General features: G+C 41.1%; 7 protein-coding genes and 1 pseudogene across 9 annotated transcripts; 3 read left to right on the forward strand and 5 right to left on the reverse strand.

Moving 5' to 3' along the window:
- Window positions 1–385: 385 nt before the first annotated feature.
- On the reverse strand, window positions 386–6,240 carry lrrc8db (leucine rich repeat containing 8 VRAC subunit Db). The gene is made up of 2 exons (XM_073476898.1): window positions 6,201–6,240; window positions 386–3,044 (listed from the first exon to the last, which is right to left on the reverse strand). The coding sequence occupies exon 2, from the start codon at window positions 3,040–3,042 to the stop codon at window positions 487–489; it is 2,556 nt and encodes an 851-aa protein (XP_073332999.1). The 5' UTR covers window positions 3,043–3,044; window positions 6,201–6,240; the 3' UTR covers window positions 386–486.
- Window positions 6,241–8,173: 1,933 nt separating this feature from the next.
- lrrc8c (leucine rich repeat containing 8 VRAC subunit C) lies at window positions 8,174–18,551 on the reverse strand. The gene is made up of 3 exons (XM_073475778.1): window positions 18,420–18,551; window positions 14,821–14,963; window positions 8,174–11,804 (listed from the first exon to the last, which is right to left on the reverse strand). Exons 2-3 carry the CDS (start codon window positions 14,956–14,958, stop codon window positions 9,558–9,560), a joined length of 2,385 nt encoding a protein of 794 aa, XP_073331879.1. The 5' UTR covers window positions 14,959–14,963; window positions 18,420–18,551; the 3' UTR covers window positions 8,174–9,557.
- A 3,313-nt stretch (window positions 18,552–21,864) lies between these two features.
- Window positions 21,865–21,972, forward strand: LOC141005466 (U2 spliceosomal RNA; annotated as a pseudogene).
- A 1,484-nt stretch (window positions 21,973–23,456) lies between these two features.
- On the forward strand, window positions 23,457–29,403 carry LOC141004619 (kynurenine--oxoglutarate transaminase 3-like). Of its 2 annotated transcripts, none has more exons than XM_073476248.1 (14): window positions 23,457–23,494; window positions 24,753–24,840; window positions 25,134–25,195; window positions 25,500–25,644; window positions 26,352–26,501; window positions 26,584–26,670; window positions 26,800–26,922; window positions 27,034–27,154; window positions 27,421–27,497; window positions 27,586–27,675; window positions 27,775–27,961; window positions 28,512–28,591; window positions 28,728–28,814; window positions 28,921–29,403. In XM_073476248.1, the coding sequence occupies exons 2-14, from the start codon at window positions 24,754–24,756 to the stop codon at window positions 28,975–28,977; spliced, it is 1,353 nt and encodes a 450-aa protein (XP_073332349.1). In that variant the 5' UTR covers window positions 23,457–23,494; window position 24,753; the 3' UTR covers window positions 28,978–29,403. The 2 variants fall into 2 exon arrangements, with proteins under 2 accessions (XP_073332349.1, XP_073332348.1); XM_073476247.1 differs by having other exon boundaries at window positions 23,459–23,544; window positions 28,921–29,198.
- A 12,113-nt stretch (window positions 29,404–41,516) lies between these two features.
- LOC141004391 (uncharacterized) lies at window positions 41,517–171,692 on the forward strand. Of its 2 annotated transcripts, XM_073475851.1 has the most exons (6): window positions 41,517–41,579; window positions 62,996–63,168; window positions 103,956–104,077; window positions 109,015–109,062; window positions 161,922–162,127; window positions 167,694–171,692. In XM_073475851.1, exons 2-6 carry the CDS (start codon window positions 63,087–63,089, stop codon window positions 167,914–167,916), a joined length of 681 nt encoding a protein of 226 aa, XP_073331952.1. In that variant the 5' UTR covers window positions 41,517–41,579; window positions 62,996–63,086; the 3' UTR covers window positions 167,917–171,692. The 2 variants fall into 2 exon arrangements, with proteins under 2 accessions (XP_073331952.1, XP_073331953.1); XM_073475852.1 differs by lacking the exons at window positions 41,517–41,579; window positions 62,996–63,168 and adding an exon at window positions 98,507–98,717.
- Window positions 171,693–199,145: 27,453 nt separating this feature from the next.
- lmo4b (LIM domain only 4b) lies at window positions 199,146–210,888 on the reverse strand. The gene is made up of 5 exons (XM_073476789.1): window positions 210,407–210,888; window positions 208,542–208,782; window positions 203,830–203,926; window positions 202,340–202,495; window positions 199,146–200,089 (listed from the first exon to the last, which is right to left on the reverse strand). The coding sequence occupies exons 2-5, from the start codon at window positions 208,775–208,777 to the stop codon at window positions 200,081–200,083; spliced, it is 498 nt and encodes a 165-aa protein (XP_073332890.1). The 5' UTR covers window positions 208,778–208,782; window positions 210,407–210,888; the 3' UTR covers window positions 199,146–200,080.
- A 30,059-nt stretch (window positions 210,889–240,947) lies between these two features.
- On the reverse strand, window positions 240,948–251,524 carry hs2st1b (heparan sulfate 2-O-sulfotransferase 1b). Its single transcript, XM_073477290.1, has 7 exons — window positions 250,911–251,524; window positions 249,023–249,261; window positions 245,411–245,496; window positions 244,876–245,014; window positions 244,669–244,766; window positions 242,364–242,521; window positions 240,948–242,242 (listed from the first exon to the last, which is right to left on the reverse strand). The coding sequence occupies exons 1-7, from the start codon at window positions 251,032–251,034 to the stop codon at window positions 242,016–242,018; spliced, it is 1,071 nt and encodes a 356-aa protein (XP_073333391.1). The 5' UTR covers window positions 251,035–251,524; the 3' UTR covers window positions 240,948–242,015.
- Window positions 251,525–259,023: 7,499 nt separating this feature from the next.
- On the reverse strand, window positions 259,024–263,235 carry LOC141005326 (claudin-18-like). Its single transcript, XM_073477159.1, has 5 exons — window positions 263,016–263,235; window positions 260,165–260,329; window positions 259,947–260,088; window positions 259,749–259,862; window positions 259,024–259,206 (listed from the first exon to the last, which is right to left on the reverse strand). The coding sequence occupies exons 1-5, from the start codon at window positions 263,233–263,235 to the stop codon at window positions 259,065–259,067; spliced, it is 783 nt and encodes a 260-aa protein (XP_073333260.1). The 3' UTR covers window positions 259,024–259,064.
- Window positions 263,236–288,358: the final 25,123 nt, after the last annotated feature.

A 288,358-nucleotide genomic window follows, 5' to 3' on the forward strand; every position in this document is an offset into this window, starting at 1 on the left:
AAACCTGACCGAGGTTCTGATAAAATCAAAACTTCCTGCACTACAGGAAAGTGAGATGTTTTTGAGTGAACTGTTCCTTTAAGTCGAGGTCAATCAAGTGTATCTAGTTAATGTAAAGAAAACCAAAGGAAAATATAAAGGTAAAAAGGTGGATTGTTTCAAAATGATACACGTTTCCATAGATCCAGTTTAGACAGTTTTGCATACAAAAGGTAAAAAATATAAGCAGAGTGATTTAACTGCTACTATGCACCTACGTTAACCAAAAAACAAAATAAAAACATTGACATAAGCCATGATCATTAATAAAGTTAATTTAAAACTTCTCCAGTGGTATCAACCTTGCATGTGCTGTGGTGCATTCATTTTATAAGTTGCTAAAACATCATGAAGCGTGAATACTGTACTCTGAACTACTGTTTTCTAATGACATGGTTTAAAAAAAAAGACTTCTGTACACCTAAGATGAACTGCACGACTTTGTGACTACCGCCCGTCACTTAGACACTTGCACCCGTTTGGAAAAGAAACACTAGATTCCTGATTGATGCTCTCCTTGACCTCCATGGGGAGCGAGTCAAAGAGGTGGTCCTCCACGATCAGGCAGCTCCGGCGCAGGAGGCCGCACTGACCGAGCTGAGCCGGGAGACGATCCAGACAGTTTCCCTTCAGTTCCAGATGCGTCAGTTGCGAGAGTTGGCTGATTTTCTCTGGAATGGTGGAGATACAGTTGTGGCCGAGGCATAAGGTCCGCAGTTTGGTGCACTTGAACAGTTGCTTGGGGACTACCTCGACTTTGTTGCCGGTAATGGCAAAATGCTGGAGGTTCTGCAGAAAGCCGACCTCCAGTGGTATTACCACAATAGAGTTGTGGCTAACGTCCAGGTACCTCAACTTGAGAAGAGTGAACAACGATGAGGGTAGAGACTCGAGCTTGTTGTGTGAGAGATAGAGCGACTCGAGATTCTTGACGTGGCTAATGGACAGTGGAATGGTGATGATCTTATTGTGCCAAAGTTTGAGGCACGTCAGTCTCTTAAGGTGCTGAAAGCTGATGATCTCCTCGATGGTACGAATGTTGTTGGATTTAAGATCCAGTTCTTGAAGGTTGGTCAAACTGAAGATAGCATGGGGGATTCTCTCCAGCTCACAGTTAAGAAGCTCCAGTTCAGCGAGATTCATTATTTTCTTCAAACTATTCAGCACTAAGAGCTTTGTACCATCGTTATGAACAACCAGCTTGACCAGATGTGGAGACAGATCCGTGATGTTTGTCGGGATCTTTGTGAGGTTGCTTTTGAGATGCAGTATCTTTAAGTGCCTGAGGTCTCGCAAAGACTCGAGTCCGATCATTTTGTTGTTTTCAGAGTTCAGGTTACCAACCAAGTACAGTTCCCTTAAATTTTTCAACAAGTATACCCAGCTAGGAATCTCAGCAACATCTGTAAATTTGACATGAAGGCACCGGAGGTGATCACGAAGGAAAATGAAAGCAGTCTGTTCAACTTTGGCGGGACAGTGATAAAAGTGCAGCTCCTGGAGGTTTATCATTTGTGAGATCTTAGCTGTTATCCTGGCCTCTGGGATTAATTCTAGTTTGAGGATTTCCAAATCGGTGAGATCAAACACAGCATCTGGCACTCCGGAGAGCATAAAGAGATGGAGTTCCAACTTTTCTTGAGGGTTGCGCGTCACATGCTGCCGCAACTTCTCAAAGGTCCACTCGTGGTTCAGGCTGATCTCCCGAAGTTTGTTCTCACTCACCTCGGAGAGAAAAACACCAAAACGCTTGGAATACAGCTGGTCGTACTGATCGACCATGTGGAGGAGGAACGCAAAGTCATTCTTAACATCTGGAATGTCACTAAAGCTGCTCTCCTCTCTGACTTTTTCGAAGGAATACTCCTTAAGCGGTCGTCGAAATAGCCAGAACAGCGTGTATATACAGATTACACCATAAACGCATATGATGGCAATATAACTAACAAGGAGTTTCTTCAACATGAACGCCATGTTGTGTGTACAGTGGAACCTGGCGTATCCAGTCAAATGCTTGATTTCGGGCTCACACACATGGTCAAAATCTATGGAGGCAACAAACGTCATCGTGTAGCACAGGATCAAAATGAATTTGACCGTCTTGATGACCGTCTGAAGGGCATACAGCCTGTAAATCAAGTCACTGTCTTCAACGTGGGCGCGGAATTTCCGGACTTTTTCGAACAGGGCTTTCGCCTGCTCGCCATCTTTCTTGTCCAGTATGGTCATGGAGGGAACTTCACTCACGAGCTTTTCTACGGAAAACGTGACCCCAGATTTAGTCAGCATTGGGGCGGACTGGTTTGGACTCCCCTCCTCGCTGCTCATGGACAGATGCTTCAGGAGGGAGGAGGCACCGGCCAATCTCTGCTTGTTCTCCTCCGAATCCTCGCATGCAGTCTCGGACAGTGCTTTGGTAGTCCACGGCGATTCGAAACATTTTCCCAGTATGGAAACGAAATGTTCTATCTTGGAACTTGTCTTTGGGTACTTGAACCAGAAGTTGCTACTGACCATTAATACAATAGTGTGGATAAGGGCGAGGTATGGGAAATATTTGGAATACCATGGAAGGGCAACATGATAGCACATCTGGTTGACGAAAACATACTGCTGAAAATCCAGCTTGGTCCTGACACCCGTAGGCTGAGGCTGCCCTAAAGTACTAGACTGTGTGAAGTGAATTGTGGGGGCGATGTGATCCGGAGGCCTTTTAGCCATCAAAGGAGCTGCTTGCTCTCCGATGGCGCTTTCTTTGTTCCATAAACTATCCACGGTCTCCGGTGGTTGGGGTCCTAAGAAGCTCCCAGTCGCTTCCGGAGTTTGTTCCAGGATCGGAAGACAAACCACTTGGTCCTTTGTTAACTGCATCGTTCCAGAAAATATGGCCAACATCAACATGACGATGCCAAGATAATCCATGAAGACATCCCACCATGGTTTCAGGATTCGATAAGTTGGCTGGATGTCATTCAGAGATGCTACTTCTGTGAGGGTGAACATTCCTGAAACAGAGAACATGATGATAATTCTCATGAGATTTTATCCCAGTAGATTTTTGCAATCTTTTTTTGGAATTTCATTGACCTATTGAATTTTTTTTCACATAACCTCTCCTAGTATCACCAGGGGACTTCATGTGATTCAGAAATTAACTTCCAACATCTGTGTTGTGTGTGGTGCATTCACACAGGACGAGCAAAGTCTGTATTTTACATGAATCTACTCTCGAATATGATGTCAAGGCAATAGCGTGATATTGTTTCAGAAGCGGAGCATCTGTTCTTCCACAGCCACATTAATAATATAGTTTACAGTTGTTTTGCTCACTTTCTGCATGTGTTACAAGCATAAATACACATTTGCAGCTCATTTAGAACAAGTAAAAGATGCTTAGTGGCTGTACTTGAATTGAACAACCTTTCATTGCTCCCAACCTTCGCTGTCATCACTTGTTTCAAACAGCAATGTAGGTGATCTAACAGCACAGCTGTCGACTGCTGTTCAACATATTTTGAACCGTGATCAAATTTCTTACATGTTCAGTTGTCTGACAACAACAAACAGATGTTTAAAACGAAATACAACCTCAAATCCCAGAGAAACTGAATCACATGGGACTAATATTATAACATGACATCTGTGTTAAGAGAAATATGTTTTATGTTTCGTATATTACGGACACGGCAGATTCACTCAGGATTAAGATCAAAGACGATTTCCGCAATTATTACAAATTACTAGCGGTCCCCAGGTAATAGCAGTCCCATGTGATTATGGCTCTATTGACCAAGGAAAGTGCAAGTTATGGCCAAGAAGCTTTCAAATAGTCACAGGCAGCTGTAAGTTGCCTTTCTGCAGTAAAGTACAGTTGTTTGTTAGCACAAGTATGCGCCTTCATCCCCTTATTCAATCTACAGTATCTCTCATCTGATCCATCGATATTTTTGCTGTGACCAGCAGCATGTACTGTACAAGTAATCTGAATTAATGAAAAAAATGATGTGATATTGCAGGAGAGATATGTTATCTTAGCTTTAGCTCCCTAACAGGAATTAGAAAGGTGTACAGGTGTCTTACAAAGGGCAACACTAATAGTGTGTCATTACTACCAGGAATTTGCCCTTGAGTGGGCGACAAAGTGGTAAACATCATAAAATTCTGGAAAGTAGTACATTACTTGAGATCATAGAGTTGTGACTTTCAGTAGGGGTAGACCGACTATCGGCCTGGCTGATTATCAGGGCCCAATATTCAGCATTTTATCGATTATCAGTATCTTTGTTGTTTGTGTCTGATTGCCGATAAAATAAATGCACTGCTTCTGCTCTGATGCAGCATCCTTTCTCTGTTTGTAGTCACCACCATCAAGTAAAATGCCTCAAAATTGTACTGCAGTACGTGAGTAAATTGTAGTTTGTTACATTCCATCACTGGTTATTCTCAACTTTAACACTAAGATTTTTATTTTTACTGCTAATGTTCATCAGTTTCAAATATCAGTTATCGGTCTGCTTGATTACTAATAATCAGGATCAGCATCGGCCCTGAAAAAAACATATCGGTCGTCCCATACTTTTCAGCACAAAAAATTATGAATGAGAATATCTTCATAACCTCAATTTTCTAACACAATAATCTGTTTGTAAACACTTTATACAGGCTGTGTTGTGATGACGGAGCAGAGTTAATGCCGGGTCACATCCAGCGGTTTGTTCAGACACACTCACATGAACAAACCACAGGATGTAAACAGAAACACCAGAGAAGAAGGAAAGCATAAAGAGAAGTTAACAGGGCCTTTGAATCCCGTTGAGACACTCTCTGTTAGCCTGTGACTGAAGGCTGTGTGTGACGCCATGTTGTGTGTTTATCTATTGGATCACTTTAAACTCTGAGCTTACAATGTTACATTTCTGCTTCATTATTGAAAATAATGAATTTCAAATACAACACAAAGGACATTTAATGTATATTTACTGTATCTGGTCACTTGTACATCACATAGATCAATTATATTTCCTGTCTTTTCTAGTTATCGGGGACGAGTGTGCACTGGTCACAGCACATGTGACAAGAGCCTGATCAATATATTGGTTAGCTGATAGTATTGGTCAATACTGGCTAATTACAGATGTATTTGTGTCAATGTATATGTTCCTCAATATGAACCGATATGCGATAATAATGCAGAAAAAGATGCCTGGCCTAATTTATGATTATTAAATTATCAGTGAAGTTTACTGTTTCAGTGCACTGATGTCATTCTAGACAATAAAGTTTATTATTACACTGCTTTTGTAACATATCTCGGTCTTTCATTACCACATTGAAGGGATCACAAAACAAAATCAGATTTTCTTTTCGGATTAACTTCCTAATCCCATTGACATTGGCCCTAAAACTGGAGGATTACACTGGTTATGCCCGACACTTTTTAGGCCACACTGTGTTTCCCTGGCACACGTGAAGGAGGCCCGGATAGAGAACAGCCTTGTCAGACAGTTATGGATTTAGAGCGGTCGCTGCCCTTGAACTGGGACACACAGCAGAGTTGTCTGTAGTCTTGAGGCAGTGCGTACCACGGGCAACACAAAATCTGCTGACCTTAATGTGGTGTGAATTATTCATAACAGCCCCCTTTACCTTTAAGTGCAGTGTGCATGCAAACTAATTGTTACAGCCTCCCTCCTCACAGTTTACACTGGACCCACTATCACACTGCTGAAGCCTTGACATGTTTCCTGTGTGGCATTATTATTATTAATAATTATAATAATAATAATGATAATAATACATGACTGAATGAGATTAAATCCTCGGTGCCTCCCCTGCTACTGAAACCCATTGTTGTGTGTTGAAAAACATGAAGGTCAGTGTGTTTGGGAGTGAAGCTGCTGAGCAGGCTGAGACCGGCTGCAGCAGCAAGACGCATCCACGGACCCGAAACAAGAGGTGGACCTGATGTCCGTGAAGCCTTTAAACGCAGCACTCAAATCTGGGTTCCGTTTACAGAACATCATGACACGTTCACGGTCCATTAGTGCGCCACAATCACCAACAAAAAAAAAAACCCCGCTAATTCCTCACTACACCGTATAGCTTGCTAATGGTTACATTTGCTAGATGTTGAACACGACTAGAGGTCCACAGATACGCACCTTCAGGAGGGTTCTGGTCCAGTTATGTCGATGGCGGCGGTACCGAACAACGCCTCCCTTTATACGCCATGCTTCGCCGCGGTGATGAAGCCGTCCATTCTTCGCATCTGTTCAACCGTGGGCCTGCTGGCCGAGGCTGTAAGCAGCTTAGCCGACTACCCCCCGCTCCGCCTCAGATGGTCGGGTCCTCTCTGCCGCTGACTGGCGGCGCGGCGGCACCAGCTGCTGGAGGAGCTGGACTCGGTCCGATGTTCAGTCGCTCGCTCGCCGTCGGTTCCTAATGGGTTTCATGATGAGCGTCAGTCGGCATCGGTTCTGCTGCGGTGTTCGGGGATAAATGTGGAGTGATGAAGCAGGAGGTGCTGTTTATTTCACATCAGGAGCAGATATGATGGATTGACAGAGGAGAGGGAGATGACCCGCTCAAGTTAGGGACCGTCGTAAAAGTGCACAGCGTGACATTTTTACAGGGCATGTTAACATTTTTCTGTAGACTATAAAAAAAGTAAAATAAATAATTAATCTACAGAGCTTGTAAAAAGGTGTAAAAGTATTTATTTTCCTTAAAAACATTATTACGAGTCTACGGGCCCCACACTGTCCAGATTTTAATGTAATGTCCTTGCTAACATTAGCTAGCTAGCAAGCATTAGCAATGTTAAAGCTACCTAGCGTTAGCGACGTTAATGTTTGTTACTGTTAGCGACGTTAATTTGTTAGCTAGTGTTAGTGACGTTAATGTTAGTTACTGTTAGCAATGTTAATGTTAGCCTGTGTTAGTGACATAAATGTTAGCTAGCCAGCGCTAACAACATTAGCCAGTGCAACAAACTTGCAACCACTTTCCGGGGGCAGATCGTTCGATGTTGTGATCTAAATGCAATGGAGAACCATTTAAGTACCTTTACGTAAGTCACAGCACGTCAAAATGAAACCTCTCAATAAATAATCTTGTCGTAGATTCATATTTTTTCTATTTTTAAAATAGGCCTACAACATTTAAGAGTAAGGGAGGGGACTGCTAACTGCAAAACGGACAGGAAGTTAGCTAAAACGATGACAGTGCTTACAGCGGCTTTAAGCACATTCATTCAATTACTTATATATCAGTAAACTTTATGTTCCTATATAGTTAGCATTGTTTTAAAGCAACATTATGTAGAAATTTGCATTATGTGCGATTTGGCGGCTCCAGTGTTTTTGAGTAAGACACCACTGCGGTAAATACAAACTCCCGGGTGTGTAACAATTCGCCAGACGTAATGTCGGCGCTGACTACAAACTAATCTCATGACGTCATAACGATGTCATGTGTTTAAAACTTGTATGTTGCAGTAAACATGTATGTAGCGCTGTGATCCGACCCTCTCGCTGAGGTTACACAGTGCTGAGACAGAGACACCATTCACCCTATTACAAGACACTGTACCATCAAAATGATTATTTTAAGGTAATAAAGTTACATAATGTTGCTTTAATTACATGTCATTTTTTTCGTAAGTCACCTAATTTTACTTTCCTTCCTTGTATACATATACTCTGTAAATTTGTGTTATACACTCTTCAGGCCAACTTTATTTTTCCATCGGTGCCTCGTGTGTGCATAATAATAGATTAATCTTCTTTGCTTATTAATCCTCACCAGCCAGCAGGTGATATCCCACAACACAATCTCTTTCAGCTATAGAGAAGCATTATGGATGGAAATGAACTAAAATTCTGAAATACTACTAAAATTCCAGTCGATTCAAGCACACTGCATCGCTGGTCTGATCGAACAAATTGTGATCTTTTTTGTCAAAAGTGTATTTTTTGTGCTGAGTGAACTTTCATAAATTCCAACCTAAGAAATTAATTTACAAGTAAATCTGTTTTTATTGGTTGACAACATAAAAACACTGTTTATAAAAATACATGTTTGTAACAGGCTGCATACTTCTTGTGGACATTTCAAGAGAAGAAAAACACTGGCATATGGCATAGTCCCTCAAGTTTAATGCACTTTAAAATGTCATCTGTCTACTATACAGAATTATGATTATGATATATCCTTTGTTTTTTGCATTTTCCCTGCTGCGGTCTATACAAACTAACTTTCTCTTAAGGAAAACCAAACGCTTCATTACAGCAACATAAAATATATAAAATACAGCATATATAAGGCCTCTGGCCTACATTTCAGTGAGGTCTTCAGTTTAGATTTACATTCAGTACTCAAATGTTTTTTATGTTGCAGTGACAAGAAATGTGCTTAAAAATAGTTTGACATTTTTGGAAATAGGCGGATTATCTTTTTGCTGAGAGTATGATGAGAAGATTAGTATCACTTTCATGTCTCTGCGCAAAATATAAAGCTACAGCCAGCAGACAGTTAGCTTAGCATAAAGACTAAGGTAAAACAGCTACTGTAGCTTGGCCCTGTCCTATGATGACCAGTGTCCATCAACCAGCACCAGTTATGAGACTACAGAAACAGCACCAGGCAAAAAAAAGAAATGTAATGACTGTAACTCCTCATAAAACCAAAGCTTAACTCAATTTACATTTCTTTTTGTACAGATTAAACAAATAAGCTATAATGTGTTCACTAGAAGCTTACTAGCTAACTTCAGAGGTGCTGATAGTTGTGTTTTATTCATTTATGGACAGAGCCAGGCTAGCTGTTTCTTCCTGCTTTGTGCTAAGCTAAGCTAAGCTTATCATGTGCTGAGTCAATTTTTAATGGAGCAATGCGCAAGATATGGCCAGAATTTTAGTTTATAAACATTAAAAAAAATAAACTTACATCATCAACTGAGTGTGAAGAAACAACTGTTGACGTTTTGTAAAAGATGTCTATGTACTGTGTTAGCATGCTAACCAGTTAGCCCCCGTCCTGTCCTTTCTTGTACTACCCCTGTTGCTCACAGTGACTCCTCCCGTCGTCCAAGGTTGTGGTGCAGGATTTAGCTCCACAGCTAACTGAGCTACTTGCTAACGGCAGGTAGATGCTACAGACAGCTACAAAAAAAGTATAGTGAGCAGCAGTAATAGTTTTGGAGCTAGCGCTTACAAATTACACCCTAAACATACAGATATAAGATTAATATCAATCCTTTCATGTAACTCTCAGCAACAAAGTGAACATATTATGTCAGAAGTTTATAACAGAGCGAGCTCCACTGTTGGAGCCACTCAAACGCATGTAACAATATATGAATATGTAATTCTTCCCTCCATCAAGGAAACTGAAAAAATAGCTCTTAACTTATTTAACAGTAGTATAATACCTAAGTACGGTAACGAGTTCATACAAAACAAATGCTCTGCACTGGTAGACAGAACATACAGCAGGCACTGTGGCTACAGTAAGGCAGTTCACTCGGCCTTCATTTGGTCCCTGACATCTGAAGGCAGAGTTTCAAACAGTGTCTCTTCCACTATAAGGCCACTGCGCTTCAAAGCACGACAGCAACCGAGCTCCTGTGGCAGAAGCTCAAAGTGGTTGCCTTTGAGGTCCAAATATGTCAGCAGAGCAAGGTAGGATATCTTTGGCGAGAGTATGGACAGCGAGTTTCTGCCCAGCTTTAGTGTTTTGAGCTTTTTGCAGAAGAAGAGCTCATCTGGTAGATTTTCGAGCTTGTTACAGGTGACGGAGAAATACTGTAGACTCTGAAGGACTCCGATTTCCGGAGGGATGAATCGGATGTCGTTGTTGGAAAGGTCCAGGTAGCGCAGCTTGTTGCACAAGAACAGGTGCGAAGGCAATATCTCGATCTTGTTGTGGCTGAAGTAGAGGCGCTCTAAGCTGCCGAGCTTCTTGATGTGCTCTGGGATGTACATGATACCGTTGTACCAAAGTTTAAGGCAGGTGAGTTTTCGAAGATGCTGGAAGCTGATGATCTCCTCTATCGAGCGAAGGTTGTTCTCTTTCAGGTCGAGCTCTTGCAGATTCGTCAGGCTGAAGATCGCATGCGGGATGCGCTCGAGATCACAACGCACCACCTCGAGCTCGATCAGATTGGACATCTTTTTCAGGTTGTTGAGCATTACTAGCTTAGTGCCATCATTGTGTAAGTACAGCCGCTGCAGATGGCTTGAAACATCCACTATGGACTGGGGTATCTTGGTCAAATTAGTCTTGAGGGACAGAGTTTTCAAACACTTCATCTCCCGCAGTGACTCAAAAACTGTATTTTTGGAGGCGTCGGGGCTTAGAGATCCGGTGAGATAGAGCTCCTCTAAGTTGCGAAGGCCGTACATCCAGTTTGGAAGTTCCCTGTTGTCATCGAACTTCACACGAAGCACTTTCAGGTTCTCTTTGAGGAAGGAGGTAGCTGTTGTGTGCAACTTTAAAGAGCATTGGTAAAGTGACAGCTCCTGAAGGTGCTCCAGCTGAGACAGAGATGCAGGGATGGTGACATTGTTGATGATCTCGAGCTTGAGTGACTCCAGCTCCGTCAACTCAAAGACAGTGTCGGGTAGCCCGGGGAGCATGAACAGCTGAAGCTCGAGTCTGTTGCTGGCGTTAGTCTGGAGTCTCTGACGCAGTTTCTCAGCAGTCCACTCATGGTTGAGGTTGAGCTGTTTCAGTTTGTTCTCACTGACCTCGGAGAGAAAAACGGCGAATCGTTTAGAGTACAGCGGGTCGTACTGATCAATCATGTGTAGCATGAAAGCAAAGTCGTTTTTAACATCTGGGATGTCATTGATGCCTGTTTCCTGCCGCACGTACTCAAAGGAGTATTCCTTCAGCGAGCGGTAAAACAACCAGTAAGAGGTGTAGAGGCTTGTTAATCCGTAGACCGCCACCAAACACAGGTAACAGTAAGAAAGCTTAGAAAACAGGTGAGCCATGGTGTGATTACACTGAAAGTGTTTGTAGCCCGTCATGTCCTGGATCTCGACATTGCAGCTCACGCTGTTCCGCACTTTTTCCACAAGAAGGCTGTTATAGGCAATGATCAGGACGAATTTAAACACCTTGAACACTGTCTGCCGAACATACATAAGATACAGGATGTCTCCTTCCTCGACGTGCAGACGAAACTTCTTCACCTTTTCAAAAAGAGCTTTAGCTTGTTCACCTTCTTTCTTATCAAGAACACTTGCCGATGGCTTTTCAGCTACAACTATCTTCTCCGGGATCGATCGGAGAGACTGCGTCTTCTCCAAACTTCCCTCTCCAGGAGACACAGTGATGTTGGACCTGGACGTGCCGCTCTTCTTATGGTCCTTTTCTTCGGTATTTTCTCCGGATACCTCCGACAAAGCTCGCGTGGTCCAGGGAGAGTCAAAACACTTGCCGAGCATGGAGATAAAATGCTCTATTTTAGAGCTTGAGCCGGGGAATTTGAACCAGAAGTTGCTGCACACCATGAAGACTAGAGTGTGTATAAGAACCAAATAAGGAAAGTACTTGGCATACCAATGCAGAGCCTTCTCATAACACATCTGATTGATGAAACTGTACTGTTGAAGGTCCAGATCGGTTTTCAGGCCCGTCATCTCTCTTGGCACCACTGAGATGTTGGGCTGCAGGTGTAACAGAGACTTCACTTCCATGTCGCTTGAGTTCTCTGGTGATATTCTCTGAGGAAGGCAGATGATCTTATCTTGCATTACCTAAAACAAAATGTGAAACAAAGAGAGAAAGATTAGCAAGATTACAGAAAGAAGACATTCAAAAACTTGGAGACAATAATCAGTTTTCCCAATGCTATGAGGCGCTTTGACATTCGAACATCGTTCAGTCAGCAGTGAGTTTGAAAAAGAGACTGAAGTAAAAGATATTTCAAGAAGTAACCACCATTTGTACTGTAGCTTCAGTGTCTCTACGCAAGCGTTGCCAGCTGCCTGATCGATACTGCCCATGTTCAACTCTAAACAGAGAAGAGAAAGAAGCAAGATGTCTCACTCCTTACTACTTCCATCATCATCTCCAGAAAAAGAAAGGGATATGTTTAATTTATACTTTTATTTAATGAATAAGACTTTTCAAACAAGTTTTAACATCTTCTGGATGTAGCCTATGAGGATTATGAGCTGCTGCTTTCTATTTTATCCGGTGTGTTTGTGATTACAAACGTGACACACAAGGGAAAAAAAACCTGAAAGACAAACTCACCCCCTGGCAATCAGAAAGTAGTCAAATGTCTATTTATGACGGGTTTACCTGCATTTAAAAAACCTGCTTAAAGGCACATGTTCTTTTGGTGTAAACATGGTATAAGAGAAACTTCAGCTAGATTTCTCAGAAAGTCATTTTCTTTGCCATGTGTACACAAAACAAGACCAGGTCTCCAGGGAGGGGGAGAATGGCTGTTACAGCACAGCGGTGGTACGAAAGGAGAGACAGACATATTTATTTATGTCCTATCAACGCACCATCGGCCCTCAGCCATACACCCACACAGTGTTACATCCTCAGTACATGTAAAACAGGTAAGTAAGGTAAAATAAGTAAGGTGTTTGACTGTGCATGTTCAGTCCTTCTGCAATAGGCCTGCAGCTGACACCTGTACAAGCTAGTACATGTACTCAGTTCAAGGGCAACTCCACCAGTTTTACACAATAAAGTGTGTTTATAGGTCTTGGGCAGTACTACTGCATACATGACAATAAAGCCTTTTTGTGGCTCCAGAGAAAGCTGCAGTGATGTCACTCACTGGCTAAGTTGCATTGTGGGTAATGTAGGCGTCAGGTTTTGAAGAGGAAGAAGAATGAGTGGAATATAATGTTGATATCTGGTTATGCTGTATTGACTTTTATCATTTGTTTTAAAACTGAGTCCAACATGAGTGCAATGTCAGACCAGCGGACTGCTTTCCAAAAAACTGGCGCCTACATTACCCACAATGCAACTAAGCCACTGAGTGACATCATTGGAGGCGATTTATCAGATTACATGCAGCTTCCTCTGGAGACACGAAAGGCTTTCACCACAGGCATCTTTTGACCTCTATTTTTATTCTGCTTTTTCTTTTTTATAAATATACTTAGTACTCAGTACCTGATTTCTCTGACTAACCTGTTTACTGTGTACATGTAAACCTACTGAAGTGGACATCAGTAAACAACAAATGCCTTTAGTCTTTCTTGTTTGCTTGCAGCGTGAATGATGAGGAACAGCTGCTTCACTCACCAATGCTAATAACAGGAAATGGGCACTTCTGAGGGGGAGACATTTTGTCCACTCTGTTCAGCTGCTTGATATCAACTCAGCACATCATAGTGTAACATGATCTGAAACTATAACAGCGAACACATTTTGTGAGGAATGAGTCCAAAATGACATTATTACTACAGTAAGGGCGGTGCAGTGGTGCTGCAGCATCACAGATTAAAATGCACAGTCAGGTTCTGCTGAGTGAAGAGCTGATGTGCAGGATTTTACAAACTCAGCTTCCTCTGTGTGTGTTTCTCCCCTCTGACTCTAAATGCAGGGATTATTGTGTGAGACAATGATGTAATTCTACAAAATGGCATGTTGATAATGCTGACTTCTGGAGTAAACTTGGCCGCATAAACAATTATCCAGTGGGTTTACTCCCAATTCGATCATGTCCAAACACTGCTACAGTGAGAGGGAAACAATAGCTGCACGCGTCCTGATAAATATCTTGTTAACAGTTTTTCTAAAAGTGTTTTGGTATTATTTCCAGGATTTACATTACAGACATCTGCAGGGAGCCAAAATATGCTCCCATTCCACATCCAGAGAGAGAAGTAAAGCGCCTGGCTGAAAACAGTTTGGAAATCTTATGTTTACGAAGAGGGGTGTGTGGGTAAATGTTTCCACTGGCACACTCCTGAATGCTTCCTTTGCTGCACACAGTGCAGGTTGTAAAAGGCAGGGAATTAGTGGCTCTGAGTTTGTGCCAAAGCAGCAGGCAGTGCAGTCATGTTGCATCAGGGAGCCTAAAACCTTGCTCTCGCTAAATTAAATTACTCTAGATTTAATGGAAAGAATAGCAGGGCCGCTTCATCATATCTCATAAATGTGTTGCAGTTCAAACTCAAGTTACATTATTGTGCCTTTTCACTTCTTCCACTCATTCACTCTCAAAGAGACGGCTACAGTTGAGAAGTAGAAAAACATGCAGCACACGTCATTACAAAATCCTTATGTAACACATCAAGGCAGACCCTGTTCTCTTAAAGGGTAACGCCACCAACTTTACACATTAAAGTGGATTTACAGGTCTTGGGGAATACTACTACCACTAAAGCCATTTGTGGCTCCAGAGGAAGCTGCATGTAATCTGATAAATTGCCTCCAGTGATGTCTCTCAATGATAAGTTGCACTGTCGGGAATGTAGGCACCAGGTTTTGAAAAGCAGTCGACTGGTCTAGCATTGCACTCCATTACGGACAGTTTAAAAAGAAATTATCAAAATCAATACAGCAGAACCACAGAGATATCACCTTTTTCAATAATGTCAAGACTACATTACCCACAGTGCAACAAAGTCATCGCTGGAGAAGATAACAAGCAGCTTCTTCTGGAGCCACAAATTTCTTAACTCTACTTTTTTCATTCCACAAATGCAGTAATACTCCTACGAAAACCTTGAATGTGATAAAATTGGTGGAGTTACCCTTTAATTAGATATCATATGGTGTAGAATTATGACTGACCTGCAGAGTGCATCCAAACACACCAATCATGAGCATGATGACGGACAGGTAGTCTGTGAACACGTCCCACCACGGCTTCAGGACTCTGAACGCCGGCTGCTGTTCAGAGAACTGCCGGAATTCCATCACAGGAATCATGATGCCTGTTAGAAAAACAAACAGCACAGGAAATTAACCTACAAGGCCTTCAGTCTATACAATGGAGGGAATGGTTCGGCCATTATTGAGCGCTGAAACAATGATGTTATTCAATTGTCAGCAGACTAATGTCTATAGGGACTTGGCTCCGGAGGTTTTGCAGGTTTAAATCCAGTATGAAAGTACAGTGCGGAGTGCAGACGAGCAGGAGAGACGGCTGCTTGGATCATAGACTACGTAGCAGCCTCATCACTCTCGACATCTCTACACTGATGCATGTCTACGTCAGTGGTGAAGAAAGTATTCGGATCCTTTCTTGAGTGAGCAGACAAAAGCAGAAAATCTTCACATTTGTTGAGCTGGAACCATGACTACTGTAGCTTCACATGAAACTGACATACTGCTACTACGTGTATATAACCAGACTTTGTAAATTCTTTGTTTTGTATGCAATGATCCTTATTTTTAAAGTAACTAGTAACTAAAGTAGTCAGATAATTGTAGTGTAGTAAAGAATATTTTGACTTTTTCCAACTTTTTTACTGAAATATTACAATATTTCCCTTGATATTGAGTAGAAGTACCAAGTAGCATGAAAATAAGACTCAAGTAAAGCAAAATACACTTGGTTACTACTTTTCCTCAAGTTTAATTAGAATTAAACCAGATCTCAGCCCTTTTCTTCTGGTTTACACACAGCATGGTCCTCAAGCCATCCGTCTCTTTAAACACAATTAAAAACCTGTCTTTGTTAACAGCAGTGTCATGAAAAAGCGTGGTGTATCCCTGATGCTGCTCTCTGCTCTTACTCTCTGTGGTCACCTTCTGTAAAGTGCTTACTACAGCTGCAGGTGTCCTATTTCCAATATGTGTCTGGTAGGAGTTTGTCTGCAGTGTCATTCAGAATGAAAAAGGCCGAGTCAAGCTCTGCTGATTCGCACAGTGAAACACCTCGGTGTGAAATGCACTAAGCGTGATTCTCTTAACGATACAATACCGACATGCACTGTGCAGTACGTGTCTGAGCAGGTATAATGAATAATCTACAAGGTCGGACCATAAAATACAGTGTTTTTATCATCTGCAGCTGTACAGCGCCAAAGAGACAGGTGCTGTCAATAGCTGAATGCTCATCCACACTCAAACGCTGGTTCATTATTAATGAGTTCAGCTGTAAGGTACTGCTCGTATGTTGCTGAAAGCCTCGGGGCTCCTAGACGGGTCATATTCTTGATAGTTCAATTAAGTTTTTCGACATAAAAATGTTTTCTATCGATTCTTCCATCTTAGTGTCGTAACAGCAGCAGGGACGGAGAGCAGCTGTTCAGGGGATGTTTAGACTAAAGTGTTTAATGATGGCTCACTTGGACGGGTCGGTTCAGCCAAAACCACTAGAACTTTTCTCACTTAGCTCTAGTTGTTTGTGGCCGTGCAGATAGTTTGATGTGTCATGGTCTGAGATACCCATCTCGAAGGAATTTTGTTTCTGGTTTTGTAAATGTTTATTGAATTACTGAGTCTGGATGATCTGCAGACGTCGCTGTGAAGACCTTCACTGGAGCTACTTATTATAAAGGGCACAGTCCCAGTGAGAAGTGTTAAAGGTGAAGTCTGTAAGCATTTTAGTCAAAAACATTAAATGTGTCAGTGCTGACGTTATGTCAACGACGTCTGTGTACTGTGTGGCAGAGATATCTACGGACGTTAGCATGCTAACCAGCTAGCCCCTAGCCAGTTTGGATCTCAAAAGGCGAGAGTCCAATACTAAACAACACCAACACCTCCCTGGTGCTCTCACCTCTCAGTCCAACAGAGTCAGCTAATACGACCGCTACCTGCAGGGTGGACTGAGTTTACTCGCCAACGGCTGCTACGGTTAGCAGCAGTTAGCAGTTACTCTGGCGATATGTTGCCCCCTTTTTGTTTGGAGTATGAAAAATTTAAAAAAGTACAAGTAAAAGTAAATATCTACATATACTGTGTACTGTTGGTCGACCTATTCAGATATTCAACACTCTGGTTATTGGAATCCGTGTTTTTCAATCCAATTTCCGATATAATGAATTAATTAATTAAAATGCAATCTGCAAAGTAACTAGTAACTAAAGTTATTGAGTGTAGTGGAGCAAACAACATCTGCCTCCAAAATATAGTGGTGTGGAAGTATGAAGTAGAAAGTACTCAAGTAAAGTAATGCTACATTACAGGAGTAATTGTACTTATAATTGGCAATATGTAAGAATTGGCCACCTGTCAGATTCATATCCAAATCAATAGGGGGCAGCATATCACTACAGTAACCGCTAACTGCTGCTAACTGTAGCTGTTGGTTAGCTAGTAAGCTCAGTTAGCTGTGCAGTTAGCGGTCCAGGCTGGGAGCTGGAAGCACTGCGGGAGTGTTGGTGTTTACATCCCAACCACCAGAGCCTTGGACCGTGGTGGGCTGTGGCTAGCTGGTTAGCATGCTAACTTTATACATAGATTTCTTCACATTTTGTTCATAATTTCCTTTTTTTTATTATGTTTTCGACTAAAATTCTCACATATCGCACCTTTAATTATATTCCACCACCACCACCACCACACCTCCAGTTTGTATCGCAGACTTCCTGTTCAACGTCTCAAACCCAAACAGAGATAACCCCGATGACATCATCAGCGGCGACGCGTAGACTGAGCCCCTTTAAAGTCACATTTCAGCGACTGATTTCTTAAAACCGGGGCTGATAAAATCACATGAGTAGCTAGAAACCAGAAGTGGTGAGTGAGGAAATGAGTTTACTGTGTTTACTGTGTTTTGTAATTTAACTGTGCTGCCCTTTAATAACAATAGGACTGATTAATGACAATTTTAAATAAATAGCAGAGAGAAAAGTGGGGGTGAAGAGGCTTTAGCCCCGGCGGCTGAAGCCTGTAGTTTGTATTAAAACCCTGTCTTTTCCACTGGATGAGTCAGCCGCTGAAGCTGACCTGACCAGGCCACATCCTCGTCCCCTTCCTGACAGGAAATTTGTTTGAATCCCAACATATCCAAAAACAGACATGTTGGGAACACACCCAGCGCTCCGGGCACACAAAACACAAAAAGTCCTGTCTGGTTGAGGGACGTGGAAAAAAACTACCCGCAATGCAGGAGAAAAAAAAAAAAAAAAAAATGTTGGCTGTTATTAATGAGTCGCACTTCTTCTGTGGACTTTATAAAGAAACGGAAGCTGCGGGGGAAAAAAGTGGAAATACAGTCAGAAGAAGCTGTGATTCATCCTGTGATCAGCACTATTAACCATCAATAAGTCATCCGCTCAGGAGCTTTAGTTAAAACACTGGAGGTGCGTTTAGGGGCGACGTCCCCACGGCTGACTTTGAACGCATCTTTAAGACTTACTGTTTGTCACACGGCAGGTAAACTAACGGGGATCTCAGTGTGTGTCTCATACATGAAGTGTCCAGTGTCAGAGACTTACCTTCCCGTAGGTGAAGGCTGGACTCGAGGTTCGGACTGCTCGGCTCTTCACGCGATGAGGTCTCGGATCATGATGTGCGCGGCGGGTCCGGGTCTCCCCCTTCTCTTCTCTCTCTTCTCTCTCCAACTGTGTCCGCTACAAAAACCTTCCCGGATCCTCGAGCCAGTCAGACCCATGCAGGCATGTAGCTGTCAGCCCACAGGGGCGTGGACTTGTGGGGGAATAAAGCCAGGATGAGACTTTACGCGTTTGAGAAGCACGTTGTTTACGAGACAGCTGAGGAGGAGGAGGAGGGACCGGACCGGACCGGACTGGACTCATGGTACTAACAGAAAGAGAAACAGCAGCCATAGTAGCAACATTATCATTTTGGATTGTTAGAATAATAAGTGGTTTTAATTTGCCTTTATTCTGGTTATTGAAATTACTTTTACTTCAAGTTTGTAGAAGTCTATGTCGTACAGTGGTGGTTTTTTACGGCTACAAAAAACTTCTGTTTACATTCAGGGTTTGTCAACGAAACACAATGTGTGGATACATTTTATTTTATTTTTTATATATATTTGAAATCACAGTTTGTTTACAGACATCATAATTCCCTCCAGCAAGGAGGTTGTGTTATCGCCTGTGTCCGTGTGTTGGTTTGTGAGCAGGATTACACAAAAACTACTAAACGGATTTCCATGAAACTTGGATGGAGGATGGGTCTCGGCCCAGAATAGAGCTCAGTATCTTTTGGTGCCGACCTGGATCCCCAACTCGTCAAAAAACGACGCTTTGGGCTGGCGGCCAACCCGTCCTACAATCCCAAAATGTCAGTTTTTGAACGAGTTGGGAATGAGACTCGGAAAATCAACTTTTCTTACAAATAGCACCTTTAACAATGCGTGATTGGGTAATTTTCAACCTTTTCATAAAATTCTCAGGTGGCTGGGATCTATAAGTGAGCGCAATTTGATGCAGATCCTAAAAAATCCAGATCTAGCAGCTTTACATATGTTTTATCTGATATTGGGTTCGGCTTGATTGAATTAATAGGGACTGTTAGGTCTTGGCGGAGGTACGCGCTCTACTGAGAGCCATTCTAGTTTGCTAATTTGTTGTATTCTTCATGACTTGTGCTCATGGATGTGCTTCGGTTACCTATTCATTAAAAACACTGCTTTTATTACTTTTACTTCAAGTTTATAGAAGTATATGTCGTACAGTGGTGGTTTTTATGGCTACGTAAAAACAAGCAAATCTTCTGTTTACATTCAGGGTTTGTCAATGAAACACAATGTGTGGATACATTTTATTTTATTTTTTTATATATTTGAAATCACAGTTTGTTTACAGACATCATAATTACCTCCAGCAAGGAGGTTGTGTTATCGCCTGTGTCTGTGTGTTGGTTTGTGAGCAGGATTACACAAAAACTACAAAACGGATTTCCATGAAACTTGGATGGAGGATGGGTCTCGGGCCAGAATAGAGCTCAGTATCTTTTGGTGCCGACCTGGATCCCCAACTCGTCAAAAAACGACGCTTTGGGCTGGCGGCCAACCCGTCCTACGATCCCAAAATGTCAGTTTTTGACGAGTCGGGAATGAGACTCGGAAAATCAACTTTTCTTGCAGATCCTAAAAAATACAGATCTAGCAGCTTTACATATGTTTGATCTGATATTGGGTTCGGCTTGATTGAAATAATGGGGACTGTTAGGTCTTGGCGGAGGTATGCGCTCTACTGAGAGCCATTCTAGTTTGCTAATTTGTTGTATTCTTCATGACTTGTGCTCATGGATGTGCTTCGGTTACCTATTCATTAAAAACACTGCTCCATGGCGACACTAGCAGTCACAGGGTACCTTTAAAGTGACCACAAGGACAACAACCATGTAAAATAAAGTAAATTGTTATTCAAAATCACAAGTAGAAGTACAGATGTATCATCAGCAAAATGCACATTTAAATAATCAAAAGTAAAAGTACTCATTGCCCCCTGGGACTGATGTTGGGTGTGTATAGTAAAGCAATACCAAAGAACATGAAGTAGCGATACACAGGAAATACTCTTGTAAAGTAGGCTACATGAAGAAGCCCACATGTAGTATTATATCAGAATGGTACTTCAGTGCAGCTGTCATACTGATGCCATAAACAAGACTAATGTTTCCCATCCCCTTAATAATGTTATAAGAGTCTGGCTCCTTCACCCTTCACTCTCCCCATCTGTTCCCTCTGCAGGAAGCCTTCAGTTGTTGGGAACGCTGTCAGCTTTTACAGCTGTGTGGGCCGATCAGACTATTATGACCTAATAGCTTTTATAAAGATTTTCTTTTGCTGTTGTTAGACAGTGCAGCTACAATGCGTCACAGTAATTATATCCAATGTGACTTATTGCCATTTAAGGAAATTGTCTTTTACTTTCCATCACAGCATCTATTCAAGTGTAACTTGTACCAATTAGAGGACTGATATGGTAATATATCAAAATATACATGATTAAGTTAAGTGGATTATTGCATTTTATTACTGAGAGATGTTTCTAATACTTTGTGACCTTCAAATCAATATGTTTCTCATACTACAGTATAGTAACCACTGTGTTGCACCGAACAACTGCTGTCCATGTCACAGAAAACACGTGGACATAAACTTGGACACTTCAACGACATTTTGTGAAAAGCCTCTATTTGGTAAAGTAATTATATATAATTACGTGACAGGAAGAAGTCTGACATCCGTTTTCAACTCATGATAAGTTACAGCATGCTGTCATTATCTGTTGTTTATGTGAGGGACTGTACAAACATTATTTTTGGTAAAGAAGAGGCGCTGAAACTGAGGACTGAACCTCCTCTCAACAACATGTCAGGAAAATATATAATCGTTAATCATGTGTCCCAACTGAAACCTTAACATCCGAATGAAACTTTTAATGTATACGTGAATAAAACCTTAATCCAGAGACAGGATTGTGTCCTCTGCATATGGCAAAGAACAACGTTATGAACCATAGTTATAATAATTCAACTATTTTCTGTATTTCAAAGGAAAATCTGGAATAACTGTAAATTTGGGTCTAGAATTAAAAGATGCTTCTCTGCTCTCCAAAAGTCAGATTGTGCCACTTTCAGCCAAGAAAAAAAAATTAGACATACTGCCTCTTCTCTGACCCGCTCTCCCTCCCCAATAATTTGTGTACAGTCCCTAATGGTTGCTCCAGACAGGACAGGGAATCTAAATGACAAAACACAACACAAACAAACAAACAAACAAACAAACAAACAAACAAACAAACAAACAAACCCAAAAGACTTTCCTCAGTTAAATTGCATAAGCTCACATTGGATTTATATGTAAAATAAGTCATTAGATTCTCTAAAAGACAAACAAACAAGCAAAATAAAAGCAATCTGTACTTATTATTTATTCTCTTTTTATTTATTCCTACTGAATGTATCGCTTCTTGGCCTTTTGGCCAAGATCAAGTGTAGTATCTGTTCTTATCAGTTTAATATCTGATATGTCCTCTATATGGGGACAACATATTAAATTCCTTAATTTCCCAGCTTGGGATCAATAAAGTATATCTATTCCATTCTATTAAAGGGCTCCCTGCATTATCCTTATACCTGCTGATTGTTTGGGTAATATTCACTTTCACTTTTTTTCATTTTCATCACGTATGGGAATCCAGCTGATCCTCATATTTGAAATGCTGGAGTTAGTAACGTTTTATCTTTATAAATAATTAAAAATGATAAATTATTTGATAAGTTCAGCAACCAAGAAGAATGTGTCTCACCCAATACTTAGTAGAAAGGTACAAAGGTGCAACGGATATTCAGCAGATCAGTTTCACAAAAATGTATACAGTTCTGTTATTGCAGTTTCTTGTTGAGAGTGCTGTGATTTAAATGAAGTAAAAATAGGTATTTGCACCTTTTATTCCTGTTGACAATCATTTACATAATTTTTAAAGACATTAAAGTAAAATGTACAGCATTATTGGGTGCACCTAAATTAAGTGTAAAAGGTGAGTCAGGAGCCTTGATCAGCCTAATGTCTTCAGAACAAGCCAAAACTGGCTTTCTTCCTCCTGTATATAGCATGTTTATCTTTATTCTAATAGTTTTATTATATTTTCTATTCAAATTGTTATTTTTATTCTTCCAATATCTCTTTATTATTGTCTCTATTTTTTGAGACTTACTCTTGTGCTGCTACTTACTTCCCTCTGTACTGCTGTGTTAGTGTCAGTTACATTAACAACTGAGCAAACTGCCAGATCTCCAAATATAATCCTGTACATGCAGTGGTCAACATGCAGTGGTCAACATGCTGTCTGCAATGTCAACAAAGCAACAATGCTTGTTGTCTGTACAGTACAGGGGGTGGGGGGACTGTTTGGCTGGGTTTAAGATTATAACTGGATCAGTGGGGTTACAGTAATAGGGAACAAGAATAAAACGGGACTCTGGCTTGCTCTAAAAATACAAAATATAATTAAATAGGCTGAGTAATCATAAAAAAAATGACTCATCCAACTCATGATTTGATTTGTGAGACCAGAGGTCTGTGGAAGGTGCGTTCAAACTCAGGACAATGCTGCCTTCACGGTCGTCACGTAGAAAGTCCCGGACTGTCCCGTTATGTGACTGATGTGAATAAAGTGGCCCATGGCGACTCTGTCTCAACAACTAAACAGTCCACACTGTAATGCAGAATAAAATGAAGAGAATAAAATGAAGAGAATAAAATGTGTGTGAAATCCTCCTCATCGTGAACAAATGTTAAGCAAATGTTCAGGGAGGAAATAGAACAAATACAAACTAATTCAAAAGATTAATTTGACAAACAGTCGGTGCATCCCTGCTCTACTTCCCCTGATGGTTGCAGGGTTTTGCTACCTGAGTATCTCTATATTTGCTTCGTCAGACCGTCCATTGTCCGTGGCCTACATCTAGGCAAAGCCAATTTCCGACGGATGTGAACGCAGCATCACTTTCTCCATTGCTTAGCCCCGCCCCCTGACCGCTGCGGCTCACTGAGCTCTGCGTGCGTGTGAGAGCTTCAGTGTAACTACAAGTAAGTTTTGGTCGCTGAGCTGCTGGTGCCTTAACTTCTCTCTGTACATGGTACGTGCTACTTACAGAAGGGCTAAAAGAAGCTGTCATCACTGTGGTTCAATGCGAGACAAAGCTAACCGGCTCATTTAGCAGCCGTAACAGTGCTGCTACCGTCGGCTAAAGCTAGCTAACAGTGAGGTGGTTGCTAGCGTTAGCCGGCGGTGCGTTTACGGCCAAACACCTGGTGCACTGATAACATGCACGTTTCCTGCGGTGCGGTGCGGTGGAGAGACAAAGAGCTGCTGGAGCAAATAACGTGGTGAAAAGCTTCAGAGAGGGTGTTTTAAATCTGCCAGTGGCGTCAGTGTTCGTGTCACGATGAAGGAGGCTTATGTGCAGCACATTGGCGCCACCTACTGGTCATGTTATGCTAGGTTACTGTTCAATAATGGAAACTATGGGCACCATTCACTGCTAGTTAGTTAGTTTTACCACTGTACAAACATACTTTACTTATTTTTATTTTACTTATTTTATTGCAAGCATGGTAGAAATATAAGAAAAAGTGTTTTTGGATTTTTCAGAGAACATATATATAATTTCCAACCCCCCCATCCCATCTGATCCCAGTCAATCCCAACCTGAGACAATTAAATAATGAATAATAATAATAAGATTGTGTGTCACCGTATGCCATCGTTCAATGCTTGACACCCAAAAATTATCAGGGAGGGATTTTAGTCCATTAAGATACGACATAACAGGGTTTCAGGTGGAGTCAAAGCGATCCTTGGATGTGTTTGATGTTTTCAAGAAACTTTACTCATCGTCAATGATATTCAGTTTTATTCCAGCCCATTAGTCAAAAACAGTTCAGTAAGATCTTCGACTGACGTTGACGTCGTACAGTACATCGATGTATTTTGGTTCAGAACTGTTTTCATTAAAGATTTTTGGGCGAAAATGGTGCAACACAAACGCACTCAACAGGGAAAATCCTCTAATCCTCCTCCTCATTTGAAACGCTGGATTTATTAATGTTTTACCTTTATAAATTATTAGTTGATGATCAATTATTCGTTGAGTAAATCTTTGTCATAAGCAACCATTGAAGCCATGAATAATTTGTCTCACCCAAAACTTAGTAGAAAGGTACAAAAGTCCAACAGAGGAATTATTCTTTTACAAACTGGCAACACGACTGCCTGACTCAAAAGAGAGACGCAGTGGAAGATGTTTTCATTGTATTTTTCATCTCTCTCTCTCTTTTTGTGCAGCATGAACATCGCACGACACGTCCTGCATTGCACCAGGTTTGCACGTCACTCAGCGAGCATAAACTGCAGACGGTTTTGTACTTCGCAGGTAAGTCCACCTCATTAATCTTTAAATGTAGCTTCTCTGTGTAAGATGTGGCGGTTGGTGAAAATCTAATTACCAGGACTTTCTGTAAATTAAAGTAATTATGCACCACCGTAGCTGAAACAACTGACCAAATGAACAGCACCATCTGTGAGAGCGTGGTGATTATTTTACTTCCACCACACAGCTCGTTGGACAAGGAAGTGAGCTGTCAGTGTCGCTAAAGATACAATTGTGAAAGGATACTTAGTAAGCTGTTAATTTAGGTTTAATGTATATTTGGTTTTGTGTTGCAGCACATAATGATGTCACGGCACACTCACTCAAAAAGAATCGAAGGACTGGACAAGAATGTGTGGTAAGTGAGCGAATGGGACATTCCTCTCTTTGTATTGCACAGCAGGAGAGCAGCTCTGTTCACGGACCCCTGATCAGATTCACATTTTACACCATTCAGTTGTTATAGTCAAGCAAGGAAAACAGATATTGATTATAGTGCATGTAGCGGGAGAAATAACTTGTCAGTCACAGTTAATATCAAACCATTTGAGTGATACATTTCTGTTTAGTTTGAGGACATTCTGAGGCTGTTTATTAAAACGTGTCAAACATTTTGTGATCTCTGGTCCGACCAGTGACGGTTTATTTCATTGTCTATTCAGGGTGGCGTTTACGTCACTGGCAGCGGACCCGTCCGTCGTTAACCTGGGCCAAGGCTTCCCGGACATCCCTCCACCTTCTTACATCAAGCAGGCGCTGGCAGAGGCTGCATCAGTGGACAGGATGAACCAGTACACCAGAGGCTTTGTAAGACCCAGAAACTGTGGTACCGCTCACTCGTGCTTCACTACTGCAGAAAAATAATAGATTTTTTAAATACTGGTATTTAACATTTCTTATATTTTGGGGCGGCTGTGGCTCAGGGGTAGAGCCAGCGTCTTGTTATCGGAAGGTCGCTTGTTCGATTCCCCTGGTCTGCATGTCGAAGTGTCCTTGGGCAAGATACTGAACCTCAAACACCTTGCATGGCAGCCACTGCCATCAGTGTATAAATGTCTGAATTACTGGAAGTCGCTTTGGACAAAAGCGTCTGATAAATGTAAATGTTATCTATCAATTGGAATCAATTGGATTAAAGACAGCAGAAAGTAGAAAATCTGGAGGGACATGGGGCCGTATTTAAAGGTAAAACAGCGTATTTGGTAGCCCCATAGCTAACGTTAGCATTCAACCACTTCCTAGCTAACATTACCGTTCGATTACACGGTTTCCTACCCTATCATGTCACACTATCAGACTCTCGTTAGCTAGGAAGGGGTTGAATGCTAACATTAACAGGTGCAAGTAGGTAACACTAAATTTTCAATTTAGAAGTTCAATTGTGAGTCCCCTAATACAAAAATACACTATGTATATAAACAGTGCCCACACACTTGGTGGAAATTCACTATTTACTGTATATTATATACAGAATATAAGTCCTGTATAACTTGTGTCCTCTGTTAATCTGTAAGGGTCACCCATCCTTGGTGAAGGCTCTCTCTCAGGTGTATGGGGAGGTCTGTGGGCGCCAGATCGACCCCTTCAAAGAAATCCTGGTCACAGTAGGAGGTTATGGTTCCTTATTCAACAGCATGCAGGGATTGGTGGAAGTGGGAGATGAGGTAAGGACCTCTCATACATATATGCATTCATAAACCTGCCAGTATTCACGGTATATTAACAGTGTGATGCTTCTTTCTACAGGTCATAATAATCGAGCCTTTCTTTGATTGCTATGTGCCTATGGTGCGGATGGCAGGGGCCAAACCTGTGTTGATACCGCTACGCCTTGTGAGTTGAACCGAGTGCTACTGATGATGGTCATACATAATACATAATACAAGTATTTACTTAACCTACCGCACGTCTGGAGGATGTTTTCAGGAACCATGACACAAAGTGTGTTTTACGATATTTTAGAAGTCTGGAAAGAAGACAATCACAAGCGCCGACTGGTATCTCGACCCAGATGAGCTTTCTAGTAAATTCAACTCCAAGACAAAGGCCATCATCATCAACACCCCCAACAATCCTATTGGGAAGGTCGGTATCCCATCAGTCATCGCTCATTACGTCTGAGGAATGTAAACACTTGCTGACTCCGCATGACAGAAGACACAAGTGCTTTCAGTAGCTCCTGTCCTCTTCCTGCAGGTTTTCACCAGAGACGAGCTGCAGATGATCGCTGACCTCTGCATCAAACACGACACTCTGTGCTTCAGCGATGAGGTGTATGAGTGGCTCACCTACAGGGGACACCAGCATATCAAAATTGGTACGTTTTCAGCTCGACATACTTAAAATGATATTACAGTAAGTATAAAAGCTGCTCCAGTCATGGAAACCTGTATAACAATCAGCAACACCAGAAAGAAACACAACAAAACAAAGGTTGTCATGAAGTAGGTGGGGCTGAAGGCTTGTGTAGGATGTAACCCGCATTTGAACCTGTAAAAATCCACCGTATTCAACCCTGGGAAAGTTTGTATACCAGTAAATTTCAGTTTCTTGAGGGTTTGATGTTATTTTCTTTGTCTGCAGCCACTCTGCCTGGAATGTGGGACAGAACCGTCACTATTGGCAGTGCCGGGAAGACATTTAGTGTTACTGGATGGAAGGTGAGAAATCTGTGGGTTTGTACACAGATTTAATATTCGACAATCAGCTCTTGCACATCACGTGGTTGAAATCTGTCTCTCTCTATAGCTCGGTTGGTCTGTCGGACCTGAGCACTTGATAAAGCATCTTCAGACCGTCATGCAGAACACTCTGTACACCTGTGCAACACCTTTACAGGCAAGTTTGCACCGTTCTCACATCTATGAAATCCATTAAAGAAAGCAAAGGATCATTTAAATTCTGTTTGTAGTCTGACACTTCTGGCTGTTTGTTCAGGAGGCCGTGGCACAAGGTTTGCTCCGGAACTTTGAGCTGATGGGTCAACCGGAGTGCTACTTCTCCTCACTGGCTGAGGAGCTGGAGGGCAAGAGGGACCGCATGGCCGCCATTGTGAACGAGGCCGGCATGACTCCCGTCATCCCGGAGGGAGGCTACTTCATGCTCGTCGACGTCACGTCTCTCAGTGAGTTACTGAACTGTTTTGTTTGTTCTTTTTCTTCAGTGTGCTACATCTTCTTGTGCATATAAAAGATCTTACAATGTTAAAAAGCACATAGTCTGCACAAACAGGAGCTCCTCTCTCCCACAAAAAAACAAACACTGCTCCTGAAACACCTCGTCAGTAGTCCCGCCTTTAATTCCAATGATTTTGTGACATCACATTACATCACCATGTCGCACATTTGCATAATTTATGCCTATATTCACAGTAGAAGTGTAGCTAACTGGAAGCTGTAAACATGACGGAGCAGACCGGAGACATGGCGAGCGGTGCTGGGCTCAGGCCAATCAGAGCAGAACTAAAACTCTAGTTTTTTGAGATTACTTACTAGACATATCTTTATACGTGGATAACCTGGATCACTATTTAAATTAATTACTACTGCTGCTATCGTTTCTTGCATTGCCTCATGCTAATTAAAAAAGAGAGCAGGTGAACATCTTCATACAGTCTGAAACTTCATTAATCTTATATATATATCTTATGTATCTGTGCTCTGTGTTCACTGCAGATCAGGACTTGTCACATGTGGTCGGTGATGAAGATGAAGCCTACGACTACAAGTTTGTGAAATGGATGATGAAAGAAAAGGTAGATTGAGTTTCTTTGATTTTTGCTCCCTACAATGTACAATACGTATTTATTCTAATGCAGTTGCGTTCACATTGCACCCATTGTTTTTGTTTTTTTAATGCTGTCCTTGATAATAATAAAATAATATATATAGAAACTGGCAGCCATTCCAGTCACAGCGTTTGTTGGAGATGAATCCAAGAAGGAGTTTGAGAAATATATCCGCCTTTGCTTCATTAAGGTAAACACAACACCGTCAAAGCAGAAACACAGCACATCTTAAATCATCTAGTGAAGATTATCGTTGGCTGTTTTCTCATAACCTTCGATTGTTTTCCTCTTAACAGCAAGATAGCACTCTCGACGCTGCGGAGGAAATCCTGAAAAACTGGAAAAAGATTTAACGGGACGCAGCGTCTGAAGAAGTCTGCGGTCAAACTGTAGCAACGCCATTCGACTGCAACATCGCACACAAACTGCAGATTGATGAAATGATCAGAGGCGTATCGTTAATAGTGAAATGCCTCTCATGGCCTCAAACCTGTTTTAAGTGAGAGAATCTTAAAATCACTGTTACTGAACTGAGCTGCTGTGAAAAATCCCTTCAGGTGTGAGATCCTATTGATATAAGCTGAGATGCCCTTCTTATTCATCATCCCACAGTGGATGTAAATCACCCAGTATTCATTCCTGCTGTCACGCTGTACTGATTGATTTAGTATTTTTCAAGTTAAATATTTTTGAGATTTAACATTTGATATTTCTCCTGGCTGTAACTGTGCCCTGTCTTGAGTTTCTAATAAAGTCCTGGGCAGGACTACTTTGTGAAAGCCGGCTGTGTCGAGGTGTTTCTTTCTCTTCAGTGCTGTTATGGTCCCAGATGGTGTTGAGTCTTTTTGATGTGGAGACAGATGACATTATATATAAATGCAATGTTGGATGGTATCTGCTATTGAAGTTTAATTTCTCCATTTCTTTTCATGTCCTATTTTCAATACAGTAAAATGGTCCAGCTAGACAATATGGGTAATATTTTGATATTGTGACGCGTGATAAAATAGCTGTAATGCCCTTTTTATACTGGTCAAAAATCCCACTTAAACCTGCTAAGATCAGGCTTTTGTGTGCAATGGGAATGTGTACACTCTGCAGGTCTGCAGATTAGGGATAAACCAGTATGGAAATTCTTGGCCGGTACCGATATCGATGTTTGAAATAACAATTTGGCCGATAACAGATGGTATTTTTTACATGTTTTCAAGGAAACAAAGAAATAAATAACCTGTTTTAAGCCGTCCAGCCCTTCATTACACTATCTTTGAATCAGAACACAAAGTCAATCACACTTTATTATAACCTTTCCCATTGAAAAGACTCTTCTTAAAAACCCTAACCCTCCTTCAGAAGCCTTTTTATCATGCTGTTCAATTTAACAAAGAGAGTTTTCAGTACTGAGCCAAACAAACACTCTCTGACTGCAGTCTGTGGGGAGGCGGGGCTGGACGGCACGTGTGCTCATCTTAAAAATGAATGAAACTCAGCAGATTAACATCAACCACTGATATCGGTGAATGTCGCCATATCTGTCGACAAGCCGATTTCAGTCAGCCATGCATGTATAAGCAGATGTCTGATGTAAGGCCAATAAATCAGAGCATCCCTACTAGTGAGACCGCTTGTCAGGGTCTTGTATTTGTATCCACCTGCAGTCCTATATCCTATATTCATTTCAAACTCTGCCCAGATATTTCTGTAAGAGGTCTTCCAACTTGTGTGATTACTTAGTGAAGTCAAAAGGCCCTCAGATCCCTGGAGGTAATATTCCTTGTTATTGTTTCCACTGATATTAGATGCTCAGCTGAATCACTTCACACATCAGAAGTCTGGTGTTGGGCCAGAATTACACACAGTACTAAATATATGTCGCCTGTTAAAATGTCCGTGTAGATTTTATCCTGTTGGAACAAACAAAACACGAGTTAAACACCAGGACTTGTGAACATAAGTGATCTTTTCATAACCACGATGCTAAATCATCAGTGTCGAGGCTTTTTAATAGTCATAACCACAGTGTGAGTGAACTACCTGACACAGGCTTATTATTTTTATGATGAATTCCAGCCCATCTAGATTTTAATGTAAAATAACTTTGTAATATGGTTTTTAAACCATGGACTCTGTCACGATGATCACATATAGGCTATACAGACTTTTAATAGGCTAACCAGTCATAAAAAATAGCATCATTGAAACAATAATTATATCAGGCTGAGTACAAGCTGAATAGATTGGTTTGATAACATTTAATTAAATCAGGATCAGACTTTCACAGACTTTCCGTCTTGACTGTCACTTTTTTATTACTGACCCCTGGTGCTGAACACCAGCTCAGGTCCACTTTCCAGGGGTGGTGCAGGTTACCTCAGATACATCTAGAGTCATGGTTACTGGAACAGTTGAGTGCTTTTCCTACTTTGACTTGTCAAAAATGTCCGCTGCGACAAGAGGCGGTTTGCGAAAAGCTTTTCAAAGTCCATTTTAACCTTTTTTCAGAATAGAAAATAGATTTTTTTTCACTCCATACTTCACACTGATTCTGACTGGGTTGTGACTACAATGGGAAATGGTAATAGTGTATTCAAAACGGTAAGTATTCAAACAGCTACCTGATTAGGTATTACCTGAAAAGACTGGCAACAGAAGTGAAATCTGTTCCGGGGGGGATGGGTGGCAGTCTAACAATGTTACTGACTAAATTAGAAAAAAACATAGTGTTAATTAGCAGAGGCTGAGGTTTTGTTTACTCAAATCATGTTAATTAACCGATCTTGACGAGTGTCGTGGGCTCTGCAACATGCACATGGAGAATAAAGACATGCAGGAGTTTCAGTGACATTAACGTTCTGCGTATGCATCGTGCTTATGGCTGCCGTACATGCACTGAGGAGTCTGTGTTCATGTGTATACACAAAACAGGGTCAAAGAGAGGCTCGTCAAAGGCTTTCAGGCAAACGCAGTAGACATTTTGACACGTCACAGTAACAAAAGTAAAGGTGAAAAGTAATAATAAAATGACCATTCAGCAGCTGTGGTTTCTGTTGTGCATGCTGGTTCACGGTCACACTGTCTTGGTTTACCGGAACGCTTGAATAGAACAGAGCCGCCATTAAAGCAGCATTATGTAGACATTGGCATTTCTGAAATGTTACATCGTGTTGCTTTAATGTAGTTATACCTGTGCTTTTGCTACTTTGACAAGTCAAAATATCTGATGTTAAGAAGCTTCTCAGTAAGGAAAGTGTATCAGATGTTTACAGTCACTGTTCCAGATATTGTCCAATCAAAACACTCATTTCTCTGACTGAACTGAAGAAGTGAAGAGAAGAGGGATGTCTGAAAAAGGCTGTGAATACCAGTCTTTAGCTATACAATAAATATTGAGTTCTTATTGCCATGTTATCTATTTATTGAGTATAATAATTTTGTAAGTGTGCCTTTTTAAATTGACTGTATACAGTAGTCCTCTACACACATGTATAACCAGACTGCCTTGAAAGAGGTTTCAGGGAGAAAAAAAAAAAAAGTAGTCGTCTGGCAGTTCTGATCGACCATTTTCACAGCAGATTTGCAGATTTTGGTTTGTCACAGCCTGAAATACACACCTGTAATTAATAACATTAATGATGGCTACACTCTAAATAAGGGGCCCAGTAGTGGGCCAGCATGGACACTACCAGGGGCCTCAAAGTGACTCACCTGAATGGAATGCAGCCATCATTAAAGTAATTAATTACACCTGTGCTTTTCCTGCTGTAACTTGTCGATATGTCTCCTTTTAAAAAGGTCTATTGATGTGTTTAAAAATGTAAAACTCTGTATCATAAGCTCCACACTGCACTGTGAATGATGCGAGTTTGTTTTCCCTTTGACCACTTGAGGGAGACAAAGTACATCAGACTGACACAAAGCTTGACTAGCCTTTAGTATCTGTCCTCACACTTTACAGCAGTGATGCAAAAGAAAAAAACAAACTTCCACTATTTTGATATTTATATAACGTGGCTGCTGCCTCTGCAGGGTTAAAATATGGAAGCGTCAGGCGTGTTCAGCCTCACACTGGACGAACTAAAACATGCACTGTCCCAGAAAACACAAAGTTTATGTCCTAATGTGAGCTGCCTCGTAAAAGGCACAACTGGACCAAAAACACTGCTGACAGGCTGTTAATGGTCAGAGTTTAACTGGTGACAAGACGCTGGAAATTCTGCGTAACATTACAAAAACAATTAAAGGGCTATTCCCGCTGCTAATGAATAAATGAAACACATAAAGATACGTGTAGACCTCCAAGCGACAAGAGCATAGTTTGTCTTTGTTGACTTCATACATGCCGTTGTGCTGCGTCATTCCTAAACCACATACATTCGGATTAAAACTGAAGAAGACGTCTAACCAGTTTAATGTTTTAACTCTCTCACTTAACTCACCACAAAGGAAAGCACTTGAAGTTATGAAGATGCAACCTCATAATTTCTCGATGGCTAAAGTACCACAGAACAAGAGATCGAATTACCTGACGAGCTCGCTGTTGACATTCCATAACCATGAGGCTGTCGGTGCAGTACAGAGAGAGAAGGCCTCAGCTGCAGACATGTATATGTAAAGGAAACAGATCTTTTGTCCACACAGGCAGGTGTAATTATTTCCATAGTTATGCACTAACTCGCATTAACCTGAACGTCTAGTTTCCATGACATCAACAGCATACATACATTTAGAGGTTCACGCGGTCATGGACTGTAGACGTTAATGTCGGGGTTAGAGGGGGCATCAACACCCCTCCTCACTTTCCCCCCCTGGTTTTCTCTCAGAACAGAGCACCTTCATCCTCACCAACAGCATAATTTCATGCCAAGTAGCCCGAAACGCTGCTATTAAAAGAATTTCATCAGATAACGCTTCCCTCACCAGATTAAGTGCAGACATGCCACTGTTGACTGTGAGGGGCTGGAAATATCTTTAAGTTGGGTGTTTATTACAGAGCGCACAAAGACATGCTTCAGGCTTGGAATGCCATCGTTTGGCCAACGTGCCACATGTCTCGGCTTCTGAATGTGACCGGAAATATCTGCTAACACCTGTTATAAAACATCTAACAGCTAATGTTTAGAGATGTCTCATCCTGAGCATTTGTACTAGCATGTCCCAGTTATAACATGATAGGTATGTGAAAGTGCTTCTCTGATTTCTGAACAGTGTTTAGTGAGACTTAATCCGCTTATCTTTCATTTTGAAGTAAAATCTTTTTATTGTCTCGACAGTGAAGCTGTTTTTTCACCTTTGCTCAGTTTCCTCTTTACACAACAGTGTCGAACATTCACTCAGACACTATGTGCCATGTTGAGTGAATTTTTCATGTGTAGGAGTATCCTGCACCATGAATGTGTAATGGTACATAGCTGTAATATAGTGTGAAAACTGCTGCTGGGAACACGACAACTGCAGTTAAAAAAATATCCGAGTGGGATTATTATGTCGGCTGTTAGCGGATCCCTGTGGATTAGGTGTCTGTCGGCATAATACCGTCATAATTTATGTTGATTATAATTATTGTGCCAATAATCTAATGTCGTGATCTCGTTATGAAGCAGGATTTAGGTTATTGTTGCTCTTAAAATGAGACCAGATGTTTGTGTTATTGCATCTTACCTCTAGGTGGCCACGTTGGTCATATTCTGGAGTGAAACATCACAGCTGAGCACAGGGCCCTTCTTCCTGCTCTCTAACCAAACTTTTTGCCAAACAGCTTGAAGTTACTGATGTAGATGTGCAGAGGATGTTGTTGGAGTTTGTGTATCAGACATGTGGTCATATGGGTAAAGTTCTGATTTTGAGAAGGTTGCAGCAGTGGACAACGTTCCCTGTGACAACAAACTAAACATTTGATGGACTGCTCCTTTAACAATTCTTGCTCTAAGAGAGGAGAAGTTGTTCTCTAAGTGCACCAAACAAAAACTATTGTTTAGCGCAGCATTTAGATTATTATTTCATTTTTTTTTGCATTAAAACATGTGACAGTAGAATATAACTGACAATAGAAAGTAAAAGTGCCTCGAGGGATCACAGATGGGTCAAAATGAAGTACTAATCATCAAAACAACAATCATAAAAACCATTTATATGCGACTAATTCTGCAGATTTTCACAGCATATGTTGCATCTCCATTGTGACCGAGACATAAATATGTGTGAGAATTTAAGGGGTGTAGCGCTGCACCCCCCCAAATGATGTCCGCTCTCACACAGGCCATATGGCAGTGTGTGCCCGGCTCTTATTGCCAGCCCCTGCTCTGTGCACACGGGCTAACAGCTTGGTGGACACATAATTAATTTGCTTAGGCGTCTGCCATTTATTTTCCAACCTACATTTTGTTAATTGGACAGAGGAGGTTAAAATCAAATGAGTGTCTCTGGGTATGTTAAGGCTACTAATTGCATGGAATTTACAAGATAGTGGTGGCTTGTGGGAATAGTTGGGGGTGATGCTGGGGAAGAATGTAGTGAAAACATCATATGTGTTTACTAATGACTCCAGTAGGGCTCGTGCTAAAGACGTGCATAGACGAAAACGTAAGTTATCATTATTTTAAAAAAAAGAAGAAGAAGTGCAAAGGCCATGCTTAATTGCACAAGACAGACCCTTTATTTCAGACAGACGAGCCTTACATGGGTTGTACTGCTTGTAATGTGTCACTGCTGTTGTCCTGTGTTGTTTACAGCATAATGGAAGCCCCCCCCACACACACACCCCACTTCTTTAGTCTCTTGCGTCATTTCGCCCGCGCCGCTATTTAATTCACCGAGCAATAACTGTCTCTTGCAACCAAAGTTGAATCAGACTTGGAATATGAATTTAATCAAGTTAATTGACTAGTAAATGCAAATGCTATTAGCGGGCGAATACGCAGCATAAATCTAGATGATGCCTGTTTTTGTGTTTTGTAAACATCAAAAGATGATGATGAAGGTTGTTATCTAAACGATCGCAGAGATAGAAAATGTGTATAAAGAGAAGCCGTTAATTAGAAATCTTGAATATAAAATAGGTCTCTCATTGTGTTACGCTTTCATTTCATACAGTTCCTTCATACTTAGTAATTAAAAATGGCAGTGTACTCAGATAGCAAATAATTAGCTGAGAAAGATTAGAAACATTTAGGAATGTTCCATAAAATGATGATATAGTCGATATATGAGCGGCTTTTTTTCATGTCATGGAACTTTTTTTTTGTTTTTTTTTTCACCAAGTCCGCCAACGCGTCCTTTTCGTCTGAGCTGATTTTCGGGGTTGAGGAGCGGAATTATGGGTTTTCTAAGTGCTGAGGCATGGAGACAGTGTGCTGGGGGTTAATGACAATACAAATGATTGCACTCATTCAGGCTTTCAGGGGATGATCGAGCTAGCCAGTGCCTGCAGCAGCTGTGTAGAACGGTTCGTATGGTGCCCCTCGAGCTGAGCAAAACAGGGCACGTTGTCCACGGCGGCAATCCCTGCTGTTGTTAATCACCTGCCTCCCCCCACCCCCCCACCCCCACCCACACCCCAAATCTCACCCCCCTCTCTCTGGTTCTTTCTCTCTCTCTCTTTCCCCTGCACTGATTTGCAAGCGCAGATTAATCAGAGCATGGGGGCCTTGATGAAATTTTGCTGTTATTGTTCCCAATTTTAGCAACATCTTTTATTGTCGTCATCATTCATTTACAGGAGGGAGACGGGGGGACTGTGTCAATTATGCAAATGATGTTGCACACTTTTGCAGATTACTTCATTCGGTTGCCATTGTTTGCGAGAATTTAATTATTAAATATTATTATGCTCATGTTTCCTTCAATTTTCTGAAGCTTTGTTTCAATTTGATCTCTCCTCCAGCTGCTCATCCCTCTGCTCGGAGCCAGAATCAAAGCAGTCTGGCACGCCAAGGCCAAACAAACTCCCCTCAGTTTAATGATTTTGAAGTTCGTACCTTCGCTCTCATCTGCCGACTCAAAACCCTGATTGGAAAAAAAGGCAGGCCGCATTCAGTGTAATGGCCAGGAATTGAATTCAAGTTTATTCAAAATTGACATTCAATTATGTAGCACCTAATGATATTTTAATCTCTTTTTCTTTAATTCCCAGGAATTGGCTTTTCAAAGGCTTTGTCTGGCAGCAACACAGACGGCCTGAATAAAGAATACAGATTGGTATTAGATCCCAGTGATGATAGGGAAATTAAAGCTTTTATAGTTCACACATTCAGAGGAAAGGCAGTGTTCCCTTATTAGACATTTCAATCCCCGTGTCTTGAAGCCATCGCTGCCATCTTCCCTCTGACATGATAAGTTGGAAATTTTAATATTGCAATACATTTTTAGAAAGCGTTAATCAATTTCTACACAATCATTTTTGATAAAGCTTTAATATTTTAGATCGTGGGGAAACTGTCAGGAGTAGATGGACCGATTGCGCTGATCGCACTGATTGATCCCGCAAGTTTTATCATTTTTTCCATGTTCGAGCTATCTAACAAAAATATTTAGGAAGGCAGCACAGACGTATTTGATTGGAAAATGACGATGATTGCAAATTGGGATGGAAGACAGGAATAGGAATGAGAAACGTCCGCTTGTGGCTGCTGCTTACGTGCTGCATGGGCCAAAGTGGTTTGAACCGACCAGCTGTCCATGCCACATACTGACCGACACTGCCATCCTCAGAGCCATGTGCACCAGATTGGATGGAAAAATAAATCTGCAACTGTTTTGATAATTGAATTATCGTCCTAATACCATCACATGATAATTGTTTTTATGTGACGGTAAGTTGAATATCTTTCGGCTTTGGTGCGCCGGTCGGACAAAAAGAGACATTTAAAGGTGTCGCAGTGGCCTTTTTGTGAGTGTCTTGAGTATTTTAGAGTTATTTTTTTTATTTTATAGGCCAAGATTAATGAAAATAATTGTTGGTTGCAGCCCTCATGTGCACAAAGACCAGGGTCAGTGTTTGTCAAACAAATAATTATAATTGAGAGTGGTATAAAAAGACAATTTAGGATTAAAATGTCATTTGCTGAGTGTGAAAATGAAACATTTATTTCAATAGTGTAAGAGTGACTTTTAGGAAGCTGTCAGGTGATCACATGGCCAATCACATGTATTCTGGGAGCAAGAATAGCCAATCAGAGACAATACTTTACCCCACATCTGCCATTTCACAAAAAATCTGCAACATGCTCATATATCATGTGTTAAATATTCAACGAAAACCAAACTGGGCAGTTTTAAAGTTGCACTAATTGAATCACGTGCAGACAATAAGGATCGGTGTAAAGTTATGGCACACAAAGTTGGTGTCAGCTTAATTCTCGTCAACTGTGCGAAAGCTACCATGTTCAGAACGATGTTAATTGCTTCAGCTTATGCATTATTCATAATGTCAGTGATAGTTTGTGCAGTCACTACGTAACATGTCTCAGAAGGTGTCTGCTCACCTCTGTTACTGTGCCGCAGTCATCGTAGGATCTGCACTCACCAGCTTCACAGATCTCTGGAGCTCTCGTAAACCTAAGAGAATTTTCAAATTCAAAAGAAATGTGATAAATAGCTTTTTACTCTCGAGTTCACGGGTAGAAGTGAAAAAAACTAAAAAAAAATTTCTTTTATCTTCCACTTCAGTCCAACACTTTATTTTTAGTAGTGTTATAAATATTGCAGAATCGCCACTCGTGCCCTTTGGCTTCGCACCCTGTCTGAGAAATCTTATAGGATTCCTGTGACGCTGTTTATCTCTTGCACATGGCTCTCCTCACCACAGGTCACTGGTGGAATTATACACCAACTGCACCTTTGACTGCACCAATTTAAAGGGATAGGACGGGGTCATGAGACAAGCCTCATGGTCTTGTGAAGGGGAGCGGCTGGTTCACGAGGGGTTGGTGGGGGGGGGGCTGGGCCTGAAAAACATAACCCGAGGAGCACTTTCTCGCTGATTACTCATTGACGTTTTCCTGCCTTGTGGGATACTTCTATTTCTGACAGTTTGCTCCCGCAGTGGGTGTGTTCAGCGGCATGTCCGGCGCCACTCGTCATGTTGGCCATGGCTGTGGCTGGGAGGAACAGCTGTCTGTGTTAACGAGGCCATAGCCGCACAGACCAGCGAGGCGGCGGTGCTCGAGCAGACCAGAGCACCACTCAGGCTCCCATAAGGCCCCGGGATACGTAAACAATGACTTAATGAGAGTGCGTGCCATTACTGTAATTAACACAGCTCACGTCAAAGCACTGTCAGCTCTCAAGAGTTTCAGGAAGGTCTTGCGTTACATTGAAAAGGCTGGCATGCAATGACCAGAGGCCCTCCCTGCAACATTCACAACACACCATATACAGGGCGTAAACACACTCCATAAAAGGGTACACAAAAAGATCGCAGTCTACCATCTGTAATTAAAACTCTGAGCGTTAATGTCGTTATCACAACATTTATCTGTGTGTTGAAGATGTGTTTTTCTTTTCTTTTGTTGTGAGTCACAAGATTTAAATTTTTTGTATTTTTCTCTCAAATCATCTCACTGACAGATGCAGTTTTTATCTAAAGGCTACTCGGCCACTCCAGGTTTCCTTTTTCACTACTGCTGCTCTTTTTCTGTAGATTATCTTTGTTCTTAGGATTTATCTGACCACATAATACATTGCGTCAAATCTTCTACTGGCCATTACTGCAGTAATCAGTTTTAAAGACGTTATATGAAACATTTCTTCGTTAAGAACTAGTCCTCCATTATATATTTTGTTAAGTTGTGTAGTTGCAGTACGTTGTCCCAAATGTTTCTAACAAAGCTCAAACCCAGAGAAACCTTTGCACAAGGTGACGGTGTGTTTCATTTGGTCGCCTGTGTCACGGTGCTACTGTGGCAGTCCTGTTGTTTTTCTGTGTTCGGTTCTCCCTACCTGCTTCCCCCCCCCTCCTTTTCTGACACACCTGTTCCAGATCAACTCATCACCCTCTTGCTTTATCTACCTGGTCTCTCCACCACTTCGGCGCTAGATTATTGCATCCCTTACGGTGACTTCGGAGTGCTGCCATTTTGTATTTTCGTGTTTCCTGTGTTTTTGCCTTTGTGCTGATTCTTTGGCTCCTGCAGAGATCTTCAGCGTCGTTCTGTTCGGCTTCCTGCTGACCTGCTCTCCTGTGTTCTTCCATGCTGGCTCCAGTCAACCCTGCTTGCCTGCTTACCTGCAAGTATAGTCTCCTCCTCAACATTACCTTCTGGAAATCAGTTTGTCAAATAAATACTTTACTTACTGACTTCCTGTCTCCGTGCTCTGCATTTGGGTCCTAGAAGGATAACCTCACCGTAACAGCCTGTTGCTAAAACTGGAAACTAGAAAGAATCTAAACACAACTTGAATAAAACTTTAAAATGTCACCTCATCCGAACATCTCCACAGAATTTCATTGCTTGTGCAAAATGGCTTTCATTACAGTCTGACCATGTTTGTCTCCACCCCCTGTATCAGATCTGACTCCACCCGTTTCTCAGCTTATTCCATTTGTAAAAACACAAATGTCCAAACCCAATCCAGATTACCAGCTCCGACTCCCCCAACTTTTTAAATTTGCAATGAGAGGCGTAGCTATCCATGTCTCAGTGAGTCAGAATCATAAAACACTATCAATTAATGATATAGAAAGAATTTTACAACAAGCACGATGGTGCTAACTCCATTTATTAAAGGAGGGGATGTTTTCAGCCATGCTAGCAGCATCTACCAGTCTAGAAACTGCAGTTAGCTCATTGATCCACAACTTTGGTCCAGACTGACACATCCTGACGAGTTTGGTGATGTTCAGGGATCGTGACTTTTCCTCTTGTGCCACCACAAGGTTATCATTTTGTATTTTTTAGCGAAATGCTTTAACAACTATTGGACGGATTGCCATTAAGTTGGTCGACACATTCAAAATGTTGTTGATTCTGTGACTGTAGACTCTTTAAATCTGTTGTTTATTCCTTACCGACTGAAATGTGTACTTTTGTTGTCATGTAGTGGGTGAAACTGTCGACTTGCTTCACGCCCTTTTAAGTGACAGTAACAGTCACATTGCTGTTGGGTGCAGTCAGAAGATGAAGCTGTTGACTATTAGTTAAACAATGCCCTACCACTGCAAAAGTGTGTCACAGATCTTGAAAGATTATATCCACAGGTAGAGCTCTCCATTAGGTTGTGTTTCAGGAGCTAGAGCGGATCATAGACTTATCACAGTGTTTGCAGTCAGATCCCTGTCTCCTCCTGACCACACGGTCTGCTTGAGTAATGAGTGCTGAACCTCAAGTTGCTCTCGACGGCAGGCCAACGCTGTCACCGTTTCTGTGTGAGAAATGGGTAAATGAGAGGCCGGTTATAAAACATGTCTGATAGAATTGGAAAGTGCTGTATAAGTGCAGTCCATTTACCATTTTAGAGATCTCCACTCTCCAGATGCGAGTCAGAAATGAGAGTTTAGGAGCGATATGCAAAAATTGGGAATTTCAGTCACCAGCAAAAAAGCTGCATTGCTAATCGACCTCATCGGGATTGTTGTTATCGTTATGTAGCTTATGAATCTTCTTGCTCATATTTAAGGATCTGCATTTACTTGTACATATAGTGTGTGGAAAGGCTGGCCTAATGAGTGTTGTGTTTTTTATTTAGTTTGTATGTTTTTCCATACAGGGGGCATTATTGGGGTTCTTGTTGAGGTGGGTTCTGCTGGATATTCAGCGTTTATTGAGTTTAAGATTAGAGGGGCTGGTAGCTGTTTTTGATACCGTACACATTTTATGACTATATTTTTGAAATATATTTGTAAAAAAAAAAAAATAATAATATTAATAATCCACCAACACACTTGTTGTCTTCACAGAGGCGGCCAGCCTTCACAGTGAGCTTTGCCATGTTGGGGAGGTTGCACCTCTTGATAAAGGAGGTGAGTGTTTAACTCCTTTACATGTGTGTTATTTGTTTTGCATTTTAATCTTTATACTTATATACATAAGTGTGAAGCAACAGGAAAAGTGAAATGGATGTATTGGATGTGTTTGTGTGTGTGTGTATTACATATGTGCGACATTTGGAATAATTGTAAGTACACAACTCAACAAAATATACGACAAAGGTTGTGTCATTTTGAGATTAATGCAGAATTCTTACATATTATATTTATTTTTATTATTTCCCATCTATCTGTGCCTCTACTAAATATGTTGAGCACATGGATCAACTGTGGAGAAGTGAATTGTGCTGAAAATGTGGTTTGACATCTTTCTACAAATGTTTTGACGCTCTTATTTCCTTGTGACTCCGGATCACAGATCTTCTCTCCAAAACAGTTCAAGCTACACAGTTTAAAGAGCCTCTTTTCAAGCTTTGAGGAATATTTAATAAATGTGTGTCAGCGTTCCCTTACATTCATCGCAGTATCTGATGATTACCTTTGGTTCCACTGGTTCGGTTTGATGTCTCTGTTGATCTGGGATGACATAGCTAAACTGATAACAAAGGATATCCAGCAGTGTGGATGAATATACATTACGTGAATTGTATCCTCTCGGTCTTTGCGGCTGCGTTCGTCACTTTGTACTGTTGCTCAGGCTGGCTGCGGATGCCTCATAGTCACTTGGAATAGTGCTTTTTTGCAGGGAGGCGACGTTATTAACAGTTAATCATGGAGTGAAGCTGTCAGCGGGGGTGGCTGCAGTTTTCATAATGGCCTAATTTCTAGCAATCGCAGACTAATTATCTGCATTTGCAATTGTTATGAATTCTCTTTGTGACTATGCAGGAACTTTTTAATGTAGAGTTTATAGTCCAGGGCTGAGTTGTTTGGTTATGTGTCTGCAAAAACACCACAGGGCACAACGGCACCATAAAGCTGTGACATAACTGCCGCATAATTAAGAAAGTAAATTCTTAATAATAGAAGCCAGTTTCATCCCATTGCTGCAATCAGGCATCGCATAGGGGTGGATGAAATATAAAGTAACTCATACAGCACTTTGTATGAAAGAAATCAATGCAAAGGACCAAAGATATTATTTAAATGACTCATGTTCTGTTTATTAAAATGACTTTTTTTATATTTGACCAAAATATTTGACTGCTCAAAATCTGACAAGGCACAGTAGGGCTACAGCAGGACCACAGTGGACAGTGGTCAGCCTATCACACCTCCAAACACATTTTAATGTGTAATGGTACTGATCGACAACAAATCCTCAGTCGATAATCATTCTACATTGTTTGATCTCTTTAAAGGTCCATCGGAAGAGCAAGTTTCTTTATGCGCTGCTAAAATGTGACAGTGTAGCAGGACTGGAGACTAACGCCATCCTGCCGTCAAGGTGTCTTTCTGCGAGGGACGACAGACTAATATTGAGCAAATGACAAACTGAACCGAGCACCTACTACACCGAAACTCGTCATCTAACGCTGTTACTATAGTTACTGCCATTGGCCGGCTAGAAATGTTTGGCGGTACCGCTCCATCTATCCCCTCAGTCACAGCTTACTAGCAGGACCTTGCAAATATGTTGCAATGATGAAACCAGGAGGAGAGCTAGTTAGCTGTTAGGTGTTAGCATTGACAGCAGACTCAACAGTAAATAAATATCTTGAAGTACTTCAGCTTAGATTCACAATTACTGACCAGGTGTTGAAACAGTGGCTTCAAGTCACAAAGTACGAAGACTGAGATGCAGAATTTTTCCCAAATTCTGTCAGTAAATTTTGTGTCCTCTTTATTTTTTCTTAATTCTGTTTTAAAGAGTTTACAGGTAACTTTTCAGTTTTGTTTTAAAACCTTCCTTAACATCTTAATGGTGTCTTTTTACAACTACAGATAATAATAAAGTAAAGAAACAACATATTGATTAAGATGTCAGCGATTCGTAATCGCCCCCAAAAATTCTGATCCGAGCACCCTTATAATTGTATCACGAATCATCTATTGAGGATATATACAGATAATAAATTCTGAACATGAGGGTTTAAATACAGCGAGATTACTCTGTATGAAAGGCCTGGAAATAGTAGTAAGTGGACCTTGAGTAAAGATTCATTAAATAAACCTTCTAAATCTTAGTTTTATTCATATGCTTACATGTATTTAAATGCAACCATAAACCACAGTGTCATCAGCATCATTGAAAATGTCTTCAAGGACACACACCTTTAGACACACCACATGCAAAGGAATGAATGTGTGCATGTCAACGATTGATGGCTCAGCACTCAAGGAACTTGTGTATCCTTGAGTCTTGAACACTGATGTTGAATTGCTGAGGCTCCAGCCAGTGTTTGCTTTGGGTTAAGGGGTTGATTGAGCCACAGAGAGGGGGGGGGGCTCATTTATACTCATTGATCTCCTTTTCACCCGGCTCCTGAATGTGCTCTTCACATTCACTTCACTTTTCTCACTTCTTCAGCGACTGAGACATGAGTTCGTGTTTGTGTTTGTCCGGCGTTTTAGCCTTTTGGTTTGATAATTAAAAGGTGACGTTAACATTTTTAATTTGGCTCCTATTGTATTCCACCAAATATAATTAGCAATTAAGAGAAGGTAAAACGATGATTCAGCGGTTCTGTCAGACCTGTAATGTTTTCATCACTTTTGTTATTGTGTTTGTAACAATGACTTAAATCTGTGAATCCTTTTATTGTACGACGGGACTACAGTGGACTCGCCTGTACTGTTCACAGCGTCTTTTCTTCTTCCTCTATCTCTCATTTGCTTTATCTCTGTCTCTCTCTCTCCCTTTTCTCCCCCCCTCACATTCTTTCCTTCAGAGAAAAGAGGGCTACGCATTAATGAGTCAATGCGGAGCTGTATTATGTTTAATTAGGTAGTTTATATAATGAGGTGTTCATTTCTAATGGAGGGACATGCTGTGAGCAGCACATCTGCAAGAATAACTCAGGCAATCAGCGGCATGAGGACCCATGGAACTGCAAATGAGACTTACTTACTCAGAAATGAATTATGTCTCAGTGCCTTTCCCAAAGCCCATTAATTAAATCCACTGGCATCAAGGTCTTTTTCTTAATTTCATGTACCATTAGCATAATAAACACAATTTGAGTTAGCACAATGTGATCAGTTTAATGGATGCTATTTATTTTACTTTATTATTTAAAGCTCTGGTAATGGGGGGAGAAACATAAATATATCTCTATGGCTCCCTCTATGAGAAACTCCCATCAGGCCCCGGCGTCGAAACACAGATGCTCGTTTCAGTGGCCCCCATACATTTGGAGAGCTGCTGCTGCACCTTATGGGAGTGCGGAGTGGAAAGGTGGTGCATGGCTATAATTTTAGGGGCACTAGACTGTGGTTCGGTGTAAACTCAGGCCAGGTTTCACGTTCATTAAAAACGGGCCTGCAGGCTTATATGTCACAATCTCCTTACTCATAATGTTTGGAGTTGGTGTACTGTATTCCAGCGTATTTTTTTTTTTTCCCTTCTGTTAAGTGAGAAGAGAATTAGGATTTGGAGGCATTTATACACGCGGGGTATCTGAGGTGGAAGTGCAATCCGTCGCGGCAGGAATCCGTGCACCTTCATTAAAACAATACAAGGACTTAATGTATGGTCGCGAATTTGTTCTGACCTTAAAGCGATACCCTAGAGGTGAGATATGATTAGCGTTATTGTTGAGGACAGGTACATCATTATCTCAATGTACCTCGACCATTGCCAAGTTCCACAGCCATGCTCCATCCTCTCTGACTCCGGCACAAGACATAATCTCTTCTCAGGAGCAGAAATGCACTTAATCATCTACTCAAGTTTCAGGGGACTGCCCCCGAGTGCTCTCCGTCTAGTAGAACTATGAAAACTGCTCGGCAGAAATCTGCAGCAATGTTTTAAGTTCCCAAATTAATTGCCTAATGGATTAGGAGGTATGGAGTGTCCTACTTTACTGGGATGGAGCAATAATTTAAATTGTGCCAGGTGAGGACAAGGAGAAGTTGTATTTCAGGAGAATGTATTTTTTTTTCCCCCTTCCCTTCACACCGAATACATCTTTTATTGCCCCAAATACTGTGAAGCCTCCTCCCCCAACCTCATTGGCATTCAGGGGTTCATTAGACAGTCGAGTGCCTTGAGAAGAGAATTACAAGCAATAGTTTCTCATTGCTTACATACTGTACATGGCCAGACACAAAAGGTATTCAGACACTGACTCTTGCACAAAGAAGTGTCACACACATCGGATGCAGTGCAGCTGTGTGTTACCAAGACAACTTATCGTGTCGAGACGCAAAGAAAAGGACGGCGTTTTAGACGAGGGAAGTCTTAAAAATAGACTCTCCTTTTGGACAATCTAAGTGACCAATAGTCGGCCCGTTACTTCGCCATACGTCATCGTAATGGATATTAAAGTGGAGTGATTGAAGGAGAACAGCTCCATGTGTCAAGTGTTGAGTGAAAAACACATGACACCAAAACCCATTAGTGTCCTCTGGAGAGACAATACCCAGAACTTTCCCTCCTCCTCCTCCTCCTCCTCCTCCTCGTCCTCACTCCAGTCTGAGGGTGCATCTTTCTGACAAAAGACACTCTTTCTGCTACAGATAAAAGGCCCCACGATTAGCCCAGGGGTTGAACTGTGCTCCATTCCAGTTTCACTTTTTTTTTTCTTCTTTTTTTTTTTTTTTTTGGGTAAAATGAGAACTTGAAATGATGTCAAAGTCTGGTGTAATGAAAGTGACTGTTTTTCTATAATAGATCTCAGGAAGTCATCCAATTATCTTTTCGCTGAGAGAAAATTTTATTGGAAAAGCTGATGCTCAGAGATGGCTTTTCTTGATGTTTATTGCATGAACTTAGATTGGCAGTTCTTTTAAAAAATAAATTCCTCTTGGATTATCATATTGCTACTGGTAATCATTCTGGGTTATTGAATCTGTCTGTCTGTCTGTCTGTCCGTGTGTGTGCGTGTGTGATACTTTCCGTCAATGTAAACTATGATGAAAAATATTTGTTGACAGGCTTTTTTTCCTTGACAGCAAAACTTAAACTAGACAAAGACACGGATGAAAGATATTACACTTGGTTTAATTATTTAGTCTTTTTTTAAGCACCTGCGTGCATCAGCAAAATCATTGTATCCTCCTGAGATTGACGCATCATCTCTTGTCCTTCTGTCTGCTGTTCTTCTTTTCGCTGCTCCTCGGCTCGTCTCCTTTCTGCTTCAAAATTGTACTTAAAGTTATTTGCCTGGACATGGTAGAGTCGTTACCGTCTGAGTTAAGCAAATCTCTTTATTTTGCCAACCCAGCTGTCAGAACAGTCAGTCACCGGTGGGTGCGCATCATTTTTCTCATTCATACTCGCATACGGAGTCAAATGCATATGTGAAATTAGAGTGTTGACTGTGAGAGAGCGGCACGCTGAAACACATATCAGGCTGAAGTGGACATGAGACAGTGAAGTTCAGTAAAGAGAGGGTTTAATTTTGATTGACTTCATTTTAACTGATGCTGATCCATTAAAATATGTCAAATTGGCCCCAAAACTCATCCTAAGAATCTACTCGGGACATCCTCAATAATAACATTTAGTCTTTCTGGGACCCAGTAGGTCAAACTGCAGAATTAACATCAGCAATGTGTATTAAAAACATTATTAGTTGATTTTATCAGAGTCATTCAAAATATTATTCATAAAAATCACAATTTATTAGGTTTCAAATTTAAGATTTCAGATTTTCATGATCTTTTCTCTTCCTTTACCCCGGTCACAAAGTAGTGAGGTTACAGGTCAGAGAGGCTGGACTTTATTTTTCTATGTACAGTCTGAACACTGGTTGGTGCTTTGCATGTGGAACCTCACCAGACAAGGACTAGGGATAGGGATTGTAATTAATTAATTACTTAATTAATTAATTAACACATTTAGGTGCCTTATTGCGTCAAGGTTACACCTACACAAAACACATTTTTATAGTATATTTAATTTTTGTTGATTAAAACTAGTATACAACTGACAGTAACAAAACGACTAAAATAAGATCAACTATTTTGCATTTCTGTCCAAAGGCAGGGACTTAAACACTGAAAACCAGAATCAGGCACCAAAATGAACTGCTGTTTCTAAATCTGTTTGTTTATCCGTCTGCCAAAATGAATGATAAAGTAGGCTGACCTTCAGTCTCAGCTTGGTTAAACCACTTTTCCTGGTTTGGCCGTCGCGTTTTTGACACCAACTATTAGGAGTGTTTGACACAAAATGAGGATCGATAGTGGAGATGCGTGCTTATATTACCCTGGGAGTCCTGCTGGTCATTGAGTGGCGCCATGAGCTCATAGCTAATGACTGAAGATCAATGGCCAGAAACTTGACTGTGGTTTGATTCAGTGTTATGTTTACCGTACTGTGGCAGATGCTGCACCACTGACACGCTTCACCCCAGGGAGAAAAAAAACAGGCTCTGGAAATACATTTGCTGATAGTGGTTTTCGCTGCTTATTCAATTTTCAACTACATGACAAATCCCTGATTGTATTAGTAAAACAAGACAGTCTATCAGCTGTACAAATACAATTCAGAATTCACTTGGCATTGTTATATTTATCATCGCCTCAAAAAGATTTTATTTGTATAAAAAAATTAATACAAGTACTTCCACCACAAAGAGAGCTTTCATTTTGATTTTTAACACTGCACTGTTTAAAATGTGACATGGGCATCTTGTAATTGATTTGAGGGGTAGTCAGACATCTTATTTAATTCATATACTGTACATTTTTTCATTGCATGAAATCCTGAAGTTGTGGTAAGGTACTGGGGTCCACCAAAAACCACAGAGACTGTAATCACTGTTGGCACAGTTTTATTCAGTGTGTCTCGAATGTTCACTGTTTGTATGTAGATTTATATATTTTGAGATATTGTGCGGTGGATAATGGATTTTTTTTTGGTATGTCATGGGGATAAAAAATACAAAGAAAATAATCCTAATGAAGGGATTGTTTTTAAAAAAAATATGTATATTCAGTCCCCCATCCCCACACTGATAATTTGTATACAGTCCCTAACAGAGCGGGAAAAAAAGCTGAAAAAAGTCAGTGCAAACTCTAACAAATACAATGCAGCTTCTCTTTTTAACTGCTCTCTTACAGTCAATGATGTCTCGGTCGGGAGAAAAATTGAAAATGACTCCCAGTGCCACCATGAGCCGCTGTGGTTTCAGGCTCCGAGCCCACATTCAGACAGGGGCTCATCCAGTCCATTTTTTCAAATATAGACTTATTATTACCTTCCCACAATAAATTGCTCTAGAGGGCTGGGGAAATGCTGCTCTCCGTTTCTGTAACAGTGGCATCTCAGATATCATTAGGAAAGTACTATGCAGGGGGACAGCAGATCAATGGATTCCACCACAGAAGCATTAGTACACTCTGTGTATGATCAGTTTACTGAACAACAACACCGCCTCTGCGTCTCTTACTGGAAACAATTGATGCATTGTTGCAGTGAAATTAATCCCCTGAATTCATAACCCCAATCAGATATTCAATTGGCACTACCCAAAATAATTGTGCGGATGCTTACAAATGAGAAACAAATTCTGCAGCGAGGCAGAGGCAGGACAAAAGCAACACTGGCCATTCAATATCGCCCACTGCGTTGTCGTTTCAATGAAACAGTCTGAGCAATTTGACTTTGTCTTGATTTAATCTCGCATTCACTTTGTATGCTTCCCAATCCAAAAGGACCAGTTCACGTCCACAGAGAACAGAAGGGACAGATTATGATAAAGCAGTTATGTTTTTAGAATATAATTCTGCATGTTTTATATGTGGGGTATATGCCATGTGTCTGAATCATGATCATTTCCTGAAGAAATATTGAATTCTCTGCAATCCAAACATGATCGACATGTTGGGCCTCAACAATCCTCTGACGGAAATAACTCTGCACTCAGAATCGACATACTGAAATTCAAGACAATCCAGTGGGTATACATTCATCAGTTAAATAATAAAAATCTACGTAGAAAGGTTTTAAAAGTGGATGACTTTGGTCTAGATGCATTAAGTACTAGAAGCTCAACAAAATCCGACTGTACCTGTCAGTAGACTGAGAGGTAAAGTTTTAGGTAGGAGTAAAAGTCAGATGGTGCCAATAATATTTAGAATAAAGCCATAAAAATATTGTTTCAAGGATCCCTTAAATATATTGTTTTAAAGACATTTTAGAGTTTAAAAAAACTTGTTGTTCTTGAGTTATCTGTCTATATAATGATGACACTGTTATCTACCTGTAAAACTTCCTCAAACATATCGGTAGCATGTATGTACTGCTGTTGGCCCGGTTAAACCAACAGGGTACTGAGAATCCATATTGATATTGGCAGGGGGATAGCTAGTGAGCTGTTAGCAGCCAGTGAGCAGCAGAGTCCTCTAGAGTGTTGGGAGTTTTAGCTTCGCATAGAGAAACTGTCTTGTGTGTTTATCTGACTGACTCTTCTGATTGGGCTCTATAGAGACCATCGATCAACCTTTGTACTACGCATATCGGCCGATAATGATCGTTGCCCGATCAATCAGAGCACCCTTAATTTTAACAATAGCAGTATCATCTCTAAACTACTGGAACTGTTTGCTTATTACTCACACTATCAAATAACAACAATAAACTACATTGCAAAAACTAATGCATATTTTCATTATTGTTTAATTTGACAATTGTTATGTGATCAATTCATTATTCGGTCTGCAAATGTCAGAAAACAGGTGACATCATCAGTAATGTTGGTTTGACTGACCATCATTCCAAAACTTAAATAAATGTAAGTAACTATCACATAAGACGAAGAGAAGCTGGGACGAAGAACTGGAAAAATACTTTAACAAATAATCAATTATCATAAAAGTTCCCAATAATTTTCTTTCAATTAATTAAGTAATGGAATGGATAAACATTTAGACTAGAGCTAAATTAATCAATTAAGCTCTTGTCTAAATGTAGATCCTAATAATATTTCTACACTATGACTTTTGAGGTTAGGTTTACAAAAACAACAACATACTGTATGATAAAAAACAAGCGTTCCAAACAATATAATTGCAGATACATTTTAGAGACATTGTTTCTTTGTGCTGCAACCAAAAACATTTTGTGATCAATGCTCTGTCCAGCACTTTGACTTGTAGTGTGATCCCTCCTTTAACGAGTTGTTTATTTTGCGAGGTGTATTTATGACGAATGTCGTATGAAAACAAGGAAATTGGACCAAAATGAGGTCTCTTTTGTTCTCCAAGCTCCATAATGTGGGTTACCCAGCAAACTCACAAGCCCTCAAAAGTCCAATCTCCTGCAGGGGACAATAAATATTTCAGAGAGGTTGTATCAGTTAAGTGACATGGTCACAATGAGAAAAGCTTGCAGTCTGAATTAAAGATGTACTCTGTACAAATGCTGTGGCCGCATTAGATTAGCCACAACCTGTAATCTGTCACTTAGCTGCAGCATGCCTTGCTGTTTGAACTGATGTAAACTGCTGCTGTCTGGGCACAGAGCTGGGGAGTGTAATGGGGATTCATTGATCCACTGGTCTTTAGCTGATTGAGTTAGATAATTAAAAAGCCTCTTGTATCAGTTCCATTAAGGATTGTTTGTGTTGCTTTTTTTCTTCTTGCTCTTGTTCTTGAACAGCGAAACTTAGAGCACCAAGAGCCTGCTGGAAAACAAACTGGTGTCTTTTCGGCCCATTATTTAATATATCATTCTATCACAATATATGATTATAAGATCACTGATCATTTTGTGAGCTAGATGAAACTAACTAGCAGTTCTAACCCAAACTACATCAAGATGTTTTTACTATGGGATAACAGCATGCAGCCTCTGAAGGAATGAAAAAGTGGCTGTGTAAATCCGAATATTAAGCAGCGAGCGTGATGTGCTTGGATCACACATATTCCTCCGACCAGGATCTGGAGTGACTGTGCTGTCCTGAAGCGTGCAGGCTGAGGTCTGCTTTGTACCTCCTCCAACAGGCCAACTGTCCTCTGCTGTCACTGGAAGCCGCGCCAGGCCTCCTCAGCAATGGCTATGATGTCTGCGGCAATGCTGAAAATAGCCATGCTGAGCTCATTAGCAGATTAGGTGTTGCAATGAATCTGTGTGGTTAGAGCTCCGCGGCCTGATATTGTTCCTCCAGGATGGCAATTACAGCTGATTGACATGTTGGCACATGGGGATAGAGGGGTGGAGCCCGCAGCTCGTGCCTGTGGAGGGGCTCCTCATGAAGGGCAAAATAATCTACTCTGCATCAAATACAGTATCCTAACAACACTATCCGTGTCACTGGCATGAAGTGAGATCGTGATGTAAGTCATGCTGTACTTTGCATGAACAGGAAAAGCACTGACATACTGATGTTGTAGATGCCGTCTGCTGATTTATCATTTTACAACACAGGTTTTTACTTTGTAACGAAATGCTACTCGTCATGCCTTTTATGCTACTCACAAAACAAGAAGTATATAATTGGGTGAATAACTAAAATGGCTATATAATCTGGTGGTTTGGGAGCAGATACTTCTTTATCTTTTGCCAGACAGCATGCAAGGTAGGGTGTGTTTTCCTCTGGGCTGTTTTGGAGTTGTTTGTGATCTTTCTCTACCAGAGCGGAGACATGTGATGACAATGACAGGTCCTCTTTGATTCTGATTCCTTGGAACCTTAAACTGTTCACCATCTCCACCCCGGCTCCACTGATGTAGACAGGGGTGTGTGTTTTTTGCCTCCTTTTTCTCTAAAATTAACAATCCTCCCCTCGTTTTGTTGACGTTGAGCAGGAGGTTGTGTGTACTACTCTGCAAGATTGTTGATTTTCCTTCTGATATAAATTCTCATTTTTGTTTGAAATCCGGGGTGGTTTGCGCTGTTGTCCACAAACTAGCAGTCATGGGTGTACGGCGTGAACAGGAGGGGGGCTAAGCACACAATCCTGGGTGGGATCCAGTGTTAAGCACTAGAGTGCAGGAGATTTGACCGCCAATCAAAACTGTCTGGGTGAAGAAGTCCAATATCCTTGCAGAGTTTACTTAAACCTACATCGCTTAGTTTGCCAATGAGTTTCATTGGGGAGTCTGAATTCAACAAACAGCATTCTGGTGTAGCTGCTGGTGTCTTTCAGATATGTGAAGACTGAATGGAGGGTAATGGAGATGGCATCTTCTGTGGATCCGTTGGTTCTAACGGCAAACTGTTGAAGGTCCAGGCAGGCCGGGATGTTGCCTTTGCTGTGACGGGGAACCAGTTTCTCAAAGCACTTCATCAGACTGCGGTTGAATGGCACTGGGTGGAAGTTGTTTAGACTAGACTGCGCAGACTTTTTAGGCACATGGATGATGGTGGTTGTCTTAAAGCAGTTGGGGGCAGTCTTGTACGACAGTGATATGTTAACAATGTAAAAAATATATATAATAACATCAGGTAGCTGATTGGCTCAGTTTTTAGTACACAGCCAGGGATGTTATCAGGCCCAGCAGCTTCACTCACATTCACTCAGCACGATTTTTCTCACAGCTGTGGTTACTGACAGTGGCCGGTCCTCTGGAGGAGTAGACTTCACAGCTGGCTCTTTGTTAAGAAGATTAAAGCGAGCATAACATTTGTTAAACTGGCAACGTGGCCTCACATTTCAGGGGCGCACCTGCGTTGGCAGCATGTGATGGTCTGGATGGCTTGCCACATATTTTTGGTGTTATTGTAGTTGAGGTCTGTCTTCAGTCTCTCCTGATGTCTCCTCGCCTCCTTGATGACAACAACAATGCTTAAGTAATTCATCGTAGCTGACTGTGTTTAAAGCCATCTTCCCTATATGTATAGCATAGCTTAGCCAGCTAGCATTAGCTAACTGCGTAGTTTTTCTCAGTTCCCTCAGTTACCAGTGGTGGAAAGTAACTAAGCACATTTACTAAAGTACTGTACTTAAGCATTTTCTATTTCATCTACATCACACTTTACTCCACCATCCCTATATGCTCCACTCAGAGGGAAATCATGTACTTTTTACTCGCTAGATTTATCTGACAGCTTAAGTTACTTTGCGTTCAGGTTGACAATACAAAATAAGATCAATAAATAAATTGTATTTATATCAAGAGGCTTCTATTGGTCTCCATGGGAACAGTCACAGGCTACCCAGCAGTATGTTAAGTAATATATAAAATATATGAAAATAGATTCAAATTAGTTTATTTGCTTCAACATCAAAGTGATGAAATGGGCCATTCTGTATAATAAGTGCTTCGACTGTACGTATAAGACTTTACTTTAAGCATATTTTGATGCTAATACTTGTGCACTTTCACTTAAATATTATTTTCAATGCAGGTTTTTAGTAAGGAGAGGCTTAACAGTTCTACACTGTGGTAGTACTACTCACAAACCTGTGAAGTATTTGTACAGACGAGGAGGAGAAAGTAAAGAGTGTTTGTCGTCTTCCCCTCTCTCACCCCTCTGCCACTGTCTCTTCCTCCCTTTGTCTCTGCTTTTTCCATTTCTCTCTCATCCCTCTCAGATCTCAACCTCTTCTGCCTCTGCTTCTGGGCCTCTGTGCTCTCTCCTCTGTGTGTGTGTGTGTGTGTGTGTGTATGTGTGTTTGTCTAGCAGTGTGCCAGCTTATCTCTGGGCCCATCTCGCCTGTTGTTTGACATTGTGATTAAAATAATCGAATGGACTAATAAACGTATTTGTGTATCAAAACGAGATGTCTTTTTGCTGTAGTTTAATCTTAAATTGCTCCAAAAAGGCTTAATGTTTATGTTTTGTATCTTGTCACTTTTTTTTTAATACCCTCGAGTTTGCAGGTCTGTTTTCTGTACCCATGATTTTATTTCCCTGCTTACCTTGACACAGAGGACCCAACAGCAAGGATTTACTTGTCGTTTTTTAAAATCCTCAGCCAGTTTCCCCCTTTTGATCAAGGATGCCTTGCCCTCTCTGGGCCTTCCCATCATGGCTGCTAATCAAATAAGCGTGCCCTTTTAAATGGATGTCGTCTGTGATTCCAGATGACACCCAAACCTCCTCCATTTGAAAGAGAATCATTGTGAGTAGCCACTGACTGACTGACCCTTGTCTTTTAAATTATACAGTTTGATCTGTGGTTGTTTAAACTGCTGATTAAATATTAAACTTAATTTCATAACATCAATAGGATATCAGTAGTGGCAAGAGAATATTTGATTCCTTACAGAATGCCAGCTGGCAAAGAGGCCCTCATATGTTTTATAAAATAAGTTGAATCAGAAAATTTTATTTTATTTATTTTTTAACATGCACACATTCATGAACTTTGCATGATGTGCTTGTTTTAATATTTGGGCTTGAGATATAGGAAAAGCAGGGTGGGGTTCGGTAAAAGGGTGATGATGTTCACTCCAGTAAAATCTCACAGATGAAACGTCCCCGTCACGCAACAATTCGGTTGCTTGTCGACCTGTCCAGCGTGTAAAAAATTTAATTTCAGACATTAAAATATCAAATACAAATTTGGGGTTAAAAACTCAAGATAAAGTTTTAGATTATCTCATGAATGCCACTCACATGATGAATGCAGTGACATCTCCATTGACCTGTTAAGCATGTGGATATGAACCATTTACCCCCCAACATACCAAATGTCTTCTTACCTCGACCTTGAATGTAAAACATGACTATTTTGGACATGACCTCGACTACTGCAACCATTCTAGCCCCTCTTGGCTTTAGACTTTTGAGTCCAAATTGTACTCCGGTCTAAACAGAACTGTGAAATGTAGCAAATGAAAGGTCACTTTACTGCTGTTAGAGGTCCAGAGACTGAATCCCAAGTTTGAAATCGAGAACGTGAATGCGTGCTCTAGAAACAAAAACATAAAAATGTGTCCAAAAATTGGTGGCGGACGAAAACATGAGATTTGAAGAACCTATGAGGCGACTGTAACATTCCTCATAGGAATACATGAAACAATCATATAGACCATAATTTGATCCCATTTTCTCCCACTGAGATTTAATCGGTGCTTTTTTTAATTGCATGATCTTGTTGCTCCCTCTTCTTCTGCCATTGTTTAATGGCACTTCACTGCAGAATTAGCACCACCAAATGTTTCTCTTGATGTTCACAGCTCTTGATATTCACATTTCAAACATATTCCAACAGAAGTGGATGGAAATTCATGTATATTATTTATTTAGCATTTTCTTTTGCCCATTCTCTGGGGCCAGAAGAACATGCTGAGCGTTCTATACGTTCAAAGATTCCTCTTTAAATAGTTGCAATTTGAACCGTTTGGTCCAGCACTTATTAAAAAGTCAACACGTTATTAGCTTTGTGCCGTTCATGTATAGGTTCATTCATTATTCAACCTGTGTTATGGGCACCCATAGTAGGAAGCAGGAGAAACTTCTCTTTCCTCTCTAATTGAGCAGTTTTTGTTGGAATGAAAGGGAAACTATGATGGATTCCTCGCGGGACGTCGAGGAGGCAGTTAAGTCAGCGTACAAGTGGCTACACTTTCTAACAGTTCTGGCTAGACAGGCCTTTAAAGTTATAAAAGCTAGCAGGATTCTGGTCTGTATTTATTTTTCATAATCATATCTTTTTTATTTTTCTAAAAACCTTTTGTACGTCTGATCAAATATTTTTTTTGTTTTTCCTTTCTGTCTTTTCAAATGACGCTCTATTTGAAGGTCCTTGATTCAAAATTCTGCTTAGATTCGGTTCAGACAGCAGGCATGAATAAATAACTCCCGTTTCCAGATGTAGAAAATTGCTATATGTGGAAAATACTCTGCATGTCAGTCTTAAAGTAATGAGTATTTGAATAGCAATAAATAAGACCAACATGCAGACAGACTTTAGATTTATAGTACGACTGACTTAACAGCCCGAGAGATTGATCCCTCAGTGTCTTCTATGTAGAAATTATTTGCAACATTAAAATAAAATAAACCATGCAGTGATGTGGGGGGATACCAAGTAATGCCTGTTCATATCACTAACAGTAAATTTTGCTTAGGAAAACCCTCTGCAGCAGCTGAAAAGGCTTCATTCAGGAACGGACTAATGGGCAGCATGATCATGATCAACAGTAAAAGCACTCTGCGCCGGCTGTGCCATTGTTTCCCTCCTTGTGCAACTGTCGGTGTGACGCGCCGCTCAAAACTGCTCGACTCACAGAGCGCTGCACTTAGAGTTGAGAATATTTCAACTTTGACTTTGGTTGCTGCAGCCAATGAGATAACAGCTATTGTAGTTTGTGAAGCACTCATTTAATTGCATTTTATTTTGTTTTATTTCTCTGATTTTCTAGCTTTGCACCTGTTTTTGTACGGTACTGTGTTTTGTGAAGCACCTTGTTACTCTTGTTTTTGAAGGTGCTATAGAAATAAAGTTTATTATGATGTTATTATTATGTGATGTAGCCAGAAGCCAAACATGCAAGCATGTAGAGATAGCCAAGAGAGTTTTCCTGAAGTTCCTGAATGGCATAATGTCAGCAGTCAGATGGGACGACCAGGTTTGGGAATAGGAACACTGTTTACCAACTTTGCTTAATCCAATGCTAAAATTAGCTTAGCTTCGTTGGGCACTTTTTGATGTAATGCATTTCCTCTATATTATTAGTTCTGCCGTTTTAGTTTAGTTTTCTCTGAAAGGATTTCCACAAAATTTGGATGGAGGACGGGTGTCAGCTCGGAGTAGACCCATGGTACAGATCCAGATAGGTTGCATCGATTTTGTTCCCCTTTCTTTAACATGGCGAGATGAGGTGTTTTTAGACATTTTGGTTTATATTTATTTCTCAGGGAATAATGCATTGATGAAAAAAAATCAGGTGTATTTAGGTGGCTGCTATCTATGAGTGAGTGAGATCCTAGAGCTGGTGATCTTAAATTAGGGTTCAGCAGTTATGTGTGGTTTTAAAATTCAGAGTGATACAGGCTATCGAGTGTGATGTTGGATTTTGCTTGATTGATTTACATAATTAAAGACAGAGCAACAAAACAGCCTCTGTACAGAAGAAAATCTGAGAAACAGGGTCATTGTTAACATTTCTGTTCAAATCACTACATACCTTTGCTCGGAGTAGGCAAATTTATATCCATATAATGTGCAGTTTTGCTCCCCCTCCTGCCTCGAACCTATCACAGCAAACTATCATAAGAGTCGCAGATTAAGGCTGACAATGTCACAACACATTTTTCTTTCAAAGGGCATAATTTGACCCCCTGTCGTCAAGGAGTGCAAAGGTTTCCACACTAGCCTTTAATAAAACATTGTCTTCCTCTTATATGGGCTTTCTTACCTTTTAATTATCACAGCCCTGTAAAGAAAATATATAACAAGGTGTACACTAAAGACTCTATAGGGAACGATGGTAACTATGAGTCAAAGAAAACATGAATCTTTTATAAAACATGCCATTATTTTTACTGTTACTGGATATGACGAGCGGGCGTCACAGCATTGAAGGTAGGTCCGCATGCATGAGCCCCCATTGACCCATCAGGGCAGCCTAAAGTATAACACACACCGGCCGCGTCATGGACCTCGGTTGACGTCAAGAACACACACATTTAATCAACATCATCATCATACGGATAAAAGAGGCAGCCAGGGTACGGCGAATACAAGCCAGGGCGTGAATGTGAGTCGAGGAACTGGAAAATCGGATAAGCTGACGTGTTTTGAACAGGATGATGACAGCAGTGTGCAGGCTTACATAGTTATTTCGATGTGTCATACAATAATTATTATGAAATCCTGATGTCTAATTGTATTAGAGATGTACGATATATGATTTCAGCATCGACATCGCGGTGTGCCTGCGTGATACTCACACCGCAGGACGTGCAGTGTCACAAAGAAAGCACTTTAAGCACCAACAGAAAAGAGCAGTGCTGGTGAGAACGGAAAAAAACGTGAGTGCCACGTCGTGCCCTCTGGTAAAGCAGTTTATTCAGGGCCATGATGAGTCTCATAAGAAGAACCTGATCTGGAGAGAGGGCAGGGAAGAGCCTTGAGTCGTCTTTCTCTTTGTGGTCGTGAACGGGATAAGAACTGGACTGTTTTGGGGGAAACTAAAACGGATCATTCCACCAAATTAACTGAAGTCTTTCTACAAACTCACACAAATGTTGAATTGAACTGTGGTCTGTTTGTTTCCGCAGTGCTGTTTTTGTCAGACGTGTATATATGTCACTGCTAATTGCTATTTGCGTTATTGTTTTGTGCGGTCATCTTGGAAAAGAAGACGAAAAAACAAAAAAATGTCAGTTTCCAGCCCCTAAATTATATGATGGAACAAAATCAGCACTCAGGAAACCAGAATTGCCACCAAGTATATAAACATATTCTGTTTCACCATGTGTTTTTTATCACGCTAACATCACTTCTGTCTTTATTCACCCTCTAATGCGCATTTTAACCGACAGATGCTGTATGTGTTGAGACTGGATGCGACCCTCGCTGCAGTGAAAACGCGATGAAGTTAAAGTGTTGCATTATGTGTTCGCTACATTATGATAAATACGCTCTCACTTTTAATGTTAAAAGCCAAAAGCTGACATGCAGAATAGCCCCAATCCACTCCGCGCTATTCCACGTTTCTCCTTTATTTGACTTTTATTGATGTAGATTACGTACGGCATCTACTCTATAACTACTTAAGTTTGAATATGCCTCGGCCTCGGCCTTTATCATTTGATAAATGTTTTCCCTCCGAGTTCACGTCGAGTCCCCTTTACAAGAAATTCCATGGCTTTTACCAAAAGCCATTGCACCGGGAAGTAATTTAATAATGAATACAACAACAGTTTACACACTGCCTGCCTTTGTACCCATAATATAAACAATGAAACGGCGAGCATCCAGACCTCCTCTAATGGAGTACCAGAGCAAACACATTCATTTAATCACAAGGCTTTCTCTTTTCAAAGCAAACTGGCCAAGCAGCAGAGGATGAGAGGCTAATGACCCATGAGCAATAAGCAAGTGTTACACTGAATGTAGTCTTGGGAAGAAAAAAAAAAAAAAAAGCTTTTTACGGAATAGCGTATCAATATTTTAAAGCAAAGCCTCTATGGCACACCCCCCCCCCCCTCTAACTGGATTAGCTGTGTGATGTGTTCTGACAGTATGTTGTTAGTGATACTCCATTTGCTTTGTCTGTCATCTGATTTTCCCCTGGTAATCCACGGAGCACCGTTATATTTCATAATTTGTTTTGCTATCAGGGCTGATTTGTAAATGTGCAAATTCTAATTAGCCATAGCTACTGTTTCTAATTTATTAAATATTAAATGATTCCTGTGGTGTGGAGTCTTTCTTCACATCCCCCCAGATGAAAGTTTGTGGTATGCAAATTCAATTGCCTTTTAGATGTCAGCAGTTTTTTTTAAATGTCCCATTTTGCGAGTGAAGCCATTTCCCCCCCTTGTTGTTTGTTTATCTGTCCCCGGCCCTCCTTAACTTGATATTTATTCATCTGCACTTGTGTTTAGGTTTTCAGCACAAGTTACATACTCTGTCAGACTGCTTTGTTTAACTTCATTAGTGTTGTCTTAATAATCTACTTTGGTGACTTAACAAGACAGGATGCTTTGCATACTCTGTGAAGTGAACTTTATAGGCTTTATAGGTTGGGGCTGTTATTCCTGAGCGCCGGTCCTGGTTGTTCTGCACAGTCTTCAAACCGGGTCCCGTTTCAAGTAACATGTCATGTTTAACTGTCTATTAGAGACCGGCACGATGCATTTTTACAATCAAATTGTTGGAATAGTTCATTATGAAAACAAGGCTTAAAGGGGCACTCTGTAGTTTTGGAGAAGAACTCCTCATAAATATATATTTTTTTTCCATAACTGAATAAACAAGCTGTTCTCAGAGGAAAATAAGGTCCCCAGAACACTGTTTAAAGCTAGAAAGGTGGCAGGGTCCGCCACATATAAACAAAGTACAACAGTATGAAATTGTGTTGTCCTTTAAGGTCAGCTTGTTTATTCAGTTTGTTTAGGCAGTGACCAACTTTTTCTCTGCTGATTAAAAATGTCTTCTGCAAAACTACATAGTGCTCCTTTAATGTGTCAGCAGTTAACAGCAGGGGTCTCAAACTGCCGTAATTTAAGAGTAGGAGTTAAAAACAAATCATATGAAAATGTGAACAAGCTGTTTGTATTGTTATGCTGTTATGCTTTAACATTAACGTTACAGGAGAGAAGTAAGTTTAGGGAACTAAACTTTGATTGATTTAGCGGCTGCTTGAGGTTGACGTCACTATATTAAGATAATCCTTTATTGATCCCCAGAGAAGAAAATATTTTCTGATCATTATGAGACTGTGGCATGTCGCCAGAGAGTAGTTAATTAATGGGAAACACTGAAAGTGTGAAAGAATTGGCGACTTATTAAAGACTTAATGAATTAACTTTAAATCGGGCCACTTTATCAACAGCAGCCAAAAACATTACAAACTTCTCAGTTTAAAATATCTGTATTAATTGCAAACTTACTCATTTAAAAAAAACAACTGTATAAATCCCTTTAGAGAGTGCATTAATGTTTCAAATATATTTCTAAGTTAAACCTTCATACATATTTCTTTCCTTACACTTCTGCTGCTGAGATCCCTCTACTGGTGCGCTAACAGAGGTCCATGTGTCTTCAGCCGGGTGCTCTTGGTTATTTGGGAGACCTAATGGACCTGTTTGGCCACAGACTAAAGAAAATGACTTTAAGCTTGCGGTTACCTCAAACTAGCAGTTAGCAAGCGGTGAGAGTTCACTCTTGGGCGGATTTGGTTTATCAAAGACGCAAACAAAGCAACTCGGTGCGTGAAAGAAGCACAGCAGAAACATCAGGCAGGACGGACCACCATGTTTCACTATGTATCTTTAAACATTACAGTTACGGCTGAAAACGACAAGAGAAATAAACAAGTTTGCCAGTTGAATAATCTCTGTCAGTGCTCTCTAGTGGACAAACTATCTGAAGGTGCAATCTTTGCTAAATTGACTTAAATTTAGTTTGCCGCTTCTACAACTTCTTGTTACAGACAAATACACTGATTGTGATAAATCTGCAGTAGCAGCTAACGTCGGCTTGGGGCGATTTAACTGGTCTAAGGCTACTGGAAAACAACATTATAAACAACATAAGGATAAGATAATAGATCATATTTAATACATTGTTTTGTATATTTTCAGATTCTGCAGGCTAACGTTATTTTCTCCAGCGCCTGTGCACGTGCTTGCATGCAGTGCACGTCCTTGCATGCAGTACGTGCGTTGAGATACGTCAGATAAACATCAACATCAGAAAAGTGGCATTTCCGAGTCGCGATAAGAGGAAGAAGAGGGCAACGATGACAGAACTGGCAGATTAATTATGCAAATCAAATGTTTAATTTTATTTGTATGCATGCTAAAGGTTGTTTTCTTCTTTTTCATTAATTTAAACATCATGATTAATTTCATAGCACTCAGCAGAGATGTCAAAACATAGGCTTAAAATAAATAAATGAGTATGTACAAGATTTTTGTTAATCTACAATACTTTCTTATGCTTTTAGGAAACAGAGCCCTGGACTGTTGCAAACCGAGACGCTCTAGTCGCCTTTGTCTTCGCCCCTCTTGCTTCCTCCGTGACTCTGGGCCTAACGTGCTCGCTCAGTTTTATGCGATTTGAAATGTTTTTGAATGCCACTTGTGTTTAACTGCCAGACATTTATTGAGCGGCCACTTATCTTCACACTAATTAAGTTTTAAGAAACACATCCATCAAGCTATCGAGGCAGTTAATTTACTATTGCAGAGTGAATCTGAAATCCTCCTCCAGACGATGCACACATTTCTCATCACTTTACGCCGGGCTCTCACACAAATGGGATTAAAGATTTTTAATAAAGTTATTCTTGAAAAAACCTTTTTCCGACCATGTAAATACATTACATACGAGATATTGTTCGAATATATAAAATGTATAAGCATTAATGTATAATGTGCTGATAAATACACAGTGGATGTTTTTAGTTTGACCCACTAAGCATCTACTGTACTTATGATTCAAATAAATCTCTTTGTTGGGTTTTTTTACAAAAAAACATGGCGTGGATTTTAAATACACGCACAGCAATTAGCAACCAAGCCAAAAATTTTTACAAGTCATTACCACAATTTCTGCCATTCACAAGTACACATCCCTTTATTTCAGCCTCTCTCTGGCTCTGTTCTGCCTTTCCCCTCTGCATAATGAACCTCCACCCAATTTGTCATGAAATCCCTCATTTGCTGGATACTCAGAAAGGCAGATTATGCTTATTTTTCATTTGGACAGTGGGAGATGGAGCCAGGTGTTTGGCAGCAGCAGAGTGTTCAGGTGTAACTGTGCCGGTGACGGGACATGACGAGCAGCCGCGAGATGAAGGATGAGGCGTGGAGGATTTTGGGAAGAGTGGGCACCCCACGACCTGCTCCCCCAAGAATACCCCCCGGTGATCGAGAGAGGAGGTAAAAACTTTCTTTTGAATCACTTCTTGCTAGAATCAGCAGCTCCTATTTCTTAATTAGCCGGTGAGAGCCATATTGAAAATACAGCTGTTAATCTGGGAGAATAGAGGAGTGATTGTGCTTTGCTCAACAAGATTAATTCATGCCCTCTTCACACAATGGTGGTCTGATCTATCACACGTCCATTAATTCAGTCTGCTCCGGCCGCAGTGAAATTATTAGTGAACACTGAGCATAAAAGCTCTCGGGTTCAGAGTTTGACTTGATTACAGAGCGTGATTACAAACATAAAGGGGGCCTCCTCTCACATTGTGATCTTCTCTGCTGTGTCTTAATGAGTCTGGATGTGTGCACAACTGCTGCAGTTAAATGTTGGCTTGGTAAACCATGTTTTGGGGGATTGGGAACTAAAATACAGTTTCATTGTCTATACAAAGTACGAGTTTATTGCACAGTTATAGCCGTCCAACTAAAGATCGCCTCGTTGAAGTGTAGCTGCTGGTGAATGGGCCAATGGGAAACATCAGAAAGAATTAGACCCTCAGTCATATTTCAGATGATGATTTGTTCACATATTTTCCATTAAATGTCCAAAATAGGTCAGTTTTGACCGCTAGAGGAGAAGCTGAGCAGTGTTTGGATCTGTGGTCAACCAGCACAGGCACCAGAGAGTGATGTCATGTGCGGCTGGTGGCGGTAATGACACGTGATAGGTGGAAATGCATGAATGAAACAGGAGAGGAAGACCACAGGCTGTTTTAAATGATGCAGAGTTTCAAACAGAGGCGTTTGACATGTCCGTTAGGCCTTAAAGGTAAAATATGTAAGATTTCCGCGTTAAAATGTCTGAAATCAACCGGGCCTGTGTTATTATGCTTTACGTTATGTACTTACATTATCCATTATGTTTCCGACGATGTCATTATTTTCAAGGTAACTTTGCGTTTCAACTGGTTGCCTGTCTGCGGCATCATATCCACTTTGTGACTTAAACACCAGATGATGTTACGTCAGAAAATATGAGGAAGGAAGCTGTTCAGCCACTCTATAGTTCACTCATAGATACATTTTTTTTTTGGGAGAATTATCATCTGCAATGGTGGTTTATGAACAATGAAGACATCAGCTCCCAGGATGCTACTTCACAATGTCATCAAACTTGTGTCTTTTGTTATTGATTTGATTGCTTAAGACCTGTAGCAGCAAAAATGACACACTGTAAATTCAAGGATACTTACGATTCATCCGGGTGAGCGTGATAAAGTCTGACGTATATCCCGCCGTGCAAAGTGATGACGCGTTATCAACATCCAGCGGTGGCGCGTGAATAGGGAAGGACTGACGTCAGTGACGTACAACGTAAGGCTTCAGATGAAAATCACAGCCTTGCCTGCAGGAAGTGGGGAATGGGGTCAATAAGCAATTTTTAGCAGGTTGTCCCGTGTTTAAAAAAAACCTGTGTAGACCCGCTAATTTTGGTGGAAAAGCGGCATTAGTGACACCTGTGGTTACTGGTGGTGAGGGCTGCAAACACCTTCATCACCTACTCAGAAGAGCAATTACTATATCAGTACCCTGAAATATAGGCTGAGAGGGTTAATTATGTCTTTCTGTCACATCAGTCACCGACTTTCGTCTCCTGCATCACCTCTGGTACTCTCGCGCCTGGTTTATCTGTGAACCCCTCATGTGCGAAGACACAGTTTGACTCCTGCGCAGGAAAAAGTGAACTTTTACCAGTGACAATGAAAACTGCTCCAGTGTGTAGAGACGAAGTTACAGAATTCAGATACATTGAGAATCTAGTTTGTACTTCTAGCTTGTATTTATAGCCGCTCCTAATGGCCACACTGTCCACTCTGCTGCCATTATAGGACTGGAACAATGGTAGTGTTAACCGAACTGCTGAAGATAATGTTGAATCAGTAATTGAGACATTGTGTGTGTGAGGCGTGAGGCTTATAATACTTAATAATGCAGGAATCTGGTTCACTATCATTTACAGTTCATATCCAAAGTTCACTCCTCTCAGTCCAGCGCTCTTCTGGTTGTGTACAGACTGAAAACATCGTGTCATCGTGGATAAGTCCTGAGTGGCTTCTCTCACAGTGGTGGGTGAATCTCTGCTGTATTAACATACAACATTTATTCCCACCACACTCGCGAGGAGTAAAAAGTTGAACGCTGTTAGATTTTCCTGCCATGTTTGACATCAAAATCCCCGGGTTTGACTTTTTCTAGCGAGTCAATTTTGTGGGGGGAAAAAAAACTGCAGCCATGCCTGCGAGCCAGCTCATCTCAGCACACGGCCCCTATCGTGTAAGCTCCCTCCGAATTGAAATATCCTCTGCTTGAAATATTGACTTTAATATCTCATTTGAAAAATTCATGTAACCTTTTGATGTTAAATCCATACTCAATTTGGCAGAATGTTATAGGAATATGCAGAAAGGGGATAGGAGGCATTATTATGTTTTTCCTGCAGAGAAATTACATTTTATGGTTGTAACACCAACCTCCCCCGTGTTCTTTTTAGTCCACGAGGGAGAAAAGACGTGGCCATTAAGGCAAAATGAAAAGAGCTATTGATTGGGCTCTTATGCCTTTTCTATTTGCCTCATTTCCTAAATGCATGATAATAAGGGCTCAGCCACTGAAACTAACAATACTCCTTAATGAATCGAACTCGAAAGAATTAACCTAAGTTTGCATAATGATTCACAGATGTTTCCATCAGTGGATGATATGCATTTGGTTGTGTTGTTCTGTGGATCCATGTTCCATTTACCAATTACACACTCATCTCTTTATAGCATTATAATGCAATCAAGACATTATTTGATGATTTCTGTTTTAAGAAATGGGTTGCTCGTTATCAGAGATGTCTGGGGTGACATTAGTCAAAAAGCTCTGATATTAGAATAATGTTACAGTTGATGTATTGACGCTATTAATAGTCAAACATGGAACAAGCACAGAGAGAAGAAAAAAACATGCTTTTAGCTTAATGGAGTTTGTCTGTTAATAGAGATGTTGGCATGGGAGCCTCTCAAAGAAGGAGAGCGAGTGCCTTCACTAATATAGAAATGTTTTGCTAATTGTTTACCCCAGGTGGTGGAAAAAAAAGCTTAGGACTCATGTTGTCATGTCATCAGCACATGTCACGCAGACAATTTAAGTGCTGCTGCATTGCTTAATTGAAATTAGCGTAATGATAGATGTTTTTCCACCTCACTTTAATCATTTCATGATTTCACAGTTGCACACAAACTCCTTAGGAGAAGACATTTTGATATAAATATCCCCTCGAGGTTTTGTCCAAATTGGGAGTAATGTTTCTGTGAGCGAGTCCCCTCAGTGTTTGTGCTTCAACCCCTCACTGTAGTGATGTGCATGAACTTATATATGTTCTGCCTTTATAATTTCATGTGATTTAAAGACACATTTGATTTATTTTTGTAGTTTTTGCCGTCACACTTTGTTTACTCTTTTTCTTCCCGGTGCATGAGACGGACACATCTTTTTCCCCCAACGTCCTGTTAGTACAGACGGTCAACACTGAACTAGGAAACCTGGAAGAGGAAGAGAAGACTTAAAGTCATAAACAAACAAATAAAATCCAGTGTGTCTTCACATTAAGTGCCACTCATCACTTGGCTGTTTAGCTGAATGAATACATTCAGGTTGCAGATTTGAAGCAGATGCATTTTTCTCCACTTCCGACTCAGATCGCCGTGACTTAACAATCAAAACTCGATTCAAGTCTGCCACAGAGTGGGAATTGGCTTTTCTCTGCAGTCTGGAAAACCAGTTAGAAGAACTATAACTGCACAGAGTCGGAAAAGAGCGAAAATTCACAAGTACAGATGAATTCGACGGCGTTGGCTGTCTCAACCCAACATGTCTGACAAATAACTGACATTAAATAGCTAGCATTAGCAGCTGTGTAATTCACAAGATTGCAAAAGACCACCTGAGAGAATGTGACCTTTTCTCACTGAATTAGTCGCATTGACCCAAAAATAGGTCCGAAGATTAGTTAATCCTAGCTGGAGAGGGGGAGAGCTAGCTTCCTAGCAAAGTTTGATGTTGCCAAAACACAACGCGTCCATCCTGTTTGGTGTTGAAAGTCCTCTAAATAATCTGCTTAACAGACCTGGGGCCAGATGCATACAACTCTGTGTAGCTTCACTTAAAGACAGTATGCATTATTTCTTGTCAGATTTAAAGAGCTCCATATAAATCTGGCTCTTTTATTTATAAATCTCAATCATCGTGGAAACGGGAACACATGCATGAGCTTCATTTCCAACACATTTCATACATTAAATCATGAATATGTCGACACTGTTTGGATGCTTTCAAGTGTACGTTCATCTGAATTCTGTATTCTTCGTTCTCAAATGGAATAAAGAAAAACTAAATTACAGTTATTACCTGGACAAGTGACGTGAAAAGGCAAACCCGACTGCAGAGGGCGATGCATATAAACAGGTTTTAAAAAGCCCTTTAAAAAATATTTTGTAAACTATGAAATGCATTCAGCGTGTTAGTAAAGCCTTAAAGATATACACACAATCCATTTGGTGAGCGAGGCTGAATAAAACAACCCAGATGTTTGTTAACAATGAAACCTCCACAGGCTAACTTTAATTATCTTTCATAAATTAATCCCAGCCTAATTAATTCTATTGTTTTATTTAATGTATTTACCCGGCACCTTATATTCTTCTTTAGAAACGATGAAGTGGCCACGTTTGTCCTACTTTGTCGCTGATAAACAGAAGCGTGTCAAATCGCTGTAAGTCTCCTTATCAGCACCGTTCGCTCGTACGCTGATGCTAGGTGAGTTGTTTCCTTCTGGGCATATTATATTACTATATGTGTCCAACCGGCATATCTAAACATGAAAGCAAAAAAAAAAAAAACAAGGTTATCTCACAGCCTCTCACTCCTTTTTCATCCAGAATGGAGTAACATCGTTAAGTAAGATGTTAATTGTAAGTGTCTTAACTCACACAGAATTGCAGCGTCTCATTCGCTCCGGCTCTTTAGGTTTGCATTACCTCAGGCGATGTATTTGCATAAAGAGCGATTGTGGAGCCGAGTGCACAGGGGCGAGGCTCAGAAAGTTTCTCGAAAATCGGCTTGGAATTAAAGGCACTCACTTATTTATAACAAAGAGAGGAACTTTTGAAACGGCGCTGAGATACTTGACCCTGAGGGTATCGGTCAATACGACGAGTGAACTGAGACCAGCAGCTTTAATCGGATGCTTGGAGGCCACATTCCTTTAACAGCACTGTGGTACACGACTGTTTATGACTCCTTCTACCTTCTTTCTGGCGTGTTTTTGTTTCGTCTGTGTTTTCATGACCTCATCAGTGAAGATTCTTTGTGTTTTCCAGCATGTGGCACTCTCAGCCCTTTTTCTAAGCCAGTGACAAATCCCTGGCTGTAGTCTCACCCCCGGTGTGACAACCCAGGAGGATGTCATTCAACAGTGGACGCAGTGGGTCCTGACCCCTGCGACACGCGATCCGTCCTACATGAAATTTTATCACTGTAACACTTTAGAAAACAACAGTAGTGGGCCGATTATAGAGCTCTGCCTGCTACAGCAGCCTCATAGCAGGACAGCTTACCCTGCTGCTCTCTTTCGCTGTCTCAGCTTAACTCCTTCCTCTATCCGGGGACAGTCACCTGCAGAGGGGCAGATGGTCTCATTTCTCCCACTGGGACTGTCTCTCTCACGTGCAGCAGTGTCGCAGTGCTTTCTCCTCCAACATCTCTCCTGGAAATAACCACAGCACCGATAACGCTGGCCGTCGAACGCATTTAACAAGCAATTTTTAATGCTGTTTGCTTTTTTTTTTTAAATTTGTGTGGCTATTAATCTTTGTCATCTGTACAATTCAAATGAAAGTGGACAAAGATGTTGGACCAGTGTGTGTGATTGCTGACCTACTTTGGCAAGCTGGTAGAAAGTGGGTTGTTGGTCAAGTCAGCTAATGTTGAAGCGTCCCATCTGTTACTGTACAGCCAACAATATAGGTTGCAAAGTGCTGCTTTTACACATCCCCGCTCAGCTTTCTCATCACAAGTGTATCCATCTTATTTTTTTTTACCAGCAACAAGGCAGCTGAAGAATGCAAACGTTGTTGAAAAACCTGCATAATTGCATTGATAAGTAAATATTGATGTTTCATGTGCTAAATAAGCAAATAAAGTAAAGTAGCTGAAGGTAAGGCTGACTATTGGCAACCATAGCAACCATAAATTAAGAGACAAGAGTGGAAGGAGCGAAAAAATGGTGGATAGGCGCCAGACATGTAGATTTAAAAAGTACAATGACTTAACAGTTATTCTCATACAAAGAGTAAATGTTGAATTAATTCCTCTTACTCTCTACAGGACATATGTTTCATCTGTCAGTATTAAAGGCCATATTGATAACATTTTTGTGTAGACTTTGTATTCAAATAAAATAATCTAGAGCTTGTAGAAAGGTGCAGAATAAAAGTATCGATTTTCCTTGAAAACATTGTAATTGTGAATTAATAATTTTTCAGTGTAATCAGGTCCAAAATGATTGTTTTGTTCTGTTTCATCATCAGTCAACAGTCTTGGTCGTTGCCAGTTTGGAAAGAAATCTAAAAATGGCCGACTTCTACAGTGTGCGCCTCGCTTACTGTACTGCCCCACGTTAGCCAGCTAGCGTTAGCGACACTGACGTTAGCTAGCTAGCGTTAGCGACACTGACGTTAGCTAGCGTTGGCAACATTTTTCATACTCGTATTTATTATTTATTTATAACAATACACTGCCCACACTGTTTATAATTACACTGTTTATATTTTATATTATATTGTTTATATTTGTACATATTATGTATAAATGATTCTATTTCTATTTCTGCTCCAGCTCTTCTTCTTATCTTTTTATTATATTGTTTATTTTTTTACTCTTATTATTGTGTATTGTTATATTGAACGGTCCTTTGGCTGCTGTGACGCACAAATTTCCCCATTTGCGAGACTAATAAAGGAATTTCTGATTCTGATTCTGTTCACATTAGCTAGCGTTAGCGGCGTTGACATTAGGTTGTGTTAGCAACGTTGGATAGGACGAGAAACTGGCGACCGCTTGAGGAGGCGGATGATTCCAACAACAGCCGTGTTGTGACATGAATGCGGAGGAAGGGGGAAGATGGGACGACACATTTAGTGGCTGAACGTTATCAAAAACACCAAAACACTCTACCAAAATAAAATGCAAACTAGTAATGAGTGTGTTTTTGATGAAGTCCAAGGTTGCTTCCCCGGCATGAACATATTAACTGTTTATCTGATTCGACAGTGCAGAGCTAATTACTGCTTCCCTTGTATCCTGTTTTATTTTCAGTTGATATACGTTCACACTTGTTGTCGCCCTTTTTCCTCTCTATAATCACTTATCACCCTTTTTCCACAAATACAAGTCCTCGTGCTTGTGTAAGATATTATTTTCCTGCATATACAGTGGCCGGTTTGCCTTGCATGTCCCCTCATCTCACACCTCATTAATATTGCATGATCTTGTTAGTGTCTTCTACCTCTTCTTTACCCCCTCCAACCCCCCCCCCCAAACCTCAACTGGCTGCAGAAAGCTGGAGGGTACATCTGAAAGTCAGCTTGCGTCTCCTGCTCTTAGCAGACTTGCAGACTTGGGATGGGCTCGTATCCATCCGCGGATTATCCTCCACTGTCTCCCCCCCCAAAAAAAATCATTATAGGGAAGTGTCAGAAGAAATGAGATTAGTTCTCTCTTCTGTCCTCTCCGCGGTGGAAAAACGCATTTTATGTGTGATTTTCACCCAAATAAGCCGGGGGTACAGATGAGTAGGTTCTTGACAGTTATGAATGAGGACCGTACTCTATGAAGGCAATGACAGAGGGAGGAGCATCTGAATGAATCACTATCATCTGTGTTGTGAATCCAACACCCAATCACTTGACCTCTCATTACCGCGGGAACTTCCCTTTTTAAAAAAAAATGATTAAAACATTTTTCCAGCGGTTGTACGTCTGCATTGAATCGGTGTCCATATGCAGAGTCTCTCCCTCATTACAGCGAGGCAGTCAGGGCAGCGGCATCTATATGCTGTGGTAATGAAGACAGCACAGAGGCCAAGGGAAAAGGCTACCGTGAAGTGTGAGAGGAGGAAAAACAGGTGGAGTGCTCAGGAAAGAAGGTCAGAGCTGGAAGTGGAATACTGAAAAGAAGTAATTATTTCAAAATTAATCTGCAGAACTGTTTCACAGGCACAGCATCCGCAAAATGTGTTTTAAAACAGCTGTTATTGGGCCTGTCGGGTCGATTTAAGTACACTAACCATTAGCATGCATCTGAATGTGTGTGTGTGTGTGTGTGTGTGTGTGCTCTGTTTGAATAAGACAGATGCAGACATTGGCCGAGCAAGAACAAATGCACAGACAGTTCATTGACGTAATGAGTGTAACTCAACATAAGACTAATCTGAAAGCTATAATTTGAATTTAGTAGTCAGCAATGACTCCAGTTGGCAGGGGATGGTGTTGTAGCTGTTGATTACTGTGCCTCTTCCATGACTTATTTGTTTTTATGCACTTGTACTTCGACCACCGGTGATCAAGCAACGAGACTTAGGGTCCGGTATTGTTCACGATATTGTACCTGGGATTTCATACCGGTGTCCAACAGTACCTTTTTTCTGCACTTCACTCTCTCTGTAATATCAAAAATGTCATTTCAGTTGTAAAAATAAGTCACCAAATACGAAGGGCATTAAAGAACCTGTTCAAAGACCTGGAGGCAGCTGAAGAAACTGTTTTTACTCCGTGTACCTGGATAAATGACGAAATGATCAGCACAGTTTTGGACTATAAAAAAATAAAGATAACTGTCAAAAGGACTAAAAACAAACTGTGGAGAGCAGCAGGCAAATGAAGGAACGTTGTCACGATTGTTTCTTTATTGTTGTCACGACAGCAGTGCTTGCAAACTGTAATATTTCTCCATAAATACCAGGCAATTACCATACGATTGGATTCATATAAACCTTTCAGACATACTTTAATAACCTCACATACTGTTTTTGGTAGGAATTCTGGATGCAACACGGGGCAGATTTTAGTTTAACACTAGTAACAATGCTCATGTCAACCAAGAAGGTGAGAACAGTCCAATTATCTCCATCATGTAATTAATTAGCTGGTTGGAGAAGTTGCTGATGTGGGGGACTTTGCTCTCAGGCTATCAAACACAGCACACCCTTTGGCTTTTACATATATTTTATGTTTGAGCAGGTCAGACGTTTTGCTTTGTATTTTACTCTACAGATATTACAGCGAGCGTTGTCCTGACTCACTGCAACTCAGAGTGATGTCTCACTTTCTGTCTTTCTCTCTGTAATGCTACTCTAAGATGTGCTCTCAGGTACCAACATTTGGCACAGATGGATTAAACATGAATTTGTTCTCTCTAGTATCGACTTTAATTTGATCGGTACCTTTTGTACCCGACTCTGGTGAGACTGCAGCTATTAAGCATCAAAAGATATTCCAAAAGAAACTTTGCAAAAGAAATGATGGAGAAAAAAAAAGATTTTGCATGAAACTCTAAAATATTAAGGGCAAAAGAAGCAGCATGTGTTGTCGGGCTGAAGCAAACGATTATTTATAGTTATGGATTGATCTTCCTATTCTTGATTAATCGTTGAGGTGAAGATGAGGCGAAGTCCTCAAATGTCTTCTTGTATTCAGTCAACATGCTCTGTTAGAGGAAAACCAAAGAATATTATTGAGTTTTTGCTTGAAAAATTACCGTACATGAGCTGACGTTCATGTTGGGACGTGGTGGAGATGGTCGCGGCGTTACAGCTTGGCGAGAAGGTGGACGAAGCCAGAGACCGGTGTTAGAGACGAGCTTCAATTGTGAGGCCGTTTCTTCAGGAGACGTTGGGACATTTTCCAGCGACAAAAGCAGATATTTTAAGCCAACACATGATCTTTTCCGAACTCTATCCAAGTGCATTTTGTGCCTGAACCTAACCGGAACATAATCACAACATTGTCACTACACTGCCAGCATTTATTCTGACAATTGGGTCGTGAAGAAACATCCTTCTTTTCCTAATTCTGCCTACAAAACTGGCATTAGTGGATGTCTTTTATAACCCCCATAAAAATAGCTACCAATGGACAGACAGTGTCTAAATTAAACAACAGTGTAAACCCCTGAACTTCTAAAAATGATATTAATCTTTAGTTTCCCTCAGAACAAGGCTCAACGTTACAGATCCATGACTGAACCATTAGAAGGAGACATAATTTACTGTTTTTGTAAGATGAGTGGACCCAGACTGCACACTCAGGTCATCTGCATGCTGAGGTTTCACTCTGGCAGGAAGAAGGAAAAAGGACCTTTTTGTTTCAGTTTTTCAGTTCGACAGAAAAATCCTGTTTGCGTTGGAACAAATGTGAAGCTGCTCCATTAACTGCTGCTAATTGCACACGTAGGTCTGTCTAAACATCTTTAAATAACCAACAGGATGACTGATATGTCAGTTTAGCAATCAAATCTGTTTCAAATGACATTAAAAAAACGACTCTGAAAGCAAAATGATTCACATGTGATGGTGAATTTGCTGAAGGACGGCGCGCCAAACAAGGTCTTACCTATTCTGTGAGAATGTGTTTGAACGTGGGGGGAGAACTCAGAGAAACTCTTTGGAGATTACATTTTGTTAATTGCCATCATCCATCAAGCATAACATTCATAAATGGAATAGCCATTGGACATTTAAGATAATGCTCAACTATTATGATGGATCATGGTCTCAGAGCTCGTGTTCAATCTGGTTAATGTCCGAGATAATAATTTAGCTTTAATCAGTCTTATTTTATATATTGGAAAATCACACTACCACCTCCTGAGGCAGGGCTCTGGTAGCCCACAACTGATTATACAAAATACATTTAGTTATTTGTTGTAACGACTGCACATCTACACATCAGGACGCAGTATTTAACAGTCATTTAAAAAAAGGAACATTTATATTTAACAAGCTGTCACAGACTGGTAGGTCGAGGTCATTTATTTCTGCAGCAGTAGTTAAAAAACTGAATTGTTATACAATAAATTAAACCACTTTCTCACATGGGCACATTTAGAAAATACAAAATTGTTCCACCGCAGCCAAAATGCTTCATATGTATTAATGCATCTGTAATAACAGTCCTATCCACGAGTGTCCTGGGGAGGTAACAGGGGAAGTGATTATGGGTGATACATCTGGGGCTCGGCAACACTAGCATAAGTAACATAGCATCATAATGACTGAAGTACTGGCAGCACTTTCAATGCTTTAGGTTAAGTTGCGCCGGGCGGCACCAGCGATGGACCAAGCTGCGGCCGCCCCGTAAACTCGATACTCAACTCGTGTCTGTGCAGGAAACCTGAGAGAAAGGCGTTGTTAAATGTCTGTGTGTTCAGCTCTCAGTACTTTTGTAGCTTCTCACTGAATCTCTGTAGCTTCTCTCGTCCTGTTTGTTCCTTCAAACGTCTGCTGTGTTTTACTGTTTCATCGTGTTCACCTTCAGCTGTTTCAGGAGTCGTGTTTAGTGACTGCTGCTGAAAACACAACGTTTCCTGTGAGGCTGCTTCATAATAAAAGCTTTTAAATGACTAAATAACGGGGGGCTTTTATTGTGAAGACGTTACAGTAAATTATACGTGTTTGTAACTGAGATGTAACAGAAAAATGGCAATAATGTCCGCAGCATTCAATCAATAAAATCTCTAACCTAGATCATTGTGAGTTAATGACTCTAAGAAAAAGTATAAGCATCCCGCTGCCATGGAAAATGCTGGTCAGGTGCGCTGGAGGTGCAGTTAATGGGGAGCTAGCAATAAGGTGGATAGTAGATATCAAATAATATAACATTGACAAACACCAATTTTTCTGCATAGTGAGAACTTTTACTTTATACTTACATACTCACTCTGACAAATGAACTTCATTAATACTTGGACAAGGAGACAGAATCAAACATTACAATATTTTTGATCACCTACCCTCTCTGATGTGATGTCCGTATATCGGTTCTTTCACAAAATATCAGCACAGTGGCATCAATATTCATCAGTAATGTGGATGTAATGACTAAGTGGGTAAAGACGAGTATAAGAACAAGTAGAACAGTCCGATGAGTTCAGAAAATGACATCACTTTACTGTAATACAGCCTATAAAACCAGACTTGTGTCATATCAAGATAAAACGATATCTAGATTCTAAGACGACATAAAGTCTCATATCTCATGACGATATAATATCTTTATATAGACCAGCCCTGCTTCTTATCAAGAGTCTCAGTGAACGTGTGCTGAAAGCTTCCACATCCCATTAGTTGCGTATCGGACCATGATTGGCTCCAAACGAATTGTATCGTCTCAAAATTATGAGGATTTTGAGGCAAAACCTCTACTTGGGGGTATTTTTGTGGCCCTTATGTGGTTCTTTTACTCAATACCTGAATACTTCCTCCAGTTATCTGCTTGTATTTGTTTCAGATGTTGATTTAATGTTAAATATCACGCTCTGCCACTGCTGAGGCATCCGAGCTCAAACTGTTTTAATCCTGATCCTCTGATTGATTTAGTCGCGACGCTGCACGTCGTTTCAGCATTGTGGGTCAATCAGTCGCACACCATCCTTCTGGTTCGACTTTCAAAAAGACACACAAGTGTCAGTGTCGATAAATGACAAGCAGGTGGAGCTGTGAGCAAAGTTAATCTCAGAGAGAAAAACTCCACAGTAACATTACATTTCTATCATTACTGTACAGCCTGCTTTCCACACAGTAACATCAAGACCTCGCCTCTCTGTGCACTTACTCCTTATCTGAGCATCACTAGAGGCCAACACTCTCATTTTAATTGATATTACTTCCACTTCTCTGCTTCTTCCTGTGTGTTTTTTGACGCTACTCCTGGTTGGTGATGTAAGTGACAGAGTGGAGAGGACGCTTCTAATCCGGAGGTGGCAAATAATCATAATAATTTGGCCGTTGTGTGTGCGTGTGGTGTGTGTGTTTGTGTGTGTGTGTGGGGCGATGGCCTGTATGTACTGCTTGTCATTTTTTCAATTACTCGAGCTGTGGTTAAATGTTCATTTTCAGCAGTCAGCCCGGAGCAAAAAAACTACTGAGCCCCATTAGGTTTTACCCACAGCCTCACACTCATTAGTTTTCTCCGGTCAGACGAGAGTGAGGGAGAAGCTGCGCCGGCCTCTCTAAAGAGGTCAGGGTGGAGTCTCGTTGCTCTGTGCAGCCACAGTGGAGATTGTTAAGGAGTTTTCCAGCAAGTGTCCTACAATTGTTAAGAAGACTTGGGTGACCTTTCATAAACGCAAATCAGAGCGCCGCCCTAATTGATCTCTTTCTTTCTTCTTCTCTCTCTCACAAGTGTTCGGAAACTGCTGACCTATAAGAGAAGCTGATAAACATGACAGCGCGCAAAAAGAAAAAAACCTAAAGGATTCTGGTCGTGCTGAAATCCAGATTCCAGGAAAAAAATCGGAAATGTACGTTCTCTCCGCTGCTAATAGGCGGCGGGGGGGCTTTTATCTTCCCTCTTAGCATCTAGCATGATGCTTTCAGGAGGAGTACAGGCATCATTAACCAACGTCCTCTGTTTCCATTGACCTGAGGGATCCTGTCTTGATTTTTTGTGCCGCTACGGCTCTGCCAGCTAAATGGAGGTTACAGGGAGATTGCATCCATTATTGAGGTATTCAATTCAAATGTCACCCGTTTCCACTTGGCACTGTTTTCTCTTCCCCCTAATGTTTGCTCTGGGCATGGGGGGGGAAGGGAGAGAGGGAGAGGGGGGAAGGGGTGAGGGACACCAGTTTTTGTGCCTTGTTGTCTCAGCACTTAGACTTTTTTTTTTCCCTTTTTTTTAGCAGACATTAGCGCCGACAGATTCAAGGTGACACCGTTGTAAGTCTCGCCACTTCACCTTGCACTCTGACACCTGGACGTTCTCGCCTCGCACTCTCCCTGCATGGTTAGTATCCTCCTGAGCACAGGCCTCTAAAACAAGGCTGATTGTAACTATTCATCATCCGGCCTCCGCTTAATTGGAGCAAAAAGTAGATTGTAGGCTGGGAACAAGCCTCTCAGGTGGGTGTGGACAGAATACAGTTCAGATAAGACGCTGAAAAAATACTTCAGGTGCTCACACGGAATAAACCCACTTTGTCTCTAAGTGCAGGTTACTCATTTGGCCACTACAGACTCGACTTTCATTACCCGGTTACCCTCCTGTCAGTGTAATTCAGTCCTATCATCCCTCAACCCAGTTGAAATTAACAGGTAATTTGTAAATGTCACTTTGGGTTAGACACCTCATTTTCTTCCTTTTCCAACAATCCAGCACCCACGAGCTAATTTTTCTTGTCTTCTGAATAAGGTTTTCATTCACAAATAGAGTTATGGTCCACTAAATAAATGAAAGTAATTGATGAGGGGGGGGAGAAAAATGGGATTTACCGTAACCTATTAGAGTCAATCAATGACATACTACCCAGGATCCCTTTAGTTACCGTAATGCCGCGTGTCTGCCGTGATTCTCGAGACGTCCATTTGAGAAGTGAAATGAGATGTGAGGAGATATTAAATGTACTGTGCTTAATTTCTTTTCACACATCAACAACAGACACACAAACGCGCTCACATATTTCCGAGGCCGGTTCATTTCAGGGGCGAACTCACAGAAAACCTTCACAGATCGTTTTATTGGACCAAAATGGATTGAATTCTGATTTTACCACAAATCATTTCAGGGTGTTTGAGGCACTAAGGATTGTTTTTTTTTCAGTTTTATAGACACTTCTTCTGTTTAATCGATTGACTTTAGGAAAGACTACGTCCCTCATGCCAAGGCCTCACAGCCCAGCGCTGTTCATGGGTTCTTTAGAGGCCGAGACGGTTCTGAAGGCTGAGAAGGTTCAATATTGGATTTAAAATGTGATTATTGACACATTTAAACTGTAACTTACTAACAGTGATCACACCATAGCTTCCATTTCACCCCAAGTCGTCTGAAGAGAAGGGATCTCTCATCCCTCTTTTGATCGCCCGGCACGTTTCTTTGTGTTTTTTGGGAGTTTTTTCTTTGTCTTCATTCAGATTGAATTTTCCCCCATTCAGGGCCGACTGGAGGTATAGGCCATATAGAAGCCTGGGATGGATGGATGGATGAATAAATAACTAAATAAATATTAGCTGGTGGTCGCCCTTCCTCTTTTTTGCCCTCGAGGTAACAAATGATGAATGATGATGGACACACACGTTGCAGTCATGTCGTCACAAACAGTTCCCCTCAGCACCAAATGGCAGTCACACACAGTTAGCGACTGGCTGCAAGTCTTTGCTAATTAAGTTCACCATATCAGTTTATAAGGTCATAATATTTCAGTGTTGTGCTTTGCAATGTGTTTCTGACGTCTTCAAGTGGCAAAAAAAATGCAGGTTAGTCCAGGTTTTATGATTTATACCGCAGGTGTCCAGTTCAGGTTTTTACAGACGGCCGGTGTAATGATCGACTGGACAAAAGTTGGATGGAGGATGTGTCTCGGCCCAGAATGGACCTCATTAACTTTTTTGGTGCGGATCTGGATAAAGGGACGGATCCAGGAATTTTTTTTCCCTCACTTTCTTTGACATTACTTCAACAGTAGGGAATTTTTCCTAAGTTTTGTTACTTTCTCAGGGAGTAATGCATGATTTAAAAACAATCAGCTGCCTTTAGGTGGCTGGTATCTGTGAGTGAACACAGTTTGATCTAGCAGATATAAATATGTTTTATTTGATATTGGACAAGACTTGATTGAACTAAAGGGGACTGTTTGGCCTTGGCAGAGGTATGCACTCTACTGAATGCCATTCTAGTTTTCCTGTCGAGATCTTTTGCTCAAATTTTAAAACCTTTTCAAGTGATACACTTTCACTTCGCTTTCAGCCATAAACCCCCAGACTTGCTTTCAAACCTATAAAACTAATTTAATTTTTAACCCAAAAAAGAATTGTTCCTTATTTTTAGTCTGCATCTCGCAAATTATAAACTGTTATCTGTAGCTGGCTGAAACATCGTCGCAGAAAAATGCCAAATGGCACATTTGCAGGTTTACTTCACATGAAGCCTCCACAGAACCATCAGACGCAGATATTCTGCATTTATGCCTGTAAAAATCACATTTTTATCGCACATGCACATCCAGACGGCAGCTTTTCTGATGACACACCATACATTTCACCTGTAGTAGGATGTGCAATACTGAACAAAAAACCCCTAAGTACTTCCACCTTGATATCAGTAATGCGCTGATATTTTGGCGATGGCTACTGGCGCGTCAGAAGATATGAAAGGTTTTAGAAATTATCATTAGGAGCGTGAATATGATGACTGGGCGAGCAGGGGGATGCATGTTTCATTTCACTCAGCTAGAAGAGTCTAATAAGGAAAATTGTTTCATTAACTGTAATGCAGCTTTTAGGACCGGGGAAAAGAAAAACATTTAGACCGCATCACAATAATACGACGGCCAAAATCCCAGATAATATCTACTCTCATCCGAGGATATTACATTATATTGATACATCGGCCAGCTCCAGGTGGCACGGGCATGAAATTTTGTTAGTCACAATAAATCAGTTCAGACAAAGCATTATTTGCCCCTCATACATAATGTATTAGTTATCAAAGCTCCCAAAAATTTGGAGGTGAATTTGAATAAATAAACATGCAAAGTCCAAATTCAACGTGAACCACTTCAGTCAGTATCTTTTAAAACAAATGATAGAGCACATATTTTAAGTTCGGGGGGCTTTTCTCCTGTGTCGTCTCAGAACTGTTACATGGCCGTCGTTCAAAACAGTATTCAGGCTAATTCCCCCAAATCACTCAGTGCATCGGCTAAGTGGAATTCAAGACTGATTTCACCATGTGATACCCGTGTGCCTGCAGCCTAAAAGCCTCCGTGTGATTGATAAATACAAGAATTGAGGAGACGTTTCGACTGGGAAAAGGCCCCCTCTCATTAAAAATATGGTGTTCGTAATGAAGAGGAAATAGAATTAGCACTGAGAGGGATGAAGGGGAGCAAATTGCTGTAAATATTGTAAAGGACTGATCGGCAACCTCCTCCTCCAGCCACAGCAGAAAGTCATTATGTGGGTTTTGGATATAGGTTCCCCATGACCGCATATTTATTATCTATCTAAATAGAATCACTTACCTCTGATGCTGCCTCTGATAGCCAGTCACCACAAATATCAGTTCCCCCCGGTGCCTCTGCCTGCAATTTTACATAAGGCCAAATGATTATTTGCACGACCAGACAGGATTGCATTTTGTTGTTAACTTGATTCCTGTTTTCCTACGAGGAATAACCATTTGTGAGGGGGAGATTTTCTTTCCCTTTTAAGAGTGTAAAGTCAACACTGTTTGACATCCTGTGTGCTGGAAAAATGAGGTCAGTGATAGAAAGTCTGGGTACTTTTAAAACAACATCTATTTCTATGACTGTGATGTGGCCACGAGTCACCTCTATGATCCCATGTCTTTATTCACTGCACCTTTTTTATTTGGCGGTATGGCACATTTTAAGCTAGTTCTTCTGTGCAGCTATTGTTCAGGCGGTTAAGAGTTATGGCAATAAATATATGTATTACAGCTGGGGGATGCAGCACAATGCCTATTCATGAAGGCGGCGCTCAAAAGCATGTATGCACATAGGTATCGGCCCATTTGTCAAGCTAGGAGAGCTAATTATCTCATACCGTGCGATATTGTTTTCGAGCCATGCATTTCATTGTGCAACATTAAAACATACGTGGTGGAGGCAGCAGAAATGGTTTCCATGAGTATGAATGCATTAGAAAATTTTGGGAGGGGATGTTGTATTAGAACTCCACAGGGATATCAGCATGCTGCACCTCTTTTGGTTTGTCATTCATCTTCCTCCGCGAGGGCGGAGAAAGAACCAGTGGGTAGTGACGCCTTCAGCCAACTTGGCAGGTTAATGAAGGTAATTTGATTTCATACATAATGGCTGCCCATGCCACGCAGGGCTTAATTGCGCTCTGTGTCTGGGCGTCATTTCGTGGTACCAGCCGAGGCCCCGTGCATTTCCTGAAGGTTGTGCGGAGGCAAACAAGTTCCTGATTCAAGCGAGATGGAACAGATAGCTCAGTTTCTCATCTGCTAATAGTTTATCTTATTTCCCAGGCAGCTGTGAGCTCTGCTGTCACAGTGTGACGGCCGCAGCTCGGTTTTAGTGAATCAAGCTAGTTCATTACTACATGGCAAACAAACACCGTAGTGGGCCTTACAGTTCTGGGATGACTCTAAAGGAACACGCTGGTGTTAACTCCGTCTTGTTTGTTACACCTCGATTTGATATCATCCATGTGGAATCAGTTTTTGTGTGATTTTGCTGCTGGTTGTTAGATATTTCAGTCATCTTCGGCGGCTTTTCAGAGATCTTTCACTTGTATCAACAGTGTAATTTCCTGTTTATGAATCATGTACCAGTTAGATATTCCATCTATGTACTGGATGTATTGAGATAATGCCACATTTCCATAGTTGAAGGCGGTCCACAAAAACATAGTCAGAAATGTTTGTACTTGTCTCTACTGTCAGTGCAAATAAGGTATAGTAATCACATTTTAGTCTGCAAGACAGTTGGACGCTGACAACAAGGTGAGACGGCATAAACGTGAGGCTAGTAGCCGCGCTGTACTGCAGTTTAAAGCTGTACTGCATGTGGATATGGAAGCCCAAAGTGGTCAATATTAAATAAAAAATAAAATAAAGATATGAAATATTTAAATATATGGCAAAATACTCGGAAGTTAATCATGAAAATGTGAAATAGTGTCTTCACCTTTTAAAACTCAGCTCAATGTAAAATGTGATTCACTAGTTTTGATTTAACTCCATCGGTTTTTATTTCAGTAATGTTTTTAAGTCTCTTTTCTCGTTGACCTTTTTGTTTTCTTTTTTTATAATGATACCAGACCGAAGCAACAGTCAGTCACGTAACTGACTCGACCCTGTTTGTCCTGAACGATAACAAAACTGTCGTTATGGAATAAAAACTATAGATGAAGGACATTTTGAAAATTGCTGGAATTTGATTAACCTGACGGTCATTTTATCATCGTGTGAGTTTTAAAAATGAGTTAAACATATTCTGTCTGTACTTGTGTTTAGTATTCATCTCATTATGGATAATTTATTCTACACTGAAAACCTTTCATTTCCATATATGAAAAGTTTTTAAAAGAAATCTTACATTTAAAAATGTTATTCCAGTTGTACATATTTTACTAAATGACTGACGTGGAAGCATTTCATCAGAGCTGTTGACAAAAGACTAGAAAAAATGTTGTTTCTTGGCACCCGGCCTTTATTAGATTATTTAAAAGTGTGTGTTAAATACAATAAACAACAAGAAAACATATAATGGGATGGGCAGTGCACAATGTAATGAAAACCTACATGGGATATATATATATATTACATGGCCATGAAGTTATTGATTGTCATCAGTTGATCATCTGACGATTTTTTTGTCCGAATCAAATGAAATCACAGATTAACGGTACGTTGGTTGGAGTCTGAAATACTCCATCCTAAAGTTAATTAGGGACGTTTTCTTACCCTATAATTGGATCCTAATCAGCGTTGGGGTTCAAGCTATTTTCCTAAGACCTCTTTATTTGATCATTATCTACAAAGCCGTTGTAGATATTATAGGCCATATTCCTTTACTCTACACAATCTAAATGGATCTTGTTTCAAAGCCTCAAGGACAGTCTGTGATGAGCTCCACTAGATTGCTCATCCCTGCTTATCTTCATCTACAGAGATGTCTCGTAAACATCATAATGCACAGATCAAAATAATAATGTTGTGTTGCACGGGGTTACAAATAAAACTGGAGTTGTTCATGTTGCAAATTAGGGATGCAACAATATTCAATATTTTATCGAACCGTTCAATACGCCCTGTTAGGTTCAATACACAAAGGCAAACAATACAATACAATACAGTACAATACTACAATAATGTTTGCTGTTTAACTTGATTGGATACTGCATATGTTTTTTATGGAAGGCAATTAAGATAAGTGTTAAATTTTTATAATAAGTTTGTGGTTTGACTATATCTGCTTTTAATTATTTTTACATGCAATATTGCCTTTGCTAGTGTGAGTAGTTTTTTATATTAAGATATCGAAACCATACCGTTACCGTGGCCCAAAAACCGTGATGTATACCGAACCGTGGGAAAACTGTACCGTTGCATCCCTATTGCAAATGTATTGAAAGACCACAACCAGTGCGTGAGACAAGCAGCTGTAGGTTTCACTGTTTGTCTGTGGAGGAAGTCAGATCTTAATTCTGTTGTTTCATTATCTGAAGCCTTTTCACTGGTGCACAATACTCAAGAACAACCTTGATAGTCAGGGGTGATGGGAGCAGCTGCCCATTCAGTGACATCAAATAATGAAGTGAGAAAGTTGTGAAAATGCAGAGCAAAATGGCAACGCAACGGACAGTGTTTGAGTCAACGTGGTCGTGGTAATGACAAACTGCTGGTGACACCACGCCTGACAATTAAAGCTAAAGATGTAGGGTGTCACCTAAAACAGTGGTCCCCAGCCCTTTTTTGTCTGACGTACCCATAAGATGGGTTCCTCAGTCATTTTCCAAATGTAATCACCTGAATGGACTTTAACCTGAATGTTATCTAAAGCTTTTGTTCATGCAGTAGACAAAGTGATCCTGGAGTTATTAATGTAAAGGCTCAGTCTATTTTTTCTTAGGTTTTGTAAAGTTTGCATTCATACAGCGACCACTTGGGGTGAAATAAGCCGGGTGGTTCAACTATTTTAGTTCTCCATATTGACGTCTTGCATGCTCATGTGTTTTCTGACATTTACTCAACAATATCCCCATGAACCCCCTGACAACTGCAAAAGTCCCCGCTGGCATGGGATTACTGATCTGAATGAACTTTTTGACAGCTGAGTCTGATTTTGTTTGCTAAGCTAATGTACGCTAACACACAGACTAACAGAACAAAGCTGCTTCCCGCCTCTGAGGGTGCTACGGATCCTGAGTACGGTGATCAAAATGTGGTTGTGTAGTACAGCTGAGGGATTCTGACAGTCGACCCTTCCTAAGTCCCGCCCATTTTCGCTCTGTGCTCCAATAGCAGTTGAGCAGGCTTGGAAAAAGCTTGGTTAAAAGATGTTGCTGGGCTTGTGTTTGTTTGGCTCCCAAAACCCGACAACAAATTTCGTCTAACGCCACAATCTTAAGGGACAAATCATATTGTATATAGTCACATTTTATATTATCCAATTTTAGCAAAACACCAGTGAACTAGCTAGCTCATGTATGATGGTTAGCATACATAACTTTAACTTCAGCCAGGTTTGCTTCCTCCATATTTCTGAGGTAATGTTGAAAACATTTGGAAAAGGATAGATTGGTTGGTTGCTGACATATTTCTAAGATGAGCTGAATTATTGTTAGTTCAAGGCTTCTCTCTTTTTAGTTGAAACCGGAATGACTTGGCTTCACTGTGCGTCTGCGTTCAAAGAATTTCATCTTGACAATATCCATCCATCGCAAACTGTAACCAGCGTTGCCATGATTGTTATTGTCAAGCTTGTCCGTCCTAGCAACAGTAACCAAGGAGGCAATCGGGTTATCGGGCCAGCACTGGCTGTTGGTCAGAATTTGTCTGATAGAAACTTTTGGAGCTAGAAAACCTTTGAAATATCAAAAGAGAAAAGAGTTTACCTCTCTGAGAAACCACCAAGCATACAGACACCAGCGTGACCATACCAGCAGACATTACATTTTTTGCAGGAACATCAATCATGTCAATATTTGTAAGGCATTGTTAATACATTAGTTTTTAACTGCATGAAAAAAACAACATGTTCTTAGTCTAAGAATAAGGCTGTGGTAGAAACTCTGTAATAAGACAGACCTGGTAAATGTACTGAAATGACTGAAGTACAGACATCATGCAGCACCGGGCTGTTACTGTTACTGTCGGGTATAAATAGTCCCTGAAATGTGCAGCAGGTTTATAATGTAATGTTTGAAAGTGTTTGAAGAGTCCACGCTGGAGAGATTTCTAAGTGTTGTTGTGGTCTAACAGCGAGGTGATGCTCGCTGGATCATACAGCGTGTTGGCAGGGGCGGAGTCGGCCCAGCTGTGCGTACGCCAGCATACAGTTAGTTCAGAGCCAAAACAGACCACCATGTACAGCTGCGTGTCACCTTTCACCCTCGTCAGCTGGACTCACAATCACCAAAATGTGTTTTGCATTGGCCGGTCTCATTGTCCTCTTACTGTATAACAATGTTCAGTCAATGCCAGGCGTGAAATACAAAAGCCACTGGACTCTTTAGAGTGCAGAGTGGATAAACACTCCTACAGATTCTCATAATACCGAGCTAAAAGCCTGCTTCTTCACCCCGCTGCCTACTTTTACTAGTGGCTGTACAATTAGCAGTAACAATCCCTCACATAATGTGCGTGTGTGGTCCAAGTCCAACATCAAGCCTTTTGCTCGCTCCTTCACAGGCCCAGTATTTGGTTCACAGTTTCCATGTAGGTGTTTATTTACGACCTCAATGTAAAATAAGTTTGACTTTTCTCAAACACAAGAAACCAGTATTAAGAAGGCAGGAGTGGTCTGAACCGCAGTGCCTTGACATTTCATAGCAGTCATGGTAGGATGACCGTGTAAGAGAAAAATGGAATAGACTTGAAATAAATAAATGGTGCATAAAGGTAGAATACAGCCTTTTATAATTCATGACAATCTATTTCACAGTACCCATTAAAGCCGGGGTGCAAGCATTTAGCCCAATTAACCTTTTCAGCATCAGCGAATCACAAAGTGGTCGTGAGTGACAGGCAGAGAATAATAAAAAAAATGAATATAATCAAAAATAAATATTACAGAGGCTTTTGTAATGGGCCGGTGCACTTCTTTGACGACAGCATTAGCTAACATCGCCATACCGGTGTTATTTCCTGTTTCCCTGGAGCCGAGCCAAGTTTAGCGTGATGGCGCTGAGGGTGTTGAGTGGTTTGAACATGAATGAACAACATTTCTTTGCCGTTTGTCTTTTTAGTTGGAATATCGACGACATGAATGCACAGCCTGACAGAAAAAAAGCTGTGCCCTTGAGCGTAATGGTTCTCATCTGCTCGAAACATTTCTTCTCCTTGTTTGAACAACAATCTTTTTTATGCTCCTCGCCAGACTTTTTTCTTCTTGGACTGTCTGAGGTTGGGATGATGAACCTCAGCCTGGCATTTACCTACGACTAAGCAGGCTGCTGGCCAGTTTTCACATCATGCTGGTAACATGTGGAACATTTGTGTGCTCGGTTCAGTTTGATGTAATCGAGCCTGATGTTAGAGACGGAGCAGATGAAGGGGAAAAGACAGTTCGGCTCAGCGTCTAAGCTTATGAAACTTAGAAAAAAATACATTTGTGTTTGTAGACAGAGCACAATTCATATTGTTCATATATTCCACTCTTTCTTTATGAAATGTTTTAATCCTTTGTGCCGGCGCACGGTGACTGAGTGGTCACGTCAGGCCGACTTTCCTTCGAATATAGAAACTTTCCTTTTATAAGGTCAACATTCATGGTCGTTTGGCTTCATAATCTACCATAAAGCCAAAGCCAAAGTCCACTTCTGAAAATGGCTCATTAAGATTTTGATCAATCTTGTGCTCTCGGTGAGACAGACGTAGGAAATGCCATCAGAAAATTGCATTTCCCAATGACATTAGGCGCCCAGTTGACCATCCAATTCCATGTGTTTCTATTGAGATGTTAAGATCTGATATCATTTGGGTCAGAAAACCGGCTTTTTTTCTCTAAGTGAGGCAATTAAATTTCCTTGATGGTCTCTGAGAGCACTTAGCTTAAGAGAATACACTTTTAAATCAAAAAGCTTTCAATCATCTCAAATCATATTTGAGAGAAATCTGCCCCCGAGTGTAGTGTCACATGCAATGCAATTGAGCATGTGACAGACCCGTGCTGAGATTGGCAATGTTGGGAAAAGGTTATTGTGTGTGTCTCTGCCGGCTGCGACATGTTGTTTGTCGACTTTACAATTTAACTTCAAAGACAGGACAAGATAAGAGACGCTAACCTTAACTGAGGAGAGGCCTGACAGACTGAGACAGACGATATCAGAAAACATACAGAAGAGAAACAGATATTTATTATACTGGTATCAAACATGGCTGCCGTTATCTCAGACTAACAAAGACTGATTGGAAATGTTGTAAACACTCATCGAACTTACAAATGAAATGAAATTAGCTTCCAAAATGCCACATCTGTTAGTTATGGAAGCAGATTTAGGCAGAAAAGATTTTATTCTTATGAGCAACTGCACATCTTTGCAAAACATAATAACACGAACGACTTGATGTTTGAATTTAAATAGCACTGAAATATTGTACTAAATTATAATTTGTGTAGCAAACAGAAGCTGAATGTTGTTTTTTTTACATGCAAACAGGCTGTTGAGTGAGGACTGAGTTTGACAAATGTCAAGCTAATGCTAACAAACGCAATGCATTTGGCTGAATTTGCTGGAATGTTAAGTTTCCTCAAAATGCAACAAAGAGTTACACCCAGGACCAGCTTGTAGTGAAACCGAAGTCAACATTAGCTTAACGTTAGCTCGAGCACATATATGGGGTATGTGTGGACGTATATGGGATTGGATTGCAAAAAAAGAGGGTGTGGCTTTGGAAATATTGACAGCTTTGACGACGTTTACGAGCCCTTCAGACACTTTTCTTTCAAAAATTGGACTTGACCATAATCCTGCTCCCTTGAAGACGGTCACCAGTGTTTCTCAGTGGATGTGCTCTCACCTGGCAGCGCCTAACTGGACTGACTACATTCAGTTAGTGCAGCAGTAAGTTCACTTGACCAATATGCGGCCGGATGGAAGTGTGGATGTGTTTACCTAATGACTAATTACTAACTAACCCACATTGTTTCTCCACTGAACATCAGCCTCTATAAAGAGATCAGAGGTAGATTTAGATGTACATAAATGAAATCATGAAAACGTGAAAAGTAATCACAGCTGAAGATGAAGCTGGTTGGAGTCAGCTGAGTTGAGCTTGACTTGATTTTTTTTCTCAATTTTTTTTTTTAGCTACTTGATAATATTGATATCACGCTGTGGCGAGATACAAAACTTTACCAACACCTACCTCACCAGTATTCTTAGATTAGAAAGAGGAGGAGGAGGGAGAAATTAATAAATTAGACCTGAAACTGGCAGAGTTTTATGATTTATTATAAAGTAAATGTTAATTGCATAATATAACGGCTATATGATAATGACACCATCAGCGTTTGGATCTATTCAGTTCCTCCCAGGAAGGAAGATGAGAGGTGACCGGTGATCCAGTCAGGCCGGCAGCCTGGCATCACTTCTGTCTGCTGTCACGTCTCAGATTAATGAACTCACTGGAAACAGTTTGGGGGAGGAAAGGTCGTTTGCTTCCACTTTATAACGTTCTTTGGAAATGTAAACCCAAATGTAAAGTTTTTTTACCAACGGATATCCAACCACACACCTCCCACTGTGACGTTGGTGTCGAGTTCAAGATTACTCATCAGAAATGTTTTATAGGAAGAGAAAAGAAACAACTGACACAGGAACACAGAATTAGAGCTAACTGAATAGAAGAGGACATTTACATCCAGTCCTGACACTTTTTACTCAGCCTTTTTTTTTTTTTAGATTTTTTTAATCATACTACTGATTGAATGTAATCTGATGGGCTAAAAGTCAGATCTGTTCCATTCAGGGCTGGATTGCATGTCCTTGGTTAGATGTGACTGTATTTTAGAAATTTAAATTAAGTTTCTGAATATTGTTTACTTGAATTTTGACCCTCAATTAACAACTGAAAATTTCAAATAGAGAATTCAGACCACATGAATTAAGAAGGATTTTATTTTTAATGTAAAATATTTCAGTGCCAATTAAATCTCAACATCAAGCATTTTGTGGTTAACAAATTCCCCCGTTACGTCACATTCACATTTTCATGCCCACCATTTCCTTTCAAGCCTCTCATGTGCCGGTAGCACACAACACGATGGTATATTGAGCAAAACAACACATGAAGTGTTTTAGTCAGTGAAGGTGAAACTATTCTGCAATCAGATCCTTCACTCCCTCTAACTACCTGTTCACCGGTTTACCGTCCTGCTCTATTTTATGACAGCGAGGCTAATTAGGCAAGTTTTATAACCAGGTTTACTTAACTCTGTCATGCAAGGGATAAATTACCATTCTGCACTTCTCACTTAATCATTTTAATTACCACAGGCAATTTATCAGGCTGTCCTCAGGCTATGAATAATTAGAAAGATTATTAGATGAGAGTATAAACTCTATATATCAGAATATAGATGGGAGAATATTTGGTATATTTTGAGGAGACAAGGAAACATGGGAGTTTTTTTTTTACGATAATATATGTTACATCCTACATCATATTGTAGTCGGTAACCTCGTGACGTGTGCTCGATGCGGCCATTTCACAGTTATTCACAGCGTGTCCTCCCTCACAGAGATCATCAACAACGGACAGAAGGCTCGCCGTTCTGCAGGTTTACACATTTTAATGCTCGTGTGCATCGGGAGTGCGTTCGGGAGGGGCTGGCCCTTTGCTGACTTTGTCCTGACATTCATTCCCACACTATATCAGCAGCGAAAAAAAAAAAAAGGGATGCATCACACACACACACACCTCCTCCACATGGATCAAAGAAGGGTGTGCCACGCCGCTGTGGGCTTACTTGAGAGACTACCAACATGAAAATACCACATCCCGGTCCTCTGTGGGGGGCCGGTCTGTAATTGTGTCTTGTCAGACCTCCAAAGTCCCTCTCACAGCTTCGTACCTGACATTTTCCTCCGATGAATTTATTTTTCATTCTTTTGGTATTTTGGCAGCGGTGCCACTCGTGACCAAATTTAGCTCTTTTTTTTTTTTTCTCTCCCACCACGTGTGCCGAGAGCCGATGATACAAAAGTGTGTGAAAATTGCACTTTGTATGAAAAAGAGGAAAAAGAAAAAAAGAAGTTACCTCCATCAAGAAAAGGTCACATCGAGCAACTGATGAACGAGGCAAATGCACCGGTGTTGTATCAGTTTATGATTCATTGTTTTGTGTTTGCTTCACTGCAAAACATTTTTGAATTAATAGAAATGGCCACGGAACAAAAGAGAAAAGACAAATCAGTGATTCAACTGCAGAATCAAGTTATCTGTTGTCTGTGACCAACCAAAACCAAAGGACGTGCGCTGTATCCGACATTGATTTTACCCTGAAAGTCACTCCTGCAAACGCTTTAAATGCAGCAAATGGCATAAAATATGACGCAGCTGTATAATGAAGGGGCCTTTCCCACAACAAAGACCCCGAACTCTCACCACCAAAATGCATAATGTGTTTTTCAATTATTCTGAGAGTCACAGGACATGTACAGTGTGAGGGCCACTGTTTGACAAGTCTGACAAGAAACATGTCGGGTATCTTAGGGGTGGAGTAGATTGGGTTTTTAAAAATTTTCCAGGCCAACGACACCTTATCTGAGAGACGGAGAAAGGGCTGCCTACACATAAGTTACATATTAAACTGGGCCTACAGTGGCATGTAGGGCAGCTTATTGTGTCATGTATAAACAAGTCAGGAGCAGCCGTAGCACGGCTAATGTTGGGCGAGTCGGCGTCACCACCTGTAATTTCTCCGGTGGTTTCTGAGGTGGAGGCACCGTCAGAGTCTGTTGCTTGATGAGTTACAAAACGATCCATCGTGGCTCACAAGAATGTCCATACAGCTGGTGCAGTATGGTGCTGCACAGTGATTTTGTGTACACTTAGCTTAGCTTAGTTTAGTCACATGACTGCACGCAAAATTATGGGTAGACTTTAATCAATGTTTTGTGTTTTTTGTTTTCTTTGCTAATCATATGTTGGATTCATGCTAATGTGCATTTTCAGACATATTTCAACTTTTTAAAAAATTTGAACTTTCAAAATATGGCTCAAATACAATGCAGCTGCAGAATTTGTGCAAAAAATTCACTTAGTGTTACGTCTGAAAAATAGTTCAGCCAAAAGGGAGCGTCGTAAATATGTGTAATTAATATAACATGCAGGAGTACGTCTTTCATGTGTCTCTAATTCTGAATTAATTTTATTAATTTAATATATAATTTCTCCTTGTTTACCTCACAGTCCTGGTAACTGCTAACTCTAGTTTTTATCTGTAGACAGACTAGGTGACCTCAGTGGCACAAAATGTCGCTGGCTGTTTCTTCTCACCAGCCAGTAATGAGCTCGATCATGAGGGCGTGACAGACAGGTCTCGTGCTCTCCCCTTAGTTCCACCGTCCACCCTGCTGACATGATGACCGACCAGGGAGAGCCTCTGCAGGCTGCTCACCAGCAAACATGGCTGTATATGTATATATCTATACATATACAGCACACTGTATATACATATAATAATGAGACTGCTGTCATTATGTTGCATATTATTATGTTTTGACATCGTAAATTGTGGGTGGAGCTGTGCATGTTGACTACAAAATAATGAAATCCACTGCACCAAACTACGCTGAACCCCATTCAACACCACAGATGTGACAGCCATCTTGTTTATCTTTTCTTTTCTTACTTCTACTGGATTTGATGAGCGTTATATCTTACAGTGGGCCTAAAAGCAGCTTTTTACTGTCAGGTAGGGCTGTGAAAGAGTTCTCAGTGGCTGTAGGTGACAATTTTATTTACAAAGCCTTGAATGTTAATGCTGTAAGGCCCTTAAACATTCAAGTAGAGCTTACCGCTAACTAAGGTGACCTTCATCTCTATCTTTACAGCAACAGAAACTACAGTAACTAATGAAAATAAACAGAGAAATGTATGTCCCTGACGTTAGTAGGTAGTCTCGTACTGTTTGATGCTGCACCTCTGAATTTCTGTAGTGCACCTTGAAATCTCCCCATGCTAACACGCTGTATGTTACTGGAGAGGACTGAAGATTAGCATATGACATGACAGATTACATTAAATCATGTCTGCGCCGTACTTTATGACATTAGCCTCTTAGCCCGGGCATACAGATGCATGCAAATGCTCCCCCAAACCCTCTTATTTAAATCTGCTGCATGACACGGCACCTTTGATATGATTATTAGTCATCTAAGCGACTTGACTTCACCCTCATCAGATAGGAGATGTCAGCGAAGGTGAGGAATGATGGCCACTTTGAACACGAACCCTGACAAGCCGCGGCGAAACGCTGAAAAGCAGACGGCCCGACTGATAATGTTATTTAACAAAAGGATGTATATGTGGCGGAGATTTTTCTCACTCGCTCGATTTCCAGGTGAAACGCTTAAAAAACATTAGACCAAAAAAACAGTGTCGTCATGTCCTCGAACGTGAAAGAGGAAAGTTGTGGAGGATGCGGTTGTTCTTTTCGTGCTGTCCAACTCATTAGTAACAGAAGTCAGTCTGTCTCAGTCAGAACTGCTGCCCAGATGGCTCTCCAATCTGCCCCGTGTAAAGAGCGAATCATCATAATCACACATAATCTGCTGTTTAACACATGCCTTTTGCTTCAATTTTTTAAAAATTATACACTACAGTAATACATAAATCAACCTCTTCCTGTTTTTTTTTTTTTAGATCTGCAAGTGACGCAGATAATCGTACGTTATCTGGACAGAATTCAGCGATCTTGATGTTTCAGCTCTCTTTTCCAATTTACAGTCACATCCAGTGTTTGCATATAGTGCTACCCACAGTGTCGCACTCTTTTGGGAGGCAGGGATTGTAGATACTTCTCTCCAATTATTCCCAGTGTCATCGGAGAAGCCCCCAACACCACTCGAGTGTCTTGTCTGTGCTCTCTGGTCTTTAATCTTAATTATAAAGCTATCATTACAGCATGAACCCTGGGCTGCCAACAGTGGAGCCCTGGGCTCATCTGCTCTGAATCAATCAAACCAAGTTCTGCACTGGAGGACTTTTTTCTCTTTTTTCAATCAGGTCATTTTGATTCTCCCTTATCTCATTTTCATAATTATGCTTGTCCCCTTCTCTAATGGAGTGAAAATTCTCTACCTCCCGAAGCTTTACATGGTCAAGTCTGAATATTTAAACCGCGTTGCAACCTTGAACATCCGACCTTCGCTTCAGAACTTTGTGACAATAACTGTTTTTATTTTCTGCAGCAGACGTAGCTTCAAGAGAATACTCCAAAATATCAGATGTGTTCCCCGCAGTGCTTGTTAATGGAGCCTTGTTAATAGTGGCGGATGAGACGAGAACAAAATAACTTGAGCAGTTTATTGTTTATGAGAAGGTGTTAGATATGGAGTTATGTGTCTGCGAAACGCCCTCATTCACACTCAAATTGTCGGCGTCTGCTGTAAATCAAGGCAGTAAAAATTGGATGACAGTGAGAAAGTTGGCAGCAGCCAATGACAAATTCTCCCTATCTTAAACGCAGCTGACACCCTAAAGCTGTGATCAAGTGGAGTGATCAGAGGCTTTCAGTACTCCACTGAGATGTACTGTGTGTGTGTGTGTGTGAGTGTGTGTGTGTGTGTGTGTGTGGAGGTGTGTTGAAGTCAAACTGAAATTTTTTTGTTCAGAAAACAGTATAGATATTTGTTTCCATGGTGTTTGTTTTGACTTTTATTTTAATTTATGTGGTCAAAACTGAAATTTCCAGAAATAAGATATTTCTGTTTTTCTGCTGGGTTACCGGCCTCTATATTAGTATTCACCAGGGTGAGTGGTGGATCTGTGATACTGACTAACAGTGACAGTAATTTGACTGGATCAGTATCTCTGTGGGCGGACGCTAGAATTGGTTTGTGATGTCACTTCAGTTCCAGTGGCTACACAGGCCCGTCGGTGACGTGAACGCTCCCTACACACGTCTGTTTGGTGATTTGAATCACGGTGTAACGTGCAATCAATCCACTGTCCTGTAAGATGAGCCAGTTAAACATGAACAAAAAGGTACATCTAGTGGACGAAGCCTAACCCCAGGAGCTAAGGTATACTAGCTTCCACTTTCTGAGTGCTTTCTGGGTTGAATATGCTAACTAGCTTCCAGTTTCCTTACGTATAGCATATGTATATTTTTTATTTATATATATATATATATATATATATATAACCCGTCCTTCTACCTTTTTGTTGATCTGTTCTGTACATGTGACATCTATGCATGTCTGTCCGTCCTGGGAGAGGGATCCCTCCTCTGTGGCTCCTGCTGAGGTTTCTTCCATTTTTTTTTTTGTTTTCTTCACTAGAATCGAGTGTCTATGGACAGAGGATGTCGTCCACCGTACAGATTGTAAAGCCCACTGAGGCAATGTGATTGTGATTTTGGGCTATATAGATAAAATTGATTTGATTTGATTCCGCTTTTTTAGTTGGACCTTGATCGCCTATCTTTCTAGCTTTCACTTTCCTTGTAGGAGCTAAGGTATGCTAGCTACCACTTTCTGAGTTGAGTATGCTAATGTGCTAACTAGCTTCCAACTTCCAATTTCCTTATGTAGAGCAGATAGCTTAAAATGGCAACAGACGATAAATACATAACAACAGTCAGAATCAATACACATGATTAAAAAACCCAGAGCCACAGCTCTTTGGAAAAATCTGCACAGCAGATAAAGCGTTTTATACTTCCTTATCCAATAATATACAGAATAAAGGTTTCTGTTTGACCGAAAAATAAAAAAAAAAATCTTTATGTTCTGAAAGTAGTTTTTGCTGTGAGACTTATTTACCTACTAGCCTGATTTTTTTACTATATTTTCATTAATGGTAGATGTTAAGCGCGGGACGTAATCTGTTCTGTTTCAACCCGATACAATATCCAAAATACGGAGCTTCAGTTTAACTGATAGTGAACTTATGAACCTTTAGTCTACGGCGGTGAAACTCCAATGAAATCTGACACAAAGACAATCTGTAAGTCACATCATTCATCATTAAAGACGCTGAAACACATCAAAGAGTGGATGAACTGAGCTTTTTTTCCAGCGCTGCAGGTAACGATACCGCTTCCAACTGCCCGTGACACCTAGTCATCGCACAAAAGGGAGAAAAGAGCCTGACAAGTGAGCGTATGACAGAGGAGATTATGTTGAGTTCAGAGGTCGCACTTCTTTAATGTGCAAACCCTCTAAAATACCTTTTTATTGCCGTCTGGGAGAAAGCAAAAGCCTTCCTTTAATGCGATAGAACAGAGGTCCTCATTGGTTTTAAAATATGCAAAGAAGTACATGCTAACATTAAGCACTGCCTACATTATTTATCCTCCTGAAAAGTGTTTTATCAGCACTAGGCCTGCTTTACTTTTTACTTTTAAATATTCAAATTAGAGCGGAACTAAAATATCTACCGTGCAAGAAAAAAAAAGAGCTCTTTTACATTTAATTTCAAAATTAAGCTCACGGTTCCTCATATCTGTGGTCATAATAGTTTGGCTTATTGCAGATTCTGGATTCTGCAATTGCCAAAAGGTTAACTACCCACAGCAATCAATAGTTTTTTCTAGTTTTTGCGGCTGAAGAACTGATGATTGTTCAGCCTCTGCTTGTAGTCCGATGAGAAAATTCACTTCTGACTGATTAAATGCTTAAAAAAACACTTTATTGTTAATTTATAATATCAAAACAAACACTTACAGGCCAGCCGCACGGTTTATACTGAAAATATGTGATTTCCAATGATTACTATGTGAAGTAAAGGACTGTTTTTTTCTTAAGCGTAGTTCCACGTTGAGTAAAACCACTTCAGATGTCAGTGAGACTTGAGAAACATGGTGTGTGAGAAACGCAATATATTATTCACAGCAACACCGTGAGGTTATGAACCGAGTTACTTGTGTCCGTTTTTCCGTCTTCGGCGGTTGATTCTCTCCCTGATGTGGACTTTATTTACATGGCAGGAGGTTTTAGAGGGGAGAGGGAAAAGCTTTTACTGTGGTTTACATTGGCCATGTATCATTGGGCTTACTGAAAACTAAAGAGCTGTTCCTTTGCTTTTTAGCACTCAATCTCCCCCCCCCCCCCTCCCCTCCCCTCCCCCGCTCTTTATTCCCTAACACCCATCACAAATTTGGTCTGGTATGTGACTGCTAATTTATCCTTTCAATGTATGATATCCTGTCATCTCCTCATTTGTCCCTGAGTGTTTCTAATCTGAGATAATCCCAGTCAAATCCTTTGATTGTGTGTTTGGACCCGATCCATCTCTAAAGAAGCAATTTTAATGGGCTTCATGGCACTTGGTGTAAAGTCATTTATCTAGTGGATTGGATGTGAATGCTTGTTTTAATAAGTGCTCTTCATGAATAGCAGGAGACATGCCATTTAATTAGGCGGAGTGTAGACCTGTCCTCTCCCCACAACTTCTCCAAGATTTTTTTTTTTTTTTTTTGTACTTGGATCAGAGTGCTTTGTACGAGAAGTCGTGGGACTCTTCAGATTTTGCATCTGTGTGAGGAAACTGTGTTCTTGTGGGTTTTGAAAGGTTCTTGGGCAATATAAACAATATAAACACCGATAATGAGCAAAACATTTCTTCTTTGTGAATTTTAGAAACTTTTGAAATGCTACAGTGCTCAGTAATGTGTTAACAAGTCACAAAGCAATCTTTAACCACATATAAGTCCGTCCTTTCAGAGCAGCCGACTTCCCTAAACAGGAACAGGAGGGCGGGTTTGAGTCGGCTGAACACATCACATGTTGGTCAGATGGATGGGTAATGATGGCAAAGCTAGATTTACCACCCACCTTCACTAAACCTTTTTACAAAACAGTATTTCTTTAATTTCACCCAAAAGTAAATAAAAGTAGCTGAAATGACAACCACTGTTAGCAGATTTCATTAGCTGTAGATACCTAGCGTTAGCAAATGACCTAGTGCTAATTCTGCAAGGTTGAAAACTCTCCAGCAGACTTTTCAGTGTTTCAAGCCGACAAAATTCAAAAATGTTGCTAGAAAAGGGTCTTAAATATGTACATGATGAATGTATAGATGATGTAGTGCTAAAAGACTGAGGGCCTCAGAACCAGGATGTTTCTTGTATTGCAGGGTAGAGCCAGTTAACCCCAGTTACAGCACTGTTATAAATAAAGATATTATTAAAATGTACTTTGTTATTATGTTTTGTTTGGATGCTAACTTTGAAAAAGCATACTGCAGTTTCTGGAGTGCAGGGCAGGACAATGTTGTTCTGAATATGAATGAATCTCAATATGGTGTGACTTTCTCCTAACTTACAGTGTTTTGCTGTAATTATTTAAAATAATTGATCTAATTTTGTCCATCACACTTTGTATTTTTCTGTACTTTGCATCTTTGTTTTTAAAAGTGATATATAAATGAAATATTATTATTGTTATTATCAATAACTTACAACATAACTGACCCAACATATATAGATAATAAGTATTTAACACTGCAGGACCTCACATTGAACCCACCATGAGTTCAGTTTAAGCTTAACAGACGCTTTGCAGAAATCGTTGCTTACTTTATTCAGTGAATGTTGACTGACATGAAATGTTTCCACATCACCAGCTCAAACACAGCGAGTGGTGACCTGAAGACGTAGGCTGGTGATGGTAATAAATTAATGCAACAACTGTTTGCTGTGAAACTCAGGCCTACGAGAGAGAAACAGGGAAATTCCACAATCTGTTAGTCATTTCCCAGCAGTCAGCAGACATGAAGGTTTGTTGCAACACACTGCTGTTTTTAGCAAAGGAGTCTCCTTCGTTATGAAACCTTTGCCAACCTTGTGCTGTTTTTCTCCACGACATCCCCAAAACATCTACCTTTGTGGCGTATCACCATCACATCACCGTCACTTTCTCACTCACAGCATCTATTTTTAGTCTCGACAGCGAGTGCAAGAAACTGCTCTGGAAATGTTTTCTCTTTCTCTTTTTTCTTTCCTCTCCGTTCGGCTTCCTGTGCTGACGTGCCCCCACTGTGCGCCTCTGATTGGCTGCTCATTTGCACAACTTCCTCAAAACAAATACACAATCAGCTGAACGTGTGTGTGCAGTGGCAGAAAGTGCAGTTATGCAGCAGTAAACGTCTGTTTTGACACCTTGATTTGTCTCTAAATGCTCACGTAACACCAGCGAGGGACAAACAGAGGAATGTTAACGGGGAGAACAGGAAACTGAAAGTATCTGGAAGCACTCAGACGTGAGAGCAAGAAGACGTCTCCCAGCCACAACAAAGACTGAAATATGGGCAGTGAGTACCAACCACTGTCTCCGGCAGAGTCATGTAGAAGTGTGCTCATAGGTGAGTATCTTACTTTACATTTCATGAGGAACATGCATCACACTTAATGGTAAAAATCTATATACTATTATTGTTTATCATCTGATAATGTCTACTTTCCCTGTGATACAGACGTTACCACACTGAGACCAGGGCCTGTATCTATCGAGCATCTCAGCCCCTCCTCAGTGTTACGTTGAAAGTTAAAATCGGACTAAAACCAACTAAAACTAAAACCTAACTCAGAGCAGACCTTGAGGATCATTTATGAGGCTTTCTGCACTTACTTTAAGCAAGTGAGTAGGAACATTTCAACTAATTGGGAGTTTTACAACATATAATGGCTGCAAAGAAGAAATTATGAGGATGTTTTTGTTTTTTTATGTCACGAAATTTCAAGATGTAGTAAGCATTTTTTCCCATGTTGGCTTTAAGTTCGAAATCAAGAAGTACTGGTGACTAAATTATTTAACTTATACAGAAATGAGATAGATAGATAGATAGATAGATAGATAGATAGATAGATAGATAGATAGATAGATAGATAGATAGATAGATAGATAGATAGATATTGTAGCAGCGGGTACATTCAAATACAATCAAGATATAAGCGCAAATATAGAAACAATAAAAAAACTATGTACAATAAAATGCTTAAGTAATGTTGTTTCATTATGTTAGCTGCAAGCTATTAACTCTGTAGCTGTCTGTGGATGGGATGCCATTAGTCTCAAGGACATCGTTTTCTTTTCTTTCTTTTTCCTTTTTGTTGCACAGGTTATTATGTTACCGTATCTTTCAGTAAAGTCACTTTGTCCACTCAGCACTGATTTCCTGCTGTGAGATGCTTCATAAATACAGACTCCAGGTCCAGGATGAAATGCAGTCTGTCCTCATACATATAAACATGTTGAAGGTGCGTCATTCACAGTAAACTGCTGTAACTGTGACGATGATCAGGAAACATTTAATGAATCCATCATCGAGCCATGATCTCTTACCCTTAAAACTATAAAGAGATGTGCAGTGGATGAAGAGAAACAAGTTAAACAGGGAGTTTTTACGCATATTCTTACTTTTAGTTTACTCTATAATCTCATTTTGTCACTTAGATGACAAAAATTAAGAAAAAAGTCTAAATTGAACTGACATTGGTCAGTGAAACACTAATCCCTGCCTCCATCTAGAGGTGCTCTCGGCCTGTGCTCGGGAGTCACGACGGCCGTGGTGTTAATACACCAGTTCCCCCCCAACCCCCACCCAACCCAACCCAACCCCACCCCCCATTGTAGCCAGATGGCTGTCACACAGGCGGTTCCTCGCCCAGACCATGCTGATTTCCCATCATTCTTTTGTTAATGAGGTCGTTAGCAATGCAACGGACAATTAAATTATCTCAATCTGGCATTTTGCTCGTTTGTTTACTGTACGGTACTGTACATTGTTTTCCACACTGCTCAGTTTGACTGCTCCTGTTTTCCCGTCTTATGATTCATGCAGCAGGGAATTAAAACATCACTGACAGACCGACACCACTAAAGCCATTTTCAGACAGTCGAGTGTAAACACAGCTCTTGACAGAGTTGCTGTTGGTACCGTCTCCTCTGTGATAGCTGGAGATCAGCATCCTCCACCTGACAAACTTTGTCTCAGTGCATCCTCACCCCTGTATGGAGACAACACAGCACGGTGCTACCTCTGCTGCACAGTGGAAGTTTTGTTAGCCGTGTAGAGAGGGCGACTTCAGCCAGTTAGTCGAGAGCGCTCACCTTCATGTGAAACGCTGCCGAACAACTGACACCGCTGACAGTTAATTATGGGAGTCACAGATCACGCAGACGTGTCAGCTCGGTTACGATTGACGCGCCGCGTGTTTACATCTCTGTTGTAATGTTGTTTTCTAGTTATTCTCTCGGCAGCGGTGCATCCGTTACTTAGCTGCACAAGTGCCTCGGGGCTCGCCATAATGATCGTAAAAGCAGTACAGATTTGGGGGAATGAAATGTTAAAAAGGACTTGTGGGTATAATTGGTGAACCTGCCATCACAGCAACGTCGGGAATATTTTCGGTCAGGCTGTTGAAACACGCAGACTTTGCCTGTTAGCTAGACTGTCATGCTTTATATGTGTGTCTCTGCATGGCTCCATTATTTTCTGCAAACTTCTCCCGGCACATACAAAAATCATTCTGACAATGAGTGAAAAACCAACTAAAGCTGATACATTGTTAGACAGGAAGCAAACATATGAATGTTGACACACAGTAGTATCACTGGAATGATGATACATTCATTTTTTTCTTTTTTTTAGGCCAGGTGGTTGGTGTCAGGAGCAGGGAGGGTAAAGGAAGTGGCAGCCAGACACTTCACATTTATCTAAAAAATGTCTGAATGTTTTTGACTAAACCAAACTGGGGGTGTTGAGGGGGAAAAAAAAGTTTATCTGGCTTTCCTATTTCCCAGCTTGTCTCGGAGATATTAATGCAAGGTGAGATATATGCCTGGTCAGTAATAAAATCTGCTTACACAGAATCTGATGGGTTCCATTAAAAAACCCACCCTTTGATTAAAAGATTTTTCATCTGAAGATAGATTTTCACCTGAAGCAATCTGGTTCAACGAGAGGCCCCAAAAGAGACAGGAGCTTCTGAGGCAGCAGTTTATTACCCGGCAGATGACAGCTAGCTCTCACTGCTGTCTCCCAGTGTTTTTCATGGGATGAAACCAAACAAATCTGGCTTCTACCGTCCAACAAAGATATTGGTGAAGTTTGCTGGTTAAAAAATCAGATACGCTGGTTGCAGCACAAAAAGGAGCATTAACTGTAAATGGATCTTGTGGCTAAATCCAGCCCCCGGGCTCGGACCGCATGTCTTGGCAGCCGGCGCGTGATATACTCTGCTGCTCACCTTTTTATGTCCACCCCTCTAATTGAAGCGGGACGGATCATTTTACTGCAAAGATATTAGGGAACCGTTTCAGCTGTGATGTTCAAAGCAGCTGTTGTTAAGTTGTGAAGGCAGCAAACAATGTGTTGTTGTGAACAATTAGCGACTCCAGATCCTTCATTTCACCCCCGCTGCCAGACACAGTCTTACATCAGGCCGGGCTGTGGCACATTTTGTAAAAATCCTGTCTCGATTTTAATGAGCTAATTCGAGAAATGTTGAAAGTTTCTGCTCACACGTGGATGAAAAAGCTTGAAATGATAGTAGTGGTGTCAGTCATCAAACTGGTGAAAATCAAGGAAGTACCCTGCGTCTTACCAAATGCATGCTGGGACACACTTTAGCCCCACACGACCCTGTATAGGGTAAATCTGATATTTGCACATTGTCACATTATTATAGGTCGTTTATCAGTGACGCAAGTTTCATTCTGTGTAATTCTCATTGTGGAAATAGATAGTTTCATCAAATCTGCATTTCAAAATAAAAGATCATCACACTTTAATTGGAGTTAATATGAAGATAAAGGGATGAGTATGTGTCACTTAAAGCTGCACAACTCAATATTTTTGTGGTAAACCTGCAGAAACCGACCTGACCCGATTCCACGGTGCTCCACAGGACTTTCCACGTCTTTCAGTTTATTGTTTTTGGTGTTAGAGCCCACAGCTTCACTGTTTTGGTTTAGTCACACAGCTCTCATCAACCTCATTTTCCGGCCACAGTGCACAGCTGTTTTTAACAAAATGCTCAGATAAAAAACCCACTGTACACTTCCTGTTCAGCACCAAATGGCAGACTAGTGACTCGCTGGTGAATCTATCGGAGCATTTGGCTGCTAAAGTGACGCATACGCCTCAAAAACACAAGTTAATGCTAATGTAATATGGCTTGTTGCTAACATTGTTAAACACTTTATGTGGTAAAAAAATCTTGAATGATTATATATAATATATTTTCTACTAGTTCGGATGCAACAAATTGGCCATAAAAACCCCGAAACAAATCAATGAATGTAGCTTTAAAGTTTGTTGGTTGCACTCTGACTTGACTGACATGTTTTTCAATGCCTCAGTGAGATCATTTATCTGGTTATCTTGGGATTAAAAAGCTCGTTTTCTCGAGAAAATTGTCCCGTTATCTCAGGAAAACCACATTAGTTGTTCTGTGATAATGCAATAAAAGTGGTGATCTCGAGAAAACAAATGAAAAATGATAGAAACAAAATATTTGGCCCATGACCGTTTAAAGCTTTCTGAGCGCTTAGACCACTTCTGTAACATTATACCTTGACTTAAAATTCTCCATCATAATTGTTATTTTGATTAAAATGTATGATAGTTCAATAACTTGTTGTCCAATTGTGTAATAGTATGGACAATGTTGTGTAGCTGTCTTATTTCGTGATATGTAGTTGATTTTTGTGTACTGGTTTATCTGTAGTTTGACCTTTTGTAGCTTATAGCGTGTAGATTTCTTAACTGCTCGAACTGACTAAATAAAAATTGTTGTGTCAACTACCATTATGTTAACCCAGCTAAACTCTTACAGTGTAAAATCAATCAAACATACAGTCCATGTTGTAGAAATGCTGATTTAAAAGAAGATTGTAGCCACTTAATCATCCAAACTCTCCATATTGTTGGATTCATAAAACAGATTTATGATTGCTGTATGGATAATGTTTGTTGGACAGTATTTTCTTTATTGTGTTATCTCTTTATTGAGTCGGATTAGACATATTTATGTATTTCCTACATTGCCTCCAGCTTATCAAGAACAATCCAAAATTCCAACGTAAGCCACTGGGCTATTTGGTAAAAAGGCCTGGCAATTTAATCTTCACCAGTAAAAACATACGACATGAAGGCGACTGAGGAAATCAGCAGTTAAATCTCTCCCTGACATCTTTGGAAGCCGACTTGTAAAAATCTCCCCTCTCTGAGGCTTTAATTATTGTTTGTTAAGCAGTTTTGTTTTTTTGCCAAAACAAAGACAATAGGCGGGGATTTGTTTTTCCACAGAAACTTATGTGATTTCTTGATAATTGTATTTCTTTTTGGCACTCTATTCTGCTCTGTTGTGTTTATTGTCTTGTCGAAGGTCTGATGATGCACAGTGTGTTAAATGCTGTAAAAGGAAATAAATTGCAGTATATGTGGGAATATTTTTAGAAATAGTGATTTACAGCTATGATGAGTTCTTAATTGACAGTTTCCTGACCAGCAGTGAATCTTAATGTGAGTCTGGTCTGGTCCTTTGATGCATTGTGAAACCAGTCGTAACCTCTATCTCGTCCTCTTCTTCTACAGAGATGTCAGAGTGCTTTATATGCAGGGATGTTGAACTTCAAGCCAGTGACCCACTGAGGAATTTCTGTGACTGCAAGAATTTACTTGCCCATCACGTGTGTCTGTCCACATGGATCCAGAGGGTAAGAAAGACTTTTCCATGTAGGGACGCTTGATATTTTGAAAAATTTCCAGTCCGACTGTTTTTTCCTCATTAGCCATTTGTCAGAATATGACGGGGGAGAAAATAAAATGTCTGTGTTGGATTTCTAACAGTGAATAAATGTGTTTGCCGTGTTAGCATTCCTTATTGAGACAAAACGTTGCTGTTTGCCTCAAGGTAATGAGCTACCTTTCAAATAGCAATACCAATTAGTTTTAATGAGGGTTGCTAACAATGATAACACGTCATTGTTATACAGTTGAAACACAGAGGCTGAAACAGTGAGAAGTGCCTCATAATGGACTGGCAGGAATCCAGAAAGCTATCATGCACCTGACACCTGTCACCCACCGCAAAGTATCTCATTAACATCTGTAGCACTCCTCGAACCACGAGCTATATTGATACGACGGTCACTGATGTGCTGTTTTTTGCACTTTTTACACTCTTCTCATTTAACGAAATGTAACTTTCTGTAGGTGGCATACATTTTTCTCATCCTGTTCAGCCATGGTGCTTATTGCTGTTCATGCTAATTACTCTCCCTCTATTAATTCCCAGCCAACTGCTGCTGCTGCTGCCAGAATTGGAAAAAAAAATGTATAATTGCCTCTGTATAAGTATTTTTCCCAAAAAGTAAAAGCTAAAAAGTAAAAAATAAGATGTGTGTTAATGTGGAAATGTACATTTAAATGCAGATTTTTACACCTCAGCTGCAATTTTTCATGTAGTGTTAGTAATAAAACTCTGCCGTGTGCAAGTGACTTGTTGTGACATGTGACATGAAAATGTACTTTAGCAGCTTGTCGGTTTGCATGAGCAGATTAAATATTGATACACTTTTCATTTATACATCATATGATCACTGTTGAACAATGTTAAAGGGCATCATAATAATCACATTATCAGTTACCATCAGCACAGAGACCCTGCAGCTCTACTGTGCTTTTTAGCCTATTTTACACAACTTTTTTTGGTTTGGTTCACCAGTGTTATCTGTTTCAGTAGCAGCAGGCATCTGTTATCTGCAAAAAACAAAGTGTTAAGTGCTGAAATGAGTTGGAGACCAAAGCAGAGCTAAAAGGAGTCGCCAGAAATGGTTCCATAGTCGAGGAATTTGTTTGCTAACACGTTTGCATATCAATTTTACTAAGGCATAATAAAAAATAAATAAAAAAAAGAACAAACAAGACAAAACAAAACTTTGATAAATCCACTGCACTTATTAACATAAATGTTAAATTTAAAGTTAATTAAACGTTAGTTAACAGTTATTTCACTGTTGTCAAACAATATAATGCTTTATAAACATTTATTAGGCAATTGCAAAGTTATATTAACATCAGTTGCAACTTTTTGATGACCATCAACTAATGTTTATAGATTACTTAATGAACTACACAATGTTTTTTAAACATTTACAAATTATTATGAACATCGGTTGCAACTTTACAATAAACAATTGCTTAATAATGGTTTATAGAACATTTCATTGTTTCTTCACATTGAAATAACTGTTAACTAACGTTTAAATAGTGTAAATTTACCATTTGTTAATGATGGTCTTCATAAAGTTTTACCCGAGCCAAATGTTTTTGTCAGTAGTTGGTGAAGACCAAAACAGAGCAAAAAGAAGTGTGAATGTTGTGTCAAGTTACCAGAAATATCACTCTAAAGTCCAGTTTGCTAACACGTTTGCATATTAACCTCACAAAGGTATGATTGGTCAAACATCTGTGGGGTTCAACTGTCCCAAATTGCAAAACAAAACCAGATTTGATGCAGCTTTAAGCATGTGGTTTAGCTTCTAATATAAAACGGAGAGCTAATTAAAGGGGAAGTCCACCAATTTCACCAGATTAGTTCACCAGTCACGGGGTGAACTACTCACCCTGTAAAAACAGTTGTGTATAGTCCCATGTCGCTCTGGGGGACCTTTGTCGAGCCTGAGAAAATAGCCCCAATGATGTCATCAGAGTAATCGAGCCTTGGACTTTGAGTCTTTTTTTTTTCGTTTCTGTTACAAACTGTGGTCATGAAGTTGGCATTTAGCAGGCAGGGAGGATCTGATGAACTTGTGATCTATCGTGTTGCCTTATGGGAAGTATAATATCCAGTCTTTATGGAGATTGATCCAAACTTGAGACTTTAAGTCAGGAAATCGAAGAATCTGTCCCACCAATTCTGACCATCATGTTTCAACTCTGTATCTTGCAAGTCACCGAAGCTTCATAAAAAGTTCAAAACTACATTTTTTTCGAGAGCCACTTTGACCGGAGAGCCAAAGAGCAGATAAGCTGAAAATTAAATCAGTCTGTGTCACTTATGCACTTCTAGACTGCACAACATCTGTACTCATCAGTGTGGTTTTTAACAAATGCCTGCTCCGACTCTAAACGACAATATCTAGATCCGTACCAGAACATACTGCGTCACTCGACTGTACTATTAATATGTGTATTAGCTATTATCACATACCAACCATTGTATATTAATTAAGGAGAAAATGCGCCTCTACTGTGGAATAATTCGCTGTTGCTGCCGTCCGCCCCTCTGAGCTCTGGGTCTCTTTTGATACTCCACAAGTGGTAGACAACATGCTACAGCAGACCTTTCATCTGCACCACCCAGCTGTCAGAGTGAAGAGCCACTTCCATTAAGTGTGTGTCTTCCCACTATACAATTATATACAGACACACAAGCTCAGCCTCGCGGAGCAGGCAACACACACACACACACACACACACACACTGAGCCGCGCTCTCTGCTGAGTGTGTGTGCCGATACTACAAGACTACTTTAGTTTTTTGTGTGTGTGAGAGAAGCAGACAGAGGGAGAGAGAGAGAGTGTACGACCTTTTAGAGTGCTCAGGGTAGGGAGGCCCTTTCCCTTTTACGGAACAGAAATCAGCAATTGACCTGTCACTTTTGCTCTGATAGCCATCTCTGGAAAGCAGGTCATGCACATATGTCTAAAGTGCCTCTTAACCGCATTTTATGAAGCCAGAAAATGTAATCCAATAATGATTTGACTTGCAAGAGAGGGAGAGAGAGAGAGATGGAGAGGGAGAGCTAGCCAGCTGGGAGTGATAGCATGCACCGTTAGCGCCGCTAAAAGCAGTTTGAACAAAGAAACGGGCAAATTCCACGCCGTTATTTAATTTCAGCCACAACAGTGTCGCGCAGATGTTGTCACCGAGCGGCGGCGGGCAGACCGAATTTAAAAAAACACAACACAGTAACGGCGCTGGTGTTCATTTCCACAACTGTTGATGCACACTTGAGCGTGTTTTGCAGTAGAGGACTATCTGAATGATTATCATCTGCACTGAGGTGAACCATACGCTATCTTTTTTTAGACTGCCTCATTTGTGCCCCCCCCTCCTTCCCAGGTTCCCAAAGACAAATAGCATGGCACAAAACTAATTAGTAACCAGGAACTAGTTAGGAGATGCCCTTTGAAAAACATGTCCTGAGGCAGGATTTAAATATAGGGACAGAGTCAGTGACTGAGTGTGCCTAGGAGATCCCGGCCTCCAGGCGCTGCAGCACTTTGACCCCTGACCCTCATTATAGGGAGCGCATTCCTGGAGGGGTGAAACCCCTCGCAGCACAAAGTACAAGGGCATGGGAGGACTGTATGGCTCGTACCGCACCAGCTGAGCGTGGCCTGGTGTGTCTCACTGCCCAACCCAACGACGGCTTGAGAATATACAGAGCAAGGGCACAGGCTTTTGGAAAGTAATGGCATACAGGCGCTTTTCCGACAGATAACTGTTTTTCAATCTTTATGCATCTGGTTTGCCTCCATTGAAGTTAATGGCAATAGTACTCAGTAAAAAATATTGCTCCTTAGAATTTGTAATCCAATCCATTTGAGAAAAAAAAAAAATATATATATATATATATATCGCTCGGGGGAAACAAGAATCAGGAGGATGGCTTTTGAAAATGCTAACAACTTGCTAGCTAAATATAGCATTAATTCATCAGAGAGTTGAGACCAGAGTGTGAACAGATGAAAAAAACACAACAAGAAGACGAGTTTACAGGCTGACATGTATTAGATATATTTATCAAGTATGTGATTTGAGTGTTTTGTGTGTGCGTGCCCTCGACTGTGAGTGTGCGTGCCCATATTTCCCTTTAATTACGAGTGGTGTGAATAGTGAGTTAAAGCCCCCACCACCACTCTCCTCCTCCATCCACCCCTCCATCCACCCTCCTCCACCCTCTCTCCCTCTCTCATGGGTTGATAATTCTCATCACTGCAAAACAGACTTGGTTTACATTCATTAGCCCAACACTCACACAGCAATCAGGCCACAGGGCCAGGGGCAACGGTCCTCTTTATAAAATCACATGGCCCTAATAGCAGTGTTCTATAATTATATGCCATTAACATCTATCAAAATGTGCTCCTACATGCCGTGCATGTTTCGCAGCGGATTTGGCAGTTTGGTGTTTGTACAAGTGCTTTCCTTGTTATCCTCATCTTCAGATAGTTAGCAGCCAGCTTGGACGTTATCGCCAACATGTTATTTTTTTGTTTCCGTGTGCAGTTCTGTCACGTGTAACAGCATCTAGTTATAAACGTCTTACTATAATGCACCGTCTCTGCTTTCTGTTTTGTTTTTCAGTGTGTTATTTTCTGTTGTTGTGAAACTCTTACACAGTCACCGCACCGTACAGGTTTTTTTTTTTTAGCGCCATAATTAAATTAGCTTTATTATGCATAATACAGCTTTGGGTTAAAGATGCCAATCGCATTTTCCCAAACATAATTAGTTTATTGATCAAAACACAGCTAATGATATGTCACTCCCGCGTGTCATTCTACAGTAAGTCCAGCTTTCAGAACTGTTGTTTTGATCGTTCAGCGTGACTAAATCGCTTTTAAATACTTTTTCCTCACAGGGATGTGGGAGTGAAGACAGGCTGAGATGCATTGTCTGCAAAGGCAAGGTAAGTCCATTTATGTGTGTGTGTGTGTGTGTGTTTTGAAGGTGGGTATTATAAACATTCAGTGAGATATCTGATGATGTTTCATTCTTTTAATCTCACTGTGTGAAATGTAGGTAGCGAGCACTTAAACAAACACCATTTAAGTCATTAAACAGTGGCTGCGTCTCACGAAAGCAGATTTAAACAGAGCAGATCCATAATACTAATGAGCAATCAGGTCTTTGTTTTGCTCCGTGATTTAGCCGGTTTGCCAGCAGTTGTGTTGCTTATGAGCTGTAAGCTGTCTTTTATTCCTTATTATTGCAGCAGAACACTCGCGGAGGGAAAAAAAGGAGGGAGAAACATTACAATATTTGGCAAAGGATACAAGCCGTGTAATGACGAAATCTGTATTCATTTCATGAGCAGAAATTAATCACGCTTTCCTGTGGTACATTCCTAATGCAAATTCTCCGTCAACACATTGTGTCCTGTGTTTGTGAGTTTATTCTGTGAAATGGTGGGGCTGATGTGTCATCACAGATGGGGTTACACGCCGGATAAGGTGGCCACATTACTAACCATCCGAGATTAGGAAGTGTGCTGTTGATGTGTTGTATGTATTCATGCATGTGCCGTGGGTCAAAGCATCAGAAGCCGGCTACTGAGTGTTTTATTCATTGTTTGCTTCTGCAGCCGGCTGGCCGGCTGTGAACTTTGCTGTCTGTTCTTGTGCGTATGTATGGGGAGGCTCCACTCTGTGGGAGAAAATGTCACAGTAACTCTGACGACGACCTTTCGGGATTTTAAAATATTTTAAACATGAAATCATGCGCACAGACACACACACACACACAGACAGAAACACACACACGCACGCTGATGAAAGTTAAATGGAACATTTAGTCTGTGGGGAAGTCTGCACTGATTGTTGTTATTCATCGAGGAATTTGTGTTTCCCCTTTGGGGCCAAAGATTATGCTGCTGAGTGTGATGTTTTTTTCTTTACAGAAAACATGTCTCTATTAGTGAACATGGGCTACAGCTGGAGTGTTTTTTTTAGCAAAAGGTTGATGAGTATGTTGTCAGGACACAGATCTTAAAGATATAATATGGAAGGATTCTACATTAAAATGTCTATAAACAACTAGATCCTTGTTATATATTGTGTCCGGTTGTGTACTTGCATCATCCCAGATGTTTCCAACAATGTTCAAACCTGAGAAATCCACAAGTTTTCGTCCGTCGCTATTTCTGGGGATCATGAAGTCAGCGAACGAGACTAAACTTAAAGTAAATAAAACTTTACAACATTTGTGCCTGAGTCAGCGAGACGTTACTTATGCAAGTTTGACCGCAGGATAATTATTATTTTAATAATAATAATAATAATAATAAACAGCCAGATGACTTTACTGTACCAGTATTAGTCGTAAGATAGTTCTGTGTTTGATTCCAGGTAAACCACTCACTAACCTCAGCACTCACCAGAGACTCTGGTTCTCTCCCTCTGCTTTGTGTGAGGTCATGAAGGAAAGTACATTTCCCCTTCAGCTCCAGTCTGCTGTCTTTTGTTTTAAAAGAGTCCTCTAGTGGCAGAAATGACATATTTTGCATTTGAAGTCAAACTGAAGGAAATACCTCAGGGTGAGTGTTTTCCTTTGGCAGTGGTCGACTCGAGTTTTAGAGCCATGTTTTGTAGAAAATGTGCCATTAACTTTATGATGCGCTTGTGACTGGAGGACGTTATGACCATATGTTGGACGAACGCTGGCTCAGACCCACATAGTGTTTGTTATCAATTAGCAATTCTTTAGCAAAATTCAAATTTTGGGAGGACCAAAACTTGCTAGCTCTCACTTTGCAAAAAGTTAACCCTGCTCCCACTAGTTAGCCTAGCTTGGCCAGTTAGCTTCCACTTGGAAGGTGCACACTTTTTGTTAGCTCCCAAACCGTGTTATGTTCATCCTGCGTTACAGTACATAAAGGAGAGGGCCTAGCTAGCCATAGCTGTCTATGATTCATGGGTCCAACTTGTCCTCTAGTCCTGTAACCTCAGCACTCTGCATTTTAGTGATGCAATGAGTTAGACTTAGCAACGGCTAACAACTTCTGCCCCCGCTGGTTAACTTCTTGTTTGTCTATTGTAACGGAACAAGCATAAGTTTCATTCAGGTATATCTTGATTTTTTGGGGACAAAGAAATGTTAAATTATTTGTATTAAATCATGTTCATCGGACCAGAAGATAACCATTAATGATTCTGCGCTGTAGTTTACTGATTTGCTGTACAAAATGAGCTCCGCATCATATATATATATCAAGAAACATTGTGGAAGCACAACTCTCAGCCTGTCACCTGACTGTAATAATGTACCTCGCTGTTGTTTAAATAGAAGCCTCTTTTTTTTTTTTTTCCATGTCCCTGACAGTATTTGGCTGCGGGCAGACACATTTTTTTTTTAGGTGTTGCAACCGTCCCTGCTCTACTTTTTACCTAAGAGGGGACATTTCTTGCACTTTCGCAGCATCTCCAACTGACTGTTGCACTCGTACTCGTCCATTGTACTGATGGCATCGGCATCAATTATTAATGGCGAGCAGTAAATGTCTGAGAGACATCCCACTGAGAGACCAAACAGCCATGAACAGGGTTAGTGGCAGGACCGGTGATGGCTGCGAGTGGCAGCTGTGCCATTTAGAGAATGATTGTTGGGAAGCTTCTACTGTATATTGATATGAACTTTGCTGCAGTCAGTTAATGCATCAGTATAATAACATTTTAATGTCTGCAGTGGCATGGCCATTTAATATTTGTCCAGAGAGGGATGTATATGTAGATCAGCGACGACTATAATGATGATAGTGATAATCATTTGCTCCTGCACTGCTATCACTCTGTAATGCATTACTGCAATCACCCTTGGTTAACATTAAGAGGGCTTTAGCCATTAAGACTTTTTACAGAGCAGTGCTCATCACACAGTCTCCGATTCAAAGTGCCATCTTTTTCATTTTCTAGTTTTTTTTTTCCATTTCTTGTTGATGCAGCTTTTTTTTTCTTGCATGTTGTTTTTCCCCTTTTTTTGCAACGGGGGTCTCAAATGTGGGCCATTTGTATGAGTTATGCTAATTTGTTGGGGCAATGAATGCATTAATTTCATTAGCACATGGCCTCAAAGCAATAATTACCAGAGTAGGTGTGTCACAAGCAATCATGTTAAAATTTGCCAGTTAATTATTAAGATTTTGTTCTGAGGGACCTGGATTTGACATGAGTCGCCGAGGGAGAAAAAAGAAAAAAAGGGAAGGGGAGAAAGTTAATGCATTCCAGTGGCCGAGGCTAGGTGCTTGTTGTTGAACACAGTGGGGGTGGCGGTGGCATTGTGGCCCTACTGGCACGATTTTTGTATGTTGACAGCTCACATTCTGGACTAATTACCGCAAATAGCAAGAGGGCTAGCTGGTGCTCGAACAATCCAGGAGGGTGTAATTATAAAGAAAAGGAGGTCCAGAGCCGCCTAATGGCCTCTGCTCCTTTTGATTGGAGTCTGGTGGAGAAGACATTGGTGGGGAGTTTTTCGAAGGAGGAAGAGATTCACAGCTTCCTTCCTCGGCCCTGATTAGCCCCTTGTCCGACAAAGAGCCAGGGTGAGGCGGACGGACTGTGTGTCTAATGATGCACTCTTATTAAAAGAATAGTAATTCCTGGTACCAGGAGGGTTTCCTCACCTAATAACTGTGGGCGCCATGTTGGTATAATAGAGAGCTGTTTTCAGAAAGTTCACGTCCTGTCAGGGAAATTTAATTTCATCAGTGTGGTGCTGCTTCACTTTAACAGCAGTTGTCTGGTTGTAAATTCACTTTTAATATTTCTTGACAGGACACGAGGCTTTATACCAGTAAATAATGTCAGTCAGGAGAACCAGCGTGCAGCCAATATACGGTAACAGAAGGAAAAGGTTTGCTAATGTGTCTTCAGTCGGTGGGTGGGCAAGTTTTTTATAGACTTAATGGATTATGACTCCAATCACAGTCAGTAACTTTAATCAACTGAACTCAAATCTGACTTTTTCATCGCTTGAAAATTACAAAGTGTGTCCGAAATGTCTGATTATGTCGGCAAATTACAAGTCGCTTAAAGAGACGAGTACAAATAATTTAGACTCTAATCGAAAACTAAAAACAAAGAAACGGGGTTGGCCGACCTTTTGTAGGTTAGCTTACAGTTACATTTCCATGGCAACCAGTAATAGAGACCAGTAATTCAGACCAGTTTGTACTGGTTGCCATGGAAATGTAAACTTCATTACAGATACGACAGTAAGCTAGCCTACAAAAGGTCGGCCAACCCCGTATCTTTGTTTTAAGTTTTCAATTAGAGTCTAAATTCTTTGCTTACAAGGATCGGCTTTAGTAAAGTGGTTTCATGCTGGATTCTGTCATCCTGAATACTGACAGCTGTGATGCTGCCTAAAATGACCTCACTGGTTTTTAAATGTAACCATCGAGTGGCACCTGAATGCATCGTTTACTCAGAGAACTTTAAAATACAGCCAAATACAAAAAATGCCATAATGGCAGAATTTAGGAGAAAAAGTTGGCTTTTTTTGGAGCAACGTCCCAAAAACACTCTTTCTTGTTCATTGCATCAGATGATGTCACAAATGGGAGGTTGCCCTGATTCTGCCACAGCAGTTTATGATTACAACATATTATAACTGCCTCACAAGAATGAGCCAAGATGTCACTGAATTGTTTACATATTTCTAATTTTCGGGCGAGGGGCGGCTTCTTGTTTGTGTCGTTTCCTTTAGTAAATCCTTTTATTTTGACCGAGACCATCTACATCCCTGAACAGCCGATTGTAGAGAACTTCTAGCAATTGACATCATCAAAAAGCATCAGCCAAATGAAAATGTAAATTTAGAAGATTAATCATTATTAATTCATTAAAAATCTTTGAAATGTTCATTACAATACATTGTTTTTTAGCATTTTACAGCCAGAATGCCCACTCTGTTATTTATATCTTGGTTTAAGAATGAACAAAGACATTTTAACTCAAATAAAATGTTTTTAAAGTGCAGCAGGCAATTAAAGTGATCATACTGAAGTCAGTCCAGACAGACAAACACTCTGAACCCAGAGCTTAGTTTATACGCTTCCTTCAATCTTCTGACACGATTCTGCACCGTGTTGGAACCTTTCCCGCCCCGTTGTGTCTCTCAAGTGTCTCCTTAAAGGTGCGAGCGTTTACACTCCCATCCCCCCTCTTTGAAAAAAAAAAAAAAAAAAGTTAATCATCACTTGATTTTATATGGAAAGCAGATTATCCTTTGATTTTGATGAATGCAGCAGCTGCCAGACTCTTCATTTGACTAAAAGCAGGACATTCTGCCGAGGCCTCTCGTATGTCACTAAGCCTCTGTCAGGACGCTGCTGTGACGGGAGATGACACATGAAAGGAATTCCTCCTCATGGCTTTCCCAGGACAATGGGACATGGCCTTGAGGTAGTATCGTCTGTGTGTGTCTGTGTGCGTGTGACTCAGTAGTAAACTGCTTTCCTACAACAATGGACACACAACAGCAGAGAGGTGTTTGCTCTGATAGTTATTATTTCCACACACACACAAAAAAAAGTCAAAAAGAAAAAGATTTTTTTTCAGATATTGTAAAAATGATTCATTTGTTTTTTGTTCTTTCTTGTTTTTTGTTCTGGGCAGTGTTTGGCTGATATTTTCTACCAGACGCTGTCCACTTACGTCAACTTCTACTATTGATGTTGTTTTTCCATATAGTGTTAGTTATAAACCATTAACACACACTGATAACTGGTCGACTGGCCGATCGCAGTCTGTCCATGCACAGTGATCGAATGTAAACAAGTAGATTTACTTACTTTTTAAGTGCAATTTTGACATATTTGTACTTAAAAATACTACATTTCTGAGATTACGTTAGTTACTAGTTACTTTCCAGATTATGTGCCTCATCCGAGCTGATGCAGTGCAATTTATTTAACAGTAATCAGCCCTCAATCACCGCTGAAAAACATGCTAAATATTCGATCCAGTCATCATCCAGGCAGATAACCGGTTGACCCGTTGTAGACTTACTCAGAGTCAGAAATTCCTTTATTAGTCCTGCAAACGGGGAAATTTGTGCGTCACAGCAGCCAAAGGACAGTTCAATATAACAATACACAATAATAATAGTAAAAAAAATAAACAATGTAATAAAAAGATAAGAAGAAGAAGAAGAAGTATCATCAAGAAGTATATCATATAGGTACTCTATACAATATTTAGCAGAGGATCCATCTAGTTGTTTGTGTTTCACATTGAAAGTGGTAGCTAGCGAGCGAGGCTAACTAGTTTACATTTGAAAGTGGAAGCTAATTAGTGTAGCTCGTTAAAATTTAGTACTCATTCACACCAGACGTTTAGTTTTTGTTCACATTATCAAACACTGAGGACGGATACAGTGTTTTCTGTTTCCTTAGCATAAATGATTTTACATTTCAGTTCAACCTTGTTTTTCTTTGCTGCGTTTCTCCACAAATTAAAAATGTAGCATCTGTTTTTTGGTGCCAATTCCCGACTACATTTTGGCTGAAACTTCAGACTTAAGAGTCGTTCAGTCACCAAACAAACAAAGCAAAAACTACAGCATCTGGTGCGGTTGGATAAGGTTGCAAACAAGATTTAATTTACATCATAGCAGGGTCAGTCTACAGCCATTATTCTGAGCAAAGACTTGGACTCTTGGTAATTTCACCCTTTTTATTTAACCTCCGTGCCCTCCTTCTCGTCCCCAAGCACAATTCATTTGAGTTCCTGTTTCGGGAGGGTCCTGAGGCTGATTCAATTAAGTTTCCTTTAATTGGCTTTCAGGCATCCAAACTGAAACTGATGGAGAATTATTAACAGCTCCAGTTGGTCTCTGCACTGTTTGCAATCTTGGAAACATCCTTTAAAAAAAATGGAGGCTAGGTCTGCTCCATTTTCCATGTGTCTGTTTTGGTAGCGTGATAATACAGCTGTGAGGAAAACAGTGGTCGCAGTTACTGTGTGGTCCCACGCCTTGGTATGCAGTTCATCTCTTTGTCAACACCCTGGATGTTTGGTGCAAACGCCGTACCCACAAAAACACAGCGGAGGCCAAAGAAAACTCTGCTTAGGTGCAGTATATCTCACTATTCCTTCTACTGCTAAAAAGATGCACGTGGTTTCAAAACCCATCGAATCCATCAGTGCTACCGATTCCCGTTAAACCTTTACAGTACGTTCTCTCAACATGTACAAAGCAGACTGAAGTCTTTCAAAGAGCAAATTCTCTCTGTAGGTATGGCTCACTGTGTCCAGAGAAAGAGAAATCATTTGGAAAAATGCCTTGCTATTTAGGTAGCGAACAAAAGACGAGTCGTGAAATTGCAGGAAATGATAGCTGCTAAAATTAAGGTTTGAAGTTCACATATCATTAACAGCCATGAAATCAACTTTTCCTCTGACTGTGCTTTTCCCCCCAGAGTCTGCCTTTGTCTTCAAACAGCGCCAAAGCAATCATTGCTCAGACATAATGCAGCATAATGACAGTAATTTCAGTATCAAATTTTCAAATGTTAGGCCTTAATTCATTGTGGTTAAGTAGCTTAGTTGTAATTCGCATTTTCTACCCTTCTTAGCAGAGTGCTCAAGGAATGAGACGTACAAAGCAGGACAAGAGAGCACGGCGTGCAGGGACATTTGAAAGGCTGTAATCATTTACGTACCGTCTGAAATACATCAGGCCTGTGTAGCATAAAGCATTTCATTTACACCCCTCACAGTGGTGTTAAATGTACTGATGTTTTTTTTACATTTATCACCAACTTCTGTTGCATCATAATTATGCTATCAATGATCATTATCATGTTAATGGATTATAATTAAAGCTTATTATTTTTATGTCTTGATTGTCAACAAATCATATACAAACAAAAAAAACTGAATTTAATTAATTCCACTGTGACGGTTGTAGTCAGGAACAGGTGGACCCGAAAGTGACACCAAACAGGAAGTGAGTTGAAAGGTGGATTTATTGATCACAAGAATGATTGAGGAGCTGGTTCTCAGGTATGGTCCGGTCACACTGGAAGAGGAGGAAGGCAGGGTTAAAGCGCTGGCGAGTGAACACAAGAAGGCTTTTCTAAATACGTAAACTCAAGAGATACTGAGAGCGATCAAACACCACCGGAGCTGGCGACAATAATCAGAGGGAAGTTCAGGTGATAATTATACTCAGTGTGCTGCAGGTGTTTGGACCGGCACGGCTCCGACCAGCCTCACCAAGAACCTCTGAAACACAAAGCACAAAACACAGACCACAAACAGGCCACCACAAAGTCCACATCATAACATCCACTCCTCTTTAGAGCGCCATTGTTGTCCAGCAATCATAAAAAAACCACATCAACTAGCCGCACAGTCGCATCGCCCTGAACACGCCACCCTCACTCAGATGAATGGCGCGACTGGCAATTTTGTCACAATGCGTGATTTGGTCTGAATGAAGCAAATCAAAACCACACTTCTCATACATGAAATTAAACTTCTAAAAGGAAAAGTTATGACCTGTTCCAGCGTGTGCTTAAAACTGAATCATCACAGAATGACAAGTCTGCAACACTTATGATCAAATTATTTTTTTATGTGAAAATAGCCAAAAAATTCTCAGTTTCCAGCTCGTCAAACTCCATCACTGTGAACCGTTTAAAAGCATTTTAAATTGTCATTTTCTGCAATAGGCATCACTCATCATGCACTGATATTCTATAGACCAAACAAATAATTGCTAAATGCAGAGAATGAAGCAGTAATGATACAATAAGTTAGTTGCAGTCCTAACTTTGAAGTAAACACTAAATCCAAAGAGTCCATCTTCTTCACGACTTCACCGCCTTCCCGTGAAAAATCGGCAGCTTCGGTCGCAACAAAAACCGCTGAAAATCTCCCGACTGCAGTTCAACTCGGTCGGGTGATTTTCAGCGTTTTTTGATGGCAGCCTTGTGACTTGTCGCCACCTCCCAATGTGAAAGTCAGCTTATAAGCATATAATGTGAATGTGATATGCTACATTTGGTACAAATGTCAATCTTGGATGTATCTGTGGTTTGCAGACATGTTGACGGCTAACGTTACATCCGGTTTACTGGACTGAAAACACGATTTTGAAAACATGAACTATCATCACAAACGTCTCGACGCTGCAGTTTGTAGTGAGTGCTCCTCAAACCGAAGTAAATGGAGGAGTTGTTGCGGATTACTTTGGGATGCATTCGGTGCTGTAGTTAGTTTCTCCAGCAGCAGGACGCTGTTTGTGCGATTGGGTCAAAATGAACTACAGCGTGTGTTCATGGTAATGAAGGACCATGTCTCCCACGGCAACAGTGCGGCTCTTGGATGTGGTTTTAATGGAGCTTTATGGCAAATTCAGTCTGTTTTTTTTTCTTTTTATGTGACAATAACGAAAAAAATAATAATCCCTGATGATAATCCTTTAAGACGATACTAATGATTGATCACATAATTATCATGATATTGATTTTTGTTCGTATTATTCAACCTCAAAAGAACCGTTTCTGTTTTTGTTTCCTGCTCATAGTGAGACATAAGACGTGAGATATGAGGCAGTATGGTGGCGGCCTCATTATAATGATTTGTTGGCATTAAAAATGCACATAAAAACCTCCTGATTACTACCTGGACTTGATACTTGGGCACAGGCCCAAAGCCTCGTACGGTGCTGAACACGACTACATAGAAACAGTCGTCTTAAAGTAAGAAAGGAAACTTACACAAACATTTAATGATTTCCATTTCAGCTACATGTTTTTGCTGCTTCTGACCAGTTCTAACCTTTTTACATATGTAGCTGTTCATTCATCTTCTATACAGCAGGCCCTTTGCTAGTGTGGATCAGTATTTTCATTATAAGGCCCCCTCACAGCCATTATGCGCAGGATCTTTCGGCTCCCAAACTGAGCTGTAAATTTTGAGAGAATCTGACACCCCTGCCCGAGGGTTACAGCAGAATGCTAACGAGGCCACGGCGACATTTCCATCACCATACAGTCAGTTGCACCATACATCAGCCGCTGCGCTGAACATCTCCCAGCGACGCACGGACTCAGTGACAATTTCAGATGTAACACTTTATTAGCATCCCTCCCATATCCGCCGTGTAATGAATGAGGCCATTTAAACAGGATTTACGATATCTTTAAAACTTGATTGCTTAGAATTTGAGAATTATTCATAAGACTAAAGCATCATTTGTCATACAGCGAGTGCTGTTTTGGTGAGAACAAATGGTTTTGTTGTAGTTTTTCAAATGAACTCCTTTTCATCCACTCTTCAAATAAGCCATTTGTATGCATATATGTCCACGCGACGGATGTAATTAAAGGGAACGAGGCTCAGGTGACAACTCACAATCAAGTTTTTCTCCATAATGCATCGTGGCCACCGCCGAGCTAAAGTAACAGATATGGATGCAAATGATTAAGAATGCATGCACGTATCGTATTACACTGCAACTTTCACCGAAACAAAGAGTACAGTGTGTGTTCGTACACAGGCGTGACCGTGAATCTGAGGTGTTACGGCACAATACAAGTCAGATTTCAGTTTGCTTCAAGGTGACCTCCGTTGAACTTCTTCTCTTATTGAACAACACACTTAAGGAATTATATTAGCTTCCCCTTGAGTTACATTTCCTTATTTCCACAGTGAGAGAGGAAGAGGCTTCCTCGCCTTGTTACAAAGATTATTGTGCTCACTTCCTGAGGCAGTGTGACCATGCTTTGTGTGCGATGCCCAGATCATCTCTCAATTACACAAGGATCCTGAGGCAGAGGGTGGGGACCCAAGTGAAGGACCAGTTATGTACACACACACACACACACACTCGCTGCTATAGCTTGGAGGCATGGCTTACTAAAGCCACAGCCAAGAATGAGGCCTCTCAGGATAGATTTACACACAAATAAAACCAGTCTTATCTTGGCCCACATGTGAACGAGAACTGATTACACGGTCTACATTTCAATGCTCAGATTAAATGGAGTCAATTTCCTATGGCCTATTTAAACCAATTCCAACCTGCAAACACCATGAAACCAAATCTGATGTTGCTGCACGAGGACCTCAAGAAGGTTCAACCGTCCACTGAGAACGCTGTTCAGAAACAGTTTGGGAGGTGGAAGATGTTCGGTGTTCTCTGTGTTTTAACACCGGTGCAGTACAAAGCAACACCAGGCTCGTGTAACTGCAGCTTTGTCATCTTTCTGTAAGTCGCATCATTATCCCACACGACACAGGCTGCAGTATTAACAAGCTGCAAGTACAGTGTAATATTTAGAGTTTATGCATTTCACTTTGGCACAGCGACATAAGACTCAGTTCAGTTAAAAACAAGTATTGGATTGGATTAAAGCTGCAGCTCAGGATTATTTTCATTATCGATTAATCTGCTGATTATTTTCACGATTAATCAAAATTACCTTAAACCACAGCCTTTAGGTTAAGGTGCTGACCATGAAAGTCACGTTAAAATCCAGTTTGGTTCACTTTCAACTCATTAAAAGAGAAATACATTTTTAAAAACAGAAAAAAAACAAAAAAAAACAAAGATAAACAAACAAACAAAACAACAGAAATAATGAAGCTAAAGAGTCGCACATTGCTCATTTGGTCCAATCAACCAAGGGCATCACTCAGATAAAAAAACAGGTCAAATGAGGTCAGAGGAGATGTTTACGGCGGGAAAAATAATTGCATTATCGAATATTGATGTCATCTCGTTCTTTGTTGTTTTTGTTTTTTTTACAAATTGTGCTTTAAAAAGAAAGTGATGGGGACAATTAATGGTCATTTCAAGATGTGGTGTAAATGACACATGTGACAGTCAAAAAAACAAGATATTAACTTCATTAGAGGATAAAGGAAACCAGAAATTGTCAATTGTCAACATAGTTGCTGATAAATTTTCTACAGATCAGCTCCACAGCTAATCAGTTGTTTCATCTTTAGTAGACATCTTATGGATTTAATGAAAAGCTGGAACCAGTCGACAACAGGCGAGAGTGGAGTAACATCATTTAAACAACCTTAAAGTCAGTCTATGTAGCTTACGCTGAACCGCATTCACTTTGGCCACAAGTGACAGAGAAAAGGCATAAGCTACTATCGGTACCGATGCCTTTTCTCTTATGATGGCTAATGTTAGCAAACTTCAGGTAAATATTGCTGAAAAACTGACCAAGTAAGACTGTAGCAGCAAAACCCTTATGTGTAGTGAACTGGCAAGAACGTGTTATTCCTTCTTTTCAATGTTATTAAGTCTCATTTTAAAGAACTGAAAGGGCTTAACTACCATCCGTTCTTGCATTGTAAATATAAAAGCATTAACACAAGCACTCATCGTGTTGCACGCTGCTTTTTTGAGGGGAATAAAGCTGTAAAACTGAGGCAGGATGTTGCAGAAGCATGTGACTGGATGCAGACGGAGAGTTAAAGCACAAAATTACCATAATCTGTAAATTATTGGTATGTTGCAGAGGCCTAGTGGGCAACACTGTAATACTACTAACATGAGGCTGCAGCTACAAGTACCCTATGGTGTTTAAATGAGTGTACATTGTGAATCTTTTCAGTGGATTGTTCAATATATTTTGAAGGCCAGAGTCATCGGTTCTACTCAGAACTCACCCACTAATCACCTTAGGTCACTCTGACAGACAGTAAATTAATGAAACACAGATGGAGAGTATGTACATTGTTTATTAGCTATCTTTATAATTGGGTTTGATTAATTTAGTTGGAAAAATCACAAAGGTTGACTCTTCTTCATTATTATTCAATTTAATTTGAGGACTATTTAATGTTTAAAATAAAAGCCTTGTGAGATTTAATTAGCTGAATTGTGTGGAGTTATTCCAAAAACAAAAAAAAAACCCTCTTTATTGCACATTAATTTCTTTTTCTAACTAAGTGTGTGTGTGTGTGTGTGTGTGTGAGGATGGGATGCATGAACGCTCGCACATGCGTGGGTGTATTTCTAAATAAAAAAACCCTCACACAGTCATATTGCGATGCCTCAGCAAAGCTCTTGATTAGTTGTGGTTTTATGTTTGGATGGTCCATTTAATTAGGTTATGTACGAGATAAAGGCCAGCCAAAAGTAATCACAAGGATTATTTACTCTTGTTAATTGAGGTTCTATCTTAACACCACAACTAAAGGTTAATGTTCTCTTGGTATATTATTTACCGTCCACGGTCCAGAGGCCGTCTCGCACCGCACACACAAGTGGAGGAGGGGAATGGATAAGGAGGCTCCACAGGTATGGAGGTGGGGGGGGGGACGGAAAATGATTTGTAGCGTAATATTGACAGTAGTTGAACTTTGGACGTTTAACGGCCCCGCTCTAAGCCTTCTGAAATACTGTACAGCCTTCATTTTAATAATCTTACTCTGGCTCAGGTGTGATGCTCAAGTTTCCCGGAGCTTTAGGTGGGCGCAGTCCATCATCACTCCTAATCTCTCCTTTAACTAACCACAGATAATTCTCCATGCACATGTAAATCACAGAGCGAGCTTTTAAAGTGAATTGAAAGTTAGATTTGAAGTGACATTGTGTGATTAATTCCGCCGCTCTCTAAATGACCCTCCGTTCTGTCTTCATAGGAAAGCTGTTCTAATAGTCTTTCCAATAGTGATTAAAATTACAAAAATGTGAACCTGTAGGTTAATAAAAATGGTAATTTAACTAGTATCTGATTTAATTGACTCTGAAGAAGTACTTAAACGTGTTTGCACTCTGGAAAATCTACATGGCTCAGCGGCAAAGAAATTGGAATATCCAGCTGTCAAGATAATAAATTTGACTATTTCATCACTGTAATCTTCATACAATCTCCCTTTGTGCTGGCGCCTACCGCTCGCCGCTAATGTAATAAATCACCTCCATGTTTGGAAATTGTTTCATGTGTTTTAGAGTAATTGTAATATACTCAAAAGACCCCAAGTGCGGTGATCAGCCGGTGTTCTTAACCTTTTTGTAGAATCAAGATTTGGAAAAGTTTAACTCAACTTTTCCACCGACATCAAACTTCTTCTGTTTTACCATAAGAATAGCGACTTCCTCCATCAGTGCAGGGAGAGGTGGGATAAATGGAAGATTTTTACAGTTCGACATGAAGGTTCATTTAAATTTAATAAATGGTTTCTAACACACTGTAATTTTGGTGTATCTAAAAGTTACTCATTGTATCTGTTTATGTTTGTATTTGATTTACAGTGGCAGAAGTGACCACGGCTTATACAGGAAGTTCCTGAAAATGTTGTGTTTTTAAAAAGAAATGTATTTATACTCAACATAAATCGATAAAACATAACATTGTAACCACGTACCTTAAGTAATCCATGCATTATTACCTGATAGATAAACAAAAATGTCAAAAATTACCCTCTTGCAATGTAAAAGAAAGCGAGAAAAAAAAAACTCCTGCACCCGTCCCTTTATCTGGATCTTTACCAAAAGTTAATGGGGTCTATTCTGGGCCGAGACCCGTCCTCCATCCAAGTTTTGTGAAAATAAGTCCAGTAGTTTTTGTGTAATCCTGGTCACAAACCAACAAACCAACAAACAGACACGGGTGAAAACACGACCTGTTTGCTGGAGGTAATTAATAACACCAAAGCTTTTTTTTCCTTCTGTTTTGTAGTTGTATTTTTCAAGTTTGATTGTTGCTTATTTCATCATGAAAAAGAGAAATACTTACAACCAAGTTAGTTAGTTAAAGCTTCTCAAATACAGAGAAAAAGGACAAAATGGATTTGAATTAGCCTTTTGTATGGTAGGGAACATATATCACTCCAGTTTAACGTTGCACCATTGAGATAAAGTGTACATGAGCTATTACAATTTCAGCACTGCTCCTCAGCTTTTAACATTTCAACATGAAAATAATCTTCAAACTGTAGAAAAATAGAAAATAATTCAAGGGTCTCAAAAACAGAAACCCTGAAACATTTTTTTTATGTTTTTGGGATGTTAATTAAGTGCTCCAGGAAGCCCTGACACACCCCACACATGACACATATGGACATGCCTGATCATTTGTTGAGATGGGAGGAAGTCAAATTGATAAAACATAACATTGTAACCACGTACCTGAAGTAATCAGTCATAAAACATTTGTTGTATTTTAACCCCACCTTCCAAATAAAGGTGAAGAAAAGGGTTCAAATTGATGGTCGATGTACAACAGAAGGTTTAAACAGTTGGAAGATCAGAAGTCAGATTTGCGTTGGGTCATATTGCAGGAGGTCCTGATTGGAAAAAATGAAAAAGCTATTGATAAAAATCTGAAAAGCTTCAGCTCATCAGTTTCATTTAATACAGCCAAAATTTGAATCCTTATTTTTTGTTTGTTTCTGTTCGGAGCACATCATGTATTTGTATTTGTTTACATTCCTCTTGTTTATTCATGTCTGTAAATTTAATCAGAGGAGACACGAAAGACGCATTCATGGTTTTATGTTTGTTTCATGTACTTTCCTAACTCAAGAAAAGAGTTTGCTTTTTTATGGCAGCTTTACCCATTCATTTTTATATTGCATTTATTATGTGCTACTAACATAACCACTGCTTATAATTGATAATATTTGCACTGATTATTTTTCAAATGCTCATTCGCGCTATTGCTGTGAAATATCAAGTAAGATATTGACATTATGTTCATTTATGTTAATAAATCAAAAAATACACTTTACTTTGCCCCATTTTCAGAAAAATAAATAGATGAAAAATACGTTTATTCCTCAATATTTTCATGAAATCAAACCTCATTTTTGATAATATTTATGGTCTGTATTTTCTTTACAGTAGCCGATTCATTCACCTACAGTCTGTAATTACCTTTCCATGTAGTAGTTTTATTTGTCAGTGGCGGAGTCCACCATTCCCATGCTGGCATTTCCAGGCTGCAGATGTTCTGAGTTAATGACACACCCACTGTTTATATATTTGTTTGTTAAATGTTACAGATATAAAAGCCTCTTGAGTCATAGACAGTTTTTACTTATGGCAGTTTTAGTTTTACTTTAGGCCCCATTTTTTTTTTTCAGGGTAATAAATAGTTTACAAGTGCAGCATAAATACGTCTTTGACATCTGGAAATGTTTCCATTATAATGCGCACAATTGTTCTATAAGTGCTCAGAAAAAGGTAACACAGTGTGCTGCATAAACTACAGTGACCGTTCACACAATTTCAGTAAGATTATCCAGATAATTTGGTAAAACCTGCTTCCTGGAGCAAACCCCAGTACTAAATAGATGCATACAAGTTGTGCTAATATCCTGACATGGGTTTAACGTGTTTTAAATACATTATACAGCACGTATTAACTGGTTGTACACAAGTGCAGCACCTTTTAAAACTATAAATTAGCACTACTCCTAAAGATATTTTACTATATGTGATTACTACTATGTTATACAGTGTTTTCAAGCATTCATTTGCTGTTTTTAAATCAGTTATGAATGCTAACAAATACATTAAATGTTCCCATCTCTGTTCACAACTCAATGTGTCCCAGTTTATTAACAGTTTATATGTTGCTTATAAAAGTCTTAACCAACGCAGTTTGGTATCTAAGTGTGTCACAGGCCCGTGATTGCGGATCCCTACCAGGCTTTACAAACCAGATGACTCTTTTCAGGGGTATAATTTCTTTTTTCTTTTTTTTCATTTCTTATTTATATGATGCCAAAAATATGCTCCCAGGGCTATCATTTTTCTGTGCCTGTTTGCAAAAACCGGAGAGCTAAGAGGATTTATCTTCTTGACCCATCACACAAAGACAATGAGCTGCAGAATAGCGGTGTCCAACTGGGAGGGCTGAGGGTGGGCACACCCACCCCATCCTCGGGCCTTCTTCTAAAGACAGAATCATGTTACAGGTGAGAGACCCATTACTCTTGTCTGTATCAACTCTCACTGCCTTGCCAAAAAAACAAAAGCCAGTGCATGTGTGTTGGTTGCAGGGGATTACTGTATGTCAGTGTTATACCTCTGGCTTGTTTTGACCGGCTCTGGCTTCAGGTTTCTGACAGTACACAGCATTAGATATCTGCAGTGGCAGTAACAGGACAAAGCAGCTTGTCTCTGTCTCCAGTAAATAGCAGCACAGTATCAGTCCTTTGCATGGAGACTTAGTAATAAAATGGTGTTGCAGAACTCTCCACTTTTTTTTTTGGGAGCCGTTCGCCCCGAGGCTAGGGCTAATGGTTTACTCACTCCCCGGCAGACCCTCAGGCACCAGGTAGTCTCACATTGTCAAGCTGCTCTCATTAACTCCTATAAGTCCTGGAGAGATAAGCGTTAGACAGTCACATACTGGAGGCCTTACAAGTGGAAGTGCAATAGACTGACAAACACATTTCCAGGCAAAAAGTACACAGTCGAATTATAGGTTTGTTTGCTTTGTTTAGGTCGGAGACACACGCATTGCTTTTCAAACAGACATTTGTTGATGTTTCTCACCTTTTATAATATTTAATTGTTGTCTTAAATTATTTTAAAAAATGAAAGTAGTTATATGTAACAGCCTCTTCTAAAGTGCTATAGCATTAATATTATATTACTTTTGATGCATTATAGTTGGTGGATATATGCTGAATATAATTGTAACAGCTTTGTAATGATGGGTAGTTGATTCAATAATAATGCATCACGTTTTAAAATGTGGTCGTCTGTTTTATATGTACAATCTAGTTACTATAGACTGAAATACTTAAGTACACACACTTAGTCGTATGCTCTCACTGCACGTTAGACCAGTTTCCGTTCAAACACTGCATGTTTTAAGAGAAGAAGTGTGTTTCAACCAAGTATCTCCTTTGCGACAAGATTTGAAGAAGACCTTTCTTTATATTCATACGTTTTTTTTTTGTTTTTTTTGTTTTTGTGGGCTGGAGGCTGGAAAATGTGAGCGGTCGCTTGAATGTTTTGCCTGCAGTATCAGGTACTGTGATAGTTGTACACTGAAGAATTGGTTTCCATTTTTTTGTCACATTCTTTATTAATATGCCAACTCTCCACCTCAGCCAAGCCATTTTTCATTTCCAAGTTGTGCATGTTGAATCAATGCAGAGAAAATGTGTGTATTTCTAACACTTTTACATTTTTTTTCACTCATATTTCACGTATCACAGAACAGATTGCACAAGAATACAATCATATTTGGGTAATTTTCACATGTACGACGGCCTTAATGAAGTTTAGTGTGTGTCCTATATATTTTTAACACACATACAGCTCTCAATGATGTACACATAGAAGCCTATTCAAATGCACAGTATGTAATTTCTGCCACCGTGCGTCTTTTAATCAAACAAAACAAAAGTCGTAAGTAACGTGGGATCATGGGAGTTGTTGTTTTTCATCGTTAAACAACCACCAACGCTCAGACTCTCTACCGAGGTCACAACGTTACCTCAAACAGCAAGAGTTTGAACACTTTTGGGAACATTTGAAGAAGTGTTAGTGCATAACTCAATGTCTTTTTAAGGCATTTAAATGCAAAAAAAGTTACATGTTATATCTTTTGAAAAGTGAAATGTAAAATTGTCATCTAATAATGAGTGATTTTTTTCTTTTTTCAACATTTGCACTCTAATACAGTCATGTCGCGGTGGTGTCATGAGTAATACGCTGGACCTGTTAACGTCCTGGGTACTCTCACAGTCACCTGTTCCACTTTTATCTCCTTTAATCTTGATTAAATATGGCAATCTCTTTGTTTGACAGTGTTTGAGCTGCCGCGCCGTCGCTCAGTAAAATATGCACTCAGGCATATAGAACTGTAGAGTAAATTATAGACCGCTAAGCCAACGTGTTTTCATAAGATATGTTCTCAGATAGAGGCGGTCACTTCTGTTAATCTACTCATCCATTTATTCAGCTCACAGCTGACTCACATCATATACATTAATTAATTTAAAAGTGCAAAGAGTTTATTCTGTGTGGAAGATGTTTATCTGGCCGACACATCAAAATCCTCTGTTCTGACAATCAGTTATTCAATATTTATTCATATTATATATGTAATTGTTTGGTTCGTGATGTACCGACTGTTAAAGGACTTCTCCTTAAGTCCTGACACCTGTTTCAGCTCCTCACTATGAGTCATGGGTTCCTCTTTGAATGCACCATTTTCTGTCAAAGTTACAACAGTTTGGGTTATTTCAAACAAGACGTTTTTGTATTTGTGTTTTCCCCTCAGTAGTTTGTAGTAGGACGGGCCTTCGCTGGACTGCTTAACCATAATTTAAGCTGACCAGATCTTTAACAGCCAATAGGACAACAAAACAACGCAGATGGAATCAAGAGAATCATTAAATTGTAGTTAATCATAGACACCAGCCACCTTAAATACACCTGATTTTTTAATTTTGGGGGGTTTTTGTTATCAAGATCCATGCATTATTCCCCGAAAGATAAACAAAAATGTCAAAAATGACCCTATCTTGCAATGTAAAAGAAAGAACTCCTGCACCTGTCCTGTTATCTGGATCTTTACCAAAAGTTAATGGGGTCTATTCTGGGCCGAGACCCGCCCTCCATCCAAGTTTTGTGAAAATCAGTTCAGTAGTTTTTGTGTAATCCGGGTCACAAACCAACAAACAGACATGGGTGAAAACACAACCTGCTTGCTGGAGGTAATTAATAACACCAAAGCTTTTTTTTTCTGTTTTGTAGTTGTATCATCATGAATATGTCCTAGAGAAATACTTACAACCAGTTTTTAGAGGCTAAACTTAGTTAGTGTTGCACCATTGAGATATAGTGTACATGAGTGGCCTATTCACTGTTACAATTTCAGCACTGCTACTCATCTTTTAACATTTCGACATGAAAATAATCTTCAAACTGAAGAAAAATAGAAAATAATTTAAGGGTCTCAAAAATAGAAACCCTGAAAAAAGATATTTTTATGTTTTTAGGATGTTAATTAAGCGGTCCAAGAAGCCCTGACACACCCCACACTTAACACATATGGACGTGCCTCATCATTTGTCGAGATAAGAGGGAGTCAAATAATGTGATTTATTTTCACAGTTTGATACAATATGCCCACAAAGTACAGTTTTTATTTCTCGCCACTGTATTAAAGATGAATTAAAGTGCAATTCTGAGTGATTAAATTTGTTTTATTCAACATGAGTTGAATAGTGCTCGGCAAAGATCACAAATTTCATCACCAGAAATTAAATTTCATACAATATAGCTATTTTTCAACCAAAGACAGGTCCAGAATACAAATCCCTACATGAGTTTTCTTAATGTAAGCGCTGAATAAGAAACAAGTTATATTGTTGCTATAATGCAAACACTTGGATGAAACAATAATCATCATCCGTCCCTCCATGAGGCGCAACACATCTGTTCAGCTGCTCTGGTTGAGCACCTCCCACTGCTGTCAACCAGAGATGTTTTCTGAAAATAGCAGCAAGTTAGAAAAAGGATTTTTAGAGGAAAAAAAACTTTAAAATCTTGTACCTATACAACACATTTTTTCCTCTCTTCTCTTCTTCCTTTTTAGCCTGTACTTGTGCTTGTTGAGGTTTGAAAAAGATTAGGGGAAAATAGTGCATCATAAACTGGCTGCAGGCCTCGGGGCAACAGTGTCTGCTCTAAAGCTGGATAATCTCATATCAGTGTGGCGTGTTCATTTAGCTTAAAAGATAGGACCGTTTTAGAAGCACCTCCTTAGGTTATTATGAAGCTTTTCATACTCAAGATGATAACTCAGTCTGGCACCTGTGTAATTTACTAATGACACATGATTTTAGCCTGCACTGACTGCGAGCCGGGGAGGAATTACAGCAGCGCTGCAGAGCCTCTGCAGATATGCCAGCCACTGACACTGAGGCAGAACCTGGTTGGGTTGTGTTTTAACTTCTTTAATTAGGTGTGTTTACTCTGTATTTTATTTGCAGAGATCATGGGAGAGCCTGGGGAAAGGTAGATTTAATTAAGGGACACTGATGAAAGCACACACAGCTCACACAATCTCCAAAGCGTTTCCTCTGATATTTGCTGCAAAATATCCTGATGACAGGTGGTGCTGGGGAGGAGTTGACACGGCTGCGAAATGGGAACGATTTGGATTCGTTCTCACCGTGTGTAGGTGGGAAAAGTGTTATAGGTCTCTCTGTTATATATCACTGAACTCATTTTAACCGCTAAATAAAAAATCCATTTTAAAACACACAGTCTGACTTATGTAGGAGAGAGAGAGGGGGGGGGGTTTAGGAGTGGAAACACATTGATAAAAAAAAAAAAAGATGTGATTGCACATAAAGGAATTTGATGGTCGGTGAGATTGTGGAAATGTACGAGCAGCTTTGCAATTAGCAAGTGCAGGCCTGCCACATTGTCAAATGCCCTCACGCTCTGTCTCTGCGATAATTGTCACAGCCCCTCTCTTTTATTACAATCTGTCATAGAGTCAACCATATTCATTATGAATTCTTATCTGCTTGTGCTTTAACATTTGCCAGATGGCACGTTGGTATCAAACGCTAATAATGATGTAGTAAGGAAATTAAGACTTTATCAAAAGCTACTTAATGCCGGGGAAAAAAAGGGGAAATCTAAATACATTGATGCATCAGTTGATCCTCGATGATCCCATCTGTGGAAGAAGTGTAAAAAGGTGAATCATCCTATCTCATAGCTACAGAATATGCAAATCGGAGAGCAAAGCTGAAATTAGATTGGGTTTAGCTTAACTAATCTCCTCGGCTCACAATTTAAGTTTGATGTCGAAAGAAATCCAATTTTATACACACACACACACACACACACACACACACACACACACACACACACACACACAGATCTAATCTGGGGTTTTTTTTCTAACCACAGCACTGAAGGAAATATAAAGTCTTTAAGATGTGAGATGTTAGGACGCAGACAGCGACACACAAAAACACGAGGAGCTCTCAGACATTCTATACACCTGCCAATTCCCAACAAAGGGATTTACCTTTGCCACTAGCTGCAGATGCACCGGTCTAATTAATACATGCACAGAATATCTAAAATCTGCTTATAATGGAGCAGAAAACAGAAACACATGGTAAAATATGATAGAAGAAAGAGAAAATGGATTAAATTTGACTCATCATATTTTAATCAGGGGATGGTCATTAAGATTCCTGATGTATTGTTTTGAGTAACAGAGATTTTAGCGTTTTATTCTCAGGATTTTACGCCATTTAACATGATAAAGACGTACTGAGGAGGAGGGAATAAGCTCGTGTTAGCTGACTGGCTTTTACTCTAGCTCGGTCACAACGATGAGAAGTTTACACACTTTAAAAATCATATTTTCACATATTTTAAATGCTGAAGCCTTATTTCAGTACATAAACAGTCATATCATACCTGCTCCGAGTTGCTCCTTATAAGACGAATAGTATTTTAGATCACTGTTTGATTCCAGTTACTGCTGTTGCGATGGATAATGCCCTTTGGGTCGCTTTTAATGTGAAACAACAGTTAAGGGAGTGTTTCTTTGCAAATTCGCGATAGCTGCGACCGTTTACATGCAGGCGTCCACGCGTTCATTCATTCAAAAGCACACAACTGCCATTGAACAACAAAGAAGAAGCTGCTCTGTTGCTTTGCTACCAGCCCGGCGGTCCTACTAGTGATTGTTGACTATGTTGATTAAAATCCGAGTGACATACATTTGATAATTATAAATGACCCCAACCATCTTTTTCTGCATTTTAATCTCTAATGAAACATATAAGCCCTTATCAATATGTCTGTGATAAGCCAATATAGGCTGATAATATTGGCCAACCAATATATCGGTCTTGCTCTGGAATATATGACAAGATAAAAACAAGGAAAATTTGAAATAATGGTCTCTCTGTAAGCCTGTTTCAAAGCTTTCATACTTCTGCGGTTCCACCATCACTCTTATCTAAAATGCGAGTAAATCCTGTTGTTAATGTGTCGTTCCTCTTGAGAACCGGGCCTGGAACAGAGGGGAGAATTTCGGCAATGCACAATAAATAGCCGAGAAAATGAGGCTTGTGGGAACAAGAGGTACGGGTCCTAGATTCTCCTCCCTCGGTTGACATCGTGAATAGTTCAGGAGTTATGTTGAAAACTTGTGGAAGATAATGTCTGGTGACAGAGACTTGTTGTCACATTTTTCATCCACTACTATCCAGTCCCATTGCATTCTGATCACACCTCCTCAGGCAGATAACTATTTCCTCAGGATTAATGTCCCAATTTCTGCATCCTCCGACACATCACAGTTAATGACCTTGATTTAAATCACAAGAAGGTATGTAGGAACTCATATTACTCCCAAACAAGAAAATAGATCAGCCTTTAGATTTTGTTTTTGCCTGGCCCTGTGCTGTGCAACTTTTGCCCCGCAGCTATCTGTGAGATAGGCAATCGCCTCTACTACTCTTGCTTTGATTGATTCAGTGCAAGTTTACCAAGCTGGGGACACCTCGCTCATGCATATGCTGCTTCTCATTTTGCTGCATTTATTTTAGTTTTGAAGTCAGATTCTGATGCATTTTCTGTCTGAGTGCTGCGGCTTAAATAGTTTGACACAGTGAATAATCACGTAGGTTACGTGGCTTTACAAAAGTGAAAGGTACGATAAGCCGAGAGGATGAATTAGCGCTACTTTAAAGCTCGCCACGTGTTTTTTCAACATTTTTCCAATAATTCCCAGCATCCTCGGCTAAGCTGATGACAAAAATCACAAAAAAAATGACAAAAGTCAAGTAGAAGCAAAGCAAACTGCTTATATGTCTATAAATGCTTTTTGGGCTCAGACGGTGTGAGTGTGACATTTTACATCACACACACACCTCCCCCTCAAAATGCATCGACGCACACACACACACACACACACACACACACACACACACACACACACACACACACACTCTCTGTCATGATTTGACTCACATGAAATCCACATCTACAAATTGTCCATTGGATGACTCTCTGCAGTCGTTTTAAGCCTAACTGGCACCGTATTTTGCTTAAAAATAGTATAACTTACACATTGGAGTAAAAAGGACAAACACAAGTAGTGGGAGTGAAAGTAGGATTACAATGTAATGATGCTGTAGGTTACAAATTACATTACAGCAATTAAATTATTCTGATTACTCCTTGCATTGATCTGACTTGCTCATCGAGGCTGATAAAGCTTTGGTTAAAACCTTTGTTAAAAAAACTGGTACCTATCTTGAGTGGCGAGCAGAACATCTAACCTGACTCGCCAGATGGTTTGTTACACGGAGCCATCTGGGACGTCATCTTTAGAAATTGTCTGGTACAAGGCAGGCCCTTTAAAAAAAAAAAAATACTTGGCAGGTGATTATGACACATTATCTGTCCACCACGGGCTGATTTCAAACAATCAGATCAACAGTAGGAGAGCGCTCCCACCAGTAGAGACAGTCGGAAAATCAAACCCTTAACAAAGCCACTTCAACGAGACGTACTGTCCAGTTCTGATACAGCTGATGCTATAGCAGCATCTACGCTAACCTCTTTAGGAGCCACCATCCATTGTTGTTCTCAAACAGTCATTTCTCTCGCTGGTCGTCACATGTAAAACCACACACACAGCTGCCAGGATTTGCTCGTAGGATGTCAATTAGTCTGAACTACTGACATGTTCTGCTTCTGAACTGGAAATAAAACAGTTCAAATGAGAATTTATGAGGCTTTTCCTTTGGCACTCGGCCCGCACTGCCTACAAGCGGACTGCGGTGACATCTTGCGACTGTGGCATCAACATGTGGCGGCCCTCATCTCCTCCTTGAAACAAGCATGTGTTGCGATTGCGAGACTCATGTCTATGCAGGAAACCACTGAGGAAGAGGGTTTTTAAAAGTGTTCAGCTCTCAGTACTTTGGTAGCTTCTCTGTAGTTTCTCTCCTGTGTCGCTCTTTGCGTTACAGTTCCACCATATTAGCTTTTAGCTGTGCTGGAGTCGTGTGAAGTAACTGCTGGTGAAAACTTTTATTTCTGAAGAAATTTCTAGGAAATGAAACACGTTAATCACTGAATTAGCGGCGCTTTGTGCGCAGCTATTCTTTAGTTTAACTGCCGGGACGAAGAGTATTTACAGCTGCTGCTTTGACCACCAATCAAGACAAGTGCATCATCAGTTAAAGACACACCCTTAAGCGGGTAGACTCGTTGTAATGGAAATGCAAATCCCCGGTGTGCTGGGCATTTGCTGCGTCTCATTTTCATTTGTCTTCGAGGCCCAGCCACGCCAGAGTTTGAAAAACAATATGACAACTTTCTGAATTGACTGGGCTGTTGCACAACTGCCTTTACCATCTAAAACTTGTAGCTGTACTGTACATAACTGAGGGGTCCACATTAAAAAGTGTCACCAGTTCTCCATATATCACGTTTTCAGCAATGCAACGAACTGAAGCAGTGATGCTAAAGATAACACCTTTTAATTTTCAATCAGATCTGTCGGCGACCCATTGAAAATGACATTTCTCTCAGCTCATTTTACAGCCATATGCTGCCTGCGAACTCATCGCACTGCTGTTGCAAAGGTATCCCAGTCGCCATGTAGTTTCCATGGCGTTTTTGATGACGCTCACTTGATCAGTTGGAAATACAAGCGTCTGCCTTCAAACGTTGACCAGCAGCAGAGGAGGAGGAGAGATACTCACTGGTGCTCTTAGAGGTTAGAGGATAAAAGGATGAGGCCCTCTCCAGGATTTAAGACACTCCAGTTTAAAATCTCCACTCCCAGTTTCCTCCAGATCACAGCGTGTTTATCATGAATACAAAAAAAAAAAGTAAAGTGAACCTGGTTCTGTTCCAGGAAGCAGCAGGTTGCAGTGACGCATGTGTGACGAAGCCGAACGCAGCCAAGAGACAACAGCTTTAATTGAAGCGAGAGCGTTTATGTCCACGAGACAAATGACTGAAAATCATGAGTCACTTGTGGTGCAGACAGGCTTTAGCCCTCCGAATGTGATGTGACTGTGATACAGTATAACAATCATAGCCTATAGGGGTTTCAGATGTTCTTTATGCAGTGATCTTTTTTCCAGAGTGCAACAAAGATACATATATAGATGTTTTCCTCTATTAAGCCCTCGTAGCTGTGAACAAACAGCAACATCTGGATTTGATCTCATGGAGCCCGAGGAGGCTGACTAATCACCAGAGTAACCCAAATAAACTATTGCAGATGTGAGATAATTGCAGAGACTGGTTCTCCAAATAAGTCCATTTAAATTTGTTGGAGTCGCCCCGTCAATAAGAGAGGTGATAGACGATTGACCCGTTTCATTTATCTGCTTCTCCTCGACCTACCACAGTCTGTGAAGGGATACGCTATTAGGAACATGTCGGATGGCCCCGACTGTATGTTCAAAGATCCACATCCATGTTTATAATTTAATTCAACACACTTTAAAAAAAAACTGGGTCTAGAATATGTGCTGACACACATGCAGGAGATTTTTTGAAAGGCAAACTCGCACAGACAACAATAGAGCGTGGACTTTTGAATCGCAAGCTGCAAAGTATCCTCATTAATTGTGTAAAATAGGTTTCCTCGCCAAAGAAGTGACAGAAATGGTGTAATGCTGGGCTTCATGGGTAGATATGCTTGCTAATTGGCTCTTTAAAAGAAGGTTAAGGCATTTTAAAAGGCCTCAAATTGGTCTTTTCTCCTTCAGAGCAGGTTTCGAGTGCCAAAAATAATTAGGGCGGTGCTGATTGTTATGGACCCCATATCACACTAAGGCAAAACAGACAGCAGGGAGGATGCCAAGGGAAGCTTTATGAGTCTCATTTGAGGTAAGCTGAACTGACGCTCATTATAAACTGTATGAGTTGTTTGAGAGATAGTCAGCGATACAGATTGCATAACTATCTGGAGCTTTTAAGACGAGACATTTGCAGTTTGTAAAGTCATTATTAGAGGAATTGAATTTCTGTATGGAAACACTTTTTAGTTTATGCATGATGATGTCTCAAGCTATGAAGAGACCTGAATCTATAATCTGCACGTTGTCATCGCCCAAAAAAATGACACCACGGTTCATTTTTTCACTACAAGTGTAATAACCTGCCTATTTGGGCCACATTGGGGTGGAGAACCAAGCTATAAACACAACACGGACATATCACCCTATAAAGTTGTTACAATGTATGTGTGAGCAAAACACCCAGCAGATGTTCTGATTCGTTTAGAGTCTTGTTTCAGGCCACCCAACAAATATAAGTCTCATATTCACTCGTATTTTAGCTCCATTTTGGTCTCAACCACCTCCTGAGGGAAATATCTGCCTCTTTATTTGGTCTATTCTCCCTAACTAGTTGCTAACTTTGTTGTTGTTGTGGTTTGGTGCTGGTTACAAGGTGTGCAGCGGGTCTGTCAGAACTTTTTTTCGCAGTAAACTGTGACCTGCTGTAGCTGGAAATGAGTTGTATTACACGGTAAAGAACAAAACCAAAACAATAAGCTCAAAGACACCAAAACGCTCCATAGAGCTGAGTCGGATTATCATTCTCTGTTGATTCAACGCTACAAACAGACCCTTTAATATTACACAAAGTCATTTATTACATTGTTAATATAAAAATATTGATTAGTGCAGCTTTAAATCTACCTGTATTTACTTAATCCGGACAAGTGACCTCTGTGGTTGTACAACAATGATGTGATAGGTAGCATGACAGTTACCGCACCCACTACCATGACCACACATCTGAGTTGATAGAAAAGAAAATCCTCACTTGATTGATTTATTTATTTTATTTTGCGAGTTCAGAAACTGCTCGAGTCAGTCTTATTTTAGAGGGGGACGATGAATGGCCCGGTGTTTGGTTCAGGTATAACGACTTGTTGGAATCACATCGATGTAGATGTTGTCAGAAAAGACAGAAATATAAACATCTACACAAACCTAAAACCAGTTGAGTTAGTTGAAGTTGAATTAATTGTATGTATTAGGCTTTTTTGCTGCCTAGAAACTCACCAGCTGGTCACCATGTTTGCCTAGCGTTTGGTGTGCACAGTGAGTTCATCAGAGCCTTTCCTGTCTAAAACAGCTTCATGCTGCTGATGGAAACAGGTTTGATGTGAGCGGTGACACTGAACCAGAACACTCACACCTTTCATGCTCGTTATCTGACCCATTGTTGATATAAAATATGGACTAGTGCAGCTTTAAAGTCTGGATTTGGTTCAGCACTCTAATATCTTTTACTGAAACAGGACCTTTTAAAACAATTATAAAGACACAAATGTAAAATTGAAATGATCTTTTGTAAGGGAAATCTATTAATTCAATTTTGAAATTTAAATTTGGTTTTCTTCAACACAAAAATGGCCGACGTGGACCTCATAATTTCCCCCAACATGACAGATTTGTGGGACCTTTTTAAACTTTAACAGTTGCAAGTGTCATCGCTATTTCTTGGCAGTGACAAAGATCAAGCATTAATCGTTAAATACCCCTCCGAGCACTCATTCCTGTCTTGCAGCTGTTTGGGGACCTCCGCATTGTGAGCCTCCAAAACGCTGACACGGAGACACGGCGAGCAGTCGGATGTCCTGGTAGCCTCATTCTCCCTGCTAGCGGAGCATGTCCCAACTGTTGTCAATTTATCAATGTAGCGTGCACTAGTGGGCACAGTTTGAGCCACCATTAAGGACAGGTGCCTCCATCCATCATGGCCAAGTCACTTATTCCACCTTGTCAGGGGAAACTAAATGGAGCTTCTGAAGAAATGTAAACAAACTCTCAGTGGACAATCAGCGGACCCATCTCAACACTCTCAACTGAAGAACCGAGTACAGAGAGAGTTCAGTCTCCCAGTAACACCCAAACTAATGCTTTACCATATGTCTTTTAATTTTACAAACATGCTGATCTGCAGCACATGAGCTGTATTTGTTTCTGTTTTTACAGATGTAATTAACTTTTGTCTTGATTACCCAGAAAATCACTCTGCTGAGTTCTGGAAAAAACATCTTTTTAAAGCAGGAAATCTGTGCTGGTTTTCAGTTTTGTTCTGTGCCGTTTGGAGTTTTTCATTTTGTTTTGTTTTTTTTATCCAAAAAACTTATAAATTATGAAAGAAGGAGGGTGAAAAAAAAATCTATGAAAAATGTCTCATTCTTCCAAGATACAGTGTCATTTATTATTTAATAGTGTGGATTAATAATATAACAATAACACAATATCGGATGCATGTATTCACTGTACAAGGGAATGCACTAATCTAATTCATGTTTGGAAATGTGTTTAGCTGAAGCTTGTTTAGGAGAGTTTCATCTTGACAATTATAATCTTATGAGGAGTGCTCTTAGCCCCGAGGCTGCACTTCATTCATTTTCATTATACTGCTGCACAATACAGCCAGAGGTGAAGTGAACTGGGTTTTAATTAAAAGACAAAAAAGAAATTAGAAGTTGGGGGATGCGCAAAAGCTGTTAATCAATCCCCACCAATCAGCCGGGCTGATGATGGCACAACAACCGTCAACAGAACGGAATGAATAGAGAGCCGACAGATTGATAACAGGTTTTGTTTTTTTTTTCCCTCACCGATATTAATCAACATTTGCAGTCATGATGAAAGCTTTTGTCTGTTCAAATATCTTTATTTTGTAGGTTATACCGAGCCAACTTAGCCCCACACACCACAGGCTGCATACTTCAGTCCCTTGATATGTTTCCTGTTTGTTTTGTATTTTTGCATTTTCTTTTTAGATATAAAGTTTTGCATTAAAATTTCCCAAAAAAAACTAGACCTTTCTTATATAATGTCTGTCGAGAGTGAGGATGACCTCGTCTGTGAAACATTCCTGCCTGAGAGGTGGTTGTTTAACAATGACAAAAACAACTCTCACGGTCCCGCCTTACTTAAATAAATTTTCAAAATCAAATTTTATTTATATAGCCCAAAATCACAATCACATCGCCTCAGTGGGCTTTACAATCTGTACAGTGAACAACATCTTCTGTCCTTAGACCCTCGATTCGAGTGAGGAAAACTTGCCATGTGCTTGCCTTACTTCTTCTCATGCCTTTTGTTGTTTTGACTGAGAAACCCCTGTTGACAGAAAATTACATACTGCATGTTGTAGACTAACTTAATCCCATTTGCAAGTTTTACCCCTACCCCTAGTTACAAGAGGTTGAACTGTAGTGGTTGAAATCTCCCCCAATGAAGTGGGACACCTCTTCAAGACCCTCGCACGTCATCATTTGACGCTGATAGTGATTTCTCTTGTGTTACTGTGCCGGTCTCAGTGTTATCACAATGCAATCTGCCCTTTATCTGATGGAGATAAACACTGAACACTGCTTCAATACCTGGCCACTAACGTTAGAAAACCAGTGCTCCTGTCCTGCCAGTCTGCACTGATATTAGAGGAGCGGTACCGACTGCAGCAGCTTCACCGCTGGACTCAAATGAAATAACATCAAAATGCAGGACTGTCGACACAAATCAGCAATAACAATGTGACGTTAGCGAGCGAGCCAGTTGGCTACCAAGACGTCTGCAACAGGTCGTGATTCTTTTGTGCTTGTTATAAAGAAAAAGGACCATAATGCATTGAAACAACTAAGAGTTCTCATAACCCTCCGTTTGATGTGTGCCTGTAATGAACCTTCTTCACTCATTCCTTCATAACTCCTCAGGATCACTTGCTTAAGTGTCACCTATGACATAACAGGCATTGTTTTTGCTTTAAAAGTGGATGTAAGGAAGCTCATACTGATTTAAAAATGATTATTATGCTCAGATGTGCTTGGACATGTAACGTGCCAACCACCAGGATGTACCGAGATAATATTCCCGACAGCCGTCCCAACTGTCATCAATCAGACTTTTGGAAGCGGCGTCTCATCCAACAATAGTAGTCGTTATGTATTAACTCTTGACCAACCCAAAACAGTGCACGAGGAGGGGAAAATCCGCAAAAATGCAGTGCAGCACACGTCGCTTGGCTCGTTTCCAAACACAAAACATATCTGGAGTGTTACCATTTAATTAAACGGCGCCACACGTACGAGAGGAATTCGGCTTAATGAGAATTATGAGGACGCGGGAAAATTTGTCAAACATCATAGAGAGCACTCGTGTTGATTAGCTCAGAGGCTCTCGTCAGCTCGGTGAAAGCTGTTGCACAACGTCGTACAGGCTGAGAAAAATGTAGCAAAACCCAAGTCATTTTTCTTGTGTGTATTTTGATGCAAGAACAAAAAAATATTGATCTAATTACCGTGCTTTTTTAAGACTTTTCTATGGTCATAAAAAATAATAACAATAACAACAGACTGCAACATGATCCAAATTCACCACGAGCAAAGAGATGGGAGAGAAAAAGGAAATATCACACTATTAATCCAGACATATTTCACCTCATTCAGATGTATTGTTATGAAGTGAATTCAATTCAACATGAAAGTAATTATATCTATTATATTCAGACAAAATGTTGTAAACCTCTGGCCATGCTAATCACATCTTCTTTTATTCCGAGTGAAGACTCTAGTTGGCTGTTTCTTTTCCTTTCACATTTTATATGCTTATTATCTAATTTTCTTTTGAAGGCCTTGATTATTCCCCGGTCTGAAAATGAACAATAATTGCTGCCCCACTGCTTACAAAGTCTGCGGAACAGAGGAATAAAAGAGTAGTCCTTTCAATGGTCAATCAACAAAGAAGTACATTAATCATTATCCTACATTAAAATTCCTTGTTTTGTGCATTGGACATGGCTCTGGAAGAATTAAAATGTCTTTTACCCTCCCAATTATGCATGAGATTTGTATGGTTACGGTGAAACATAATATGAAACAACAAGGATAAAATAGAATTTACAAAGAGGGGAGTGCTTTGATCACATACTGTATGCCTTAAGGAGTCTTGCCTGAGACTCTTTGATGTGAATCAGTGCATGAAAGACAGGTCCAATTGGCCCGAGGTGACCCTCAAAATTTGCACTCTTTAATCATGTGTTCCATGTCAGGTGTATAAAAAAAATTGTTCCCTCGTGGTTTATAATTTTTATTGCATGAGGCAGATTTCCTGACGAGAAGAGTGTGAAACAATTTGCTGCCGCTCGAATATGGTTTAAGTTATATCGCACAGAAACGCTTCCCCATGAGCTTGCTGGGAGAAAAAAAAGACATTACGGAGGACGCAGACAGGATGGGAGGAAAAGCCTAAACAGTTGTCGTGTTAATACCTTCATAAACAACGGGATTGCTGCACCTAATTACCATCAGATGGATGGAACTGAAAGGTCAGTCGTAGCCTTTTTTAGCCACGCGCACAGCTCAATGGATTTCCATGTTGTCTGTCCATCGACTGGTTTAATATCATACATCTCAACAGTGTGAATGCATTGGATGGGTTTCTATTCTTCCATCTTGTGCTACCAGCAGGTTAAAATCTAGACTTGTCCAACTGTTTTTATTTCCTGGCAAGATCCAACAAAAACTAATGAATAATTTCCCCATCATCCTTAGTTTTAATGCTAACATAGCTGAGTGACCGTAGATGTATTAAGAAAGCTGGATACCGCACCACCATTTAGCCTCGCTGCCAATTTCACATGCGGTGCTGCAACCCAAAAAAAATACCCTGCTGCCTAAAAAAGCGTGTTCCCCATATAATAGTGGTCTATTATAAGAGACTTCTGTAAAAAAAAATGTTGAGAGGACACCTCAGACTGCAAACAAGGCCAATAATTACTCTTTGTGTTATTAAGCCTTTTTCATTAATGTGACTGCATCCAAATGGAAAGTCTGTACGGGCGTGGAAGAGAGACTAATGCTCACAGCTACGATGGGCTGTACAACGTACTGCTGCTAGTGCTCCGGGCCAGAACCAGCTTCCCTCCCATCAGGGAGCGTCGTCGCCACAGTTGGCCGATTCAGGTTGTGTGCGATTAGAAAACGCAAACATCTTGGCCTGAGTTTCAGACGTTTGTGTCTGATGTTCGTCCATGTTTGGTTTTAGAAATATTATATTCATGAATTAAAGCTGCAAGCAGCGTTGAACAGGCCCTCACATCCTCGTGCACGGTGGGGCATGTGTCACTGAACATCGACTGATCGACACACCTCAATTCTCATGTGTTTTGGACACTGCAAAAATTGAAAGCGAATGGCTTAAACTTTAAGAGGAGAGAAAACACGAGCACTAAATTCAAAATGGCCAACTTCCTGTTGGGTTTAGGTAACGGCACCAAGAGACTTTTTTGTAGATCTAGTTCTGACAGACTTGTGTAAGTTTAGGTAAAAGTTGTTGCAGGGGCGCTAGCGAGCCATTTTGCCCTGCCCATGTGCAAGACCTATAAAATATATATGGTTGCCAAGTTTCATGAGTTTCTCATCAGGTTTATGCCTACCTAGTCTACCTTGTCAACAACACGGCACTAAAGATTAAATACGCAAACTTCAGTTACATCGTTTATGTACGTTCACCCACTTGCATTACATACATTGAAAACAAATGACTCCTGATTCTTGGTCGTAAACGGGATGCGAATTCCCATCTCCGGAGGGTAAAGTCTTCAAATGACCCACTCAACCATCCCGACCACACCTCGATTCGGAATTTCTCGCTATTTATGCTTCTACTGCTGCACCAGAGGGACGCTACGGCGGTAAACACAGCGTCGGACTTCGACACGTCGAGCCACCGACCAGGCTGCAGCATTTGAGAAACGGTCAACTCAATATCAGATTTCGTTCCTTTGCCCTGTGTGCGTTTCCTCCATCTTTATTCGACCTCGCCTCACGAGCGGCAATTTGTGAGACGTGTCACTTTTTTTTTCTGACATATTTTGCAAATATATTACTATTGTTACCACGAGCTGGTGAAGCTTGAACTTTTCTAAGAAGCAGGAGATGCTATAAGGGAGGATTTTTTTTTTTTATGACCCAAGAAAAGAAATCACTGAACACTGAGCATACAGGACAGCAACAGTCCAGACAGAGAATAAATGTATCAGAAGTTCATCCTTCCCTCTTATCTTTAGACCATTTTCGAATACTTTTAGCTAGTTTATAATGAAAAAACTTACCTGTGGTGCCTTAATCTTGACACGCCGATGCAAATTGTTATCTGTCCATAAACTAAATTCCACTGCTCCCGCCGTATAGACGTTCCACTGTGATTTAATAGGGTCTTCTTATTTCTATATGGAGATAGAATTGGAAGACAAATAGGATTTAAGGAAACATATTACCTCTTGTCCCTCTCTGAATACAAAGGGCAGACCTTAGTGCTATCACAAAGAAAACAGCTTAGCAGCAGTGCATTTGTTTTCCATTCAGAGAGAGAAGCACTTTGTCTTTCCAATCGTTACCTGTCTGTGAATCAGTTGCTCCATTAAGGACAGCCTAAAGAGGGAGGTGCTGTCTAGGGCTAAATTGCAATTAGTCGGCCTGCGAGTGAGGCTGGCACCAGTTAACTTGGGATATTGGAGTGCAAGGGCCCCGTAATCAGGCTTTGGTCATGTAGAACAATGCATAAAATTAAATTGACATTAATGAATAATTGTGTAATGAAAATGGAGGAGTAGAGTTAATTGCATGTTACAGTGAGTGTAATGCCCAGATAACCTTGTGTCTAATGCTATTCTTAGTCTGACTGCCAAGGCTCTCACCGTGGCTCCTCTCGGCGGGAAGTCATTAAAGCCAGGGAGTAGATAATGCCAGTGTGCCGAAACCCAAAGTAGCTACAATCTTGCAAAGACTTTCTTTCACCGGCTTTTTTTTTCTCCCCTAAGTGGGCTATGCTGAAGTCATTTGTACACAGTCTGAATGAAATTAAAGGTCAGCGGTGCTATGCATCTCTGTCTGGATGGGCTTTTAGAGAGGGGGCCCACTCACCTGCAGTGGCTGTCACACGGTAGAATGAACACCTTAAGATGACGGGGATGTTTGCCGCAGATGAAGAGGAGTCTGAGTGACAGCTGCTCTCACTAATTCATAAGTGTAACCCGTGTTGAACTAAACCTTCCATTTAAAAATTAATTCCAACAATTTGATGCTTTGTTCAGAATTTCAGTTTGAGTTGCACTTGAATTTTTTAGACGATTTCAAAATGTCACTGACTGCTCAATAGCACACATATGATTGACATGTAATATGCAGCTGCCTATATAAGTGGTTTCCAACTTGGGGGTTGGGAGAGGGGGGTGCAAGATAAATGTAAAGGTTGGCAAGGTGGTTAATGGGATAGGAAACAGAACAAAAGGGCTATGCTACACAAACTTATTTTACTTTTTAAGAACCCAGACCCATTTTAGGACATTTAAAGTAGGATATTTAAAGATTGTAGGACATTTAAAATGGACATTTAAAGATTTTGGGACAATTAAAGTGGACATTTATAGATTTTAAGACATTTAAATATTTTAGGACATTTATTAGATTTTAGGACATTTAAAGATTTTAAGACATTTAAAGTGTTTGTAACGAGCGTGTCACCCTGGGTTCTTTGGGTTAAGACCTTTGTCTGATTTTCTTTTTTTCTTACTCATGACTTTCTTTATAATTTTACCAGTTCTGGCAACATTTAGAAAGTCTTCTGTTGTCCAATGAAATACTAAATTAGTGTAACCTATCTTTCAGTTGAAGGAGCAGATCAGCTGTACATGCAGAAATTTGTCTACAGCCAAGAATACAGATTACTGTTTCCAGTAAGACATGAATGATAAATGTGTATTTACTTGGGTTTAAAGTGTTTAGACACGTTGTTTTTTTTCTTCAACTTACCTTTATGATGTAAATATTGATTGCACAATGCAATCGGGCACAAAATCCAGATGCGGTTCAGGCTGGCTGACACCATTTCTACCTGCTTTTGGCGTCTGTTATAGAATAAATAAATGAAGAAACACGTTTTAGCCTGTGTTGTTGGTAGTCGCTTTTTAGGAATGCGGAAACAACCTGGATGTCTGTCGTCCCAGTTGTTCGGTTGTTGCCATAACATTTTTTCCGACTTACTTAACTCTTTTCAGGAAATAAGTAGGAAACAGCTGTCTCATAAAACACAAAAATCACTCTCTGCTCATAATCCATTCACATACGGAGTGATGATTGGAGAATAAATAGACTTTGCTTCGCCTTAAGATTGCCCAATTTGTACATAAATAATAATATAACATATGCAAGTCCACACATCTCTTGTTTGTTTTGAGAGGAAGTGACACAGAGGCCCTGAGGGGGCAACAAAAATGTTCTGAACTCTCAGAACGGGCCCGGCAGCAGCAGCAGCCGCCTCCCATTGGGAAAAATCAGTGAAAAGAACAGCGATGTATCAATTTACTAGCTGCTAATTCACCATTGTCTCAGCTCATTAAGTTGAAACGCATCACTAACATCACATTATCACAGTAACACGCAATAAATAAAGCTACGGAAGCAATATTATAGTCATTTACCTGATCATTTTTTTGGGTAATCACTGATTTGTTTGCTTATTGCTGTTTGCTGATAACATACTGAATGACTGACTGCATGTTATCCAATCATTTAATAAGTGGACTCCAAGAGGGCTCAGAATGACAAAAGATTACTACAGTTTCAAAAGGTTTTCTGCTCCACAGTAATCTTGTGTTAGTTAGTTTGGAGAAAGTATGATCCAAATGATGTTACCTCGAAAAACAACAACATGCAGATACAGAAGTTGATCTTAAATACATGACCTGCCCCTGGAAAGATATTTTTGAGTGACATATACAGTATTTTTATTTGCGCTGCTGCTATTTAAATTTAATACAGATAGTTATGATAAAGTTCACTGAGAGTCGACCTTTGTTAGCCTTGCTTGGTTTCAATTAATTCATATTTTGCTTTATGACCAAATATCTGCTAAACTAACGGCACTCCCATCAGTCTCAGCTGTACTTTGTGTTTTACTGCTAATTAGCAAATGCTAACATGCTAACACGCTAAACTAAGACGATGAATATGGTAAACATTATAGCCAACCAAACATCAGCAAGTTGTCATTGTTAGCATGCTCATGGTAGCATTACAGTATCTGTTACAGTACAACACAAAGAGCAAAAACTAATATTACATATAAATTACTTAAAATGTATATATTTCATAAACATGTTAAAAAATGAATTACTTTATTTTTCATGGCTGAAAAAATATCTTACAGCCATCTGTGTAATCTTAATAATAAATTATAATAATATTACATTTATTTTATATAGCACTTTTCAGGGTACACAGGTTACAGGTTAAAAAGCAGAATCATAAAAACAACACACATAAAAACATAAAAAAGAGACAGAAGTTATACATTAAAAGTAGTTTTAAAGGTGAGTTTTGGTGAGTGACTTGAAGGTAGTGAAGTCTGTACAGTCTCTGATGAGCTCCAGAGGGAGGGGGGAAGCTACTGAGAAGGTTTTGTCACCCCAGGTCCAGTTGCATGGTCCTGTGTGGTAGGACAGGAGGCTTACGGGACGGAGTGTGGCGGTGGAGCAGGTCGACGAGGTGGATTTTGAATTGGATCATGGGAAAGGAAGCCAGTGGAGTTTCTGGAGGACGGGGGTGATGTGGTCACGGGTGAGGGTGAGCAGGCGAGCAGCAGAGTTGTGGACGTATTGGAGTTTATTTAAGAGTTTGGATGGTGTGCTGTAGAGGATGCTGTTGCAATAATCAATTCTGGACGTGATCTTCTGTAGTCATGATTTTCGATCTGAGCGTTTTGTCCACAGTAAGCCTGTGAGGCAGACTCCTGGACAGAGGGTCTCTAGTGATACGTCCACTAATAGTCACCTACATCTTACTCATTGTAGTAAGATGTGTAAGGGAAGCTCCAAATCTAGAAACTCCTCCACCTTTAAGGTCAAGTCTGTCAGATTTAGGGCGATGTAGTTGCAGAAATGGAATATAATATTCATAATCTTGTTTTCATCAGTGTAAAATCATCTGAAAGTACTTTTAAAGGCCACTGTAGGGCAGAGTGAGGCCGGGGGGCGGGGGGGGTGTTCAGCTGGTTGCAATCTCTAACCTTACCACTAGGTGCCACTAAATCCCACACACTGAACCTTTAAGCAACATCAATAATCATGATGTCAGTGTATTTAGTTTCATATCTCCATGCTCTTCAGGACGTCTATCTACTGTAAGCTATGCCCCGGATAGACTTACCCTAGATATGTCAATCTAGCCCCCTTTTTTTTTTTTGTAGTTTTACATTTCACTGGAATGGCTTTTTGCCCCATGTAGGGAGAGATCAGAATGACAGAGATTAGCCTGCATAAACCTTAGCATGATGTAATGCTTTCTATCTTATCACAGGCACTCAGGGTTCAGCATCAGGCCCCTCGTGTCCCTTAATGTATGTGTTTGGTTTCATTGTAGACGGCGGTGACGAGGCCAGTGTGTTTGAACAAGTCCTATCTTGTACACTTTTTTTTACAGAAGTAGGCCAATTAATCTACAGCTGCCCCCCCCCACACAACCCCCCATTCGTGCACACATTCTTCTCTATTATCCCCTCAACCAGGTGTTTCCCAATGTGGAGTCCCTGGAGAGTCTCCAATGAGTTTCTAAACCATTTCCTTCACGAACGATCTTGATGTGGTGTTTTGAGGCATGCTAGAGTCTGAGTGTTGTCACCTGTCCAATCCAGCAGAACCAAACACCAGTTTAGCTTTTTAAAGAAACGGCTCTAAACAACGACTCCATGTCTGCACACATCATGTGGCACATTCGGTCTTGTCTTACAGCACGATCAACATGTTAATGCCTTTGCCCAAACAGAAATCCAGCTACTTAAAGAAATTATTTTACTAATTGCCTTTTGCCCCAAGGCGGCTCCATTGATTTATATGAAGTTATTATTACCTTCTCTATAAAAGTGTAAACACTCACTCGTCTTTGTTCTTTATGATCACCGCTACTTGAAATGAGTCTTGGTATGATCTAAGAGTTATAACAGCCCCCTCCCTCGACCCACTTTGCTACGACTTCAGCAGAATGCAACCCAACCCAAGTTAAAAACAAAAAAAACTAAGATATCAATCAAAGACATCTATTTACTACATATTAGAGGCATATAAATCTCGGAAGGCATGCAGACTGATAAGGCATATCCACAGTTTTAGTCACACCTGATATTTACACTGAATACTTAATGTTAGCAACATGTGTTAACATCTGTTATGCCGTGCATTTTATAATCTCCACAGGTGGCGAGGTTTTAGTGGGCCTGGCTCTTACTAAGGATAATTCTGTGCTCCTACATACACTGAAAACATAAGATATGCTGAAGGATAATTGTTTACTGACAATGATGTCAGATATTTCAACGCTGGAAAGACAGCCATGGCATAAAACTGTGCTGTCTATGCAGTAGAAAGATTTTATTATTTTTTTAAATTGGTGCTACATGATCAGAGAAATCAGAGAAAAAGGGCTGTGGTAGTTCTTTAAGCTCAAAGTTAGAAAACAATACAATAACCAGAATGCACTGCGCCGCATTGGCCCGATAAACACTCTCACCTGCTGATGGGTGATGTGCTGGCAGTGTTTTAAAACAGAAAGCAGTATGAAAACTGGCTGGTAACAAACAGCATGGTATTATAGCTAAACAGTACACTGAAATATGTCTTTGAATACAGCCGATGAACAGGATCATGGTTCCACAGTTTGATCAGAAACAATGGGCGAGTGCCACTGTGTAATATTAGCCCTTAGGCCCTAGCGCACCTGGCACTTAAAGGGAATGGGAGACAATGCTTTGCGCCCAGATTATCCTCCGTTTAACTCGCTTAAATGGACTTGGACACACCCTAAACGCACTGGCGCACTTCAGACAATGAGCTTCAGACCGTCTAAATAGGGCCCAATATGTCGCCCACTTTCGGTTCACGATCTTTCTCTATTGTCGCTAAACAGTATGCTGAGATATGTTTTTGTTAGGTGAGGAATAAGCAATGTTGTAACAAATCTTGGTTTGTAGTTTATCAGCGCCGCCTAGCTTAGACAGTTTGATCAGAGTATGGTGAGACAACCCTCACTAGATCCGACTGCACTCTTTGTGCACACGTACAAAATACGGAACAACAGCTTGTAGTCGATACAACAGACCTCACATCCACCAGATGACGCGGTTTGTGTCGTTTGTAAGACAAAAAAGTGTGGGGCACAAAATGTGGAGAAGTTTACCATAGTTGCATAAACCACCAACAGTTCTGGTTTGAAGCTCTTTGGTATCTACACATGTGCGTTAAATATATTTTCCAACCATAACTCAAATCTTTATTTAAGACTGGACTGAAATGAACCTGTATTCTGATGTGAGGTGAAGATTCTCCTCAATAATCAACCCGCCGTGTCCGTATACGTGGAGGAGCAGCCGTCGAACTGTCCGAGTTGCTATCAGGCAGCTACTGTACATCAAAGGGGCCCACGAGTGATCTTTAAGATTGACCGCCTGCTGCTGTCCACATTGTTTTTAATGGGTTCCTCACAGCAGGCTTCTTCTGGACTCCCCGGTGCTCCCTGGTTTCCCTTTTCTATAAGGAAACTGAAGGAATTAAAGGGGATGTCCTTCAAGCTTGGTGGGATACATGTTTGTTAGATCAGGAGCATGCACGTCGGGGTCACAGCGAGGGGAAACAAACTGTATGGTGGCGGATTTACTATTGACTGTTCCACGTGCTTAAAACCTCTGGACAGTATTGTAATGAAGAGGATATTTCATAATGTATGAGAGCAGTATTAGGAGATGAGAAAATAAAGCAGTCCTTCCTCAGTCACTTCACTTTTGTGTGATGTGCTGTAGCTGCAGGCTTCACTCTCAATAAGAGCCGCAGCAGTTCTGAACATGCACTTTGATCCAGTCCAGCGCATACTTCCCACCGCCTGAAGCCCATTTTCTAAGATGTCTTAACTTATGCTGATCTACATAAAGAGATAAATCCAAATTGATCAGGTGGTTAAATTGTTGATGTCAACCTACAATATTTATGCATATCAAATGAATTAAAAAGTCGAGGCTTAAAGTCTTCGTAGGCCTTAAAAAAAAAAAAAAAACTTTTGCGGCACATTGACGCTCGGGGCTGTGCTGGCTTACCTGTCTGAAAGGGAGCAATGAATAATTTGATCACATTTTTCATTTCACTCGAGTGCTGAACAAACAGGAATCTGTGATTAACAGTTTTAATTAGGATTCTAACTTGACAAATTCTTACAGCCTCGCAACGTGTCTAAGATGAATAAATCACCGGCCCGGGATCATCAAGCTGCCTCCTAAGTGAATGTGCCTCGAGATTACTTTGTGATTCCACAAAGTGTGAGTCAGCCGAGGAAGCCTGACTGTATTTAACTAATCCTCCCCCCCCCCCACCACATGTCAGGTGGAGGAAGTTTATGTCCACTCAATGAGCTAACTACCCCCGCTCAGGTGTTGGACCCCGGTGCTTCTTCAGTGTTTCTTCTTTGACTCTTGAAAGCTGGATGTCAAAACTAAATGGAGCCGGTGTTAGTTAGCCTCGCAGCGGGCGAGACGTCTGCACACCTGTGTTATGAGAGCTCTGTAAAAATGATGGCAGCGATTAGGGCGTTTTGCTCCGAAGTCGAGCTATGGTGCGTACGGTTCATTTACAGGTGATGCTTCCAGCTAGTGAACGAAAAAGTTATATTAAAATAAACTCTTTTTTTGTTGATTAGGCTTCAACTGGGAGTGTTTGCTTTTTTGTTTATTAAATTTTTAATTTAACTCTCCTACATGAGGTCCATAAAATGTAATCGCTGTGTTTCTTTTGACCTGTGAACTTTTTATTTGCTAAAAGTTGTAAATGCCAAATAGAAGAAATACAAATTTTGATGAAACATGACTGATTTTCTCTTCTTGGTTCATGGCTAGAGCCAAACTATTGCACTGAGTCTTGGAAACATCCACAGAGTGTTATTTACTTCAGCATAGCAACACGTTTCACACCCCACCTCATCCCCTAAACGCTGTGTTGCTGACGCTGACTCTGCTCGGACTGGCAGCTCTTGGTCTTTTTTGTTTTTTTTAATACATCTATCGTAGTGTCATAAAATAAAGAAAGCGTTTATTGGACAAATAAATAATACATGCCCCTGAGTGCAGGATGAGTCATCAACATTTTTAAGGAGTTTCCAGGAAGTTACAAACTCTAAAATGCCATTTAAAATCATCTACAAAACGCCTTTTTTGTGCCACTGTTGGGCCTGATAGTGGCGTATAGATGAGATATAACACTTTAACAGCCATTTTGAATTCATAGGGACTTAAATAATAACTGTAATTGTAGCTTTTGTTTACATTATTTGAAATTCAACTGAATTCACTGTACTTCTCAATATCTTATTTAATTGATCTTCATTACATTTCATTAGTTGATGATGCATAAAACATGACATCATTAGCAAACATTGTAAAATTAGCTTCTTTGCAAACAATCGGCATATCATCGATAAGAAACAAAAAAAACAGTGGCACCAAGCAACGTCCTTGGTGTGTACCATAATGTACCACACTGGATTTAGAATAAAACAATTAAAGACTTCCAGTTAACTAAAGAAATGTTAAATAATTGGCAGCAGAGAGTATCTACTGATCTGTTAAGTCAAAGGCAGCACTAAAAATAAAGCAAGACAGCACCAGCCAGTTAATTACTCTCCGTATCACTCAACCAGGGATTTATCTTTTCCATTAAAGCTCGTAGAGTGAACCTGAACTCAGTATTTTTACTGAAAAATAATGTGTAACTTGATCAAACACAGCTCTTTCCATTAACTTGAGTTGTAGTAATGGGAGAATACTGATGATGACGATGATTAGAAAACGTGTCCCTCGATTTTTTTAAAGTTTCCAGTGAAGGTTGGAGGTGTTCAACTAGTTTTAATCTCCAAACACAAAGTGCTTACACTCAGAGGTGAATGTGTTGGATGAGACGCTCCATAAAGCATTCCAACTTTTCCTTTAATCGCTAGTCAAGCCTGTTAAATTTATAGCTACAAAAAGTCCTGCACTGTAATTTCTGTAATAGCAGTTTGGTTTGAGTTTTAGATGGAGATACACACCATCTCCCCACCACCACCACCACCACCCGACACGCCCTAATGCCAAATTTAAACATCAGTAATGTGCACTGGTGTCTGAAATTCCATTGTGAAATGTTAAATTTAAATCTTGATGATATGCATCATAACTATTGTAATCAGACATCCCAAGCTTCGCCTCCATTATTAATTGTCCAAAGCGTAATGATTTATTGTAGTCCTGCAGAATGATTATTAATTTTCTGGTTGATTATACCTGTGGGCGGCAACAACACCGTTCTGCATATAAGCATCTGCTAAATGAAAAAAGTATTCTTCGCATGGAAAAAAAAGGGGGTGTCCTTGGAGAAACAACAGCTCATTTCTGCTTTAATCAAACATATGTAAAAGTGCTGTTGATTAAGGGTACTTTGGCGTGCATTCAGAGGGGAACTATGTAATGAACATTATCTGATGATTTCCTTTGTTCAGACTTGTAAAGGAAAGAAAAACCTTATTGTTCAAGTCCAAGTAAGTGTTCATTTGCACTCCCTGTAACTCGTCAAAGTGCTTCAGTGCTGCACCTGCAACTGCAACACAAAAAAAAACGTGCAGCTCCGGCGTATGAGCGCCGGCGTGACACTGGTGGTTTACATTCCAAGGAAACAGTGGAGAGTGACAGGAGTGTGTGTACAATACAAGCCGCTCTCAGCCAGGCAAGTCTGGGTACGCCTGAGCCGCAAACAGCAGGCCAAGTTCAGAAAAAACTTCCCTTAAAGAAAATCGCTGGGATCTCAACACTTAGAGGAATGCACAGGTGCAGACACTCGGCAGCAGACAATCCCAGCTAACACTTGATCAATCTGACACTTCGCGGCGGCTCATGCCAATGACAAGTTTCCTGTGGGATTGTGATCGGGTCTCATGCAACAAAAGAAAGAGGTCCATTGAGCTGTTTTTTTTTCCCCCTCCTATCTCCGGTCTTGCTGTTTTGTGGCCAAGTAAATCCCTCCACACTCTCCTGCTCATTTATAGAATCACAGCTGATGGTTGTGTAATAACACTTTTACTCTGATGAGCTTGGCATGGGTATCCAGTGGCATATTAATCTATCCATGTCCAATTAATCAATGCTGGATCACATGCTGCTGCTCTTAACTGCAGGCTTCCACTTACATTTACTGATATCAGCTGACATGTGTTCTAGCAGGGATCACCTTCCTATGGACCGGAGAACATGTATGCATATTTTTCCATATTAGCAAATAGCGGAAATAATTATTCATATTCTGCGTTGGAGACGGACGCGATCGGTCAGGAGAGGATCTCTGCAGAGCTCTATTTGCAGCTTCATTGATCACGAGAGATATCACTGTCCCTCAAACAAAATTCAGGACCTTCATTAACTAAATTAAATTAAATATCCAATTAAATAGCTTCACTCGTAAAATTAAAAAGGGAGGACATGATGTAGTATTTTAATGACACTCATTAGGGGATGTTGCTTAATCTAAAAACAGCAGCCTCGATCCTAAAGTACAAGATGTGTATTTGTGTTTGGGAGTAGGAACATCTGACAGCACCAGTGCTGAGGACAGGTGGAGACATTCACCCCCCCCCCTCGTCCTCTCCGGCCACTAAGAAGGAGAGGCAGATTAATTAACAGACCTTTGCAGCCAATGAAGACAGGTGGCAATAATCCTGACAAGAGACAGATCTGAAGCCTCTCATACAAAACCAATTTCAACTGCACTCCATTTTTCAAAAGCTCATCAGGGTGAAGAACGAGAGAGTTGAACCCGTGTGGCTGCAGAATTTGTTTCTCTCTGATTGCCTTGTCAGGATATCTTATCCGATGGCAGATGACCAAAACCCCACCCTTCACAGACAAACTCTCTCCCTTTCTCTTGCTCTCTCGCTGACACACGAACGCTTTCACACAATGCTTTCTCTGTCTTCCCACACTCACATACAGATCATGCACACTGTCTTACGCTTCCCACCGCAAGGACGCAAAAGCAGCCGAAATTGACCTTTCGCCAAGTTTTGGTTGGTGTCGAGCTTTTCCCACACGGCGCAAACGCTGTCTACAATGACTGGAAAGTCTTAATATTTGAAAGAGATGGAGGTAGACAAAAAGATGGCTTCTCATTTTCTACTTGGCGGCCTTCTGATTTTGCTGAAATGACAGCAGTCAATGGATGTTAGCTGCAGCCAGCAAGCTAATTAAGATGACGTTAGCGTCGTGAGTTGTTTACAACAGATGTCTCCTTCAGAAACTTTTTAAAAGGTTTTTCCAAAAAAAACAAAAAACTAATTGAGTGCTGCAGGAGTGAGTCCTAAAAACACGCAAGTTAGTTCGCAATTTTTCACTTCAGGGTCCCTCTTGGCAAAGTCAGTGGGTTTTTATGAATTGGTTTTTGGTTAGATGCCTGGAATTAAGGTCTGTGATCAATACAAGCTGAAGAGATTTTCACATTTTGTACTATCACATTGTCAATTTTTAGGCTTTTACGTGTCTTCAAAAAAGGTGGTGGCTCAATGAGATTACAGAGGTTGTCAGGGAGCTTAAACATCATCGCAAACTCACGGACGGCTTAACTTACCATTAACTATTCAAAACTTAATCTTTCCAACCTGCAAATTGATGGACTTATAGTTAGTGTAGTATATTGTAGCAGAAAGCCTGGTGTTTGTGACGTTGATGTCATGCGAATGTGGTGTAGTTCGTTTATAGCTACACATTAGATTTTACTTCTTGCATTTGGTGGTGTTCATTTGTGAAGATTAGCATCAACTTTTGTTCGTCACAGAGTTTATTTTCTGCAGTAATCCAAAATCGTGATGGGAAAATCCCTTTAACTTTCTGACAATCAGGGCGATGCTAACTTCTGGGTTAGCCTCCAAAAATACGTCATCCCTGCAGCACTCTATTAGCCTTCATGATATACTGTGAGTAGCCTATGATGAGGAAAAATTGTAAGATCAGCCACACAAAGGTTAGAAGAGAAAAGGCTTTTAGGACGGGAGAAACGAATGTATTTGACGCGGTTAATATCTCAGGTAAGACATAATTCCCCAAATCCAGTGAGGAGCAGGACATTCTGGTGTTAATGATCCACTGGTTGTGAGCGAGACTTTTATTTTAAGTAATCTGTAGCCCCACAAGATAATACGTTAGCTAGCTGCTAACTCTTGGCCCTGCACGTAACACTTACTGCTGTGGGCAGTAAGCTACGTTTACCTTACATTCGAGGAGTTAAACACAGTGTTTAATCCACTCCTTACACTTTGACCCTTGTATTTTTGGTTTTAAAAGGTCACATCGGACCAAACTCTTTAGATACGGAGTGTCACTGCTTCAACATTTGGAGAAATGATTGGACAGCTGCTGTTTGGTGGAAGTGTTAAAGACCATTTAAAGCCAGAGGTTTAGACTTTTTACCTTACTCTGCTGTGATTTTTCCTTATTCACGCCGCACTGTTGTTCCCATTCATCAAAAGTGCTCCTCAAAAACTTTTCCACTTGACTCGAACAGTGTGCGGTATAAAAAAAGGAAACACAATAAGCTGCAGCGAACTAAATTGTTCCCACAGAGGGCATTGATTCTGACTATTTATCTTGGTTATTGTCTCGGATACAATGAGGTTATTTATCTGAACAGAATGGACCCCACTTGGTTTCCAGCGATACAATCAGCAGCACATTATAATAATGCTACTATCCGTTGGCAATTAGTACATAATAATGTGCTGCACTTGCATTAATATGATTGAGCGTGTCTGCTTTAGGGATATGCATATGTAACATTCCTTCCCTTTTCTTTTTCCACCACTCCCGGCTAATCCTCCTCAGGAGAGAGCTCTCAGTGGTCGATGATAGGATCCAACCCCGACTGTCCAAACACAAGCTCCCTCAGGGACATTAATTTCCAAGCGGTCCCTCGAGTGAATCAAAAAGAGAAAGAGAGCTCAGCGAGCATGAAGAGTAGGGGAGTGGAAACCACCAAAACACTCTCAAGGAGAAAGTATAATGGCAAATTAATTTCCCAGAGATTAATGTACAAGGTAAATATTTTAGTGCGAGTACTTATCTTCTAAAAAGTCAGAGGATGGAGACCTTCCTCACTCCCTTCCCCCCCACTGCTCTGCTCTGCCAGTGTCTGTTGAAACAGCTTAGATGCATAAGGAGTCTAATGAGAGGAGAGTTTCCAGGCCGCCTGATGGCTCTCATCAATCACCTTTCTCCTTTGGAGGTGTGATGCCGTCCGGGGGAAAGGGAGGGCCACGGAGGGTCGAGTGGGAGGGAAGGCATCAGGCTTTTAATCTCAATAAGTTAATAGACTTTCTGGTTTGGTCTCTGCTAAGTAGAAACTTCATCCCCGTTGTTAGCAAACAAGCAGCACGTTCACACGGGAGGCCGTCTGCAGGAGCTGCTTGGCATTTTCCACATTACGCAGTTAATTTGTGTTTGCAACCGAAATTAGGAGATCTAACTAAAAGTTTGTCGATACGCCGATAACGGGCATTTAAAGGTTACTGAGTACGGAGTTTAGGAAAACAGTCGCAGGTCTCTATCGCGGCAGGTCCACACGGGGTGATTCTGGGAAATATGTGGGTGGTAAATATTTTAGCAGCAGTTTCTCGCTTATGGCAGATGTGTGTTATTAGTCACTTAGCTGAAGGCATGTACAGTAACTGTCACCGACTCCTCATCCACACAGGACACAGCGCTGTGATTGATCACATCCTCGAGCGTGAAACCTGTGCAGATGTCACCATGTGATAATATCTGAAGTTGGAGTGAAGCACGTCTAATCACAGCTTAGTAGCCATAACTAGATATAGCTACATATAGCTGGCCTGTCAAGCTTTAAGGTCTTTCTGGTATATTTCTTCTATCTTTCCAAAAACCAAAAATAGGCCTGCAAAAGCAAAAATATGAAGAATGGATTGTCAATGTGTTGCTCAGGTTTAGCATGCTGTGCTGGCTAGCTTGGGCCTCCAACCATATTTCCAAGGACAGAGACTATTTGGAGATATCTTTGTCTGGCTCTTTATTTTGATTTGTCGGGTCTCCTGAGATGTTGAAGCTTTTTTATCTTTTGAAAGTGAAAAATATTGCTTCAAAATACAAAAGCTAAAGCATAAATCTAACCTTTGTGTTGAATGTTTATCTCCCGGCTGACTTCTTACCCTGGGACCTGTTAGCTTTAGCTAGCAGTCTTCTTTGCCTCATAACAACACTTTGTTAGCATATTTACATACATATTGTATAGCATTTTTTCCATGGTTCTCATCGTTAAACAAGTCAGCTGAAAACATTTAAAATTCAGCCAGACCTTCAATTTCTGCTCCGTTAACAGAGCTTACGTTAAATAGCTAGCTAGTTACTGCTACCTGCTAGCAACTGCTGTAATTCCAGTTAGCGACGGCCACTGCGTTTGTCTTTTTCCATCTAAAATGGGACCTGTTAGCTTCAGCTAGCGTTCTTCTTTGCCAACACTTTGTTAGCATCTTTTGTATGTAGCCATCCAAGGCATAATCCAGACTTTTTTTCCCCCATGTTTCACATCTTAAAATAAGTCAGCTGAAAACATTTAAAAGTCAGCCAGACCTTCGATTGTCCGCTCAGCTAACAGAGCTATCGGTAATTAATGAGCTAGTAACAGCTATCTGCTAGCAACTGCTGTAATTCCAGTTAGCGACGGCTTCTAGTCAATCTGCTGCTGTCACTGTAAACTGCATTCGGGCTGTCCTAGGATTCAAAGCTCGACGAGCACAGCAACAATAACAAAAGGGAATAAAATTAGAAATGACAAGCGATACCATATGATTCCTTCCTCTCTGTAGTTTGTTCCAGTATTAGTATTACACTGAGACTTTAATGTCATCGTTGGTGTTTGATAATACGAGACAGTCTTTGTAACGGCGGGTCAAACACGACTTTATGAAGATAATATTGTATTTTTGCCTTTTGTCCTCTGTGCTTCACCAGTGTGACGGCTCTGGTTAATTAATTATCTCCGTAGCTGGACACCGTGTTGTGGCTGCACCTCTGGCAGGGGGAGAGGGGCGTAATGTGGAAAATATGCAGAAAATGTATTTGGGTTGACTTGTCCGGCTATTAATAATGATTGTGTTTGGATAAATAGTGCCCTACTTTCAGAATCTGTGGATCTAAATATTCCCAATAGGGCTGCTTCCCCTTCTGGTATTGATTGATTCCTATAGTGTTTAAAGGTCACAGTCATAAAACATCAGGATGTAATTAACACACTGTGATTTTTAAGCAGTGGTTAATGTATTGTGTGCTGACTTTGGAAGTTATAGCTCTCTCAGTCTGGTGTTTGGATTAACCACGTGTTATTTGAATTTAAGATGAGGTGCAGAGGAAATGTAGTTTCTGATGAGACGGTGTTCCTCACCAAAGGAACCAGCCAGGCCCGTGATACACATCCTCACGTAGTGCGTCTTTAATCATGGTTTAAATGGACTATTGTGTCTCTTCTGAACCTCCAGCCTCCAAAAATACTAAAAAAAAAAACTGCTTACATTCCACGCAGAGTCACGTGGAGACAACACAGATGTGATGGTCCATCTCCTCATGGTTAGTTTATTCAGCTTCTTCACAGATAGTTAATTTGGCTGAGGGGGAAACACAATAAACACACTGAGGTGCTTTCAACCTGATTCAAACCGGCTCGGCCTTGATGCGGCTAAAAAGCTGAGGTCCCGCTGATAGATGTGACGCTAACGGCTCAATTTAAAAAGGATCGTCACCAAAATGCTCTCAAACCTTGAGGACCGACCATCGTATTTTGTGTCATTTTTAATAACTCGTGTGATCAACTTCCATTTCTAATAACAATAACATGAAAAAACCTTCAGTGTGTGGCAGCACATTCAATCTGTTGTTACCTTGGGAGTTGAATCTATTCATAATTCCTCACAGACTGGAAACACGTGTTTCGGTTTATCTGAATATCTCAGCTTTCTTTGGCAAAAAAACGAATGAAGCACTTAGTTTTTTTAGCCTTCTGCACAAGTAGAAACACAGAAGAAGCAAAAGATTCAGCATTAGCTTTTGATTTATATAGAGAGCGGTTAATTCGATAATTAATTTGATAGAAATCTAATTTAAAATTTCATCATTTCTGAGTCTTATTAGTTGCCATGTTTCAAATTAATTGAAATAGATTTTTTTTTTAAATGCAATAACCTGACTGTGAACCTGATCTACAGCTTTCAACATCCTGCAGATTCATTTGAAAACGGCCTTTTTTTCACTGTCTCGGGTGGCGACGATGGACTCAAACCCGTGTGATCCCGTTAGGAAAAGCACAGAATGTGACATTAGCACACAGGATCTGGCTGTAATGTTTATCTCACAGTCCTTACTATGCATTTATAAAGAGCCAAAAAGGTGTTTGGGTTTCATTTGGCTGCACCAACTGTTCGGGAAAAAAATCACCCGATATGAGCTCAAAAACCACAACCCCCGTAATTTAATCAGACTGGCTAAAAATCAAAGGAGGCAAAAGTTCAGGATCTGAATGCAATGAAATGCATCAGTTCCCCAGAACCTCCTGACATAGCTCACTTGTGGAGGAGCAAGCCTCGACAGAAAGCAGCTGAGTAATGAAGATGGATGCGTTCTGTTATCAGGCAGCCACTTACCGAGGGGTCTGATGTAACCTTAAACATTGAGGATAGCTCAGTTGCACAAAGAATCTAATTAATGAATAGCAGCCATGAAAGAGCGCGAGGCAAAGTGTGCATTTGCAGATGAATTCCAGACACTAATCAAACGCCGTTCGAGTGATTTTTGGTTTGTCTCCAGAGCGAGGCGATGTTTGGCGATGGATTTAAGGGGCAGCGTTTGCGTGCCGGGCTTGATGACTGCATGCGTGCTTCGGTGTTTTTATGTATATGCCTGTCTCGTTTAAGTGTTTTCAAGTGCCGAGCCGGAGATGAACAAAAGAATGCATGTATGGAACAGGTGTGAGGTCGTGTTATCGAGTTTATTACAACAACAGGATGTTTTCTCTGCAGTATGGGGTCACGCCGTAAACACTAGGATTACTGTAAGTGGGAAACGTGTCTGGTTTTAATGGTTGGCGCTGTAGCTCGGCACATACTGGTTGTTTCAATGGCCACTACACTAGTGTGTGTCAAACGGAGCGGGTCATCATCTGGCGGTGCACATTATCTTGTGATGTTGTGGTTAAAAGGGGAAAAAAAGTAAAGGATTTCTCGACTCAAATACATTTTTCACTTGTTTAGATCACAAATCTAAGCACAGTGTGCCATGCCTGTATTCCATTAGACAAAGTTGGACATTAATTAGGCTTCTCACAGTTGGTAAAGACTTTAACGAGAACAAGAGTCCAACGTATCCTGGTTCCAAACACTTTAAATAGCCGCTCACATCTCGCCTGCTTGGTGATTCAAATAGATCAGGTGTTGTTGTGCTCATTAATGGTTATTTCAGCCAGCTGGAGATGAAACTGCCCATCAGAACTTGATTAGGAATGGGTTAGTCATCTTCCTACATTAGCTAGCTACCTAGAGCTAAAACTAACGCCAGATAATAAAACCACAAGCCCTGATAATATCAGTCAGTTTGTAGAAATAACAACCCATAACTTCGACACAGAACAACCTCCCTTTATTAGAAGCAGGCTAACATGAACAGGATGTCAGGCTAAAGGCTAAATGACTAAATAAAAAAAAAAAATAAAACAATTCCATTCACTCTGATTATCAAGTGTTAGTTTTGACATTTACTTTGGTAATTAATCAAAGTATTAAAGGTCATATTGACAACAAAATAATACTTGTACAGAGTTTGCAGAAAGGTGCAGAATGAAAGTGTCTTTTTCTTAAAAACAACATTATGATTGTGAATTTTCCAAAATAATTGTTTTGTTTTGCAGAACGTAAGAAAGAAAGTTGGTTCCAGCTTCTAACAAGGGTCCTGGTTGTTGCCAGTTTGTAGAAATGGCTGATGTCTACAGTATATACCCAGCATACTGTACTGCCCTGACATTAGCTTGGTAGCGTTAGTTAGGTTAACGTTAGCTAGCATTACCTACGTAACATTACGGAACTAGTGCTAGCGAGGTTAGCGAGCAATGTTAGCTGCAACAAACCTGAGGGGGCAGATGACTCGACAGCAGTGGTGTTGTGGCATGAATACAGTGGAAGGGTGGATTAAAAGCCTCATAAAGTGGCTGAATGTTATCAATAACACCTTTTCAAAGTGAATTTTTGAGTTGATGATGGCACAAAATATTATATTTTATTATTACATTTTTTTGAGATCATTGAGATCAAGACCACTTTTACAAGAGAGACCTGGCCGAGCTAGCAGCCGTACAAAATCCCAACATATTAAAATGGAAAACATACATGTTTACAGCATGTTGCACAAAAATCAGCAATAAATCAGAAGAATCGAACACAACAGCCTCAAGACGAACACATGACTCCTTCAACACATTCCTGAGGATGCCCTGAAATTCATCAACATGTGTAATGTATCTAATTCTGGTCTTCACCAAAGCAATGGATCAACCTGCTGACAACGACTGTCACGCTATGTAGCTTTAAATCTTTCATTACTTTCATGTGCGTCTAAAACTGAGACTTTCATGAGACTTTCTTTCTTTCTTTCTTTCTCTCTTTCCCCGGTCCAGTACCAGCTCCAGAGAAGTTCTCCATGGCGGACGGTGAGCTTCCGGTGGCAGACGTGGCTGGTGCTGATCACTGCGTTAGTTCTGCTGGGCCTGGTGCCGTACGTCGTTCACCGCATGATGACCGCCTTCACCAACCCTCCTCCTCCCGGCACCTTTCAACTGGCTGCAGCCTCTTTCGGTGTGCTGACAGAGATCCTGCTGATCAAGTGAGTGTTTACTCTCACATCTGTGATTTTTTTTTTTTTAGATTTCCAGCGCCTTCAGTCCAAACTCAAACTCAGTCAGAATATTAATGATTCACATGATGATTACGCTCTCTGCACTCTGGGTCTCAGATGAGTCCTAAAATACAAACAACATTTCCAAGTAACATTTCATTTTTTATGTGACTTTCAAAACAAGAAGCAGCGAGAGTCCGCGTCATCGACATATTAATCTCTGAAAAACACGGCGCTGTCCGACCCGACAACACCAACACCACCTCCCCCCCACCACCTCTCTTGTTTTCAGTTAGCCTCTTTTCCCATTTTGATATTGCTAATTGGACCGATGCCTGCGGTACTGTAAACCATTAGTAAATGAACAGTCTGTTTTTATCAACATTGAGCTTGTAAATAATGCATTAGATTCCTGGCATAAACAATATCTACTCTGTGATTAGAAAAAAGCAACATATGGCAGATACTGTAATCAGATTACAAATACAGGTTATGTAATCTGTAATTGCCCTAAAGCAGTCATTCAATCAGGCTGTAAAAAAAAAAATACTAGATTACTTAGAAAACAGAGAAATAATTGTATGTTTGAAAGTAAATTAACATTTTTAATGTGACTTTACCGACTGACCTTAATCAACTGAATGATGGGATTTAGACAAACTCCCCCCTGCTTAATTAAATTCACTGTAAAACACAGCAGAAGTGATGTAACCCTCCAATCACCCTCAACAGCTTTTTGTGCCAGTAGCGAAATTAAAACTTTGTGTTCTACATCTGTCCCTCCTCCAGTATTTGTCTTAACTAAAATAAGAGAGGCTGTTTGTAATTAACTCAACAAGGCTCGTAACTTTGTGGGGTTTTTTTTCCCCATTAACCGCATTTGCGAGGAATGTGGCCAGTGAACTGGTAATTAATAAATGCGGTTGCACTGGTAATGTGCTTCTGCATCATTATGTCGTTGAAGCCCTTATCCACGCTAGTAATGAGCTGTAATTTTATGACAGGAAATCGGTTTGTTTACAACACATTCGGCAGCCTCAGACGGGGCGGCATTCTTGGCAGAATCTGGGGCTGCAGGTATTTGTTCATTGTTTTGAGTTGAAAGAGGTTCAAATGTGTTGTCATGCTAACACCGTTAAAACTACTAGCACTCTGTTAATGTGCATGAATCACTTAAAATAGCTTCGCATGTTTATGTTGTTTTGAAGCCTAAATAAATCCAGTGAAACCTCAGATCGTACCGTATTTTCCATTACAGCCTGTGACAGTGAAGGTATCCCGCCGCACCAAACAGGTTTCTTTGTCATCTGATGCTCGCATTATTACTGGTACAATAGGAAGGTTGGTGGGTGCCCTTATTAGGATCGCTGGGGCCTCGCAGACCCGTGCCCCATGGTGCTTGTGCTGCCTGGGATGTGCCAGCCTCCTGCTGCCCCCTGTCAGGGTGCATCTCAGTCACGCTTCACCCCGAGGGGTGGAAGTCCTTGTAAGGAGCAACCCCCTCGTCTCTCACCCGGCGCACACGGGCTCTGCTAGTCGTTGCAATAAAGATAAGCAAGGAAGCAGTTCAGAATGACCTTTTGTTGTGTTGGATTCATGTTGTGTTCACTGACACTGACTCTTGATGAAATGGTGACATGAAATTATACTCGTTATTAGCAGGGGGGGAGTCAGAGCCTCTTTGTAACCTATTAAAACAATTAAACAGTCAGATTTGATCATTAAAGGCCAGTTCATGATGCTGATAAAGACCAAAAACAACTATTAATTGATCCGACTAACAAGTGTCGTCTGTGTAGCCAAAGCTAGATGTATCTTCTTCCCCTGAGCCACAGAGCTCCATTGTTTGTCCATTAAAAACACATCAGTGTTGTTTTAATAATCACATTATGGTGACAACATAATCGCTGCCTGGGTTATTCTCAGATACAATGTCTGACTGAGGGAAACTCTATATTTATGTAGCCTATCAGAGCTGCAGGGAGGTGTTCCTACAAAGAGCTGTGGTTAGGTTTAGGCAACAAAAGCACTTTGGTGAAGGTTGGGGAGAGATTGGACCGCCTATTGGAGCAAAAAACAAATGAAAGATGTTGTCTGTGAACTTTTGTTTTCCCTCTTTAAGTCCCATTGAGATCAAAATCTCTTTTATAAAAGCGACACGGCCGTACAGAAACACAACAAAGTGAAAGGCAACATGTGATGTACAGAAATCACCGTTAAACATAAGAACAGGTATTCAAAGGCAGGCGCCTCCAACAACACGCCTCCTCCACCGCATTCCTAACGATGCCTTTAAATCCATCAGGTCTTTATTATATGTGTCTAATTTGAAGGTAAAAGCAAGATTTATTTATAAAATAGAAGCCAATCTTCACTGTGAGCTTCCTCATTAGATTAGTAACATGTACACTGAATAAAAGCTTCTATCTTTATACACGAGTACTTATGAGGACACCTATTCGATGAACGTACCATCACCTGTGAGCTTTACATTTCCTTTTCATGTTAATAGACAGTTTCATTTGGTCCACATTATGTCGCATGCTGTTGCAAATTTGTTGTATATTAACAATATTTGTAGATGACTCACTGCAATGTCCACATGTTCTGACTCAATCTTACGTACACTGAGCACAATGTGTGTTAATCCACCGCTGGAAATAGTCCTTAACAAACACAATATCACCTTCTGTTTGAGCGATGTTTGCTGAAACTACACTGTCCAGCTGTTTTATGATATTACTGAGCCTTTTTTTAAAAATGAAACTTAACTTGTGACCCAGTTTTGACTATTGACGTGCTTCAGAACCGATGGGCTTCATTAAGGCCGACTTTTAAGTGACGGTGATTAGTACGTTTCTGTTAATTGTCCTGCTGTTATAAAGACATTCAATCATTAGACAGCAGAGAGCGCAGCAGCTTCGGTTGAAGTGCAACATGAATGTAAAAGGAGACCCGTTGAATTGTGTTCACGCTCGACAAACTTGTTTCAGATGAATCTTCCTCATTTCGATCTAAGTCTTGTCGCGCTCCGGCTTTTGAACGTCCAAAATGTGATTTTTTTTTTCCGGCCTCCTCCTCGTGCTGCAGGTCCGTTAGTGGACACATTCACAAAGTCACATGACGTTTGTCAAGCTTGAAGTGCCTTTCAGAGGCCTGTCACACAATATGCAGCCTCTCCTTCCTTTACTGTCATGGTGCGAGTCGGGGTTGCTGAGACAGTGCCCTGACCATGCAGCTCTGCACTGTGAATTTTTATATGCCATTGCCTGGAGGTTAGAAACTCTCATTATGCCGTGTTAGATTTATTAAAATAGATTATGGAAATGTTAATTAAGTCATTAATTACATTATTTAAGCAGCATTGACAGATAAGGGAGTGTGTGTGCATGTGTGTGTGTGTGTGTGTGTGAGGGGGTGGGGGGGGGGGGGGGTGTCGAGCTCCCTGGGTGGTTTAAAAGGATGTGATTGGTGACAAGGGACACTGTGGAGATGGCGTCTAACCGCTAGCGCTGACATGATACAAAGTGGCCTACACTGCTCTCTCACCTCACGCTACTGTCTACAGCAGTTTGCAGAGCTGCCTGAGGACGGGTAGCTCGCCGCCCTTTCGCAGATTTAAGTGTACACGAGGGTACAAATGTGCCTTTTTCTTGATGTAGCAGCTCACACATAAGTTAAGAGAATTTGGGCCTGCAGAGAGCGCAGCGCTTAAAGTTTTTTTGCATCCTGCTTTACATTTTTCGTCTTCTTCCTTTTCATTTGCGCTGACATTTGAGCAAAAAGGCCCCTCAAACCATATTTCCAAAGCTGCCTCGAAAGGAAAACACAGCAGCGCAATTGTAAGATGAATTACCCCGGAGTTGATACTATGGACTCTCTTATCTGTTGACAGTTTAGTTACCACGAAGCACAAGAAATGTGTTTTCCAATTCTCTGAGAATTGAGCTTTTCTTTGTCCCATCAAACCTATATTAAGGGAAGGGAAAATTGCTCTGATCGCACTTGATAAGAACAAATGATAGATGTTGTAAACAAGCAGAATGCTTCAATTCCGATCTGAGGCATCGATTTGCCTCGGCAGCCAATTACTATGTGGACCGAGGTTATGTGTTCAGTCAATCTGCTGGGAGAGGAGATCCTTTGTGTTGGCTGCCCAGTGAATTACTTTGTACCAAAACGCTTTCAGAAAGAGTTTAATTAAAATGCATTATTAACTTTTATGGTAAAGTACAGGTGGAAATAATGAGCACCTATCTTGATTCCTCAGGTCCTGGATCAGTTTGCCAGGCAGCACTGGAAGGTGATATTAAGTGGCTACTGATTGTAGGAAATTATACGGTGTGAGGCGTTCAGGGCCACCTCGGAGTCGAGCTATCGTGATTAGCTCCTACATCGGTCACATATAGCTCAGTATAACTAGCTCGTCGCTGTGATAGTTAGTATGCACTGACACAGCACTTCGTCCTGCGCATGCATATTTTTATCCTGTGTGAGAGAAACTGAGAGGACAAAGTTGACAATATCGCTTTTATAAAGTCTTGGTGATTTTTGACAGACCCTCAGAACAAACTGTATGCACATGTGCCCATAGCATGACTAAGTGAAGGTCCTTGTAACATCTTGGCCGATCATCAGACACTGATATGCTGTAACAACCCTGTCCTAAGGATACATTCATCAAATTAGCATATGTGACGTCAAAAGACTGATAAGGCCGTCAAATAATGACTGAATTTTCTCTTTTTGGGTGAACTTTTCGCTTTAAAGGTCTTGATATTTTCCAAAACTGACAGTAGATGTGCACATGGTTCTGTTTACAGGTGTAGGCATTAAATATCTGCATAGCTAGATGTTTTCAGGCTGCAGTCAACATATGCAGCTATAAAATTTGGGCAGCACCCGGAGACTCGCTGTTATGTGGAGGCCTACATGGAGGTACCATCCAACCATCCACATTGACCTGCTCACCTGTCAGGCATCCTGGATTAGAAAAAAAAATGTTGCCAGTGAATGTACTGCGGTATCTCTGTATCGGGGCAAAGGCAGCGGTGAAGACATCAGTTCTTGGTTTGGACTGCTGGCATATGAAGATGGAGAATGCTTCTCCACTTCCTCCTACTCTATGAAAATTAGGCCAGATATGAGCGCTGCCATATTGCACTGGTGATGTCATTTGGAGCCGGAGTCTGGAGACGTGGTATCGAGGTCCTGCCCGCACACCTACCCGCTCAATGGCGAGCAGGACTCAGCTGTCAATCTCAATCTTAGGTCATCAGCGTGATAAGAACGACCTGAAATGACAACATGAACATCAATGAACATCTCCACTCTCTCACTATTCAGCCGGCGTTTCCCACATACTTTAAAGACTGTTAATAGGAGAAGTGGATCTTAATAATGAGATTAGGATTATGTTTTTTACACTTACAAGGTTATTTGAGATGAGTCAAAGTGTGAATGAAGCTAATTGAAGTTTCACAAGAGAAATATGTGGGATAAGTCTCTGAGTTTCCTCTCCTCATGTTTGTTCTGCGTTGGTGTTTTTCCTCAGGTGTCTGTGCAGCTACCTCAGCAGTCGTTACCAGCGGGCCGAGCAGATCTCCTTCACAGTCCGGCCCAGAGGCTCCGAAGAGGACCGAACGAGCCCCGGCCACCGGGATCGCTCTGAGGCTGCTTCAGCAGCGGCAGGTCACGCTCCGTCTGCGTCCTCACCCAGTCAAGTGGACAAAGGGAAAGTGGACGCGTTGAAGAGCGGATGTCTCGGCCTTTTCTGAACCACTAACAGAGTTTACAGAACACTGGGTGAGAGTAAATCATTTGGGTATTATTCAAGATATCAGTTTATCAGCGTGGCGTTTATGAGCTCTTGCACTTTAAAAACCTATTTTCAAGGTGTCAAATATTCTTATTTTCCTCTATGTCAAACCCCTCACACTCTCACTTGGATATACTGTATTCTCACAAACCGCAAATTGAGTGTAAGGAAGAGAGTGCATGCAGCTTTGCATGAGCGTGTTCGGGCAAAGAGGGAGGAAAAAAAAAAAAAGAAAAAAGCCTAAGATCATTCTCTTTCCCTAATGATGTCCACACAGAGACAATGGGGCGCCGCTCTGATTAGTGTCACCTGTCCTTGTGCATCTCATCAGCTCCATTATGGCTCCATCTCCCATGCTTCTCCTGCTAATTGAATAGCCTGTGAAGTGGTGACGATGACGGGGGCAAGAGCAGCGTCTGTCCCACTGCTGCTTCACAAATGAGAGTAAAGCTTCCCAGGGAGACGCTGCTGTTTTTCTTAAAACATAAACCATTATCATACGGATAGAAGGAGTGTTAACAAGTAGCCCTCGTGTTACAATACCATCAGATCGTCGGCGGATTATGTTCGTATAGATAACGGCTTTGAATTAAGCGTCTGCTGTACGTTTCGACGGGGATCAAAGGCAGCAGCACACATTGCTTCAGTGTAAAGAAATGTAGCCGTAAGATATTCGCTAATGACTTTCATGTGTGAGCTCCTACAGTAGCTGCACATGGCGACTACAGTATGTGTAGAAGTAGAAGTGTGTAAAAGCAGCATTTTTGACACATTGGGAAATATGAGAAAAGTGTTAAAAATACTGGAAGGCTACAGCCAGCTGGTTACCTTAGCTTAGCACAAAGACTAGGAAACATGGTAAACTAGCCTCAATTGGTCAAAAATTGGGAACAAAATCCACCCGGCAGCACCTGTTTCTCTATTTTTCAGGGGAATCGTATGCTGGACCTTTCCAAAAGTGTCAGACCATTCCTCTAGAGGTGCAATATGTAAGAACTGCGCCACCTGTTGATTTCAAACTCTAAACAAACAGGGGGCAGCATAATACTACGATAACCACTAACTGCAGCTGCTTTTAGCTTGTTAGCTCAGTTAGCAGTGCAGCTAGCAGTCCTATTACCTGACTCAAGTCTGCCCAGACCAGAAGCTCGGACCACCAGGTAGTGTTGGTGTTTATACCACTAAGACAGGTGCTTTGAGACCCGGAAAGAGGAGGCTTTCAGACAGGAGGCAGGGGGCCCGTGCTGGGCTTGATAGACTTCTTTGAGGTAACTTCACATTTAGATGATCTTACCACTCTCACAGAGAACTCCAACTATGAGAGACTATACGACAATCAGAGCAGACGGAGATGACGTAGATCTGTAAAATCATTATGAGGCGCGTTGCGTCTCTTTGTGGACAAACAGCTGGGAAAAATAGGTCCGCATATGCGAGCAAGTGTGCAGCCCTGTGCCTGCATTTGAACCATCTCTGTTGGATCTTTCTATCTTCGCTGAGAGTTTTGGACATATTACTTTAATTCTTACTTGCAGTATGTAATAATAATAATAATAATAATAATAATAATGCTGCAGCAGAGAGGGTTGTTGAGAGTTATACTCACTCTGCAGATCAACCTGTTTTTATTCTCAGAAGCTTCAGAGTTTCGGTGTGTAGGATTTTCAAATGGGAAAAAAAGACAAACTAAAAGTAAAAATGAGGAAAAACTCTTTACGCCCCCTTTAAGTTGGGACCCCTGCAGCTTTTAGCCTCTGCAGCCTGTTCACCTGCATTACCTGACTCTCCAGCCTTCTGCTTATTTCAGCAGAAACTCCTCCTACTGCAGGAGACGACAATTAGCCAATCAATTAACCAACCATTAGCTTATATCAGTGCTTTATCTATCACCTGATAGAGAACATCTATAAGTTAACAGTTTGAAACCTCAATACATTTTTTTTTTGTGACTCTGGCAGTGATGCCAAAACAACTTAACATAACACAACCGTTAAAGGTTTCACAGCTTCATGTTCATTAATCACCAAACACCTCAGCCACCTGCCGGCTAGATGGTAGAATCAAAGTGACTGAGTGTTGTGTGATGATGTGTGATGTGTGTTATACTTAGAGGTCATGAGGCATCCCCGTGCTTTTACAAGAAGCTCTGTGTGTAAGACAAAAGCTGTCAGAACGACCTTTTTTCACAGGTAGCATGAGACCAGAAACAAGGAACGATGGTCCGTCAGTAACAGTCAGGTCTTTGCTGACGGGCTTAATGTTTATTACAGTGGATTTGACTGTGTGTGGATGACAGCTATGCAGCACACTTAGTTTGTATTTCCCAACTGAAGCCAAAAAAGGTCACGGTAAGGCACGTGTCCTTACAGACTGAATGACTACCCTGTCAAACCCTTGGAAAGAGTTCGAGCTAGTCATCCATCTTCCTTTGTTTGGTTCAAGCACATGCTCCTCGGGCGTGGCGCAATAATAGCAATTTGGAGATCGTATTGATAAGACCAAAGTCAAGATCACTTGTGCCAAGCAGGATTTCACAACAGAGCCTCGTGTATCTGACAGCCAACCTGTTGAAACACTTGAAAGTGTCAGATATCGTGCACAGTCCTGAATCTCTAAAAATATAACCATACTTTCCTCGATCTCACGAAAACTTGTGTTTAAGATTGTGTTTACATTCAGCTTGACTTCAGGATTTGGTCATCTGAATAAGTTAGTAATATAGCTTTTTCATTGCCAGCTAAATAATCGGGCTGCATCCTGTCAGGACAAGAGATAAAGCCTGAAACATGCTGACAGACTTCACTGTGTTTCAAACCCAAAAAAATCTTGCTCCAAAGTATTTTGAGTTGTTTTCAGTGTTTTATATATATATATATATATATAATTGTTTTTAACTTGTGTACTGTGTTGCCATATTTGTTCTCACTTGTTTTTTTAAGTTACCTTGTCTCATGCTGCTTTTATACTTCTGCGAGCCAAAGACAATTTTCCACTCTGGCGGACAATAAAGATGTATTCTGCTCTATTCTGACAGACCGAAAGCAAATACAGTGTGTCGGTCTGTCCTGCGTCAGTCTGACGATACTTCTTAGTATCATCACTCGGTTGTTTTTGTCCTTTTTCATGGAATTTGTTGACAGTGATCAAAATAGGAAAGCCTCATCCTTCAGACAGGAAATTCAGCCACCACTCATGTAAATTATGATATATGACATTAATAGCTGAGCTATAGCTTAACTTCTTATGTTGGGTTGTATGTTATTAAGCAAGTTCCTTGTGTGTGCAATCATACAATCCTAATTCTTACTCACAGCAGTTGCAAGATATCATGTTTTCCTTCTTGTCTGGGTCAAGCTCTAAAAAACAACTACATTTCCCACAATGCAACCCGTCACAGCATCTTGTTGTTAGACTCTTGCTCATGTCACTGAGTTTGTACCACAGGCCTTTCTGTTACTAATTGGGTGCCCGCAAACCACAGCCAAGATAATGCCGATGACATCATCTGATCACCCCGATGACATCATCTGGGATTGTTTTTCTAAAACTTGACGCTGATGACAGGATGCAACTGTTTACAGGAGTTCCCCTTTAATGCATAATGTTCATGATGCACTGTAAATAAATGTCTCCTCTTTGAATGTAACTCACTTGTATATGAAATTGTTATATTGAATAAATGAATGCTTTTGTTGAACAACTGCTGTGTTGTTGAAAAAAACTAATAAAACGTGAGGCGGGCCTCTATCTGACGTGAATCCACTCATTTTCAGGACTATCTGCGTTTAGTCAGATATTTTTCAGATCTGCAAAGAAAAACCTTGAATTAACAAAAGAAGTCTTTTATTTTGATTGGATAAACATTGCCAGCTGTGATGCGGGGCTGTAATGTCGGTGCCTCTCCTGCCAGGCAGGAGCTCTGCCGTTATCTGCATGAGCCTGAGGCACAGCTAATGTAAAAAGATCCTCCTCACTCTGCTCTGCTCTGCTACCAGCGAGCTCTGCAGGCTTATCCTGCTCAGTCCTCCTCCGTTTCACCTCTCGGTCACAGCCAAGTGACTCTCAGCTGTGCACCACCTCGGCTCGGGCCTTTTTCTACGGACAGAAGAAGAAGTGGAGCAGTATCTCACTCAAGCTCTATCTGCTAAATGCCACAACAACAGGACTGCAGAGGCTTCCCAGTGTCCCCATGCCTGTATGGTTCCCGGGGCTTAATGTGTGCGCGTGGAGGCCAGATGGACACTTTCATGAGTGTATGAGTGTGGATTATTCTGCCGGCTACATCTGGGGCTCCACATGGTACAGCAGACTGCGGTAAGAGAGGCAGGTGGGCACGTGGGGAGGGCCACCCCTCCAGTGGGCTCTCTTACATCTATACCCACCGACAGGGCATCGCTGCAAATGGCACGCTGAAAGGTTACTCGACGATCCCGCAAGACAAATGCCCCTCTGAATCCCGGTAAACATCCCGTCCTTAACTTCCTGTCTGACAGCAACAGCTTTCCGTCTCCAGGTGTCACATGTATTGTTCTTCTCGTATCCTTTATCTGCAAAAGCATTTCTTTCCCCGTGCACACCTTTCGGGGAACAGTGCAGCGTGTTGCTCAAGGACACTTTGAAATGTGGACGAGATGAGCCGGGGATCGGGCCCCGCCGCTCCTTATGATTAATGGCCTCCCACCTGAGCTACAGCTGCCCATAATATGAACATGCCACCGCCATCAACACATTATCACATTATGTTCTGATTCATTGTTGTCACTGTTCATCACCGGGTCAAACAAGCAGATCATATGACGGCGTAGCAGGCAGACAATAGACGGTAATGCTGCGCGGCCGTGAGAACAGATTAGAGCTGAAACCATTAAGTCAATTTATCGTTTCGTCAATTAACAGAAAATTAATCCAGAGCAATTTAATTATTGATTAATTGTTTTTTTGGCCTCTTGTAAACGAAACCCTCGCCATATAATCATCTTATATAGTTGTCACAGCGAACATGTTAACAAATGGTTGCCTGTTTACTCATCATGCATACAAACAAACAAACAGAGCAGCATTAGCATTCACCTCGTGTGTGTGTGTGTGTCCATCTGACGAATCTAAAGTCCATTAAAGCTAAACTCAGCAGCTATTTACCAACGCTACACTTCTGCTGTTTGGTGCTGGGCAGGTATCACACTTGGTTTATCAGACTTTTCTTTTTTTTTTAACTAAAAATAAAGGCCTGCTTTTCCTGGAAACGAGGTTAGAGCAATAAAACTGAGCCAAAACCGTTTAGTTGGGTGTCATTAACCAAAACAATGAGCTATAAAACACTAAAATGCTCCGTAGAGTTGAGAAGAAACGCAGTCAAATTTACAAATAAACAACACTGCTCACATAACACATGGTGATTTGACCCAGTGTTAAAGGTGCAATATGCAAGAATTTGGCACAAATATGGGGCAGCATTTACCTAGAGTAACTGTAACTGTAGCTGCCGTTAGCTCAGTTAGCTGTGCAGCTGCTCCTGTTTAAGTTGAAAAACTTTAAATAGATAGTTTAAACACTGTTCACATTACACATAGTGATTTGACCCGTTGTTAAAGGTGCAATATGTAAGAATTGGCCACTTGTTTAATTCATACTCCAAACGGGGCAGCTAACTACTGCCAGCTGTAACTGCTGTTAGCTAGTAAGCTCAGTTAGCCGTGCAGCTAACGGGCCGGGCTGGGAGCTCAGAGTACCGGGGAAGTGTTGGTATTTACACCGCTAGCACAGGAGCTTTGAGCCTGGACAGGCCAGGGCTAGCTGGCTAGCATGCTAAACATTGCAACACAATACATTAATGTCGTAACGTCAAAACTGTTATTCCTCCACATTGTGTCTTTAATGTTTACAACCAAACTTCTTACATTTTACATAAATAGCTAACAGATTTATTGACCATGAAAATACTAGCTGTAGCAAGATGCTAAGTTTGCCTTAGCATTGATTTCATACACATTTAATATGTTGTTTTGAGAGTCGAGGTTGATATCAGTGAGAGAATATTCTGAAACAGTAACGCCGGATTACTGATGCTTTGTTTCCTGTGAATCCAGCATTGGAAATGACGGACCCCGCCACTAATGATGAAAACTACTATACAAAGAGGTAAATACTAAATAATGATCGGCTGAACGGACAATAAAAAGCGTCGAAAACAGGGTCTGACTTCATGAAAATCAAAAAATGTAAACCAAGTCGTTCCATTTTGAAAGTAAACTTTGCTCCGACGCCGCTCACACAACTCAACTTATTAATGCTTCACACTCAAATGAGATTGAACTGGAGCCAATGCCTTTGTGAGATCAGAGCTCATTAGACGAGTCCACCTCATAATGAGTGGCCAGATCCATCAGGAGAGATAAACCTCCTGCTCGGCTCTGACTGAGCTCCAGTTGAACACACTCCTGGCGCTTTGGACCACATGTGAACAAGATATTTTGCTTTGAAGCACCCACACACAGATTTGAATCAGCGTGTCAGAGTGCCAAATGTCCTAGGTCGTGAGTGACGGGGGATCCGCTTTAGAGTCGGCTACCTGTTGAGGAGGATTAAACAAAATACAGATGGTGTTTACATATTGAACAAACAAAGGCAATCTCAGTTCTGATGATGGCAGAAAACGCTTTAATCGAGACGGAGTGGGAAATAGATTCATGGACTCTATACGCTACAGTTTTTATCAAGACGTTTCTCCCCTTCCCACATTTGTTGAGTCCCTGGCTGCAGATAGGAAGTCGTGAATGATGTTTTTCCCGCCCTGTGATAGAATCACATATGACCCTGAGATCACCTCTGAAGGACGAAGGCTGCCGAGTGTCCGGGCCGCCGCGACACGAGCGCTCTCTGATCCACCGCGGGGTCGACTTGAATAAATTAAACGAATTACCAGCTGCCTTGTGCGAGCTCGCAGGATGCAGGGTGGCATGAGCACGCCATTACAACAATGATAAGGATATCTGCATGGCCTCGTGTTAAAGGAATTACACATAGCATCCAGAGCCTTTAAGAGAGTCTGACAGTTTTGCGCACACTGGCAACTTGGGGATGACATGAAAATGTGTGTGGCTGCAGAACGGCTCGGCTGCTGCTGCCTGGCCCGAGTCGTGTCGTCGTGGTTGGGGGGGTGGGGGGGGCGGCACTGAGCGGTTGGCTTGCTGAGAAGTCAAACAAAAAAAAAGAAGAGGAGCGTGGAGTCCTATTGTGATGCAAATGGACACAGTATTGTGCTTAAACAATGCATTAATACGTCCCCCTTTTTTGAGCAGATAACATCACAAGATGCACAATAACCGAAATGATGTCCTCCGAGGGTTATTTAAAGCGATATGACATCAAATCCTGACATTGCAAGAAGTGCTTACTGCCTGTCCGACTGGCTTTTTGTCTCCAGCTTTGATAAAAACAGATGAAGGATAGAAGGCTGCTTTTTGAATCCTAAAGCCTCTACATGGGAAACGTCCATTTGCATAATATTATGTATATTATATTCCGCTCCGTTCTAATGTTGTGAATGTAAACTGAAGTTTAAGTCCCGATGCGCGAAAAAAACACAGTAAAGAAGTGTAGCTTAAACGCAAGACACGTGGCAAGGTGTCCGATAACTTTGTCTTCTACCTGTAATCTGATGCCGGGCGGAGAGGAGGGATCGGCCTCACTTCCCCTCCGGGGTGATTTATGATTGAGGACATGTTAATAAAAATATCAAAACAATCTGAGCTCTGGTGGGGGAGATACCGGTCCGCTACGTACATCATGCTCGACAGGCCTGTGCAGGGAGCGGCCCCCGCTCGGTGATATTATGCTCGTGTGGATGCCCCGCTGCCCTGCTCTTGAATAGAATATGCAGCTGTTGTTTGTTTTTGGGAGGGTCGGTGGGGGTAGCGCTCCTCACACAAGGTGACATTTGCGTGGAACATGTGCTCCTCTCAGCCCCGATAGGTGAACCATCTTGAAATGCTCCCAGAGGAGCCAGGGGGTTGGTTTTCCCTCCATTCAAATCCCATTTAAGTTGAAAGCCTCTTTAATTTGAACATGTGTTATCATATTACAGCCGGTGATATGAATAAACACCCACGTCAAGCAGCACCGTTCACACTCCACACAGTGATCAGACCTGTTGCAACGTGTAAGATAATGGACAACATATCACCAGAGTAACCGCTAACTGCTGCCAAATGTAGCTGCCGTTAGCTCAGTTAGCCATGCAGCTAGTACCGGGGAAGTCTTTGTGTTTACAGCACTAGCACATGACCAAAATTCTTACGTAATGAACCTTTTATATGAGAATGTAGGCAATTTGAGGAGGTCACCTTTCACTCCGGGAAACTGTGATGAATGTTTCACAATGTCTGACATGTTATAAACTAAGCAGCAATAAATTAGAAAAATAGCTAAGAAAGACAAAAAAATGACTAAAAGTAACGTTGGATTACAATCTGTATTGTTTACTGTGACTCCAGCATAAAAATGGCGGAGTCAGCCAGTAACGATGAAAACTACTATATAGAGAGGTAGTTATGAAATGATGCTAGACTGAACAGACAATAAATAATAAGAATGATGATAACGATAATAATAATTCATTTTATTTATACAGGGCTTTTCATGATACTCTCAGACACTTCACAAAATTGAATTTAAAAAAATACATAAAAAATACGATCTTAAACAGGGTCTGACTTTATGAAAGGGGATTATAACTTTAAGCGATTATCACTTGAAGTGATTCAAAGGAGCCCCAGAAAAAGACTTTTTTTTTTATTTGGACACGTATTATCATATTACACCCACTGAATAAACACTCTGCTCTCACTAAAGGACGCGTATCCGAAACTCTCAGGAGAGACACATCCCAAACAGTTCATTAAATGCCCAGAATGACAGGATGAAAAGATACAGCGCTGTGTTCACTTCTCACCCACAGTGTTTTTTTCCTTCATCTCTTCTCCCCGTCTTGCTTTTTGATGGAGTTATATGGAGTTTGGGTTTGGACGCACAGTAATTTAGTACGTGTTAAAAGCCGCTAGCCTTTTAATACTCGCTTCAGTTCCTCTTCCGATATCAGCGTTCCTGAAATCTCAGTGATTTTCTGTCTCCAGCACAAAAACGATCACAAAGTACGCTGTCAGAAAAGAAAATGTTCTGAAACATGGAATCCACTCCAGACGCACCTCGATCGCTGCTGCCAGGGAGCACACGGTGTACTGATGTTGTCAAAGTGCTACACCCATGCAGCATTACAGCTCTCTCGTGTGCTGTTCAGTGGAAAAGTTTACATTTCGGAGGCTTTTGTCACGTCTTCTATAAGCGAACCACACAAAACGCTTGCTGTCAGGTGCTACGACCTCGCCATGCCGCAGTATACGCTGCTTTCTTCGCTTTTTCTTCACGAGCAGCTCTGACGCTTGGAAACAGCCATCTGCAATCCTTTGTAATCTACCTTTGTAAGTGGAGACACTCATCTTTTCTCAAAGGTCATCGCAGTATTAAGTTTTACCTTGTAATCATGATTTTTTTTTTATCCCCTTATGGCCTATCAGCACGTCAAGGCTGTCAGGCGTCATCGTCACACAGGAAAGAAAGCCGAAGACATTTTTCTACAGAGGCGGTGTTTAGTTAAGTGAACAGTGAAATTTGGAGATGGGATGAGACTTAACAGGCTTTCAGTGTGACATCAATCCGTCTTCACACAGCTGCAGAACACTACACGTGTTTGTGGGAAGGAGAGCGTCACTTTTCAAATTGCCTGCGTCCTTTCAAATGGAAGTCAATGGGGAGAAGTTAAAGGATAATTCTGGTGTATTAAAAAAGTTAGGCTTCACTTGTGGCTTTCATATCAGTTACGATAATGACGCACCGACCAGTTTAACTAGACCGAATCGCTGCGACATCACCGACCGGGCCGGAAACACTGGTCGCAAACAAAAAAATAATCTTATATGAGGAAATGACAACCAACATGTAAATCCTTCGACTTAAATCCAATTCAGAGTGACGCTGGAACACAACACGTGGCCTGTTGCACTCATTTTATTTTATTTTTTTCATAAATGTTTATGTTGGCCACTTTTCTTGGGTCACTCCACATAAATAGGAGGCAGCATATCAACAGAGTAACCACTAACTGCTGCTCATTATAGCCAACACTTTGGTGTAGCTTTCTTTGGCTGTAGCTGCTAGTTAACGTTAGCTCAGCTAGCCGTGCAGCTAGTGGCCCTAAGCTGACTCGAGTCTCCCAAGACTTGAAGCGCAGACCAACAGTGTGTCGTGGATCCTGCGGGCAGTGGAAGCAGTCACAGCAGCCTCCTGGTGAACACGGCCGTGGGAGTGGGACCGAGCATATCGTAGCCTCGGACACCGGGGGTGAGAGTACAGAGGTGATTTACAGCAGCTTGAACCAGGTCTCAGACTTTACTTGTGAGTTTTATTTTGTTTCTGCCATTGTATTATTTTGATTATAGATTGTTTTGCTCTGTTGATATTTAGCGAGTTTCTTTCATTTATCTATGACTCTATAAAAGCTAAGAGAGCTTGTGAAATGTACAAAGCGATACTACGAAACAGGGCGGGTCGCGGCTAGCTAGTTAGCATGCTAACTAGCTAGTTAGCAACTTCAGTAGATATCTCTGAAACACATCACTTAAATAACTATTTCTTCATATTCGGTTGATCATTTTAAATGATTTAAACTAAAACTCTTCTCTAGATGTTACATTTTGCACCTCCATCTGATTGCTCATGCTTTTTTTTAAGCTGTTGACGTGTTCCCAGATTTTATCAATTATATTGATAAGTACAATGTCATTATTCCCAATAGGAATGGTGACCAAGACTACAGATATAAGACTCAAATGATAGTTGAAAAAGGTTTAGATAGTTGCCTGAACACAACAGCAGGCAGCTGATAATTTACAACCACCAACATGCATTTTTAAAAATGTTCTCAGCAGCCCTGTAGCGTGTTTCACCTTCAGCTACCATCAAAAAACACCACTTCTCAGTTAGTTTGAGCAGCACTGCCTTTATTGATTTCCCACACAGTCGAATCATTGTCTCCTAACAGAGCAGGAAAACATTCCTTCAAGATGAATTTCACCCAACATGAGCTGTTGCACCCTGACACTGGCAAAGTTAGACTTGTATAAATGTCAAGAGAGATGTGTCCTCCTTTTGTTCGCTGCAGAATTTGCCAGCAGCTCATTTCCTCCAGGAACGCATTAACAAAGCAGTTAATTCTATCATTAATTAAAAGGAATCACAATTCAGTGAACACTTCAAATTAATCTATTGAGATTTGCTCTCACACAACGCTCACATTCCACTTTCTTTGTCTCATCAAAGAAAATTGCAGCTCGAGAGGCATGTTTTTTTTTTTTTTCCCCTCCTCGTGTCATTTCCGTCTGGTCCTGTGTAGCTCCGTTAGCAAAGCATGTCACAAGCATTGCCAGGGTTTGACGGTTTGATTCCAGGGGGATTCATCCGTGCACATGAGCACACACGTAGCATTAGCAAGGTGCTAACGCGTATGAAAAAAAAAAAACATCTTTCGAGACATATTACGAAGGTGTGAATGCTCTATAACTGATTTTTAAAGCGTAATTAATGAAACTCGAGCTGCAGCTCGCGTGCTCGTGCGGTGTGGAGCAGTGAGTTCATATGAAATTGATCTAGAAGCCATTGTTTTCTCTCTTTACATTAAGTAGAAGAATAATGCAGCAAAATGTTTATCTGGCCGTTGGCCCGCGCCGAGCTGTTTATCTCCTCAGTCACTGGAGTTGGGTTATAAATACTCTGGGCTTGGCGTCTCCACAGTACAGAGCCACTTGGAGGGTGATAAGGTGCTAATTAGCAACTGTTAGCAGGAATAAAAAAAAGAAAAAACTACATCCACAGAATGAAGCACATCTCGCCGTTGCCACCGAATGTTCCTCCGATGATCCTTTTCTCCTCCGCTCGCAGACACCGAGGCTTGAGAGATGTCCCTTATTAACACTGTGTACAAGAAACTCTCCTTTTTTTTCCTCCCTTCCAGGCAAGCCAGGTCTGACAAATTAAAGCTGTGGAGTCATTAGATTAAGATAAGAACTTATCTTTTACTCTCAGACAGACTTTTATCTATTGTATTTTTCTTCTCTCCCATCTCTTTCATTCCCCCTCCTCTCTATCCCCCCCCCCCCAACATTCACTGTGAGATTGTTAAAGTAATTGGGATGTTATGTGACCAGAAAGGCCAGATAAGTTTTTAACCCTGTCATGGATTAACCTCTCACGTCTGAGGTAGGTCACGAAAGGTGCAGTCGGAGACATGTTAAGACTCATTTAAAGGGAATCTTGATGTATTATTGTCGGCGGACGGCTTGTTTTTTCTGCAGGTACATGTGCCAGGAGGTCTGGAGATGACTTCTGTACGCTGTCAGGGGTTATTAAAGCATAAAGTGTATCTTTTTGGGGTCGCTGGGCAAAGCCCGGTGTGGGTGTCTTCATCTCTGAGTACATCATTTAGAAACGTTTCAACCAGGGTTTCATCACATGCTTCCTGAAAGCTATATTAGATGACCTTTTAAAGTTAATCACAGTCATGCTCTGTTCGAAAAGAGAATCTGCGTCAAAAGAGGTGAAAAAAGAAAAGAAAAAGAAGGAATCTCTCATAGAAGAGAGCTCTCTGAACAATTATAGTCAGATGTGTGTATTTGACCCGATCTCTGATGTTTCTATGTGTTTCTGTGTTATTAATTAAAGGGCCATTATGTAGTTAACTCAGATGTTATGTGAGAATTTCTCTTTAAAATCAACACAATATGAAATAACAACTATGAAATAATGTAACACATGTCTATGTATTGTGTTGCTGAGATACAGTATATATTGAAGTTAGCATGCTAACCAGCTAGCCCCTAGCCACGTTGTAGAATGATAGCCCGATAGTAGACGACACTTCCCAGGTGCTCAGGAGTCAGCTAATATGACCGCTACCTACATGCTAAACAGAGCTAACTAGCTAACAGCGGGTACAATTAGCAGCAGTTAGCAGCAGTTAGTGGCTACGCTGATGATCTGTTTGGAGTATGAATTCGACAAGTGGCCAATTCTGACATATTTCACCTTTAATAAGGTAATAATACAAACGGAACAAACAAGCTGTTTATCAGCGGAAAATAAGGTCCCTAGAAAGGTGGCAGGGTCCGCCACATATAAACAATTGTGTTGTCCTTTAAGGTCATTTTGTTTATTCAGTTTATTCGGTCATTAAAATAAAAATAATTTGTTTATTTTGTTTGTTTGGGCATAAAAATTAATCAATCAATGATTAAAATTTCTTCTGCAAAACTACATACTGCACCTTTAAAAAGAAGAAAAAAAGAGAAAGAAGAGTCCCTCTCACAGAAGCATAATGAAGAATAATTAGCAAAGCAGCTCTCTGAACATCACATTAACTATCACCGTCAGATGTGTGTGTATTTGACCCGATCTCTGATGTTTCTGTGTGTTTTCTGTGTTATTAATATCTGAGGGAAGAATCACAGCCCCGAGCCGTTTGATTAGAAACATTGAGATTTATTATTCCTCAAAGCAAGAACATGTGAAAAACACCTGAAATAAATGAGTTGGACCCTCACGGCAGCGAGCAAGTGCATCTGTATGATCCCACTGTTTATAATCCTTTGTTTTAAAGGTCAGCGCACCGCCTCGTTGATATCTAGACGTTTTCTTTGAAGCACTAATTGTGTCTACATTCTTGACCACTTTGTCAGACAAACTCCGCACAAGAAGCCGAGAATTCAGAGGAGTATACGCCGCTTGTTTACTGCGATCAAGATAACAAGGACAAGTTCTGTGAAATAACGAAGGCCGGGGCTGATGCAGAAAACACTATATTTTCCATTTTAATGGTGTTTAAGCGTGGAGGCTGGGGGAGAGATAGCTTGAAAAATGTAACTAAAGGATCGGATTCAGTGGGATCCAAATGGCAAGGGTAGCTGTTGGGCATCATGACGTGCCTTTGATGTGAGCTATAACTAGCTTTAAGCTCGGCTCGGGCGCATCACGGCTGCATCCTGACTGATGTGGGTATTCCACTCAGATGAGGGGGCCACTTTGTCATGCGAGCCAACTGTACCTTTAATTTCAAATTCTCTAATGTCTCAGATCGGGGAGGATATTAAGGCCCGGGTCATTAGTGTATTGTGATGTTTGCCCACAAAACTGTGCGAGCTGGACTGTCATCTCTTGGAATTTTGTCATATTCATCAATGCTCTGCATAATAGGATGAGATGCTATTTACATATTGGATCAAAATTGCCAGAGGAGAGCATTAATTATTGAGAAACTGACAGAATCAAAAGAGCAGCTTTTTTCCCCCCTCTTCATAGTTTGTTGTCTGCACAGACTGAAAAGCCACTCTACGCCCAGTAAACACAATTATCTCAATTTTAAAGACATCGCGGCTGTTTTCGGAGAGTACTCGCCCGACACAAAAGGCGCGGCGTCTTCTGTCACCAGAGCAAAAATGAAGGTTTGCCCTTCATGCGGCACTTCCCCCCCGATGGGCCGTAACAAGCGTCGGAGAGTAGAGGACGCGGTGCAGCCTCTGGAGAGCCACCTACTGCACGGACTGCATCGCTGTTTTGGGTGTCGGGCTGCTGGTGTGCTTAGCAGCCAATGAATAATAGAAAGTGCGTCATATCGATCAGCGACACCGAGCTTGAGACTGACTTCATTATTGCAAATAAAGCAGTGTGCTAACAAGGAAGTGGATACGGCACTGCTGATTGTTGAGCGGCTCATTCCAGGTAGAACAGCTTCTTTACTGCATGTTATCCTGTTAACAGACGTTTAGTTAAGAGGCAGCTGAACCGTTCCTGTTTCTCCTGTGTGATAAACTCGAGACATCCAGCGGAGTTTGCACTGATGAGAAATATTTATGGATTATTTGTGTGAATTTAAAATATTAACTTAGCGTATTTTTTTGACATACACAAATCTGCTGGAAATAAAACAGAAGAAGAAGAAGAAAACATTATTTTTCCAACTTGAGCTGAGGCTGATATCAGTGATTACAAGCTGCGTCGTTTCCTGTGAATCCAGCGTGGAAATGGCAGACTCCGCCACCAACGATGAAAACTACTATATAGAAAGGTAGTTACTAAATGATGATAGACTGAACAGACATTAAACACTATCTAACTTTAAAGGAAACCTTTTACGTGTTTTTGTTTTTTGTCATTCAATGTGTTATACATATGTTCGCGTGCAGGTAAAAGAAGCTCTTCTCTCCCACAGAAAACACTGCTCCTGAAACGCCTCGTCAATAGTCCCGCCTTTAAGTACCTGACTTTGTGACATCACACTATGTCACACATTTGCATAATGTATGCCTCGTTTGGGATGTAAGAATTGATTTAGCACGTCTGCTCTGTTGTTGTCGTTAGCATTGCTGGCTCAGGCGTGTAAAAGATGACCAATCAGAGGAGACTGGGTGGTTCAGGAGGGCGGGCCTTAAAGAGACAGGAGCTTAAACAGAGCGCCATTCTAATTTACAACCACTTGTTTGAAACCATTTTTTTCTTTCGACCATCGACAATCCTTTTGTTTTTTAGGATCTCCAATAAAAAACAGTTGGACCCTCTCGATCACGGATCAGTTCTCTTTTGCTACCACCACATTTCCGTCACTCATGGAGGCAACGTCTCCTCATGTTGCCCCCCTGTGAGGCGAACATGTGCAGAAATTATTTGTATATTTGAATCCGAGAGCAAAAATCTGATTACACATGGTTATCAGGTGCTAATAATGTCCTATTGAACTCTCAGTCTGAATTATATATTCATTCAGATCAGGTTGGATCAGGTCAGTCTCTTTCAAATGCATTTTTATTCTGACTGGCCAATTATTCTGATCATTAGTGGAATATTAACGCAGCCAGTATAAAATGTAATTTTACTGCAGTAGTTGTATCACAGTATGAACTTGCAATTTAAATTAATATCAAAAAACGTATCCTACCTGACTCGTTGTAGCGGCGCTGCACACTAGAACTTTTGGATTTTGCTGTAATTATTTAATTTTCATGCACATACCCTTTGGGGATCATTAATATTTCATCTTGATCTTATCTTCTTAATCATAATCTTAAAATCTGTTTGAATATTCCTCTGATGCAGTAAACTGTGTCTGTTTCATGCTCAGTCTAAAGTTCCCCTTTACATTTACAAGAATAAAAGGAGAAATCAAGCCTTTTCCTGACGTTTCAAGGCGGCTCGCGCTGCAGACATCTGTTTAAACAGAGCCATAATGGTCCATAATGAAGTTTGTTTTACAACACTGCCCCGGTATATACAGTAAAGCACATGCACAGGCAGTAGGAACAGTACAGACTGGAAAATGCAGACGGATACATTTTACTGCATCTTCCCCCCGTCCACAGTGTCATCCCCTTAAGCTGCCAAGTGAGTGTAGGGGGGTGAATTCATGAGGGTCTTCTGTAATAGGCTGGCACACACACAGGCACAGCCTGTGGAACCTTACAGGCTGCTGAAGCTGGTCTTGGCATTGCTTTTGGCAGCTATGTGGTTATGTGCTCTCTCGCACTACACATTCTTTCTGAAAAAAGAAAGTTTTAACTAGCTGGTCTTACCGCTCCTTTATAAATGAGGAAGCCCTTGGCGTAAATAGATCTACATGTTCATTTGGTATATTAAGAGAGACACACAGTTAAAGAGTGTTCATTACAATTGTAAATTTCTGCCCTCGGGCCCTTAGCCCAGGCGCTAGATTACATGAGGTCTATGCTCACGGACAGCGCCTGGCATCTGATTGAGGGTCCAGTGCAGCTAATTAATTTCATTAGAAAGTGAAGTCATCTTCTAGCAGGAATTAATATTTGGAGCGTCATGTTGCTAATTTATTTCCAGATTTAATTAGCTCAGAGAAGAAATGTTGCTTGGGCAAGAGGACTTTTTAATTATCAGCTTGGATAAATTTGAAAATGTTGATGCCTAAGGGTTGAGTTAATTAAAACCTGCATTATTTTAACTTTAATTAGCTCCCATCTTTGTTTTTCTTCACCATATGGCCATGTCCTGTAGTCAAATTTAGTTAATTAAGCTAATTAAGCTAATCATTTTAATTACTCAAGACAATGTGATTGGATAGAGGATGACTACAAGTTTATAGCCAAGTACTTGTTTTTCATTAAGTTGAAGGGACAGAGTTATTTCTGATTGCAGTTGGCAAGCATAGCAGAGTAGTTTGAGAATGAGACAGCCTCTGAGATATTAAGGCTGAAGTCTAATTGCATTCCTTGATAATAATAAAAAAAAAAATCTTGTCACTAGCACAACTCTTTTTAGCGGAGAAATGCTTTACTACAAATGCTTTCCTGCTCGTACGCTCTGATGTTGGCCTCCCTGTACTCCATCAGATTAAATAACGTCCACGCCTTACGTCAGAGGAGATGCTCTGCTCGCCGTAACGCGCGTCGTGATGTGCAAGATAAAGTCATTGTCGCACAGACGGTCATCGGGGCGAGAAAACACGTGAAACCTTCACGTCTGACTTGTTTCTTCTGACCACAGCAGGCTATGAAATTGAATTGTAATTGGGTGACAGGCCCTGCGTGTGCGGTTGCTGCTGCTGCTGCTGCTGCTGGTGCTGGTGGGATGGGATGTTGCCCTTCCCCTCCGTGACCCCGGAGTGTGGGCCGGCTGGGGCGTGGGTCTGTATGTGAGCCGCTCGCAGCTGTGCCTCAGTCTGGACGCAAGCTGGGCCCATCCAGAAGCCAGGCCTAGCTGACAGATGCAGAGGCTAAACCCAATAATGAAATAATACTGGGAGACATCATGTCCGTGGTTTCCATCATTGTTAAAAGATTTTGGTAGCGTGTACCCCCACTTAGGTAATTTGTTTCCATGTATAATCCTATTGCTCACTATTAAATTAAACCAACTGGTCATTTCAGTTTGGAGCCTATAAATAAACTGGTTGCTGTGTGCATGGGCAGTATGTGGGACGTCTCATCTGATTAGAAGGGAAGCACTTAATAATTCGTACTGAAAAAAGGTGACCTTCAGTGTCAGGTGACCTCAGTGGTCTGCCACACATATGGCCCCGGCAATATTACTAATGTCCGCTCCTAATGTATTTTTACAATCCTGATCCGGGGGCCACTCTCCGCAAATTGTTTCGGACAAATGTTGATGTGTGGTGAGACGGCGAAGTGGACCGCTGCTCGAGCTGTTTACATGGATAACGGACGCAGTGGTCAAGAGAGATGATAGGCCCCTCTCTGCTTTCACCAGAGCGAGGCCGGTTAGTCATCAGCGTTCGTGCGTGTGCTCAGGTTATAGCCAGTGCCGGAGTGAAGGCGCCCCCGGCCTTCTCATAGTTGCACTGTAACTTAGAATGCAATATGAGAGCGCAGTTAGTCACCACGTCCCCGACAGGCATTCGCCCACTTCAGTAATGTTTCTGTCGCCACCTGCACACTGTAAATGCTCCTGTCTCTCACTGCAGCTGCCCACCTCATCTGCTGCTGGTTAGGTGCTCATCTCACTCCTGGACCTTCAGTTTAAGTCTGTCAATCAATAATTTATTTGTGGAGTTTATATAAAGCAGCTTGTGAATCATTTTGAGTTTTGAATAAGCTGACATACCTGATCATTTCCTGTGTTTTGACAACAAAGTAAATTAAATGAATTGTTTGAAGAAGCTGTGTGCATTTAAATGTCAAATACCATCAGCTGATTGTATATGGTAAAACAAGTGCTAATGTTTAGCCTCTTACCCTCCAGTAGATATTTTTAGCTCTTTAAGTTGCTGAGTTTGTCCCTCAGGTGGGCTAAAATCACTGACATATTAGCATTGTTATTATTTCTAGCTATTAGCTTGTAGCTAGGATTATAAATGTTTAGTTAAAGGTGCAATGCCTAAGAACTGGTCACCTTGAATTCATACTCCCAACAACTAGGGGCAGCATATCACCAGAGTAACTGCTAACTATATTCTTTTTATACATCTATGACTGGAGCTACTGTTAGCTTGTCACTGATTTTTTATTTAAATACAGATTTAATGTTAATGACACATGCTGTGTGGTGCACTCATTTTGCTTGTACGTAAATAACACGATAACATGACTAAGGTGACAAAATAAGAGCTAACAGTGTGTAGCTGTAGCTCCTAAACATGTTTATTATGCTATTACTAACACTAATATGGTCTTATTAATGTTATAAGCACTTGAGATTGTAGCATGAAGGAGCACACACACTGTTAGACGTCCAACACTCAGATTAAATGTCAGATTTTGTATAATTGTATCAGTTTATAAACCTGAAATGTTGATTATAATCTAACAGCTGTGCACCACACGATACGATTGATCGGAAAAGGACAAATGTTTTTCACAGACAGCTGCTTAGCTAATAAATTGAATGGTCAACTCTGCTTTCACTTCAACCGCTACAACAAAAAAATGCATTACGAACACGTGTTTTCTCTTAAACTCTAGCTTAGTTTCATCATTCTGATCTGATGATCTTAAAAAAACAGATTAGTGTTTGGCCCGGGTTCGGCCCACTGTCCGATATAAGCCCCTCCACGGGCCAAGGAGAGCTCGGTGAGAAGCAGCTTAATAGATTTAGATGAAAGGAGGGAATCATGAGAAGCCTCCACCAGCAGAGAGTGAGAGCATCTGCTCAAAGGCCACCTCCCCACGCCCGGATCACCATCTCCAGAAGAAGTCGGGCAGGCGTGGAGCCTCCATTCTCCGCAGCTCCACACTAATTCCAGTGCCCCCGCCACACGCAGGCTAATTAAGGCCATGCATTTATTTATGACTGAGCTCATTAAACAGCGAAAAAGATGGTCGCCGCTCTGAAAACACATTAGTCCCCGAGGAAACTGCCTGTGAAGTCGCTCCCCTCAGGCTGTTTCAGGTCACAGATTCTGAATCTTTGTGACATATGAAGAAACAGCAAACTGTAATGCCTTTAAAGGGAAAAACATCAGTTCTGAGGCGATGAAGTGATGGTTCAGGACATTCTTCAGGGGATATTTGAAGCTGCTTGAACTGGTCCCATAATTACACGTATAGGTCATTGACCGGGGGGACGAATTGGAAATTTCACTCCCAGGTCGCTGTGCTTTGCATTTTTTGTCACGGGCTATTTGTGAAAATCTGTTGTTCTTTACATTCATGATGCACTTCCTTTAATACAATATGACAACTGCAGCAGCAAAACAGGAAAATGGCACTTTGGGGCAAAAACAACAATCATTAACGGACATAACTCAACTTAGATGAACACAAAATGCCCACACACATCCCACATCCCACCACCCCCGCCCTCTTTTTTTATATCGCGGTGGTATTTAAGTTAATTGAGGACTTAGGCGGTGCAGAGCTATGAAATCAAAGACAGAGGATATCCTTTAGGTATATTTTCTGTGCTTGGAGTGCTCATGTCTTTTTTCACTCTCTTTGCCTGTGTGTGTGTGTGTGTGTGTGTGTGTGTGTGTGTGTGTGTGTAAAGGGCATAGACTGAGAGATCTTACGCAGATCCTACTCCCTTCCTTGTAATTGCAAAGATAATGCCAAATCACACAGTCCTTTGCTGAGACAACTGGCAACTTGATTTAGTGCTCTTTAATGGCTCCAACTTTAAAGACTCAGTTCGTCATTTTCTGCACGTGCTGCTGAGCTGCTCGTCTGGACTTGAAACAAGCCGAAAAATAATGTGCGAGCATATTTTCCCACCACATCTCATTTGTTATCAACAAAAAAGTCACATGAGTCACAAAAAAAACCACTGAATCCTACTGAGTTGTTATCTGGCAGCTCTCCAGTTTCAGCTAGCCATCCGAATGTTAATGCTAACACCGACGGGCCGGAGAGCACAGCTGCTGTTACGGTGAATTTCCGATGATGTTTAAACATGAAGTTCCTATTTTTTGGGTGTAAATCTGATTTACCTGAGCAGCTGGAGAAGTTACAGTCAGCAAACCTTATTATCTGAAGGGGGAAGTGTGACAGGAGGGAGCCGTGTGAAGTCTCATAAATGTTCTTAGGTGATGTCACTTGGAGATGGGGTTGTTAAGATTGGCTAACAAGCAACAGCAAGCTACTGAATCACAACGTATTCAGACAAGAAAGTCCAAAGCCACTCCTCCTAAACACATGAACGCGTCGTTAGGGGCTAGTTCGCTATGTTCCATAAGCTCTCTTAGCTTTTTTAGTCTAATAAATACATCAATAAACAACTCTGTTAATTACCAAAATCACGTAAACACATGCAACATAGCCGTCACAGTCCGAAAAGGCTACCTCCTTACAGCCAGGTGTGTGTGTGCTTTGTGCTAACGTTAGCTGCCAAAATCGTCCATCATTGCTGCAGCTGCTCACTCGTTCTTTGGCTCAGGGGCTGTGTGCTTTGTGCTAACGTTAGCTGCTAAACTCGTCCATCATTGCTGCAGCTGCTCACTCGTTCTTTGGCTCAGGGGCTGTGTGCTTTGTGCTAACGTTAGCTGCTAAACTCGTCCATCATTGCTGCAGCTGCTCACTCGTTCTTTGGCTCAGGGGCTGTGTGCTTTGTGCTGCCAGGCTGCTGAACGCTGTCATCGCTAATCATACCCGAGATAAGAAAACACATAACATTATCATATAAACAACAAACAAGGCTATCGTTCGTACTCACCGCTGTCAAGCTAGCATATAAGTATTGGAACGTTTTAGCTGCACTTTCTCTGCCATTCTCGGGTCACTAGCTCGCTAATATTTTTTTTTTGTGAAAAAATCTGAAAATAATCTTTATATATTCACAGTGAAAATCAGTAATTTAAGTAATCAGTATCAGTAATTTTATATGTTTTTTTGTCTTTTGAGCACAAGTGAATTATCCTGTGTGAATATCTGCATTGTGACGGTATGACAGGACTCTGCTTTGACGAGGGGGCGTAAGTTGCATTTATAGCTTTTGAGAGTTTGTTGATTTCTCAATTACGTTTGAAACATTGGTGGCGTTCATTTATTTATCCGGAGATTCCTTTTACTATGTTTGCACAAGATAATAACTTGTTTGCACAAGATAACAAATATCAGCTTACAGGACTTTATGGACTCTGTACAAACATCTTCAGTCTCTCCTCCTTTATTTCCTCTTATGAAGCAGCATTTGCCATATTTAGTATTTAAACTTTTTTGATAAATGGCGACACAGAAAGCTAGAGCAATGCAGTTTTAAGTGACAGCATTATTTCAATTTCCTAATTTAAAAATTAGAAAACACGTGTTTGCGTAAGGAGCACTGGAGTCATCAACACGGTGTGTTTACGATGCTGCAGGCACGAAGGAGCTAAAAATCAATCCACAGGATACCCGCTCAGCGCTTCAATTTTAGGATGGCTGATAAACAACAGCATTTGGTGACCTTTTGGTGTTCTTATGGGGGATTTAACCCCCTGCTCAGAGCTGCACCATGCTGATGGCTCCAGCAGACAGGAGCATGATGTGTGCGGCTCAAACTCAGATGGGACTTTTTCTGCAGGCATCACAAGGAGAAAAAAACGATGATATCACGTGACGAGGTCCCTCTGATTCACCGGACAGTGCGAGACCCCCGAGTCTGACGGTGTTTTTTTGGGCTCATCATCCACCGTCACAGTGGAGGAGTGAACCGAGTGTGTGTGTGAGACAGGAAAAAAAAAAAATGGTGGGTGGGGGGAGCAGAGGCGAACTCTTCACTCTCTGTAGGACTCTGTGTAAGATGCTTTCAACAGCAGGCAAACTGGTTCTGCACTTACTGTGAGAGGAAGCTCTGAGTGTTTAGAGTACTCAGTCCACTTAATGCATTATTATTGTTACTACATTCTTGAGGAGAATGGGGGAAAATGGAACAAGGAATGCTTTTCAAGAGTCAAACCACTAAATGGGGAAGAGATGTGCGTGTGCTTGTGTGTGTGTGTGTGTGTGTGTGTGCAGTGGGGTAAACATAAGTGTTGACAATCTCATTCCTTTTTGTATTTATGCCCATTTTTTTCAATAACGTCGCATAAAAAGCAGTCGGAGCCCCGATGTCATGTTTGTAATATTCTCTGGAGAAATAAACATTTATGTCGACGGCTCCCATTCCTTAAGTGTGTTTATTTTTCCAGATGATGCAGATACTTATTATTATAAACCGATTAAATGTCTTTACCTTATAATAGTCGTTCCTGATGTCATAATATAGACGTTCTGTTTAAGAACTGACATTCGGGACATTTTTTTGGGGGAAGTCTAAGATAAAGTTTCCTATGTGAAAATGTGAAAGATTCCTTTATTTGTTGTTTCTTTTCTTTTCTTTTTTTTAAAGAAACAGCCCTGCATGTTAACAATTTCCACTGAGTAAATGTGGCTTTAAGAAGATAAGAGTCCAGAGGGCAGGAGGTGCTTTGTTTCTCTTGTTGCATTACGAGTGCATTTCCACTGCGAAGGACATCTGAGCGTAAAGTGAGCCTCTTTTCGTCAGGAGGTAAGCCTTTTAACAGTAAAAAGCAAAGCTTTAACGGCGCTCCTTGCACCAGAGTTCACAGCATACATAATGGAGAGGATAGAGTTACCTGCTACTTTGGGCCAAACATGACTGCCAATAATTGCCTTACCAATATTTGCATGTCCCTCTCAGTGTTATTGAACACCCCGCTAAGTAACTGAGCACCACAGTCCAGGCACTATTTTAAGTTGTTTGCTGAGTCCACGGTGGGCTGAAACGAGCATATCATGAACCACATTTCACACCATTATGGTGTTTTAAGGGACCTCGGGTTTCATTGAGAGCTTTGGATCCTGGCCTACTGAATAACACACTCAAGTACCGACGCCCATAGATAGTATAGACCTGACAGATGTGAAACTTTCTGGGAAATGAGAGTAAAATTCATAATTTATTATTTGATATGTGAGAGAGAGGATCAGTCCAGTGGAGTTATTCGAAACCGCTATACTAGTAGTGCGTATTGATTTCGCCAAAATGCAGTAAGTGCTGTAACGTAAACTAATGACAGCAAAGTCTGCGATATGCCAAAAATACATGTCGTTATAATTAAAAAAAACTTGTTTGTTTTCAGAACAGTCTACTTTGTGTACTTTGCATCGCCCTCTCCTGGTGAAAAGTGATAAATATTACTTTTTATGCCGCAAGTTTATATCAGAGGGTGGATTTTTCTGCATCGTTTTCTGAGAATTAAAAGTGAAATTAAAATTATTTGACATGAAAATCTGTTGTTTGGTTACGTTACGTTATGTTACGTTACGCTTTGTACGTTACGTTACGTTATGGCACATCACTTCAGGTAGATCATGTAAGTGGCCTAAGTGAACTATGTTAGTAAGTTAAAATAACTCACCATTGCCTTTTAGGTTTAACATAAACAGCAGTTCAGATTTTGTTGACTTCACCTGACCTCCTCCTTCGCTGCCATTATAATCACTACAGCCACTAGAGGTCGCCCCGCAACTAGAAACGTAAATATTAATCACAATATGTTGCTTGCACGGTCGACCAATATTGTTGTGTTCCCTCATGAGTTACTATTGCCGAGGGGGAAACGTTCACAATATGACCAGATCAGAATGGGCCTTAACAGGAACACAAACACCATCAGTCAGCAGGTTTTATGAGAAGGCACCCAGTTTGTTTAAAACAAAGATATCAAGGATAACGTTACGCTTCCAAAGCCGCTAAAATAACTCACTGGTTGAACAAGCTCCAACTCACGCTGAAGTAACGCAACAAACCGCGGGTGAATCTGGGGCCTTTCTATCATCAGACATCTCTCAGGTTAATGTTGAAAATCATTAAAATCCACATTTGTAACTTCCCTTTCTTTAGAGAATAAGTTGACGCTACACAGCAGTGCTGGTTTGCCTTTTGGTGTGCTACTGTTTACTTACGGTGTCCAACCTGAAACTGGAGACGCCAGAATAAAAGTCGGTTCCACAGTTTCATACCGCATTCATCAGTCGTACGTAGCAACACAGCCAGCCCATTTAAATGACTGAACATGGGAACAGGCTGACTCTGGTAAGTCAGTGAATACCATTATATTGTAATGTTTTGACCACTAATCATTATAATCTGAGGAAAAACTGGATGCAGACTGGAGTGTGGTGTTGAGACGCTTCACTTGCCCAAGTTTTGTCAAAAACCTGATAAATGGTTTATGAGATACAAATGAACAAAGGAACAGACAAAACCCCTTGGACCTAATCAGTGTAATTACAGAAATGCTGGAACGAAATGGTGAGATGCATAATTTTCACAGGTTTTGGCAAAATGTGATCAAGACCGGCCAAGAAAACAGATGGACGGATGAGCTAATGAAGGAACAAATAAAGAAGTGAAAGTTGAATGATGGTATGGAGGAAGTTCTATTTAAGAAGGACAGGATTGATGTAGCGTGTATTTATTTTTCGACATGGAAGAAAACATGAGATCACTTGGCCGTCCTGTGAGGCCGCAGCATGGTAATAAGTCATGTTTCTGGTAAAATCAGTACACAGCTAAGAGAAGTTCAAGTCATTTTTCTGCTTCAAGCCGTTCTGAAGATGTTTCAAAGGCCCTAAAAGTCTGTTTTTTTCCCCACATCACAACATTTTCTCTCAATGAGTCTTAAAACTTGTTGCATTCTGGTTCCCACGTCTTGAACTCAATGGGTTTTTGGTAAAAATTTTTGTTCTACCACATGAAAAAATACATCAATAAAAACCACACGTGAAAAAAAAGGTGGGTGCTAACATGTGGCTACGAGGCTACAGAGGTTGGCGGGGACATTAAATGTCATCACGCCAAGCACTGAAACTCATCGACCCACTCGTCTGCCTGTACAGCCTCGTTGTGTTCATGCTCATAGATTTAACTATTTATAGTAAAGCTTGTATTGTAGGTAGTTTATTGGTGGTGATGTTAAAATCATGTGACCCTGGTGCAGATTGTTTATAGCCTAACGTTAGCTTTTTACTTCTTGAGATTGCATTGAAACTACTACATCATTTGTGGAGATTATCTCGCTGAACAAAACATGTAAGTTATCATAAACTTGTGTTTTGTCGAGGGCACCGGGGCGATGCTAACTTCTTGGTTTACATTTGCATTTAGCAGACGCGTTTGTCCAAAGCGACTTACAGTAATTCTGTTGACGGTGGTTGCCATGCACATCAGGAGCAGTTTTTTAGTCTTAAATGTTTTGTTGCAGAAAAATACATCAGATTTGAATTTACTGTTGCTTTATTACCTGGGCCTGAAAAAACACATTTATTTCTGCTGTATTTTTTTTTGTTGAATGACAAACTTTGAAATTCAGCCTGAAACTATGTTCCTCCAGTTGGCTTAAGTTGAGAGAAAACTGAACGCCAACTAGCTTTATAAAATAGCATCTTAACATTTTTTACAAAAGTAACATTCAGCAATCTTTTTGCTTTAAACTACCTTTTTATGTTTTTTTTTGTTGTTTTTTTTTGTGTGTGTGTGTGTGTGTGTGTGTGTGTGTGTGTGTGTGTGTGTGTGTGTTGCTGAAGAGTCTCCAGTATTGATCTTTCTTCCTTCACACTTTGTATTCAAACCTCAAGCCCGACATTATGTTGTCATTTCTTACAAACCTGTCTTACAAATTATACTGCACGCCCTCGTCTTTTCAATCAAAACTGGTCATCAAAATAAAAATCATATTTTTATTTCTGTTTTCTTAAACATTTACCAAAATAAAATAGAAAGTCTTCAGCACAGTTGCGAGGCCTCTTTCCTTCTGTACCAGTGTGTAGTGTGTTCTTAATCTTGTAGCCTTGTGCCCATAGGCGGAAATCATGGGGGGGACAGGGAGGTTTCGGACCCCCTTTCTAGGAAAAGAGAGATTTGTCCCCCTGAATAACATTTATCAGTGCAAACATATCATTTGAAAGTATATAATAATATGCAATTAAAAACACTTGTGCAAATTAAAGATGTGGAACAATGTGTTTTTAAGTTTCTAAACATTGGTTCCCCCCCCTCCATGTGCCTCTCAGTGGTTTGGTCCACTGCCAATCAACCTGCAGCTCACACACCTGTCCCTGTGGAGGTGTCTCAGCGTGGTGCTGGTGCTGCTGGTGGTGCTGGTGGACCATAGTAAGTAGATATTTTCCAGAAGTTCACTTTAAAGAAAGGTGCTATTTGTCTCTTGTCACAAAGTTTTTAGGTTTAAGCACAAAAAATCGCTGGTTTCGGTTAGAAAAACAGTGTTTCAGCTTAAATGGCTTCCTGTTTCAGTCTCCACAAACACAGCTGTAGATGTCCTGAGGTCTCTGTGAAAACACCTGGTTTTGTCGCGACAAACAGGACAAGAAAATGTCCCGGGTTGTCCTTAAAAACATTCAGGGTGCTCTTGAGAGTGTTTTCTGTTCATTGTCCCCCCCAACAGTGAAGTGAAATATCCTCGGCGCTGGAAGTCAGGGTAAACATACAAAATAAGAGCAGCGCACCATTTGTGATGCCAGGCCACTGTTCCGCCATGACATTTGTTTTTGTATGTAAACTGTTTTTTAAGTGGCTGGAGCCTCTGATCAGAACCAGGGTAATATACTGAATAATATAATGGCTTAATTTCCAATAGAGGCTGTGGTTTGTGTTATGCAACTTAAGATTTTTTAAGTTAGTTTCAGACCAAAACACTGCCTCCCTCCCAGGGTCATAAACTCTGTACGTTTGCCCAATAAATAAATCTATAAAATGTGTTGAAGTTTGTTCTCCTGAAGCATCTGGAAGATGTTACGTATATTGTTTCGGATACAGTAAACAAAAAAAAAAGAGAAAGAGAGAGAGAGAGGAACTAGTTTGGCAGATTTCTGAACAAAGCTCCTCCACAACATCTGCTCTTCCGTTAAAAAAATCTCCCAATCACACCCGAGATTAATGATGATCAAAAAACTGGCGGCGGAATGAAGACGTAAACTAATTACAAATAAATACAAGGTGACTAATCATAAGTAATCCAGTTGTGGTGCATCAGCAGACTCCCCAGCGAGAGCAGAGGGTGGAAGGAGCTGGAGTTGAGGCGAAGTGATTTCCCTCAGGCAGACATGCCATTTAAGTGTGCTCCATTGTTGTGGGTGAGATCCATTAGCCCTCACTCTGCTCCGCCACATCAAAGCAAATTCTCACATATGGATTATGTGTGAATAGTTTTTTTTTTTATATACATATAATTTCAGTGAGTCTGGAACTGAGCTATTTGACATGTTCAATAAGTTGATGACGTATGAAATGTGTGTGTGTGTGTGTGCATCACGTGTGCAGCTTACGTATATTTATATGTGTGTGTGTGTGTGTGTGTGTGTAAACAGCTTAATGGAAGCAAGCGGATTTCATAATGGAAAAGGCCAACGTTAGCGTAACACGGAATAGTGTTGTGATGTGGATTACCGAGGTCACTTAAAAGCATAAAATCAAACCCAAAATCAACTTAAAGGATAATTCTTTTTTTTTTTTTTTTTGCAAAAATCTGATACTCAAAGGCTTCTTTGGCCCCGAGAGTCGTTTAATAAGCAGGTGAAAGTGGGAGCGCGTGATCTGCTTCTCTGGTTATCACCTCCCAAAAAACATAGCGGTGGCATGTTTCGTAATTCATTCTCCCAATCATCCTAAAAGACCCTTAAATCAAATGCAGCGGTTAAGCTAAATGAGGATGATGTTTTTGAGTCATCCGAGTATTAATGCTGACTACATTTCGACCATGTTTACGTAGCCGTTCCGCCCAAATTCCAGTTTTAAGTGGTTCAGTCAACCTCCAGCCAAAACTCCATTTAAATGTCACGTGAAAAAGCAGAATTATCCCTCGAGATTGTTTGAGTCTTTTTTTTTGTAAATCTGACCATATTGCTTTTGTGCTTTGGCAATGAGATTCAGCTCAGAGTGAAGGTCTGAAGTTCACTGTGACGACACGAAAACAAACATTAAACATGAATTAATAGTTATTTCACTGTTAACAAACAATGAAATGCTTTATAAACATTTATTAACCAATTATAACGGTTTATAAACATCAGTTCTACCTTTTATAGTAATGTTTAAAGATGAACTACACAATATTTATCAAACATAAACATCAGTTGCAACTTTACAATAAACATTGCTAAATAAATGGTTTATAAAGCATAAACTTCATTGTTTGTTAAATAACAATTAACTTACGATTAATTAACTGTAATTTAACCATTTATTAACAATGCTTATTGTAAAATGTTACCAATATTTGTTATATCTTGTATTTTTGTAGTTTTGAAAAAAATGCACTTATTGTCCAAATTCCCGACTTAAATTTGCTAAGTTTAAATTGTTAGCATCACGGTTTAATGAGGTGCGGCCTTCTTGCACACCTTAAAGGGTAAATTCACCCAAAAATGAAAAGTCATTCAGTCATTATCTACTCCTAATCCAAATCTCCTGAAGAACCAAGACGCCACTGATATGTTATTGTATGTGCGTCACACGGTCGAGCTTGTGCACCCATACAGACGAGGTGCACACTTACGTTTTTAGCTTAGCGGCTAAAGCAAAGATTTCCGCATTAAAAAGGGTTCTAGAAAATGTCCGTAATGTAATCTGTTCTGGGATCTCTGTGCTTCTGGAGACTGGGATTACGCTGGAAGAGCTTTATGGAGCGATGTTATGTTTTACGTTTTAAAACAAGTCTCCATCTACTTCAGTCCTTTTATAAAACAACCAACTAAAATAAACTTAGCCTTAAACTTTGTATCTGTAACACCTGTGAGTCAGGTCTCCAAGTAGTCTTGGACTGAGATCAAATTTTTAGCAGTCATATTGGATCAGTTACAGCGTCAGCCTCTTATCATCTAAGAAATACTGCTACAGGGAGGAGATTCCTGAACACGATCTTGAAAAGTTATTCCAATGCGAGTTAGAAAAAGCTCTGAGGCAACTACAACTTGTCTAAAACGCAGAGGAAGTTATATTTCTAACATACTTCCTTTTTTATATATATATGTATGAATCCTCTAGAACAGAAGATCTCAAACTTCATCATATCAGGAGCCCTAATCTGACACAAATTAGACCATTGACTCCCTTTTTTTAAGATTTGTAAGAAGAATTTTGCTTTTATAGTCATACATTTTGTCTTTGTGATACTTATGGAGGACGTTATAGTGAAAATGCTCTTGAACTCTGAGGTTTTATGCCCATATCTGGTACTGATTTTATTATTTACACCTGTGCGTGTGCTCTGTCTGGTTCACACCATTCAGATTTAAACGAGGACCTACTGTATGTTGACTCAAATAATGATGATATTTTGGCAATGTATGTCAAGACAGAAGTCCCTCCAACACTTACAGCCCGTGAACATACTTCAGGACTCGTGTTTCACCATTAAGGAACCACTAGAATAAGAGCTACACTTGGCATTCAACACAGAGCGGTTTCATCTGGCTTTTGCAAGTTTTTCACAGCATTTTAAAAACACAAAAGTCTGTTAACTCTTCTGATTTTTGCATGAAAAGTCTCGTCCTGTAAAGCAGCATTGTTTCAGGGACGGCGGTCGGCTCACGAGGGGCCCAGGCTCCACTAAGATAAGCGCATCAGCCATTACCGGGTTCCTCCTTCAGACCTATTAGGTCTTGCAAGGACTTCAAACACCAATTTGTTCTGCAAATAGCCCATTCAATTTGTGCCTGCCAAAGAGAGACACCTCTCTCCCTCTCTGCAGTAATTGAATCTTCAAAGGGACATTTTCCTCCATTTCTGTCAGGTATTAGAGTGATGAATAGCAAACGGTCATTTGAACAGAAAAGAGAGGATACATGTTTATCCATTTTCAGTTAGACGCTCATCATACGCCTTGATGATTGCAAGGCTGGAGACTGAATGGCAGCGCTGCGGGATCTTCAATGGAAGGACAGACGAGTTGAAATATCAGGCTTTTTGCATGAAAGATAAATTCTTGGGCACTTGGCGAGCGAGATCCTTTAATAATCCTGTAATTCAGATATAAAGACGCTCCTGGAATGCTTCATTGGTAAAAAAAAAAAAAAAATAAATGAGGGACTTTACAATGAATTTAAGGAGTCTTTTTAAATCTTCAATATTTTTATTAATTAAATACACCATACTGGAGCAAATGTCTCGGAAAATATCACAAATAAATTTCTCTTTCATTCAGCATTTATATGTTGGTGATGATCTCTACATTACTGACTATGAGCAAATTTTCTTCAGTTTTCCATGGGTTCAGGGTTTTCGAGGGGGGGACGGGGACGGGGACGGGGACGAGGGACGACTGGAGCTGAGTGCGGAGGGTTCAGATGTACTGTAGCCACGCCTGGACAACGACATTTACATGCATACTGTACATACATGGTAGTTTTACAAATACACCAAGAGAGTGTTCATGATTTGTTTTTCCACAAAAAGCCACAGTTTTTTTTAAAACCCCCTTTTTTTATATATATGTATATACCACCAAAGAAAAAAACAAACAAAAAAAAACACATTCCCCTTTGACAACACTTAAAATATAGAAAGTGGAAACACCATGTTGCTGGGAAATGACGATAGAAAAGGAATAGAGGAAAAAATGAAAAGTTCCCGGTTTTCCCCCCAAATGTCTTTTAAACAAATATGCAGAGTTTAAAAAGTCTGCACCTCTTTAACCTCATTAGTCTTTTCCCCTCACTTCAGTCACAACATCCTCTCGTGTGTGTTATTTAATTTTCTCTTCCTCAAGAGTCCACCTTGGATTTTTGATCGGTCTCTTTTTTTTTTTTTTTTTTATTATTCCAAGGTCACGGAGTCCTCAGCGTCCTGATTCAGGTGCGTTAAGTGCAAGTATCCGCCCGTATTTGGGGAAAAAAGCCACGGTTTGAAGGCTGAGTGTTGGGCATGGGTTGCAGAAATAAAAAGTCAGGTTTACTGGTGAGATGGGCTGGAGGAGGATTCCTGTGGGGCAAAGGGCCTGGGAGCTCAGCTAAAAAAGGCCGGGGTGCTGCTGATCCACGCTGTCTCGGGTGACAATGAGTAAGGGCTAAAATGAAGGCACACATCCTGTCTTCCTGTGCGGCTCCTGCCTAACACACCTGAATAGTGAGGAAAAAAAAAAAAAAGCATTTTAAAAACTGTGGCCCGTCATTATCAGTTTCACATAATGCCATAAATGTTTCACCCTGATACATCAACTTTTTCCAGCAGCTTTGGTGTTTTAATTTATTGATCAGCCAGCCTTTGAAAACCATCTGGTGTCCCATTTACTTTGCATTAACTTAAAAGTGCATCCACGAAGCGATTCTCTTTGGTATAATTATAACCACGCTCCGACATAACTGCGGGAGGTGTTCAGTCCTATGAAACAGAAAAATGCTCTTTTCTTCTTTGCTTTCTTTTTTCTTCATGATTCTAAGGGTGATTTACTTTTCCCTTCATCCCTCAAATCACTAGGAGGGCTTCAGTCTATTAGTAATTGCAAACTCCTACTTGGGGGCTAATTAAAGTGACTGACGCTGGGAGGGTCTCACTCCCCTGGGTCAAAGCAGCTCTGTATGAGAGAGGTAATTTGTCTGTTCTGAACAAAGAGATTAGGAAGAAGCTGGGAAGAAAGCTTAATAACGGAGCATCAAATGTCCTGCGCCGCGAACAACACCAATTATGTCACGGCGAAATCGCACATAATCAAAACAATGGTTGCTAGATAACCCCCGTGTTTCCGTGCGAGCGGTGACTGCTTCATCCTCCCGCTCTGTTTCTACATTCAGTCTATGTTGTGCTGTTGAGGATACACGAGGTATATTGATTCGGAGAGGTGTTATCCTCCCGCACGTCTGTGTTATTCACTCAAATTCTGTTTGAGCAAAAAGCAACGAGAATGTTAGAGTGATAAAGTGCTTCAGCAGCACGATAATTCTCCTTATTTTCACTCGCGGAGATAACAAAAGCATCCCGAGACTGTTCCCACTGAGGGATGCGTCTCTGTTTATTTAATAATTCTCTCTGCTATAATTAAAGCACCAGGGCCAATATTCAGATTGCATTTTAGCATCAATAATTCAGCAGTTTTCACTACAATTGATGTTAGCGCATAAATAAGCAATGAGGCCTCATATTTACTACACCAGCCATGCTGCAAGAGACATCGAGGGTGGGAGTAAGGACTTAAACAGACATTTAAAATTAAGCTAGATAATGCAACGGCTTTCAATTTAAATGTGAGGAGCTCTAAGAGCTCTAAGAGCTGATTTGTAGAAGTGACAAGCCCTTAAAAGGCCTGTGACGTGGAGGGAGGGAGGGAGGGAGGGAGGGAGGCAGGGAGGGAGGCAGGGAGGAGGGGGCTTAATGGAGTTCTACCTCTCCTCTACTCACAAAACCACTCAAGGTGAAATGCATGCTCCCAACAATATAATTCCTCTTTCAGTCAGAGTCTGACACACTCCAAACACCTCCCATATCTCTGTGTGTGCTGTGTGTGCAGACAAGGTATCAATAAAGCTCCTTGTTGTGAGGCAAAAATGATTATATCTCCTGCGGGCAGAATGAAGCTATCCTGAAGAATGAAGTTATCCTTCGTATATGATTAGGCCTTCTGTTTTGCTTTCACTGGAGGCATCAAGATCAAATCAGGGAAAAACCATGATGACAGCTTTCATGATATACTGGCTGCTGCAGCTTTGCCGTCTGTGTTCAACCTCGGGGCCCTGGATACATATTTCTGGCCTTGGAGTAATAACTTAGCCCAGGTGATCCTGGTCTTGTTGATACAGTAGTCAAATGCTAGGTTTAAACACAGGGTATTAATGGCGGAGAGGGTCATTTTTCAGCACAATTGGAAGTCTGGCTCGGGACAGCAAATAAATTCAAGATGAGTCAAATATGTATCTGCCCGTAACAAACCGAGTGCGAGGACAGCAGCGCAAAAAAAAAATCATTTTCACATGTTTTGTGCTGACGGTTAATACAGATTTTTTCTGAGTGCGTGTCCTCCAACACCAAGAATGATGGAAAAATCCATTGGCTGTCTAAAAATAAAATTCATCTCTGCTCTGTAAGATTTAATATCCACTGCATGCCTTGCAGTGAAGTTGAATCGACGACATCAATATAAACAGAGTGAAAAATGTTGCCGTGAAAATTACAGATGTTTTTCTTTTTCCTGCTAATGACTCCAACTGAGTGATGACAAGCTTTTACTGACTTCTACTTTACTTTGAAGTCATCAGCCTCCTGCCCCTTCTAAGACTTTGAAATGAGACCACAAAGAAAACTGCGGAGCACTCTCCACCATCACAGAGCCCTCGTCCTGTCTCACTGGTGCAGAGAGAGAAGGGGAGGGTGCTTACCTTCTGATCGGGCAGTAGTGGGTTCGTCTGCAGTGAACTCAAATGGCCGTTGATGAGTGCTGTGGGTCTGTCGTGTTCGCAGAACAGGCTGCCGTTGATGTAGTGGAACCGATCCCCGGGGACGAGCCGGTTCCGGCAGGTGGAACATGTGAAACACTGCAGGAGGGCGGAAAGGACAACCGATCACAACCAGGCCTCGAGGACAACGAGGCAGCGCTAGATCCTATTATGTAATAACATCTTGGAGCACAACACGCGCTTGTGAACGCGATGCATACAACAAGTGTGAGCGGTGGCTGAAGGTGGGAAGTACAGATACAACAGCTTTTCTTGAGTAACTGATTAATTGTTTGGTCTTTAAACTGACTGAAAATAATGAAAAATGTCCGTCTGACAATGTTGTACAAAGTAAACAAAAGTCATAGTTGAGTAAAGGTTAAGATACAAGTGCTGTGCTATATAGTCAAAAAGAGATAATGCAACTATTCTGACAGATATTGATATGATTCAAGATTACAGGGAATTGAAAACATTTCAAATCATGTTGTTGTCTGAACAAACCGTTTTCTTACATCTGGTGAACAAGATTTGTAGTTTAGCACATCTGTGCAGGACTAGAGACTTTATTATACAGTAATACTGTCTTGTAACACATTTTACCTTTTGCTCCTTTTGCAATTTGAATATTGCACTTAGCCCTTTTGCTATTTTTGATTATATTTTGATTACTTGTGCAGCCCTAACAGATATCGTTATCGTTAAAATAGTTCTTTGAATACAATTCTTAAAGAACCTGATATTAAACGTACTTAAATATCAAAAGTCAATTATGCATATATTTATATTTCTGTACAAACTGTATACAATGTTTTATCCAATTACTGATAAAATCAATTCATTTTAAAAAGTGCTACTTTGGTTTTGGTGCAATATGCAACTTGTAAAGTAACTAGTAACTAAATAAATGTAGTGGAGTCAAGAGTACAATGTTTGCCTCAGAAACTGTAGTTGAGTTGAAGATAATGGAGCAGAAAATGGAAATATTCAAGTACAAGTACCTCGAAACGATACTTAAGTACAGTAGTTGAGTAAATGTATTCAGTTACATTCCATCACTGCCAGCTGATGTAATCAGAAGTGAGAGAGACATTTAATTTAATGTCACATAAGACAAAGAAATGCAGCATTTCTCACAATCGAGAAGCTGAAGCCAGGAACTCCAGCGTTTCTCTTTAAAAATGGTTTGTTGTTTTATTGAGCGGCAAAACTTTTCAACAGTTCACCGACCACACGAGAAACTGTGATCCAAACAAGCTATTAAATTATCGTGTGATCAATTCAAGTCAATACAACTTTATTTTTCCTGGGGAGTGCCATTGTAAGCAGCAGCTCGTCAACACACACTATTAATTATGAGGCTATGGTCTTCAGAAGTGTGTGCGGCGTTCCTAACTCGATCCAGTTGAAAGCTTCTTTAAACTTGAGTTTACCTTGAGATGGTACACGTTGCCCTGCGCCCTCATCACCAGTTCACTGGCTGGAATGGACTGACCGCAAGCGCTGCACGCTCCGCTGTTTCCAAATAATCTGCGAGGAAAAACGAAGAAGAAGAAGAAGATGAAGAGCGGAAGTGTTACTATGGAACCACGTGTAACTGTGGCAACTGTGGCATCCGCGCTGTTGTCCGTCGAGTCGTCTGACTGAATGTGCTAAGTTCACGTTTCCATTTCTAACTTGAAGAGAAAACGGGAGAGAGGAGGAGAGAAACAGGATAAAAGAAAAAAAATAAAATCATCACAATATCGACGGAGGAATGACTCCTCCAGCGCTCCGCTCTGCACGAGCATCCAGCACCCAAACTGCATATTACTTTTTGTGCACGTTTTTTTTTTCAACCTAATAATAACCTGGAACATAAGCAATCAGGACCTAAGAGGATTTGATTGTACATCCAGGCGGAGACATAGTGCTTTTGCCATTAGGACTCCTGTGAATGCTCTGTCAGTGCCGTGTTTCCATTAGAAACCCGTAGCTACTCGGGTTGATATATAATGTGCATGGGTTAACCTTTTCAATCATGGTGTCAACACTTTAGATTTGCTTCTGCTCATCTCTTTCGTCCCTAACCTTCTCTCACTCTCTCTCCCCTCCCTCTCTTTCCGTCTGCCTCTTGATAATGAAATGCTTGCTCCAGCTTCCCTTCTATCTTCCTTCTGAGTCCACAATTTAGATTACTTCATCTCGGTGAGCAGCAAACTGAATGAAATTTCGATTTGAGCAGAAAGTAATTTACTGGGATCTGGACCCATTTGTCATCATATCTCACCGGGTGTTTGCTCTATCACTGCACTTTTCCTAAGCAATCAAATAAGACCACGGCATCTGACATGCTCCGCAGAGAAGGGGAGAGAGGGATGGAAAAAAAGAAAGGGATAGGGGGGAGTGGTTAACATTGGCGTGCGTGCATCAGATAAAGTTGTTTGGCTTAAAAAGAAATTAGCGAGAGAGAGAGAAAAAAACACAGGAAAGTTGTTGTAAGACTGACATTTTTTTACATGCTCTGACATTCTTGAGGACAATTCATGAAAAGTATTGAACAAATTCATGCTGAGACGGAGCGAGGGGGGGAATAAATGCCTCTACCATCCCGAGCATAACCCAAGCAGTTGTTAGATGTATTGACGAACAAACAAGCCGGAGCTCTTTGCAAAGGGACACAGAAATGGCTTTCAATAAGACAGCCTAGGCAGAAGCAAATTTTGTCTTGGCATCATTTGGAAAGGCTCCATCAAAACTCAATTTCAGAAACTAATTAACTGGAGACTGTCGTCACAACACTGCCAATTCTCTGCTTTCACTGGGACAAACATGATAGTGGGGAAATGAACATATAGGCCTCGCTTTAAGACTCTTATGCTCGCGCTATGTGTGGAGAAGCGAAACTACACTTCCTCCCGCAAAAGATGTTTTCTGCATATCAAAGCCGCCTCGTTCTGAAATATTCCAACTTTGCTCAGATTTGAAAAATGTGTTTCTTCGTGTTCGTGATGAATTCTTTCCTCGAGGAGTTCCTCTCCGTGGGCAAGCTTTGTTGAGAGGTGTCGAAACAAAAGACGTTTTTCTACCATAGCCTTTTATGTTTCGCCACAGCGTGCAACTCATAGCAGGTTAATTATTTTACCAGGGGATAGCTCTTGATAGTATTTGATTTAAGGAGCCAGAGCCTTTAGGTGCTCAATTAAGTTGCTATATCGGTTTGAACTTGGGCTCTAATGGCCTCCTCTGCCAGTGACCTACAGCGCTGAGGTGAAGTCGACACCCCAGGTCAGTATAATTAAGGCCAAGGGACTCTTTAATTGCAATGACACATCTGGTTCCAGCTTTTTCCCCCTCCTAAATAAATCAGTGGTCGGGACTCGTTTCTGGAGGACGGTTTTATCTTGATTTATCTGTTTTCCTCCCCCAGTGGATGTGACTCTGCTACGACCAACCTGTCTGATTAAATTAAATAATAAAAAGGGAAAAAACACATTTGCAGCTGTCTGTTGTCTATATAGGCAATGACTATTGGATTTCATTTCAGCACTGACTGCCAGGTGAAATATAGCATGGCTTGCCGCTGGGCTGTCTGGTAAATGCAGACCTCATTCACCAAGGCCTTTGAGTAGGGTAAAATTACCCCACAACAATGATTTCTGCAACACAGTCCATTAAAAATGCCTCTCTACATCAGCAGCCAAAGCACCTTAAAAGCACTAGGCCATATTGATACTGAAGCGGGGCTTTGCATAATGGCAAGAGCTGCATTAGAGGAAAGGGGTGGAGGGGCCGGGACGCGGGGATGGGGTGGGGTGGTGGAGATTGCGAGGATGAGGGAGAGGGCGCGAGCGTGGATCCGTGTTGTGTGTGTGTGTGCATGTGTTTTGGGAGGAGGGGGGATGGGGAGGTGTGTGTGTAGGGGTGGAGAGTGGTGGTGGTGGTGGTGGTGGTGGGGGATCAGCCAAATTACACTTGGTTAATTCAGAGTAACAGATCTGGCCCCAAGTGAATTGAAGGCCTTGAATTAATTCTGTTATGACAAATCAAGATAAACGTTTCCCCTAAATTGCATGCGATTTAATTAATTTCTGAGATCCCGGTTTTTTCCCCGGCCTAATAGTTCACATTCTCTTGTGCTGTCATAGTGCTTGAGTGGGCAGACTTCAAAGTGATATTAAATAACCAACTATTAGATTTACCTCACACGTTCTATTGGAAAAGTGCCATTTAATTACCTAGGCTTATTCAATTAAGGGGGACAGCATTCTCGCTGAATCCGGCAGCCACAAGTAAATTAATTCTCCCTCTACTAGCAGCCCGCAGAAATAATATCACCTCCAGCTTAAAACAACATGATCCCCACAGCAAACGCAAACTTTGGCTCAAAAGTTTTGACATTAAAGCTTTTTTTCAGTGGCAGCGCCGCGTGGAAAAAAAAACAGGGGACCGTGCCTTGTCCCTGTGATGTTTGTGAATATTTCCTACTTGATTGATGGGAGATGGGTATCATCCCAGGCCAGGCACACAGCCCATTATGGCTGTGATGTGATGCGTTTCGACTCCTGATCCATCAAGATGAGCGTTTTCATATCACGCTGTATTAATACGAGTTTGGAAGCAAAACGGCTTAAAATGTATGTCGTACGGGGCAGTTTAGCAGTCTATTACCAAAATGAGTCTGGCCCCTTTAAGATGGGGGGGTGGGGGGGGGGGACAGGGGCAAATGGCCTTCGCAATAATCCCTCTTCTCTATCTGTCTTTCTCTCTTGCTCTCTCTCAAAAGCCAATTTGGTTAATTAAATGTTTTGTTTGCAGTGTGGCTCTCATTCATTTCGGACACGTCATTGGGAGCGGATACAAGCCAGGGACCAGATCTCATTAGATAAAACCCATCAGGACTAAAGGAAATGGAGGGGGACTATAATTAAAGCATTTAATTGTGTAGACTCACTGTCAGATGTTTTTTTTTTCTTTCTTTTTCCCCCCCGCTCCTGTCTTTATCTCTACAGAGATCTCATGGTTCCATAATATGCGTTTTAGCTCTTCCACCAAGCATGCTCTCATTACAAGTGGGAAAGGTGTATCCACCCCCCCCCCCCCACACTTCCAATTTTAATTACGTTATAGTCCCATTATGAATGAAGTACCCCATTGACTTCCTCATCCTCTTTATGAGGTGGGTGTGAGAGCGACACAGGCACACTTTACATTCTGAATTATCCGTGCAGATTCAACAGCAGTGTTGCATGTTGGTTGTTGACTGCAGAGCAGCTCCATCTTTTTTAGATTATTAATGCAAAAATAAATTAACTGTACCCAAAAGCTTAGATACACAGATTTACATGTGTTTTAACAACCACGAAAAACACGTCTTGCATAGATAGAAAAGTGATCTGAAGTGTCAAAACAGTCAATTAATCAATGCGGTTCTACCGATTCAAGAACGTATCTGAACTTTCAGTAAACTGGACCTGGTGCCGTCACGTCAGGCCGCTCTACATTACCAGAATGAGAGTGTCATCAATAAGCTCTGGTTGGGTGTCTGGCACACCGACTAGAATATTCAAAAAGGGCTCTCTTTGCTAATTAAATGGTGCTTTTTTCTGTAATGTAACAAAGACCAGATAATAACATGCTGTACATGTGTCTCGCAGAGGAGACACGAATCTTACAAGACCAATTTTGTGTCCTTCAGTTGACCATGAACAGCAAACAGGACAGACATGCAGATGGCCTGCAGAACAACTGCTTTGTGCTCTCTGTCAACATGCCAGCCTGTCTGACCTCCTTCAGGGTAGACCAGGGAGTCTTCAACCAGGAGACTCTAATGAACACTGATGATGTTAGTACAATTTGAGACACATGTTCGGCAAGAAATACACCCAATCCTGCTGATCCTTGCATGACCAGCAAAGATCTCTGTTAATTGAGTTTTAAAGCCTTGTTTATGTCAGTTTCTAACTTGATTTAGTTTGCTTTCTAAATCTATTCCAGGACTTTTTTTTAAGAAGTAAAGTTTTCTTTCTTTTCTTCAAACATCCATGCAAGATGTCAAATAAAAATATCTGACTTGCTGTTACGTTAGAACAGTAATTCATTCACGGTAACGATCGACGATAAATCGAAAATACCGTATGCATGCATGACAAACTCTTCTCCTCACCTGATGTAGTCGTTTCTGCACAGGATCATGCCGCTTTTTGTGTAGCACGACGTGCCGATTTCGCCCAGCTGGGCCTGGCAGCAGGAGCACTTGAGGCATCGGCTGTGCCAGTAGCTGTCCATGGTGTAAAGGAGGAAACGGTCTGCGATTTTGCCCCCGCAGCCTGCACACCGCTTCCAGGACAGAGAACCTGTGCCCACCGGTGGTGGCTGGCTGCTGCCTCCGGGATTCACCATTGTCCCTAAAAAAAAAAAACACACACACAGGAGAGACGGTGGCTGTCACACCCACAACGTTGCTGTTTGTACACACACACAACCAGGCCGGGGAACCTGTCAAAGGTCACAGGGGCTACGTTGGATCCATACACAGCAATGAGGTCATGTACGCCACACAACACAACACAAGTGAATTTGCTATCCGATTTAAAAATCCCAGCCCCTTGAGCATGTTGTTGCATCAGCGTGGTCTTTGAATGCAAAAATCGTACCACAGCATAATAGCTGATCTCTATAAAGGGAACAGTTCTGAGTCTTACAAGAGAGCTACGAGTCATTTAGCGAACTAATCTGCCCTTGATCTCCGTCTCATCCCCGTGCTGTTGCTTCTTTGGACCTCTCATGATGAATGTCTGTTAACTGATAACCACCGGGAGCCAAAAAGGGAACAATTATGCAGCACGGGGCTTTTTTGTCGAGCTGTCCTGAGAAAAAATTTCTGAAACGGCACAATACTTCAGCACCATCAATTTCTCTACTCCTACTGCGAGCTTGAATAGCTGGAAGGTGGTGATTATTGGCCCAAAACACAAAGGAATACTGTATGAAAAAAATCCCCCCCCCCGGCTCCAAACTGACATGTGAGGCAGGTTTGGCTCGCCGGTCCTTGTGTTTACCAACACTTGATGCTTGCTTGGCCTTTGACCCGAGCCTGCGAATTCGATCTGCCCCCCCCCCCCCTCGCAACATGCGAAACCAATATTTACCAGCTTTCTGATGGGATGCATCGGACACGAGAGCTGCTGTAATGATGCTAAGTGTTGTAATCTCACGCGATGCAGGCAGGTTTTTTTTTTTTTGCACCCACAAAAAAATTAAATGTGGGTTCTTTCAGATGTAATCCTCTACCAATTTGGTCAGGCAGACTACAGGGATAAAGCCAGATCTTTGTTGAAAGGCAGGTAGGCTAATTAGAGTTGGGGAGGAGGAGGAGGAGGAGGAGGAGGAGGAAGGGGGGGTGCACACAGAAAAGCATTCAGTAAGCCCATTAGCGATGGCTCTTAGGGACAAACCACAGCAGTACCTCAGTGCTGATTAAATCTAAAAGGAGATGAATCAAAAAAGGGGGGCCGACCTGAAAGTGACTCCCTGGATAAACAAGACGGACCATCGTCAAGTTTCATTCAGAGGAGTTTCTTCCTCTTCTTTTTTTTTTTACCCTCTGAGGGATGGAGGGGACAGGAGGAGGAGGAGGAGGAGGAGGAGGAGGGTGGCTTTTAACTTAAATGGGCTAACTCAAGTAATTACACGGGCAGGCAATTTAGGCGCAGAGACCAAGTCATGGAAATATAAGAGAGGAGAGAGAAGAGAGAGGAGGGGGAAACATATCAGGCAGCCATGTGCTAAATAAAAAAAGCTGCTTTCTTTTTTTTTTAAATGGAAAATGAGAGAAAACGTAGCATCACATTGCGTGTGAGTGTGTGAGGAAGAGGAGGAGGAGGAGGAGGATAATGTCGCAACACTATCAAATATCAGTCATGACAACAAAACGCATACCAGACAGACACAATTAGAAAGCGACGCACACAATAAGAAACAGATAAACAAGAAGAAGAAGAGGAAGAAGAGGAGGAAGAGGACACCCACCTCGTTTGTCTCTTTTGAGTGTAATGGCTGTAAAGTTAACGAGTTGAGACGCAGGAACGTAAACAGGTAACGAGGAGGAGGAGGGCGGCGGAGGGGGCAGAGCTGCAACAGTCCCGGGGAAAAGTACAGGTGAAATGCGGACACACTATCGCGCGCGGTCGGCCTCCCACCTTCCGCGAGGAGAGAGAGAAAAAAAAAAAAAAAAGCTCCCGCGAGCTTCAGACTGGATGTTTTTTCAACCGAAAAAAATAAAAAAAAAAATAAAAAAAGCAAAGCAAGAGGCGCCGAGGCGAGCAAATGGAGTTATCAGATAGTATTTCCACCGGACGGTTCCCGTTTGACTGTCGCTGCTTCGCTGCTCGTTTTGTCGGAGTCCATTGCAAGGAGGAAAAAATAAAACATAAAAAAAAAGGCGTGATTCTCTCGCTGTAGTGTTCCTCAGAAAACCGAGAAGAAGAAGAAGAAGAAGAAGTGCGTGTTTTTTTTTTTTGTAGGTAGAATAAAAAAATGAAGGAGGGAGAAGAAGAAGAAATAACGAGGCTTGGCAGAGAGGCTATAATTGACCGTCCTCCGGTCTGCTCTCTCTCTCTCTCTCTCTCTCTCTCTGTCCCGCTCGCTCTACATGTGTCGCTGACAGGAAGAAACCTCCAGTAAAAACCCCTTTTAGCCGCGTGACGAAAGCGCCGCCGCAGCCAATCAGCGCGCGTTCCACTTAGCAAAAGGGGGGGGGGGGAGAAGAAAATCCGGCCAATCAGAGGGAGGCGGAGGTTTTATGACTCGGAAGGAGGATGGAGGTGAGAGAGAGAGAGAGAGGCGCGAGCGTCTCGTGCACACACAGGTAGACGACAGTTTACAAAGACGAGACACCGCGAGACACTTACACACTCACCTGTGTGTCCTCTTTAATCAATAATTAATATTTATAATCTTATTTAATTTAATGTGATGTCATCCTAATAAAACTGACATGGTCTCCATTTTTTTTTTTTTTTTTTTGTCTTTCTAAACTAAGCACGTGAGCAGGATTCATCTCACGTCTGAGTTTTAATTAGTTGACATTCAGTAACTACTTAGTTTACCGGGGGTGACTCCTCCAACCTCCGGAGACATCACGGCCCTAATAGCTGCGTAGTGGCGCCATCGTCTGTCACCGAAAATAATCGCAGCGAGGGCCCTGCTGTCGTTTACGACCTCATTAAGCCTCAGGTCATTGGTTTCAACACCTATTAAGGCTAATCTGCAAGACCTCGATTTGGCTGAGATCCTGTAATTCATCCATTCATCCAGCAGCACAGTTGTTTTTTTTATTTTTTATTTTCTGACATGATAAATGTGGAGAAGATTGCAACACCTTTTATTAAAGGTTACGGTGCTGACATGTTTTTCTGACATGATGCTGAAAGAGAAGGGAGTTCCTCCTCGTTTAATGTTCAGCTTTTCAAACCTAAAAGAGAGGAAGCGGCGGCCTCTGTGGAAAAACAAGTGACGTCTTCGGTCTGACTAACGCACGAAAAAACAAAAAGTGTTGCTATTGGAGAAAAGTTGCCTCAGAGAAAAAAGTTGTTTGAAATTCACCGGGTTGAGTGGTTTTACATGACAAAACAGCTTCATTATAAGATGCCCCCGGCTTCATTAGAAAGACATCAGATGTATAAAGATGATCTTTTTCTTGACTTTAATTGTTTAATTATTCTCGCAGCTCCGAAGAGATTGCGCTGCATCAAGCTGATTTCCCCTTTGGCAGAGCCCAATGCTACTCCACCTTGGTTTGAGGCACATTCTCCTGACACCCTCATCAAGCCTCTCACTCACTAGAACAAAAAACCACAGAAGATTGCAAAGAATATCTTTTCCACCAAGGAATGATTAATTGATATAAATGATTAAAACAGTGGGAAATTATGGAGTGAATTTGAAAAGGGGCCTCACAGGAAAAGCTTTGTTTGTTCCAGGCCTATTTTAATGAGCTTTTCATAACTGGGCAAGAGAAATTACTCTGCGTGTTCCTTTTTCTGAAGCTCTTTTGCAAAATAATTATGGCTAGTTGAAGTGAGGAGGAGGAGGTGGAGGGTCAGGGAGCTGTGAGGAGGAGGTGGGGGGGGGAGAGGCTTTTGGAGATGAGGAGGAGGAGGAGGAGGTGGAGGGGGAGGTGTTCCCCTCAGAAATTGATCATCTCCTTTCTCCGCTGAGATCTTTCAGTCCTGTGGCAGTTTCCAAGCAGCTGCATTATGAAGCAGACCAGATGAAAAAAAAAACACAACACACAAAACAATATGGCGGAACACTATTTCAATGTTTAAACAGGGACAAGAGAGCGTCAGATGTGGCTCCGAGTGTTGATACTCCCCACAGGGGTGATCTCACTGAGATGAAAAGGAGACCACGGTGCTTCATAATGAAGCTGCTTGTCCTGTGGGAAAAAAAAGGCAAGAGAGGCCACATTCAAACGCGCTGGTTAACTTCAGATTGGGATTCACTCGCTGTTACTTTCTATTAACATGACATTGAGCCACAAAGAGGAGCCGGTTTTTCAATCTGCAAGTTTACACACCGCGGGGCAATCCTCTAGCTAAACAAAAACACAGGTCACCATAACTTTCTCTCACACTCATTCTCATGGCATCACGTCGGGATTGTTTACCGGCCTCGTCCTTCTGTTTGTGATATAGCATCACACACACACTTTACTGCCTGTGTGTGTGTGTGTGTGCTGTGTGTCTGTTAGAGAGAATGATATTCAGTTCAGCTGAGCCGACTGATGAGGGAAGATAAGAGTTCAGATTATCTCCAGATAGAGACTGACCGAACGGAGGATGGCAGACTCGGACAGATCTCCAAATGGAATCTTCTAAGTAACCGGCTACTTACCTAAAAACACATTAGGAATATTTTCGACATGTTGGAAAACACACTTATTCATCTTCTTGCCTCAAGTTAGGCTCGATCCCATTTTCCAAATCTCACCCCAACCCTCATTTTTAAGTGACCTCTGTCCCCTTAGAACAGAGTTACAAGGAGTACTTGGTTGAAATCTCCCCTTCAAGACCCTCATACGTCATCAGTAGTCATAAAAGACTTTTATAAATACAGACGTGACTGGACGTTAGCATCCCGTGCTCCTACACTGCCAGTCTGCACTGATATTAGAGGAGCGGTACCAAGTGCAGCAACTTCACTGCTGGGCTTTTGTTAAAGGTGCAATATGTGAGAATTGGCCACCCATCCAATTCATATTCCAAACAAATAGGGGGTAGCATATCAGCATAGTAAGCGTTAACTGCTGCTAATTGTAGCTGCCGTTAGCTAGTAAGCTTGGTTAACCGTGCAGCTAGCGGTCGTATTAGCAGACTCTGTCTGGGAGCTCAGAGCACCAGGGGAAGTGTTGGTGTCGCTCCCTATCGGACTATCAGCTCTTCAGGCACAAAGTGGCTCAGGCTGGCCAGTTAGCATGCTAACTTCGATAGAATTTGCAACAAAATACTTTAATATCTTTGACATAAATCTGTTATTTCTTTACATTCTACTGATAAAGTTATTTCCTGTTTTAAACAAAAAATCTTACATATTGCACCTAAATTTTGGGCATCATGTGCTACTCTATAGCTAGTTGGCTAATTATGGAATGGGCCTTATATGAGAAGATCAACACTATTCTTATATCTTTATGCTCAATATGACGCTAAACCCAGCTGCCAGTTAGCCTAGCTTAGCATAAAGAATGAAACATTGAAAGAGGGAAAGTGGAAACAGCTAGTTTGATATCGATGCAGTATGATATGGATATGGCTGAGGACATGGTAAGCCCAGCTTACCAACAGCACTGGAAACAGGGAAACAGTTAGCCTGGTTCTGTCCAAAGTTAACAAAACCCATCTATCAGCACCTTTAAAGCTCTCTAACACTTATGTTGGTACTTATCCTGTTTGTTTGACCCGCAGGTTTTACTTCACCTGGTGCAGGTTTAGAATTGTGGACAGAGTCAGGCTGACTTTTCCCTTCTGTTTTCCAGCCTTAATGCTAAGCTAAGCTAGCCAAATGCTGGTGGTATAGCATATTTACTGTACATACATGAGTCTGGTATCAATCTTCTCATCTTACTCTGCGTAATTTGGCTAGAAGGCATATGAGCACATTTCCCAAAATGCCAATTTGTTCAAATCATTCTACAACAAAACCAGCTCATCCAACTCAGTGAACATTTAACAACTGAGACAGTCACATATGAATGTTGGTGGTAAGTTTGACGACCAAAATCAAACGAATCATAACATTTCTGGTGCTTTTGTGGGACGCTGTAAGACATTTTATTCACGACGTGGCAAATCAATACACTCCGGTTCATGGTTATGGGGGTGACACAGTCATGCGATGTGTAGTCGAAATGGCATGAAAATAAGCACATTCACAATGAATGAAGACGTGTAACCAAAGCCTTCAATCGGAGTTCATGGCTGTGTCGCTTTGTCTTGTGGTGCGTTCTCTGTACTCCTTTCACTCTCCCATATGGTTCCAGCTCGACTTGGGTCACGAAACAGTAAAACAGCCAGAAATGTTTTGCTCAATATTCCCCCTCTCAAAATGTGCCTCACTTCATTTATTTTGTGGTATTGATCTTGTTCATTTATTGTTTGTAATTAAACACAAAAACAAGTGAGCTTCAAGCACATAGAAATCAACAACTCAATTAATACGCCCCTGTATGTCACTGGGGTTCTGTAAAGCCTCTGCTCGCGAGGTCTTGATTTCATCAGCGCCGGGCTCTGCAACAACTCTGGGAAATGTGTCAGGACCAATAGAGTGATGATCTGAAGATCAAGAGATGAAAAGTAAAAACAAATATTGAACTTAAATATAAAACAGCTTATGGGTCAAAAGCTACACAGAACAATACAGATTAGAGAGCAAGTAAGTATTAGCAACATTTCTTGGCCTCAAATGTCTTCAACATTTTGGGAAATATGATCATGTGCATTCTTTCTGAGTCGGAGATGAGAAGGTTGATTTTAAATTCATATCTGTGCCGGACTGACCTCAAGTCAAGACATCTTTAGCCTACCTTAGCATTACGACTGGACATGGGGAGCCTTGTTTACACAGTGTATTCCAGTTGTTTAACCTGCATAAGTACAGAAATGTAAAAACGATTATTTTAGATTCAAGGGGAGCTATTTCTGTACAAATGTTAATAGCGAGGGGTTGCCAGCTATAGTTGTTGAACGCAGTATTTGGTTCTGGTTGCTGCTCAGGTAAAATGAGACCAAACCTGCCCAGAACTAATGGGTTAGTGTATGTGAAAGCTGTCAGTCATGTTGATGAACCCAGATGAATTCACCTGGTTGGCCTCAGCTCTTTGGGGCATTTAAGTGTCTTTCAGCTCATTCTTTCGGTTTGGAGGGGCGGCCAGCAACTTAACTGTTTGTTTAGTTTAGTCTCACCACTCTCATCAGTGTAGTTTCCCACAGTTAGGCAGTTGGCAGCAAAAACGACAAAAAAAGATTGGCGAAACTCTCGCGAGATTAGTACGTGGTGTTTCTTTAATGTGCACATTGTTCAAACTAATTATGTTTTAGGATGCGACAAAGCTGTGGTTAAGATCTGGTCATGATTAGGCACAAAAATATTTTGTTAGGTTTCGGGAGAGATCATGGTTTGGGTAGAAATGATGGCTCGCCCTCATCAGAAAAACGATCACATCGGTTGACTGTGAAAGCAGCTTATTACGAGCTATATATTAGGCTTCTTGTTAAGCAGCAACCTCTAGTGGCCATAGTGATTATTGCAGCAGCAACAAAGAAAGTCAGGGTAAGAAGTCTAAAAAGTCCATGTAGGGTTAGGGTTAAGGATGTCGGGGACCTAACCAAAAGTCAGCGGTCTGGAAATAGGTAGGCGATCGTTGAGTCTCGTCAAATACCAACTCTTTGGGCCAGAATTTCGGGCCAAATATCGACCCAAAGCATTGGTATTTGACGACCTGGGAATTAAACTCAACAGTCAACTATCTTTCTCCAGAATCAACTCCTCTACCTTTAAACCTGACCAGACGGTGATGGTATGACAGAGATCCAATCCCCCTCTTGCTTGGGGTGGAGCAATGGTCATGTTGTTTTGGGAGCAGTGATGTATGCTGTTTTTGGGAGTCACTGACCATCCGTCCATTGCAGGTCTGGGGTTACCATCTAGATACAACCCTGATGTTCTGAGGTGTCCATTGCTGCAACACGACTAAACCAAAATGCTTCGCTATGGCAAGAAAGACATGAGTGTGTTTCTTTGTCACTTTCACAGAAAATGGAAATTCAATTCCACAAAGCTTTTCTCATTTGATGCCACTCTAAACAACAGGGGATTTTTTTTTTGCTTCCCTAAATTAACTGTGCTTTAAGCTCATGTCTGCACAAGATTTGAGCTTCAGAAGCACAAACCTTTTCCTGCGAAGCTATGTAATGAACCTATCTAGTCTGTCATGACATCTTTATATAAGTGTAATGGATTTTGTAGGTTTTTTGATGGATCAGGGTGCACATTTTCAAACAAGCCAGAAGCCCTTGACAGTAATGAATGTGCACAACAGAGCCAGAAATCATCTCGGCGATGGTGTGAGAGAGGGAGAGATGTGGATTGATGGAATTCAGCAACCAAATGACAGAGAAGCAAAAACAGCCCTTCCTTTAAGTGCTTTAATCGTCGGATAATTGCCTCTACACACTATTTCAGACTCTCTGCATGCGCACACGTACAAACACAAACAGAACACCATGTGCTGCCTCTAACAACATCGCTTTAATGAAATGTCGTGAATCCTTAATGAGTCTCGATGTCTTGTGATAAATTTCATAATTATTCAACCCCACACAACTGGAGTGGGAAATTCATCAGTCAAAGCAAATTAGTTGGGATCCATTAGGGTTCAGTGTCTTGTAGGGACATTCGCTTTATTAGCTCCTTACACCCATTGCCATAATTGGGAGCATATTTCATTTGTCTCTAACCCCACTTTACTGAATGACCGCTCTTTCCCTTTTTTTTTTTTTTTTATTTACAGCGACCTGCTCCGTACTGCATAATGTGCATACAGTCGCTGTGGTCCAATACAATACAGTGTTGAAGATGATGTTGTTCCTTTGTTTAAACTGGGCTGCGTGTTGCAGAACGGCATCACTTCGCCTTCTCAGTATTTTTCTTTCACCGAGGCCAAATCTACCGGGTCCATCTTTGATAGATTCATCTCAAACTTCAAATGACAGAAGTGGTAAGAAGCAGTGATATCTGCTGTCTTTAACGTAGATTAAAACAAGCCAATAATGAAAGAGGGTTTTGTCTCTTTGGCGAGGAGGCAGTGGTCTGAGCACGCAGCTCCTTGTTGATCAGCGGCACACGGCGGAGGGGATAATTTCTTTAGGATGACTGATGATGGCTTCCACTCACAGATGCCTCTCTTGTTTGTCTTGGGGCTGCCTCGGGGTTCGCCTTACCCTCGCTCCTCTCCCTCTCGCTCTGACAACCTGCAGACATCTCAGATGAGCGGCATTCTTCCCACAGAGACACCAAGTCTCAGACGTGGAAGAATGAACGAGGGAAGTATCTCAGTTCGGTGTCGAAGCCGTGAGAAGCTGATGGTGGAGAGTGGCACTCAGCGGTGGTTCAGGTGTGTGTAAAGATTAGAGACCTTGAACAGGTGCAAGTCAAACTCTTGTGCTCTTTCTAAGTACAACTTGCATTCATTTGCAATAAATGGCGTGGAGTACTGCATGCATGGACATTTCGAAAACGATTTCAGCAGCACGATTCTCCGGTTTTCATAGCACATTTTCTAAAAGCTTCTAAAGAATCAATCTGAAGTTTTGGTTTGCAAGCAGGGCAAAATTACAGCCTTCGTTGTTGTTCAAATACCTAAAAGTCACGTTTTCTTGACATGGACTTTTGTCTGAGTTTGGTCTGCAGTCTGGCTTGTTATAGCTCGGCAAAACCTCACTGGAAGGAAGTCAGTGCAGATGGTTTGGTCAATAAAGAGTGTGACTTTAAAACGGCAGACCTTTTTTCCTGCCGACAGTCGACGGTTGCTTCTTTGAACAGTGACCACAAGCTTCCATAAATAGTTAAACTCTTTTCGTGAATTTAACCAAAACGTTTTACTGCCGAAGCCGGACAAACATTTTTCGGGTCACCCCTTTCATTTGTATGCTGTTCTAAACTAAAACAAACCTTAACTTTGTTGGGTTTAGCCAATCATTCCTTTAGTTTGGAAGACTTGTTAGTATTCGGCGGTACAAAGCCAGCAGTAGCACAAACAAGCGCTAACACTCGACTGGTATTTTCACGACTTCATTTGTACCGCTATGCACCAAGAGGGGTGGAGAGGCACATCTGAAGGAGTCCAGGCAACACAGCGCAACTTTGTGTCTCGGTTTGAGTGGGTACAAGACACAGATAATGTAACTTTTATAAGTCCATGTATCATCAGAGTAAAATGTGTCGAATCAAATAGTTTTCTCTTGGCCAAAAAGATGCACTTGAACAGACTCCACCTGACCGCCAACTAGTGAGTACGTTCTGCGCCTGCATTAGAGGAAATACCTCTCCATACCACCAGGTAGCAGTAGTTTGTAGTCGTCATTCCAAAAGGGAAGTCACACCTAAAAATATATATATATTTGTTTGTGTATTTTGAACATTTTTGGCACTTTACATTGCTGTCAGACAGTCAGTGCGTAGGATTACGGACGTCGTACAGTTGAAGGATTGTAATACCAAAGGAAAGGGCTGTATTTTTTTTTTTTTTATGTGTGACTTATTTTACATGGCTAACAATACGTCTTGCTGTCCTTGTCTGTGCTACGCGCTGCTTCTCCACAGGAAGAGAGCTGACAGTCATCTACTGCAGATAATACACAGAATAAAGATAAGTACCTCATGTAATCAAAAGACCTAAACCATATTTTCATTGAATTGAAATGTTGTGCACATAGGACTAACTATACCGGGATAAAAATGTTTTAAAGATTGGTTAAAGTCAAAAGATTCAAGAGGGACGGCACTTAGCATCGAGCAGAACATTTTGGAAATGTAGTTTTTGAGTCTTTGTAAAACGGTAATGTTAGCAGGTCCCGACTGCTGTCACGTAGATGTATTTTTCATTAAATGGATTAATTCAATAAAGTAAATGGATTGCAGGATGAGACACTGCTTCAACCTGAAGGGCAAACTCCCTCTCATACTTAGTGCCGATTGAAGCATTTCCTTAGTTATCGGGGGGGCACTGAGTTTTATCCACAGCAGCAGAGGGCCCTTCACTGAGGCCTTGCTGTAGTGTCTTAATCTCATTCTGCCCACATCACGGCCATGTTTGTCCAAAGAGCCTTCCGCTGTGGCGCTGACCTGATTGGAAGGTAATAAAAAATCTAAGTCGAACAAAGGGAAGAAATAAGCTACATTCAAGCGTGCACGCCAGCACACACGCACGCACACACACAGAAAATAGCACCCTTATCATCCCTGTTTCATTTAGAGTTGATTGCTGTCGGATTATAATGCAATCACCACGCTGTGTGAGCCGTAACTATGGGAACCGGTTTTAACTGTTTATCTTGCCAGAGATCTTAATTTAAGTTTGAACACTCTGGATCACTTAGATGTGAGAGACATGGGAAATTGACAAAAAGGGGGACAACAAAGGGAAGGGAGGGAAACGGGAGCTGTGGAAGAAAATGGAGAAACAGACACTTTCTTGTTCCGTCTGTTGTAGTTCATATGCAATTTAATTTGTCTTACAGAGAGAAAATCAATTTATGATGACAATCCACGGGGCACTAATGAAAGCAGCGGAGCTCCTTTGCCATGGGAAAGTTTCTGCTGGAGAATGCCACTAATCTTAGTAAAATGAATCATTCACACTTTATTTGGACATCTGTGTTAACCCCCTCCTCCTCCTCTCTCCTCCTCCTCCTCCTCCTCCCCGCTTTCATTCATTTGTGACAGTTTTATTACAACTCGTGCAGGTGGCTGGAGGCTCAGGAGCCAAAAAGAAATGCCGCATGGAGATGATCCAAAATGTTAAGGAGGTGTTTCCCTGCGTGCACTACAGCTGTCACTAAACTTAGGACGCTCTCAGCTAACATACTATCTCCGCACACTGGACAAAACAAGGCAAGTTTTTGTGTCCTGCAGCAGTCGACTCGACAAAGATGTTTGACTGTAAGGTGTGAACAAACCCAGATTAAAGGCTCGGGGGGCCATACGACTTTGTGTAAGCCTGAACTAACTCCGTCCTGAATACAGGAAATTGCACATGCTGCCACAGCATCCACTGTGTAGCTTGGAACTGAGTAGAGGCAGCTTTATCACCTTTTAGGCATTTCAAGAATTCAACTAAACGTCTACAAACAGCCCGTTTAATGAACACCAGAGCAAAGATTATAATATTTTATCAATTCTTCTTTTTCACTCATGTTCAAGACTAAGGTTGGATACTTAAATGTGCAATAGTCACTGCTTTTCTAGTTACAAAGGATCATATGTAAGTTAAAGGTGTTATTGGTAACATCCATCTCCCCCCTTCCATTGAGTTCGTGTCACAACACCGCTGTTGTTCAAATCATCTGCCCCCTCATGTGGTTGCCAGTTTGCTGCACGGCCTACCGTTGCTAAGCTAGCTAGTTAATACAGCTAACTAATGTCAACGCTGCTAATGCTCGGAAAACTGGAGCTCCGATCACGACTGAAACGCACCGACTGTCAGCCCTGCAAAGACTTCATAACGTCCTCCAGCCTCTCGAGCTCTGCTGTTGGCTGGGTCCTTGAGCTTCGAGTCCAAAGCCTGCACTTTAAAAACGCCTGAAAAAAAATCCATTATCAACAAGATGAACTTATCGGCAGTTTTGATGAAAGCAAGAATTTGAGGTCTCCAAATAGGGGATAGGACCTGCTGAAAGAGAATTAAACATTATATTCTGAGCATAATGGCATTAAATTAATTTCCACCCGTGCTCAACACTTCCTCTCATCCCGAACCCAAGTCGACTGAATTGTAAGCTGAAGTGTAAAATGGAAATAAGTTGAAGAGGCGAGGTCAGCGATCAATAGGAAGTTAATTAATGAAGAGTATGCAATGTTGTGAAGTATGGATTTCCAATTGGCTATGATTGTGCTCCAATCATTGAAATGTCACGAGCATTACATCTGAAAGAAAATCAACCTACCTTTAATTTACCTTGAATTTCCAGTCTAATAAAGGGAAATATTTGGCCGTGCCGACAAACCGAACCACTCACACTGAATACACGCTTCCTCTCCTGGACTCCAGACTTGATTCGCGGGTGAGGAGATGAGTGAATGATAGCGCTAACGAGTCCACAAAGACGTGATTTTCAGCCTGTCGATCGATGAAATGTTGACTTTATTTTTACGATTTTGAATCAAAAAGTTGACAGAATTAAAAAACATGTTTTCAAAGATGATTCAACTGCTGGCTATGAATAAAGATGTCAAGTCCTTTATGTAGCTTTCAATTTCATTCTTGACATTTACACAGCTTTGATCCAAACCATAGAAGAAGAGGTCCAGTTCTTTTGATAAACGTGATAAGTGAGAATGAGCCAGAACATCTAGAGCATATATGATTAAAGTAATATGTTTAATCTGTGGGAGAAGAAGCTAATGAATTCATTACGTGCTGTGTTTAAGGTAGAGCTATGCACACACCGAACATAATGAGCATCCATCGTCCTTGACCCACGTGGACGTCACAGTGAAAGGATCACTGTGTTAACAGACGGGTTGTATTTTAATGTTATTGTATGGGAGAACATAGCTTGCAGTATTGTTCAAGCTTCAAAAGTTTGCGTGAGGGGAAAAGTTGTGCTGCGAAAAGAGAACAAGGATAAAAAATTAAGTTCTGATTACAATTACGGGACGTGACACTTAGCTGATTTCAAATCAGCGAGGCCAAATTTCACAAAGCCTGTCAATGGTGGCAGCGAGCTCGCCAGATCCCTCCCCAATCAAAAGTTTGCTCTATATAATTTTACGCAATCAGATTTCTCCACAGTCATCCAGTGCAATCAGGTAATCAGAGGGGAGCATTAACAAGACAAATGGGGTTTAAAAAGTGGGTGCACTCTGTTTGCAGGAACTTCCTATGGTGAAGCCCCCTCCCCTTCTTGATTACTCCTATCACCCTCATACGGCGCAACATCCCCGCTAAACAGCTTTTCTACTACAGTACAGCCTGTATGTTCAGTGGGAACCGATGTGATTGACTTTACATGTAAAATCTGACAGGTAAATTGTGACTCTTAAGGCTTTTTATGTCAAGTGATTAACTGCTCCAACCCGGAAAGTGCGTCCGAATGAGTCACACTGTGTACAAAAATGGCACCGCGGCCTCTTTCGCACATTTTTCATTTTATGTGTGTTCATTAGTTCTGTGATCCAGATTGCACAGTCAGGGACTATTTATACCAGGATGCATTTTTCACTCCATGTGTGCAGATGTAGCGTGTGTGTGACCGGGTTTGTGCTGACTGCTGTCTGTCTTCTTTTCACCTTGGCCGACTGGATACAGTTTCACCGAAATAAGCTCGATGTACTGCGACTGTAGAATCTCAGAATCGTGTACGAGGATCGGGTTTCCACAGCTGTTCTTAAATGCACAGGTTTGTGTTTTGAATCCGTCCGAACCTTTTAAAGGAGCACTATGTAGTTCTGGAGAAGAAATTCAAACTCAGATTTTTTATATTTACAATATTAATGAGGTAATAACGTAAACTCAGATATATGTATTTTTTCCCATAACTGTCTGAAACCAGAAAGGTGGCAGGGTCCGCCACACATAAATTGTGTGGTCCTTTAAGATCAGTGTGTTTATTGTAGTTTGTTTATTTAATCTGTTTAGGCATAAAAAATCAGTCACTGAAGATCTTTCTCTTCCCCAAAATTACAAAGTGCACCTTTAATATTTCTAACTGGTTGAAAGATAAAAAATATATCAAACATTTCCGCGACAAAATGTCAACAATGACTGCTAAACCTTTGATAAGCACAGCATTTTGTTGAGTCGTGTAGGTTTTCCAGCAATGTTCAAATCCAGAGAAATCTGTAATATCAGTCATGGTTATGGTGCGTTTCATCAGGAAACATCAAAAATTCAAAAGTGAATAAAACATAAATGAAAATGAAAACATTACCTCGCCGATACAGACTTCTGCCTGAGTCACGCAGATAGATTTACATCTACAGTGGTGGTTGCTTCCAGACAAGGCACATGGAATAAAATGATGTTGCATCTGGCTCGAGACGCTAAAAAACAAACTCTTCACGATGTCATCAGACTTTTCGTTGCTTTATCCGCGTCTGTAATACAACCTGACGCTGAAATGAGAGCACGGCTGTTCAGAGAAGTAGAGCGTACTCTTTCAGCATGAATTACAAAAGCTTCAACTGCTAGCCAGTAACACTATATTTACCAAAAGTGTTACTGTTTTATCAGCATTATCCAACAACTTAACTCAAACAAATGAGCTGAATATGTCCGCTTGTCTAATGTAACGTTAGCTAAATATCGTTAACGTTTCAACACAGCTTGTCAACAGTGACCAATAGACTAAGCTAACGTCAGTAAAACAAAATTATAAATTATCCCTGATTAGCACCCAAGCATGTGTTTAAATGATTTAGGTTAATTCACCCCATCACGACTGCTCTGAGCACCCTGTCAGTCGTGACGCGCTACAAATCAAAGTAGCCTCAACTTTTAACGGTGACTTGGCGACAGTGTAGCTAGCTGGGCACGCCACCGTTTGGTAAGTTTGTCGCTTGTAGAGTGAAGATAACTGCCAAAAACCACAGCTTTAGGGGGCAAGGCGATATATTACATTATATTATATTATATTATATTATATTATATTATATTATATTATATTATATTATATTATATCTGCCAAAAGAAGGTATTTTAATTCATATGCACGCCTCTGAGATGGTAGTATTTGCTGTATACAGCTTAGCATGAGTAACCTAGCGACCTGATATTGCTAAACTAATCAACGCTATTTAATCATTTAGTCCAAGTTTGTTATCTATGTGTGATTCAGGGCACAATTCAAGTGGGATCAAAACATTATTTGTCTCGTTTCATTCACTACCATACAACGTTTTTCTGAAATAAACTCCCATATGTTCCACCGAAATCTCTTATTATTGTACAGACCAATGTCGAATGACTGTTTCTTTAACCGCAGGAACCTTCTGTATAATTAATATCAATTCTATTGGCTGGACTGTGGCGTATTTCATATATCAAGCCAGACGCACGTCGTATGATAATGCGTGACACATTTATTCGGTGCAGCACCTCATCGGAATTTCTCCGCCCAAACTTTCCCTCCTGTCCCAGTTCTAATGATACATTTCTGGGTAATCTAAGAGACTGACCTCTTCCGACACTTACCCAATCCTTGGAGCAGATTTCCATGGCTCTGAAATAATTAGGGAAGTCGATGTGAGGATGACAAAAGACAACAGGAAAATGAAATAGGCCCCTCTCTCTGGCCCTAAGGGTCTTTGCAGCAATTCTAATTAAGCCCATCCAGAAACAGAGGAACTGGATTGAGGCAGTTTCTCATCAGGGTCCCTCCATGAGCCTCTTTTGTCATGAACACACAGCCAATTACAAAGCTCAACAATAGAGTGGTGAAGTCTTATACCCTCCACAAAGACAAGGGACTATGGAGAGCTCAAAATATCCATAAGCGTGGAGTGACTTTGTGAAAACATTCTCACCTTCCTAAGGAGCCAAATCAAATATGCCTTTCGTTTTCTTTGCGTGCACGTGGCCCAAATTGGTCGGACTTAAAACAAGCATGCAGGTTCAATTCCCCTGTGGTATACACACTGCGCAGTCATTTCATGTTTCCAAGGGAACGCTACAGATCCAGTGGTTTTTATAAGATGTGTGTTCCACTAATTAAAATGAAATACATTTCAGTGTAAAATAAATCTGAACAACTCCCACTCTATATCAAGACAAGCCAAAGATAACCTCACTTGCTTATCATCTTTGCATATTAGTCTTGGCGAAATAATATGAGTGGCTGTGTAATCTTCGAGCTTGCCAGACCTTAGATTATGGAGCTGTCTCTCATTTTATTCATTGTGCACAGAGGGTAATTACCCAGAGATAAGTGTTCCTCTATCAGGGTCCAGTCACAGCGCTCCGAAAGCAATCTCCTCAGACACGGGTCCCGTCCCAGGCTATTTGGGCGACGCGGAGTGGGAAGTGGGTGCTGCAGGACGCCGGCTGAGCTTTGTGGTTGCCTGCGCTTGGATGAGGCCTCCTGACAGTCACGGCCAGGTGGGCCAATCTTTCAATCAGACACCCTATTTACCATTGCAAAGCTCTACTGCCCTGCCTCATTTATAGCCGCTTAGGTTTCTTGTGATGAAAGGCAGATAACGGTGTACATGCACCCTTCCACTTCTTTTTCCTCAGATGGAGAGGGGGAAAAAAACATCCTCTGGTGACCTTGAACATTAATTTTTTTTTTGTGTGTGTCACATCAAAAATGAATGCTCCGTTGGATTTGTAGGAAAAAAAAAATCAGACGCCGTGTCAGAAAGTGCAATTAGTCAGTGAAAGAAGATTCTGTTTTCTTTGTGATTTCTGATGGTCGATGAGTGAAGCAAGATTCATGCTTTTAAGAAAAATCAATTAGTGGAAGAAAAACTGTCTCTTTTGTGTTGTGAATTTGTGCCCTAGGTGTCTGAGCCGGGCACGCACAGAAAAAAGATGTAAAGCGAGAAAACAATAACTCCTCCGACACACGGAGGAAAAGACAGACTTTATACTGTAGACTCTAATTATCCAAACTAACATCTGACTTCCAAGTAACAAAAAACTTGAAATAACATTGTTCAAAAATTATATTAAAATAAAATATGAAGGCATTTCAAAGTTTATTCTTGACCTAAAGGCCTGATCAGTAATATCTAGTCGGAATGATGAAAACTAAGATTTTCAGTTTGTCTCCTGCATTTTCTGACAGCACGGATTCAGACAAACTTTTGCAGCATCAAAAACTATCTCCAATATTAGTCCATCTATGATAACATTATAGATCGTATAAGATGACAAGGCTGTATGCCTTATATTAAAGTAATATTATAGTATAAGTAAGTGTAAGTAATAGTATTTTGGAGGGGAACATGCTTATTCACTTTCTATTTGAGAGTTAATGAGGAGATTGATACTGCCTTCATGTCTGTACCGTTAATAGCTGGTTAGCTTAGCTTCGCATAAAGATTGAAAATAGCGGGGAAGCAGCTAGCCTAGCTCTGTCCAGATATGACAAAATCCACTCTGTTTTAGCCCCCCCCCCCCCCGAATACCCAGTCTCCTCTGATTGGTCAGCTCACACATGCCTGACCCAGCACCGCTAACAACAGAGCAACTGTGCTAAAATAATCATTACGCACCAAACTAGCCGGGAGGCATAAATTATGTATTGTGATTATGATGTAGTGTGATGTCACAAAGTCACAGAATTAAAGGCGGGACTTCTGACGAGGCGTTTCAGGAGCAGTGTTTTCTGTGGGAGAGAGGAGCTTCTGTGGGACTTTGACCTTTTAAACTTTCAAAATCTTTTACATGCACGCAAACTACAACACTGAAGGCAAAAAACTGAAAAGCACGGTAGGTCATAGTAATAGGTGAGTTAACAGTACTATATTTTATTTGAAATGAAGAAGAATAATGTTGCCCCAAATGAAAAAATGTTTTAATGGTTACCCATAACACCCTTCTCTGTGTAGAGCTGCAGAGAAGGTTGCATGTTCCCTCTCAGTGCTGTAACCCCGGCCTCATTCTGAACTCTATTAAAACGCAGCGCTGTATCGTCTGTAAATCTTTCATACGTCGACTTGATTTTCTCTGAGCTGAGTGTCCTGTTTTATGTGTGTTCAGTAGACATGAGGAGACCTTATGTCTGCCACGTCACAGAAGGACTTCTACCACGAGACACTTAATGAACAGCATCGAGTGAAAGCTTTTGATTACAGAAAATAAACATGTTACCTCAACGCACCGAAGGGGGCCAGCGCCACAGGTCAGCCCACTTCTCCTCCTCTCATGCTGCTTTGTCATATTTACCCCCTTAGTCCTGTGCTTGTTCGACAAACCCATCCATCCTTGACCTCCTTCCTATGCAGACTCTTCACTCTTTGTACTGCTACTTCTTCTCACTTCCTCCTTTGCTGCTGTAACACTTCTACGGTCACTAGAGGTCGCCACCTCACAAGAAGCGTTAATATGGGTCGTAATATGCCGCTTTCACAGACGACCCATGTGGTCCTTTTTCTGCTGTATAAAGGGTATAAATATATAAAGTTTAACAATTAAGTGCCAAATAAAGACCTCAGGCCTCCAGTAGTTGCACTTACAGTAGTTGACTCCTGTTTGAACTCTAAAGCAAAGTCGAAACGAGGACATTTTCTTCAAACCAGTCGTTAACCACGTCTCTGTAGCTCCGGGTTCTCGCCTCAGATGATCCCACTGAAACTGAGTCCTGTGTCACTCGGGCACCCAGAGCAAACACGGGCAGGGCAACCTTTATTTATCATGGGAGAGGTTTTGCTAAGCGTGCATGTTCTTTTCTTGGTCTCGTAACCGCAGGCATCTAGTTTTTGGCCTTTGAGCGGCATTAGCGGAACAAATGGGAGCAAAGTGGTTGTTTTTGGAGGTGAAAATGTTACTCATTCCTCCTCACTGAGATTTTCCCAGCTGGTGTGGAGAGTCCAACAGACACAAACCTAATTCTCTCACTTTTAGACTACTGCTGCCTACGTTCGATTCATCCAAAATATACTATCCGTGTCTTAAAATTTAAGTGCAATAAGATGACACCGTTATTGCTCTTGTGAGACCATCTTACATGCCGTCTTTATAGCTCTCCACGCAGCATGTGGCTTTTCTCCCCTGCTGATTCCAAACTGTCCAACCAGTTTCTCAACAGCATCATCATCATGTGTCCCTCTTGCCAAAAAAATACACTCCTCCTCTCAGACAAGAGAGTAACGGCACCAAACCATTTCCTGGTGTCACATGTTTCAACTCTGCGAGGCCGAAACAATTCTTTCTTTCATTATAATGAAACATGAGATGCCAGATAATCTCATAAATATGTGTTGTATTTCTTTTTCGGCACTCACGCCGGTCGGGGAGAAAGAGGCAGGCCTTTGTCTGGGGCTTCCTGGCTCACAGGAAGTGATTGCAGTGGGACAGTGAGGGACACTCATCTCTTGGAAAGGGGGAATGCTTCGAAGACGTATCCCTTTTTGATCAAGGCTTGCTGACGGATTGCCCGGAGAAAGGCAAATGGGGATCATACCGGGGCCTGATGACAAGAGGCCAATTTTGATGTCCCTTTTCTCTCATTGCGGTGCTTCTCTTTCAAGCCAAAATCTGTTTGAGCAGCCTGGGAAAATGGCCTTTTACCCACCTTCCAAGTCACCGAGTTGACAGGACGACTAGAGCTAAATGGAATTTAGATGAACACTGAGACCAAATTAACTGCTCTCGTCTAAACTCTCGCTGCAATGAATAGGCTCCTAATTGCTTTACAGATATGTTTTTTTCATCTTAAATCATTCATCAGGAGTCTGGTCATTCTTTTGTCTTATTAATCGGATTTGATTAATGCCCTATTAATTCACAAATGGGTCGGGTCCCGCCACCAAAAGCACACAGAAAAAAAAAAGGGGGAGAACTCAAGTCCTGAAATTCCAGAAAAAGTGAGACCGAGGCGCTGAAATAAAAGCAGTCTGCGAGCGAAAACAAGAGCGCCGCTTCGTTTCATCTCAGATTGTTTAATTGAAAAATGTTGACCCATGTGAGAAACATTATATCCGAGCAACATCAAGCTCCATATTCAGTGTAACCGTAACCTCAAAGGCCACATGTTCTCACAGTGTTTATAATGCATTAGTGGAACAAACTCTACACTGTACTCTCTTTACAAATCCCACCTGGCCGTGTATTAGTTGCAGATGTGGCTCTCTAATTCATAATGAACTAATAATGGTTTTGTTAGTGCAAGATTGTTTTCCTTTCCTCCCCCCCCCACACACACATAGATGGAGCTAATCTGTCCTGGAGGTGTGGCGGAGCAGCAGAAGATATTGCACCCTGCATGAAACATAGACTCTGGAATGTGTTGTTGTAAGATAGCAGGCTTTGAATCGTCTTAATGTGACTCACTCGCCGTGAATTGAACGGATCTGTGTAATTAAATAACAGCTTTTTTTTTCTTCGGGGAGTCACCTTTTAGTATCCTGCCGAGATTATGACTGATTTTAAGAGGATAAAAGTACGAGTTCTCCAACATACACAGAGGGAAAAAAACGCAGAAGTTCAGCAGCTTGTTTTATTGAACGTCTTTGACTATATTTGCGGCGGATGAAACAGCGTGGCGACACCGAACTGCAAATTAATGACTCCATATTTTGATGGTGCAGTGATAGAAAGGAGAGCTCAAGGACTAGACGTTCGAGATAAAGCAGAACAAAAGGCGTAGATCTGAGGGCATCAATTAACAGCCTGATCAAGCTTTTATGTCAAATAGAGCTGGCAGAAAAAGAAAAAAAAAAGTCTGAGTCATTTTTCTGCTACATTGACACGGAGTCATATTGGCTATATGATAGATAGATGTAAGACTCAGTTTTATATTACGCTCAATTTTGTTAATTATACCTCAAAAGATGTGCCCAAAGAAAGTTATGGATGGCCTTGTGTAGCAGCATACTGTCAAAATGCATGTGGGTACAGTATGCCAACACATCCTCATATCTAAATGACAGAATAGGTTGATTGCCAGTGACAACATATATCACAGTTCACAAAACAACACGACCATAGCAGCGTACCAGCAGACGTAGTGGACCTCTGTCACATGCTCGCAGTTTGGTTAGGTTTAGGCAATAACTTAGAAGAAAAGTTACTCATGTAGCTTCTGTTACGAACTTGCGTCAGGTCAATTACTTCAGCTACATTATGTACAACATTATACTACTTCACCAGACTTCTTCCTTTGCTGCCATAATAATTACTAGGGCCAGCTAGAAATTGCCACTTTACAAGAAACGTAAATATGGGTTGTGACAGGATGCTTTCACAGTGGACAGATATGGTCGTTTATCTGATGACGATGGTTTGAGCATGCAAACGAGAAAGGTATAAATATGTAAAGATTAACAAATAAGTGCCAAACATCAAGTGTCCAGTAGTACCATCAACACATTCTGTTGGACAAATGGTTGTTTGGTCCAATGGGACATTTTTTTGGACAATGTGGGGGAAGATTGGAATAATGGGCCCGTTGGGGCAACGGCATGGCATCCTGATCTGTTTGTCAAACGTAATGTTATCTTGCTCTCTTGATTGGGTGATGATTGGGACGGGGGTTGCATAACACTGAACTCTGATAGAGTAGCATCAAGAACAATATCCCAGTCCTGAGTACAAAACTCTCTGCTTTGGGAAAATAAAGTAAAGTTAACGTAACTAAGGGCTTATCCCTATGTCAGGCAAATGTATCTCTAGACTAACATTGCAAGAGATTGGTAACTATATGCACAGTTTGCAAAAGAACAAAGAGAGATGGATAAGATCGATCTCCAAAGGTATGTGTTTACCTGTATTACTGTTTGCGCCGCTGTCAAAAAGATAGCCTTAGCAACACTGCTACCGCTAGCTGGCTGGCTACCGTCCAAAGCAAAAAACATCCATAAGAATCCCATCTTGTCGTGGAAACCCTGATCTCAGCGTTATGAAAAAGCTGACTAAAACACTCGGATGTATTAATACGTAGGCAGGGTTTGTCTCCAGTCCCCGTGGTGAGGGGGAACACATATCAGCAGGGGAACAACTTGCTTACAACAGCGGTGCTCTCCATTGCGTGAATGCCCGTCTGTTAGCTCTTGTTTTACTTCTGTTTCTATCACTCTCCCTCTTTGCCTTCTCCGTCAGCGGGAGGCCTTTTTTCTTTTGCAGTGTAGAGTTTCCACAGTTGTTCCAGTTGTTCCACTATTACCGGATGATGGAGACCACAGAAAACAATGCCTCTTCCTGTTTTGGTTGCATAATTGTGGACACACTTCCTTTTTGCTGTAATGCTGCCTTCACTTTTGCGGGCACCGTACGTCCCAGTGGGCAGGCTGAATAGCACAGTGTGCTCCCTGTAACTATTTCAGGTAGTAAGCTAGTTAGCCAGACATGCTAACATTTGGAGCTTACACCAAGGCACCGCTGCTTCGGCATATGGAGAAAATCCAAACCTTGACAGACCTACCTCGCCAAGGTTCAGCTCCCATTCTATCTACTGAATGGTCAATTTATGTCAATGTCGTGTCAGGCTCAACATCAACATGGAAATCCCTCCTATTGTACACGCTGCCAAATTTAAGATCAGCCTGTAACTCCGTAAAAAATCTGCTTATGATTTTAAAATACCAGAGTGTGCCAAACACATAATGTATTGCGTATTGAGCAGCTTATTTTTATGATTTATCTGTATGGATTTGGCCAATGGCCTCTGCTCAAATCAACCTCCGAGGGGAAAAGGGAGGAATGGAGACATTTGGAAGCGAAAAGGTCTGACCATGGATCATGTTTTAAAATTTATATCTAGTGTGTCTACACAGAAAGGCCTCTCATGTATTAGAGTGCTGTGCTAGACTCAGAAATAAGAGCCCAAAAATACTTGAAACATTGGAAATCACATCTACTGTAGAGGTAACACTTAGTGCCAGGTGCTTTGGAAACCTCTCAAATTTCCATTAGTTTGCACTGTAGACCGCCCGTAGGAGCAGAGAATACGTGCACTCCTGACGGAAGAAAAAGGCCATATTGTACTGAGGAGTAATGTCACCCAGCTTTCAGCATATCAAAAGGTTGGAAAGCATGTTGACGCCGTGCAAAGAACAAAGCCGTAACACGTGTGGTGTGAAGTATTAAATTAAAACGTCTTCCTGTTACTTCCCTCGTAGATTTCACCTCTCCACTTTGATGTCTGACCTGTGAGGAAGAAGCGAACGAAGCTGCCACGCTCTGTGTTATTGCTGCGTGTGTGTTCATCTCTGTGTGTGTGTGTGTGTAGTGGAGTCTCATTAGGGAATTTTACCCCAGCGAAAAGATTTCGCAATAAGGAAAACAAGGATGATAAAGAAAATGAAAGGAGAGAAAGCAGGAGGAAATCCAGAGGAAAAGAGGACTGGGGATATTGTAATTAGTTGCACCTGTTTCCTTTAACCCAGCTCCAGTTTCCCTCTACAAACGCATGCAGATTACCCATCAAAGCCCCTCGTCGCTGCCTCTGCTCAATGGATCCTTTGTTGCCAGTTGTCAGGGAGGCGGCCCACAAAAGTATGTAACACAAGCAGGCCACATTGCTCTGGAACTTACAGTACATGCAAGCCTCCACCGGCCACAACAAGAATAATGGGGGCTGTTTGTAGACACGGAGTCTGCATCAGCCCCGTCTGCATGTGATACACTGGTGGCACTTTTTTTTTTTTTTTTGGATGTGACCACAACAGTTGCATCATCTGTCAACACTCTAAAACGGGGCCTGTATTAGCTGCTGGTGAGGAGAAACGAGCTCTGCCTCACAGGCCTCATGTCAGCAATGGAAAGATGAATCTGCTTGTTTGTGTGTTCGCAGGGACTAATGCGTAAATGCAAATGTAGATACAAGAGACTGCACGACTGCTTGTTCTGATGCCACTAATAATGCACACTGTAGTCTCCAGTTGTTTTACTTAAACGTGGACGAATACACACATTTTAAAGATAAGTGGTCTGGTGGAAATCTTTCCCTCTTGTCAATATGAAAAGACAAAAACCCAACATTGAATTGATCATCCTAACAAGTGCTGTCTGTGTATCCAAAGCCTCCTCTGTGTCACAGAGGTTAATTGTTGTCGATAAACCGTTAGAAACACATCAGTCAGCCACACGATCGCACTGTTCCTTCAATACAGTGAACACACTGGGCTGTCCAAAGTGAGGCCCGCGGATCAAAGTTGGCCTGCAATAGGGATCTATTTGGCACATCAAAGGTTTCTATCTTATTTTTTACTTTTTGTGAGGTTAAATGCTCTTTAAATAGGCTTATTTAAGATCTATAATGATTAATGTCTTCATAGTATATTGAGCAAAGTGACAACTTGTGCAGAAAGTCAGTCATAGACCATATTCACGTGCCACACTCAGGGTGGTGAGCTCAATGTGGGGATAACATTTGGCTGCTGTGTTCCAGGTTGCGAGTCATAAAAACATCGGGAATCTGACAAACTGTTGTCATTTCACTGCTTCCCGATCGATCTGCAACTGAGAAGATGTTGGATCGGGAAACTTCAGCAGGAAACTATACGCTTGGGGCTGAGTTTCAGTGAGAGGGATCATGTGTTTGGTCACGTGTCTGTGTCCGCAGCTAACCTCACAAACTACTGGACCCATCAGGATTGGACCGCTTAAGGTTTTGGTGATTCACAGTTTTTTGAAAAACTGTTTTAGTGACTGCTGCTGACCCCTCACTCCAGTTAAAGGGTAACTGCACCAATTTTACACATTAAAGTGTATAGTAATATAGAAAACTATAGCCTAGATGCTGGTGGTGATGATGGGATGGAGAGAATGCATGAAGATCTGGATATGATGAGCCGGAGGTGAATGGGGTGGAGGAGGGTCGCAGTAATTCTGCACTGAAACGACGGCTGACAGCAGCAGAGAGGAGAACAGATTTAAAACTTGACGGCAACAATGTGATTGGTTGGTTGTTTTAATTGAGGAAAAATCCGGTTGGTTTAACTGACATTGATCGCTGATTAGTAAGATGTAGGTAAGATGAAGAGAGTTGAAACTGTGCTTTTTAAAACCTGTTGCCTACATTACCCACAATGCAGCTTGGCTACTGGGCAATATCACTTTTTTTTTGCTGTAGTACTCCCCAAGACCTGTAAACAAACTTTAATGTGCAAAAGTGGTGGAGTTACCCCTTTAATCAGCTGGTAGAGGCAGCGACTGATCAACAACTGCTTCTACACACCTGGCTTTAGGAGCTCTGCACTCTTCTGGTTCATTAAACGCCATCAGGTGCATGTTCAACCTGAACCAATCAGTAGAACATCACAGTAGTCAAAGAACTACAGATGAACTAATGATAATAACGCTCACAGCTGCTGCAGCAAGATCTCAGTCGTACTGTATATGGAGCAGTACGGAGGCTGTTGACCTCCATAATCAATATCACGTATGGATTGTCCACGTTTCAATTTCTGCTGGATTCCTGCGGCGTTCCCATTTCCTCCATATGGTCACCACGTAATTGAAAACAATTAGAGGCGTGACATTTTGGTCAAAGTGTTCCTGATCCCAGATCAGCCAGCCCCCTCTGCACAGCTGCTGCAGCCCTAATAGCATTCATTGAAAGAAACTGGCCTTGATTAGGTTATTATTAAGATCATTTAAGGTTTCAACAAGAGAGAGCGCGGGGAGGAGTGACGGCGACGGCGGTACTCTCTGTCATAGAATTGGACGCTGATAGGTTCACATGCTCACCTCATGGAACGTATCTGACAATGAACGCGGCGGCGGAGGCAGGGGGTAAAGGGGGAGAGAACATTCTGCATTCAAGCGCTAATTAGAAAAATTAGATCTATGAAAGGCAGCAAGTGATCTAGGCCTTCAACCTACGTCTGTGTACCGCTGTAGCAGCACAAAGAGGAGGCAACAATAAGCACTGAGGAGGAGGGTGGGGGGGGGGATAAATAATTTAATCCATTATCTACTCTGCAAAGCTCATCAGCACTGCTACACAATGGCCACGATTGAATTGCTGATTGCATTTCTCTCCTACCCTCCAGGAGAAAATGCCCATGCACCACTATGTGCTCTGAGGCTGCCAGCACAAACCAAGAGCAGGAGAAAAGACAGAGAGAGAGCGAGAGGGAGAGACGGAGCCGTGTAGAGTGTCTTCCACCAAGGTCAAACTACAATACAGCAATCTAATTAAGAGTATCAGAGAGTTTCCTGTATAGGGTCAACCTCCCTGTTGTGCTCACAGACTCATGTTGTCCATTATGTATTACATCATGTACTCCTACATGTAAATGATGGATGTGATGCTGTGATCTTCCTGGCCACAGTCTTTTTAATTGATAAGAGTATGTAAAAAAGAGTCGTAGCGCCGTTTTCTTTCTATTGAGACTGCTCAGGTAAAGTGCCGTCTGTGATTTGTTTGTAGAGACGTCGTTGTACCCAGAGGATACATCACAATAATCTTTGGTAATGCTCTAGTTCTTCCTCTAGCGCCGCCAAGAGCTTAACATTTCACGTTTTTAAGTGAAATGACAACTATTGGATTGATTGCCATGACAATTAATACTGACATTCAAGGTCCCCAGAGGATGATCCCATGAGTTTTCATCGAGTGACACCAGCTAACAGTTGTTACTGATCTAGTAAAACATCTAAACAACAGTCATATTGATTGAGATAAAAGTTTGTACAGACATTCATGGCTCCCAGAGGATGCATTGTAATAACTTTGGTGATGCCCTGACATTTCCTCAAAGGCCAGTTTAATTTTTAGTTAATTGTCTTGACAACTACTGAATGGATTGCAATGAACATTTGTGCAGGTATTCTTGGTCCCCAGAGGATGATCCAATGATTTTATTGAGTGTTACAGCTCACACTTGTAACTTAACCAGTAAAATATCTCAGCAGATCTCTACCAGAGGGACTAGGATTCATTTTTGTAGAGACATTATGGTTCCCAGAGGATGAATCATCTCAGGATGAATTGAAATAACTTTGGTGATGCCCTGACATTTCCTAAAGCGCCACCACAGGGTTAACAGTTTGGGTTTTTAACTATTGAATAGATTGCAATGACATTTTTTACAGGCATTTAATGTCCCCAGTGGATGAGCCCCTGACTTTACATCATATGTAACTGTCTTACACTTCTTAATCACCCAGCAAAATATTTCAGTAATCACCAGCTGGATTGGGAAACATTTTTGTACAGACATACATGGTCCTCTGAGGATAAACCCTACTGAAGTTTCCTCTACCACCAACATGTGTTCACATCAGTGGTTTTGAGTTTAGTATCTTGACAACTACAGGACAGATTGCCACAAGATTTGGTCTAGATCTCAATCTTCACCTCAGGATGAAATGTAATAACTTTGGTGATCTCTTGGCTGCTAATCTAGCATAAAATACTAAGTTAACTATTAGGGGGGAAATGGTAAATACCTGCTAAACATCAGCATGTTAGCATATTAAAGTTAGCACTTACCTCAAAGCACTGATTTCTCTATCCCCATATTGTGCTGCTCGTCTATTAGTCACCAGGTATTATCTTTTAGAGAACCCAACGTTTAGCTCTGTGACTCAAGTGGAACGTTAATGAGGCACAAACTGGGACTACTTTGTGCCAAAGTACAGACTCGCTGAGCTGCTAGCATGGCTGTAGACTCTTAGTCTTGTTTAACTATCCTTTTGACATCATCAAATGTCAACGTGTAACAGGCTGGAAGGCAAGAGACCATTAATGGATGAATCTGGCAATGCTTTATGATAGCGACGGCTTCCATCGTTTTCTCCCCCCATCAACTATAATCTATCATCTGCACCAGGCTCCAGTAAAATTGGAATATCAGGAACACTTAAAGTTTTCTTGGCCCAGTGCCTTTGACATGCTGGCTTAATTTTACCTTCCATTTCAGCATGGCGCATTTACATAAAACACAGTGAAAAGTAGTACACATAATGGTACCCTTTGGCTAAGCGCTTTAAGGTCCTGTCCACAGTCCCAGTGAGGGGCAGTCAAGCTGCCTCTGCTCTGCTCTGTTTGTTTTATGGAGCAGTAGTGAAACCACTTTGAGGTCAGCTAGCTGCAAAAACTGTGCTGGGTCTCTTATGGTCCGCTGAAAAAAAAAAAAGGGTCCAAAACCAATCCAGTGGGCCATTTCTAGTAGTCCAGCCAACTTTCATTGACAAAAAGAGGTCATTACTCTGCACTGCTTCAGCAATAACAGGATCAAATGCTCTAGATGGGTTGTAATGGAGACATTTTACTTATGTCAGGGCTGCTGGCCCTGCTGATCAATTCCTCTTGCAAAGGTGGTTCTGCAGGAAGAGGCACATCATTAAAAAAAGCCCAAAATGTCCCCTTTCACAACAGGCAGCAATATGGGTACTCCATTTGCACACCATGAATTAATTTGAGTGCTGTCATTATGCAAGTACAGCACAAATTGTCCAAGACCAAGTGAAACTATTTATAGCTATCACAAGGCCTGAGAGCCAAGTGTGCCTAATGGTGTAATTTGTATTGTTAATGGTAATGCACTATTAGTTTGTTCCATTTGGCTTTGCACAGGTGCATTAATGGGGGCTTGGTGAACCATTTCAGTCAGCCCGAGCTCCCATGCTGCTCCGAGGTGGATTTCGGAAGGACCACGGCTCCCTCTAGTGGCTCAGGGCAGAAGAGCGAGACCAGGAACTGATGCCAGAACTGTGCACTTCAAACACGGGCTGGAGTCAAGGTTAGGATAGAGGTGGGTTATTACACTGAAACAAAAAGACACATCTTTTTTTTTTTGAATAGTTGAAATCAACCAGGGAGACCTGCAGCCCTGAAAAAAACTGAGAGCCACCGACAAACAGTTCCCACAACAACAAAGCAGGATAGACTTTTGAAATATTGTGTTCCTAATTAACCTTCAAGCTCATCAGCCACAATCAATACAGAGTGTAGCCTTTTTTTTTTCTAATTGAGATGAAGTAATTATCAGACTGTATTCATCTCGTTAATGAAACAATGTTCCAATATGCCTGCAGCGAAACTGTTAATTGAGTTCTATTTTCTGAGACGGGCAGCCTCTCCTTGTGTCCATGGCCACAAAGCGTCAAATATGGGTTGGGGCCTTTGTGCTCGTCTCTGTGTAGACACAAGAACAGGCTGTGGACTGGTGGAGCGTGCTAGTGCTTCTCCCTGCAGACACCCTCCCTCCCTCCTGTCTATTCTCCCATCAGAGAGGAGGCAAGAGTCGGTAATACCGCTGACTTCAGCAGATCATCCCGTCCCAGTCTGTTATTTCACGGTTTCAGTGGTTAAGTACTCCCTGTTGAGTAAGATATAGCGAGGCAATTATTCTGTAATTATGGAGCCAAAAGACGAGAAATGGAGTCAAGAGTGAGTGGGCTTCTGTAAATCACTGCGAGAAAGAAAAAGCGGGTGAGAAAACAAGACTGGTGGTCCACATATGGGAGCAGTCATTGCCCCCATGTAGTGTATGAAATAGAAGCTCCGATCCCGACATAGGCGACGATAAAAAACTGTGGAAAAAAGGCTAAAAATATTCTGCCTCCGCTGAAACATCTATAATCAAAAAAAGTGCCGTTTTAATATAAACAGTATAACCTAGAATTTGAAGATTTGATTTATGGCAATGGCAACTTCTTTAATCGTCCGTTTACCTTCATTTTTTCCAACCAGAAACAGTCACTGGTTCCAGCTTCTCCGTTTTTTGCTTTTCTGTCTAAATGAATGAATGTAAACTGAATATCTTTGGGTTTTAGACATTTTCATTTTCAGTGACTAATCAAGAAATTATACAAATGAGTTAGCTGATTGGAAATGTAGGATTTAGGGTGTTTGCAACTTGACCCATTTTAAAGGGTTGGTGAGTCATTTTGCATTTCTGTTAGATTTCCTAGAAAATCTCTAAACATCCCCAAAGCAATCACTGAATCAAATGCTCTGACAAACCAGAAAACAGACCGCAGCAACACGCTCATTCAGGGGCTAACGTTAGCACAAATCACACTATCCCTGAGCTGGGCTAAGCCAGTTAGCACTAAGCACACACCTACTGCAGTAAGGAGTGCCTGTTACATCGGTTAGCCTTTTCAGACTAAGGTAAGCTCTTGATGACTATTATGCTTGTGTTTCATGACCTTGCCATTCAAGAGAGCTTATTGAACATAGCAACCTAGTCGTTAACACATCTCCCTGCTTTCCAGCGAGAGGTACAGCAACTTAGCTTGCTCTTGCTGGTTTCTACAATCTTACCAACCCCAGTCTAAAGGACTTATAGTCCGGAGATTTTGCCCTAACAAGACTGATACATCAATCCCTCCATCCCAAAGTCGATGAATGAGTCCTAATAACTTTGGTGATCCCTGGACTTTTTCCTCTAGTGCCACCATTACGTTGACATTTGTGGCTTTGAGTTAATGTCTCAACAACTGTGTGATGAATCTTCCTTAAATTTTCCTTCACACACTCATGTTCCCCTCAGGATGAACTGTAATTAGCCTTCTTTGGTGAGCCATTTACTTTTCATTTAGCGCCATCATCAGGTCAACAATTCAATTTTTTACCTCCAAATTTGTACAGAACTTGTATAAACGTCCTCGGTGACGCTCCATCACTGTGATAACCAATGAAATGACTAGACAGCTTAAGTACTCGCATTCCCATCAGTCCCCGCTTTACTAAGCAAATGTTAGCACGCTAACACAGTAAATTAGAATGGATAACAAATTAAAAACTGTATTTGCTTAGCATCAGCATGTTAGCATTGATTTTGTTCCTTTACTGTAGCGTGGTGACATCAGCATTTAGGTCAAAGCACCACTGAGCCTGAGGACAAACTACTGCTGGAGTAGGATCAAACATAAAGTATCACAACTACAATCAAACAACAGCAAAGAAATTAATACAGACCGAATTATCTGGAGACACGAGAGGATATTTGGAGGATTTCTGTCTGATAAAAGTTTGAGGGACGAACATATTTTTCAAAATCTTTGAGAAGAGAACATATGGTAAGATATTAACTATTAAGGTCAATTTCTCATCAGTCTCAGGAGATTCTCTATAATTAAGCGAGAGCCATCTGTGAAGGTTATAACTGCATGTTGTTCAGCATGAATATTAATATTCATGCTGAACAATCACATTGTAAACATCAAACTTCACAGCAGCGAAGGTTTAACAGAAGAATCAACAGAGAGGCATTATGGGAAATGTAGGAACCAGATGGACACGGACTAAAAGTCTGTAGTACTTACTAGAGAAATATTCTTAAAGTAACTGATATTAAATGTATTTAAGTATCAAAAATAAGTCATAATTAAACAGATATTTACATGTGTGTATATTCTGTGTACTTTTGGATGCAATACTCAGTTTTTTTCTTGATTATCGGAATCAGTTTGATTTTTAAATCTGATTATAAATAAATCTAATTGAAAATATGCTACTTTGACTCTGATGCAGCATCCAATCTGCAAGGTCACTAGTAACTTAGCCTATCAAATAAACATAATGGATTAAAAACACAATATTCACCTTCAAAACGTGGTGGACTGGAAGTGTACGGTAGCAGAAAATGGAAATACTCGAGTAATGTACACAACCACGCACATCAGATACAATCAGCAGAGAACACAGCAGGAAACGAACGAGCCAGGGAGTTTGCAAATGATGTATTTATGTATTATGTGAGAAATGGAAGAGAAACAGGAAGTGCAGTTCATAAGTATAAACATAAAAAAGGACAACATGATTGAGGGATTTCTGGAAAATTAATGCGATTAAAAAAAAAAAGGAGGAAAAAAAAAGTCCTTAGTGTTGTAATATAATGTAAAGGCACTATCAGTTTGACCTCTTTCAGCTGAAAATGACCCTGTGACCAAGTCAAAACTCTGCTGAACCCTGTACTCAAAACGTTTCATTCATTTTTGCGTAATTCCTCCAGCTGTGGTCCTTAAACAGCAGCTATCAGTTACTATCAAAGACGCACAGCATGATCTCTGTGATAAAATACTGATAGGATGCGTTAAACATGTCTAAAAAATTGAGAACATCTCAGCGGGATAAAAAATTATTAGTCACGCACCGAAGGATGCAATGGTCCGACCTATTTTCTTTTGCTACCGTTTGGTCCAAGAACACGTCACCGTTCATACAGAATGTACAAATGCAGCTCGGATGTGTTTCTTCTCTAACAGTTTCATCTTCTGTAACTTGTAAACAAGAATAACTGCAGTGTGCAAAATGAATAATGTCACAAAAAGCTGGACAGCTTTCTGAGCTCATTCCCTTTGCAAATCTGTCACGGGACAGAAATAACATATGTACCTATGCTTTTAAACTTGATGAACAACTCGAGATTTGCTGCTTTTTTCTCGACAGTCAACAAAAAAAGCAAATACAGGACTCTGATGAATCGAGGACTGCTTGAGTTTGGGTTTTGAGAGTGATTGTTTCAGCCTCTCCTGGCCTTGAATTCTTTCGCACAGTCCAGACTGACGCTTTATCCGTGTTAAGTTCTCTCAACAGCTGCACCGGCAATAAAAAAAATTAGACACATTCTTTGTAGAAAATTCCACAGTACCATCTGAAAGAGATTTTCCATAACGCAGGAGTCCTTGAAAAAACGTTCAAGCATTCAGCAGCATCACTTGGTGAACTTGTGTCTTTTCCTCCCAGTGTTAATGACTTCTGATAGAGTCTCTGCAGAGTCCCTGTGCAGCCTCTTAGTTCACTTTGGGGTAGATCTTTTCATAGAAGAAGCTCTGAGCCAGGACGTAAAGTTCTCCGTCCTTCTCCCTGACGGCGTGGGCACGGACAAACTGAAACTGTTCGAGGGCAAACTCATAAAACTCGTTTTCGATTTTCCAGATGTTGGACTGCTGCAGCTTGGTTATCGTCTCTTTTGTGGGGGGCTTCTTTTCTGTGGTCTTTCGCAGGTGGGACTTCTTTCCTGGAGGAACATCAGTGACATGAATGCTTCACTTAAATGATGATTTCACCACCGACAGAGCTCACTAACCACCACAGAAACACTGAGCAGTAACACTGACTGTGAGGCCATGTGTTGGTACCTGTTCTGTAGAGATCTGTGGCTCCCTTGAAGAACCGTGGCAGTGCCGCCTCCAGGATCATGATGAAGTCCTCCAGCTCCTCGGTCACTCCGACCAGCAGGTACTCATTCACCAGGTTGTACTTGGCCTGTTCAAGGGCCCATCTACTGCCGACATTCCTGCACACAAAACAGCACAGAGAATTTTATCAATAAATCATTAATTGGTTGAAAACATACCATCAGATTAAGGCTCAATCCTGTGAGTGCCCCCTCACACTCAGAACAGAATTACAAGAAGTAGAGGCTGAAATCTCAAGACGCTCATGAGTCCTCAGTAGTAGTTGTTTGTGTTTATGTAGACAAGACCAGACTTTTCCAGTAGGGATGCACGATATGGACTTTTTTCCAGATGATGACCAGTAAATGTTTCTACTTTCTACTCAAGCAGAAAAGTTCCTAATCAGTAGTTTCTGCCCACCTGAGAGTAAGAAAGGCTACAATATATTAAACAAAGATGGAGGATTTGATATTCCATAGCTCAGATTAGGAATGCACATGGTTAACCGTTTAACCGTTAACCGATAACAGGAACCTTGACCGATTAATACTATCGGTTATTTTATTTTTTTTTAGCTGGCCTACTTGTCAATCAACTCATGGGGGCGTGTCGACGCGTGCCATACGTGCAACACGTGCCTTTACGTGCTTTCCACCACAGCCCACTTCACGGCAAAAATGAAGCGCGCAAAAAGGAGTTCTGTGTGGGACAATTTTGACCGCAAAGGAGAGGAGGTAATATGCAAACTATGCGGTACAGCATTGAAATATTCAAGCAGTACGAGTACGATGCAGTACCACTTGCGAAACAAATAACCCAGGAACAGATGGTGGAGGACCATCACAGCAAACTTTGCCTTCCATGATGGCAGGCAGAAGATGCGACGCGCGGCGGTCTGAGGAGATCACGCAGAAGATTTGTACAATGGTGGAAAAAGACATTCTGCCTATCAGTGTGGTCAGTGGCGATGGGTTTCAGGAGCTACTGGCCTATGTCGAGCCAAATTACCAAGTCACATCAAGACCGACCATTACCCGTCGATTAGAGGCTCGTTTTGAGGAGAGACAAAAAGAACTGAAAACGCAACTTGCAAGTACTAAGTTCGTGGCTATTACAACGGACTGCTGGACCGCGCTCACGACAGAGAGCTATGTGACAATTACATGTCACTATATCGATGAGGACTGGAAAGTTAATTCCGCCGTCCTGTTAACGCAGAGTATGCCAGGTAGACACACAGCTGATAACCTCACAGCTAAACTAGTTGATGCGGTGGAGACGTGGGGACTTAGTGGGAAAGTGTCTGCATGCGTCCACGACAACGCGCGCAACATCGTGGCCGCCAACTCTCCCGGACGGGTCAGCTGGGACTCGATCCCCTGTTTTGCACACACACTGCAGCTGGCGGTAAATGACGGATTTAACGTGTTTGTGCATCGGGTTATTGTTGCAACGGGGTGTTTGTTTGGTTTGTGTTTACTTGGCTGTATTTGCACATTTAATAATAAAGCCCATAAGAAAAAAAAAATTGTCACGGTACTTTTGAATGGGTCACAGACACTCAATAGAGCATTTAAATCTTATCAGTTAACGGTTATTAATCGGTTAATGAGCGTCGGTTATCGGTCATAAAAAAAATGTAAAATGTGCATCCCTAGCTCAGATAAGATATGTTGTGTTAAAACTCAGACTTTTCTGCCCTTTCTGCAACCTGCAAGGCACTCTTCTTCTTCTTCTCCTCCTCCTCCTCATCTAAAGCGTGGAGAAGGAGGAGAACTTCATGCTATCAATCGAGACATTAAATAAAAAGAACACTGCATCATTACCTGGTCACCAGCAGTACTTAATATGCTAACATGAGCAACCCGTGCTGCTACCCTGCCAGTCTGCACTGATATCATAGGAGTGGGACCAAGTCTAGCAACTTCACTGCTGGACTTTAGTTCAATTTTAACCATCACGTGTCATCAAAGGAGAGGAAAGCAACATTGAAATACACCAAAATACAGGACAGTCATGCACAAATCAGCAATAACAATGTAAACCAAAATAATACAGAGTGGTGTTTCTCCTTCCACACACCTATCTTTGGCCGAATCAGCAGCCGCCTGCTTAAACTTTTGCTCGCTGCAGCTCGTTTAGACGCTGGTAATTGTGCAAGTTAATTTTAAAAACTGTGGCTTTTGCGATCTGAAAATTGCCAACAATTAATTACACATTTGCTCTGATTGGGTTCTGTTTGATGAGGCAGGTGCAGAGCACTCACCAGCACTCTGAATGGTGACCGCAGAAGAAAGGGATCTGCAGCCAGAGTTTCTCTGGAGCGCAGTCAGACCCTCCTGATGAAACACACTCATCAAAGGTCTGTAAGACAACACAGACACTTGTTAGTGTATATTTATGTGCAGGAAAAAAAACAATTGGCCTTGAAACACACTAATTTGAGTCAGACTAATGAGCTCTAATTAAAGACCTTTTTGTCGCCTTGTTTCCGTCGTCGTAGACCCGGTCTGTAGTCGTCTCCGAAGCGCAGGAAGTAGTAGTATGACACCAGGCGCTCTATGGGGTCCCGCACAACATTTATGTACATCGGCTTACCCTTCACCCCATATCTAAAAAAACAGAAGGGAGTTGACATATCTTTAAAGATTCGATTTGCATTTTACAGACGCTTGAGTAGATTCTAATCCAACACACCATAAAGCTGCCACACTTCTGCTCCTAATTAATAATGTTTATTCCACTAAAGAATCAGCTTCTCCATCAGTGAGCGGGTGGCAGCATCACAGAGAGCTGATACCGAGAGTCGCTGAGGAACACTTACACCATTAGGATAATTACCTGCGATCACTGAAACGATAGTGTCAGGGGAGATAAGGACAACAATGCAATTAATCAACACTAAAGCACACGTTAGCAATCAATACGTGACCTCTCTTTATCTGCTCTGCTAACTGTTTGTAACTAATCTGGATATTAATGGTATTAGAGGAAATGAAGGGCTTTACTTTGAGAAGTCCAGATAAGCCACGTGGCCGTGGTAGAAGCCGGGCTTCATCTCCCTCCACGAGGAGACGTTCCTGACAAAGCGCACCTGTAGACAAAGATAATGAAACTCATTACGGAGCAGCGGGGAAACTCCGGCGAATGTGAAAAGAGCAGCGACAACAAAAACACTGGGACAGAGGGGGGAAAAGGCTCGCTCTGCTCAACAATGATACATTTGTACATTCTGTACAAAAGACACTGACTCTTCTGATCTTCGCGTTTTAAAACACAGCGTGTGATTTCTGCCACGACAGGTCTCTCAATCAAATCAGTGAAAACAAAAGATGAAGGTTGATGTTTTACATTGTTACCACTGCTGATGAAAGTCTGTATAAGTGACTGACAGAAATGTTCACAGGCGAGGTAATGTAGTAGTTTTATGTTACGTTGTTTACTCACACTCTGACTCTCTCCCCACAGATCATCGCACCAGTCTGTGGTCCTTTTAACTTCAGTGTTGCAGGTTATTATAGAGGTCATCTCTATGTGTGATTAGAAGAGTGCAGTGGAGCAGAATTGACCAGAGGAACGTGTTTCCGCCTCTCTTTCGAGCTGCATACAACAATATCCATCAAAAAAGGTAGGATGAAGTGCACGAGGCCTCAGAGGGGAAGCCTGGGGTAAACTTATTACTGTGTGATTGACGACTGAAGGTGAGTCAGATGAGGGTATCAACATGCTTTTAAAGGGAGCATCCTCCATCTGGTTTGCGGTGGCAGGAGAGTCACTCAGAGGGATTTTAGTAAGAGTGACTGGAACTGAAGCTATTAAAGTTGGGCAGTGAATAAAACAGGATTGTGTCCCACTCCTACACTGACGATCACACCGTCGGTCAACAGTATAAAACCAAACCCAACACTGCTTCCATTTAGAAAATGTCTCAATGCCTTAATTCTTACATCAAAATAAGATGGTTGTGTCTGAACAGCTGCACCATGTCTCACTACATGTGGCTCTAAAAAGAAGTAGGAATATCAGCAGTGACCTCAAGCAGAACCAAATTCCACCCGGGTTGTTGTTAAAAGCCGGCACCTCCATTTATGACTGTTATCTTTGACACACACTCTGACGGAGTAAAAATATGACCGAGTCAAACACACTGACCAGTTTTGGCTGAGTTAAATGCTGTTACTGGAACAGATGTCAATGTTCCTGCTGTAGAACGAGGTGGTCTCTGATGTGGCAGCAGACTGATTCTCCCTCCTCGTCTCTGTTTTATCACGAGCAGGGAAACAGGCTGTTTGATGGGGGGGAGGAGGTTCAGTCTGTTGTGAGATGGCAGACAGGATATTACCTTGGCACTAGCAGCCAAAAATAACACGAGCATAGCTTTGAGGCATTTACACTATGTGTCCTAAGTTGCACTGGCAGCGATAGAAATGCACTCAGGCTGTAATGCGTGCTGATGACACACATATTTTCTGGAGCTTTTAAAACATCTAACTAATACCAGCTTTAAACAAGATTCTCCTGTTTCCATAAACTTCTACCACCAAGTGTTTGGTGTGTTGAACCTGAAATACCTTATCCAGTTAATCAAGTGGCAAAAATGAGCTTATAAACACACTCAGGCAACTTAAACAGATCTCTAACTAAAACATCAGCATTTTTCAGAGTGAGGATAAGCATGCCGTGACGGGATAATGCTTCGTCGCTGTTCATCAAACTTTGCTTCTCGACCTCTCTAACTATCTGCAGAGCAGTCGCAAAATATGTCAACAGTCGTGTGTTTGTCATTGTTTGGGTTTCAGATGAAACATAACTATAAAGTGTAAAGTGTTGACATTCAGCTTCAACAAAGACTGAGGCTGCTCACACGGCTTGCGGCCGTTTACACAATCCGCCAATTTTGGGACGGTGCAATGACTCTAATGACAAAAGCAGAGTTTTCTCGACTGGCCAGGTGAATCACATGAACTCACCGCCGCTGATTCTGTGTTTCACTGCTGCAGACCAGACTGAAGGCAAACAGCACCCAAAACAAGACAATCTGCTGACGTCTGAGGGGAAATTTGTAGGTGTCAAAACCAAAACAGCACATCGGCATTTTAATGTCGCTCTTTTATCCGTGGCCCAAATTGACTTCACTATCTCCTCCTCCTCTTTCAAGGTTTTATGATGCACTGCAGTGAAGATTAGAGCAGCTCAGATGGATGATGCCAGTTAATGACATGCCTTCGCTTGCATCTGTTTTTTGTTGTTTACTCAAAACAAAGAGAACACCAGCACTTATAGATAGTCTGCTTATTTATTCCCATTCCAGAGATTGAGGGCAAAAGGTTTTGCTCACAATGAATGAATAGGACGCCCTTTTTGTTGTTGTTGTTGCCGTTTTGTGTCTCGCCACAACCATGCAACAGGTACGTTCATGCGCCCAGGAATGGCGCCAGGCTTTGAAGCCAAAGGAGCAGGGAAACACCTTAAACATGCCGGGCGGTGGGGACAGGAATTAAAAACACTTGACTAAATGATCAGTTGTGAACATAATCGGCAGATTGATCGATAATGAAGTTAGTTGCAGCCTTAAGTAAAACTCCATGGTTATTATTTCATTTAAAATCCAAAGAGATGGAACAGCAAGTGTCTTTCTGAAGGAAATATCCTTCTATCTGTAATCTACTATTGAAACCTGACCTTCAGTGAATGAGAGGCTCCTATCTGTGAAACTTCTTTTAAAACGCCTCAAACACAAATATTACTGGGTTGTGTTCTGACCTTGCAGCCTTCAAGAAACTACAGTACTTGATTCAATTAGAAGAGAAATGTAGCACTCTTAAACTTCCATCTTTTCATCCAGCATATTCTACCACACAACTCACTGACGGACCTGAATGATAAGCAGATGCTATTCAAAACATTACAGAAACAGAATTTACAGTTAGAGACTTTTTATGCAAAAGTATTAAAGCCACATTCATGTAAAAAATGTCTCATGTTACACCCAGCACAACTCTGTCCACAGCAGAGGCCTATTTTTAATTCCAGATCATCAGTTGTGATGATCAAAGTGCCCACAAGCCTGTCATGAGCTGAGCATCTGCTCTGCCAACAAAGGACTCTTCTATCTTTGCTTCTTTGTTGTAACAAGTACAGTGTTATTATTAGCATTATGATAGAAGTGTGCCAATATGAGAAGTGGAGTCAAGTTTCTGTCTTGCAGCTTTTATTGACTGAAAATCTGTATAAAAGTTTAGTCTTTGCAGTTAAAGTAGAATAGTGAAAAGGTGCCATATGCATGAATTAATTAAAACACTAACAGAAACGTTTTTGACCATATATCAAAAATATCTATTGAAGTTGTCCAATAGTGAACAAAACTAATATTTCCCCGGTGCTCCAAGCTCCCAGATCGGACAGAGACAGCTAATAGGAGTGCCAGCTGCACAGCTAGCTGAGCTAACTAGCTAATGGCAGCTACAGTTATATACAGATATGCTGCCCCCTGACACGTGGCCAATTCTTACATATTGCACCTCTAAATGCTGTAGCAAACTCTCATGTGAATAGGATTTTGATATCACTATGTTTGTTGTATTTAGATGCAGTGCTGACAATAAAAACAATGGTCTCACCTGGTCTTGCAGAGACATGACGGGATTGTTTTTGGTCGTGTTGATGTGCAGCACGTGGAAGCGATTCTTCCCACACAGGTCGTAGGCGATGTTGGTGAACGACGTGCTGGCCGTCTTGGGCACTCTGTTGTAGATGATGACCATGTCGTCTTTGTCTGCCGGTGGCGGCGATTCCCGCACAGCATCTTCATTGTGACGCTGCTCTACTTCAGCCACCTCGTGTCTGGCAATGGTGCGTTCTGTACGTGCAGAAAACACGATCAGACATGTATGCCTTTGAAAAGACTGTCAGAGATAGAAAACTTTGACTGTTTGCTTGTTTGTAGCAAGTGCCCCTAAAAGTCAATCACTATAATCGTCAATTTACATGATGATGAACTGCCTGGCATTACTCTGGATTTTAATGAGCTAAAAGTTAGTTGATGCTTGTTATCCTCATTTGGCAGCGCACACACAGCAGGTGTGAGGCCACCAACATGACAACGAAGACAAAGACAATTGTATAAATGAACAAGTAGTTTAAATTTTAAGGGCATCAAGGCTGGTTAGCTTCCCTTAATTAAGAAAAACAACTTAGACCTTCAAAACACAATAACACCAAAAAAAAGTAATTAAGCTTTTGATGATAATATTGACAGGAGGCATAATTAAAAGTGTTTTCTCCCACTTCTTTTCTCCACTGCAATGTTAATTAAAACCAATTACAGGAATGGCCTTGGGAGCATATCTTGGACCGGCTGTGTGTCGCTCAATATAATGCAGGCATCCTGCTGTCTCTGTGTTTGACATCATGAGGAGAGAGGCCATGTGTCTGCAGGATGTTTGTTGAGCTACATTCAAGGCAGATGGATGGTCTCCTGGCCTTTCTTCTTCTTATTATTATTATGCAGGCAGCACAATACTGTACAGCACATAATGCAATCTGCTTTCTCTTACAGCCAACCAGGGCTCCAGACTAACTTTTACACTGGTTGCACTGGTGCATCTATCTTTTTCATTTAGGTGCACTCAATAATACATTGCAATTATTTATTTTAAACACATTATGTAAATGATTGTAAACAGGAGGTGAAGATAGACTAATTGTTTTTTCTTCATTTAAAGAACCATTATGTATAAACTGTCATTTTGTGAGATTTGGCGCCCCCCACAGTTTCAACAAGTGCAACACCACTGTCATAAATACAAATCCCAGGTCAGATGTAATGTAGGTGCTCACTACAAACAAAACTCATTATGTCATAACACTGTTATGCGTTGAACACTTGTATGTTGAAGTAAACATGTATGTAACGCTGTGATCCTACCCTCTCACTGAAGCCACATAGTGCAGAAACAAGTGTGGCATCAGACACTGTACCATCAAAATGATTTTGAAGCTGATATTTTAAAGTGAAAGTGACATTATATTATTAAAAAAGAGGCTTGTCTTATTTGTCCGACATAGTAATACAATTCAGCATTGGTTTGGAGTCCCTTAGTCTCATGACATTGGAAAACTATTGAAAAATCCATTGTCTTATAAAATTATATAACACATTAGAAATCAAAATAAGTGAGCTACATGAAATCAGTTTAGTATTATTTTTTTAAATCATAATTATCACTAATATCATCTCCGGAGTGAATGTCTGTCCAATATCCAACTTAAAACTAACTTCACCTCTGTCATAGACCAAAATAATCTATGCGTATAAAACTGTGTGACATTTCCTTGCTCAAACTTAATTCTCTGTGTTAATATTACAGAAAATAAACTTTATTTAGTGTGTGAAAACTCAGCTAATTCCTTCATATTCAAGATTTTAAAAATCCCTTTGCATGAGCACAACAACTCTGTGATAATCAATGCTGACAAAGTTAACCACCACCTTTGTTTGGGTCTTACCCAGTCTGGCTCTCGACTCCTCCAGTTTCTGGATCTGGTTCTCAATGAACAGCATCGACACTCCAAACGCCAACACAGCCAGAAGCTGTAACTTGTGCGGCATCATGATCCTTAAAAGCCCCATCAAACAACCAGGTGAATCATACCGCAGAGACAACTGAACAGTGCTAATGGCTAACTAATCCAGCAGAGGAGCAACTAGTCCAGCTGCCGAAACAACTTATCTGCGTTGACTCACTTCCAGCAAAACAAAATACATTTTGCTCAGGTTAGCTGTTCAGCGCCATTAGTTTAAAACAGCCCAGTTTAACAGGTTTAACAGACCGTTAGCCAAACAAACTAACATTAGCTAGCTTCTTTGCTAACTATCATAATTAAGCCACGTACAGCTCAGGCTAACGTCAGCTTTAAAAAATTAAGACGGTAATCACTCCGCTGTGTCAGTTCAGACTTCTTTCAACACGAAGGTCCAATTATTTAAATACGAACACAAGCTGGAGGAAAACAGCTCGACAACAACGATTCAAAACTACAGCAAGTACAGTGCAGGAGTGTGCGGGGGCTTGTTGCTGCAGGTAGCTGCAGGTAGCTGCAGGTAGCTAGCATCACTGGAATGTAGCTGCTGTCAGCTTCTTCTTCTTCTTCTTCGCCTCCTCCTCATTCTTCTTCTTCGTCTTCTTCTTGGTATTTACAGGTTGATGACACCGATGTTAAATGTGCACCTACTGCCCCCTGCTGGACCAGAGCGTGTATCACGGCAGTAAATGGTTAAAAAAGTGGGAAAATATATATATATATATATATATATATATATATATATATATATATATATATATATATATATATATATATATATAAATAATATATATATATATAAATAATATTAATATATTATAATATATATTAAAAGCTTCTATCCTTTTCAGAAATGTCGCTCTTTTAATCTCTTAATTTCCTTTTATCTATCACCTGCTCAGAATCGCTTTTATTGCCAAGTAAGTTTTCACATACAAGGCATTTGCTGTGGTGTGTAGGTGCAACAAACAAGATATAATACAAATAGAAATAGAAAAGTATAGACAACTATAGATAGACAATAACACACGAATGGACAAAAACAGAAACAGAAACTGTCCCTGCCCTGCCTCTTATCTCATATCTCCATCTCTATTAAAAGTGGAGCATGTTTTCGGTGTGTCAGCGCGTTACACCACTGACACAGATTCTCTCTTTCCAATTAAACACAGTGACATGAAATGAGCCCGAGCCTTAAATAATGGAAAGCACATCTGTGGTGGTCAGCAGGGACGACATAGAGCAAAGTACAAACGTAACTGTGGTTCCTCTTTTAGATGACAGCTAGTTCGTCTGTTAGATCACAACATCATGCATTGTGAATACTGGCAAATATTTTACAGTAATAAAGCTCCTTTGATAATAATGTCAGAGGAACATAACTCAGATTATCTGGCAGGAATTTACAACAGAGCAGCTGATCCGAACCTGCACAGACCGGTAACAGGAAGAAGAGAAGCCTGAACTCTGTTATCTGAACTACTGATTACATGTGTGTTATTCTCAAATAAGCTTACTTCCTCCTCTACTGTGTGGAGGGAAGTGTGTTAAGATACCAAATAATTTGATCATTAAATTGCGGATGTTTGAGGTAACCATCAGTTCTCTTATTTTTTATGGATCTCAGGCTGTGACAAACAGTAAGAGGTCAGTGGATGTCAACCTTAAGCCTACAGTGTGATGCTGGAAGTTGAGATGAACATGTAACCATTTATTTACTCGTGGACTTGGACGTTTTTCTTTTACATAATGACTAATCAGTTATTCTTACAATGGTCTTTTGGTTCAGTTATAGTTTATAGTTATTTATCTTTACACACATGAGGTAAAAGACTGAATCGGGGAAGAAATGTTGGCAGATTTCTAAAGAACAGGTGTGAAAAAAAGTACTTAAATATTTTACGTAAGTAAAAGTTACAACAAAAGTGTAGAAATACTTCATTAAAAGTGAAAGTCCTGTATTCAAAAATCTTTCTTAAAGGTCCCATATTATGAAAAACACGTCACGACAGGAGTGATTTGCATAGGCTGAAAACACGCCCCCTTCTCCCCGGAGATACCCGAGAGGGGGCGTTCATCCCCGGGGTGAAGGTCAGTGCGTCCAGCGGTAAGATAGCAGTGTTGGCAGTGAGCTAGACACGCAAATTGCTCGTTGTTGGTTGTAAAAATCAACACCGGAGCCACAGGTGAGTGTCGCCACGTGTTGATAGTGTTTACAGTTGCCTACGAGTATGGTGACGTCAGAACTGTAAGCTACCTTTGCCGTTAGCAGGAGCTAGCATTAGCTACATGGTAGTAACTGTAAACAACACATACGAACAAACTAAGTCACTCTGAAACGTCCTGCTGCAGCCACAGAGTCTGTGTCTTTCTGAGCCTCTCCTTCTGGGTCCGATTCTGGGTCACACTGGTGCGGTTGAACGACAGCATCCCCGCGAGCCATAGCGACACATCCACCGTAAACATTAGCACATGCTACTGCTAGCTTAAACAGCATCCTCTCCCTGAGAGGGGCGTGTCGCAGGACGGAGCTCATTAGCATTAAAGGCGCAGGCACAGAAACAGCCTGCTCTCACCTGAGCTCACCTGAGCAGCTTTCAGACAGCTGATACTCAGGACCACGGATGGGTTTGGGGCAGTACATTTTGAATACAGTGTTGTTGGACCTCTGACAGCTGTGTGAAATTGATGAAAAACAGTATAATATGGGACCTTTTAAAGAAAAGTAATAACATCAACTCTAGTTAAAATACCAAAAGTAAAAGTACTAGAAAACCACACTTGTTCAAGTGAAGTAAAAGATTTAATACTTTTTAATGCACAGAAAAGAATCATTTTTAAAAACTTGAGCCCTTGTTTGTTACAGTTCATGTTGTGAGCATTTCTCCTTTGCTAAATAATCCTTCCACTCGACAGGTGGGGCGTATCGAGATGCATGATCGGTGCACAGGTGTGCTTTGGATCGGTGAAAATGATATAATTAACTTGGAGAAAGATATTCATGAGGACTGAAATATGGACTTAACACGACTGGGATACGGAAATGTATAAAAAATGGGAAACATAACAAAAGTGTTGTGTTTATATTTTTGTTGAGTGTAAAATCCTATAAACATAAAACATAAATAAATGTGATGCAGTAAAAAGTTCAGTATTTGCCCTTAAAATGTAGCGGAGACACAGTTTCTATGTTTATTCTCATCGGTAGCTCAAAACAAATGATAGATGTGTTTGGCTTTCCCACATGAAGCAGAACTTCGTCTCTTTATCTGAGTCGTGGTGTCACATTGTCTCTCATTTCCCCTTTTGATACAGAACCAGTCCACGCTCACATGGATGCTAACGCGCTCAGTGAGTAAACAATCCTGATAATGTTTTTTTGTACATTAATTAACATTTCCTTGTGCGTATGCAAGCAGACAGTAAAATGGACAAAGTCTGTCTACTCATGTCAGTAATCTAAGTACAGATCTTGTGTCTGTATGGACCCTCAGGTTCCCTCAGGCCCGGGCTGAACGGGCTTTGACATGAGATCCTCTGTGAGAATCTGTTTGAAAGACCAAGACTGAACTCTGACATTACACTTCTGTCTGCTGCGCTCTTTAACGTGTATATTGTTACTGAAGAGATTAATGTGGCTCAGCTTGATGCAGCGTGTCCGAGTCCTCCACCCACAGCTGCCCCGCTCCGTTGTTTCACTGCTTACCTTCTGGGTCTGTTCTGGCCCGGCCCGGCACACAGCTGTTGTCTGAGCTCCACTTACTTTCCATCGACAGCAGCACCTGTTACTCTGACACTTGACCTGATACTTTCCCACTGTACTGCACTGTACTGTAAGAACAGAGAGGGATTGAGGCAAAGCTGATAAACTAATAAACAACAGTCCTCGTGTCTTTATTGTTAGATCTGACTGCAGTCCAACATTGGAAGTGCTGTTGCATAAGTATACTGTGACAATTTATCATATTAGACCTTTGACCTACTTACTAAGTCTTTTGCCTTTTCTGGTGGGTCTGGTGGTTCAGTTTTGTGGTGCTATTTCTCAGGGTTTAGTTTGGGGAATGTTTGGATAGGATAGAGGGAAGAGCCCGGTTTCAACGGCCCTGTAATGGTTGGACTGAGGTGGCTTCCCTTCTTTTGTTCTTTTTTGCCGGCCCATCACAGTTTGTAGTTAGTTGGGGAGGCTTTGGGGTTAGTTTAGGTTAACTTTTGATTGATCATGTTCTGTCTGTTTAAATAAAAACCTTCTATTGTGGACCTCTTGACTGGTGTAATTATGTTAGACCTCTTTGGCCACAAGCTTTCCTTTGGAGTCGTAACACAACCTGACTGCAGCAGTGGTCTGCGGAGGTGACCTCCATTGTCGGGTGTTCGTGTTCTGTAATGTTGACTGACAGCTGGAGCTGGAGGGGAAATGTACTTTACTTCATGGATGTAAAGTTACAGAGAGGAGAGGAGGAAAAAGAAGAGGGTGGGTGAACCAGAGTCTCTGGCGAGTGCTGAGTTTGGTGAGAGTTGACCTGAATTCACTTTCTGACTCTCTCCCAGAAGTTTTAGCGACAAGCGACCAAATGAAACACCAGGTTATCTTGTAAACTTGTGGATTTCTCTGGCCCTGATGTTGGAAACATCTGGGATAAAGTAAAAAACACAACTCAACAAAATAAATAACAAAGGTTCAGTCGTTTGTTGGTGGTGATTATTAGTGTCCCATGTTTAGGCAAGTAAACTACACAAAAAATGAGTAAAAAAAATGGTTTTAATGTTGCACTCATGTGTCCAGGACGTGGAGCAGGTCAACACAGACTCAAAGTGGATGTCCTGTGAAAAGATAGCGAAAAGATAAGAAGGGGCATCTGATGCATGTCTCCTCACGCTTAACATGCTCCATGAATATCACTGCATCTCGTCCCACCTCACCAGCAGAGCAGCGATGCATTTCTTAGCCAGTAGGTGGAGCCAGAGGTCCAAGGATGAGGACACAAGAGTTGGATCCACAAGGTCGAACCTTCTCAAAACCTCAGCAGTGATTTTCATCAGAGTAAAACAGAAAGTCAGCATCAAGCTCAGGTTAACAGAATCAGTAAGAGTCCCACAGTTTGGCCTTTAGTAAAGTCCACTTCAACATGTCTGCAACATGTCACCCAAAGAATACAAAAAGAAATTAAATAAAGATATGGCTATTATTTTTATTTCTGGTTGTATATAATCACTATTTTACACACCTACATCCTCCTTGAGCCTAGAGAAGCTTCATGGATACGTGACACCAAAAAATGACAAAAACAGACATTTACTTATTAACAGGTTTGGGGTTTTAACGTTAAAATGAGTTGATGATGAGATTCAATCAGCCAGAGCAGCGTCTGATCTGCAGCAATCTGTAATACAATAGAAAATAGTGAAAGGACTGTCCTCAGCTCACCTCAGAGTGTGTTCACTGCAGGCCTCCTGTGTCGGACACAGACGAGACTCCAGCAGAAAGGCAGCTTATAAAAAGGTTTGTCACGTCGTCTTCATGCAGAGACATTACTTTGCTACAATCTAATTAAACAATGAATGACTCACTTTGGGTGCGATTAATTGTCACCACCTACTTATTACTTCCATTAATTGTATTATCAAGAAATGTGATTTCATGCAAATTATCCAAACCCTTTTTTCCTGCCGCTCCCTGGGAAATAAAGGCAGATCCCAGAGGAGGAACAGGAAGCGTGTGGCCTCGGTATCACAGAGCAGATTCACACGGAGCGCAGCGCAGGGTCCGACCGGTGAGCAAGGCTTACATCAAAGATGCGAGAGCCGTTTACTTTATTCAATTACCCAGAAACAATGTGACAATTAATTTATTTATCATATAGTGCTGGAGGGCCGCAGATAACAGGTAACTACCAGGGATAAACTGATGACCCCTGCTTTTTCTTTTGATAACACTAATGGGATAAACAACAACACAATAATCAATATGCTTGTTTGTTTTTCATCCTCTTGTGTTTGACAGGATACAAAATTAAATTAACTTTGTCTGGAAAAAAAAAAATTGGGTGTGATTTCATTTTCTCCGCTTATTTAAAATGTGGGATGGTAAATCTTTTCTTTTTAAATGTGTTCAAAATACATTATGAAAGGTATATTATTATCAACTATAAGGACGTAATACAGTTTAATTCTTATTACGAAGGCAGATATAAGGATCGGGTTGCAGGTGCTATCGTAAATCCGTTGCTAATTTAGTGCGTAAAGGCCTTTCGAGGTTCTCGGGAACATCTGACCAGTTTCAAACGAGGGATTTAGAGTTCAACCTAAAGAAACGTCTTAGTGGTGCGTAAAGTACGAAATATCTGCTGACAAATCAATAGCACTTTATATATCAACTATGTAAAAAGTAAGCTAACTGTAGCATCACAACATGTAACAGAACTGACAAAAGCAGATTTAGAACATATTTTTATTTTATTGATTTATTTGACGGAGACATGTAGGATTGCTACATTTAAATAAAATATAGGACTTATGCTAGCCGTAGCTAATTTGCAGTCCTTGTCCCTGGTAGGTATAAAACACATAATATAACTCTAACACAGACATAAAGACTAATAAGAAAACAGATTACAGCAAAAATGGAAAGCAAAAAAGAAATATATATACATATATTGGTAAAATACATGGAGACATAGGCTTTCCAATTAAGCTAACTCATGTCGTTTATGCTAACGGTATCAGCATGTTTTGTAATTTAAGCTACATTGAGTTGATTTTTGTCAAATGTTGGCTAATTTCCTTAAAGTTAACATCATTATCAGACATGTTGACCATATATATTACCTCTTTTCCCCTCCAGTTTAAATCTGTAATATAGCCGACTGTATTAGCAAGCTAACGCTACTGTTGTTAGTGTTGTCGGCTACGCAGCAGTTACACCTTGAAATATTCAGTAACAACTCATTTCAAGATGAGAATAAGTTTACGTGGCGTGACCCTTTTTAATTTATTGATGCATAAATCTACACTTAGTTATAACATCAATTATCAATATAAAATGGAGGCTAACTGTAGCATCACAAGCTGCAACAGAACTGATAAAAATAACTGTTTTATGGGGGCAAAAGATATCACCATGACTTTGTTTCTTATGTTTTTTTATTTTATTGGTTTATTTGACAGAGACGACACACGTCAGCATAGTTACATCAGAATACAATGCAACCTGAGCTATGTAGCCGTAGCTAATTTGCAGTCTATGTTTCTGGTTTAGGAATAAAACATGTAAAACAAAACTATAACACAGGCATAAAGACTTGTTATACAACAACGGACAATGATTAGGAAAAATGACTACAAATAACAAGAACAGCAAAAACAGAAAGAAAAAAGAAATAAAATAAGAAAAGAAAGAAATATATATACATATGTGGTAAAATAGCGTACATGGAGACATAGACTTGTTTTCAATTAAGTTAACATAACCAACATTATTTTGTCATTAATGCTAACGATATCCGCGTGTTGTAGTTTGAGCTACATTGAGTTGATTTTTTGTCAAACATAAACTCATTTCACAAAAATTCACTTCATTATTTAACAACATTTTGATCAGGTCAGACATGTCGACCATTCATTACATCTCATCCTGCCCGAGCTAACATTCATTTTATTAGCTCAGTATCTGTGCAGCAGTTACACCTGGCAACTAATCAAACTAATCGAGATTTAGTTTGTTGGGTGGGACCCTTTTTAATTAAGTGATGCATAAATCTACACTCAGTTATAATTTGTCAAAGTTTGAACTTGCAGCACAAAAAGCGTTTGTCTTTATATTGTATCACATGCTGTGGTGATGAATCCTGAATAAGACGAAATACAAATCACATTTTTTTTATTATAAAGAAAGAAAAAGCACAAAACAGCTTTTCATAATTGGGACTATATGACGCCGTTAAAACGGTTTACAAAGATTAAAGTACAGAGAAATACAAAAATAACCACTCTTCCCATGAATGCCGGCAATAAACAACAGTAATGGATCATCACAGGGCTGAAGAATATAAAAAAAGAGGTATCTGTGAGAGTGAACTGAGGCTACACGTAGTCAAATCTCTGGTTGGACTGCCTCCCGTCCATGCTGTGGGCCTTGTAGGAGTCATTGTAGGCTGGACGGGGCCTGGTGTCCGACTTGTAGATGGTGTGTTGAGAGGCAGCTTTGTAGGCCATCCCGTCGTACCTGGAGAACATCAGAGAATAAACCATTTTGATTTAAAGACAGAAAAGCATACGGGAGCTCGCACCAGCTCCACCCTCTTGTGGAAAACACAGTATAATTAAAAGCATATTACAAGGAATAAAACTACAAGTGTGACCGGTGAGGACTCTTGTGTATCGTTTTACAAGCAGCCTCGTAAGCATTTGCAGCCCTGCATTATATATGCAGAGGAAAAAAAAACTTGCATTTACATTTTGCTGAGTTTGTGTCCTTTAATTTGAAAGGACCTAAGATTTGTACAGCCCCACAGCACAACAAAATACATCCAGGGGTGCTTTATGTTGTTGTTCGGCTTTGTCAGAAGCCGAGATTTCTGTCTTTAACGGCAGCGAACATACAATCTGCACTTGTAATTTGCATGTAGCACCTGCTTACTAGACATTTCTGCCGGATCTCCTCTCTATTAGGCAGTTTACTCATCTTTACTGTGCCCGAGGAGAGAAGTTTGCTCGCTCAGTTATAGGTCACAGATTAGTTATTGCTTCCTCCAGTAGCAGACGCACCGTTGCTTATTGTCCGGAGTCATCCCGCGGCAGGCCAGACACATCATGATGCCTCCGATGACCAAGATGGCTGCGCCGATCCAGCCCACGAACAGAGCGGGGCCGAAAGTGTACCTTGAAGAAAGAACAAACAGTGATCAGAGGAAAACATAACAAAAAGTGCTGTGGCAGATTAATACCATCTTAATTTGTCTTTACCTCGGAGTCAGAGCTCCTGTGAGTCCACCAATACTTGTTCCTCCTCCGAACGAGCCGTACCCGCCGTCGGCGTACGTCGTGAAGCGAAAACTCTGCACGATCAAGTTGGCGAAGGCAGACACCCCAGCGATGCCGCACACACCTGAAGATAAAGAAAAAGTTAGTGGAGAATGATTCAGCGGCGATAACAGAGCGAGACACTGCGAACTTTCCCGTACCCGAGAGAAGGAAGAGGATCCCGGATGTCAGAGTCATGGTGGCTTTGACTGTGTCCTCCATGTTCCCCATTTTTAGACACTTCAGTGCGAAGATGGCGATCAGGCAGCCGATGGCTCCCAAAACAATACCGACGATCATCAAGGCCCGGACGGCTTGGAGCAGAGCTGGAGGTCAAAGTTATACAAATCAGAACATTTCTCATCACACAGGCTTGTAAAACTGATCGAGAAAGGTAATCGTATTTTCCTTGAGTATGTTTTAATTCTGCTTTAACTTAAACTTTGCAACATTTCAGAAAGAGATGTTTGCAACATTCGACTGTTTTAGTTACAAAAATATGATCAATGAATTAATTATGATGCATTCATACATGAATTTGTTGTCTCAACCAGCTGCAATATAAAATCATGCTCATACATTCATGTATCAATACTGGTAATCCTTATTTATACTATAAAATATAAAATATCACAATACTTTCAAACTATTTCTGATATTTCTTAAATACCGGACTTCAACCCGATGCCGATAGATTTGGATTACACCGGTCGAGCTGTATTATCTTGTGTTTTAAAACAAGTCTCCATCTACTTCAGTTGTTGAGGAGAACGCTGCAACTCTGTTTTGCTGTGAAGCTCCAGAAATGCTTCGTGGACTAAGAAACTTCACCCGACTCTCCATCCGCCTGGCTGTGAGGGGATAAAGACTGAATTTTTCATTTTTGCGTGAACTTGTCCTTTAAGTAAAACATCTGCACGCTTCTTCCGCCACTGCCGCTGTGATATAAATCACTGTAAATTATTATGAGTTATGAACATTGTTCGCCAATTAAAAACAACAAAAGATACACAACCAGCACCGGCTTCTTTCCCCCCCATAAAAAAAAGATGAGAGAAAATATCCCTGGTATTTTCTTTCATCGTGGCAGATCAGTTGTTATTTTAATACTCCGCTAAATATTATCCGACTTGTGAAAGCAGATAACCTCATTCAGAAGTGTTGAACTTGGTTTTCTTGCGTATCGTCGCTGATACGAAAGCAAAACTCATTACCGAGTTCTTAATCTGAACTGCTTTTGTCATTTCACACAAAAGCAGTTCAAGGAGAAAAACGGAAAGAAAAAAAAACACATACGTACACACTCAGACACATAAATACACAGACATGCAGTAAATCCTTACACAAACGTATATTCAAGAACAACGATGCAACAAAGGCACATGTACATTTACTTATGTTGCTCTGAAGTGAACTTCTCGTGTAAAATCCCCTAAAAATGTCTGTCAAGAATATAATTTAAAGGAGGATTACATTTGTGCCATTTGATTATAGTTAAAGTAAAAAAAAAAAAGTATGAAGAACAAAAGTGCAGCTGCAGCGATATCAAATTTAATAAAATAAGGCAGCCTGTAATAAAACACACTGACCTAAATGCCATCTTTCATCGGCCTCAGATATTGTACCTGCGCTATTCTCGACTTAAGCCTTTAAGACCTTATATACAATATGCTCTACACTACATTCAGCTCTTAAGTACAGAGTGTGGAAATGTACTTTACATTGTGTGACACTCTGGTAAAGCTTGTGCTTGCTCAGCTAAGCTTTGGATGTCTCATCAAATTTCCATTTGATTCTGGAGAGACACCATCTTTTCTGCAGTCGACTGCATTTTTTATGCAGCGGTGGAGGCGGGGGGGAAGGAAACGGGAGCACATCTGCCCCTAAAACCTCCCAAATATTCTAAAGTACCTTCCAAGGTCCTTTTGGAAAATGTTCTGCTTAATCCAACATGTGGAGGAATAGTCGATAAACGTGTCCTTTTTTCCCTCCCGGAGAGTGATTCTCTTACCTGGCAGCCCCAGGATGGTGAAATAAGGCCTGCACTGTGTCGTACCGTACGATGTCCCCACACACGAGCTCCACAAGCCAGAATAGGTGTAAACATTCGTGACTACTGTAAAAGATCGGTCCTGTAAGCTCCACTCGTCCATCGCCGTGGCGGCTGATATTAAGAACTCGCCCAGAGCGGACAGCATGAATCCTATTAACTGAATCATTGAGGCAGCCATTTTAGACGTCCCGCGCTCAAACAAAGTTAGTCAACCAATGTCACGGAGTGGTGAAATGGCAGAGTGAGCTTATCGTTATGTGTGTTTCGACAAGGAACAGCTCTTATCAGATGTTTACCTAAAAAAATTGTCATGAGTCTTTTGTCCCAGTTTCGGGGAAACGGTGGCGGTGGAGAGTTTCCGCCTCTGAGTAACAGAAGGGTGTGGTTTGACCTCTCGGTATTATTTTTCCATCATTCGAAGGAAACAGAACTGAAACAGTTTGATATGTTACTCATCACGGATCATTATTTCTGCCAGCTTGATGATACAACTGCTTGGACCGATATTCCAGTTTAACATCAATAAGTAAATGCAACATAAAGTTCAGCCATATGGACCTGTTTGCTTTAAATCCTGTAGATTTGACAATAAAGTTACATTTGATGACTTTCTGCATCGACCGATATTTGTTTTTATGATCTTTCTTTTCAGTATTTTTATCCACGTTGCTTTTTAAACATTTCTTTTGATCGTCGATCATGATAAACCTCATTTTTCGTACAATTTTAAAGGTGCAATATGTAAGATTCTGTCAAATTACAGTAAAAAGTGGCTAGGTGCTAGCTGGTTAGCATGCTCACTTCAATAGGCATCTTTGACATAAGATCAAAGCTGTTATTTCTTCACATTCTGTTAATTGTGTAATAAATGATACATTTTAGTTAACTTTTTGACACTTTAAACACAAATTTGTACGTACTGCACCTTTAATGAAGAGGCAATAGAAGAGTAAACGTACCTGGCAGTCCCAGGATGGTGAAATACGGTCGGCACTCTGATAAGCCGGAGCTCTGCCGGACGCACGACCTCCACAGGCCCGAGTACGTATACACGGCCGTCACGACGCTGTCGAAGCGATCCTCCGTCGCCCACTGGTCCATCGCCGTCGCCGCAATTATTCCCGCTATCCCGATCAAACTCAGCACGAAGCCCATCACCTGACAGAGAGTAGCCGCCATCCTGCCGTCTTTTTTCTCAAACAGTCCTGAATTCAAAGAGCTAACGGCCTCTCCTGAGCGCTGCGGCAGTGTGTTTGAATATGATATCAGCAGGTGTGAAGCCAAAAGTGACCCTGCTTGTTTGCACACAGTCACGTACAGAAGGAGCTGGGTGGAGCGAGTGTGATAAATGAAATAAGGTTAATGTTGCTTACTAATTCTGGTTGGTAAAGGGTGAACATGAGGTGTTTCCCAGAGGGCTAAACACACAGAGTGGTTTGAATTTTCTTTGAATAGTTTGTCCAGATTCATGCCATGTTTTTGAGTTTTAATGCTTGTTAGTACAACTGTACAGCTGCTGATGATGTGTCCTGTTGTCAGAAGTACACAAAATGATCTAGATTTCTACTTTTGTTGGTTAAAGCTGCACTGAAACCCCCAAAGTTACAACAGCCTTGATTATTTCACATGAAACCTTTGTGTGTTTGCTTTATTGTCCGTTTTCTCGTCATTGTTTTGAATCAGTTTGTAAAAAAAAATGTGGTGTCACTCGGGATTGAGCAATATCTGAATTAAGCTGTGACACTTGTGTAGTCAATGTTTTCAAATCTTGAGGAAGCAATTTAGTATCTACGGTTTGGGGGGTCAAACTATTATTGCAATAGTTTAACATTGTGGGAAATTAGCTAATTTGCTTTCTGGTCGGGAACCACTTAGGCGACACCTAGCAGCCAGTTAGCATAGCTTTAGCATAAAGACTGTAAACAGGGGGTACAGCTAACCTGCTCCTGTGAATTAACAAAATATTCCTGCATTTATACATAAAGCTGACTATTAACAAGTTGTTGTTTTTTTAATCTACACATAAAAAGTGTAGAAAGGAGAATTTACGGTTTTAAAGTTGTTTTTTCCAGTTATTTCTTGTCTTGGAGTAGTAAAATCCTGGAGACTAGCATGGCTATTGTTTTGGCTGTGGCTAGGTGAGTGCAAAAAGCTAACAAACAGCAAATAGCTGGCTAACTGACTCTTCTATAACTTGTTTTTTGTTAGGAACAAACACATAGTAGGATAATATGTGTGAGATTTCGAGGCGCTGCTAGGTGCAATTGTTCCCTTCATACAGAGTCATGCTAGCTGTTTCCCACTTTCTAGTTTTTGTACAAGGCTGAGCTAACCAGCTGCTGGCTGCTGCCCTTTATTTAGCCTACTGCACAACCATGAGATTGGTTTAAAGCAAGGATGTCATAATAATACCTGGACACAGCCACGGAGGCAAAGTCCCATTCATTTCTATGAAAGTTGCTCAGTGGCGCATGAAGCCAAAATGACTCGACTGTCTTTCCGCATAGCTTCTGCATTGACTGCATTTACTGCATGAGCAGGAGGAGGAGAGACATGGACTATTGGCCAAACACTCGATAACAGTGATTACTGTGAGAATACAGACTGAATACAGACTGAAAAGAGACTGAATATAGAGCTATTTAACACTTATTGTAATAATAAAATAACACTTACAGCAGCTTTAACACCTCCCCAAAAACTGAATATTACTTTGTGAGTCACTTGTCAAGCTTCAAGCTGCGTGCTTGTGGTCTAATACACAGGGGTTTGAACCAAACAGCATCCTTTGAGGAACTGCTGACAGCTACAGGTGTTGATCAGGCGCGACGACCAGCAAGAGGAGCAACAATGGCTCCTTCTCAACAGGTTAGCGTAGCTGCTGCTATAGCATCAGTTATATCAGACCTGGAGAGTATATTTCATTGACAGAAGAGCAAAGAATGACACTGAAGGCTTTCCTCAATGGAAAAGATGTTTTTTCTCGCTCTTCTCTTGGCTGGTGGAAGTTAGCCTGTGAAAGACAGATGGCACCTGCACTTTTCCAAATATTTTACAAGGACGACTTTCGAGACGGTGCTGTGCGACAAACCATCTGTTGCATTTGTTTCCTCTGTATCGAACCATTCCAGCTGTTTTGGTGCTAAGTTAAGCTAACAGCTGCTGACTGTAGCCCTGAAGGAAGGTGAATAAGCTTATTTCTTTCATTCTAGAAGAATGGCTTTAATAAATACTTTATTTTTTCTTAATTTTAATTCTTGCTTTTTTTAGTCATTAACACGTGATGCTGCGCTCTGTGTTTAAGGTAAATAGCCTCCGTAATATTTTCAGGGGCTTTAAAAAAAACCTGCTTTCACCAGCTGCCATTCTCCACGAGACATTCAGTCGTATCTTTAAGCCCACGTGAAGCAAACTGTATCCTGTTTTGCAGCATCTTGGTTGAGTCATATACATAATGATGGGAAACATGAATGTGACGGGTTGGACTGGTATGTAGAAATACCAGCCAGGATTCTCACATATGTAAATATCTTCTCCCTTTTACAGCTTTACAAAGTAACACACTGAACATTACAGAAGAAGAGTATAGGAAGACTCTTTGTATGCAACATCTTGATATGTTAGACGGAGCCAGTCATGAGGTTATTTTAGTGTTATTAAGTACATATTTGTAACTTAACTGGACTGTTTTGTTTTGAAGCAGAACATTAACCGTCTGTGTTAAAGCGATACTCTGACTCTGTCGTCGGGGTGGGTGCTCTGTATCGTTAGTGGCACCGGCAGCCAGTCAGGCGAGAGTAAATACTGATATGATTGTAGTGAACTGAAACCAATTTGCCTGCGGCAGATATGTCGACGAGAAACATGTGAGACGGCGGGCCTGGGTCGAAACTGGGCTGGGGCCTCGTTGAGAGTAACACACAGCCAAGTATTCATATGTATAACACACACACAGGAAGTAAGGGTAGGATACAGGTTGTGTTGTGTTCTCACCTCAAATTCAAAATATTCAAAATTTCAATCTTCAAATATTCTTTAGGAAATTGAGAATGATATGATGTGACATGTAAGTTATAGACCTTAAAGTTAACCACAGCTGATGTCTATTTATTTCACATAAAAAGTCTTCACCTCTAGTGCAAGAGCTAAATAAATATTTAACCATGCTGATAGGAGAAAAATCCACAGGAGCTGAAAAGAAGTGGCAAATCAGGTTAAAGTAATATGTTTAAAGGCAGACGTGACCTCTCAGGTCGCTCTTTGCACAGTAAATCACTGATGAAAGTATTGTGAAAGTAGTTCAAATGACCCACCCAGTGCAGCACACACACTGCTCTCTCTCTCCCCAGCGACCTGATTTGATCACTGTCTATAGAAATAACATTAGCATGCTGCGTGCGGCGCTAATGATTTTTGCTGTCTGCTGTGCAAAGCCATTTGTCTCCCAGCAGGCTGAACCTTAAGCAAACAACTTTTCAGCATCTGTAGGAGCCACTGTTTACTTATCATGAGCCGCCCCCTACAAATGTACATGAAAAGAGAAGCTACTTCACACACAGGGATTTGCCCGTTAACTGTGAAGATGTCGTTTGCTGTGAATAAGCAGGTTTTCTTAAGTACTGGAGAAAAGCAATAAGTCAATGCCATGTGGTAGCAGTCTGCCACTGGGCCGGTCAATACAAACTCAAGCTCCACGTCCAAATAATGTTCAAGCTAACACAACGTGAGCATAAGGCCAGCGACCAGACTGCTGCATGTGATGCCTTGGAAGTGAGAATGGTCTGGTAAAGCTCCGGTGAAGAGCTGGAACAAGCTGATACTGAACATGATACGATCAGACAGTATGGAAGGAGATTTTTCCCTGATGATGCACTTCACGTACAAGCTTGTGAGACCACTACTGGATTGTACTGAACAATTGATGCCCTCAGGTGTCTCAGCTTTGCAGCCTGTCGGATGTCTCCCAGAAATATCTCGCTCTTTAGCTGCTAAATGCTTCACTATTATTACTTTTTACAGCAAAATTAGCTTTTATATGCTTTCCTTTGTTTTTATTTGTGGTGTGGCATGGTTGACGCCACAAACATGCCAAAGAAAGATGCACATGGCTTCGAAATGTTAGTCATTTAATAAACTGTCACCTACCTACCTTTCTGTTCCAGGAGTGCTCCTCTATACAGACTGTATTTCTAAAGTTGCACTTAATACTAGAACGATCTACGCTGAGAGCACTGGACAGGCTGTCAACTCCATGTGAGGAGGCCGAAGCGTGTTAAACTTCTCCCTTCCTAGATCATATTCCCCATCAGACTGCGCCCAGAGGACATGAAACTTGTTTTAAAAAGTCTTACTGGATATTATTCTGTTTTTCCCCTGGAGCTGATGATGGAGGCAGCTGAGGAGCGAGACATCTGTCTTCTTTGTCGTCTCTGTTGAGAGGTGCACATGCACAGTACCCATCAGCTCACACAGGCCGGTGATCAGGTCATAGGGGTAAATCTTTTGTATCTTTTACTCAAGACATTTTACTAAAACAATAATCTGGGGACCATAAATGTCCATTCAGTAATTAGTTCAGATATGGGAACAAAGTGACCAACCTAGAGCCACGCTGCTAGCATGTTGCTAACACTGGCTAAAACTAAAAAGCAGATTTAGTGGAAACAAAAGAGAAAATAATATATTAAAGGGTTAAAACTTGACAGTAAATGCTTCCTGATACAGTCCAACATACATCATATAACCTGCATGCAGCACAATCTGCTCTCATTTCCTCACACCGACTTCGATTTTGAACTCCAGTCAAGAGCTCCATTACCACTCAGGCTACAATAAGAAAACACTAGAAAGAGATGTGCTGAAATGATGAAAGGCTGTCTCGGGGGAAAAAAATGGTAGAAAAATGGTCCATTTACTTTCTTCCTTCCCTTTTTTTTTGGGGTGTCTAAATGGATTTTTATTCAGTAATCAGTGCACTGCTGTCCGGCGGACACTAGAGGGCAGAGTGAGTGCAGAGAAACGCAGGCGGGCTGTCGCAGCGGGGAGCAAACTTGCTGGGAGTGTGATAAGAGAGGCCTTTTCACGTCACAGAGCCTGGAGTGAATGTGCTATTTCTCTGAGGGCATCGGGAACTTCTACAGAATGAGAACAGGTCAGGAGGAGGACAATCAGGATTTTCATATATATATTTCCTTTTGTGCGTAAGGCTGCATGTGACAGAATTAAAACTGTTCAATAGAATAAAACAGGTTTAATTTGAAACCAGAAGGCAGAGCGAGTGATCTAGTCGTGGTAAATGAGTCCCCACTTCAAACCTCCCGAACAATGAGCGCTACCTGGGCAGCCAGGGAGACAAACACCCCCCCCCTTACCACCGCCGCCGCCGCCGCCGCCGCCACTGCCACCACAAATCTGTTACATTTGAAGAATGAGAGGAAACTTCAAAAATCCCTGAGCAATTAACCAATCACAGTCCAGCAGGACAGTGTGACAGAGTGCACACATCATTGGTCGACAGGCTCGCATCCGTTATGCTTTCAGTGGGGCGAGATCTAAATTAGAGAGCCAATTAACTCTGCTAATAGCCCTCTCCTATTTAATCTGGAAGACAATGGGGATTGAAGAAGAAGCTTTTACAATATCCTCTTTCTGCCACGATTCTGAGGGTCTGCGTTTGCCTCCTTGTTTTCACTTCAATTAGCCCAGTGCTTTCTATGATTAAGTACCTATAATTATTTTTCAATTAAGGCTTTGATCTGGTGTGTACTGTATACAGCTCCTTAGCGTGCACGGAAGAATGAGGATGAAACAGTAAATTTGTTCCCTTCTGTGTTGTGTTGATGAGGGTGCAAGTGAGATTAAGCTCGCAGGGCTGCTGGGAAGAGCCGCCGCCGCCGCCGCCGCAGAAGTTGATCAAACATCGGTTGAGATTTTGTTGCTCCTTCCAGCGTCAAACTTTTATTTTATCAACTTATATTCGTCCACAGTGACAGAGACACTTATGTGTAATGCATTAGTGATGTTGTGAGAGGATGAATCTGACATATTGTGACATTTCTGAGATGATCGACCTCAAGAAACGACCGTAATTTGCCCCATTTTTCGTGTCTGAATCCCATAATGTAAATCAATAGCTGTCAGGTTTTGTTTAAGTAGTCGACTCACACAGCAAAAGAGACAATAAGTAAACACAAACGTTTATCAGAATAAAATGTTGATTTTCCAGCATGCTGTCGATGGACACTATTGTCCCACAATGCAATGCATGAAGAAAAATGGAGGAGCTACTTACAAAATAAGAGCTGCAGACGATTCAACAGCTCCAAAAATATCTTGGAGAACAAAATACTTGAGCACAACAACAGCCCCCTTTAACTCAATCAAACCTAATCCAGTATCAAACTTGAGAGAGCTCGACTGACACTGGATTCTTGGTGTCAATGCCGATATCAATACAATGGCAATTATTCTATGTACAGAATATACACATAAAAACGTTTTTCGCCCGAGTTTCTCTCAAATGTGGTCATCAAACACAAAGATATGTACGTAATGGAGGCAGCACATGAACAACAATAAACTTAATTGAACTGAATTAAACTGAAACAGAGTAATTGTTCACTTTTAAGTGATTCTGTGAAAAAAAAAATTCATATATCGGACAACATATTTATCCCGACACTTATATATCAGTGAGATAGTGCAGACAGGAACGCTGATCAGAACAGAACAACTTTTTCTCTCAAAGCTTCATCAACAAAATTCATAAAATGCATTTCCTGTTTATAGTCTGATATCAGCTCTTACAGTTATTATTTCCTCTTTTTAGCAATCTAACGTAGTAATTAAATGATAATAAACAGATAATCATATATCAAACACTTCATGCAAATGTAGTGAAGTAAAATGTTGACATTTTAAATATCATCAAGTAGAAGTATAACAGTAGTGTAGTACAATAATTAAGTTAAAGTACATATTTACTTTCCATCCCTGATTATCAGGCTCATGTTCAAGTTGCATGACATACACACCTTACTGTAAATATATTAAACACACAGTACATCCTGTGTAGCTCAACACAACTATACTCTGAACTCTGACTTTGACTTCATACTTTCACCACCGTGAACTCATGGGTGGTGGCTCCGAGGCGGAGGTAAGGATCAGTCAGCAAACTGTCAGTAAAACAAACAAAACAAGCAGAAGTGCTTGATCCTCTCATGCACGACGAGGTACTTAATAACACTTACAGGCTATTATAATTCCTTTGTTTACCTACCTGACCTGGAAGGCAGATCAAAAGCGCGGTGACGTGCGCGGTTAAAATGACAGTCCGGGTTAATTATCTGTAAAGCTGCACGGATTAGAGGAATTCACAATAAAATGCAACCATGAGGGTGGTGAAGAGGTAAGAGCAGGGTAGGACCAAGGATGTAATACTAACTGCGACTCATGCAAAGAACAAAAGCCGAGTTTAAAGTTAATGTAAGATCTGAATCAGTGGAATTTATCCTCACATCAAAGATCAAATGTACTTTACTATGATTTAACAGTGTTCAAATCAGTCACCAGAATAAATGTTGGTTGAAACTTAACATTACTGCAGGTGACATTTTCTATTTTATGTTGTGACAATGCCGAGCTTATGATCTGGTTAGTCTTGGTTAGGGTTAGGAAAAGATCATGTTTAGCTTAAAATACTACATCTAGAGATGTTCCTACTTCTCATCACCAATACTTGCTTTTTGTCGGCACGAACACGGCTAGAGACGTCCTGAGGTCTCGTTAAAAACACCTGTTTTTTGCGCCACAAATACGACTAAAGATGTCCCGACCTCTTGTCACAAATATCCACTTTTTGTCATCACCAACTTGGCTGGGGATGTCCTGACTGCTTGTCACAAATACTCGCTTTTATTGCCACAAACACGGCTAGAGATGTCCCGAGGTCTCGTTATAAACACCTGTTTTGTGGCCACAAATATGGCGAAAGATATTCTGACTTCTTACCACTAATATCTGCTTTTAGTCACCACAAACACGGCTAGAGATGTCCCGAGGTCTCGTTAACAACACCCAGTTTTGTCAACACATGTGCGACTGGAGATGTCCTGACTTCTCATCACAAATATCCGGTTTTGCTGCCACGATCACGGCTGCAAATTGTCCCGAGTTCTTCTTCAAACATCCAGTGATGTCACGCTTACCGTTGTTTAAATTCTGTGGAAATAAATCACTATAACCAGTGGTTTCACACTTTAAATGTTGAAACACAGTCTTGAACCGTGGTCACTGGCTTGGCAGCCGTCTCGCCTGTAACTCGGCCACCACCTCCTTCACCACCAGGTATGAAAGTCAGCTCATAAACATGGAATGTGAATGTGATATGACACGTTTTGATACGTATAAATGTGAATGCATCAGTGGTTTACAGAGATGTTAACTGCCTACACTACCTTTCACCCTGGCGACTGGGCTGAAGTATCCATTTTGGCTACATTATGTCCTTGATGATGAAGCAATGCAGGAAAGTTTACTTCACTATAGTGTTCACGACTGGGAATTACAATCAAGTAAAAGCAATCATCCCATCCCGCTTGGAAATCCCATTAAAAGTTTTCAACAAAAAAAAGTACATTCCTTACGTTTGTGAGCTTATATTTCGGCCTGCTCCCTGTATTTGAAACTCTCCTATAGCTAGCGGAGGGTGAGGAAACAGAAATCCATTGAGAGGCCAGTAATTAACTCCTTTACTGTAATTAAAACACTAGAGTCTCTTAAGGGTGTCAGGCTCCTAATGAGCTGTGACATTTTTTTAGAGGCTCCGCGTACCCAAAACTGTACTGTCACTGTGGCAGAGGAAGTGTTCACAGCTGGGCTCGGAAGAAGAAGAAGAAGAAGGAAAAAAATAAATAAATAAAAGGAAGGAGAGAGGGGAAGAAAGAGGAAGATGGGATGCTTTCATTGCCCTAGAAGGGTAGAGAGAGGAGGAAATAATGAAATATCAGGGCTTTGTTGGAAAATAGAAAAATAAAAATGGGAGGTGCAGGTAGCGGTGGGGTTGGGAGGAGGAAGGAGGAGGAAGGGGGGGGGAGGTAGGAATTGTGTCTGAAACATTTTGTATGACCTCCTCCCTCGCCCATCCATCAGGCAGGCTGGCTCATTATTCTAACTAGCCAGTTCTTTTCTTCTGTTGCGGGACGCCATCAGCTGCAATCTGCATGCCAATTATCGGCCAGACCCCCTGATACCCCTGCATGGAAAATGATCTGTCAAGGAAAAAAAAAAAAAAAAGAGCGAAAACGAAAAAGGCTTGTGCACTGTAGCCCCAATCTCTCCACCCCAACCCTCCCCCTCTTTCTTTTTTTTTTTTTTTACACTCTATTCCTCTCTCTCCGCTTTCCTGTACGGCAGTGACAGGGCTTCCTAGAAAATTAATCTATGGAAAGAGAGAAGAAAAAAAATTATAAATGTAGCTATTCTCCCACTCCGGCCGCTCAGTTCTCTGGGCTCCGGAGGGCAGGGGAAGTGGAGTTTGTGATAATTGCCAGGGAGAGGGGGGCGATAACAAAGGGACACTCTTCCCCTGAATGTTACACTAAGGGCAAGAGGAGCGGTCATGAAGCAACCATCATGCTTTTTTTTTAATGCTCCCAGGTATGCACCCTTCTTTTCTTTTTCTTCCTTTCATTCCCATCTATTTCATCATCAAATTACAGATGGGATGAGCTGCCATTTCTGATCGCTCCCTTGATCTCTTAACTGTGCTGGATAGGCAGGACCAGGAATAAAAGAAAATTCGATGTCAGTGGGCCATCAGGTAATCGCTATAGCCGCGTGAACTGTGCCCGATGATCATAAACAAAGCCTGAATACGTTTAAAAGTCACAATTGACCGTTCGCTAAATCCCATCCCCCCGTTTACTTACGATTGCTGAGCATGTCACTCTCTCTGTTCTCATCTGGCCTAGGCTATGAGCACTTCAAATGGTAATGCTTCTCAGTGGTTTCTAAAATAATTGACTTCAGACAGGAGGTAGGCAAAAACAGCTTCTCATTTCTAACTGGCAACCACTGAACTGAAGTCAAGATAGCTCCAGAAATTTGTTATTTGACTAACTTTTTAATGTTCCCGGCTGACTCCTTCAAGTTATCTTCAACAGGGGTCTTAGTCATGCAACTTGATGGCTCAAGCATGATATCACGCTAAAAGTTTGAGGCTAACGTTGCACATCCCAGGAAAAAGCCAGTATCCTCACCAGTTGGAGATTCAACATAGAAGACATCATAAAGAAACAATGTTCTCGAATTGCAGTGTAGAGCTTCAGTAGTCAGCCCTGTAAGTATGATAAGGAAAGGAAATATTATTTTTATATTAACATAAGCCTGATACGTATTGCTACGCCTCTTTCCTGATTGGATCTGACTGACACAACTTGAGGACACGCTGCGCTAGCGACTTCTCAATAACGAGATAGCCACGCTCAAACGCATACACTGCTTTATTGTCTATTTTCATTTAAATGTAACCAAAATTTACAAAATCAACTTCATGCTGTGTTGAAGATGACTTACAACTACTGATTGAGACCATAAACTCATTAGTGAACTGTTTACTGAGGTAGTAACTGAAGTGAGAAGTGGGGTCATTTTCTCATAAGCTTACATACATTTGGACTTGCTGCCGGTGGAGTCGACCCATGTTGAAGAAGAATGCATGATTAAGGCACTTTTCAGACCCAGAAGCCACGTCCAGTACTTGTATATGTATTATTATAGTATGTTATCACTTTTAAGATTACAAGACTCTTAGTATGATTACTGACAGATGCAACATGGGTAATGCTGGCTGAAGGTGCTGTGTACAGCAGGGCAGAGCAGCTAACATTAGCCTAGTAGTCACTCCCAGCACATGCTCTTTGGTCTCATGCTCCTTTGCCTTGGTAGTAGAAAGGTTATCATTATTGCTGCATTATTTCTAAAGGCCAGCAGGGGAGTTATTATTAAGCAATTTCCCCTCGGGGATCAATAAAGTATTTCTGATTCTGATTCCAACCCATCCTCATCAGAAACGACCGTATAGGTTGACTGTGCAAGCAGCTTATTACGACTCGTATTCACGTTTATTGTTCGGTGGCGACCTCTAGTGGCCATAGCCATCATAACAGCAGCAAAGGAGGAAGTCAGGTGCAGTATCAAGAGCTAGGGAGGAGGACAGGAGTAAAATTCACACAGGATTTTAGACCAAAAATCACAGTTATTTTGACTTAAGTTACGTATAGGTATATGTCATGTAGACCTAACTTACTAATTTTAACCCAAACCACAATGTTGTCCTGTAGTTTTTAGTGTGTTTTGTAGCATGACCACATGACAAAGGTGTTGTAACGGTCACATTGTTTTAGGGCTGTGATACACAGTAAGTCATTCTGGAAGTCATTGGCAATAGACCTATTTAGTCATGTAGCGAGGCCTATGAGGACGTGTTGGTTTAATCCATTCCTTACACTTTTGCTGTTGTTTTTTGAAAAGCTAAAATAAAAGACACTCGTCTGACTTCAGCTCCAAGCACACTGCTCTGACACATGCAGAAATCCTAAGCTTGACAGGGCTTCTGCACCGAGTTGCTCTTACAATGACAATCACTGTTCAAGGGTTTTAGCTAATGGTCATTTCAGTTTGAATCGTGACTGTATTCACTCCTAAGTTCAGCCACTTTGTGAGGCGAGATGAATAGGAGAAATAGGTGGCTGGTAAATTGTGACCCCTGAGTGGATCAAGGGAACAAACAATGGGGATATAAGCGTGACAACACATATACAAAGTTACACTTCGCTGTCTGCTCTTAAAGCCAAAATCCCTGTTGTCCCTGCCTTAAGAGATGAGGCAATGAATCTGTGAGAATGACAGCTGAGAGAAAAAAAAACTCCACAAAGCCAACCTGATCCTGATTTCCAGCACAAAGGGGAGAAGCACTGAAGCCAGGAGAGGAACAGTCACTCGGCAAAAGCAGCGGAGAATTGGGTTTGCTCTGTCTGCCTTTGTGGTGCATGTGTGTGAGCTTTGATTAAAGACAGAAGATTCTTTAAGCACATTAGGGCCATTTTGTCCAATTGTTTCACGCCCTCTTCCATATCCACCCGCACAAAAGATACAGACTGCGGCACAAAGCGATGCTCACCCGTTTTACTCTTGCTCTATCACACTGAGCAGGCCCAGTGCAGGCACAAACAGGCAAGGACCAGAGGAATTATGCTCTTGTGTAGTAGCAGTAGTAGTAGCAGAAGAAGAAGCAGTCAGTGTAACGTCTTATCACTGTAAGGGCAGATGAAGTATTGACACACAAAGGCAAAAGGAAACAAAAGGTGTCGTGTATCCTCATGTTCACAGCCCTAACGTTTTATATTTTTTTCTAAGTAATAGTCGATAATAAAAAGTATATCAGATTCAGAAGTCCCACAAAGGACATCTGCATTATCTTGTTAATACACTCGGTTGTAGCAGAACTGAAAGGGTCAGTAATTGATACGGTTGTAGTGCCAGAGACCCACTTCTGTAGCCTGCAGTGCACTTGTGTAAAAAATCTGTGCAGCATTAAACTAACAGCACATGCATTTTCATTTGCAATCATCCCCTAAATTCAAAGTCTCGGGGTCTGACGCGGAAATGCAGCGAACAAAACTGCATTTCAATATCCACAGAGAAGAGGAAAAATGACTCTGTTAGCATACTCAGTAAGAGAGCTGAACCCAGGCCAGCCAGCCACCATACCCTAGAGTAATAATTAAGAATCCTGTCGCTGAGTTGTCAGTAGTCAATTACACCTCCTGTTCACTCGGGCGCACGATCTGACTGCAAGCAATGCGAAGACACTGGAGCTGTCATCAGAGATGGAAAAAGAAGGAAAATGACTGAAATGAAGATTACTGTGGAGTGGGGATTTTGAGCAGGGTTTAACAGTCTCTGTCAGGAGGTGAGTGCTGAATGCGAGTGACCAAGCGCCCTCCCAAACATGAAACCATTATTGCCGATTACACAGAACGGGGACTTTGGTGGTGCATTAATTGAAGCTTTGGCTTGCATCAGTTTCCAATTACTTTTATGCTAGCCTACGGTTAATGCGGTGACAATGAATGGTAGGAACACGCTTCCACAGACGGAGGGACTGGGTATGAAAGGAGGGAGGTTCTTGTTGTCATTGAGTGTGAATATAGTTGGATGTGGGAGGCAGAAAGGCTGCAGCGCTGCTCCTCGGAGTTATGGAAATATTCAACATACAGAACTGGTTTGGGCCGAATACCAACAGCTACATACGAGGAGCTGATGATGGCCCGCTATCCTACTGGACAGATCCAGTTAGAAACGATAGACTGTGGCCATGGAGCACCTATTTGCAGATGTTTAAGTGGAGGTTCTCATATTGCATCACACAAACTAGTTCTGACATAGAGATTAGCTATTGCTAAGTATTTACACCCAGTAGCACCAGGTGTTGGAGAGCTGCTACTAACTGAGCATATTGACTAACGCGACATTAGCTTGCTACGAAGATTGTACTGTGAATTCTATCTGAAACTTCATGAAATGCTGTGGTTATTTTTAATTTACATTTCACAAATGGCATCGTAATAGCAATAATATTTGCCTAAATAACCTGATAGCAGCTAGGTTAGCATAATCAGATGTTTGGTGACCCTCATTGTACATCTCATATTGCTTATTCTGAAAGTATGCCTATATTTTTACATTTTTTCCCTATTCAATATGTGTGATATTGAGCTGAGTAAATACAATTTGAACTTGAAGGAACTTAAAGCTGCTACAAGGAAATGTCCTTTGTTGTTGTTTCTGGCGCCCCCTGTGGACAGAAGAGAAACAAAGGCCAAAAATTTGATTAAACTGGGCACAGCGAAGGTTTATAGCGAAGTAAAAAAAAATGTTTTGCTCATTCTTTCTTTTTTTACTTTATTTTTTCCGTTCTTTCTATCTAATATCTGCCATTAAACAAATCATTTTCTTTCATTTCATTAAAACTTCAACATGAATGAGAAGTCTGAAAAAGAGACAAATTTCAAAAACATAAACACATTTCTCTACAGTGCAGCAGCACAATGAAAACAATTCCCCACAAAACTTAAAATTGAGTATTCGACTGAGGACAATCAAACATGCCTTCAGGGAACGGTTACAGAGTCGTACAACTTGAATTTTATTTCCCTCTGAAAGAAGAAAACAAGAGCATGTAGACTTAGCCATCCTGCCGCCTGCTATTTCCTTTTATATGTTCATTGTCTTGCCTGCTGTCCTGCTGCTGTTGTTCTGCTGGTATTTTGTGGTATGTTATGTGGTATACAAGAGGATCACAATGGGAATAAGCCTTTTGGCTTTATGTGTTTTCATCCTCTGTGATTGTTAATGCATGTATTGACTGCTGTGCTTTTTTTTTTACCTAATCATCAAATAAATAAATCCATGCATTCATTCATTCAAAGGAAGCTAAAGCAAATGTAAATCAAATCAAAGAAATTATATTATATATCCCAAAATTACAATCACATTGCCTGAGTGGGCTTTACAATCTGTACAGTGGACGACATCCTCTGTCCTTAGACCCTCGATTCAAGTGAGGAAAAACTTTCCATATTGAGGAAAAACCCTCAGGAAGAGCCACAGAGGAGGGATCCCTCTCCCAGGACGGACAGACATGCAATAGTTGTTGCATCTAAACATCGAAATGCCGTAACAACTGTGCAAACTTCATCTGCTGATGAAGATCATGTTATATGATCAAAAGCTCCAGGGCAGCTACGACGTGGCTCTGTGGTGAGACTTGAAAACCAACTTAAGTTACCTACCAGCTTGTGTTTGACTGTGACTTTACTTCATAATTCTGAAAAAAGAATACTTTTAGATATTAAACATAAACACTTGAGATACATGATAATACGGGCACATCATCGATATCAGACAATATAGACTTTAAGATGAAATATAGCCATCGACCCAAAATGAACATCTCTGCCGATGTGTCAGGGCGGTGACGCTTTAATTACGTGCATGCAACGCAAACTGTTGTCTAAGTAGTTGTATATCAGCGTCTGCCAAGTTTAACAATATGTTAACTCAGTTACAGGGGGGACAATAAGGTGGAAAATAATATGTGTCTATATCAGTATCGGCATCGGCACAATATTGTGCATCTCTAATAAATACAATACACATACTGGACATGCATATATATGTATGCATGCTGTAGCTCGCCATGTGCTGACAGGTAAAGGTAAGCTTAGAACCATAATGACTGTAATGGTTGCTGCTGCATAAGGCTAGCATTCACTGTAACTATTAAAGGTCATGTGCCTTGCTTCAGGGCACATTCATGTTGATAGAGTTGTGAGCACTTCTCATTTACTTTCCTCCGCCGGTAAAACTCCCCCAAACAACAGAGAGGCCGGGACCCGACAGAGAAGTTATGTTTTAGCGGAGTTTTCACACTGACCTAGTTTTTGTTCATTCTTTCTCTTCCATTGAAAACTCAAGCTGGTGTAATTATTACCTCTATAGAGGGCCACATTTAATACCCTCATGTATTATTAGCTGGATTTGCTACAAACAGATTAAACAGGAGCAAGAAAGGCTTAGGTAATTTGATAATTGCTTTTGGCACCTGTGTTTTGTGCTCGTCTCCCCGTAGCCGAGCAGGAAGGATCCCTCGGCAAGAGTTTGGGGGCTTTATAGCGAAAAGGGCGGAGAGGGCCGAGGAGCAGCTCAGCGCCCCGCTGCGTGACGCCGTGAAAGGGGCTACGTTCTCAGGTCTGCGCCACATTGCCCCTGCTCAGCACGTCTCAGATTCAACCACATCCAGATTTTTATCACAATATGAATTAAACCTTGATTTTTTTCTGTCCACTCAGCAAGAGAGCTCCGCCGGTGATGCTGGGGATACATCGCTTCACGCTGCGGACAGGCAATCCGCAAAGGTATGCAAAGGAACATAAACCGACTCTCCACCCTTTTTTTTTTTTTTCTTTCGGGTGATGGCCTCAAAATTGCAATAAAGGGCTCTTGACACTGATTTGTATTTATTTATTTCATTCTGCACCTATCCTCATATTCAAACCCCTTTCTGTTTCGGGGCCGGTCTCTGTGGATTCTTGCTTGCAGGAGGGAAAAAAAAAAAGAAAATTAAAATCCATCAGCTAATGTGTCGCCTGGTAATGAAATAAGAATCTGACACTCTCTCGCATTGAAATGCAAAAGAGGTGTCCTGGCGTTACTCTGGCAATTTATCATAAAAGCCAGTGAATTTCTACTTAATATACATGAGGTACAGTGAATTATTACAGGGCTTGCCATTATAACAAACTTCTCAAAGTGCACAGACAAAAGGGTCAAGTATATTATTTTCCCTTACGTCACTCGGACGGATGATCTAAATGGCTTTTCTGAAGTTGGGGGAATTTCATACTTTCTTTGAATGCGTTCTATACTTTGTCCCATTTCGCACAATGCAACCCTTTTTACCCTCTGTTCCCTTTTTTTTAGTGGAGAGAAAATGGAAGAGAGAGGGAACAGAGAGGCCGGGCGAAAAAATGTCACCTGCTAGTATCAGAGTGCTTTTTCTCCACAGCTCTAATTCATCTCTGCCAGCAGCATGTCTCTACTTTCCTTTTCTTCCCCGACTGCACCAAAATGAGGCCTATAAGAGCTCTGATTCAGCTTCTTTGCTTCTTTTTTTTTTTAATGCAAAAAGTAACACTGATCACAACAAGAAAGGGTCTGCACCGGACTGATGAAACAACAAGAAAAACTCCTGTGATTAATCATTGATCCTTAAAGGGGCAGTATGTCGTTTGGGAGAAGAAATTCAAAAGATTTCTAACATTCATGAAGTAATAATACAAACTAAGAAATATTCGATTTCCGTAACTGAATAAACAAACCGGTCTCAGGGGAAAATAAGGTCCCCAGAACACTGTTTGAAGCTAGAGAGGTGGCAGGGTCCGCCACATGTAAGCAAAGTAAAACAGTATGAGTTTGTTTATTCAGTGTCTTCAATCATGAAAAGAGAGAGTTTGCTTATTTAGTTTGTTTAGACATAAAACATCTTTCTTTTCTGATTAAAATTCCTCCCCAAAAAACTACATAATGCACCTTTAATCTTGTGATGGTTAAAATAATCAATAGTTAACAATGTGTGTTATTGATATACGAGCCCACTGTGTTCAGAAAGAGTGCTCACGGAGGGACAATGGTGAATAATGCTCAATAAAATCAAGTGTGCTGTAACAGTATCGCTTTGATTGATGAGTTTTGTCAAGCGACAGCCTAAAACAGTTTACGCTCCTGTCGCATGAGTGATGAATGAAAAGGAGGCTAATATCACCTCAAACAGGATCATTTTTATGTAAACTTAATGCATCGTCGTTGTCAATATGTCCGCCGCATAATGGTAAAATTATGATTGTCCATCTCTTGTAACGCAAAAAAGAAACCCTGTACGCTGCTTGATAAAAACCAAGCAATGACGTTCTTGACGGGTATTATTTCATGGTTTTTTTTTGCATTGTCATTTGGCTTCTGTTCGTTCTTCATTGAATAAAAATGAACTGTTTCTATGATTTATAATCAAAGACCACACTCGAGCTTTGATAGGTGACCTAACTGGAGCCCGGGGACGGTGAAAAATGCATTAAAAGTGACACATCCAAGTGTTTTTCCGCAGAATGAGGACTGTCATATCAACATATGATGCATGTAGTCACTGATAATGTATAATTTATATGACACATTTTCACTGAGGCGGGCATAATGCCATTATCATATTGGAGAATGTTTTTAGTTCTCCCAGGGGACATCTCAACAAATCACCATGTCTCAAGCAAAGCAGGGCCAAAGATTAATGATAAACATGACAAGGACAAATTAGAATATGCAGAAGTTAGCATGTGCCGACCACGCCAAATATCCCCGAGCTAAATAAATAGACATCCATTCTCATCTGTTCCCCGTCGTCCAATTTTATAAATAGTCCTGTCGGCCTATTTATGGACTACTAGGGTATGTGTGTTTTTATATGGACAACAGCTTCAGCTGTCATGTGTGATATTACTGCAGACGTGGGGTGAATGATTAGCATTAAACATCCAGCCATCAGCACTGATACAGCAAAACTGAGCTAGCATCAGTGATGGGAGAAGTACTCAGGAAGTACAGATACCAGAGGTTAATAATAGTCTTGTTTAGTCGAACCATACTTATAATATTTAAAAATACAGACTACCTGATGAGAAGACACCACTCGAATGTCTGTCCATTAATACATCTGTCAACGTATACAGAAGAGCAATAGAAAGCATCCTGACTGGAAACATCACAAACTGGAATGGCTCATACACGGACCAGGACAGGAAGGCTCTACAGCAGATGGTTAAAATCACCCAGAGCATCAGTGACATCGGTGAAGCTAGACGTCTGCACAGAGCCCAAAGGATACTAAGAGACGCACCCACCCAGCCACAGTCTGTTCACCTTTCTGCCATCTGACAACAGATACAGAAGTATCTGCTGCCGGCTGTGAGACTCCTCAGTTCATCGTCCACATAATGTAGCACAAATGACTCAGACATCGTTTTGTTGTTTAGAGACAATAAATGTATCTTGTAACCTTGTAAGTATGCAGCCTAAATGCAGCTGAAACTGGTTGCTGCTGCTTGTAAAAACATAACCCAGGTAATAAATAGGAATAGTTAACTTCCTGTGCGAGGTTAATCCGTGTTTTCACATATCGATATGTCAAACTTATTCTCAGATTGAGTCATGAATTGATTAATGAACTCTTGAAAAGTATGCAGCATTGAAACAAGACAGTTTAACTTTACATCTAAAAGTTGCATATCATTTTTAGCTGATTATCTTAACGTAGTTCCTTCAGATGTTTCTATTTTGACATATTTCAGGGCAGTGATATTGGATACTGTTGTCACCGGGCTGGACGTGCACCAGTGCTTGCTAACTTAGTTTTCTCAACAAATTTATGTTATAGAAAAACCTACGATCAGCACTAAAACATAGTTTACTTTGTTTCACCATCAACATATTACAGTTATTAATCTTACATAGCCACAAATATAAACATTACCTCGTCATCTTGCATCTCGCACAGCTGTGTTCAAAACAGAAAGTTAGCGCTGGCATATCAAGATCTTCATGACAGGAGACGCTGGTGCTCGTACAGCTTTTGTCCACAGAGGCCACCAGATCAACACAATATGAAAGATCCTGAGATGCTTTATGCTAAGCTAACCACCTCCTGGACGTAGCTTCATATTTTGTGTACAGCTGTGAGAGCTGTATCAACCTTCTCATCTAACTCTTGGTGAGAAAGCAAGTAAGTGTTTTCTTGCAAAATGTTGAACCTGTCACGGTCCTGTCCTGTCATGTCGGTTTCACTGTGTGTGTGTTTTGTGTGTGTTTTGTGTGTGTTTTCTGGTTTTGTGTTGTCTTCTGTCTTCCCTCCTGTTTTCTTGTGGTCCTCAGCAGCCTGATTTTCCTTCCACACCTGTGTTCAATCTGATCATCAGCCCGGCCTTGTTACCTGAGCTCTCCGTCAGTCTGCTGCCCCTCCACATCTGCACTGCATCTCCCTCATTAGCCTTTACCTCCCTCCCTCCAGTGTTTTCCAGCTTTTCCAGCCCCTTCCCTGTTTCTAGTGTTTCTCCGCCTCACTCCACCTGCAGCTCATCCCCTCATTAGGTGTGTTTGTATTTAAACCTGTGCTGTTTCTTCACTCTTTGTTGGTCCGTCTGTTCAGTTCACATCCCCATGTAACTCCTGTTATCCTGCAGTCCTGTGTTCACCTCAGATTTATGGTTTCTTCTCTGTTTTTGTTTTACTGTCTGGATTCCCTTCATTTGCCAGCGTTTTGTTACCTGTCTGTTTACTATCTTCTCTTGGATTTTGGATTATTTGGTCCTGTTTTTGCACATGTGACAGAACTATTGCTATAAGAAAAACTACAACAGCTGTATCAGTAAAGTCCTTATACCATATGTGATATTACAATTCATTATATATCATATTTCATGGACTGGCCACATGTTGTAAGCCTAACATCTGGATTGGAAGTAACTATAACCCTCTAATCTAGGGGAATACAAGTAAAAACCAGCAGAAAAGGGAAATAAAGTCCATGTCCCTAAAGTATATTGAAGTACAGTACTTGAGTAAATGCGCTGGTGCAACAATAACCTCTCTGTGTGCCGCCTGAGCTGAATCAGAGAGGTAACTTTATTGTTTTTGATGGGGAGCATAAATCCCAATAACCATCAGGAGTGACTGCCGAGCCATTAGCACCCCTGAGTGACTGTCGCATCCAATGGAGAAGCCACTCCTCCATCTCCACATGAGGCTCTGGAGATGGATGGCCCCGCCGCTCCACGGTGCGCCGGCTCATTTCTGCCCCGGTACAGAAGTCAGTGCTGATTAAAATATCCACACTGGGTCCCTTATTTCTATTACCAATTCACTCAGCCGGTCCAGACCCTCTCAATTAAAGCGCTTGAGCCCAGATGAATGGAGATGAGGGGGTGAATGGTAGCTTGACAGAATTACAAACGCTCACAGTCACAATTTATCCTCCTGACAATTAGGAGCAATTTGTTTCATGCTAACTCATCCTCAAGGTTTCAGAAGGTCTTCTTTGATATCAACAGGAGTGGCTGCAGCTGTCACAATCCCCCAAGTGCCACTCTCCATTTTGATTACACACAGTTGGCTGCACTTTACAGTACAAGTGATGGTGGCTTCCTCAGTCCGTCTCTTACACCTAAATAAAGTGCGTACAGGCTACGCTACGTTACGAAGTTCAGCGTCCAGGACAACGATCGCGCAGAACTTAACTTGAAATCTGTGCTTTTTTTTTGCCGCTTCTTTATAAACCAGATCCGCAACACAATTAGACCCACAATGGTAATTATTATAACAGGTTATGAGGCAACACAGAAATATGTAAGCTTTTTCGACAACCTTTTTAACTCCAGCCACAGCTATGAAAACTGCAAAACGACGGGGCGACTTCTCAGCGAGAATGTCTTAGGCTCCGGCACAATGGAGTACAGCTCTCAATGACTGAGCCACTTTCTTCAGCGGAACCGCTAAACTTCTATGGCGATATTTCTATTGTGCTTTGAAAAAGGGCTTTTGAAATGCATTAGCACTACACACTTTCTGAAGAAAGACCAAGCACGGATTTGAAACATAGCGAGGGAGCGGGGAAAAAAAGAGAACGAGAGAAAGGAAGAAAGAAAAAGCGGGATGCAATCATTTTTTAAAGAGATTCGCCCAGCCCCCTCGAGATCCCGTCTTCATTGTTTGCTGACGACTTGATACTGCGAAGTTCTATCTGCTTTTTTTTCTTCTCCCCTCTTCTTCTTCTTCATCTTTTTCTTCTGCCGTGGCAAATTTGTTTTCAGGCTCCATAAAATAGCCTTTTCTTATTTCAAGCAGCAGTGTATGCAGTGGAAAATCTTTCACATAATATATCCTTAAAAGCACATTACTCTGTCCCATACACCGTTAAGAGTTAAGAACACAGTTAATATTTACAGTTGAAAAAAAATGGGAGAAAGGGAAAAGGATTTTGCCAGGGAATAAAACACCCCCACCCACGTATACACACTCACTCTCAGTGCAGCAGTTGAACAATTGCTATTCACAATCCTATCCTTAATGCCTAAGACCAACATAAAAGAGGGGAGTTTAAGAATATAGGGATAAGCCCTTTCAGCTTTTCTAAGTCTTAAGGCTGGTTTATGCTCCATGAATACTGAGCATCGGCAGCCAGTGCTGTTGCCACTCTAAATAGATATTACAATGATTTGGGAACAATGCATTCGACTGATTCCCTCAGACACAAAAATACATATATGTGTATATATAGTGAATAGGAGGCAAACATTAGCGCTCCCTGACAATACAAGCATTTTTGATGTAGAAGGGTAGAGCAAGATTAATGTCTGAGCGAGAGAAAAGGCGAGATACCACTTTGGGTGTTTGCTGGGAAAGCTGCAGCGGGAAGATGCTTTGAGAGTCTAAATCCCCCCCTGAGTACAATGCAGGGCTGCTGATACAACCAACAGACACGGGGTCACCTCCCCTCAGGGAGACAATGGAAGCACAACAACAAACTGGAGTGAGGAAGCAACCGGGGGACTGTGGCGGCACAAAAGGCATCCGGAGGAAGACGAGAAAAAAGGGGGGGAAATAAAGTGGGAGAAATGCAATTTGCCAGCGTTTTCCATCATTATTATTATTGCTAATAAGCATCAAGGGCTGCTGAATGTCAGCACGGTGGGAAAAGAAAGTGACCATTCTCCCAAAAACCTCATCCTTTTAGCATTAGAAGCACTGAAATTAGACTTCAGCGCCGAGCCTGCTTTCTATCATCCTCAACGACAACATATAGGAGCGTTTCAGGCGCTCGGAGATGATTTTTTTGAAGAGGGGCCGTCTCGTAGCACAAGAGAGGTATATGGATAAGCGGTCCCTCTCTCTCTCTCTCTCTCTCTCGCTCTCTTTTTTTTCGCCACTTAAGCTTTCCAAACGGCCTCAGGGCTCCAGAACAACTCCGACCCTTGTGTCTCCTCTCCCAATCCAAGATTAGCCTGTCTTCTTGTCTTAATCCAGCAGAAACGCTGCATCCTGACTCCAACACCTCTCCACAATTACTGCACTCCATAATCCCCTGCCTGCCTCCATTTTCCCTACTGCTTTAAGAGGGGTAAAGATCAGGGGTGAGCACTCATCCCCGAGCCCTCCCCTGCCTCTCACCATGGCAGTTAAGTGTCTGTGGAAATCACAGAATGAGTAAGCCTTGTGACAGCTTATTAATACTTCTCTCTTCTCGAGGGGTTTACCAATGGTCAGTCCTTAAGTATACTGTACTGGATTAAAAGGATTTGCTTGTAGCTCAGGTTGGCTTCTGCAAAGAGGTATTTCGCCGCAATTCTACCCGCTCTGTTCCGTACTAAGATGTCACTTGAAGGGTCTCGAGTCGCATTGTGCGCCAGGCTGATGGTGTATGAGATATAATGTGGAACATGAGGCTAAGGTCTTTTTCATGGTCAGTACCTCCCTACGATTTGGAGTGGCACTTGATCCTCTCGGGGAGCGAAAAAGCACTCAAGCCTAGGTCTGAAATACAGTAACCAGATGAACTGAGCGAGCGGCTCTTTATTCAGCAAACTTTGATAGTTTTTACTGTTGTTCCAAAGAATGACCACCGCAGTTCTTCTTCCACTTAAAGCCCCCTGTTCACTGCAGTGTACACAGCCGAGCAACAATGACTGTGGCGCTTACAGAGACGAGAGATGTGCTTAAATGAATCATCCTGCTGGCTTAGCATAGCTTGGCTGCCTCTGTGCTCTGGATGTCTTTAATGCGTTTGTTTGCCTGCAGGCCCTCCGATTCTTTCTCCCTGCTTTCTCTGCTTTCTAGCCCGGATAGATTATACGTTCTCCTTTTTTTTTTTTTTTTTTATATATTTATTTCAAAACCCTAAATGGACTTGAATCGATCAATACCTCATTGTGCGTGTGACGAAAGCTGCACGGGAGGGGGGCACCCAATATGACAGATGTTACAATTCAGATTTTCTTTTCATTCTTTTTCAAGTAAACACAATGGCATATCGAAAGGCATTTCAAAAGCTGTTTTAAATTGATTTAAGTTAGCTCCTTGTCATAAAGCTGTGTGTTCACAAGTATCACAAAGATGACGGGGAATGGAGAAAGAGAGTAAAAGAAAGCTGCCTCCTCCAAGGACTCTAAGCCATTGTAGGCTTCTACCCAAGCTTTAGATTTAGAAAGGGACCAAGCCTGGACAGATTTGCTCAGAAGTCTTTTCAGAAGATATTTTTTGAGCCGCAGATAGTCATCGTCGAGAATAAACAACTTACTTTCAGAGCAGGGAGGGACATGAAAGAATACGGAGGCAAAAATGTCCCACTGGTAACGAAATCAAGGAAAATAGAAGGGCATCAGAATCCTCAGAGCCTCCATATCAAATGTCCCACCCGATCTGGAATTCACAATAAAAAAGACAGCACTTGTGCATAATATAACGATTGACATGACATATCACTACAGCGGGGGAAATAAAATGGGGAAAAGGAAGAGAGCCTTTTATGTTCAGAAAATATGATGTGATTAGGGCTTTTGATGCTGGGAGCTAGTCATATTTTTTTCTGCATCAAAAGGTGAGATCTTAAGTTTTTCATATTCCTGGTTGCTCCATGGTATCGTTCAATATCTTCAAAAATTATTACTGCCGCATAACTGAATTAATCGCCAGAAGTACAATTGAGTTGGAACCTCTGTTGCCCTAGCTACAGGCACAATACCGAGGTTTTCATCCAGTCTCATCTGTTCCATTTAGCCGACATGATTTTCAGAGCTTCTAATCTGCCATGCCTCATTCAGACAGAGCGGTGACCACAAATATGCTGCGTGCACCCAAACTGTGATAGATGGCTGAGGCAGGAGGAAGAGAAAAGACGGGTAAGTTCGAGAGCGATAGCGGCCGCTTCTTGGAAGGGAGAAGGCAGAGAGATGTCTTCCACTCTGCGGCGGCGCAGCCTCGGCCGAGAACAAAACATGCAATTAGAGCGGCAATACACTGTGAAGTGGTCATTACTAGAGCTAATGAGCACGCTATCTGTCCGCACATTAAAGTGCTCGCTAACGAGGGCTTGTTCATCATCGTCGAACACAAGTCATCGCATAATCCTATCTCCTGTCTTCTCATCCCCCGTGGCAGGGAAGAGAGGCTCATTTGGGCAGGCGGCGGACAAAAGGATCCAAACAAGGCTTTTGGCTCCGACAGAGTCAAGACTTTAAAACTTGACCACAACAGTCGGTCTCTCTGCAGCTCTGATGCTTCTTCTTCTTCTGATGATGATTCAGTCACGGTGAATCTCCAAACTTAAAGAGATGATCAAAAAAATGTCCTCTTTAAGTTCATGTTTCTGAGCAACAAAAGTGGAGATAATGTCACGTTTTCTCCTCTGCTTGAACTCAACTTCAGGCTCCTCTTTTGAGGACTTGTCTAAAGTTTCCACAAGTGCCGCCAGCAGCCACAAGAGGGCACTGCTGCCAAGCATTTTCCCCCCCTCCGACATGTGCTCTCTCTGCTGCTGCTGCTTGATGCTGCTGCTGCTGCTGCTGCTGCTGCTGTGTGGCATCCCATACTGTAAGCTGATAAAGACAAGACAACCGATAGTTGCATCAGATAAAAGGGGAAG

Source organism: Pagrus major, chromosome 11 (assembly GCF_040436345.1).
Source record: "Pagrus major chromosome 11, Pma_NU_1.0".
Taxonomy (NCBI): Eukaryota; Metazoa; Chordata; class Actinopteri; order Spariformes; family Sparidae; genus Pagrus; species Pagrus major.

Coding starts and splice junctions, on each gene's coding strand:
- LOC141004391 (XM_073475851.1), top strand. CDS start 63,087: ATGAGGCGTGGAGGATTTTGGGAAGAGTGGGCACCCCACGACCTGCTC. Junction 63,169..103,955: donor CCCGGTGATCGAGAGAGGAG/GTAAAAACTTTC, acceptor CTTCTTCTACAG/AGATGTCAGAGTGCTTTATA. Junction 104,078..109,014: donor TGTCCACATGGATCCAGAGG/GTAAGAAAGACT, acceptor TTTTCCTCACAG/GGATGTGGGAGTGAAGACAG.
- lmo4b (XM_073476789.1), bottom strand. CDS start 208,777: ATGGTGAATCCCGGAGGCAGCAGCCAGCCACCACCGGTGGGCACAGGT. Junction 203,927..208,541: donor TGCAGAAACGACTACATCAG/GTGAGGAGAAGA, acceptor TTTTCCTCGCAG/ATTATTTGGAAACAGCGGAG. Junction 202,496..203,829: donor GCAACGTGTACCATCTCAAG/GTAAACTCAAGT, acceptor GCCCTCCTGCAG/TGTTTCACATGTTCCACCTG.
- lrrc8c (XM_073475778.1), bottom strand. CDS start 14,958: ATGATTCCTGTGATGGAATTCCGGCAGTTCTCTGAACAGCAGCCGGCG. Junction 11,805..14,820: donor TGTTTGGATGCACTCTGCAG/GTCAGTCATAAT, acceptor ATTTTGTTTTAG/GTAATGCAAGATAAGATCAT.
- lrrc8db (XM_073476898.1), bottom strand. CDS start 3,042: ATGTTCACCCTCACAGAAGTAGCATCTCTGAATGACATCCAGCCAACT.
- LOC141005326 (XM_073477159.1), bottom strand. CDS start 263,235: ATGGCGGCTACTCTCTGTCAGGTGATGGGCTTCGTGCTGAGTTTGATC. Junction 260,330..263,015: donor CACCATCCTGGGACTGCCAG/GTACGTTTACTC, acceptor TTTGACCTCCAG/CTCTGCTCCAAGCCGTCCGG. Junction 259,207..259,748: donor ACTCCGGACAATAAGCAACG/GTGCGTCTGCTA, acceptor GATGTTCTCCAG/GTACGACGGGATGGCCTACA.
- hs2st1b (XM_073477290.1), bottom strand. CDS start 251,034: ATGGGGCTTTTAAGGATCATGATGCCGCACAAGTTACAGCTTCTGGCT. Junction 244,767..244,875: donor GGAAACAAGGCGACAAAAAG/GTCTTTAATTAG, acceptor GTTGTCTTACAG/ACCTTTGATGAGTGTGTTTC. Junction 242,243..242,363: donor CACAGATCTCTACAGAACAG/GTACCAACACAT, acceptor ATGTTCCTCCAG/GAAAGAAGTCCCACCTGCGA.
- LOC141004619 (XM_073476248.1), top strand. CDS start 24,754: ATGAACATCGCACGACACGTCCTGCATTGCACCAGGTTTGCACGTCAC. Junction 26,923..27,033: donor CCAACAATCCTATTGGGAAG/GTCGGTATCCCA, acceptor CTCTTCCTGCAG/GTTTTCACCAGAGACGAGCT. Junction 27,498..27,585: donor TTAGTGTTACTGGATGGAAG/GTGAGAAATCTG, acceptor CTCTCTCTATAG/CTCGGTTGGTCTGTCGGACC.